Here is a 287,471-nt window from a genome sequence, read left to right on the forward strand (position 1 = left end):
TTAAATATATATATATACATTATGTCATTACGTGTGATTTCCTTATCTTACTATCTTTGCGCTTACATTCAGACAGCTATTTTGTGCTTTTGCCATTCCAACATAGCCTAGAAGGGGAAAATCATCATATTATACTAATGGATCCTCTGGGGAGTATGGGTGTGCTCAGTGAAATTCATGGAAAACTGGTTATGGATGTAGATTTATGTGTGTGTGTGTGTGTGTGTGTGTGTGTGTGTGTGTGTGTGTGTGTGTGTGTGTGTGTGTGTGTGTGTGTGTGTGTGAGTGTGTGTGTGTGTGTGTGTGTGTGTGTGTGTGTATACAAGAGGTAATTTGGGCCTGATGATGCAGCAAAAGGAAAGGTTCACTTGGATTAATTTTCTGGAAGCCATGAACTTTAACAGTAAAAACTTTGGAAATACTTATAAAGGTCCCATATTGTAAGAAGTGAAATTGCCATGTCTTTTTTTATTATCATAAAGCATGCCGAGGTGCTATATAAATACTGTATATATAAATACTGTGAAAGTAGTAAAAAGCTCATTCCACAGAGAAACGCACGCAGCCTGGATTCAGAAACCGCATCAGAACTTTCGTACGGTTGTGATGTCACAATTATATATAGGTAGAAAGTGCTGCTACTGTGCTGTTAATGTCTTTCCCCGGCTGCAACGACAGTGCAGAGACTCGAACGCAGAGATGCGAAGGCCCGGAAACAGCTAGCCGCTAGTGTCGGACTGTTTCCCAGAGGCGCTGCTGGTTGCCTGGCAACTCCTCAGAGGCAAGACATAGTCCACCACCCCAACCCAAAAATAACCAGCTGCTTGTGGTAGCTTTTATTTAACACATATACATCAAAGTGGTATCAATCTTCTCAAATCTTTCTAATTATTTCTTTAATAGAAGTTTGACTAGTAGCTGTGAGGGTCATGGCTCTGAACTGACTTCCCACTGACCTCCAACCTTAGGTCACACTGTCTGTGGTAACAGTAACCATACACAGTATCTTACAACACCTGTGGTGACACTACAAATTGGACAATTTCCACACATTTCTGCGGAGTTATTCCCCTTTTTTTATATTTCCTCAATTGTTACTCATTTGTAATGTAATACACACCCTAAACCTGCAACAACTGATTGTTTTGACAACTTGGCAACAGGAAAAACAAGCTATAAAACACAATATTTACATATAATCACATTTTAAGTTAACATGGCAAACTTGTTAGCAAACAGAGAAACATTATCATTCATTTGGAGTCTTGTTTGTGTCCACACAGTGAATATAAGTCAAATATTCACTCTATTGAAGCTCTGTTTTTGGTCTCTACCAACTATTTAGGGAAATATCTGGCTCCCCAATGTTCTGGATCCTTTGGGGAGCATGGGTGTGCTCAGTGAAATTCATGGAAAACTGGTCATGGATGTAGATTTATGGTGTGTGTGTGTGTGTGTGTGTGTGTGTGTGTGTGTGTGTGTGTGTGTGTGTGTGTGTGTGTGTGTGTGTGTGTACAAGAGGTAATTTTGGCCTGATGACAGAGCTAAAGGAAAGTTTCACTAGGATTCATTTTCTGGGAGCCATGAACTTTAGCAGTAAAGTTTAAGAAATACTTTGACAATTTTGGAAATACTTATAAAGGTCCCATATTGTAAGAAGTGAAATTGCCATGTCTTTTTTTATTATCATAAAGCATGCCGAGGTGCTATATAAATATTGTATATATAAATATTGTGAAAGTAGTGAAAGTAGTAAAAAGCTCATTCCACAGAGAAATGCATGCAGCCTGGATTCAGAAACCGCATCAGAACTTTCGTACAGTTGTGATGTCATAACTATATGACTATAACTATATGTGCTGTTAAAGTCTTTCCCCGGCTGCAATGACAGTGCAGAGACTCCAAAAGAGTGAGCGGTGCGAAGGCCCGGAAACAGCTAGCCCGGCTCTGTTGAAACGTAACAAAATATGCCAACCAGCATCTCTGGAGTTCACTTATCAACACAGCATTTTGTTTGTTTCATCTGTACAAAAACCAAAGTGTTAAAACAACAATTTGCAGTTTTTTTTTTGTTTTTTTTTTAAATCTCTAATTATTTCTTTAATATAAGTTTGACTAGTAGCTGTGAGGGTCATGGCTCTGAACTAACTCAATCTGACCTCCAACCTTAGGTCACACTGTCTGTGGTAACAGTAACCATACACAGTATCTTACAACACCTGTGGTGTGGTTGGACAATTTTCACACATTTCTTTGGAGATATTATATATATTTATATTTCCTCAATTGTTTGTAATGTAATACACACCCTAAACCTGTAACAACTGATTGTTTTGACAACTTGGCAACAGGAAAACAAGCTATAAAACACAATATTTACATATAATCACATTTTAAGTTGATATAGCAAACTTGTTAGCAAACAGAGAAACATTATCATTCATTTGGAGTCTTGTTTGTGTCCACACAGTGAATATAAGTCAAATATTCACTCTATTGAAGCTCTGTTTTTGGTCTCTACCAACTATTTAGGGAAATATCTGGCTCCCCAATGTTCCCCAGCTCGTCGTTAACTGTGTCTGTCTGCTGTTTGGTGCTGAGCAGGTAGTGTACTGCAGTTTTTTAACAGCAGCTGAAAACGTAGCTATGAGAGAGGTGAGAGTGAAACAGTAAAGTTGTGGGCTGGACAACTAAACAATGAGCTAGAACTCTTTAAAGCTCTGTAAAGCTAAGGGGAGCTGAAGATTCAGGTGATAATTCTTTGTAAATTCATCACTATGAGCAATCCCATCATTTGATACATTGTTATATTAAAATTGATTACAGCTAGCTTTAAACATTTATGCTAATGATAATTCACAGTTGAGAAAATACTGACGTGGGTCCTACAGAGTAATCGTCAGCCCACAGCGCACAGTATTTGTGGTTTTAATTCAGTGAAGTGTTATGCACACACAGTCAGTTTCAGTAACTATTAAAACATTGTTTGTAACAGATGAAAATACTGAGGAGTGAAGTAGGAGTGGAGTAGTGGAGAGAAGTGACATCATCGCCTTAAACTTAATAGATTCAATCTGGCGGCGATTCCCCCAAGCGTGAGCTACCCAAACCCCTCTGCTCTTCTGTGAAAGAAACATTATGCTATAGTCAAATTCTTTAGTTGTTTCTCATCCCTTACTCATGCACAAAAATAGATGGCTCTGTTGTTGGAAAGTTCACCGCTGCAGCACCACCTCAGGAAACGAAGAATCTCAAGAGTTTTGGGTTTTGTGGCCTTCCGTGTTGATTCTGGCTTCGAAGTGAGGGATCACAATAAGGGCATAGTGTGTTTGATGATTAGAGCTTATGATGAATAATGAAGAGGACTGAAGAGAAGGAGAGAGAGGACTGTATCTGCTGTGGCTGCCTTGCTCCCTGACATCATATTTGGCCACCGACTGTCAGTCTTCTGGTCACTCCCAACAAATATTTCCACTCTTTTCCATAGTTAAGCATTTTTGCCTGGTTGCTTTTCCACAGGTCTCTGTTACTTGATGTCTGTGTAAAAACAGGCAGGAAGAGAGAGTGAGAGTCAGTTAGATAAGGAAAATTCCCAAATTGTTAGACATTTTGCAAGCCAGTATGACTCGCCGTAAGCAGGGTGGAAGTTACCAGACACAAAAGACGTAACAGGCACAAAAACACAGATGGTGGGTGTTGGACAGATATTAAGACACATGAAAGGAAGTGACACATTCAAAACCAAATGAATAGAAATATGCCTTTGCCTCTTTCCACAGTTTACCAAAGGCATCAGAGGAACAGCAGACGTCTTCTTCTGGGAAAAGCCCGCCGCCCGCTGTTCAAACAGTCGGCTTCCTCTGCACTGAGATGCTGACTGATGTGGTGGGCTCTGTTCAGATCGCAGCCGTGTCCCCGGCTCCTGGGCATATTTCAAATGACCTCACAGCATGACCATACTGAGCTATTTCCCACACTGCAACTCTCGCTTTAGAACAGGGTTTTACTTGCCAGTTGAGATCTGGATTATTGTATCAACATTTGGTTTTAATTTGTTGAAAGAGGGCAGATTTGTCAAAGAAATGCAATGTAAGCAGCCCCCTGTGTACTTTACCCACTACAATCTCCAAAAGGGGCTCAGGAATGGCCTGAACCTCCTTCCCCTTAATTACAGACTTGCAAGGCCAGGAATACTCTCAAAAGGAAGTGCCCGGCAAGACAGAGGGTCTCATTGCGGGAACTGGTGGGTGCTGTGGCAGTGACCCACATCCTCTGACTCCCACCTCCTCTGCCCTGTTGCCTGCACACATGCCACATGACCTGACCAACGCGTGGCTTTTTTCAACTATCCATCCCTCTGCTGCATGTCCGCCCCCTCTTCTTTGTTTTGATCCGACCAAGCCACAGTCCAGGGGTAATTCCCACCGTTTTCCATTCATCTGTACAGCTATTCCGATTTTATTGGTGACAATGTGAGACAATGAATCAACATTAGCAAATTCGCCTCAGGGACAGGAGGAAAACATCTGCTTGAAAAAAAGAAGCCCCATTAAAATTACACCATACTCAGACTCTGGGGTCAAATGGTCTGGACTGTCCTCAGTATGGCATGACATCGTCACTGTTAGTCATCATGAGTTGGCTGGTAACGTCCAAAAAGCATCATCACTGTCTTAAGTTGGTTTCAGTTGAAATGTTGCAGCCCTTAGAAATTCATTTACAGGAACGTTTACTTTTACGTAACAGACCCATACTGGTAAAATTAATGTCAATTATTGTAGTCATTTCCTCCACAATGCTACCAGTGAATGACTAAGATGCCTGGGGCAGCGCTTTAACTGAAAACAATTTAAACCAGAGGTTCTCAATTGTTTTTCAACCAATGGGGATCCCCTCATGTATGTCCCTTGTAACAATTTGACTTTTGTTTTACACTTCTATAGTTAGTTGAAAGAAAACACAAGAGAAATGTATTAGGAATATATTAGATATGTATTAATAATAGTTGCACCATCTCAAAACAAAATGCAAAAAACAATGCAATTGACATCAATTCAATTAGCTGGAAGTAACACTGTAACTAAACAAAATATCAAAGGCAAAAGGGCTAATTTGAAATGCATTTCAGAACGATTTTAACTATGAAGCCTATGAAGAAAAACAAATTGTTAATATCATGCTAATTTAAATGTGTGCAAATATTTAACCTCTACTTCCCCTTAAGTGCATCTATTGTATGTTCACAAAAATATTGAAGTGAAGCTGATCAAGCCAGAAGAACTTTATTATTGATTGTAGTTAAAGCAGCATTTATTGATTTCTTTTGGCTGGTTGGGGAACTAACTGCAAAGACAATGCTTATACAGTATCACCTCAACTCAACTTAAAATGTTTCAGGGAATGTACTGTCTATTCACACATCCAGTGGACATGAGGAAAATTCACCTGACACATCTAAGTCCAGTATTCATTCTCCCTTAAGCTCCGTTTTCCTCTGAGCCAACTCCCGAGGGAAATATCTGGCTCTTCAGCCACTAAATGGTCGATTATGTTCCCCCATGTGATTGTTAACTTTGTGAGTAGTCATTTAGTGCTGGGAAACCAGCATATACTCAGTTTATCTGCTGCTGAAAGAAGCTGATGAGAGTGACTCAAAACAGTAAACTTGTGGGCCATAAAATAAAAACAATTCAATAGAAATGCCTAAACACTTTGTACATTCATGGGAAGTTACCATAGACTGTTAATATTTACAGTCTATGGAAGTTAGGTAATAATTATGTGTGGGTTCATCACTAGGAGTTAATGTAGTAATTCAATCCATTGTAGATATTAAAATAGTTATCAGTGCAGCTTTAAAATCAAATACATTGTCCTGAATTACACTAAAATTACACAACATAGAATTTTCCATTTCATTGTGTGTGATCACAACACACTTCCTTTTTTCTTAAGGGGCAAATGCAAAATTTTGGAAGGGCATTGGAGTTTGAGGTTTTGAAATATATTCTTAAATCATTGTTCATAAAACCCACTAAATAGAATTTCAAAATTCAGGGGCAAACCAAACAAACATAGTAGTCATGACTTGTGGGTGGCAATTACTTGTTGGGTAAAATGACACAATAATGAAAACATATTACTGTCCGGCGGGGGAGGGTGTATTGCTGCAGATGCGGCACCCCTTCTCTGTTTCTCTTCATAGTCGTCAGATTCATCTACTAACCCTTATAGAGCTGGTTTGCCTTGGACCAGCTCTTAGTTATGCTGTTATAGTTTTCTATAGACTTCCTTTGAACAACTGAGCTCCTCTCTCCTCTCTCTTTCCATCTGTGTGCATCCATGTCCCACAAATGCTTGTTTTTTCACCCCGCAGTTTTCCTTGGATTAGGATGGCACCTAAATCATGGTTGCAGCTGTCACCGTAATCCTGCTCCGCGCCCTGCTATGGTCTGCTACGTCCTGCTATGCCCTGCAGTGCCCTGCTACTCCCTGCAGTGCCCTGCTACGTCCTGCAATGCCCTGCAGATCTAAGCCACACATGCTACCAGTCTCCATTGAAGGGGTCAATGTGGAGGTGGTCAGCACATATAAGTACCTGTGGGTACACATGGACAATAAACTGGACTGGTCAGCCAACACGGATGCGCTGTATAGGAAAGGGCAGAGTCGGCTCTACTTCCTGAGAAGGCTGCGTTCATTCAATGTCTGCAGTAAGCTCCTCTGGATGTTTTACCAGTTAGTGATTGCCAGCGTCCTGTTTTATGCTGTAGTGTGCTGGGGAGGCAGCATTAAGAAGAGAGACGCTGGGCGACTGAATAGGCTGGTAAGAAAGCTGGCTCTGTTGTTGGCATTGAGCTGGAGTCGCTCACAGCAACTGCAGAGAAACGGACCATGAGTAGGATGCTGGCGATCATGGACAATGACCGCCACCCATTACACGGCACGTTCATCCAACAGAGGAGCATGTTCAGTGGCAGACTTCTGTTGTGTCATGCTCAACAGACAGGTTAAGGAGGTCCTAGTTCCCAGGGTCATCCAGCTCTTCAATAACACACAAAGGGGGAGGAGAGAAATAGACTTTTCAGCATGAGCCTGTCTCTCTCAGCCCCTACCATTATATCACTTTGTCTGCTGTACAACTGTCTTATAAGCTATATTAGCCCTCCTACACAATCTGGACTGTGGTCATAACAACTACATCTTATAACTTATTCCCTGTTATATATTGTTCTTATTCGTATTCAATCAGTCAGTTCATATGTTATTATGTTAATATTTCATAGTCATAGTTAATACTTAATAATACTCTACTGCACTGTTCAATCCCTGCACTGTTCACTTTTGCTCTATCACCATTGCACACAGTCTACCATAGCACCTTACCTTATCATGGTCGTTGCATTTCTGTGCATGATTTTTATTTTTATTTGTATTATTATGTATGTGTGATACATGTGTGTGTATATGTGTTTGTTGTGTTAAGGTTGTCTAAGCTACTGGATCCTAAAATTTCCTTCCGGATGACTAAAGTATCTATCTATCTATGTATCTATCTATGTATGTATGTATCTATCTATCTATCTATCTATCTATGTATCTATCTATGTATGTATGTATGTATCTATCTATCAGTGCCCTGCTACGCCTTGCTACACCCTGTAACGCCCTGCTACGCCATGAACTACTACAACTACTAGTCATAGTTCCATTATCTTTATTGTGACTATAATTGCCACTGTTCATCACACCCCAAACTGGCACCATCGGACACCGCCTACCAAGAGCCTGGGTCTGTCCGAGGTTTCTCCATAAAAGGAAGTTTTCCTCACCACTCAAGGTTTCTGCCTAAAATGGATTTTTCCTCACCACTGTCGCACTAAATGCTTGCTCTTTAGGGAATTACTGGAATTGTTGGGTCTTTGTAAATTATAGAGTGTGGTCTAGACCTACTCTATCTGTAAAGTGTCTTGAGATAACTCTTGTTATGATTTGATACTATATATACAATTGAATTGAATTGACATTCAGATGTTACTCGCAGCAAAACAAGTGATGAATTATCTGAACTTTCCCTCTTACTCTAGTGAACACATTACATTGCACGTAACCTGGCACCGGATTCATTTTGGATGAATCACAGCTGCTGCTGTACAGCACTCTTTCCTGTGTCAGACAACACCATTGCTAGGAGTTTGTACAACCCTGAAACATGAGCGCATGTGGAGGAGTCATCTTTAAATATACACAGTAATCATGTTATGATTGATACTGATCAATCATCTTTTGTCATATCATGCTTTGGTGCGCCAAAAGTCACTAACACTTCTCAGAAATCCATGATTCAGTTATGGGTGGCTGTTTTACCTACCTGTCCAGACATGTAGGCCCTCATGTTATCAAAGTGTGATGTGTGTGAATACTTGAAGACTGTCTAGCGTGTGGTGCAATGCTCGGGGAAGATTCCATGATTCATGAAGAGGAAAACTGTTATTATCCTTGATCAAATTCATGTAAACACATCCCTTTCACAATCAGTACCTTATCTGATGGTGCTGAATGAAGCCAACATGTTTGAAGGTTTTTGTTTTCATACTGTTAGTGTGTGATGATAAATGGGACTTTCAACTATTTTGCATGAAAGGAAGTTAACTGAGGATAGCAAGATTTGAATTATTTTAGCGAGCCACCTAAAAGGAATATTTTTTATGGGAAATAGGCTTTTGCCTGTTAAGTATAAGGCTACAGCAAGTAGCCCTTATCATATATTGGCTTAGTACAGAGATGGAAAACGGGGAAACAGTCGGGCTCACCAACTAATATGGTCTTTTCAAATCAGTGGTAATCTAGTTGAATGGTAAATAACTGCAAAAGAAAATGCCATTAAGTAACTCCTGAAGATCTTAATTGTTCAGATTTCTGCATGTAAAACACAACAATGTAGAGAAGAATGTAGAACAAAAATTACACCCACCTACCACGTGCTGGTAGCATTCGTGTGTAACCAGCCATCTTGGAATTTCAAAACATGTTATAATTCTCAGTGTAAAAACAACAATTTGACATTTTTTTGACACGTTTGCTAAATGCTGCGCATGTGTTGTCAAATTAATGAAGATGTTTTCTTAATTTGCTTGTGTTCTATCTTTTTGCGTGTGTTTCATTAAGTTGCAGTGCGTTTGACCCTGTCGGCCACTGTAAATTAGGCCCGATTTTGACACCATTGGTAACAGCCAGGGAAGCTGTTTTCCCCTTTCCTAAACAAGCTGTTGACTGTAGTATTATATTTAACAGACACTCATCTAACTCACCTCAGAAATATAAGCATAGTTTCCAAATTGATGAACTGTTCCTTCAATCTACTATGTCAATGACATTTAGCAGTTACTTTAAGTTCCTAACTGATGCACTTTATTTCCTTTTTTCTCTTGCACAAATGCATAATATTGCTCCCTGACAGACCTTGATTTCGCTACTCATAGTAGTAGCACACTTATTTGTGTATTTCATATTCTTTTGGCACTCCAAGAACTGAAAAGTTCTGCATATGTCCAGTTGTAGTGAAGCTATAAATCAGACTGATGATTAATTTAACTTAGCCCCACTTGTCATTTACTGTGTCTCACACCGCAATAAACTCCAGGTTAGGATTTTATATTTGTAAAAAAACAAAGCAATGACACACACTGAAAATGATCTAGAAATCTCTTTATTTATTTGCCATATAAATGAAAGCAGAAGGTGATACATTTGTAGCTAATCAACAAAAATGTATGAAAAAAAATCACATGGGTAATATTGTAGAATCATTGTAATCTATTGAATAATAAGCAGACAAATTGATCAGATGTGAGAAATATAGAACCAGGCCTTGCTATTGGATCAGACATACTCCGGTCTCACCACAAAGCGGTAGGTGTACTGGTCATCAGGACAGGGATAGGTAAGAACCTGGGTCCCATTCACATAAGCCACGTTGGCCTTGAAGTCCTGGACATGACAGATGTACTTGCCTTGGCACATCAGCAGGAGCCGGTTACGAAAGGTGATGTTGCTCTGATCGGTGAGGTGGTTGTAGGTAATCAGTCTTGCCATAGGCAACGAGTCGCACCTCATGCCTCGGTTTGAACATTCATATTGGTTCTTGAAGACACTTGCCTCCCAGTTAACCTTGTTGCGATTAAAGATCAGGCTGTTGTGGACAGGTGTGCTGAGCGACTTGGTTGGGGTTTGATAATACCCACGATGCCCCCCGTATTGAAAATGAGAGCTTGTTTGGTTTGGAATTATAACAGTGCTCCATGGCTTAGTGGTGTAGAACCTGGGCTGGAAATGATCATCTTCTCTGTTGAACTTTGGGTTGGAAATCAGATTGCTAAAAAGCAGAACATTAAACTGGAATGCTTCCAAGATCTTTTCACGATACATGTTCTTATGAGTGCTGTAGAGAGACGAGTTGTACTCCAGGTCATACAGTGTTTCCGCTGGAATCATAGGGAAACGTATGCGATTCAACAGGTCAAGCTGGGTTTCCAAACTGGTCGTGTTGCCTTTCTCTGTGATCCAGCTCTCCACAGTCTGAAGCAGAAAATATTCATCTGGCACCACCAGGTCTGAGCGGGTTAGAAGGGATCCAAGGAGGTTAACGGAGAGGTGGGTCCAAGCGGGGGACATGGTCAGATTTTCGTAGTTCCAGGCCAGATACTGAATACAGTTCTCTTGGAGGACCAAGTCCCCAGTCTCTTCTGCATATTCGTAAAGAGACACCTGGGTGTTAAACAAGGGGTCTTCTGGGAGGATTTTAGAGAACAGCCGGCCTGTGTCCTCCATCAGCTGCTTCACCCCAAACGTATACGCCATCCAGTGGAGGCACTGGGCAGAGGAGAAAGTCACATCCACCTTGCGGGTGTAAATGTACCTATTGAGATTGTAGAATATGTATTAGATTTTTTTAGATGTGTTCCAGTGATTTTGCTTTCTATTTCACTCTCACAAAACAAATGGATGGTATCAATATGAATTCTGTATGTTAAATTGTTACAAGTCATTGTAGTATACCTGATGAAGGAGGTGAAATGCGGTTGGCAAGACTGGCTGATAGGGACCGTGATGCTTGTTATCCCCTCTGAAGCATTGAAGAGTGGGAATTGTGAGAGGATAATTTTGTGTGTGCAAATCGTTGTCCCAACCATCTCCGGGGTCCCGTCCTCCTCTCTGTTTCCAGTCGCACTCTGGATCAAGATCAGGAAGTCACAGCCATTCCCGCTGTCAAAGATTTGGCCGAGCTCATCAGACAGACTAATGCTGTGGTCCAGTGAGTGTGTAGAATCACTGATGGTCATATTGGTGCCTGAAATCACAAAGCATTCAATTCATTAACATTTGATAGAGCATGGAGAGTATGAAGAGAGTTTAGATACATACCGGTTGTTGCACAAATAACTCCGACGTCCTCTTTGTGGCTGCAGTCAGTTGTTCCCCAGCTTGTGAAAGCACATGTAAACAGATGGTTCTCTGTGCCTTTACATGTTAAATCATCCAGCCAAATAGGTCCAGATGCTATGATGTAAAAAAGGGAATCCATTTGTTAATTGTTCTGGCAGTAACACATAAAACAGTGACCTTTTAAATGGCTGAATTTGTGGCGTTAGTATTGAAGCACAGCTCCTAACTCATTACAGTAATTTCACTGCCCTCTGGTGGGGGATAAATGGAAGTAGAGGTCACCTTTTCCATAGTTCTTCCCAATGACAACAGATTTGGCTCCGGGGAAGTGGAGCTGACGACACACCACTTGGGCCTCGGCCATGCCCCAGCCATCGTCACACACCGTTCCCCAATAACCCTCATGGTAGATTTCCACACGGCCCTCGAAAACACTGCCGCCAAACAGCCTCACATCACCTTCCTGCGGCACAGGGTTTCTTTCGCTTTCTGTATGCAAACACAGGCATAGGATACTAACCAAGGCCATGACAGCAGAGAGATTATACAAACATTTGGTTGAGTGAGCATGGTCAGAATATCTTTCCCCTAAATCCTGCTCCCAAGCACTAAGGCTGTTTTTAGGACATTCTGCAACATACACCATCACTTATCACATTTTAGTGTACATTTATTTATTGTTAAATACTGCTGAGTATCATGCATTGCTGTGATGTTTTAATGGACTTACATGCCAGTGGAAGAACAATCCACTCATCACATTTATTACTGCCACTTGGTCACTCTAACATTTTAAGATGCATAATTGTTGTGTGTAGGGCTTTGTAGCGAGTTTCACCACAAGGCTACTAAAGGAGGTTGGAATCAGAGGACAGGCTCAGCGGAAGTTCATCAAAGACCTTACAACTGCTGTCATCCCCCAATCAAACCCCACCCAAGAGGACATCTCCAACAACAGCGCTTGTGCTGAATTATCAAGGGATTCTAACATCTAGTCCCAGTAAGCATACTATGTATGGTGTGTGGTGTCTTATATGCCAAAGACAAATTTCCATTTTATGCAAATCTAATAGACAATAAAGTAATCTGAATCGGAAGGCACAAAATATAGGCATTGTATAGTTTACAGTTATACATTGAAAACTAGTACAGTATTAAGATTCCTTTCCTTTACATACAATTAATTTCAAGGCAAAAGTGTAAGCATTTTATTTAGTTTTCACACAAATGAGATATGCTTCGGACTCACGTTTGAACAAGTTAAATCTCATTACACTTCCAGAGACATGGAGAAGTAGCAGAAGCCACAGAGTGAATAGGTTTCGTTGTGCGAGCATTTCCAACCGCCAGTGTAGGACTCTGACACAGACAGACGATGACAAAGAAGAAGAGGCAATATAAGAAATATGCTTTACTTCACAATGTAGGATTACGCTTTGAATGGTTTTGATCTTAATCAAAAGCACCAAGAGTGGAACTGTAGTGTTGTTTTGGTCTTTTTATTTCTTCAAAAGGTCGATTATAAAACCTGTACTTTATGTTTTCATTAAGATGGATATGAAATTTATTTCAACTGGCTGTACTAAATCTGTGAAAAAAAATTAACAGGTAAAACTTAAAAGGACTAATAAATATGCTAAATCCTTACATATAATAAAACCACATTACCTTCTCCCCTCAGGTTATGAAGTGCTATCGTCCCAAAATGTGCCTCTCTTTTGAAGTATGTCACAGCTTGTGAGAAGTGAACCCTATTTTCACTTTGGTGGGGGTGGGACCACAAATCCTTAAAGTGAAAATAGGGTTCAACGCTTAATTCCCGCTGCTTTCCCTTAAGTTTCGTTTCAGATAAAAGAAAATCATGGGCTTGCACAACAGTTTTCAGTCCCGTCTCAACTTGTTTGAGGACAAAGTTCAGCTTTTATTGAACTGGTTTCGCAAACAGGCTGCGTATTAAAAAGGACAAGACCCGGAAACTAGGAATCAAGATTTTTACTAAAATAAGTAATCCCACCCAAAACATTACATGATTCATTTTTCACCAAAATATCCTTCAAATATTGTTGCGTTTTATGAAGGATAAAAACAGACCTTTAGTTATTCCGCTGAAAACATGTTTGATGTGTACAGAATAATGTTTAACATGGAGCAAAGGGGGGAAAAAAAACCTTTGACCTTTTGAGAGTGTACAGTATGTGCATGAAACTGTGTGTTTTAAGAAAAGAAATCAGTCGGATAAATCAATCATTTGTACATTCATAATAAGAAAGGCTACAGTACTCTTAAGGGCCACATTTGTCCTAGGAAGGAGATGATCCCCCACCAGACGTACTCCCATTGTTTGTGTTCAAAACCCAAAACGAGACCACCATATTTTACAGTCTCAGCTTCTATTTGCAATGAAGGCGATCCTTTAAGGATTGGAGTTGTGTCTCAATGAGGAAGCAGCGAGTACAGTAACTTCAACAGTGACTGGATTGTAAACAATATAAAACAACAGTGCAGTGGCCTCAAGAACGAGTCTTTCAGTCTATATGAACTCCAAGCCCTCATATTTTACATCCCCAATCTTGGTTTCGGGTAAAAGGATGCGTCCGTCAAGCGTGAAGGCCATGATGTACGTGGCAATCTTTCCGGCGTCTTCCTCTGACTTGAGAGCAAGGATGATCTGGTCATCTGTATTAGGGACAAACTTGAAGGAGGAGAATCCGTGAGTGCGGTTAATTGGACCCACTCGACTTACAATGATGTCCTTGAAATCTGGCGAGCAGCTAAGGACGAGGTTCGTGCCTCGACGCTCGTCTGCATTCTCCTCGTAGCGCTCCTTGCTGGCGCGGCGAGGGAGGAAAAACCAGCGCTGCAGGATGTCGCTCCATGCTGCTGACTCGTGGATGAGATACCCTGCGGAGATTCAGGGGAATACCGTAAACAAAGGGAAGGAAATAGAAGCAATGGTAAGCGAGACCAGATTTACGTGCTCACCTGGAGGCTCTATCCCTGCAGCAGACTTGAGAGATTTGTACTTGGGAACCCAGTTCTCATGGTGTACATCCCCTCTGAAGCCTACGACTTTGACCCACTGCGGGTTGTTGTTGACAAACTCGCCTTGAGTGGTGGTCCACTCTTTACCCAGACCGCCGACATACAGGTGCTTGTCCTTGACCGCCATCCACTCGGCTTTGAACCCTATCAGGAGAAAGTACATAGGTACCAAGTAAGCACATAAAAATACTCCATTACAAGCAACAGTCCTGCATTTAAGTAAAAGTACAGAAGTATTATCAGCAGATACTTAAAGTATTAGTCAAGCACCGATAATACAGAAAAATGGATGCTGTCATTGAAGTATTACTATAGGTTACATTATAAGATTAAGATTAAGTTAATACTGATACCTCAATATTTAAAGCTATAGTGCGTAGTTTCTGCCACCCCGATGAGGAATTCTAAGTAATGACAACAAAACTGTCGGCGGGGTAAAAAGTACAATATTTCCCTGTGAAATGTAGTGGAGTAGAAGTACAAAGTATCACAAAATGGAAATACTCAAGTTAAATATTGTATTACAGCACATGAGAGGAGGGTAATGCAGACCTTTGGCAACGCTGCCGTCGCCGTCAGGTAAGATGACCCAGGGCACAATCTTATCACCGTCAATTTGGTAGACGATGCCCGTCCTGTCATCGACGCTGTAGAGCTTCCCATTGAACACCACCAGCTCAGAGAGCTCCATACCCCTGCCCTTCTCCGAAAGGTGGCTTTCCAGCACCACCCTGTCTGAATCCCATTCAACTGCTACCTTGTCGCCACTTTGGGACACCAACAGGTGCCCTCGCCGCATGTAGCTGAACCACGTCAGCTTTTTGTCACTACGAGAGCTTGTGTCCAGATCGGCAATGACCCCAATGCGGTAGCGGGTGCCCTGTGGCGTTTGCTCAGGTCGACTGAGAGGGTAGGTGTCGTTGTAATGGGAATTGGACCACTGGGTGTCACTGTGACTGGCTCCCCAGCTGGGGGAGTCGTAGGAGCGGGAGCGCAAACCCATGCTTAAGTGGATGAAGAGCAGCAGAAGCACAGCCAGGGAGAAGGCCACTGCCACAATGGGCCTCCATTTAAGGCGGAAACGAGGGTCAGTGGTGCTGGCCATGGAAGCCAACATAGGGAGGCCTCCGACAGAGATACGCAGACTGTTCATAGGCTCATTCTGCTCCAGTCGAGTGAAGCCTGCAGGAGCAGGCATGGAGGACGGAGGCCTGGAGAGACCTAAAGCAAAACAGAGAGAGACGGTTAAGTCAACAAAAAAACTGACTGAATGAGTGATGAATTACAGTTTCTACTAGTCTATAATAGCTTTTATTTAAGGTGACCCCATAGCTCTAGAAGTAGGTCAATTTGGTTCTCCTGTTATTAAATCAAGAGCAAAACCATTAACACTTAAAAATGTCATATGGTTCCTTGACTGAAGGCTCATGCACACCTTCAATATATTATGGACAGGAGGAGGAAATGACAACAGGTGAGAGAAAAGATAATTCTCACACACTGTCCTATTTATTTGCAATAAACTTTAATTGAAGTTATAAAAAAAATAAAGTTTATTGCAAGTAAATAGGACAGTATGTGGGAATTTTCTTTTCTCTCATGTATGATTCCTTCAAAAGCCTCTTCCAAAGTCAATATCACAGTTTTAAAGGCACAATGAAAATGAATTAATTATCAATTTATCTCTTGTTACATGCTATATATGTGTAAGAAAATCATTTTTGAGTATTTTTCTATATCAAATCTTTTCTGTCCCTGTAAAACTTAAAAAATATTCTCACTTTGCCCTGTGTGCATGTTGTCCATGTTGTCTCCCTCTCCCTTTCTGTGTGTTTGTTTCCTTCCTCCGTGTCTCCGTATCTGTGTGAATGGTGTGCTTACGCTACATTTACACTGCTACGTTTAGTCTCTTGTGTGTTTGTGTATTTTGTCCTCTTTCCAGGTTTCCATTGGTGGAGAGGAGGTCCTGTGGCTCAGGTCTTATCTGTTTGTCTGTTACAATCGATCACTTTAAAGTAAGAACTTTTGTAAACAGTAGCCACTGTAGTCCCAAGTGACGGGATAATGGTATATTCTAAACCATAGTGTAACAATAGCAACAGTGGAGAGGAGTCATAAAGTCAGCAAACTGGCACAGTAATATCCATTGTACATAGAGCAATATCTATCTAAAGGTTGTTAACATTGGCTAACGTTGAGCAACCAAATCTACTGGTTATATCAGACTAAGTAAAGCTGGAGCAGCAGAAGCCCTGAGTGTATTCAATTGAGCTGTGGTGTGTTTTATTGCTTATGAATTCAACTTTTCATTTGTAAAAGAAGGAATGTGTTTTTTTGTTCTTTAAAAAGTTACATAGTCTCGCTTTAATATGGTTATTTCCCCCCCAAATACAGGTCACCATTCAGATTATACAGGATAATTTTTAATTAGGAACAATCCATAAATTGAGCTGTACAGATACAGCTGGAATTTAGAGCTATAGAGTTTCAGTTGGCATGAAATAGTTGCTAAACCTGCTTTGCCTTGTGAGAAAATACCAAAACTAAACTGAAGGGCTTGTTCCTTAATCCTGGACTACACTTGTTTCTATATATAGACTCTTTTTTTTAAATGTTTAAAATAAAGTATAGTTACTAAAAATAAAATCTTTGCTAAAAATCTTTGAACATTGAAAATGATCTGAAGACAATGTTTCTTTCAAACATACTCTGACCCAGCCTACAACAAGACATTTAGGTGATTATACTCACATACTCTCCATGTGCAGACTCTGTTCGCCAATCAAATTTTGTGTATGCAGGCAGATCTTTCATTTAAGCCTGTATTTTAAAATCTCGTAGGAGCTCACACAAGTGAGTGTATGCCGGGTTAAATGGTACATGACAAGAAGCAGGAAGTGGCCCTGTTGTAGGTTGGGTGAATATTAAGTGGCCACCATGGTGATTGTCAACGTAGAGGCTGGGAGGAGCCCATTCAGTGACAAAGAAGGGAGGGCCGCTGTGAACAGGTAAAGTAGGAACAGCCAGCTGGTCTAGCACAAACCACCGTCACAAGCACTGTCCTCTTTGTTACATATTAATGATAAAATCAACAGAAAATGATTCACCAACTATTTTGATAATCAATTACTCATTCAAGTCAATGACTCATTCATATCAAGCAAGTTTTATATCTTTGACAACTGATTTATTAGAGTTTTGGGGCATTGGTCAAAATGAAAAAAAGGACATTTAAATACATCCCCTTGGACTTTTACCATTTTATAGGCCAAACTGTAAATCAAAAGATAAACATATTTACTCTATAATAAAAATAATTGTTAGTTGCAGCATTATTGTCTAATATGAAAACTCTGCTTTTGGACTGTTGGTCGGATAAAACAAGACATTTAAAGATGCCACTTTGGGCTCTAGGAAATTGTCAGGGGCATTTTTCACTTTTTTCTGACTTATAATAGACCAAGTGAATAGTGGATTAGTTTCAAGAACAATATCACGAGAATAATTGATAAGAAAATGAATTGTTAGTTGGGGCCCTAGTTCAGTTAAACAAATTTAAATTTTCATTTAACTTTACATAACCGACTGTGCAGAATGATGTGATGTTGCAAACAGAAAGGTCTCAAAAATCCTACTGTATTTCCAACTGATATTTGCCTAAACAACACAAACTAATGTGACCTTGTCTGTCTACACTTGAGGGGTAACCGCCAGGCTCTGTAGAGTAGAAATGTGTGCAATCTGCTCCTAACGAAATTCCGACCAAATTCCAAGGACCTCTAAACTCGGCCTCAGGAGCTTCATACTCTGTGGCCTAAACGTGGCTGCATTTCTTCGAAAGGAGCGCAGGAGCTGAAAGACTCTTTCATAAGAGGGCCCCGAGCCAAACAGCAGTCCATTATGGCAGCACCATCAGGGGCCGCACTCTGAGGCAAGAAAACTATCCTCGCTGAAATACACCAACAAGTGGCAGATATTTATAAAGTTAAAAGACTGTGTTGATTTTGCCAAAATCACCTTCACTGAAACTAAACTGAAAGCTTACCCCTTCGTCTCCTCTTGCCAGAACGCTCACCATGTGTCATCTCTATCTTAAAAGCATACCTCCACAATCAGTCCTGAGCTCTTTCTGCTCACAGATATTTCGCTGTGGAACCATGGCTAAGGATTGATACAATGCTTGTGAACTTTAACTAGAGTTGGAGGATTATGTTCCAGTCCAAAGGGGCAAACCGTGCAAGAGGCCGACACAATTCACTAAGTTATCATTCACTATAGCAACCAAGGGCCAGGTAAAGGTTAGGGAAACAGTTTTGGCCTGCACAATAACCTCACCTGTATAAAAAAGGTGGAAAGCTGAAAATCCTGCTGGCTAAATAGAAGTTAAAAGCAAACCTGCTGTCACTACAAGAATTTGAAACATGTACATAATGGAGGTGTTTATGTGATGCAATCAGCACTCTGAATACTGGGACTGGACTGAGGACAGAGATCAGCCTGATAACAACAGCAGAGCGTTTACACAGTCAACAGGGAGGCTATACAAACTCAAACTAACTTTTATTGTAGTAACATTTGTTAGGAACTGATTTAACCCCTTATGTCCAAAAATAGGTTAGGTGTTTGAGATGTGAATTATTAATCAACAAGCAACTTCAGCTTCTCAAAGTGGTCCCCAACGGTTTCAAATAGTTTAAATTCAGACTGACAAAATATACAATTTAGGGTTGGGAGATATGACAATACACTTAGCATATGACATTAGAAATGTGCCATTTCTGCTATACAGTTTGTATGAGGTAGCTGTCTATTGAATATCTCTGTTTGCATGACCATATTGCAAATCAGTGAGCAAGATAAAGCAATATTTGATTTACAAGTTCATGAATGATAAAGGTATTTAATTCATTGGATTAGCTAGAAGAGACACTCCACATCTAGTTATTTTATCTATAAATGTTTATCAACTTTGTTTCCAAAAGGTTTTGGTATATAATTATATTTATAACAATATTGCAATCTAAAAGTATTTATACTCTGATAAAAGATGTTATGCATATCACCAACCAGTCATTTATTCTAGAAATGATTTGATCATTAAAATAGTTAAAAATGCCCAAGGTCCAAGGTGACATCATCAAAATATTTGTTTTGTCCAGCTGCCAGTCCAAAACCCAAGAATATTCAATTTACAATGATATAAAACAGTCAGTAAAGTAGAATATTTTTATCACACCTGTTGCCCAATGTAGTGTTTCAGCGCTAATGTAGTATGAATTACTAAACATGCAACTTCTGAGCAGGGCTTGGCAATGTATCAATATTATATCGATATCGTGATATTAGACTAGATATCGTCTCTATCGTAATATAATATGGTAAGTGTTGTCTTTTCCTGGTTTTAAAGGCTGCATTACAGTAAAGTGATGTCATTTTCTGAACTTACTACACGGTTCTAGCTATTATTTGCCTTTAACCACATAATCTTTATATTCACATTATTGATGATTATTTATCTAAAATCTAAAAATATTTTGTGAAGGCAACAATTGTCAACCCCACAATATTGTCGTAATATCGACATTGAGGTATTTGGTCAAGAATATCGTGATATCTGATTTTCTTCATATCGCCCAGCCATACTTCTGAGTGTCTCAAAGCGGTTCTCAGTAATTTTGGACAATGGCGTGGCATAATATACAACATGAAAGTGTACAGTGCCTCCCTGATTGCATAGGCAGTTGTGTAATTCTGAACAGAGTCCTGTCCTGACACAAGCCCCTATAAAATATAACGCTGGTGGTTTCCTGATGTGAAAATGTGAGTGTCTCTGTTCTGTGCTGCCATAAAGGATGACATCTGGGGAGGTGAGTTTCAAAGGAAACAGATCAAGGACAGAGAGAGTATGTGTGTGAGGCCCATAAATAGTTCACTTATTGCTGTAAGGCCCAAACCTCTGCATATCAAGACGCCACCATACATATATGTGCATTAGACAATTACTTGATTTTGTGGCATTATCCAATGAGAATATGTTAAATAGATCCACAATATTAATATTCGAGTATTTCTCATTTAGTTTGCAGACCACTGGGACCGAATATTCTCACCTTGATCTGCAGGCCTTAAATTCACTAAAGAGCTGTGCAAAGTAGTTTAATATGGTATAATCTGTTAGTAGAGTTATTTTGTGGCGATTTTAGGTCTCCCTCCACTCCTTCAAAAACACACAGACAAACATCCTATCTGCATGTGTGTATACTGTATGTATCGTTATGTGTTAGCTGACCTGTCCTGCCAGCAGCGCAGAGGTTAACAAAGATGCCATCACAAATGGCTGCGTACATGAGCGATCTGGAACCTTCACGTTTTGTTTCCCACTCACCGCAGATGTTAGATGTTCAGCTCACAGTCCGTGTGGTTGTAGCTGTACCATTATTGTATCGCTTCCTTCTTCGGCTCCTTTTCCTCGGTCCCCCGTTCTCCAGACAGCCGCTCATTACTTCCTGTATGTACCGATGACGACGGCAGCGTGCACTATGCGTGCACTGCTTGCTTGCGCCGGCTTGCGCGCGGTGGATATGGAATATGGAAAGCCCAAAGGGTTTGTCAAACGGGGCATTCAAGTGCTGTCAGGAATTTGAGAAATACGAGCCGAGACTTTACGCCATCATTTAAAATACTTTTATTGATGCGTGGAGACATTTTTAGGTTAAAATGTAACTTCATTAACCGAGTTGTCTTTATTTCGAAGTGGCTGTGTGCATCTGAAGTAGGCATGTTGAACAGTAAAGATGAACATAGTAAATGATTTTGTTCCCACAATGAATAAATAAATAAAAAAAAACTTAAAAACGTTTCCGCACAAATTCTCCTGCTGTGATGAGAAACCTAGAATCTTTTTTGGCAATGTGAAAAATTAAGTAGTTTTTGGAAAAAATGAATGCTTTCATCAAATCAATATTAGATATTGAGGTTAAAAATAATCCACGCCTGATCTTTTTCTTGGTAGCGGAACAAGCAGGATACTAATAAATTATTATATGAATTTACTTATAAATACCTTAACTTTGTTATCATGGAAGGAAAATACCTTTTTTTTCATATTTGGAAATCTTTTTAATTTGTGAGGACATGATTTATCCAAATGTGGAGAGGATACTCATTTTAGGTAGATTTCGTTCAAGGGTAAATTGATTTGTTTTCTTTATGCGGCAATTTACTATGTCAGTTATGTGGATTTGTATCCCCTCTGTCTCTTCTGATTGTTATCCTTCAGTTTTTTTTAGATATATTTGTATGGGAAGAATCTGTAAAATGTAGGCCTATGCCTTACATACATTCTACAGAGCTTTCTGTATTTTAACCAAAACTGCATTTGCCAATGGTGAAATTGATTCCAGTTTGTTAATGCATCAAATGTGAAGTGGTTTTCCAAACCTCGCAAAATCTTTTAACAATGAACATTTTCATTCAAGAACTGACTGTATGAACTCTCTAACTCAGAAGCAATAAGTATATGCAATGTTGGTTATAGTCTAGATATGTGGAAATACACATTATCACATCTGTTTTAGATGCTCTTCTGTAAAGTATGCATGTATCTTAATGTATTTACACTGCTACGGGTCTGTCTCCACAGTTTACAAGTTACTCCACATTCACCGACACAATACTCAAATGTTTGCCAAGGGAGCACAGCTCTGCACAAGGTCCGGGTCTTTCTTTAGAAGAGGATATAAATTATGTGCCGACTAAGAGGTTCAAAACAAGAACAGTTTTTATTTGGCAACCCCTGTGTGATACAGAACACTGTATAAAGGCACTTTAATGGGGAATTGTTGTAAAGCCATTGAGCACAACAGTGGAAGTGCAACACATGCACAGGTACAACTACAGTGTAAGAAAAGCAAGAGGAAAAAGTAATGTAGAAAAAAATGGTATGATTGTCATGTACCTGGACTGAAAGGATTAAGTAAGATAATAAATACATCAATTTACCACATTACTGAATTCCTGAAACCAAATTGGCTGAAAGATTTGCTGAATTGGATATTTTTAACAACTACAGTAAGTGAACTCAAGAAAGGCACATTCAACTCCTATGGGAGGTAGCTGACACAAATCCATGGTTTGGCTACCTTAAAATAAAACACAACACCCTTAAATACTAATACTACACAGTCATTGTGGCAGAATTGGATTTAAAACATTAAAATTAACATTCTTAGATCAGATATTGGCAATTAATTGCCCCAAAGAAATGAATTGTGCTTTTCAGTGCATACAAGCCATTTTTCAGTGGTTGATTAGTAAGAAACAAAAACAGGGCATTACAGTAGTTACATTGCACCTATTGATTAAGTAATATGGGATTGTTTTGAAGTTGAAAAACAACGTACTGTATCACAAAATTGTTGAACTGCAGTATATGACTCTGAAAGTAATCAAAAAAACTATGTATATGTACTAAACAGTAACATATTACATACAAAAATTAAAAATGCAAAGCAGATTGTCCTACAACAAAGTAAATCCTGACCTGTTTTGTTGATTAGCTGATTACTTTGACATCAACCGCTTGCACTCATAAGATAAACAAAAGGGGTACAGGGGTACAGAAATAACTATAGTTGCTTTGGTACAAAGACAACAATGGCACGGTCATTCATCTCCTTACAAAACAAAATACATGTTCTGATCTGTGTGGCACTTTGAACAACAGAGCAAACATCCACCTTACCACAACTTACAACAATGTAATTAACTATAAACACATCAGTGCACCCAAAAATACGCAAACCGCTTCTGCAGGAAGTAAATGCGAGTGCAGAGAACCGTTTAAATGAAACCATTGGCACACATATTTATTTAAAAAGCAAAACCCTCGTTGGATCCATAGGTTTGAATCTGAGTCCTTCAATAAGCTGGAGGCTGGTATTCTCCCGGCTGCTCCTGGTTGTGGGAGAAAGGCGACTGCTGGTAGCCCGTGGGGCCGCTGCTGCTGGCGTACGGAGCGGGCGGGTATGGAGTACTGTGGTCGTTGGCTGGGTCTCTGTACTCCTGATCAAATTCATTGACACCTTGGCGATACCTTCCAAGTGCAAAGAAGGACAAGAGACCCTGTTGAGTGAAGTTTAGAGTTAGTGAGTGGAGCTTTTACACAAATCTCTGGCAAATTTTCAACCAGCTGAGTTCATGTGTTATCATAGGATTTTGTTAGTCAAATGCTGGCCACACACGGAATGGATGAAAGGCTCACCCAGGTGATGATCGAGAAGAAGGAGAAGGCCACGATGGCCCGGGCGGCATCAGGAGCGATAGCAGCCCAAGGGTTTTCGGTTTTGGACCACTGGTTGGCCAGGACACAGAAGCAGATGAACCACAGGAACGTCCAAGCCGCTGTCCCCAGATGAAAATGATTTTAAAAAAGATAAATAAAAATTGTCTGGTTTAAGATGAAATACAGTATGACGACAGCATTAACTTCAACAAGGCAGCACTTCCCGTTTTTTGGGCACAGTTCCTGTTTTCTAGTATGAGCAGTCTACAGTGAAACCTGACTCTCACCTGAGAAGACCAAATCTCCTAAAACAATACATTTTCTCTCTTTGGCATTGCTGATCTGCGGGAAGTAGGCGTCCAGCATGAGGAAGACAACACAAGCCAAGAAGGCCAGGACTCCAATACCGACCCCATAGCTACAGGCGCTGTCGTTTTGGTTGAAGATGCATTTTGTATCTGGCTCCTTTGTTGGGTTAACGTAGCCTTCTGCTGTGATGGTTGCAAAGACCACAATGGAGAATAACTGCAAAGAAGAGACACACAGGGTTAATGCCAGGGGGAAGGAGTGAAACATGTTTTAGGTTAAGCAGCTGCAGGGGCCGTGCGATTCTCATCACATGATAAAAAAGCTTTCACCATAAAAAAAATCCTATCAAAACATCTGTCAAGCCAGTTCAGACAAGTGAAGCCAGGCAGATGAAAAGTTTCAATTCTTGATCCACTTCAACACGTTAAATATGGCATAAAAAGAGTGACATCTTGTGTAAGTGATCCTTGTTCCTGATCTACTTTTCACACCAAGATCAGCAACAATTTAGATACAAGATTCATTTGTAGTTTAGCCAAGCATATATTCTCTGGTTGCAGCTTCTTAAATATGAAAATTTGCTGCTTCTCTGCATTTTAAATCATTTTAAAATGAACATATTTGGGTTTTAGTCAGACAAAACAAGACATGTGAAGATGTCAACAATAATGAAAATAATCGTTAGATGCAACTCTACATTCATATTTCACTGATCCTGGCATCTTTGTACTGTCTACCTGTTTCTATTCAAATGGATATTTTATTTATTAAGATTTAAATCTTACTGATGAAATGTTTGGTACCTTATGATCACTCTCACTCCCTGAGTTCATTGAAAACCCTTGTTCTCAAATCTAGATTTAACACAAAGGTAACAAAGCCTTTGCTGTCAGGGCATTGGGTATAAGAGAAGATAAAAAGACTTGAACCAAACGCATGCTCTTAGGGGAATTATTGGGTCTCTGTAAATTATAGTGTGGTCTAGACCTACTCTATATGTAAAGTGTCCTGAGATAACTTATGTTATGATTTGATTCTATGAATAAAATTGAACTGAATATGAAATGAGTTGCCTGAAGATAAATTGGCAGCAAACTGCATCTTCTTTTCAAATTACACATTTTTTAAATAGATTTTTAGTACAATTTATATTGTTTTCTGTTGTTTTGATTTGTCTTATTGTACAACACTTTGTATATGTGTTTAAAGAGGGTTAAAGTGTATTATTGTCATTACATTATTTAGCTTGAACCAGAACTTAATCTAATTGATCTAACGCTATGTACAGCACTTGAAAACAACTGTGCAGGCAAGTGGAGCGCAACAGATGACGCTGGAAAAGTATTTTTCTCACACTGTAGGTTAGTTAAACACTACAATAAAAAAGATCGACATCTTGTGTGAGTTTTAATTCACACTGGTCCACTTTTCATCGCAGAATAAGCAACACAAATGCCAAACATATCGTCCATCTTTCAGTTGGAAAACTGGCACAGTGCGGTGACACAGCACTGGACATGCTAGCTAACGTTAGCTAATATCAACAAGTGTTCCAGAAAAACAAATCTAATTTTCACTTAATGTAACGTTTATTTAAGCTTTCAACCCAACACCCAGTTCATGTCCGGTGTTAGCAGCGCATAACGCGAACAAGTTGCATTATCGATTGATTTGTGTCGACCCTGGCAGCTCACATCTGTTAACATCGGTGATGTGACAGCTGGCTAACTTTGATGCTAGCTAATGTTTCCGTAGAGTCACTCACCCAGCTCAGGCAGCGCAAAATGGTTTGAGGCTGTTTTACAAAATGTACTAAATCAAAAGCACCGCCAGCCAACGACGCCCCGTAAGCACTGCTCTGCATTTTCACCCAAATAATGCCTGTCAAACAATTTAAAGACGAGCTGTAAAAGTATTCCTGTCAAAGTTGGGACAGTTTCGTTTTGTCAAACAGCTTCCTGAAAACTTTTCAAAGACCGCCCCTGCCCTGATGCGTTCTCGTGCTCCTCGTAAACTGCCGTCACCGAGTTAAGGAAGAAGTGCGCCTACACCGGAAATATTGGTTAATGGTTAGACAGGGAGACAAATAACGCTGGTGGGTCCCAGCACATTCAGGTATCCTCGGAAAAGAGCGAACAGCCAGGTTGGAAAAGAGGCAGTAAAATAGGGAAGTGTTGAAGTCAATATTAAATTATCAAAATCAGAGGGAAGTTTGGAGAAAGATAAATCAGCAGTGGCAACAGTATTTGGGATAACGCAATAAAAGGGAAACATTTTACACTTAATCCAAAAAAGTAGGCTACACTTTTCACCCAATGGTTCTTGTGCTCTTGTGTTCTGATGTCAGAAGGCTATAACAGTTGAGCATGTCCTGTCATGCAGAAAATGTACACAGGAAAGGCAAGAAATGGTGACACAATTACAGAAAATAGGGAGAGCAGAATAATGTTAAAAGTAAGCCCTATATTAGAGAATGGTCAAGGAAGGAAAGTGTTAATTAGTTTTTTTTATTGTTGCTGGGCTGGAAAGACGAGTTTAAGATGAATGGAAACGGAGGGAGAGTAAAATCTAAAGGAGGCAGTAATGCAACAGTGTGGAGGCCAACTGCCATAGGCTAAAACCTCAAAGAAGAAAGAACCATTTTGTAACTCTAGGCATGAGCAGTGACTTTGAGCCCCCAGGTGGACTAACGCATGAGGCTACGGGGAATGGAACATGGCAGGGCTATTTATTTTACAAGGTGCAAAGGTAGGCCTATATAGATAAAAGATGTCTTTTGGAATTTGCCAAAATGCAACAGCACAGACATGACATTCAACAAAACACACTTAAAACCGTAAGAACATTTCCAAATATGATGTTATTGATGCAGATAGGCTTACTATTAACATGAGTGTAATGTTAGTAGTATTCATATTTACTACCCTCAATAATACCCCTACCAATAATACCTCTAAATAATAGTAATATGTAAAAATATACATCTTTTTTCCCATAACAAAAGAAAACAAAAATAATGATATAAAAAACATAATAATAACAAAAAAATTAATATTGCACATGTGGGCTATGGCTACTTTAAGTTCTGCATTTATTTTAACCCCTAGATAATCACACAAGGCATTTTGTTTAGTTCTTTTTTTTTTAAAGTGAAGTTATATTTTAGTTTATTTCCTCTGGGTCCGGCTTTTTTCGAAAAAGGTCATAACAATAGAATCACCCAGTGCTCACTTAATGTGTCAAACTCAAGGCCCGCGGGCCAAATCCGGCCCCTCACACATTCTGATCCGGTCCGCATATCAATTTAGGTTCACAATACATTTTGGCCCACCTAGTTGTGCGCCAAACCAAAAACATGGGAAACTGTTTTTCAACTTGCAATTACACGACACTCAGAGACTTTGAGACTCAAAAATTCCCACAGAACCAGAGTTTGCATATTGTTGCTGTGAAAAAGGTTGTGAGTTAGCTGTGTGGTAGCCTACTTAGAAAATGTAATCATTGTTTTGCTTGATTTGCTAAATTCTAGGATGGCTTTGGAACTTTTTTGCTCACTTTTTCAGGGCTTTATGTGGACCAAACTGTAAGTGAGATGACTATATGAGACTATATGCAATAATTGAGTCAAAGATATTTTACTTTTTCGATGAAATAAAAGCATGTCAATAAACTATACATGTCTGGCCCTTGATGTGATTCTCTTTTTCCAGTGTGGCCCTTAGTGAAATTGAGTTTGACACCCCTGCTTTAGGCAGTACTAGTCTAATTGAACGCAGTGTTGTAGTTCCTTCATGTGACCACTGGATGGCAGTGAACACCAATACACTCAGGTTAGTCTGGTCAAACATGAACTCCACTTATCATCAAAGCTGACAAAATAATACCATACTGACACTTGCAGTGGCATCTTTTCAAAAAGTATTAAATATTAGATATATTTATTTACAAGGCATGTCAGGGATGCTTTTGATTGCACTTCATCAGTAACATGCAGATACCTTTGCACCAAATGCAAATTAGACACAGCTGTGCTGAGAGACAGAGTGAGAGAGAGGAAGTCTGTATGATGGGTTTTGACAACAAGCCAAGAATAGCCTGCTACAATGTTAGCAATAAACCCTCTGCCCTGTGGTCCACTATGTGACTGATGGTGAAGTCTATGACACTGGGAGCTGTGTGTTTTCAATAAACAGAGATCATCGAGGACCATGGCATACAGTGTCAACATTTGTCAAATGGATTCCGAGTCTGACTTTGAGTAAGTCCTTTTGAGAGTTTCTTTACTTTTTGTTGTTTAGTTGTACCCCACTGTCGTTTCCTCTGCATATTTGTTTTCATTTTGTCTTCGGAAGCAATAAACATAATGTAGATGTTACCATGAATAAACATTGATGGTTGACTTTTTTTCTTTAATCAAGTTGTGTTACTAAGAAACTAGATTTTAGCTTAGTTTTAGTTTTGTCTTCTTGATGTTCTCGACTCCGTGTTATTATTTTAGGCATCATTCCTCTTAAGTATTTAGAACTGGAAAGCATTCGGACGCCTTTGGGGACTCTGGGTCATTATTTCCTCTGATGATTACTCTTCCTCAGGAACCTGGGAGAAAGTGAACCAGGTCAGGACTCCTTCCAGCTCGTTGCAGAACCAGCAGTCAGCACCCAGAGGTGTCCTCAAACCCTACAAATGGATGTTTTTAGGGAATGCACACGTATAAATACAGAACAACTGCCACTTACTGCAAGCGGCCACATGAGAGACGAGACACTCGACAGGGAGCAGATGAACTCTCTACAGAGGCATCGCTGGTCAGCTGCTACCTTAAAGGTCCTTGCCTCAATGCCCAGTCGCACTGCTGGTGAGATGAAACCTTCCTCTACTGTCCTATTTGTTTATTGGCAATGTTGATATCAGAATCAGACAAGTATGTATTGCCAAGTAAGTAACACTTACAAGGAATTTACCTTGGTGGTTGGTGCATACATAAACAAACATATTGAACATTAATATGAAACAAATAATAAAAACAGAAACAAATATACAAAATAGCTGTTTAACATAAGAAAAAAGAGGCTGAACGGTTTAGTGCAGACTGTGCAAAAAATGTATAGTATATGCAATGGGCAGGTGTATAGTCCAAGTGTGTAGGTTAAAGGGGTGATAGAATGCAAAACCGAATTTACCTTGTCGTAGTTGAATTACGACAGTTCGGTGGGTAACCAAAGTCCCTCAAGAACCTCAAAGTCCCATTGACACCTTTTTCCTCTGCAAATCTCACAATTTGAAACCGCTGCTGAAAACGGGCAAATCTCAACAAAGCTAAAAGTTGACGTCATCTCCTGAACTCCTACCTTATTTGGCTCTACCTTCTATCTTTGTAACGCCCCAAAATTTACATAGGCCACTGACTGATCTGGGACCAGTTTGTCTTGTGAATCTAGGTCGCGCAGATCTCAGAAATTGTATACATTGTTCTTCTGCTATTTCATCACTAAATTCACTTCTGAGACTTTTTTATGCGAGAAATCAACTATGTAGAGGTCAAATATGGGCTGTTTTACGAAAATTTATGGCTAATTGCAAATTTTGAGTTCAGCGGCCGGTGCTGCCTGGGTTGCTGCCTCGCCGCCTGGCCTGCCCTCCTTCACAGACTCAGGCCCGCTGTGAGGTAGATGGAGCTCCGTGACGGCTGGCAGCCCGCTGGCACTCCATACCTGCGCAAAGTCACTGTTTCTGGGTTACTAGACTACCAAATGCCGAGGCCCTGATGGAGCTCCAGGGCCTGCAGCTCCGTGCTTTCCCTCCCCTCTTCCTGCTAAATTGCCGGTGTGTGTGAGTGAGAGCGCGGTCAGTGAGCTTGTTACACCCACAATCTCTTACCACTGGTTCCAGTTAATCTTATGATGGATATGTGTGTTGAGTTATTTAAACAAACGATCGGGGAAATAAATGCCTCTTGTCTGCGAGTCTCATTGATACAGCCCGCGGTGAGCTGGATGGAGCTCTATCAATGAGAGCTAGCAAGCCTCCTCCTAACGAGACCTCTGAAAATTACAAAAATGCATTAAATTGAAATTGGACAAAAGCGTTAGCTTTGTAAGACCTTAGGGTAACTGTGATATAAATGCCGTGACGAAATTCAAACTGTAAATATATTATAGTTATGCCAAAAGTGTACTCGGGGTCTGTGAAAGGACAGGCTGGGCGGCGAGGCAGCAACCCAGGCAGCACCGGCCGCTGTCATGTTAACCTGCGGAGCTCTTGAACTCCGACACACAGTTGGACAAAATTTGCAATTAGCCATCAATTTTCGTAAAACAGCCCCGCGGAGCCCCGGTAGTCCAGTAACCCAGAAACGGTGACTTTGCCATGGGTATGGAGTGCAGCGGGCTGCCGCTGTCTCATCAGACTGTGTGGAGCACCTGAAGTCCGACATGTCTTACCAAATTTGCAATTAGCCATACATTTTCATAAAACTGCCCATATTTGAGCTCTATATAGTTGATTTCTCGCATAAAAAAGTGTCTCTGTTCGGAGTTTAGCACTGCCCATGACGATTCTTTTATTTATTTTTTTATTTTTTTTAAGATTATTTTTTGGGGCTTTTCCCTTTTTATTATAGTGACAGTGGATAGACATGAAAGGGGGAGAGAGATGGGGGATGACACACAGCAAAGGGCCGCAGGTCGGATTCGAACCCTGGGTGAGCTAGAGGCCGCCCCACCCATGACGATTGGTTGATTGGTTTAAAGAAATGCCGTTAAACCAGAGCACGTTTTCCTCCCACCCCGAATGCTGTGGAGTAGCCAGACCCTCCTTCAGCGCGCATTGGAGGAAGGTCTGGCAAAGTGAGACTAATGTCCGGGTATCTGCTACAATCTATACACATATTAGAGGTATTAAAGTGACTGTTCCTTGTCCACCCAGGAATAAATAGCGCTGCAGTAATTCCCCGACATGCCAGAAACTTGTCTCGGTTACACCAACACCAAACCTGCCAAGATTCTTCTCAGCCCTCCAGACCAATGCAGGAAGACTTTGTCCAGGCCAATATCGAGGAGGAACTCAGTAATGAAGGTATACAGAAACTGAACTGAGATTCAGTGTTGGCTGCAGGCTGCAGCAACTCGTCTTTGAATGTGTCAGTAATTTGGTCGTTTTTATTTTTTGGTTTACAGAAAACAAGAAGGAGCAGTTGGTGTCCATCCTCCGAGGCCTCTCAGTGAGCGAGGGCATGAGCAAGCTGCGAGCCTCGCCGCTCAGCCTGGCAGATAAGATGGAAGTCAGGTACATGTGGCACTGAACATTCAATGCCCTGCAAAATAAAGCCACAAGCACTGTGGTAACTTCTTATCTTTTATCAGGCAACTTGCTTTTAGTGACGTAGCTGAGAGTTCACTCATCAGAAATATCCCATGCTACAGTCGTCTAAGTATGTCAGTTTCAAGGGTGAGTACAAATAAGTGTGCTACATAAGATATAAACCATTTTTATTTGTGTAGCAGTCCTTCACTCATGTTTTTCTCCCCCCAGACTTGGCATCACTGCCTGTTTAGCTGCCTACCTGTCCTCACTTCCCTCCAGCTGTGGCATTCACCCATAAAGAGACTGAGCGGACGTTTCGGAACCGGGGTACTTTCCTACTTCCTGTTTCTCCGGACCCTCCTGCTCTTTAACCTCCTCCTTTTCGTCATCAACGGCCTGTTCCTGGTCTTCCCTCAAGCCGTCAACCCTCCTCCCCGTCCTCATGACTCTGATCTCAACAATTTCACTGGCCTTGAGCTTCTCACAGGCACTGTAAGATGCATCACAGCAGTATGAGCATGCTTATTTCTGTGGCACTCTCTTAAACATCAAATATTTGTTGTCTCTGGCAGGGCTACCTCTCTCAGAGTGTGATGTTTTATGGCTACTACACCAACACCATTCTCAAAAACTGTCGAGCTGTTAACTCCACTGCTGCTGAATCCCCTGATCTGCCAGTCTGTGATTCCAACAAGCCCCAGAAAGTGCTGTACAGTATACCTGCAGCCTATTTCTTTACCATCGCCATCGCCTTCTTCACAATCTGCATCATCCTCGTGTACAGGTTGGACAATAAATAGATTACTTACAAAATAACTTATCTATGTAACTTATAGACCTTATTTTACTTCATCTGCATTGTGTATTGTATGGCTAAATTGTTCTCCCGCAGCATATCCAAGGCCTTCGGGAGAGGTTTTCAAGTCCTCAAGTCTAATGGGAATCTGGCGGTAAAAGTTTTCTGCTCCTGGGACTTTAAAGTTAGCAAGAAGACGTCTGTCAGACTGCAGTCTGAGAAAATCAGTACTCAGCTCAAAGTAAGCAATCATTTGAATATTCAATTAGACTCACTTAAGAGAGAAACTCATTTTTGATATAAATACAAACTGATTTCAGAAGTCGAGATGATGATTCTAACAAACTGGCTACACATACTTCTTTTAAAGCATTTAAAGTAGATAATAATCTTTGATGATGATCCTCAGTGATATTTGACATCATTTACATAAGTTCCATGTCACACAGGAAGGTTATTTTTTTAAAAATTTTTTCCAACTTTGTTTATTTAAGTTTAAATTTTTACAACAGGTGACACATAGAACAGGCCATGGTGAACAAGGCATAGTGGAAACAGTGTCACTTCCCTTCAAGTCTCCTACCCACCCACAAACCAACCCAGTTCAACACAGGAAGTTTGTGACTGTTTAGCTGTAGGCTCCTCAACATGCACAAAGAGGCTGAAGAAGGCCATTTTCTTATGAAGGAATGATGTTTTAATATCCTGTTCTAAACATAATCGAGTGAATATGTCACCAAGATCCTTTAAATGTGCTGGCTCAACCTTACAAACTGCTGCTCTTCCAACAGGAACTGCTGTCTGAGATGTTCCATGGAGAAAATAAAAAGAGCTGCATGCAGCGACTCTGCCGCCTCATGGTGCAACTGGTGGCATGGGCTGCATGTCTGGCAACCATCTTCCTGAGCGCCATGGCAGTCCACTACCTGTCAGAGGTTAGAGGTGCTGTGCAGCCAGCCATGACAGATTTCATGCACATTTCTCAAGACAGCTTTGCTAAAGAAGCGCCTTCCAACCACAGTTTATTTACTTCTTCTTTTTCTTTGCTGGTAGATGTTTAACACATTTTTTTTGTCTGTTGGGTTTTTACAAAACTGCTAAGCGTGAGAATAAGCACAAACAATCCTGATTTTGATATGGGAGGAAGAGTTTATGTTCAACATAGTGGTTCCTAAACTATTTCCTACTTTTGGAGAAATTCCTGCATCCTCACCTGACATGGCAACTTTAATCAACTGGTAAAACATTGAGGGAACTAGTAATAGTTCAACTTTGCACGCACACTGCCAGAGACACAAAACACAAGAGTGTCCTGCTGAGAGCAAGATATACTACTTCCTATTTTAGAACAGACCAGTTAGCCAATGATTGTTTCTTGACTTTCTGAATAAATCTTGGTAACCCGAATCGGAGTTATCTTGTTTCTTTGTTGTTCCCAAAAGAATCAGATTCAGAGGTCTTTTCAACTTTAGTTTCTCTCATGAGGTGTCTGCAGTTATTACAGTCATTTGTCCATTTTCTTTCACAGGATGCCATTAAATCAAGTCCTTTGAAAGAAACTGAGCTGCTGCTCTTGGCTGCAGTGGTGTCAGGCATTAACCTGTTACTCCCGGGCCTCTTCAATCTGTGTGCTTGGGTCGAGAATTATGACTCACCCAGTGTTCTCGTCTATGTCTCCATCTTTAGGTGAGAAAAAGAACTGCATGAAACACAGCCAATGTTTTAGTAAATAAATGTTCTTTTAATTTGTTTTATTTGCATAGAAGATTTTTTTTGGCATTTAAGTTTTAAAAAAACAAATAAAAATAATGAGCACATGCAAAAGTGGGAGAGACCAAAAAATGTTCCCTCCACTTATTTAAATTTTCTGTGCATAGACTCATAAAATGTTATCTCTACCATTTATTTCACTCAGTCGTTTAAATCTGGAGCTTTCAGTGTCTTATAAACTTTAGCTTTAATTATCCCTCTTCAATTTCATTCTATGAAGTATTATTGTAGTGTAGAGAATATTTATCTAATATAGTTTTGTATTTCCATTATATATCACCCAAATGAATCATTACATGTCTCAGTTTATGAGAATAAACTATTTTTGAAAAAAACAGCCTTTAAAGATATGTTGTAAAATTCTAAAATTTTAATTGGAACCACTATTTACAAACACAACAGCATCCTATAGCTCTATATGCATAGGCTTATATCCTATACCCTCAATAAAGATGCAAATAAATAATAATAATAATAATAATAATAATAATAATAATAATAATAATAATAATAATATACATTTTATTTGTAGAGCACTTTTCATTGACAGATCAGTCCCAAAGTGCCGGGTAGAAACAGAAGCAAAATTAAAATAAAATGAACTATTAATTAATAAAAAATAAACACCTAAATGTGTATTTTTGATGTTTTCTTTTCATTAGTCTGAAAAAATAGCCCAAATCCAGTGCCAACCTGAAATGCCAGCCAATAAATCCAATTGTCCAGTTTTTGCCTGCCGTGTCTGGCCTTAAAATATTACTTTTTAGCAATAATCATGGCTGTTGTCTAATCATTATTTTCTCAGGAACCTGTTGTTGAAAGTCACTATTGTTGGAGTGCTGTGTTTCCGCTGGCTGGGGAGAATTGCTGTGGAACCAAAACGTTATGGTTTACAGGTTAAAAACATTCTCATATATATTTAAACTTCTCATAATTGTAGTTGTGGAGCGACACTGAATTGTGCAATGTTCTTCATTCCTAAAAGATTTAGACACAATAAGTAATTACATGTTTGGCTTTGACCCAAATCTCCCTTATGATGTGATCTTTACAATATGTTTCTGTTGTCCTTTAGTGTTGGGAGACCTTTGTGGGGCAAGAACTGTATCGCTTGCTCCTGATGGACTTTATCTTCACAGTGCTTTACACTTTTTTCGGAGAGTTCCTGTGGAGGCAAGTTGCCGCTTTACCCACGAATCACGTAACTTGATTCTGTTGTTTGCTGTTTATGAAACCATTCACTGAATGTTTTGCATCTTCCATCTAGGCTCTTTACAAAGCAAGTGCTGAAAAGGAACAGGATGCCAGTGTTTGACATTGCTCGTAATGTGCTGGAACTCATATATGGACAAACCCTTACTTGGTAATGATGCAACATTACACCCAACACTTATTTAACAAATACAAGTTTAAATAAACATTAATGATCTTCAGTTCTTCCCAGGTTCGGGGTGCTGTTTGCTCCACTGCTTCCTGCAGTCCAGATCATAAAACTGTTTGTGCTATTCTACATGAAGAAGGTAAGTACAGCAGGTGTTGTTTCAACATTGTACAGACACTGATTTGCATGACAAACTTCACATTCTTCCTCTGGTTTCTTCCAAAGAGCAGTCTGGTGCTGAACTGTCAGGCATCGAGGAAGCCCTGGAGGGCCAATCAGATGACAACATTTTTCATTTCTCTTTTGTGCTTCCCCTCATTTCTTGGCGCTGCCGTGTCTGTCACTTACACAATTTGGACGTGAGTACAACAAACACTGTCCCCTCTCATAATGACAAAGTAAGCGTGAAGTCCACAATCTCAGACACGCAGCTTTCTGAAAACAGACTTTCAACATAATGACTGTCTCTCAATATACTCCAGGCATTTACTGTACTCGAAGTGTATGTAAAATTGAAAATATAACAGTGACTAAAAGGAGAATCCCATTTCAGTTTCACCATGTTTAGATTAGCTGATGTTCCTAATAAATACAAATACTAGATATTACCCTTATCCTTGTACAGTAGTGTAAGGCTGGGGCTATATTCTGTGTTTTTTATTGTCACAAATCCCATGAAAAGACCAAAACCAACAATCATTTAAACTACTAACAAGTAAGTTTTGTGTGCCTAATATAGTTATTAATTTGTTCCATAGACATCCATTGTTGTAATAAACACATCAATTAGCGTCAGAGTTACACTCTGTGACATATTCCTTCATTATGATTAATCATAATGTGTATTATTCCACAGCTCAAAGTAGTCAACACATTTTGGGAAAATATACTCATTTGCTTTCTTAGTGAGAGTTAGATGAGAACATCAATACCACTCTCATGTCTCTGTTACACTATTCCTTTTAATGATTTATGTCTTGAATTGAATGGGCTAGGGAAACTGTTGCGTGATGGACTAACACATTATTGGTTCTGCTCTCTTTATGTGATATGTTACCACAGATCTAGAATAACAACCCAAGCTAACCTCATCTTTAAATCCAATGTGCTTGAGTTTAGAGCAATTGAAAAGTTATTATCCAAATACTTACAAACGGCACCATATTTTCAAATCAATCTGATGTCCACAGGATTAAACCCTCGTCGGGGTGCGGCCCTTTCAGGAATCTCACTACAATGTTTCAGTCCGGGCAGCAGTGGGCCCAGGAGCTGGAGAACGCCCACCCGATCCTGTCTTGGCTCAGTAGGGCCTACAACTCTCTGTTGGAGAACCCACTGTTCTTATTCCTCGCCCCTGGAGTCTTTCTGTAAGTGGTGACATGGGGATGTAATCATTTTTATATGATTATTTTTCATTGTAGTATTATTATTTAATGTATTGTGGTGGTAATGCTATTAAAAAGTGTCTGCCTTCTAGAAACATTTACTGTGTCTGAATAATGTTTATGCTCTTTCAATTTGAACTGATCTCTTATGCTTTCTGTATTTTCAGAATGGTGATATATTTTCACACTCAGGTTATTGATGGCCAAAGGAGAATCATCAGTCGGTTAGAAAAGCAAATTGAAAATGTATGCTTAATCAAACAAATGTATACAGCTATATATGCTGGTCTATGCTGTTTTTTTTCTAGCAGGGATGCTAGTAATAGGTCATACATGTTCCTGTAATAGATGAAGCTCCAGTTTCAGGACCACATTCCTGGGACCCTAGTTTTTTGTGTAAATGCTAGAATGTAGTTACCCTAACCCAAACCTAAACCCTGTCTTTTAACTTAATCCTTCATTGCTAGCTAGCTGCTAATTTACCTGTTGACATTTGTGCAGTATTCCAGTTTTGTTTGGTAAATAGGGTCGTAGAAATGCGGTCTTACCACTGTAGTCCTTAAACTGCAGCTTCTTCTATTGCAGGAACGTAGTAGGCTATATGCTAGCGGCTCTGTAGGCTGTACTTAGGCTTTGAGCCCAATGCTAACCTTATGTCAGCATGCTAACAATGTTACCATGCTGATGTTTAGCAGGTGTAATGTTCAAAATGTTCACCATTGTAATTTAGTATAAATTGTCTTAAAGAGCAGTTGCTCATTAAGAAAATTTACAACTGAGGCAGATGGAAATGTCATCAGTGATCGCTAATAAACCATATTGGACAAATTAAAATGTCGATCTGATGATGGCGCTAGAGGAAAAATTAAAGGATACCAAAACAATTACAGTTCATCCTGAGGGAGACACCCATGGTAACCCATATAGTCCATAATACCTAAAAAATTTGACCTTCTGGTGACACTAGAGGAACAATTGGGGGATCACCAAAGTCGGTAGGAATCATTCTTGGGGCACCATGGATATCTCTACCAAATTACATAGCAATCTATCCAAAAGTTGTCGAGACATGCCATGAAAAAAACAAAAATGTCAACATCATGGTGGCGCTAGAGGTAAAGTAAGGGCATTACCAAAGTCCAAAGAATCAATTAAAAAGTTGACATTTGCAAGAAACATTTGCTAGCATGTCTAAAAACCAATGACTGTACAGTATGTTGATATTAATCTTATTGTATATGTGTATATTTTCTGTTGTGTACAGGAAGGTAAAGATAAACAGTTCCTCATCACCAATTTGCAAGCCATTCATGAACGGAGTGGTCTGGTTTCCCCTTAAGGTGGGTAGTCTCAAAACTGTATATCCTCTGTGTGGTTGTAACAGTCTTTGTTTGCTCACTTTTTTTTATGACCTCACTTACAATCTCATGTGAACACAACAGTTTTCCTCTTTTTCTCCCCCCAGTCTGTGGCTGAACAATATACACACTGAAGCAATGCAAAGTTATTAACTTAGCAGTGACAAGCATCTCGGCATTGACAGGTGGTTGTCAGCGTCAAATGGAATGTCGGCTACAAGCTACAATGAGAACACAAGTCAAAGCAAAACCAGTAACAGTAAAAGTGTCTTAATTTCAAATATATTCCATAATGTTTAGCTTCTTAATGTACTGGAGAAACTAATCCTGGCTATTAGCACTAATATAATAAAAAAAAATATATATATATATATATATATATAAAATTTATTATACTATACACACACGCACTCTTTTTTTGTTTTTGGAAAATTCGACAACTTATTTTAAAACATTGTATCTGATTGGCCTAAACACTACAAGTATTCCTCCTGGTCATTCACCAGAACACAAACAAACAAATTAATATTTAGCACTTTTTTGTGATGTGTCCCTGTCAAACAATTGCTACCACAGCCAGCAGAATGGGAAATAACCGTGCATTGCAACATACTGCTATCAACATGAACTAAATGCAACGTCCTTATTGCAGCTGTGCCCTAAGTTTCCTCCAAGCATGCTTTACAGAACAAAGAGTGTAAAATGTTTTCTTGTAGCATCTCAATGATAAATTTTCTAAAAACACGTTCAACACAATGTTATGTAAAATGTTAATGTATGCTGAGAATAAAAAATGATACATCAACAAATAACTATGAAGCTGGTGTTATTTTAAAAGAGCAAAAATGGAGAAGGTAAACAATGGATTGTTATGACAACATGTTACACAATTGACTACAGCTGAAAACCTGTACTACACTGTGATGTCACACATCAAACAAGCTTGCTGTTAAGTCTGCAGGTCCATTACCAAGTTCTCAATAATGTCAACAATTTCTTTGGCATTTACTTTTCCCCTGGCTGCTGAACAAGTTGGGTAACTCTTTGACTAGCCACTCAGTCTTGTCCCAGTAAACGTCACAAGAAAAATCCCAATATATGAACCTACTCCACAGCAAGTTACTCTGTACTTGGAGAGTTGGTCTACTTGGAAGAGCGGGTTGCTAAACCTCTCCGTAACGACCTCTGGTAAGTACCAGCTTTCTTGATTTCATGTGCTAAAAAATTATGTTCCTAATTTCACATAAATGTAACGTTACATTGTAAAGCAATCCTACTTTTGATTTTTGCAAATCCTTGTTAAAACATTTTTAAATTATCACATTTTTTATTATATCGTTCTACGATCCTCCCCACAAGCAGTGTTTAAAAAAAAAAAAATCTTCCAACCAATTTTTCCCTCCAGATAATGGAAGTGAAGACATCTAAAACAAGAGTGTACATCAGTCTTCCAAAGAAATATGTTGCTGCTTTTGCTAAACATTATGAACTGGTAAACAATTTCTCTCATTCCCATAACTTAATTTTTTATCTTTTTGACCTGAACTACATTATGTCATGAAGGTTATGATCTTTCATCATTTAACAGGACCATTGGTTGGTTATAAAAGAGCTGAACCCCTATGTAAATGAAAGATATGTACGAGCTTACTTTCGAGAATGGGGCACTGTCACAGCATGTAAGGTAACTGAAAAGAGAATGCTTTATTATATCTTTTGTTAAATTTTCAATACATTGTGAAGATCTAGATTTTGTCACTTAATTATACAAATTCCCTCCTGATGATTGGATTCCAGATTAAGATGCGCCCCAACTTGGAGGGAAAGAAGGCAGTGGCGTATGTGAGGTTTTCTACAGAGGATGAAGCGGACAGAGCAGAATGGGCTGGTCCTCACTACATTGGAGGCGATGTGGAAGTAAAACAAGTTGTTAGTCCAAAGGTGAGCTGTTTCTCTCCTGCCTGTTCTCATAACAGACATAAAATTAGAAAACTTGTGAAAAGCAATGTTTGTGTGTTAATGTGTTATTTTTTTAGCAGTATTTGATTTTAAAAGCGTAGGCTACATTTGCTGTCTACGTCTTCATTGGCTGACTATAAAAATCTGTCTTTCAGATGGAGGATTCAGATGAGGAGGCCACCGCAGCCGTTGCTATGCCTCAACCACGCCGTTCAATGGGCTTGGGCTACTTACTGGAAGATGCTCAGTGGTTATGATGAGTTGGATGGATAAACGAATACCGTGCAACTTTGTCTTTAAGTTTAAAATCATAAATGTATGTTTGAATTAATTTAGAGATTGTAAACTAACGTGGCTAAGAAAAGTCGACGTGGCTGCAGTGAAATATTCTGTAACCACAAAAAAACACAAGGATATAAATAAAGCAGCAAATCCTCGGCTATAGGCCTAAGAACACATATCCTACACCTATGGCTATTTGTTTATCTGTTTAGCCGAGTTGATGTGATATATATTTTATTGTGCTGATTCTATTTGTGTCTTAAGATTGTCTACCTTGGGTGGATAATAACGTATTCTATGTGTTGTTTAATGTTTGTCTAGAACATAGTGGTGTTAACATATAGATTGATGTTAACTCCCTTTGTGCAGCCACTGTTGATGAATGCAATATGATTAGTAATTAATAAATGATATGACACTGCAAACCCATCTATATTTGCCTAAAGAGATGTAGCTATCACATAATCTAACACCAAGTTTACAACACCTTGTGTAGCCTAAAAAATAAAAATAATAAAATTAAAAAATGTAAATGAATAAAACGTTGTGAAGCTTATACGGTGGTTATACATTTTAACAGCTTTTTTGTTTGTGCATTCATATATAGAGGAAATGTTTGGTAGTAGACAGTCAGCTCTGATAGGATTTTTGCTTTAGAATTTGTGAATTTAAAATGTAGTGAAAATAATAAGCAAATTAATGAACTATAACTGCGACTGCGAACAGATATGCATGTCATGTCAGTGAATCCAAACTCATTTTTCCAAAAATAACTCAATTACTCCACAGTTTTGTACGTCGGCTTAATATTGGGCGGTGCGAATGACGTCAGAGATCAATGACAAATCCCTACGCAGCAGAGCGCCAAATTTCTCACAGCGTAGAAAACATGGCGGAGAAAGACGCAGAACTTGGATTCAAAAAGGTAGAAGAAAAGCGCTGCTTTGATTATGGTTGTTTATACTCACTAGGTTTTCCCCGTGGTTAAATAAAAACGAATATTGCTTCTTCTTTGTCGCTGAATTGCATGTATTTGCTCTCATTAAACATTCACGCCGTCGCTGACCCTGTCAACAGAGCACATCAATTCTTCATCAGACGATACAACTTTGCTAAGATATTATTCAGTGAATTAACAATACAACGCTATGTATGCCGAATGAAAGAACTGTTAATAATGATGCAAAACAGTGTTCTATAGTCTATACTATACGTACTATTACGGGAACACTAGCGTTAGTACTTTCTCCCATTACATTGTCGTTTTCCCAAAGGCAGTTTGGAATAAGGAAGCCACGTAGAACATCAGCAAGTTATAAGACAAAAGCAGTAAAATGTTATCTAGAGGGCTTTTGCAAATGTAGAGAAGGAGATAAGTATTTTTTAACCTGTGTTCATGTCTATACACAACAAGGTCTGTGCACTCTTAACTAAATGTTTTAGTTGAGTGTGACTTTAGCGTATTTAGTTTTCGTCATTGATAAACATAGATCATCATCCTAAAGGGAAAATATTTCCTTTGGCAACTTACTCTTTAGAGCAGGGGTGGCCAACCAGTTAGGTATAAAGAGCCACAAAAAAAACCTGCACCATAGCAAAAAGCCACACAACACATGCACGTCCACACTACAACAGCAACAGTGTCTTCCAGATCTAATGACGGTTATAATACATAGCAGTTTTCATAGTTTTTTTTCTCACTTAGATTGACTCAGTGGGAAACCTGACAGTCTTTGTTATCCAAAATCCTTTTCAGGTCTTGCTTGAACTCGGTTGTGGCCACTCGACGAACTCTCTCACTCATTTGTCACTAAAGGGGCTTTCAAACAATCTGATTCAGCAGTGAAAGGGTTAACGAGGAAGGTGCTCTGTGGCCGCTGTTTTTCCTCAGGTTGCAGAATCTGTCCTCAAAACTCTGCTGCATTATTTTCCATTTTAAAATAATTGGCAAATGTATTGGCAGATGCATTCAAATGTGTTTTTTTTTTACTTATCTGAAATACTGTATGTTTCAGAAAAGTTAAAAACAACAATCAACCAATGACACAGCCCCCAGCCACACAGGAAGAGCCTCACAGGAGCAGGCAAAGAGCCGCATACGGCTCAAGAGCCACAGGTTCGCCACCCCTGCTTTAGAGAAAAAAAAACTATTGAGGGTCTGTCTCATACACTGTACATTACAATGTTCTCTAATCTCCCAATTAACAGGAGACAGTAAGCAAACTCTTGTCAAGTTCCTTCAAGGAGGACAAAACCAGATGTGAGTTTGATCAATATTGTGTTGATATAAGTCACATATCCAAAACGCGTTTTATTTGTGATTCTACAGCTCAACAAATCTCACTCTGTTACAGTAAGTGGTGATGCTGCGCTGCTCATGGCAGAGTTGCTAAAAGTATTTGTCCAAGGTAAGGAGTTCTGTTGGCTATAGTTGTATACAGATCACTTAATGATGACCCTTAATGTGTTATCTTATCTCCAGAGGCTGCTGTGAGATCACAAAAACAAGCTGAGTCTGAGGACTGCGACCAAGTAGACATCGAGCACTTTGAAAAGATCCTGCCTCAGCTGGTGCGTAGCTCAAAGTTGGGGTTTTAATGTGTTATTCAACAGCCATAAATTAAAATCATAAGGCTGCTTTAGGGATGTGATCCAGGAAATTGTATTTTTCATGTTGGGCTCCTGAATTCTGAATTGTTTCTGTGATGCACACTCAGGCTGGATCATTCAGATTATATTGTTTATCTGTGCAACTATCATGCACTTTATACATTATTTCATCTGCTGCCTGTTACAGCTAATCATAAGAACAAGTACAGTATAGGGCATTCCATGCGATCATCACTGACCCAGTATTGTTAAATTTTTTCTTTTTGGATTTTAGTTAGTATTCTTTATATTGTTGATAAAGTTTAGTAGATTTTGTCTATACATCTCAGCCATAACTCTTGTTCTTGGTGAATGTGGCTCAGGCATATGAGAGATTCAGTGCCTACAGGCGTCAAATCCATTTTTCTGAAACCCCATGCTGGACCGGCTTAAACGGCTAGTAGTTTGTTTGTTATATAAAATGCTGGTCAAACATAAAAAGCAAATTGGACATAAGACATTATCAATGCACACAAGTTCCATTTCCAATTTAAATCTCACAGTTTTCATTTCTTTTCCAATGCAGCTGCTGGACTTCTAGCACAGTGATGCCACAAGATGGAGCCAGAGTGTTGCCTGTGCGTTCCTGCTTTAATCCTACAACTTCAATTCCAACATGTTTATTTTTTCTGTATAACTGCAATTTCATAATCACTCAAATTTGAGATTACATTAAGATTCTCATTCTGTATGTATTTGAGTTGTGTGATTTAAAGTAGAAATCAGTGGTGCTGTCCACATGCCTCCATGCCACCACCAATAAGGCCCACCTGTGCTCCTCCGTGCAACAACAGGTGCTTCCAGCATGCTCCATAGTGCCCTTCATCAAAGCCTCCTGGAGCAGTTGGAAGCAATTAGAGTAATAAGGGGAGCAGCCAGTCCCTTAGATGATGACAAGTGCCAGGAAAAAAGGAGTAACCCCTCTGGCCACTTTGAAGTTCCCTCTTGCTGTCCTGCGATGTTTAGTTAGAGGTGGGGGGAAGGGCAAAGGGGACCTCTGGCACAGGGGGAAAGTTGAATGGGAGTGTGCGTGCACGAATGTGTGCACGTGTTAGCCAAACAAGGCCAGAGACCACACGCATAGATATTCTGTTTGAAAGGGACCATAACAAAACACCTTGGAACATGGTCCAAGAAGAGCAGGGTGTAATTCTGAAGGTAAATAAACAAAAGAGGCGAGTAGTAGAGGTGCTTTCTCTCCTTTCATCACAGCAGAGGAGGTAATGTGGGGTTTTCTAACCCAAGTGCCTCAGATGGTTTTCCACCAGTGGTGTATTTGACCAACATGTCTTCACCATGAGTCAGCATAGCTTTACAACACCTTACACTATTTATTTGTTTGGCTCTTGAGTGACTCACTACACTTACAATTGCTGCTCACATAGAGCTGGAAGCAACTTAGGCTAAAGTCAAGAGTCCAGGCTCAGATAGGTGCGGCACATTTTCAGTAGGGCCCAGACTGGATTTGTGTTTCCCAGGAGAAACTTCCACAGCAGGCCTTCAGGAGAAGGTGTGTTTGGGTTGGTTGAAGATTATTGTAGTGATGCCGTGACCATTATTGCCAAAACATAACTTTGTGAAGTAAATCGTTTGTTGGGTTTATAAACAGTCATTCGCAGCAGCAAGTCCTGCCCCTTAGTTCTGAGTAGTAAACTGCAGATCCACCGCTTTGACAACCTGTTCACTCAGATGAGATGATTTTATTACCAGATATGACACCAAATAATCTTGCTAAAAGAGTACAATACATCCTTACTTATTACCACGGTAAGAAACAAATTAGTAAAAGGTGTATTTTTGTATACTGTGGCCTTTCTGGAGGTTTATTAGCGATAAAATGGATCTCCAGCTGTCAATCCTTGCAGATTAAATAAAAATGACTGTTGGTTCTCTCTTCTTTTCCACAATGAGTTGTTGGAAGGTCTGTCCTGAAGTAGTGAACTACTGTACAACTTTTCTCTGTATGCATCTTAGTGGAACAAATTACATCTGAAGGCAGTATTATTAAACATTTGAAAGCAGTTAGGACAAGAATGGGGAGGGGCACTGAAGAGAGTAATGAGTTAAAGCTTTTCTTGATCATACATTAAAGGCAGGGAGTGTCGACAGCCAGTCGAGACGCTCTGGAGTGAGAAGCTTTTCCCAGGAGGAACAGACTGATCTGTCTCCAGCCTTCTGGCTGGTCTTTGGACAGCGCTGCACATGGGAGAAGGCCCTCATCACTTGAAGATATCTGCCTGATTGTAGCCATCAATATCAATACTGATTTTATGGAAGCACCAGCAATTGCCAGGATGATCATTTATGATAAAATAAAACTAAAGGCATGTATAAATTTGGAGAATACCTGTCCATTTTTTTGGCTGTGAGTCTGTTCCCGAGACTGATAAGGTTTCGTCTAACAGTAACCATGGTTTAGGGTGACGTCTGGGGTGGAGTTGTCTGCATCGGTCTTGAGAGTCCCTGTGAGGGTCTGTTAGGATTATGTCAGATTTCGCTTCATAATTCCTGACTCACTAGTCTGTGGTTGTTTTTTCTGTTAGAATGACACAGCTTCTCCCATCTCTCCAACTTTCTGTCATCTCAAAGCCCTTTTCTTCTCGGGGCCAAAACTAGGGTCATGCCTATGACAAGTGATCATAATACACCCATATCCATGACTGTTGGATCTTCTGCAATGGCTGTAACAACATGCAAGCAAGCAAAATCCAAAAGTGATGAGCTACATACAAGTTTATAGGCTTATATGACACATAAAACATTCACTTTTACCATGAATGTGTACATAAAAAAACATTTACTGTACCATATACATCATTTTGCTCTTTTTATCTGACAGACCTTGTACTTTTTTGAATCTGGGTAAAATATTTGTTTGATAGTATGACATCTGGCAAAGATAAATAAGCAATAAGCAAATGTATAATTGTTGCAAAGACAGGATGACAGGAAATCTTAATCCACAAAGAAGCTACAGGTGTCATCTGCTATTAGTGCTAATTTACCCCAAACATTTAAAAACATATGTTTGTGAGTACTTACATAATAAATATATGATGCCATGCATTATCCTTGCAAGTGAAAACTTTGGTAATAAATATGATTTTTTTCTTCTGAAGAAATCTGTTCTCGGATGTTTGTGTGCATGTATGTGCTTGCATGCTTGTTGTGCTTGATCTGGGCCTGTGATGTATTAGTGCCTGAGGAGACAAGAGGCCCTTGTGGCCCCCTCATGGGCATGGAGCTGTATAACCATGGAGGAATGCTGCAGGGGACACAGAGCGAGTGCATTCCTCTTAGATGCTCCACACGCAACTCACGCACACATGAAAGGTTACAAACATTTAGAGCGCTGTCAAAAAACCAAAAAACCTGGTCGCAGACGTTTGGTGTGCACACGTTTTGCAGAAAGCTTGCGTGTGTGGAGAGAATGCAAATACAGAGGCAGCATCTCTGTTGACTGTATATACTGCTGTGACATGCGGGTTTCCTGGAGGCCCCGGGCCTCTCTGAGGGGCCTGGGGTCCTAAGGCTAAGCTTTGTTAAGGAGCCACGGGGCCCACGCTGGGGATGATTAGAACATACCTGGCAGTTTGAGCCACTAGGGCGCTCTTCTGGGATCACTTCTAACTGGTTGTGGCGCTTGGCTGTTAGTCTGAGGCTGGAGATGGTCTGCTGCTGTGTTCTGCATATCGGTCGGGGCTTTGGTAGCCACAGGGGGCGGAAAGGATTCTTCCGGAACCAGTGAGGTGGATGATAAGGTCAAAGACCTTGGCATGCAGCTGAAGAGTGAAAAGGGAGCAAGAGAGATGTACAATTAGGCCCACAGCTGGGTTATTTCTGGAGCCCTGTACTACTACCTTAACTACATTACCCTCCTCTTCCACCCCAAGTCCCCTCTACTCTCTGTCTCCACCTCCCGCCTTTGTGTGGTAGCCTACATGGTCAGGGCATAGGCAATAACAAAAGAGTAATCCCCTTACATAACACTGTACGAAACAAGACCATTCAATTAATTTTGGGAGCGTCTAAAAATAAAGAAGCAGTTAGGTCGAGGTGACGTCAAAAGGGGTGTGTGTGTGTGGTGGGAGGTGGACCTCAAATGAGCCGCCGAGACCTGACTGGACCGGAGGTCAGCGGAGCACTCTATTTTTAGGTCCCATTAAAAGCAGTGGTTTAAAATTAGTCCAGCATTAACCCTCACAAGATCTGGCAGTCGCGCTTAGAGAAGCTGTGAACTTGAAGGTCACGCACTTGGAATGATGAAAGGGCCGATGTTTGATGATATTTAAAAAGGAGCAAGTAATGACCGAAAATCTCTTTAGCTTGTTGGCAGGTAGCACAGTGTGAGGTTGGCCTTTGTGAGACTTGTTAAAGGGCTTCATTAGCAGACATGTGAAGGCATCGGCGACGGGCTAATATTAACTGCAATAACACCGTACAAATTGTTTGGACAAAAGTGGTAAACTGGGACAAACTGCTGCCTGTCTTTAATGTCAAATGTAAGCGTTGTTGGAGAAAAGACCATCAGGCTTATGTTAGAAGTTTTTAGCATCAGCACAGCTTTGCATCATATTGCCTCTCTCAGTGTATGTAGTTAAAACAAATATCAAGCCTGAAGGAGGCCAGTGAAAACAAGAGTTAAGGGTACTGGGTCAAAACAAGTCTGTCTTCCAAGTTCCCTCCATAGGGCAGCATGGTGTCCTCACAGTGGTCAGGGGCACCGGAACTCTAAATTAGCCCTGGTGAGTCAACAGGGCTCATGTCAGATTGTAGGAGAGGTCAGGGTGTAAGGGCCAGAGGTCAGGATGCAGTGTTTGTCCTCGTATTTAACAGCTTCCTGTCTGCTGTGTTGTGCAAACCTCAATGGTAATCCCTTGTGATTCAGGTTCAAAGCAAAGGGATTGCTTCACTCTCTGGTACAGGTATGGGACTCATCACTCCATCGGTCCACCACTTTGATCCAGACGGAAATACTCCCCAACTAAGGGATGGATTGGCACGAAATTTCGTACGGGCATTTATGGCCCCCAGAGGATGAATCCTTCTGGTTTTTGTGATCCCCTGACTTTTTCTCTAGAAGCACCATGAGGTTGACATTTTTGGATTTTAATGACACATACCTTGACAACTATTAGATGGATTGTCATGACATTTGGTACAAATATTCATGTTGCTGAGAGGATGAATCCTACCAACTTTGGCGATGCCATGACATTTCTCCTAGCTTAAGCACAGGTGTATTCAAAACCATTAATAATGGCTGCATTCCACTTAGGAGAGGCCCTGGTATTGTGCTTGCTGACTCACTGAAATAGCTTACTGGGACACTTGATGGAATTGAGCCATCGTTAAGGTTATCAATTTCAGCTGTGCTTTTCCTACAATGACAAGTCAAAATGTCTGCTGTGAAAAAGGTCCATACCTTCTGAACATCAGTATGTTAAAATTAGCCATGCTAGCGTTAGTTAAAGCTTTAGTGCCCAACTTTTTTTTAATGAATGTCCGTTACATTCAAGCCATTGCCAAATGAGTTGCTACAAAGCTAATCAAGACTGTTAGCTCCACAAAACTCTCTCTGTATTTCTCAGTATTGCTGTTTAGAAACTGGTGTTGTCCGGCGACTTTTGCACGCAGAAAATCGTGCGAAGATAATTACCTCTTCTGAAGAGTCCATCATTTTTTTTTTATCCTCCGTGTCCTCCTTGGTTACAAGCAACTACGTGGAGGAGGGGTGGGGGTGGTGCGCGATCACGTAAGGCTTGTGTCATGTGGATGCGCCACCAGTTTTGTTGTCATTACTTAGAATTCCTCATGGGGGAGACAGAAACTACGCACTATAGCTTTAAGCTCAAAGCACTGCTGTGTCAATGTACAATCTCCCGCTAGCATCGCTGTTCCAGTGGCTCTAATAATACAGTTTAATGCAGGATGATAGTAAACGTGATTGATCAGATCAGGTAGTCGTTCTGGCCTTCTAATCTAAAAAATCTGCTTGAAATATGTAAGATCTGTAGCAGCAAAGTTCACTATCAAAATTTATTTGACAGCGATTTACTTCAAACAAATCCTGAACCACAACCTTTGAGATTTCGAGGTCTGCCCTTAATAATTGATTTGATCTTTGACATGAATTTTTCATTTGAAAATATATAACAAGTTGCACCGATGCTCCTGCTCACCCTCAGACTTTGAAGGTGCACCTGTTTCTGCACATATGTAGTTTTGTAGTGCTAGAGGGAAGGTGAAACTTCAGGGTCAATAGGAGACACAGCAGGGTGCTGCGCTGCAAGGTATCTCTTTTTCTGGAAGAGCCAATTCAGGCTCTTTTTGTTTCTCTGACATGAAAACAGGGCAACCAGCTTGTCTTGACATTAAACTGGAAATAAACCAGAGCTGCTGCAAACACGCTGGACTGGAGCAGCAGAAAGGGGACGGAGTTGATGCACAGTTTGACATCACACACGGGGAGCTTGGATGATGTATGGCTACTGCTGTAGGGGACAGTTGGCTCACATGGTTTGATTTTTGCTCTTTGTGAGAATTTCTAACAATCAAATACAGAAGACGAGGGTGTCAACACAGGATGATCTCTGACCTTTGAAGGCAAGTGAATTGCACAAACCTTCTCCCTTAAATGTTCACCTTCATCCGACGGAGAGGAGAGGGCAATACTTGTTTCCAGACATAAAATGTAAACCCCTCTCCAAAAACAGCAAAGGAGCAGATCCACTCACAATGAGCTGTAATTTAAAAAACGCCTCTCCTGGAAAAACAACAATAAATTTAAAGGGGCTTCAAAGGGGCCGCTGGTGCTATTACTTTTCTGTACATAAAACAAAGCACCAGTATGTTCTTAAACCACTCAATCGCTCACCCTGCGATGAAACACACTGAGAAGGAGACTGAGAGAGATGTAGCAGGCAAAGGAAACAGAGACTCCTTTCACTTTATGTGCAGAGGCTTTTATGGTCTCTGACTAAGGGACTGTTGGCTAAACAGTGGTTTAGGGTTAGGGATAGGTTTGTCAGTCAGTCTTATTATGGTGATAGTTTCAACAGAGCTCCATGTTTCTCAGCATGGTCTAAATCAGTCTTTTTCGGGTGCTAAATGGCCCCGGGGTATAGGTGCCTAACTTGGGCTGAAAGCTAATCTTCTGTCATATATAAGAGCGTCAGAATTGATTGGATTGATACACTACACTGGCTGAGGAGCTTCATCAGTGGGAGGGCAATATTCAGCATCCTGATCCTGTCAAGAGGCAAAGCTGTGACATGTCTGAGTGCCCAAAGAGAAAAGGTCAGGTGTCCCCCAGTTCCTCTCCCATTTCCCCCCCCATCCAGCACTGATCCTGCTAACAATCAGCACCACGGAGCTACTGAAACCAGGGTCACTGAGCCGTGGAGCTGCGTGGGAGTGAGGACTTAGTTGACTTACAATTGCTGCTTGACAGGGGAACTCAGACACAATTTTACAAAGAAGAAAACCGGCAATTTAGTGTGGCATTTCAGTGTATGAGGTATCCCAGATTACCAAAGCCGATTATATCAACACCGTATAGATCTAACCACATAACCACACAGTATAATCCCATGTACCCTCCCCTATGGCACCTATTGTAAATAAAAACTGAACTGAAATCAAATGTGTAGCAGCAGCAGGAGTGACAATTCTACTGAAATGTGCTTTTGATTAAAGTCTCTAAAGTGAGCTGCTGGTTTCTATTTTCTGGGCTGGATGAAGACCTTCCCATAAGAAAAAAAACTTTCAACAGAGACATAGTTCAGAGTGATGATATGAAATGTATTAACTACAAAAGAAACGATCCACAGAGCAAAGATAGATAGGAAGAATGCTTTTAATCAATCATCGTTGGGACGCACATTTGTCAAAAACACTAGGGCTGCTAGTTATTATTGACTGATGTATTGACCATTTTTTTCAATTAATTCATTCATTATTTAGTCACCATAATTGCAGAGTAGCACAGCACACGTTGACCTGACCCAAAGTGATGCTTTCTAAATCAACCATCAAAAACTCATTAAAACTGTATATGTCAATATCATAACTAATAATGTTTTTGTCTGATAAAACTGCTCTTGTGAGAAAGAAATAAATCAAATATTAATTCAGTGTCAAAAAGAGGTGTTTCAGGCTCAACAGCAGACGGATTTCCATCCCGCTGAGGTTATGGGAAAAAGTTACACATAGGCTATTTTATGAACTCGTATCCCAGGGTGTTGAGCTGCTGACCCAGGTGGAGAAAGCACAGAAAGGACAGAACGTAACACGCACTGTGCTTTTGAGGTTATGAAACCTTGTGTTTGCTGACAGCAGCCTATCTCCTTCCTTCATCTTTCTCAGTTGAAGAAATATTGTCACAATATGAAAAGGAAGGTCAGATGCTCAGCAACAATGTAAAAACAGCAGCCATCAGAGCAATTCTCTTCTTTTATTCTCGAGAGAGGAAGCAGAGCTTGTTCATCCACAGCTGAGTAAACTACTTAAGTCTATCTTATATAACTGAAGACATGATTTTTGAAATGCAAAAACCTCAAAATGTGGTAATGATAGAGATAGCCAAACATAGCCACGTTTGATTGCCAGACTTCCTTTTGTTATTTCACTGTGCGTTTGAAGTTTTGAGAGAGTGCGTGAAATCTTAGAGAACTGTCTTCGGTTTCTGCACTTTCTCTGAATCAAAAACTGGTGATAAAATCTGCTGGACAGGATTCACAGAGGAGTAAGCTTTGACAACACACTATGCGACTACCAAATACTGTACAGGCAGCCAGTCTTGCCTTGTCTTTCCTCTGAATCTCTAATTGTCCCCTCAAACCAGCTGTGTTAAACCTGTCCACAATAAGATAAGCTGTGGGTCTGTTTCCTGTGCCGCCTATAAATATGGCCTAATCACCCTCAAGTGGAGCTGGTAGGACAGATTTTACAGTTGCATCCCTCCACCATGCTGAAGTTCATATTGATGGTTGACAGACTGTTTACACTGTCTTCATTCATCTGTGCTATGACCATTCCCAATTGGATCCATTTGCCAACCCGAGTCTGGTGGTTTACATAGCGGAGTAAGTTTACATGCAAATAAATAAAAAGTGAAGATGTATGTCCACAAGTAACCCATGGAGCAGCGGGGCCTGGCGGGTACGAGATCTAAACAGACCCTGATGACTGTATATGTGGAGTGAGTTAAACAAGTGACACAGAACGTTATGCTTTGATCTGCTAATTATAGTGGAAAACAACCTGGCAACAAAACTGCTGTGATCAGTTTGACTTCATTACCTGAATTTTCCACCTTGCAAACAACTAAAACGGTCCAAGACATACATGTGGAGGTCCAGCAGGTGAAGCTCTTTGTTCTAGATGATTTTTCAATTAAAGTGTTTACAGAATCACAAACAAATCTACAATGATTCCTGAAAACACATAGTCTCAAGACTTTTTTGGCCACTTGGGGGCAGCAGAAACAAGTTGTGGTGATATTGTGAACTTGTTAGCAAACAGATGTTTATTCACATATCCAGCAGTTATGGAGCAACATTATCATTCATTTGGAGTAATGTTTTTGGTTTTGTATCTTTGTATCTGGCGAAGTACAATGTTCACTCTCTTTTAGCTCTTTTTGTTTTCTACAAACTCATTAGAGTATACATATCTGGCTTTTTAGCTAATAAAAGATCCACTATGTTCACCAGCTAGTCGCTTGACTGTCTGCTGTTTGGTGCTGAGCGGGTAGTGTACAGTGAGTTTTTAGAGATTCACAGCTGCCTGCTGTGGCTGAAAACGATGGGATGAGAGCAGTGAGAGTGAACCAAAACAGTAGCCAGACAGCTAAACAATGAGCTTACTATAAAAGCTCCATAAATCAGAGGTAGGAGCTGCAGATTCAGGTGATAATTCCCTGTAGGTTCACTGCAACAAACAACCCCTTTCTGAATGCTCTTGCTGCATTGTTTTTACATTGTCATGATATTCTGTTATTGTAAAAATATCAGTTACAGATGCTTTAACGCTGTTATTGTGCATTTAAATGCTGAATAAAGGTTACACAGGGTTACACAAAGTGTATCTTTCCTCCAATGGCAAAGACAACTTTCAATTACTGTTGAGCTGCCATTTTTATCTTACAAAGCCTTTGTGCTCCTCAAAGGCATTAATACCTGCACCTTGGTGATGCCTTTAATTGCCATTTACCATTAAGCTGGCTGAACAATGAAGCCCAGGCTGAGGGGATGTTGTCAGGTTTAATGAGGCCCTCGGTAAAAGAGTGCTGCTGTGTCGGCACCACCAAAGGCTGCTTCCTGAATTCACCTCCAGTGGACCAGAGTGGTCCTGCAGGGATTTGATGGGCTGAGGGAGCACAGACTGTCTCTCCCCCACTGTGGGGGTGTGAGGGGCTGCAGTAGCATCAGTAGCCCTTGCTGTGCATGGCTAGGCGGGCAGAAAGCACAGAGTGGAAGAGGTTATAACCGCAGCGCCACAGACTGCAGTGCCACAGTGGCATTGTAACACGGCATGCAGCAGTGATCAGAAGAAAATTTTACAAGGTGCAACAGCCGCTGGTGGTATTTCACATCACCTGACTACAAAGAGCAAAATATGGGCCTTTTTGTCCCATTGGTCGACTTAAAGAATGAGAACATTCAGTGCCAATAAAGGCATGAACAAACATGGCCGCAAATAGACATATGGAGACAATGGCATGTAGCACAAAGGGGAACAGAGCCAAGAAAGAAAAGCAATGACAACTGTGAACTCCTGGCCCATATTTAAGAGGGGTACATGGTTCATAGTTTCACATGGAGTCCTCCGCCTCCAAACCCCATTCCAGTAACTTTGATTCTTTATTCATCCCCCCCCCAAACCCCACCCCCCTCCGAGCCCCCCACCAACCCCATCCTTAAATCCAGCTGATGGAGGCTCTTTTGTCCACCAGCACCCAGGCAACAACATCAAAGGGCTGCTGTGTGTAAATGCAAAGTGCCTGAAAAACAAAACAAAACAGAAAAATAAAGAAGTCCCAGAGGGGATGGGAGATGTCTACAGCAGCACACCGGAGGGGGAAGGAAAAAGAGCTGCTATGTACAGGAGGAAATAAAGAAACAGGGAGAGGGGGAAAGAAAAAAAAACTAAGAAAAAGAAACTAAGAAAGAAAAAAAGAAAGAATGAAAGAAAGAAAGCACACCCTTACTTGCTCAGTAGCAGTCATTTGTAAGACATTCATCATCATTTACTAAATACACAAAGGTGTGGGTTGGGTCATTCTTGGTTTAATGACAACAATAAACGAATGACATTAGACTTTGTATGAGACCATTATGACACTTTCTTTGTGCTGGATCATCAAAGCCCATTAGGGGACAGTGAAAGGCCTTCCATTGCCGTTCATGACCACTTCCTCATTTACTGACAGATGAATTGGAGGTTTGATGGATTGTTGTGCAAGACAATGTCGTGCTTTTGGACTGAATGCTTTGCTTTGATCTCACTGGACGCCCTTGAAGCTTCAACAACAGCTGATATGTTAACAACCGGTCTGGTTATTCTAGCTCTATTCTCCACCTACTGCCCTGCCAGTCAGAGCCATGAGGGAAAGGGGACGGTGGGAAGGGGAGATAAAAGCCTTTTATCTCTGCCCCCATGTGGGGCTCCTGTAGAGTCACGCTTGGCGTGGCGGCATGCCTTGTCTCGTACCGACAAAGTACCCGCCAGTGACACGCTGACTGCAGAGCCTGGCACCAGGTCTCCAGCCAGCACAGAGCAAACCCTCTATTCAGCAGAATGAAGGAAACACAACTACATCGGGCCTACAGTTTATAATTAAAAGTCTTTAGCCTCAAAGAGCACAGCATCTCCATCTTAATGGTAGGCTTCCATCTGAGGCATTGGTTTAATACTTACTCTGTGTCCCATCAGATAGTGATGTGGACAGAGGAGGAAGAGAGACATTAGGACTACAAAGAACACATGTGTCCCATCCGGGATTAGGGGTTCACTCTTCCCTCAGTAGCCTAATTGCTGGATTGGCCAGATCAAAATCACTTCATTGAGATCAAGGCCACTGTCTTCCTCTTCTCTCACTACTCTTCTCTGCTCTGTTGCACAATAACTCAACAAAAGCAGCGACAAACCAAGGGGGGGAGTGCAGAAGTCGTGGAGCAAAGATGAATGTAGTTCATGTTTAGAGAGCATGTTGTGTGATTAAGGGAAGCCCACATCAAACATTGTGGCTTAGGAAAACCACCAGTTGAAAAACAAGATGCTTCTTCAGTGCAGAGCGGCGCAGACTGGAGATGCTGTTGTTCAGAAGGCAGACCAGCCCAAACCAACCCGCCTGTCTGTCTCTTGAGACAAACAGGGAAACACGAGACATCATAGATTCGTAGAGGAACTTGGAAGTCATTATGAGTGAGAGGGCAGGATAAGCGACAGATTTTCAATTCGGAGTAGCAAACACAACAGGTTATAAAGATGTAAACATGCAGGGAATTTGAAGGATTAGTTATTACTATCTCAGATTATACTCTTAATCTACAACTAACTCTCCATAACCTGTAAACATTATATCAAATGGGCACACATGGCTACATCAGTTATTTTTGATGTATTAATAAAAAATATTCAGACATGGAGATAAAACAGAATGGAGAATGAAACCAATCAACTTTAACCATCACCCACTTCAGCTGCTTGTATGTATGGATAAGAAAATGCTACTAGAAAAAGTTGAAAATACATTATTTGTAAAATAGGCATATGAATGTGAGACATTTTAACAGTCATTGTTGTTCGGCATAACATTCCTATACGTTTGGACAAAACCTTGAGGCTCTCGTAGGTTCTGTCATGTATTAGTGGAAAACGCTGAATGAAAATGATGGATAACACCCCCTTTCCCCACAGAGAAAACCTCTCTGGACAGAAGAACAGCAATATTGTGGCCACATGTGTGAGCTTGTTTACTTACGCTTGGCTTTTAACTACAGGAGTCTCATGATTTAAACAACATAACAGACTAAATTATTAGCATGTTACCACACTAAACACATTTTACCCCTTTGATTGGAACAGGAGAAAGTGTGCATGTGTCGACCAACATCAATGGGCATCCGGGTAGATTAACACACGGACACCGCAAGACGTCTCTCTCCTGCTGTCTCACACACACAGAACACACACAGGACTCGACAATCTTTTAGGTAAAGTTTATTTGTAAAACCCTAATCATGGCAATTTCCCCTTGAAATAATAAACTTTCAACTTTATTCCATCTCCTGTCCTTGCCAGCACCACATCAAACAAATCCTAAGGTCAACAAGGGTCAGCGAAAGGATCTGGATAATGATGAGGCTCAAAGAAAAAGATTGAGGGTGCTGAAAGAGAGATGGTTAAAGAAGGGGAGGGGAGCTGATGGGAACAGAAGAAAGGATGGGGCTGGTGGGGAGAGAGAAGGTGCAAAGGCTAGGATTTGTAATGACAGGCCCCTGAATACATTGTTGCACAAATAAACAGGCCTTCTGCAGGCTCCCTGGAATCCAGCTGTGGTGCAGGAGAGGAAAGCTTTCATTTCAGGGGGCTGAGGTCGAGCCAGGCAAGGGATGGAATGAGGCCTGGTTGTCTACCTGCACCGTTTCCTTGCATCTCTGTCAGCAAGTCAATGAAGACGGGAACGGGGCAACATCTAATTTGATAAGCTTGTTGAGTACATGCCATTTCCTGCACTTACAGGCTACCTTGAAAAGCCGTCAGAATGTCGACTAATAACTGTCAATCTCAGAGAGCTACAGAGAGGAGCTGTTTAGGTTGAAAAGAGAAAGGATGCTGGATATCTGTGCTTTTTGATGATGATGAGGGGCCATCTGTATGGGGCCAGATAGTGTTGGAGGAAAGAGGCAGAGAAAGACAAGGTTCAGATGCCCTGGAGCCACATCTGCAATCGTCTTTCCTTCACCTCCGACCATTACAAGGTCCTGGTCCTCTCTTCTCTCTGTGTCCTGCAGCTATCAAGGCCCACATCAAGGCATGCCCCTGCCAAATGTATGCCCCCCCATTAAGGGGCCATCATCAGATAAACAAGATAAACAAGTCAAATTCCTGGCAGGACTGATCAAAGGACTCAATGTTAACCCCATGGCCAATTTCAAGTAGGCAGAAAAATCAAACACAGATGAGGTCACATGGAAATGGGGAAGAGGCTAATCCATTGTCCCTTTATGGGCACAGAAAGCAAAACGGACAGTGAGGGTTTTGAAAACAAGGGGGGGGGGGTGTCTCAATGCAAGGATCTCAATTAGATCCTTGCATGTTGTTATCCCCAAGGAATTGCAGCCTTACCTTCACAGTAAAAACAAACTTCCTGCCAGACTTGCAAGGACAGGTGTACCTGTTCACCACCACACATCAAGAAAAACATAGACGGTATTTAGCAAAAAACAGTGAATCCTTCAGATACGTCTTGGAGGTTATACCAAGGGCAGCAATCCAAGTTGTAAAAGTCATCTTGGCTACTGATCTGGGACTTGGCTAAAGTAGTCTACTAGAATGATACATACGCACCCCTCTGCTTTCTCTTAATTTCCTCGGTAGATAGTTGTGTCATCTAGGCCAAACACTTGCGTATATGGTGGTATTTCATGAATCTTTTCCCAAAGCTCCGGTGTGGTCTTTCGTCTGTTAATCATCTCTTCACTGAATGCCCAAACTCTTCCCAGACGTACACGTCAAACAAAATGAATGGTTGAAAGACAAAATCTTGCCAAGTATGCATACATGGATACACTTTTCTGATTTATTTTCATATTTCTACTCCCAGACATTTGAACAAACATCAAATACAAAAGATTTTGGGATAGACTCACTGAAGATGAGAAACCAAAACTGGTAAATTAACAAAACAAATGCCGAACTCTTCTTGACTTCAAGGTAGGACAGAGAGATGATGCCTGTTTTTGCTCATGTAATCAGCTTATTCACATTCACACAGGAGAGAAAAAGGAAATTCCATTTGCTCTCTCTCTCAAGAGGGCTATATTGAATTGTAATCAAAAGATTATCCCAGAATAATCAAACGGCCCCCCATGGGACCACCCACAGAGAGTAAAGAGAAACATGAGACTGGCCACATGCTCTGTTTTTCACCAAGACCTCTATGGCACCGCCAATACAGGAAGGAGTAAGAAGAAGGACAGAAGGTTTTTTGTCCCAACACTTTTGAAATGTGGCCCTTTCTTGTGAATGGCATTGTCTTTGTATTGGTTGACTGATGGAAGCATCTCAATAACAAACGGCGGCACTTGTAGTGTCATCAGTCTGAATTCATCATTTCAAAGCACATCAGAGATATTAATTCTACGTTATAGTTAGGTCCTGCTCCCACAACCTACTGCATGTCATTGTTTTGGTTGCTGGCTTATCACATAATGGGAACAGCTTTACTCCCAAATGATCCTGATAATGACAGGCCCGGTCTATATTTAGCTCTTGTCTCTCTGACAGACCTCTTGACTGTCGTAGCTGTAAGGGAGAGCCATAAACAAAGCTGGCAGAGTTTAGACAAGCACGTGATGACTGCACTTCGCCGCCTAAGGTACGATCCATGGAGTCCAGAGACAGAGAGGGTTGGAGGGATACGTGAAGGGCTGCACCACAAGAAGTTTACAGACACCACCACCACAGACTCTGGTTAATGCTTGTGGTTCATCTCAGGGCTTTGACTGACAAAAAAGTCCTGCAAAAGATGAGGGGAGGCTCCGTCAGTAGCCTGTGGGATGCCTGTGAGGATGAGAGGCCAACCAATTCGGGTGTCGCTATGAGGAAATGTTTTCCAACAGGAAAAAGTCACTGTCAAGGGATGACATTAGCGTGTGCTTTGGGATCACATAAGAAGAAAATGTTAGCACATTAAGAATAACGTCTCTTCTTAGTCTAGGGTGTTGGGTGGAGGTGGTAGTTGGTGGGTACAGGGTAGACAGACCCCACCCAATTTTTCAATCCTGGCTAATTAAAGGACCACAAGTCATCCATGGAGATTTCATGGGTTCAAAGAGACCTGGGTGTCTTCTGCTGTAATTTCAAATTACTGATTTCTGTTATTAATTATACATCTTAAGTGCCTTTGAAGAATGCTATCCTTCATCAGGAAGACATAATGTCTGGCACACACAAAAAAAGACCTAAGAAAGCAAAGAGGCTTCAATTCATTGGATCCGATGAATCAGAGCTTCCAGGAAAATCAGCAGTGTCTTATTGTATTATTATTATTTTTCTTTCTTGGATTTTCTTTTTTTTTTTTTAGCAAAACACCAGTGTCTGACGTCAGTGTATCATTGTCATTTTGAAAGTAGTCTTGGAAGCAGAGCAGGGGTTGTGTTTAAACTCTGAGAGCTGCCCTGGAGCTGTACTTTGAGGAAGAAACCACGGAACCACAGATAATGCTTTACAGTCCACTAGTCTCAACTACTGTCATCAGATTTTCACTTTGTAAGACACTTGAAAACGATTGTCGTTCCAGTTTCCTTCAAAACAAAGGGCATTGCGCTGATGTCAAACTTAAGACAATCGAAGAGCTGTGGAGGAAACATGTTTAAAAAGTTGCTGATGATTATTTTAGAGATCAAATCGAAGAAAATGAAATGGATAAGGAAGGACTTTGGAAGGGCCGCAAGTAAAGAATAATAAGAATAAAGAATTCTCTCATCAAGAGAAGACATTTCTGACACTGTCCTTACTGTTGGGATCATCTACAGTCATCTGGGCAGAGTTTATGGACAGAAAACAAAAGCATCATATAGTCAGGCACACAATAAAAATGAAACCACCTCTGTTGACTGGTTGAAGACGAGGAAGGCACGAGACACAGGTTCAAACACTGCAGAGTCTCTTCCTTGTCTACTTTCCACTGGTGTAAAGACTTTTCAGGAGACAGGGGAAGGCATCTCCCTTTCATCCTTCACCACAGACAAACATAGACATATAAAAACATCCATGTTGAAAAGTGGCAATAGTCCTTTTAATTCCAGACAAACCCAATGTGAAGAACTTAATTACAGAACGGGGGCAACCCAGCCCTTTTGAAAATTACACTTACAGTAAGACCTTTGAAGCAAATACTTCCTTTATCCTATTTTTTCTTTTGTTCAATGTTTTGTCTCTTGTAAAGCATGCCATTGACTACTGTGGTTTCTAGTGGGTCTCTGTCTTTTCTCGTCTGTCTCCATCTCTGTCAGGCATTCTCTCATCAAAGGCCTATCTCTTTGACACGCATTGGAGAGCAAACATATTTAAGACCCCAGTTAGTGTGTTGATTTTAGGCACATTCTTTACATAATCAATCACCAATCCAAGATTCTGATTTAAGAATATTTCACAAAATAATCAAACTTACTACTTACTTTTAAATCAACCTGCTATCAAACAAATACGTTAATCCTAAATGATATTGCTTTTCCCCGTGGCCTTGACATTGACTCAGCCATTGATGGTTGTGTGTCAGACTGTGCTTAGAGGGGAAGTATTTGGTGTGAGTGAGGATTTTATAGCCTGCTAGTTTCCAACTGCCAACACAAATAACACGATCAACTATTGAAGCAACACAAACATGTGGTAAATAATCCCACCACACTCAGGTAAAACAACTTCAAAAGGGAAGTGTGATCCCATGACATAATGCCCAGAAATGAAAAACAGACCATTCGATTTTGGTTGACAAGAATTCTGTTCATACCTTTCTGTTGAGTGTGGGTGTCTGATACAAGTTAAAGATTTCCTCTGCATTAGCTCATTAGTTTAACCAAGTAAAGGTAAAGCTTTGCGGTTGAACGGGACCAGGAGGCCTGGCACCAATCCTCTACCTAAAGCCATGGCAGTAAAGTGAGAGAGGTGTGTTGTTTCACTCTCATCTTTCTCTCAGGCGGGCATAGGTGATGCTCTGCCAGGTCTAAGCTACAGTGTTGGGTTCGGCAGTAAATCAGCTTGGTTTCTGATGATCAAAAGCTTGTCGTTATTTCCCGCGCTTTCATGTAATCTCATAAAAGGCCGACCGCTCTGATGGACTGAGACTGCCTGCCAAGCCAGCCGGGCCTCCCATGCTGGCATCCCAGTGCTGGTTTGTTCCTGAAAATCAGAGCGGAGGAAAACAAAACAAGGCAGCATGAAGAGCATCCCTATGATTGAAAGTACAACATATTAGGGCCACTTTCTTTTGTCATTATGCACACAGGGGGAGGGGGTGGGGGTGGGGGGGTGGGGGGGGGCGGTGGGGGGTGTATGCAGATGCAGATTCTTTTAAGGTAATGTTATTGATCCTTAAATGAAATATTTCACCATACATACACAAGCTTTGGATAAAGGAGGCTTTATGCTTCCATCTGAGAGTTTTGCATTGAGCAAATAATTTAGGAAGTTAAGTTTTATTCTAGTTAAACCTAAAATTTGCATGTGAAAAATAGGTGGCAGAAAGAAGAGATGAAGCGTCTTGGTGGAAGACTAATAAAATGTCTGAAACCACCGCGCCTCAGAACGAAAGAGACAAACATCAAAGTCAATAGACTGGCTGTTTGATCTCCCCAATTTTTTCCTCTCTTTTTAACATCACTCTGACCCGTTTACACTCTGGTCTTCATTATCCTCCTCTGCCCTTAAAATCATTTGAAATCTATCAGGGTCTGACATGAGAAGGGAGAAGATTTCAGCTTAGAGGGAGATGGGGCAATGACCACTCCGATACACAACATTTACCAGCCAATATCACTTCATCTCCTACCAAATTGCACATCTTATGTGGGATCTTGCGTCGCTTTGAACGAAACGGTTGGTAGTTGTAATGGATGTTCTGTTCTCAACCTCCAGGGAGGTTTATGGCTCGCTTTCTGTCAAATGGGAAAGAGGGAGATAAAACGCTAACACACAGACACCCACTCTCTCCTCAAATAAAATAAATCAATAACCATAAAAAGGCAGCTATTAAAGTGTTGGATAGCTACACATTAGGAGTAAAAGTAGGATCTTGGCTGATGTGTAAAGGCTTTCAAATACGTGCAGGCTGCACACATTACTGATAAATGGATGGTGGGTGCTGGTGCGGTTGGGATGTATCAAACATGTGCTGGTAAGCTAATAAAGGCCAAAACTTTTAACAGCTGCAGGACAACTCATTCAAAGTTTTCTGCAATTTGGCCAGCTTGGGCAGGATAGTGGGAGCATCAATGTTACACGTCCTCCATTGAAATATTTTCCTTGGCATTAAGTATACCTAAACTAAATGTGTCTGGATATCTGCCTGTGGTTATAACAGAATGTGCGTTATGTTTCCGTATCAGTGTCATTTTTGTGTTTTTTTTATGTTTTAGTATGTCGGCATATGTGCGTGTATACGAAGCCTCAAAGAGACAAGGCTACTTGTGCCCATGGCGTCTGGTAGAGCTCGTGACTGGGCCTGTTTAACTCCACTAACAGAGCACCGTTCCACAAAGCCCATCACGCAACCCACAGATGTCCCACAGGACAGACAGTACTGAGCCGCAACCAACAAGAAGCAGTAATAACCCCCAAGCCCACACACCCATGCGCGCGCGCACGCACACACACACACACACACACACACACACACACACACACACACACACACAAACAAGAAAACAAAACGAACCCCTTTGTTTGTTTGTGCGGGTTACATTACATTATAGATTTTAACAACATTTTTTTTCTGGACACAGTGCCCCCATTTCACTGGATGATCTATTTAACTGTTTTCATAGGGACTGATCGTTAAAAGTAGTTCTAAACAATGAATTCATTAATTTGGCTTAAATGCAAAAAAGTCAAAAACTAATGTTTAAAGATGGCCATTCAGTTTAGACTTCAGGCATAAAAAGACGGGTCAATGCTTTTGATGAAAGCCTGAAAATTGCAGTGTAATTATTCAGTATTTATGGGGTAATTACACAATAAATATGGGGTACAATGATATGGTTATGTGGGAACAAAAGAGTCTCAAAACAAACGTATAAAAGACAGGAAGACATTACAGGGCATTGTAATGAACTGGTAAATTAGTTATGGGGTACAGAAACATCACTGAGCTACAAAGCAAAACAATACAAAAAAACTGGTAACTAGCTTAGTGTATTGGCTACCACCTTACACTCTTTGAATAGAACACACACCCACAAGCCTTATTTATTGTACCTATAAGGTAAGTACAACAAATCTAACGCTGGTGGGAGTGATTGCAGTTTTATAACAATATAATGTTTTTTATAACAATCCTCTTTTTTTCTTTTTGGGGAAATTTGTTCATTGAATCCTCTACATCATCAAACATGTGGAAAGTGCCTCTATAAAAACAAGTGGATTTGGGCTTGAGGGCATTTGGAGCAGTGGCGATAATATTTCAATGAAAATTGACAAATTTCGGGCACGACTTTAAACCTATATTGTGTAATTTTTTGAGTTGATTCTTAGCAAAAAAACCTTTGTTCTTTCACAAATATGTACTCATTCATGTGTAATTACTTCCACCAACTAATCAAAGTATTCTCGTAAGCATAGAATCTTCACATTCAGAATCATTCAGAATACATAGGAGCGACTCGCTCGAATGACGGCAGCCATGTAGCACCTCCATCTTTAAAATACATTAGCCAAAGAGGGACATACCTCCGCATTTCGCCCTCTTACACATATTGGCACTGTGACGAATGCCAGGGGGAGATTACTCGCCAGGTAAGTGAAAAAGAGAATTAAAACGACAACGCGACAGGCAAAGCAACAAGACCAAAGTTAATATTGGAGTGGCTAGAACAGCTGCGTGTAAACGATGGAGAGAGCTAATTTCGGGTTCGGCCACCGTAGGAGGAAGGGCTAGAAAGTAATATTCAGTTGGTTGTCATATACAATTTCACCGTTAGATGGGAGAAATTCTTACACAATGTAGCTTTAAAGAAAAAAACGTAGGAAAATATTTTAGTGAAGTCCTCAGAGGCAAAGGTTAAATCAAGCTCTTTTTTGGTGTCTTTACATTCACAGTTAGGCTGTTTTCTAGAGTTGCCTGGGTCTGACATGCAACTTGGACTCTGAGTTCAAAGCCTCCAAAATAAAAATATAAATACAAAACCATTAGCCAGCTTGTTTTCTTTAGTTAAAATTTCAAACACACTGCGGAGTGGATCATGTTTTCAGTCCCCTCTTGATTGTTAATGTTGTTTTTCAGATGGTCCTGAGGCAAACTGCAGTGCCACAGCTGGAAAGTCCTCAGCACCCTTAAAAAAAACGTCTGTACAAACACACCCGAATCCGACAGAACACAACCTCCTTTGGCCTGCTAGCTGCCCACTAAGATGGCAATTTGCATTTGACCCTCAGCACAGCGGAGCCACAAACGGGTTGAACATATACAAACCCAGAGGTGGTGACATCACAGAGGAGAAATAGCAGTCAACGCCCCTGGAATAATTTTATCGGATATACCATTCTCAACATGGGGGGGGGGGGGGGGAACAGCCATTTTTATTAGAGACACTAAGAAGTTTATAAACAGAGCCACTTGACACAGTGAACTTACTTACACTAATTCAGGGGTGATCTTCTGTGTAGACAGAATACCACTTCATTAAACAAACCAAGACCTCAAAGAGTAACAAGCTCTTGGACATGCATACCACAGAGAGAGAGAGAGAGCAACCCGGATCATCTAGCCACATGAGACAGTAACAGGCTGTCTGTCCCAGAGGTTATTACAATTCCAAACATTTATTGGAAGGAAATCAAAAATTGTGTCTTTTTTGTCTTTCCTTCTTACTTCTGCCCACAAAATTACATTCAAGCAATAAAAAACTGTTTATATGTTAGGTATATAAATGCTTAGGAATAGCACTTTGAGACTATTTCTAAACCCGCTTGGAGATGAAATAACATCATAAAAAGACACATGAATCAGTAAAAATAATGCTCAGAAGGAACATAAAACCTTCCACTGTTTTAAGTAGCTATTATAAAAGGCACAGACAGCTGTCAGGAGAACAATTCGATGTGTGTGACCGCAGCGCGAGCTTGACCGGAATAGCCCGGAAAAGCATAATGAAGCACTGGCTTCAGCAGCATGAAGGCATGCATGACAAAATCTGTAAAAAGTGAGGAAAGATACTACGATTATGGTCTGGTCAGCTAACTTCGAAAAGGGGGTATTTTTGTCAGTGAAGGCATCAATCTTCTGAAGTTCAATCATTCACTAAAGCCTTTCCTCTCAGCTAATAGAAACAGGACAATATAAACAGTCATATTAAAGGAATAATTTAACATTTTGGGAAATACACTCATTTGCTTTCTTGCTAGGAATTAGATGAGAAGATGAATACCACTCTCATGGCTGTATGATAAATATGAAGCCAGCTGCTGGTTAGCTTAGCTAAGCATAAAGACTGGAAACAGGGGGAAACAGCTAGCCTGGCTTTACTCAAAGATAACAAAAATCTGTCTACCAGTAACTCTTTAGCTCACAAAATACATGTTTATATATCGGTTGTTTATTCTGCATAAAAATTGAAGTATAAAAACGACAATTCGCTGCTTCATGGGGGGGGGGTCATGTGTCCAACTATCGAGTCACATTGAGCAGTTGTCAGGCAACCAGCGACACTCCAGGAAGTTACTGGTCCCAGAAAATAAACAGTCCGGCACAAAACTTTCCATAAATAGCTTTTACACTTTGTTTTTCTATTGATTAACCCTTGTGTTGATTTCGGGTCACATTGACTCGTTTTCAATTTGTGTTTTATATCAGAAAATATGGGACGTAGGAATAAGTGCTGAAAATATGTAGAAGAAAAATGTAACAATTTAAAACGTTGGAAAAACTTATTAAAAAATTAGTGAGCTTTAGAGGTGCTGGTAGGCAAATTTGTTTCCGATGAACAGACCCAGGCTAGCTGTTTCCCCCCATTTCCATGTTTTTATGCTAAGCTAAGCTAACATGTGACATGTGAGTGGTATTGAACTTCCCATCAAGTGTAATTCCCAAAATGTCACACTAATCATTGAATGCTGAGTCTTCTTAGGTTAACATATATTTTTATAGCAACAGCAGTGTCAAACAAAAATTATCTTCATGTCATCTGATATGGGACAAGTCACCAGATTTGTTAAGACACCTGCTCGACTGAAATGCATTTGCAGTGTAATGCTTTGCTCTGTGTTGTAACCAGTTTTAGTCCAGTCTGACCAGTGAAACACTGGACACTGAAAAAGGATTTCATCTGATCCAATCAAAGACAAGAAACAGATGATCAGTGAGTGACACCACTGCGGAGGAAAAACAGACCTTCTCTCACTTCAAAGAGCCAGGGGGATGCTTTAAAAAAAATCACACCGGCAATAAACTACAACAGAAGTTCACCGCTTTTCCAATACATGAAAGGGATTTCTAAAGTTACGTCTCCTCAAGTGGTTCACTCTCTTACTCTACCCCTAAACAAAGTTCATATCAGTGGAGGGCTGGTGCATGGCGCTGAGGCTGTTTACGTGGGAGGTGTTGCCATGGAAGCGGTCAAATTATTTACATTTCAAAGACAGAGGACAACACGCTGCTGTTTAATGTAAGGAAGGAAGAAAGAGAAGGCCTTGATTCTAAAACGACGCCACTCACAAATCACTGTAACAACTTAAGATGATTTCTATGAATGGAGGGCTTACTTTGGGATGTCTTTTATCCTGTTACACCTCGGTTAAAATGACAAATATACAGAGGACGATTGTAACCAGTAGACTTTACCTTGGCATGAGGGCAAATTACATCTGCAGCTGAAACCCTCGTCCTTTGCATGACTAATTGAAGTAATTACATAAGGGAGATGAAAGGGGTGCCCTGTCCTGTCAACTAAACAAGTGCATCATGTGAACTCTTCACTTACTCCAAAAGGATAAATATGAAAACAAAGACACCACCGACACAGCTGTAGAATTACACATAGTGTGCACAGAGCAAAGAAAGACAAAATGTGTCACCTGGAGGAAGTCGTCCAGCAGGTTGTCAAAGTCTGACCCTCCTGTCGTGAAAGGACACGACGGGCAGATCACATGAAGGGTACTGACAAGACAAAAGAGAGACAAGAAGACTTGAAATGCTGGCAGACTGTTGTCATTTCACTCTGTCTCTTACTTTACAAGCGAAGCTGCTGCTTACATTATGTATCAGGAGTGCTGACAGGCAACAGGGTGGTACGGACAAACAGGAGCAGGTCGAGAAGGTGACAGGTGACGGAGTCTGTAGTCGATAGCTGTGACTGAAATTAGAGCAGAATCCTGAGCAGTTGCAGCTCCCTCCTGAGGTAGCTGTTTGGAACAGCATATTTGCTTGACACATTCCATATTTTCTATTTCATTTGAGATTCAGCATCAGGACATTACCAAGGACGGTTAACAAGGAACTTGCAGACACGTTTATTAAGACAGTCTGTGTTTTGATGTGACTAATGTGCTGCAGGATTGTGTTCCACATCTGGTCATACCAGACTTGCATTTATCTGACACACAAGTATAAATTAATACTCATCAACATTGTGGCTTCAAATGTTTATGTGCATTCATGTTGCAGAAATGTGCCATAGAGTACTGAGTACATGCGGTCAAAAACTATGGAAGTGATTTAGTTGATTATTTTTTATTCTGATAATAATATATCTTTAAACCAGAGGGAAGGGAACCACCTGCTGTAGGGACAAGTTGGAATAAAAACACTTTGATAATAATAATAATAATAATAATAAGCTGCATTTACTTTGTGTCCCAGGTGTTAATCAGTAGATAAGTTTACATTGTGGTATTTGTAAAGCCACAATACTAACCTACCTTTGAACAATTTTGTGTTTTACATCTTCTATATCTTATTCTGCAAATCATTCTATCCTGTGGGACAAATTCATTATAAATGATGTGAACTTTAAAAAAAATCATTTAGGTGGGAAGAGCAATGACACATATAGTAAGACCAGCGGTCTGAGCAACCGTCATTCATTCTTGTGTTCATTTTTACCCCAACGCATTCCACGGCTTCCTTTGATTCCCGCTCTTCATATGTGGCAGTCACTCTGTGCTGAAAGAGAAATTAGAGGTAAAGATGACAAAAGCATTCTGCAAATTATAAGGCTTTGTGTTTACTATTCTGAGCTCAAACATGACATTCAGTCCAGCAGCATGCTAGTCGTTTGGCAATTTTTTTTGCATCAGAAAAAAACGAAAAGAGAAAATACCACAGCCGACTGGAAGTACAGAGTGAAAAAAGAAAGGCCATAATTATAGCAGAGGTTGAAGAGAGAGAGTGAGTCCCTATCAGGAACTCTCATCTGCTCATCTTCATTTGTCCCTCACATGAGAGCGCAGTCGACTTTGGTCTTGTTTAGTAGAACATGTCAACAGTCATTCCAGAAATGACTATAGTATATGCCGATGTCAGAAAGTTGGGCCTTTGATGGCGTTCTCTGAAGACTTAAATCAACTCGCTCAGGCTGATTTAAACAAAACATGATTATAATAGCTTTGTAACACCATTCTTAAAAAAAGTGAATCATCTATGACAGAAGGTTTGGCTCATGAGCCAAATGCAGCTTGAATATTTACATTTGTTTACATTGTCATGCATGTGAGAATGGATATTATCCGTGCACTTTCATTGGATGTGATTTTTAAGTCTAAAATGGACTGTCACGTTGACTAAATACTTCTTTCAAAGATAAACGGACATCCATAGACTTTTGCTGATGATGGCTCTGAGCAGTTGCTAGGGACATACCCCCCATACCACTGCAATCTGTCACTTTTAGAGACATAACATGTTAATTGGTGAGCTTTAGAGGTCTTGTTTGTTACGACAGAGCCAGGCTAGCTGTTTCCCCTTGTTTCCAGTATTTGTGCTAAGCTAAGCTAACTGGCTGCTGGCTGTAGCCTCATATTTATTGTCAGATTTCAGAGTGGTATCAATATACTGATTTAACTCTCAGCCTGAAAACCACTAAGTGTATTTTCCAAATTTCCAAACTATTCTTCAAACTATTTGACGTCCCATTAATATCAGTTTGGTTTCTTATGTTTTTTTTTGAATCACCACAAAAGTTTGACACCAGAATGAAGATTTAAGATGGTTTCATTAGCAGCATCACAAATCTTCTCTGATTTGGGTTCAAATATCTATATATGTTAGGGCTTTGATCCAGAAGTCATACCCATGTTTCCTTGACCTCTGCCATATGGTGCCTTGTCTGTCTATCTGTGTGTGAGCATGTGCACATACACATGCTAAGATGCCTGACCATCATTGTATTTCCCTTCATGCTCAACCTCCTGCTCTCAAGTGGATATCAAAGGCCTGCATTTACAGTTATCTCTGCTTGGCTGCGCCACGGAAGTAATCACTGCAGTTCAGGGGTCAGTGCTCTGGCCCAAGACAGAAACACAACTGACTGACATAGACTTCAAAGGAAAGTGATCCTCTGACAGTTGTTTTAGCCGGAAACTCTGGATATCATAATCATTAGGCTGGAAAGGGACAGTAAGAAGAGAGAGCAGTGGAGTGTGTTGTAGAGATGGGTGGGGGAGACTTGTGTCTCAGGAGAGAAGAGAGAAAGACTACCTTTGAATAATTAGAGCCAGCGACATCAAAGAACAGGCTCAAGTTCGGTGTGCTTAACCTCTTTACACAGTAACAGAGCAACAAAACAACAACAAAAAAACGTAATTTTATTCTGTTGTTATTCCTCTGGTTGGCGAAACCCAAAACCATGTCAAACATAATGGAAAATATTTGAGGTCTTCTTTTATTAACCAAGAACAGCTTTGATGTTTGACGTCTTTATTTGTTTTAGAAGAAGAAAGGGAAGGGGCAATATGGCATGCGAGCGATCTTCTTTTGGAGAGAGCACACGAAAAAGGGGTGGAATGAATTATATGAGAGCAAACCATGCTTGTTCATTCTACATAATCAATTAAACATCATTATCGGCGCTTTCAAGAGTGCCAAGATCAAAGAGCAGTAGGAAATGATCAAAGTGACAGCATTTTGTTTGAGCACTAACCCCTTCCTGCTACTGTGTCCTGCTCTCCATCAAGTTCACTGCTTTGCTAGAGATCTGATGAAATTACAAAAGCCTTGCAAGCCGCTTTGCTTTGTGTTTTTCACTGTTGATGCTGCAAAGAAGACACATTGATTCAAATTTTCTGTCATACTTGCATGATCTGTGTTTTGTTATTCCTTGGCATTAAAAAAACTGAAAAGCCTGGGGAATGTTGGGAATTGCAGAAATCTGGCAAAGTGAGTCAACCAACTGGCTTCAATGTTAGTGGCTCTCAGGGGGGAGATAAAACAGCTCTGTTATTGTAGATGAGGAATTATCTACACCAGTTGTGACAAACTGTTATACTGTGGAGCAGAGTAGGTGGCTGCTACTTTCATCACCTCAAGTTGAGTTGCAATTAAGCAAAAATCAGCAGGTTAAGAGGAAATAAATCAGATGAAATGCACAGCTATACAAAGCCACTCTTATTCTACATGTCTGTAAAGCTGGAAAATAAATTGGCTTAGGCTTTGGTGCATTTTGACCCGTAGTTATGTAAGAAAGTCCAAAACAGCATTCCAGCTATCAAAGGCACAAACCACAGACCGTCTTGAGTGTATGTGTTCAGCAATTGGACACTTCAAATGCAAAGCAACGGCATGAAAAGGAGCCTCTTCAGCTTGCTAGGTGTGAAAACAGGTGGAGGGGGGCGAGAGGGAGTCTTTCATAGACATCCTGTCAAGAGGGAAGGGCAGGCGGGTGGAGCAGCATCACAGCGGGCATAAGAAAAGTCAGCGATTCAGGGTGGTCAGCTGGAGAGTGCAGGAGGTCAGAGAAACAGTGTGTGAACTATTCAACACCAGGCCCCACCATCCAGGTCTTATCACAGCATCTTTGTTGGCTTTGAGTTTTCTATCTGATGGGGGGCCATCGACTCTGTGACAGATCTAAACCACTGACACTCAGCCTATCGTCAGTCTTAGCTCTTCCTCGCCACTGGATTGGAGCTAGAAGAAAGCTCTAACCCCAATCTTTTTGAATGTGGCCATTTTTCCTTAACTTACTGAGGCCTTTTATTGACTGTGTTCTGTGCTGGAACGATTCAAGAGGAAAATATGTGGTATAACGTCTTTTTAAAGGGCTCTAAAGTAACATGGACAAAATGGTGCCAGGTGTAATTCTATGCCCTATCTGCATTTATAGATGCTTAAGCCTTTGTTTTTGTCAGGTTAAATTAAATAATTTAAAAGAGACCCTTAGTTGTCCACTAAGATGCTTTTATGTACTGAAATATCCACAATTATCAATGATTTTTTTGTGTTATTTGTAGCAGCAAATAGCTTATTTAAAAATGTGCCCATTTTACAAATTAATATTCCTGGAAGCAATATATACAGCAAGACCAGGAAATGTTTCAGGGGAGCCGCCAATAATATGACAAGAAAAATCCATATGTATTTTGGTATGGTATAACAAGAGCAGCAAGTCAGGTCAGATCATGTGCTGTGTAAACCTGTCAAAATAACATTGGATGTACAAGACTTTGGTGTTGCCTTAGTGTATAAGCTCTTATGCAGTGCATTATAGAAGCACAAGAGGGACGACATTTGATCTAAAGCCCAAGTGGTGGTCTGTTTTGTCTGTAACAATTCACACACATACACATTCATTCGCACACATAGGGATACTGCTGAATCATGCCAAAAAGGCTATTTGATCAGCGTCAGACCCAGGAGAGGTGACGTCCCATTCGACAGGATTCACACGCTCCCCGCTCTCAGCACAAAAGGGCAGAACAACAATATTATGGTGTCCACTGAGTGCCTACCCCCCAGTAAAAACATTTCTGTGAGAGTGGGCTTGACCTACCTCTTCTCTCGTATAAAAACACAAAGCCGAGTGTATTCCGACAGCTGCTGCCCGGGTGCCCTGTGGAGAACAGAAGGACAGCTTTGAAGATCTTGACCTTCTCGAACAATAAAACGCAATCATCAAACACTCTCCTGAGACAGACTGCTGACCCACAGATCCAAGTGTCTGCTTGAGATAATTCATATTAAACTGTAGGGATCACTGTGCATGTGTATGTATGTCTCTGCATGTGTGTGTTTGATGCCTGCATGGGGCACAGATCATGTAGATCTGGAGCAACAACACGTGAAGTTCAATTCACTGCTATCTGAATCTGAATAGTACCACCTTCTAATACATTTACATATTGACATATACTACAATGTAATATTAGCATCAAAGTATCCATTTGTCCAAGAAATTTGTCTAGGTTTAGCATCACTCAGCCCTGGGAAAGAATGTTTCAATTCTTTTTCAACAAGCATTAAAAGCTGACAACGACTCAAACAAACAAATAATAACCCAGCAAATTACGACCCAGCGAACATCAATGTAAAAATGACAATTCATAGTTTTACGGGGTTGTTAATGTGACAAACTATTTATTGGCCAGAACGAGTTGCTATAGGCAACTACTGGGCGCTCTTGGCCCTGGCCAAGAGATAGTTTGGTACATAGCCTCCGGTAAAATGGTGAATTGCTATTTTTAGATAACATTTAGCTAAATGTTATCCAAAAATAGCACACAGGTAGCTTCACACTTTGCACACAGACATGAGAGTGGCATCAATCTTCTCATCTAACTCTCAGATGGAATCTATGGTGGTTTCAGATTGACGACTCAAAATGCCTTTCTACACATGATGCTACACAGTGTCTCTGTAGTATCTGTACTGGGAGAGAGATCAGAGGAGTTGGGGGGTAAAGTGGCTCCAAGGTCAAGGCGAAAAAAAACCCTTCCCTTTGATGGAAAAAGGAGGAAGTGCTGCTATTTACCACCTCGAGATATACGCCAGGTGGCAGTTTTTAGCACAAAGTGAAACAGAGGGTCAAAACAAAGCAGAGCAGAAACAAACCTGCTGATGGTGACGAACATTAAGAAACAACTTTCTGATTTTCATCTCCAACACTCTTACAGTATCCGCCAAATAATGTTGCAATTTCATTACACAAGACCTCAGTTAAAAAACAAGCCTTTGATCTTATGTAACCATATATTAGCATAACTGGCAAAAGGTGTTGCAGGGCAGAGATGCCAGCTGAGTCCTCTTGCTCATCGCGCAGGGGTCCAAAGGCCCCCTGTCTCTGTCCACGTGTTAATCTTTACTGGGCACTCAAGGAAGTGGCGTTGACAGCCTAGATTTGAGGTCAGGAGGGGGCCAGGGGTCAAGCACTTCCTGCTGACATGAAAGCACATTCAAGCACACCTTGCTCTTGGTATCTGTCGTTCGCCCCCCTGACCATCTGTACCTACATAATCTGGGGCTCATCGGGCCCAAACAAAAGCCATGTGTTAATTACCTTTGAAGGTGTAATGACTTCAGGGCCGCAGCCGATCTTCATCTGGTTTCAAAGTGAGGGCCGGAGAACAGGTTACGCTTCAGACAAGTTACAGTTGTTCTCTCCTCTACCTGCCCGCCATGCTTTTATTTTAGAGGGATAACCATGCCTTTTGGGTTCCCTAAGACTTGAATCCTGTCCGTATCAAATCTAGAGATCCACAAACCGCTTCACTCTCGCTTTTGTGTACTCTTAAATAAGTAAATTAAGGAGAAAGTTCTGACACATGTGAGTAAGGCCTACACCTGTTCTCCAGATGTGAGGGCATTCACTTGGAATTTGGTTTTATTCTCCTGGCTTAATTGTTTTTGTAGTCCTCACTTTAAGAAGATTACTTGATGGTATTTAGTTCTTCTCAGTTTACAGACCTACAGTGAAGAAAAAAATTGGAATTACTTATAGATTGACTAATAATATATACATACTGTAGTTCCCATTTATTGCCTTGCATTTTAGGCCTTCAGGGAGTGTCCAAAAGGAGCCCCTTTCCCATGATGCCAGTGATTTATTTATTATTATTAACAGATCAAAACCAGATAGACATAGCGAAAGGTGCTGGTAGCAATCTGCTTATTAGTCATCACAAAAACAAGATGATGTGTCCCGGTGAAGGCTCTTCTTGCACCCTTTGTGAGTAAAGCCTGAGTAACACCTTGTTCTTCCCACATTTGACCACCTTCTTCCTGCCACAGGAGAAAGGGAAGTGGGTGCTGTATATTCCCAAACAGATATGTTACCTTGTTTTGAGTTTCCACTGGCCGACCACAGGTGACCTCATGAGCAAAGAAGAGATATTTAAGGGAAGACACCCAGATTTTAATGGCTTAGGTGGTACTTAAGTAGTACTTGGTTAAATTCACTTCAATGTATCTCAGTCAGTGTTTCTAATTAGATCACACGATGATAATTATACAGAATGGTGTTTGTGAGAGGATATGCATCTGAATACATCAAAGAGCAGCGCAGCCACATGAGTTATGTACCGTCATTCTCTACATCCTTTCTGCTGAGAATAAACAAACACACTCTCTAATCCTTTTGAAAATCCTAAACTCTAGGTTCCAGTCAGAGGATGGTCAGGGGCCCACATACACCTCTTGATCCTCAGGGCATCTACTGGAGAGTTTGTATGATGTGGGGGGGAGTGACCGTCTGCTCCTGACCTGCAGGTGAAGACAAAAAGCGGTCCTGTGAAGCCTGCGCTGGGCAGAGAGGCAAGGCTGCACTCCAGAGAAGTTGGATAAAAATATCTACCTTACATGGCAGTTTCTTCAGTTTCCTCCAAAAGCAAACACTTAAGATTCTACCTTGTAATTTATCACTTCTCTCTCCCCCATGGAGGGAAAATCAAGGGAGGGGGGAATGTTGCAGTTAAACGATTGCAGTGTGTACACTTGTTTTTATTTTCAATGTTTCATTGAATGTCTTTGTGTTTCCTATTAATATTTATTGAGCTCCATCTGGTTTCACTAGCTTCACAAAGTACACTGTATTAAATAATCTTCAAAAAAAAGCAAACTTGTCTCCAGAAATGCCTCTTGCAGAACAACGCCTAACAAAATCTTGAGGCAATATCTCAAAGTATTAACAGTTAGTGTACTGACAGTTTTGAATATAAATACTGTATGTATGCCATACAAGCCTATGTGTGTCTCAGATGTGTTTTTCTTTTATTTTGAGACTAAGGGTGTAAAGGCGTGGGATGATGATTTCAGATTCCTGGGGAAAAAAATTCCCAGGCCTGGAAGAGCCTGTGGAAAGTAATCAAGTAGCTGAGTGATGTCATTCTGATGAAAGGCAGCCTGTCAGACAGTTGGCGACTATGGGTGCTCTTTGGCATGGGCCACAGCCCGCTATACACCAAAATATGACATCAAAGCAGGTATCAGGCCAGGCCAAGAGGCTGGCACTGATCATTGTCTTCTTTGATTACAGTAGCCTCATCTTCTTGCTGAGAGGATAAAAGAAAACGGCTGCTCGGCGTTAAAAGAGTGTCAAAAATAATGGGGCACATACCATGCGCTAATAGTGTCCCAGTGACTCGGTAGATGGAAGCACATACCGTGTACTCACAACATTGTGGGCCGAGTTCCTGGAGAGGGATTAAGTCTAGTCCGAGACTACAGCGCTTTTCAGTGGATATTTCCAGTGAGTTTTGCCTTCAGTCTGGGACTAGTCTTAATCCCCGTCTGAAAAACTGGTGCCAAGAGTTTGGACCGAACATCAGATTTACGTTGCATGTCAACAACTCCTTCTTTTTTGTACTTATTCTTCAGAAATCTTATAAATAATAAAAAAAAATAATGGTAATCCTTAACTCTTCCTATGTAGGTTCTTTAAGGTCTACAGTCTGAAAACAGTTTCAAATACAGCTCTCACATAATTGAATAATGACCATGTTTTACAGCAGGGTGTGGACTTCAAAAGAATTTCCCCATGAAGACTCCCAGGTTAAAGGACAGAAGATGAATCATATGTTGTGGCTCTACTGTCATGACCTGTAATGAGGGCTTTTCCATGTCCTTTGGCAAATCTGTGGCATAAATAAACATTTCCGAGACAAAAGGGCCTGATTCTTCTTCTGTCTCGGTGGAGATGAGAATAAGCGCAGGGGAAGGATGGCTGCCGCCTCTCAGATGATAATAATAGCAGGTTTTGAATGGTAATTGGTCCCTGCTTCCTCCTCTGTCGCTACCTGGCAGAGGGCATTGCAAAGGGTGATTCAGGTTCGAGGCATGAATGGAAAACTCCTCTGGAGGAAGGGTGCACACTGACGCACCGGTACCTCCACCTGACTCATCCTCCTGTACGACAACAAGTTCCTACACACATGCAGGCACACATGCATGCACCCCCACCCAGACACACTAACCATCCATCTTGCTTAGTATGAATGATGTGACAGAACTGTTTACAGGCAATAGCAGCTATTTTGTGACCATCATTAGGATGAAAGATCAACAACAAACAGCTGACCTGTCAGCTGAACTATTTGATTACCCCTTGTAGCCAGAGAGACCCCTAATGCAAACCTATCTTGAAATAGTTCATTTTTATCAAACAGAGATTCATCTGTAACCAATAGCGGGTCTCCTCTTACGAAATGAGAGCCTGCTCGACAGATGTCTCCTGCCTCTCTTACTCTCTCTTACTCCCCATTTACATCCACATCTTAGATGGCACCTCTTGACTTAAGTCAGGATCAAGGTTGTTTACCGATTCTCTGGGTAATATCAGGAACATGTGGTGGGGGGCACATGAAAGGAACTCTGCAGTGCGTTAACACCCGAAACCTCTTTACATGTTTGTTTTGGGTTTTAAACAATAGTTTGAACATGAAATTAAGGGGACCTGTTTCCGGAGCTTTGCCTCAAGGTGACACAGAACAGAAGCTGAAGTGTTTTCACAGGGGTGGATAGCCTAAAACGATCTCTAACATTACAGTCAGATCAACTTGTTATTAAATAAAATTAAAATAATGCAAGCAAAAATCTCTATATTTTCATGAATAATATCTACAATATTTTTATTTTTTTAAGTGCAGTATAGTGACTCTACTCCTATGAAAACCAATAGATAATATGTCAATGTCTGGTGTTCCAATATACACATAACCTCTGAAGGTTTCAACATCTTTTCAACTAATATGTAACACCTGAGTCGTATTCCATACATTTCCAGTTTGCTTTTCGTCACGGCTTTTAGCAGATTTCCACACTTAAACACTTTGTGGCATAATACCACTAAGTCTCAGGCTTTGCTGTTTGGTGACCTTCATGGGATTTAGTGCTGCGGTTGAGTCCCACAATCCCTAACCTGATATCATATGTTTTATGCTGGTGCTGACTAGTGCTAGCGCTCTGTATAGGAGAGGGTGGCAATTTAAAGAAACTCTTCTATGAAATATAAAGGTTTTATAGATGGTGATCTCTCCTTTGTTCTTCCAATGAGGACCTCCACCTGTTTCTGATGATGTGAGCCAGAGCCTGTCCCTTTCAAGAGGCTGATCCCTCCTGATCTCTTTGATGTAACCTGACCTAACAGTTCCAACTAGCAGGATTTGATGATCACGGATGGACCCTCAACAACAGCATGTGCAAATCAAAACTAAGAGGCACGGGGAGACAGATGATGGGGATGTGTGAGCAGAACTAGCAGGCTGTGCGGACAGAGAGAACGCTCACAGAGCTGTGATGTGTCTAAACGCCAGGCAGGCAACGGTCACATGATCAATGCTGCCAGCCCAGACTTAAGCAGTAAAACCTGTGGATCTGTGAGGGCACATGCAACTGATCGGAGATGAAAGACAGGCTTTGACTTTCACAGGAGGCCTGGAGTCTGGGTGGGGGCTACGGGGGCACTTCTGAGGGACTGCCATCAGAACAGCTGGGTCATTTTCAAATGACCTAATTCTAGGATTAATCCATTCAGACTTGCATGGTTAAATTTGTGTCTACGCTACACGCAGACGATGGGAGGCAAAGAAAAAGGGAGAGAGAGAATTACCAGTGAAAGCCAGAAAGGCTTAGCACTTTGAGTTCAAACAAGGTGCACAGTAGAGAACAAACCACTGTGCGCCAACAGTAGCAAAGCTAACCAGCGTTTATGTCTCCAACCCTCATACCGTTAGGGAAATTCAACATAGAATCTACACGTTCAGATCACTCGAAGCGCAAGCATCTGTGGCTCACACTTCTCACTCGCTTGGGTCAGAGGACGTTTCCACACACCGCCGGGGCATCTCTTCATGGTAGCGTGTGTGTCAGAGGCCAGCGTCCATCTGCGAGTGATTTAAGGGTTACATTTTTGGGGATGACGTGTGATAAAACAGGGAGGTATACAGGTCAAAGTGACTAGACTCAATCTGTGACACAGCCTCCCCGCCTGGGCCCTACCACATGTTTTAATCTATACAAGCATCTGTTTGAAGTTCCCAATGAATACCATCAGTCCTGCTGGTGACTTCAAATCTATCTTACCTGGCTCAGAACCGTTCGACACCCTTTAAGCACACTGATTAACCACGGGAGGTTCTTTTTCTTAGAGGATGTGAAGCAGTTTCGACAGTTATGTTGTTGTGCTCAGGACGTACGTGAGCATCATCAAAAATGGCCAAATTTGTTCTTTCTGGCTCAGTTTCTATCAACATATTTAGACCTTTTTACAGATACAACTTTGTAAAAGTAACACTCCCCGAAGATTAAAGTGTCCAACTGACCTCGGACTACAATGAAGGTGTCAGTCATTGGTTCTCACAAAAACAACATTTGATATACTTGATTCTTGCTGTTTGAGTTTGCACCTTCGTGGTTGAATGCATTTATTCGAAGTCGCTTTGGATAAAAGCGTCAGCTAAATGAATTGTAATGTAACGTAATAATATCTGAAAAATAGGGCTCTCAGTGCCCAAATATGTGGCCCCTGAACTCTTTCCAATCTCACTGCCAAAGCTGATACAAGACATTATCAATAAGCTACTCTAGTCTGTGTTTCACAGCAACTTTACCATAGGCAGTGTTGACATGACAACAAGCTGAGAATTATCCCCTTAAACTGCTCTCAAGATAGCAGCTTGTTGTTTTCATATATGTACAGGTGACTTTCATTGCCCAGTCCTTTACAACTAAACTGAATTACAATGGCAGTCTGTTTCACATAGGAAGAATGAGCTCAATCAAAGACAAAAGTCACTATGAAGTGTCACCGTGATGAATAATCACTGCTATTCTTATGTAATCACTGTGAGCTACACTTGAACTTAAATGTGTCCTTAAAATGAGAGGTTGTTCGAGGGAAGCCTACCTCAACCGCAACGAGGCATTTCTGTTAAAAAAAGCTGGCTTCCCATCAGGATGCTCTGCTCGACTTAAAATATACAGTAGACCAGGAAAGTTTGGAAGAGACTGAAGTGCGAGGGAGGAGGCGAGGAGAGGGGGAAGAAAGAATGATGGTTGCTTTGATCTCTGGAGGCCCAGTCTGGATTAAAAAAAAAAGTCCAAGTCCCTTTTCTAACCTAAAGAAAACATGAGCAATTCAACTAGTCAGAACTGGAAGAGAGTCTTAAAAGGAGGTATGTGTGTGTGTTTTTATGTGAAAGGTGGAGGATGATACTCTCGAAACAATATTGTACTTTATTTGCTGTAAAAAAAAGTGAAATAAAATGATTACCAATAATAGGTTTCCCATACATTACATTTGATATCAAAATGTAATTCCCTGGTTAAGTATTGTTGGAACTCTGAGTTTTTATCTTGTTTTGTTTTTTTCTCCACTTGCTTTTCAGGCAAGTGTGTAACAAGATGCATATTCTCACTTTATAAATTTGTGGTGGAATGGGAAATGGGCATTTCAAGGCCAATAAAAGCCACCACATCAAATAAAACATCGCGGATCAAAAGAACCAACGCATGGACATTTTTTCCTCTATAAATTAAAAAGGGGGGTAGTCTGCCACGCTTGATCATGCACTGAGTCCTGCCCCGCTCCTGCGATTGGCTGGACAGACACACAAGGGGGGAAAGTTTGAATAAAATACACGAGCATGGCACGAGTGTTGTCGTTCAAGCTTGTGCGCTTGGTCCAGCAGTGCGTGAGTAGTACTAGATAAATAGGCACAGGCGCACTCTTTGAAAGTTTGAAATATATCCAAAGAATTCAGCGAATGTCTGCGATTGATCTAAAAAGAATTTAAATATAGTTAACATTAAATTTAAGCGTTTCTGGGAGCGTGTGACAAGAGTTGTTGTGCTGTTTAAACCGTGCGTAATTGTCGTTTCTTTTATCAGCTCCATCAGTAAAAGTTTATGTTTCCATGACGAGACTTTGCATTTTGAGGAAGGACATCTAAGACCGGGATAAAATGACAGCGATCAGAATGGTTTCTTCAGTGTTGGTGCTGGTACTGATGCAGTCCGGAGCTCTTTGCGCACGGAGGTTCCGGGGTGGCCGCAACCCACAACCACGACGCTCATCACCTCCTCCCACATACCGGGCGGATCGGGGTGACACCACGGAGAGCTTCCCTCTGGATTTCACCGCCGTGGAGGAGAACATGGATAACTTCATGACACAAGTGAAGAACCTTGCGCAGTCCCTCTATCCGTGCTCGGCACAGAGGCTCGACCACGACATGAAGCTGAACTTTTTGGAGAATACATCAGTCACCTGCAACGACGGAAGTCCTGCGGGGTATGTACCAACTGAGAATACACACGCAGCGTGATAAATCATGATTCCCATGTGATTGGATCAACGGCAGGTCAGAGTAGGGTCAACTGTGCAGCAGTGCACCCTGGAGCTAGTAGGAATTGTTATGTGCTTCAGCAGGGCGCAGCCCGTCCTGCTGGTCATCCTGCTACCCGAAGTAACCCACGTTTATCTGGCCTGAGGGCAAAACTGTTCGTCTCAGCGGAGTGCGCCAAAAGAAAGTTCTCCTTATCCGTGATGGTTTATTGCAAATGTTCAAATTTGTTTTCGATACCTAATAACAATAAATAAAAAATGTATAAATGAAAAATATAAACAAAATATCTATTTGTTTTCTTCCAAAAGAGAGCTATGTAGGCCACTAGGACAGAATAACGGTATGAGATAAACAGCTGCTTTGCTTCAGCGAAGCGTGAAATTTGCGGATAGCCACATGGCCTATGCTTCATTTCCTTTGCTTCAAATTAGAATGCAGCATTTGCTCTGCAGAAAGTTTAGATTTAAGTTTTCAGACCCCCGCCCATCTTTCTTTCTGCCCGTCTCTCTCTGATGATGGCATCCAGTGCGCACACTGCGGAATTGTGATTTTACAGCCGTTTAACAGTAGGCCCTATGTGTTTTCTACTTGGCTACTGTAACTGCAAACGTGTACAATTTGCTGTCAGTGGCTCGTAGTAGTTTTTGGTAAACTTATTTTCAGTCTATGGTCCATGAGGTAAACAATGGATCACTACATTTATTTGCCTTGATATCAACTGTTGACAATGTTGTTAAGCAGAAAATCCATTTGGCAGTAAGACAGCCTCTATGGTTTCTCTACTAAAGCAGGATAAGCCATGGTACTAAAAGCATATTAATATCAGACAGATCCCCTGCCTCTTATATTTTATAATACACAAACAATGCCCAGTCATATAGACTCTCTCTAATGCTCCATTTGCAGGGAGTCAAATTGAGCACTGTAGGTTAAACTGATTCTTGTACATATAATACTGATAATTGAGTGATGGCAGGTGTATATAGAATTTGTGAAAGTGGTAATTTTTCATATTCTACATGGGTTTACATGATAATTGTCTTTAAAAGCCACAGCCCAAGGAACGTGGATTTCACTTGCGTCTCAAACACATTATTCTGCATCACAAGAATAAAGTCTTTAAATATCATACAAGCTTCCTATTATGATTTCATGCCCCTAATTTACTGGTAACATAGCAAAAATATTGAAAAGCACAGTTGAATCATTATCATGTTGTGTAGTCATTATTATTTGCCAGTATTATAAAAATGCTGTACTGTTAATGTTGTCCTTTCCATATCAGGAGGCTGTAAAGACTGTCCGTGTATAAGATCTGGGACCAGTTCAGTGATGGGTAGACTTGACTGAAATGGGTTTTTCTATGTCTCTTTATGGATTTACTATCCTGTCTAATTCCTGTAAAACCCCAAAGTGCCTGGTGGAGAGAGCTGTCTGTTAGCGCGGTAAAGCTCTTAGCTCTTTAGAGATGCAGGGGACAGTTACTGGCAGATGGTCATTTCATTCACTACTGTGGCTGTTCTCAGTTGAGATGCTAATCCATCAGCTATATAAAAGGGTACAGTTACAGTTCCCGTTAAACAAAGATGAGTACAATCATTCACTAGACAGGAAGGTGGAACTGTGTGAGTTGCACTTGTTAGCGTGAGTGGGTTGATGTAGCGCCTTTTCCCCCTTGACTCGTTCAGCATGCCAAGCCCGCCTTCACTTTATTGTTTGGAGGTAGAGTGCACTGTCCTCAGTCTACATCATTGACTGTGGCTTACAATAATAGTACAAGACATTAACTGCAGCCAAAGTATGATTCAGAGTCTGAGCAAAAAGCTCAGAGCTACAGCCAAGTTTGTTTTCTTCAAAGTCACTGAAGTGTTTTTGGCAATCCCTTGAGTTTTGTCATTGGTAAAGTCGGGTGGATACTGATTGAAAAAAATAATTATATATATATATCAGCATCACATAAGCACATTTGAAGCTTCTTATTAATTATGTGGCTAAAGCTACTTAACATACCAAGTTTGGTGATGAAAGAATAAAGAAAAATCCTGTTGAAAAAAAGTTATTGATGCGTCTGACATGAGGACATCCAGCAGCATGGGAGAATCATGATAGCATTGCCCTCTTCTGGGCTGACAACATACAGCACACTTCTTATATTCTAGCATGCATTCTTTTTTAAATCTTAGCCTGGCACAAACAAATTCACTTCATCTTACCCAGGGTGCATTTATGGGGCATTTACTTTGACATATATGGGTCCTATATATAAAAGACATACTGTGTGTAGACATCTAAACACGTCAAATGTTGTGTTACATCTCTTATCATATCATTCCTATGGGCCGTAGCCTACAATTTATCCATGTCGTGTGTGTTGGCGAATGATAAGCTCAGCGGGATGAGACTATGATGGTACATTACCTATTCTTTCTGCATTACACATGAGGAACACTATCACCTAGCATCTACAGTACAAACAGGACAGGGGACGGTTTATCTCACTGTATCAGTTTCCTAAGTTCAAACTATACACGACCTCATTGTTCTCTCCTGTGTACTCGTTGAATTTGTGTTGGTGGAATTTCATTTTTGCTGTTGTCTTGTCACCTTTCAGAGATAGCAATCAACAAAGTGACAGGACATCCTTGTTTGGATTAAAGTGATGATGTCGTATGTGTTTATATTTCATGCTTGGATAACGTCACTGATGGTAGAAACAGCGAGGGTATTACTTTTCCGGGTTTATCTCATCCTTCTGAAGAAAGAGCACCCTATCACAATTGTGGAATGTGGTTGTATCTATCTGTTGTTTAGATGTATTGTTATGCAGGCGGTGTAAAATAAACCTTGAGGAATACAGAATCATATTCACATACGGTATGTTCAAGCGTTATTGACACGTCTGCTATGATGTGTTGATTTGATATTCTTCGGTCTCTTGTAGGTACTACCTGAAAGAATCTCGAGGCAGCAGACGGTGGTTGATATTCTTAGAGGGTCAGTATTAATTTAACGCATTTCATTATGTTTCTCCATTCATGCCCAAATTAAGAATGATGAATACTTGTATACAATGTGTGTGATACATTCTCCATGTTTTGCTTTTTTGTGTATCTATGTCCAGGCGGCTGGTACTGTTTCAACAAGGAGAACTGTGACAGCAGATATGAAACCATGAGGAGATTGATGAGCTCATCCAAGTGGCCCCAAACTAAAACAGGTCAGCCTCAGCTAGTCTGTGTAGTTCACTACGCTCTCATAAGCACCAATGTTAATTCACCTGTGGCCTGTAGCAAATCCTGACCCCTAACAGGGTGAAAAAAGTAGCCAGACCCCACTGTAATGCCTCAGTAATTAAAAGGATCAGGTGCATCTGTCACCCCGTCATAATGTAGCTGCGGTGTAGGGCTACCTGGCGCCCGCTAATGTAGGAAAAGAGAGGCCTCCCTCTCTCATTGCAGAATAATAACTGTAATCCACGTGGTAATGATGATGAGGAAGAAGAGGATGTGTCTGGGAGTGCCAGGATGGCTAATGATACATGTTGATCTGTCTCTGCAGGCACGGGGATCCTGTCTCCGCTGCCTGAGGAAAACCCTCACTGGTGGAATGCTAACATGGTGTAAGTTGACTCACATTTGTTTGTGTTTATTGAAGTTCAATTTTTAATCATGGCTAGCAACTTTAACTTGATGTGGGTTGTGCAGGTTCATCCCGTACTGCTCCAGCGATGTGTGGAGCGGCTCTATAGCCAAAACAGAGCAGAGTAAGACATTACTGAATCATCAAAACAAACGTAATATGTAACCCTCTTTAAGAAAAGTGTTATTCTACAGTGCTATTCCCTTTGTGTTGTGTGTAGGTGGATATGCCTTCATGGGCTCACTGATTATTCAGGAGGTTGTGAAGGACCTGCTGAACAAAGGTCTGGACAACGCAAAAGTCCTCCTTTTAGCAGGAAGCAGGTATGTTCATGTGTGAACATTTTGCTTGTGATTTCAAATTCAAAATCTCATTTCAAAATCAACATTTCATACATATTCCTGTATAGGTATTAATAAGAATATGCCATATTTATTTGTGCAGTGCGGGTGGTACTGGGGTCCTTCTCAACGTGGACCATGTGGCGGAGCTGCTGGAGGGACTGGGCCACACTGGGATACAAGTGCGAGGCCTGTCTGATTCCGGCTGGTTCCTGGACAACAAGCAGTATCACTGCACGGACTGCGTGGATGCTGTCAGCTGTGCCCCCACTGAGACCATCAAGAGAGGCATCAAGTATGGGAGGCAGTGGATATTATCATAAAGGAACCAGATTTTGCGAGACTTATTTTAGTATATTGACAAGTTCATCAGGTTGCTAATATAGATATTGTGTCCCATCTGTCCTTTTCATCTGCCCCATCAGGTACTGGGGAGGAGTGGTACCAGAGAGGTGCAGGCAAACCCATGAAGGAGAGGAGTGGAACTGTTTCTTTGGATATAGAGTCTTCCCATCAATAAAAAGTGAGTTTGGGGTCAGATGCACCTACTGTACATGCAAGCCCAAAATACCTGCGTGGCACATGAGTAGATATATACTATATGCACTGTATTAATCTTGTTCTTTCGTTCTACCTGTGCAGGCCCTGTGTTTGTTGTCCAGTGGCTGTTTGATGAGGCCCAGTTGACAGTGGACAACATCCAGCTAACAGGCCAGCCTGTGCAGGAAGGCCAGTGGCGCTACATCCAAAACCTGGGCATTGAGCTGAGGAACACACTCAAAGATGTCCCGTAAGGCAATGTCCCTGCAATTTAGGAAGATAATTTACGTAGGATTTTTGCATGGATTCAAATTGGTTTATGTGGGTTTTTTTAATTTCTATTTTCAGAGCTATGTTTGCTCCAGCTTGCCTATCACATGAAGTTATCACCAGAAAGTGAGTATGATTTATTTTTTAAAGCCCCATTTCCAGTGTATCATTATCAGGGGACACTAAACTTTGTGTTTGAGACTTTCTACCTGTGAGCTGACAGCGCCCTCTTGTGTTGTAGTTACTGGATTGACGTGCAGGTTAAAGGCACCTCCTTGCCACGAGCTCTGCACTGCTGGGACCGCAGCCTCAACGACAACAGGAACAACAAGGCGCCACCCAAAGGCTGCCCCGTACATCTGATCGACAGCTGCCCTTGGCCACACTGCAACCCCACCTGCCCCACAATCCGAGACCAGTTCACAGGACAAGAGATGAACGTCATTCAGTTCCTCATGCACATGGGCTTTGATGTGCAGAAGATGGCCCAGCAGCAGGGCATGGACCCCAGCAAGCTACTGGGCATGCTTAGCAGCGGCAGCTAGAGGGACACACATGCACACAGTATCAACAAGCTAAGCCCAAGCAGGACTGGCTGGTCTCTTTGACCAGTCTTCCATGCCTGATACCTCCAACTCCACCTTCACAACCATTCTAACTTCATCTGTCTACTCCTGTTTACTTTAGTCTAAGCCTCAGTCAAACACAGGGGGCTTAGATTTGTCCCACAATCCCTTTCCTAACAACGGGTAAAGTACAGGGGCAACACGCCACCACGACAAGGCACAACTCTCTGCTACTCTCCATTTAAATTATCTTTTGCTTTGTAAAAGAAAAAATATCACAAATGTAATCCAGTTTTAAGGATGCTCATTGATGTTTTGTTTTGTATACTATTTTCATCCTTCCATATAGATTATATATTGTCATTGTTAAAGAAGAAAACACACTACAATGACGTAAGGATGCTGTCTTTGTTAAGTAGTCACTATAGAGTATATAAGGGTATAATTTTGGTTAAACTGTTTTATAGTTTCTTATCACACAAAAACTTACATCAAGGGAGAGACATGTACATATGACCAGGTGAGAAAAGCACTGGATCAGAAAGAAAATGTTGTATTCATCTCTAAAATAATGGCAAGAACGATAAAGAGAGACAACTGACACCAATACTCCTCTAATCAGCTTGTAGTATAAAATCAGGTTGGATTAGTTAGGCTACTGAAAATAAAGCTGCAAATATTGGATGTTATTCCTTGCAAATGAAAGTAGCCAAAAAGAAATAAAAGACAGACAATGCTCCACACTTCATATTATTGTTGTGATTATCTTGGGTTTAGAGAAAAGGGAACTCATACTTGATAGTGTTGAAATCTAGTGGTTTGGACAGCAGTGATGATGCCACGATGCCCGGTTTAGTCGTTTGCTGGTGCTGATTGTGGTACTAAAGTGGACCTCGAAACACTTTGACGGTTTATCAGTAACTATACAAACACCACAGTGCCATTACATCTAGTCTATACCTCTTTCTCACAGGCCACATCATCACTAGAGGACTGTTAAAACCCGAAATTAGGTCAATAGTCCTGCATTTCTCATATCAATGCAATGAACATTTAAAGGGAGACAAATATCCTGTATTGTGTATTTTTTTGAGTATTTGTACAGGTCCTTTCAAGTGTTCGCTATTGTAACTCCCTTCTTATATTTCATAATAGAGATCACTTTTTAATATAATGACAATGTTGTATGTAATGATGTCTTTAAAAATTATGTTTTTAAAGGACCTCTATTTCGCATTATACCAGAGAAGGAAAGGTATTACTAATTGTAATTTTATTCTGTAACATATTTTTTAACAGAAAAAAACTCAAGCTACATTGGTAATTTACATATTTATTTTGTTATGTAAATCATATTTATAAGTGCTATTTTCACAGAGAAGTGATTCTTTGTAAATTGTAAATACATTGCTGTTTTTCTCTTTGTGTTGATTGCATGTCTTTGTAACAGACATAAAAGAAAAGACATATTACATATACTACAAGGTAAAAATGGCCGTGCAGTCTTGTTATTATTATTATTATTATTATTATTATTATTATTATTAGTATTAGTAGTAGTAGTAGTAGTAATAATAGTGGTGGTAGTAGTAGTAGTAGTAGTAGTAGTAAAATAGGTATCATCCCATTTTACACTCGCCTCAGAAAAACCTTTAGCAGGAGATAAGATCAACAGCTCCCTCAGGCTCACAAAACAGTCGCCATTTTTGACATATCTGATAATAGATGAGGCTTAGTGTACACAAACAGAAATGTGGTCAATCTCCAAAAACAGGAACATATTTCAGAGTGGGTAAAGTGACAGGTAGAAATGTTGGCATTTTTATTGAAAATTACCCATAACTAATAGGAAATTACATGATAAACTGATAATCTCATTCTTAAAATAAGAAGTCTACAAAACATCTTCTAACATCAAAGATCTAATATGCACTGGCTAAAGCAAGTCCATGTTTTGTGACCCTTATTCAGCATAGTCTTTTATTTGGTGCACTCACTGTTTTTATGATTAAAGGACTGCAGTGATTTATCCAAGTTGCTTTACAATTTGCCTTTCAATAAACTATTGACACACTCACATGTCGATGCAAGGCACTGGCCTAACCATTGGGGGTAATTGGGGTTCATTTTCTTGCTCAAGGACATTTCGACATGTGGTCAGGAGGAGCCGGAGATTGAGCAGTGAGCCCTGCAATTAGTACAAGACTTGCTCTACCTACTGAGCCACAGCCATCATTACACACAGATTAACCTTTCGTTTGTTGCAGATCTAGGTAGGTTTCATTTTAGGTGACCAAAGATGGACGGTGTGCCAAACATAATGCTGAAAGATAATTAAGTTCCGAGGGCAAAGGGGGACTTGAAGAAAAGACATTTCCACCCTGCTGTGTCTTCATCAGAGTCAAAATAGACAAAGGCATGAGGCAAAACACAATTGGCATTGGATAATTGGTTCAATGAGGATTTTAAATGTATTGGATAATGGATCCATAGCCAATGTCCAAATGCCACACTTGATTTACTATAATAGAGTTTAGCACTGAAATGTATATATTTCATCAAACCAATCAGCTCTCCTACCTCTCCATATGACCATGATATCATAAATGTATCTTTTTCACAAAACAATAATGTGTTTTGAGTGAATTATGAATGAATTTCACTTCTCATAGATCCATAGCAAGACAGGCATAGGATGGGGCAAAGACATAAGGTGCTTATTAATGGATTTTGTAGTTTGGGCAGGCCATAAAAAGCAGGACATGGGACAGGTAGGAAGTTGTTTTCTGTTATCCAGCCCCTTTTAAAAAGGCAGAGTCAATATACTCATTGGGAAATTGTCTTCTTCTCTCTTCCAATCTGAATCCCACCATACCCACATACAGCAAATTAGTGAAAAAAAGATTTAGCTGAAATGTACCAGACTTCAAATCACAGCATACTAATATCACAGGTTAAAGTATTTTAAGTAACTACTAATTTATTTCCACTTCCCAACATACATCGCTCAAATCTGCAATCACTCATGCATAATCATCCCTCTGGACATGTATGTAATTTCTGCCTCTAATGGAAGTCTTAGCCTCCCTCCCTGTCATTATACCATGTATAAATGCCAGTTTCTTACTGAGGGTGCTCTGACTCAGCCTCTCTGGGTGCACCCTAGAAATACGACTCCCATACTGCCTGCCACATGTAGCCTCCCACCCCTCTGTGGAATATAGACCCCCTATTTATAGAGCTGGCAAGGCCTGTAACCCTTGGCTCGGCACAAACTTTCATTTAAACAACCACCCCTCGCAATCCACTGAGTGCACACTAACACACACAGGAGGAAGGGTGTGTCTTTTGTGAGTAAGAAAGAGTGGGAGACCAAATCCAAAAGGCAAAAGGAGACAGAAACAGCAAGACAAAGAGCAAGAGACAGAGCCAATATTTTTGAGTGATTTTGACGGGCAGTTAAGGGCCTACAGTGAAGAAATTACAAGGATCAAGTCACTGTGTAATGGAACTTGGCTGAGAGGACAACAAACTAGTCCACCTGTTCTGTTCTTGATCTCTGGATTTGACTTTTAGAGGACCTAACTCAACTTTCAACTTTTTGATACACTGGACAACTCGGTAATTGAAGACAGTAAGCAAGCGAAAACCAAGATTTCTGAGGACATACTGTACACTACAGCTTTAAGTAAGAACAGTATACAATTCTTAATCTCTAAACCATTTTTAAAACACTATAAAAGGACTGATACTGTAGTGTTATATGATTTACAGAAATGTTACTCTGTATGCATAGTTTATAGACTTGTGCAGACAAGTAGAGAAAATACTTCAGACACAAAATAAAAATTCAAAATATGTCTTATTTAAAGGTCTAATTAAATATCATTTACTATTACAAGCTACTGTACAAACTTCTACATAACAGTGTATAAATGTAACTTGATCTTAAGCACACTGCTATAATTACAAAGCAAGCTCAGGGAAGAATTACAGACATTTGTAATTAAGGACAATCTATAAAAGGCAACCAAGGAGAGGGTGAGGTCTGTGACGGAAAAAAAAGTCGGCCACAAGGACACCAAGACAGAGAACAGGACGTCAATAATCTCAACAAAAAAACTGCTGCTGCAGGGAGACAACACGCACCATGGATTCTCACGGAGGACACTACCTCAACAAAGAAGCTGTGCTGTCACCTTTAGGTGCAGCCCGAATGTGCCAACTGCTACTCGGTTGCACCATAATGGCCCTTGTGTCCCACAGCGCAGGCTACAGCGCCTCCTACGGACATTTCTGCATGTTCGTGTGGTGCTTCTGCTTTGCTGTCACACTGATTGTGTTCACCTTGGACATCACGCGGCTCCACACATGCATGCCCATTTCCTGGGATAACTTCACTGTGGCCTTTGCCATGCTGGCAACACTCATGTACATCACTGCCTCTGTGGTCTACCCTGTTTACTTCCTCCAAACAGAGTGCCCTGATGAGGGCTGTGAAGTCCAAATGTACCGCATTGCTGTCACTGTCTGCTCCAGTGTCTGCTGCTTTCCCTACGGTGCTGAGGTGTTCCTAACTCGAGCCAAGCCGGGAGCTGTGGTGGGTTACATGGCCACTGTGTCCGGTCTACTCAAGGTGGTCCAGGCTTTTGTGGCCTGCATTATTTTCGGGGCCTTGGCTAATGACAGTGAGTACACCCTCTACATTGCCACCCAGTACTGCGTGGTGGTGTACAGCCTGTGCTTCTCTATCACTGTGATAGTGGTCATACTGACAGTTTCTGGTAGGACCTCTGCCCTGCGGTTCCCCTTTGACCGGTTTGTGGTTGTCTACACCTTCTTCGCTGTGATTCTTTACCTCAGTACAGCACTGATCTGGCCCATCTTCAGCTTTGACAAAAAGTATGGCAACACTACTCGTCCTGAGGACTGCCCACGTGGAGAATGTCCATGGGACAGTAAGCTAGTGGTGGCCGTGTTCACCAACGTCAACATGATCCTATATTTTGTAGACCTTGTTTACTCTCAGAGGATTCGCTTTGTCTCCAGCTCTGCTGTGTGAAAAATGTAGCCCTCTAAAGACTGTTTAGATTTAAAGACAAATAAAGAATCTTTGAGGCCACATCCATAATGCTCTACACAGTCAGGTCTCTGTGAAGGACTCATTCCCTTGGATCCATCTAATATCAGTATTCATCACCTATTCTTTTATAAAACTGACAGGATTACCCTATTCTACAAACTTAAAACGCCTTTCCCCAGTTCTGCAGTGACCTACCAGGAAGAGACTGCCAGGTGACATCCCTCTGCTCCAGATTCCTTTGGTGGTTGCCTGCAGAACGGACCTATGGGAGTATGGGATAATGTTTAGAATATCAAAACAGTGTTATGTCAGTCAGAGTACAAAGGCAATTTATTTATGTATTAGTATATGTATTAAAATGGATGTAAACACTAAAATGGATGAAGATATATCATAGCGATGAATAGCATATGTTAAGTCTACACAGTATGCACTTGGTTTCGGCTTTCCTGCCATTTTGCTGTTTTTTCCCCCACATCTTGTTCTTATATAGGCTATGTAATAATAATATAAAAACATAGTAATATTGAAGTTCATTAGGATTTTCCTGCCATCCATTGAATGTTAAATGTATTAGATATATGATTTTTTTAATGGCAAAACTTTGACAGTATCACAGTATTTTATTTGGTATAAACACAATCATGTAGTGGAATATCAATTATTTTGCTATATTTCTGATATGTGCCATGTTTAACAAAAGATTTAACAGTATGTTTTGTTAGTCTTTTTGATTTCTGTACCCTTTGCTTTGTATGAAGTAACGCTAGGTTTTAATTGATATGTGAACCTTCACTCTCAACTTTCAAAAGAAAGATTTACACAGTGACATCATAAATCTCATTTGTATATTGGCAAATGTTCAAATCAAAATTGGTCAAGTTGATTGCTGAAGTATATTTGATTCATAGCCTGATTAAATCAAATTACCTTGATATTTCAGTATTTGATAGTGCACTAGTCATTTATAAATCATGTTGTTGTCTAGGCTACAGTGTTAGAAAAGTTTCCTGAAAGGCATTTTGTCAGATTCCTAGGATTACACACAAAAGGACAGGCTTTTCTTATCAATATCAAGTGTATTCCGTTTGCTTCATACCTTATTTAAATGTTCTTTGTTGTAATGTGTTGACCTTGGTGAAGGCCAAACGCCGAAATGCGTTGGTCTACAATAAAATAGTTCTGTACAAGTGTTGCAGTGTTGTTGTGTTTTACCATGGGCCATGGATGTACATAATACGAGAGTTTTACCTCTTCAGACTTTTTCCCCTTCTCCATGCACCTTGGAAGTAGGTGAAGTTGTGCCGATGTTATCACTATACTCTGCTTCTGTATTTGGTTGACATAAATAAGCATGATACATATTAAACTAGTTAATGGAAGCACTGAAGATACAAACCGAAAATGTAGGCCTATTTTACTCTAGGCTGCTAACTAGGCTATAGGTTGGTTTCTGGGTCAGGCTGAATTTTCTGTCTCCCAGGAAACAGTCTCTGCCTTCATGCTTTCTGACAGTAGTAGCACCAGTTCTGGCATCCTCCTCATCAACGGTTTCTCCCCCACGACACAACCTGATGCAACTAGCTTTTCGGCTTTACAGAACTCGCCCAAAGTTATTACCAACACCGCTGCGATTGGTCAAACGTAGGCTACGTGTTTCCCCAAACATGCAAGCTCATTGGCATTCTCGCTTTTCAGTTAAATGGATCTCACAGCGCGAGCCGGGCCAAGTCGAAAGCGCTGTGATTTCAGGTGTCTAAGCGGTTGCTGGTTCGGTCAGTCGGTCAGCTTATAAGGGCTCTTCAGTTTATTCGTAAGTTTTTGCTCTGCGAATGCATTTAGACTACTGAATGGCTGCTGCCACCGTGTGTTCGGAAATCATTTAGACTACTGTATGGCTGCTGCCACCGTGTGTTCGGAAATGACGTTCGCTTCGTTTAATAAGGAAGTAGTAGTTTGTTTACCACCACAGCACAACATCCTGAGCTGTAAAGAGGATACACGTTGCACACCAGTTGTTAGACGTCGTCGAAATCATGTGTTGAGCTAAAATTGATTAATCCCTACTAAAGTGTATAACTCTGTGTACACTCACAGGTAAAATGAGTGTGGGTTTCATAGGAGCAGGCCAGGTGGCCCACGCTCTGGCAAGAGGCTTCATAGCTGCAGGTGAGTAGCCTAGCTATTGAGTCACTCTGTAGCATGTTTGATTTATTTAGATTTTACTTGCGTTGTTGATGTATGTTGATTGCAATCAGACACTGAAATGATTTCTGGACATTTTGTCCCCTTAAAGGCGTGATTGCCACCCACAGAATCACAGCCAGTTCCCCAGGCACAGATCGCCCCACAGTACAGGGACTACGGGTAGGTAGGAAGAATATGTTAGTGGGGTTTCAAGGTATAAAACATTCCTTTGTTTGCATGTTATGAATTCCTATACTCCAGCGAATAACTAACGTATATGTCGTTTACAGAAATTGGGTGTCAATTTCACCACTAGCAACAAAGAGACAGTAAGCAAAAGTGATGTTCTCTTCCTGACTGTGAAGCCCCACATCATCCCTTTTGTACTGGATGAGATTGGACCAGACATCGAAGATCGTCACCTTATTGTGTCCTGTGCTGCAGGAGTCACCATCAGCTCTATAGAGAAGGCAAGTCATAGCCGTCTGTCTTCACGTGTTACTAACTGAACTGGACAATATTGACAAAATCAAATATATTTTCTCACTCAATAATACTTATTACACACTATCTTAGACAACTAGCGTGCATTTACATTATTTAACCTAGTATGTAAAGGTGATATGGTTTGTTTACTCAAATGCAAAAGTCAAATAACTCCAGAAAACTGTTCACTTAAAGCAACATTGCGTAACTTTTTTACCTTAAAATAACAGTTCCAAATTCATGTTGATGCTACTCTGACTTGTAATAGGGAGAATGTTGCCTCTGTTATTCTCAGTGCGTGCCCCAAACGCCTGTTTTTGCACTGTTTTTGGTGAGTGGGTACGAACTCTTGGAAGTGCGCAACCCTATACGGCACTACCACTGATTTTGAACTAAGAACAGAGAAAAGGAGAGAGTGACCAAGTTGCTGTTGGACAAGTCAGACTGGCTTTTAGTTGTTTGGCGAGAGCTTCGCGAAATAAAAGGCTGCAAGGCAGACTCCGAGCTGGCCTTCTTGCTGACTCGCTAGTTTTTTATCTATCTTTATTTACGACAGCAGTGTATAGGTGAATTACACTTTGTAGGGGCATGAAATTGCAAAAAATATGAATATTACACAATGTTGCTTTACCTTTAAAGCTGGCTAGAAAAGGTATTATTTAAATTTTATAATAATCAAAATCCCAGATGATTTGTAAGTTTTATATGACATGATAGTAATCATCAATCATGTTTTTATGTACATCTCAACTCGAGATGATGGCAAATGCTTGTGAAGTTCTGGCTTTATTGTTTATTTTAACATAAGGCTCTGTGTTCTGCGCTCACACACTGCAGCCCCTTAGGCAGAACAGTCATATGTTGTAACATGACATTGGTTGACTGCTTGAACTTGAAACACCCATGCATTTTCATTGAATAAAGTCCAAGCTATGTTGTCTTAAAACAAATGATATTATGTGGCAGACTAAAGCAAATTCAATTTAATCCATTCTATCGACTAGAGTATAAAATTTGATCCATGTGAGTTTTATATAATAGTAAACACTATAAATGATCCTCTCCACCCTTTTTTCCCAATAATTTCAGGACAATTCATTCAGTACATTGCTCTATTCCCTTACAGAAGCTGCAGCAGTATCGTGCTGATCCGAAGGTAATGCGGTGCATGACAAACACTCCAGTTGTGGTGCGCGAGGGGGCTACTGTGTATGCCACAGGTACCTATGCAGAAGTGGAGGATGGGAAGCTTCTGGAGCAGCTGATGGCCAGTGTTGGATACTGCACTGAGGTGGAAGAGGACCTGATTGATGCCGTCACCGGCCTCAGCGGCAGTGGTCCTGCTTACGTGAGTCATTTATATAATGTGAAGTGTGTTTTACAATTTTGCCTTACCTGTAGCAACTGTGAAAAGTTAGTCTTGTGGATTGTTTTCCTTCATTCAATCATCGTAACAATTATAATTGTGGCCTTGCAGGCGTTTACAGCTGTAGATGCTCTTGCTGATGGTGGAGTGAAAATGGGTCTTCCCAGGAGATTGGCTATACGCCTCGGAGCCCAAGCCCTGCTGGTATTTTATTTATTTTATTTTTTTGAATTTATGTGTTACATGTATGTGCTTTCTGTGATGCTTTTTGGTTCCTTTTTTATTATGTTACTATTAGTTTTGGGTGGTATTAGTGATGCTTTTCAAGTTATGTATACTAATATTAGTGGTCTGGACTCACATTTAAATTCCGATGTAAACAGTTTCATGTGCACTGTCCCTGAAAAATCTATAAATCCAATCCTGATAGAATTCTGCAATTTTGCCGGTTGTCAGCTGCAGTCTGTCTTGGTTGGTTCTAGACACAGTCTGAAATATACAGTATATTGATAAAAGATACAAGATTGTTATGAAGTAATTAATACTGTGTTAGTCTAATGTGGAGCTCACTTTCTGTTTCGGCTAAAGGGGGCTGCTAAAATGCTGTTAGACTCAGACCAACACCCTGGGCAGCTCAAGGACAATGTGTGTTCACCAGGGGGCGCCACCATCCACGCCCTGCATGTCATGGAGAGTGGTGGCTTCCGCAGTCTCCTCATCAATGCTGTAGAGGCCTCCTGTGTTAGGACTAGGTAAGTTGATAAGAAATGTGTGAGACAAACAAACTAACAAATCATATTTCCTGTCATAGGGATACACAAGAAATGCTTTTAAGTTAATTGTCATATTCAAATGGCCAAAGGATGATATATTTCTTTTGAAGTTTATAACTCAGACAGTAGATGGAGCTATATGCAAATAATGTTACAATGAGACTTTTGTCCTTCTTAGGTTACTAGTTACCAAGTGATAAGATTATTAGCACACTACTATATTATGTTGTGCTAAATATGTATGTTTTCATACTAGGTTGTAAATTTCTCTTGTGTTCCTGCCCTTCTCTAAAAAGGGAACTTCAGTTTTTGGCCGACCAAGAGAAAATCTCCCCAGCTGCCATAAAGAAGACAACTCTGGACAAAGTGTTGCAGCAGCCAGGAGTGACTGCAGAGGGTGTTGGAGTCAGATCTCACGGGATCAGTATGTTCAACAGCAGTAACCCCAGGACCAAGAAGAAGTAATCATTTTAATGTGTGTAACAATAAATATGCAGTATATGCTGTGAATAAACCACTACTGGCAGATGAATGTTGGAACATACACTAACCTAGTCATAGTTATAATCTGCTGTAAAAACAGTTTGAGCCATATTTCTTTTTGTAATGAAGTGCCTTTCCTTTTGTCAGGCTAGACTAAAATAATTGAATATTTGTGGTACGGCTTATCTTATTTCAGTCAGTCCTTTCTGATGGTAGTTGGCAAAGTTAGGTTTACTAAATAGCTATGCAGTTGAGTGGAATGGACACTCAATTGCCACCTATATGCAAATTGTGTTAAAAGGTCTTAAACAGAATGTGCTAAATGGTATATGATGCTATGAAACTCAGGATGTTTTCAGAAAACATTTTTTTTATATGTTTAAAAAAACATTTTGTGGATGTGATTTATTTGTGTGAATAGTACGCATTGGCAAGTGAGAAAGTAGATCAGTCTGTTTTTGCTGTTTTTAAATCACTGTACAGCACTTACATTTTGTTATATTTGAAAGGTGCTATATAAATAAAGCTTGATTGATTGAGTAAATGCCAGCAGTGTTTTACAGTCACCTAACAGTTATTAGCAGCTACAATGTGACAAAAGGTGATATATTTTTGGTTAAAATGTTTTTTTCTTGTGAGGAAAAAGGTCCTTCATGAATGAAGGCACGTGACCAAACACGATGACGTCTGCCTTCAATACAAGAGAAAGGAATCAACAAGGAGAGCACGAGCTGGCATTTGGAAGCGCTGTCGCTTCTGTGAGTGGAACCGAAATTAAACTGCCTCTAATGTTTGTCCACCGTCGTGACGGTGTGAGAAGAGGACCTTGACGGCAACAACTTCAGAGAGCGTCATTTTTAAGTCAGGTGGGTCTGTAAACCAAACCGAGTCGGTGTTGTTATGCTGAGTGTGCATGCCTTTACCTCGCCACTGACGAGCTGGCTGCGGCTAGCTTAATGGGTTAGCATGCCTCTCTTCTTACGTCTATCCTCGTCAAGTTAGCCTGACTTATACCAGACTTGGTCTTCAAACTAAGAGTGTCCGAATCACTTAAGCGCCTAACGCACATGTTTTCATAAATATTGGGTTTATTTTGAAAGTTTCTACCGGAAATGCGTGTGTAGCCGTTGGGGACTGACAACGGTCGGACTTCTACTATGCTGAGATGGCAGCTACGCTTTTGTACACTCATGAGCCGCGAATAAAACATGCCATTCAGATTTTGGGTTTGATGTAGCGCAACGGCAAGTGGTTTCGCGCGTAAACGGCGATTTCCCCGGTGAGGAATCGCTCGTGGCGCTGAATTGCTACAGTTCTAGTAGGAAGGCTGAGCACGGGGATTTCCTCGCCTGCTTGTTTTGTAGGCGGGGAGTTGTTTGCCACTTTCACAAGCAGGCGTTGAGAGGTTGGAGACAGAGTCGTGGAATGACAAAACTGTGTAACTGGTTGTTTTTGTGATACATAGTTTGCCAAGACGTCGCGTGTCCACTGTATGACAGCGCTTCTTGGTGGCTTGTCAACTCATGCGCTTCTTGCTGTTCAAACCTGCTGCTTCATCACCTCGTTGTGAAAAGGAGCAAGCGCAAGCCGAGGCAGCGGTTTAGCGAGACCAGGTTGGTTTTCAATATTTTTTATCATGACATTTCTGTCAAACATGAATGTGATGTTAAATCTGAGCAATGTGTTGTGCTTTCGTGCAGCTTTTAAATGCATGCGTAGATTTTATCTCGGAAATGCTTCCAAACCATCGTTTCGGATTGAATGTGTTCACCTGAAGTGACAATTCATTTAACCAGTGGTTACATTGTAACAATGGCAGTACCAAACCCGCCGTCCTTGGCTTTAATAGCATAGCCAGGCTTTTTTTTATTATTATAGCAAACAAATAAGCAGCGGTATTTTTATCGTGCTGAATCATCACAATGATGTATAAGACGTTCATAGAATCCACCCCGAAATATGGCACCACCGGACAAAGGTCTGCTCGGTGGATAAGGGTCGATGTTTATCACCAAGCCGCCGTTATTAAGGAGATGGATCGAAATGGTGCTGATCTGTCGTACAAGTCAGTCATCAAGCCGTGAGCATCAAGTGATGACCATCATGCATTTACCAATAGCCTCATCTACATTCACCTGAGAATGTAAATTTTATTGCAGTGCTGTCATGATGTACATCAACAAACCAGGGTGTGAGTACATTTAGGCTAAGTGCTTAGATGTCTACTGCGATGTCAAATCCATTTAAAAAATGCATGATAAGCAATATATTATGACTGTGTTGTTATAATGGAGTCCTGCAATGAGTGGCTGTTTTAAATTGGATCAAGTGTAATTATGGGATGTATGGGAAGTTGAAAACAAACACCTAATGTAGGTAGTATTTGAAACAAAATGCTGGTGTAGGAAATACGTATTTTGGTGTGTTTGGCATGCTGTAAATGCCTTTTTTATTTTTTGTAATTTAAATATGCTAAATACTATAGAGTTCCAGCTTGCTTGTGATAGTATTTAATGCACTATAATCATAAAAGTGAGTATAACACTTGATTTATTTTTGGTTTGGCAGATGCTCTTGTTTCCCTGTGTGTGTGACATGATGAAATTTGCTGCCTATTAGAGTGCACGCTTATGGAGGGCAGGTAATGAATTATCCATGGAGAATCTCTGTGCAATTTGAAAAGTCACCTTGGAAACTCTTGAGCATATATAGGCAGGGCTAAACAGATAGAAGTTGCCCATTCTTACTCAGATATCCAACTTGTTTCATCATCTCTGTTCATGCGAGCGGGGCATTGAAGTGTGTTTAGCAGACAGGCCAGCCCTACATCAGAAGCTCAGCTTTGCAATAAAGCGTAATGCCCATCTCTGCCTTTTTCTGCAGGTAACAAGAACAGATGAGGGCCCATATAAGAGCCCAATGGTGCTGGCAGTGGTGTGTGGATGGAGGCAGGGAGTGGTGGAGATCAGCTCTGAGATTTATCATCTCTTGCATTGAGGTAGCGAAGATAAAATAAGGCTGGATCCCATAGAGGTGAACCGAGTGCACAACTTATACCCAGTGGCGTTGCTCAGACTGGGCAGGCGGTGGAGGGTGGAAGGGATATTTGAGGTTGATGAAACACGAGGCAAGACTTTACACAGAATAGAGTACAGTCTGGCCACCAACACCTCTGCATGGCTAACACAGCTGTGCCTTGGGAGTAGTTACGCCTATTCAGGACAATTAATAGCCTCCAGGAAGGAACACAAATGTGAGATTTGTACACAAAATTGCTGCTTAAGCTGCACAGGGAAATGGGAATGCCTGGAAGGAAGGGAGAAAAAGATCAATATAGTTTTTTCCCCCCTTTTTTGCAATAGGCAGGGAATGCCGGTGATGAAACCTCTTGCAAGTGTAGTGCGGATTATGATTGCTTAGCATTGCGATATGCCCGCTCCACTTCTCAAAGTAATACTTTCATCCAGACGGAGTAGCAAGTGTGTTTGATGAATTTCTGTTTGGAACTTGAGTTAGACTTGGCATGTTCATTGCTGCTCCCTGTGTGTTCGTAATTAAGATTAGCCAATATTGGACTGAACATAGAGAGCATAAGCATACAGCCGTGCACTGGCTGCTGTTTTTAATGCAACCTACTTTTATCTTGGCAAATTAATGTTTGAGACATATTTGTGGTGAACTGACATTAAAACAAGTGATTTAACCATATCCATATTTGCACAAGACTAAGTCAAACTAAAACAGGGAGGCAGGGAAGAATCACTTTTGAGAGTTTTGGGAGACTATATGTTCTGATATTTTCTCAGCTGGATATGTATAAAATGTTCTAAGGAGGTTAAAGATAGCCAGACCTTGTTCTAAGATAAGCAGTGTATAACCCACATTGTAAAGGAGCTCAGGCAGATCATTAGACTGCTATTAGTACTATCTGGATTGTATCTTGATTAAAACAAAAAACATTCTTTGTAAATGACTGTGGGTTTCCTGAATAAAGGCTATATTTGTACTCTTTACCTCATTAAATTATGCTACATGCAACAGGAGCCAGCATTCATGTTTTTTATTACTTGCTCTGTCCAGCCAAAATCTTTTTACTGGCACCAGTAGACAAATTGACAATATTACACATTTATAAATGTGAGGCATTTATTCAGACAAAATAAAAAATAAAAAGCAAAGTGACAAAAATAAAATCAATAAAACTGTCTTTCGGTAATCTCTATTGCTAAATACAACTTGAGTTATTTATTTAATATTTATTCAGTTATTTATATTTAGCTAAAGCTCCTGTGGTGCACAGAATGAGCAGGTTGGAGTTCAGTTTCTTGTTTTAAGTAATAATATTTCAGCTCATCTGTCGGTGCTTTGGGGATCAAACTTGTGGCCGTACTCTTACAAAATAGTGTTTTTATCCTTTAGACCATTTAACCATCTTTTTTCCACTTCTACCTTCTTTGATAGGTGATTTGAATTAGTCATTTCCGAGCTTTAGTTCAGGCTAAAATATGTGAGCAACTGAGAAGTAGGTTACATTGAGAACCTGAGTTAAAATCCTTGGTACTGAACATTATTACTAAAGTACACATATTACTAATATACTATATTATTACTAAAGATTATGAATTCAGACTGCATTCTAAAGTGACGGTTTTTTTGGACAACCACATTGAGTGTAAGGCTCCATCAAATATCCTGTAGGCAGACATCATCAATCACTTGCCATAATTTGAACTGAGTGGTGGCAATGCTATTAATAGAAATTAGCATCTTTGTTACTTCCAGCCCAGGTAATAACTCTGGCTAACTGACTGCATTTGAATCAAAGCACTCCACAGGAAAAATACATTTGTTGTCTTTGTTTTGTTTTTTATTCAGTGGTGCTGCAAAGCTCTGTTTGTTTGATGGCATGATCACAGAATTGTGTTTTAATTGAAGATAATCCACCTCAAATCGTAGCTGTGCAGTGGTACCAGTCAAAGATGTGAATTGTTTCAGTATAATTTTACTTTAAATATCATTGAAAAATGTGTTGCTCTGATCTAGTTTTGCCTTCTGTGCTGCAAGGGCTGCCTTGTTGCTGTTAGGTCAATGCAATATGCATTTAATATGTATGCAACCAGTGTAGTAAAGCTCCTGGATATTTTGCCAGTGTGTGGGTTGCCTGCAACCCTTACTTCCTCTGCCAGTGCAAGGCCGAGGTATCAAGAGCTATTCTCTTCCTGTTTAATCAAGTCCTCCAGGCAGATACTGTGGAAGGCCAATGAAGTCTCTTCTCCTGTCATACTTGTACTAACAGAGCTGCTTCGAGAGTAAACAGCAGCTACTGAGCTTGGAAATAGATTCTGTATTGAAACACCAACATAATGCAAACCAGTCTAACCCAAGTGCCTTTAAATAAGCTTCACATTATCAGTGACTTCAAAAAATACAAAATCCCTTGAGGGAGGTGTGATTCATGTTTTCACTTTAAACCACGTGAACTATATGCAAATTCCAGACAAATCGACCACATGCATTGTATACCATACAAGCTTCCATATTGAACTTTTTCAGAGCCTGTGTTTATCATAGTACATCATGTAATGGTGTCTATTTTCACCTTGTGACAATTAATCAAATATAATACGTGTTCAGTCATGTATGTAAACCTTTTTATAGAAAATAATAAAATGATTGAATGAATGTATTTAAAAAAAAAAAAAAAGTGGAATATTGTGCACCAGGAAACAACATAAAGTTACAGAATTTCTACAGATATTTAACTTTCTCTTCTTTTGTCTACCGTTTGTTTCCTTATTACAATAAAATCAAATATAAAGTTAAAATAAAGTATTTCTGACTTTACTTTGTGATTGAAACAGAGCAATATTTACAAATACCTTTTTTGAGATTTACCAAAATTCAGACAGGCATAAACGACAGAATCACCACATTTGTTTAAATAATTATTAGCCTAATGCCATTTGCTTTAATCCTGAAAGGCTGGTCTAATGTTTTGACTCAATTTTTTTTGTTGATTAAATCCTTTGCCAAAATGCCGGTGCTTTAAATGTAAATATGACTATTATGATCTCTTTACATTGACATCTCTAAATGAATGCATCAAAAATCATTGTATTACAAAGCAATATTATTATTATAATATTTATTGATTATATTATCATTTTTTATATTATCAAGACTCAACATTTACCCTGCTCTTAAAATACGTTTTGTAAAATTGGAAACATTTAGGCTACCAAAGCTACTGGCCCAAGTTTAGGTGCTTATAATAAGTATAAGAATGCACATTTTTCTTATTTTATTACGCAGCAAGTAGAAATTTCAAATTCTTTTTCAAATCTTTATTTACAGCATGTGGGAAAAGAGCTTGTTTCAGAAAGCACATTTTGTCTTCGCTGATCTGTTGATTATGGCATGTTTTGATTAAATATTGTATTCAGCATCTGTCTATTCATCTAGCAGGACTTCATTTGCAGGTCAGAACGATGTCATTACAATGTACAGACTGTTGCTAACAACCATTTAACCCTTCAATTATAGTCATACCCTAGTCATAGTCAGGCAGGCATACGATTTTGGTTGAGCGCTATTTTAGTGTTGCCCCGAACCTCCACTGGTCAAAAGTATTGGCTTAGTATTTCCCCTCTACTACAAGCGTATCACATTTCCCTCTGAAAGCTGCTGAATGATTTCCCCTCTCCCTCTTTTTGTCACTCTTATTTCACGCTCTGAATACTTAGTAGTTAATAGCTTCCCTCCCCTCTTCCCATCGTATCTTTCTCTCGCACAGACACACTCACACACTGTGTTTGCTCTACACACACAAGTTTACACCAGTCTTCCAGTAACTCTTTCAGAGCTATCAGAAGAGTCTGATTTTTAATTTGCGGTTAAATGGCGCCCTATACATGTAGCTTGCTTGATAATTGACTTCAGTCAGCTGAAGGGAGGGATGATTAGATCTAAATATCTAGACGATCTTTTTGACTCTAAATTAGAAGGGAGGGAGTAAAAGTAGTGGCTCTGATCAGGCATGAAGTGTTGAGAATGGCTATTTATGGCATACACGGTGAAAATGTTGGCTGTTTCTATAAAGCACCTCACTCCTGAAAGAGCAAGTGGACACAGAGAACAAATAGGCCCAAGGTTTAAATGTATGAGCCAAAGCATAATGAGAAAGTGCTGGCTATTCTTTTTCACTCACTTATGTCATGTGATTTTCAGTATCTTTGTGGTTATCATCATTCTATTTCCTGTGGAAAGTCCATGATAATGGCGCGAGAGGCTACAAGTCTCATACATTATTGATCAGGGAAACTGAATAGGTGATCATACTGATTTCACATCCAGCTCGTTCTTTAGTGTTGTGTTAATCGTCTAAGATGTGCAGGTTTAGCAAAGGCAATGAATTGAAAACGGCGCTAAATCTATAATCTAAGGCCTAATTTACATTTGGGTAATGGCTCCTATGTCTCTTTCTGTGGCTGTACACATCTTTACAAGTCTGGACTAGTCATAGCAGAGGAAAGTCATTCAAACTAAGCATATGAGCCAAATTGTGGATCTGCTCTTTTGGGGTGAAATGCATTGTTTGGTGTGAGATATTCAGTTGTTAGTTTCACAGAACTGAGTTGCCATTGTTAAATGCTCCCTGTGCTTTCCTGAAAACAGTCTTTCATCAGCATGCACCTCCACTGTCTAGTTTTGTTCACTTCATTAGCAAGCTGCCAGTGCCAAGTGCTCAGACGCTTCTTTTCAAGAATTGATCATGACAAGTTAAATGCATATGTGCTTGTGTGGTTTTTGTAACCTCTCCGTGTGTGGATACATGTGCATGTGATTAGTTAAGTGATATGCAATCCGCTGTCATGTCTCAGTAAAGCATGCGCCCCGTTAGTCCTCCCTAGTCATGTTTAGTATTCAGAGAGCAGGCGCTGTCGGAATCTGGATTCTGAGGCAGGTTGCTGGGGGTTTTGTTTGCTCTTATGGCCCTGATAATCTTGTTACACTGCTGTCAAGTGGAGCTGGCTCTCCCTGCAGCCCTGAACCACCATGCATACCACCTCCAGTACCAGAAATCTACCCCCTCCCCCCTCGCCACCCCCACAAGCCTACCGCCATTTTGAGACAGCCGTTGATGGAAGAGCCTTGGATGTATCCTTGAAGAATCACCTCCTGAGCATCTTTATTCAGCCACCCACCCCCACCTTTGGCGGTGAACGACAGTGATAAATATTCATCAGGGGACGCAGTGCGTGGATGCTGTAGCCTCGGTTCCCCCTCAACAAAGGGTCCCTAGCTAATGGTGTCCACCCTTGGCAGCCCCCCTGGAGAGATTCTATGGCGGGGATGAGATCATTAAAGCATGACACGGGCTGAAGGCCCAGCCTATCATGTCACATCAGCATTTATGCAAGTCTCAACCTAAGCCGACCCCACCTTCGCGAGCTGCTCTCTATAGATTTAGATGAACACAGACAGCTTTTGAAGGTTGGCTGGGTTGCTCTCATCGTGTTAGTTCAACTTCACAACTTCCTAATTGGCACCTTGGTTTTGGTCCTTGCTGAGATCAGTATTTTTTTTTCTCTCAACCTGTTCTTCTCAAGCTCCTCCTAAATGTGTTGAGCTTGCATGTTTCACAAGGCTGTTTTTTCTCTCTCTCTCTCTTCTCACTCTCTTTTTCCCTGTCTCCCTTTCTCTGTCCGTCTCTCTCATCATCCCCTCCTTCTCTTTCTCTGGGTGACCACACTCAGCGATTTCTATTTCCTGTGGGTGTGATGTCTCTCCTCCACAAGCAATCAGCTCTGATTTGTCAGCGTTCTTCCAGGCGATTCATAAGAATTCAGCTAGCACCTACAAAAGACGTCTGTGTCCCTGGCTGCGTTGCTCCCTACCTCTACTGGCCCTATGCTCCAAGCTGCAGCATAAGTCTCCTGCTCCTTTTGCTAGACACACAAAAGACTTGAAATCATCAACAGGAGGTAATACATGTGTGCAAGGAAGACACTGGTGTCTAGTGTCCTCGATTGCGACTGTTAAGACGGTGAACAAATGAAAGGGCATTCTGTTGCAATCAAATCAGCGCAAATTTCCCTGTCACATTGTTTTTGGGGGAGGATTATAGGTGTGTTTTCCCTTTCTTTTCATCTCTGTGTGTTTATGTGAGCATGTATCTTTGTCTCTGTGAGGTATGACATGCCTGATAGTGGAAGGGAGCAGCTGTGCATTGGACCTTGTCTGTGTTGTGCTGCCATGCCCTGTCATTGGTAGCCGTCTGTTGGCAGCAGCCTGTGCTGGAGGGTTGCAGCCTGGGCTCAATCATTCCACAGTGTCATATGGTGAGCTTTCAGCCATGCCAAGCCATGCCTACCATGTCACCCTACGCAGCTGTGTGACAGAATACGTCTCTTCAACCTGGACAATGTGTCATCTCTCTGCAATTTCAAGATTCAAACTGGTTTTTGAACAATGTTGGGTCTAGGCGGCTAAGGGGAAAATGGATAGGCTTATATGAAATTTGGAAGAAGCAGCCGCTTTTGCATACTCTCATCTCAGTAGCTATTAGTGGAGCACTTTCCTGTCTATTTGTCCATTATCTGTGCATCATCAGGCACACCATTATCCCATTATGTTTTGCATCTGTGGTCCAAATGCTTACTGGAAATGAGTCACCACAATGGCCGGAGAAAGGTAGGTGTTACTATCAGTCAGCTATTCATAGCCAACCCAACAGAGATGAAAGTATCACATTTAAAAAGTCCTCCGAAGAACGTGAAAGGCTTTTTTTATATGGGCATCTGCAGCACTGGGAAACATTGCCGTTTTATGAGAAGCCAGAGGAGTTTTTGAAGTGAAAGCATCAAGAATGCGAGTCACAATCTGACCTCATGTTATGTCCCCAGCCTGTGTGATAGTGTCGTATTCAGGTCATTTTTAACAAGCGTCTGTCTCTGCCTGTTTGGCTCAGGTGACCGGTCCACCTGTATCACCCTTTTGTTGCCATGGAAATATCCTGGCCATTTTAGTGCACTTCAGAGCTACGACTCATTCTTTTTTGGATTCCTTTGTTTCCTGCTAAAAAGTTGTAAGAGCCCACATGCATTTGTTTATGTGCTCAGTGCAAACACACACTGCTGTAAATCAGCTTACAGAGGCAACGTGCTGGCTAGGCTGACTGTGGTGGGTGCCTGTGTCGCTGACACAGCATGTACTGTGTGTAGTGTAAAGCACTCTGGGCCACAACTGTGTGTGTGTGTGTGTGTGTGTGTGTGTACTTATCCTGTGGCAGAGCTCACACGGTGGAAGGCACCCAGCCTTCTGTCTGTCTTAACACCAGTAGGTTAGATGTCTCATCTGCAAAGCTTCTCTTGGTGTTCCCTCAGTGCTGACATGACAGAATAAACTGCAGTGCAGCCCTGTTGTTCTGGATGGTAGGTGAGGCTCTGCAGTAGTTACAGCATATCCCTTTTTGATTGATCTATGGGATTATAGTCGCACACCAGCCAAATCTAGACAGGTGTGACTGGATAGCTCGTACAGTAGACGAAAGCCTGCCCTGTGTCCCTCTATGATATGTTTAGCTGAGGTTGTATACAGCAGAAAGGCAGAAGGCTTTGCTTTAGTCCATCCACAAGAGCAGCTGCACTTAACAAATACTTTTGTTTTCCAAGAAATCTTTGTGAATTGCTGCCAGTCAACTAAATGTCATCCTCCTTGTGACTCGCCACACTGCTGTTTGAATGCAGTGAAGGATTCAAGTGAAAGAGCAATGGTGGAGGGGGAAATGCATACCACCAAGGTATTTGTTCATAGTGACTGGTGCAGCAATAGTCCAGTACAGTACCACTTGCTGAACGGACTTGGCATCACTTGTAAGGAAATCATAAGTCCTTGACCCACTTTGTGCCTTGTGTATTTGAAGGACTTTGTCATGCTGTAGCATCTTTGCCAGAAAATACATTCTTATTTCACAGAAATGTTCCTCCTTTCTTCATTCCTCCAAGCTTTTTTTCTGCTGGCATTGTTCTATATACTGATGGTGACTTTCCTTATCTACAGACCAACCAGCAGTACAGGTGGACGCGGCTCTCGTGGCATGACTACCATAAACAAGGGAAACAAGGCCTTGAAGGTAATTAGCATGTATCACACTGATTTAAATGTGTCATATTGTGAGGAAGCCAATGTTAAATGCTAATATATAAAGACCAACACTAACTAATCCCCATCCCCAGGTGAAGCGGGAGCCAGGGGAAAATGGCACCAGCCTGACCGACGACGAGCTGGTGACCATGTCAGTGCGGGAGCTGAACCAGCATCTACGGGGCCTGACCAAGGAGGAAATCCTTCAGCTGAAGCAGCGGCGGCGTACCCTGAAGAACCGGGGCTATGCTGCCAGCTGCCGGGTGAAGCGTGTCACCCAGAAAGAGGAACTGGAGAAGCAAAAGGCTCTGCTGCAGCAGGAAGTGGACAAGCTGGCCACAGAGAATGCCAGCATGAAGGTGGAGCTGGACGCTCTGCGTTCAAAGTATGAGGCCCTCCAGAGCTTTGCTAGGACTGTGGCCCGCAACCCTGTCACCTCAGCCAGGGGACCTATGGCCTCTGTCATAGGACCCCTCATCCCTGGTAAAGTAGGTGCCACCAGCGTCATCACTATCGTCAAATCCAAAACGGAGGCTAGGTCGTAGTAGCAGAAAGGGCGGGAGGAAGTTTTTCAAGACTAAACTAGTCAGTGCATTGTAACATGCCACAGGACTACCTAAAGTTAGTTCTCGGTTTTAACCCTTGACACTAACAGTAAAAATATGCTTCCCACATTCACTTTTAAAGCATGACTCAGCAGTCTGTACCTGTCAACAGACATATTGTGCTTTAAAGTGACACAGTCAAATTGTACGATTTAGGACATCACAGTTGGTTGTTGAAGAATGGTGAAATATTGGCAATACTGAAACATTTCATTTAAAAAGCAGATAATGGTTACGAATACTCAAGACGGCAATATTGGGTAGAAAAAGTACAAAGTGGAATTAAATTCAGACCGTTAAATAGCTTTTCGATTTTTGATAAGGTACTGTGTGTGATGTGTCCGTTTCCTTAAGACTGAGCTCTTAAGACCTTTCCGTCCTAAGAATTGGCATTTGTAAAGTCTCACAACCAGTGAAATAATGTTTCAGACATTAGTCCTCGCCCCTGAACCACTTTGGTTGTTATTATGCACTGACTTAAATTTGGATAAATGACAACAGTCACAAACTCTTGGCGTGGATGCTCCAAATGTCTTCATAACAGCCTGACTAACCCAAAACTAGTACATTTTTGTTGGTCGCCTGTCAAGAATATAAGTGTGAAATAATGCTCCCAAATCTAGCATTCATTTCAGTTTATCTGTGACAGGCTTTATTGAACTTGTCATTATCAATATGACTGGTAGATGCAATAATATACGTATGCACTGAAAATACAAAGAAGTCTTGCATATTTATGGTTAAGTGGAAATGTTAAAAATGATCAGCAGTTCTTAATGATATTGTTCCAGAGCTGAGTGCCATTCCAATATGACAAGATTCTTTTACAATAGCTGAATACCTGAATGTTATAACAGTAATATCCTCATGTTTTGTGGGGACAGTGAAATCCACAAACATTTTGAAACATAACTTTTGCTCATAGAGAAAAAATGTTCAAGTTGTTTGGTTTAAAATATATACATATTGCATTTTTTGTAATTACTTGTTGACAGGGGCCGTCAGATATTTCCAAAAGAAAATCTTTACACAAGCTTTACTGTTTGAATTGTTAAGGTGTAGAAAACTTTGTCTATTGTTGAGTTCTTGGTTTTTAATACTAGCTAGATTACCTTCCATTGTTTATAGAAATACAGATAAAGAAAACCTAAAAAAAAAAATCCTGTGACATCTTTTTTGCAATTGTACCGAAAGTGGCTTACTATTGAAGTCTGATAGCTTTTTTCTAGTGACTAGGCGCGTACTGTGGGGTAGCGCGTGACGTGATGTGTAAGTGACAAGTTGGCAGTGTCGTTCACTGTATAGATGTCAATGCTGTGCTATTTAAAACAAATCTGTAGAGCTAAACTAGGTGGTGTAAACAAGGTCAATTGTCTTTGTGCGTATTGGCATCTGTGATATCCTCCGCTTCCTTGGTGTTAGTTACAAATCATGTTGTCATTAAGAGTTTACCCCATTGAGCCATGTAAGACAGAATTGGGTGAAATGGAATTAGTGACTTTTACTGAAGCTTAAAGTGATACTGTCATTGCAGAATCTGAATAAGGGTTGCACCTGGTGCTGGATGCCCTCTAAACACATCCTCTGTAACCTGCAGGTAAATGACTTCATTGTTGGGAAGATTTCATTATAGTATCCATTTCAGCCACTTACAGTAATTGGTTGGAATTAGATCATAGGATAACTCTTCAAATGTAGCTTTTGACAGAATAAAATGTGAAGTTAAGTGTTTTCCCCCTCCAATTGTTGTTGAGAAACTTTCTCAAGACTATAGCGATAAAATTGCATCAATAAACTTAAAGGGTAATCGCCAAATGGTGCAGCATCACTTGTGTACATTTACCCAATGGTCTTCAGACTGTCAGATTAAAAGCGGGAGGGTTTGGCTGAGGGTTTGTATGCACTAAGCTCCTGCTTGTTTTGCTCAGGACAAAACAGGTCACTCTGAAAATGAACAAACCATTCTAGATGAGAAGCAGGGAGGCAGGGATGGCAGCTCTGCTCATGTTTTTCCTCCCTCTTTTTTTTTTTTTATTATTATAATAAGCATGTCATAAAGGGCTTCAATCCGCACTCAGACACAGCAAGACCACGTAGAATTACAATCATAAACTGCTGCCAGCAGCGCTCCTTCTGTGCCAAGTGTCGCATCACTCTCCTGGCCCTCTAAAAGGGAATGTAACAGTGGAGCAGTTTTACACCTCAAGATGAAAGTAGTTGTGTAATGGTATTAACAGAATGCACTTAATCTGGATCTCACTTTCCTGCTGGTCAGAATGTCTTATAGTGTCGGCCAGGTGTTAATCTACAGTCAGTCTCAAAACTATGCCTCAGCAAAACTCCATGCTACAGACCTGGGTGCTGGTTATACTGTCTGTGTGCAAGTATCCTATCCTCAACATGCTTAGCGATGTACATTGACTGGTTAACTGTGGGAAAATATATATCTGACTCTTGACATAGCCCAGTATTGATGTTGGCGTCCTTATTGCTGTGGCAGTCTTGTGGAGTGAATCTTTTTTGTGTGAAGTGTCTTTTAAGGTGTTTGAGCGGCACCGTCGACCAATCTCTCAATCTCTCAATCTCCGCTAGAGATGAGGACTCTCTCTTTCTCACACATACAGATGTATAGTATGTAGCTACAGTAGGTATTAATGACCATTGTGAAAAAGTGACCCTTAATATGCAACTCAGTGGAAAGGTGTGAAAGAGTAGATGTAAGAGTAATCAATATTGTCAAAGTGACTATGGTCTGTTATTTAATAATTCTTGCTGTTTTGTAGGTTCTTTGCAAAATGTTTATTTTTTATTTTGCCCTCAGATTTTGAATCCCTGAATGGAAGAGCAATCGGCCCTTGTTTATAGTAGCTAACATGTTAAAACTGTAATAGTGTACAGTGTTTTAAAGGAATCATTGCACTCAAGCCTTACTCACTAATTACTCTGGTCTTAAATTAGCTGAATTACCGGATCCGTGAATTGGACTGACTGAAAGATATTGCTAATATATAAATGTTTGTGCACTGAGGGAAATGGATGCTACAATAGACTCTGTCACAAGGGCCACTTGCAATTGTGTGTGTGTGTGTGTGTGTGTGTGTGTGTGTGTGTGTGTGTGTGTGTGTGTGTGTGTGTGTGTGTCCTCTGCTGCTACACCAGTCATTAATGCTCGTTGTTTGCTGTAGCATCATCCACAGCATTTCTGTTCTCATGTCTTGAGTGTGTATTTGAAATTGATCTTAACACTGTAATTTGTTCTGCAGATTCAATGTTTAATTGGTTATAGCTTTTTCCTTGTTTGATTTATTTTTTAGAAGCATTATGTTAGAGAGAGGATAAATAACAGCACTTGTGTGGAAGTTGAATTTAATAGCTCTCAAGACATTGGCTTTTTTCATTAAATTATGCTTTGAAAACAGTTGACTGTGCAGGTTTCCTGCTCTCACTCCGTGGAGTGGGTCTGTGTTTCAAAGGTATAAAAATCTGACTAAAGTGAGTAATACAAAGTTAATTATCTGTTTTTCTTATTTTTCTGTATGGGTTGTAATAAAATATTGCAGTAATTTGTATAAAAACAGACAATAGTTAATGGTAACTATTTATAAATTAAATTATTGTACTTTTTGCAATCTGTAGATAAGTACTATGTATTAATATATACAGTAACAACTGTGGATTTAAACGTGATTCTCTGAGGTGTCTAAGTTATTGATGTATATATTGTATGTTTGTTGATACAGCTTACTTTATTTTCTATAAGACCAATAAAATGTTTTGAAAAAGGATTTTAAGCACTTCTACTCTACTCTTTGGAGGCTTTTAAAAACGGTTGAAATTGGGTTTTGTCATATTCTGTGGCGTCATTGACCCAGTTTGATTCTTGTAAAAATAAACTGGCGGGGAAGGCTCTTTGCCGTCCAGGGTGGGTTTTAGACGACAGCGATCATTTAGATGGCACGATTTCTTTTTCTGTGATCCAAAAAAAGCCGTTGGGCGACCCACTTTGGCTAACCTCAGTGGACGTATTTTTGGCCCGACACGAGTAAAACATTAGAGTCATGAAGGATGTCTAGGTGTGCTTGTCCTAGATTAGGAGGAGTAGTGAGTTAGTCATCTGCGCTCCCTATGGGCCTCCTAAACCACCTCTGTCTCAGCGCACCTCATCAAACATCACCCTCCTCAGCAGCGTTTCAACCCCACCACATTCAAAACACATCTCATGAGAGAACATGCGGAGACAAAGAGACAGATGGCTGAAGACGAGCTACATTTTCCTCTCCATCCTGCAGGGCAAGTCTAAACCCCAGAGCCTCTGCACTATTGCAGTGTGGTATTGTTCTTTCCTTCTCTTAAATTGAAGAGGCTCCTACAGGTCTGTATGACCTGTGCCTTAAAACCGACTCGTCTCCCTCCTCTGGATGCCTGCCCCAGACAACCGGATGGCCTCTGAAGAGTTGATTAATTTGGTGGGTTGGGTTAAGGTGAGCTGGTGGGCAATCTAGGACAGCATTCTTCATCTTCACCCACTTCTGCAGCAGGTGCCTGCCCCAGTTCTCAGACCCTAGCCCTGCTGTACAATTAATGTTGCCATCCCCATCCGAGAGGCCGTTCATTTAGCACGTCTACCCTGCCAAAGCTTGGCATGGGGCTCCGCTCTGCAAATATCACCATGGCAGAGGACATGCCTGTTTATTAGAGATGCTACACTGGGCGAGGGGTGGATTTCCTCGTTCACATCAGCAATTATTTGAATAACATGAAGCTGTTGTGATGGTGCATATGAGGGATTCATATCAAACACCATGATTTTTCAGATAGTCAGTGCCATCCCAGCAATAAGAAAAATCTGATAAAAGACTCCAGACAACTGGAGAGACAAGACAACCGGCACCAGGATGTTAAATATTACTGCTTGTGAGGAGTTAACCTTGCTCCAGCTTATATGCAATATGTGGGTCTGGGTTTCCCTCTGCTGGCACTTCAGTGTAAAGACTTTGTGTGATTTAACCATTTACAGTCTATGGATTTAAAAGGGTTTTTCCATAAGATGACGCCACACGCTCTTATCAGAAGGATTTCCCCTTCAGTGCATCTTTACTTTATCAAACAGAGAAGTAATAATTTCACCCCATTTGTTGAGATTCTGAAACTATGAAATATTCTCCCAAAGTGACACTTACTACACACACTATACTGTTATTATAGTCCATGGCGGGTCAATTGTAAGTTTCTATGCACCTTATACATGCTATAACACTAGGAACTCCTGTGCAATCGTATGCAAACTATTAACAGTTTAGATTTCGTTGACACTTTGTAATTGAGGAATTATTCAACTCAGTTTTTGAGTGCATGGTTATGTTGTATTGGACAAATACGAATACATAACCTTTCGACACACCACAATTATCTTTGTTTACTGATAAGAGTGTTAACAAAAAAATGACAGTACAATCTTTACTAAGATAAACATTTACTGCAGGGCTGTTTGGTTGCGAAATGATTATAAAACAGGTAGCTGGAATCAAGCAATCTGATCTGGTTCATAGCTGTGATATAGGTAATAACGATATAAATCACAAAGTATCACTCCAAGTCTGAGAAAAAAACGTAGACTAACAAACTGATAGCTGGTGCCACCGAGGGCAGCCGTTCATCTGCACACACACTACAGAGCTGGTTGAATATCGGCTAAGTATCTTAAGTGTACACTATATCTAGAATATATGTTTTAATTTTAATACTTAAATACTCCATTGACAAAAACAGCAATTTTACCTAGCAGAAAACGTGAGTTGCTGTTCTATTGCTGTCTCAATTGGTTAGTTTGTTTGTGTTATTATATATCACAACATATCGCGGTCTGTCGTGAGCTATTGCTTAACTGTAGATGTAAATTTAGATAGCCTACATGGAAATAAGTCAGTGTAGAGCAGAAGTTCTCAATCTTTTTTCAGTCAAGAACCCCTTAAAAGATAGAGATTATATTGTGGACCATGGGTGTGCTGGGGGACCCCCTGTGTATAGTGTATGTCTCTTGGAAGAAAATGTGACTTAGATTATTTTTTACACCTCTACTCTTAGTTATGTGAAAGAACAACACAAGAGAAATGTATAAGAAAGATATAAGACATGTATATATTTGCATATTGAGCGTTATAGATTTGTTAGATTATAAAGTAATCTATAAACTATTAGGCTATATATTTAAACAATATCATAGTATTTGTAAAACTATGAAGCCTTTCTCAAAAAAAAAAGTCATGATAATTTAAATGGCAGAGTGCCATGGACCCTGGGAGTCTCCAGAGCCCAGAATTACTGGTGTAGAAATATGTTCTTCTTGGCTGTGATCTCGATAGTCACCACAAATATGCAATAATAAGTCAAAGTCAAAGTCAAAGTCAGGTTTCTTTCATCCATAAAAATGGAAATTACAATGCTCATACCCATCTAATACAATACAATAAATACAATATAATACAATACAATACATAAATACAATACAACATTTATAAAAATGTACGTTTAAAGTGCTTGTTGTGCTGTCTGATAGTCTGAGGTATAAAAGAGAGAGCATACCGCTTAGTTTGTGTCACGGGAGGCCTTAGCCTACCACTACGTTCCATAACTCTGCCAGTCAAATTACCATGAAGAGGGTGACCCGGGTCCCTTGTTATTTTCTGTGTCATTATTGCCAGGCGGTCATCATATACTTGATCCACTGTATTTAACTCTCCTACCATTTTTCCAGCCCTTTTGGTCACTCTATCAATCCTGGCCTTCTCGGTTATCCCAGCATTCTTTAGTTTTCTTAACGTTGAGTTCTAGGAAATGAGTGTCACAAAAATCAACAAAAGCTTTACTACTACTAGTAATACTATTACTATTTTAATAGATATTTGATATCTTTTTATGCTAAATTAATACATAATAATACATATGTGTTAACAGTTAGTATTTCTTTAACCTATAACCTTTGTTTTGTTTTGTTGTATTTTATCTTTATCATCGTATTTCATCATATCATTATTTTGTATGCTTTTTCCAGAAGCACCAAGGAAGAATGTCTCCAATAGGCCTAGGCCTACTAATTGTTGGCTCATTAGCTAAGCATGCTTACATACTTATAATAAATAAAAGGAAATATCTTATCTTTGTTATGGTTGTTATTTTAGAGGGATAACTTGCAGAAAATTGAAGTGAACGTACAGACCACAAACTGGCACGTCATCAAAGACAGCTTTGGCAGATAGCTGCTATTTCTGTGGGAATAAAGATATTGTCACGTGACAGTGGAAAACGCCGCTATTATGTAACAACATGTCGGCTGCGCGTGCACCCGCACTTCATCGTACGATTCAACCTGTGTCAAGTCTTCCATACTGAACAACCATCACACCTTTGTTCTTTTCAAAATAAAATCAACAACTACAACGCTACGTTTCGAGGACTTTTATGAACAGTGCTTCCTTCCCGTCGTGGTTTATCCGCTTTCTTTGGCCGACTTGACGTGTAGCGTGTTGTGCGTCGTTGCGTCGCCGATGAAGGAGGCGTTGGCGCATCGCACTGCTGCCGCTGGAGCTGCTGGAGCTGCTGCTGCTGCTGACACACAAACCGGCTGTCCTGCACTGAAAAGTGACTCACAACTGACACCGTTCACCATCTTAACTGGAGGAAGTCGCTCTGAAGCTACAGTTGCACTTTAAGTGATCTGTCACCAGATTTCAAAAATGATCAAGAACGGACATCACCACCACCAAGTGAACACAGCAGCCGGGAAAGACGCAGAGACGACCCCAGGCACTGCATCTTGCAGTCCCGAGAAGAGGAGGCGAAGAATCCGGGTGTGGTGCGATGGCTGGTGAGTAACCTACCGGATGATTAACGGTGTGATGGTGATGCTACAACATTGTTCTTATCGTTTGCATCAAGCCCGTTTGAATGAATGTGTCAGCCTGTATATGCCACCACCGGGACAGGCCTGCTGCAGGTTACAGCTCTCAGGACTGCTACATTCTCCAGAGATGTCAGTAAACACTAAACTTTTAATTGAATATTCTCGTTTATGTATTCTACAATAAGAGCTGCAATGGCCAGACACAAACCAGTGTAATTCAGGACTTGTATTACTTTACTTTTACCCTATTATTATTACTGGGACATCCTAGTCTCATTTTTCCTACTCAGTGGACACATTATTACATAATAACATCAGGATATCTCTCATAACACCGCACATCATTACTGTCATGTAGAGGGAGCCTCCTAAGTCCTAACTATGGCCAGCCCTAAGTATACTCTGTAGTTTACCGGTATTCAATTTTATTTATAGTATCAAATCATAACAACAGTTATCTCGAGACACTTTACAGATAGAGTGGGTCTAGACCACACTCTATAATTTGTATAGAGTGTATACTGGCAATGACACATTATTGTACATGATTTGGATAAAATTGTCTGCCAAATTAGTGTATTGCAATGTATTGTAAGTAGCTCCCGACTGCACTTAATGCAGGGCTTTACTTAAGTTAGAAACAACACGTTTTTTTTTTTGTTTTTTTTGTTTTTTTTTATAGAATTAGCAGTCATATAATTAAGATACCTTTAAAAGCATATGGCTAAATGTTGAATGTATGTGTAGTTTCACATAAAATCGGCCAAAAATCATTGGATGTGGCCGCTAAATAAAACAGTTGTTTTAATTACTGGTAAATGTGTATGACCATATCATTTTTTATAATTAGGATTTGTTATACCATATTTACAGCATGCAATATATAGATGACTTAGTGTCAGGGTCCAGGTATTGTGCATGCTGGTTCTCTGTTACTGGGGCAACTGAATATAGAGCCGTCATTAACGTTATACACCTATGCTTCTCCTACTATGAAAAGTCAAAATGTCTGCTGTGAAAAGATGTATTAAGATTATTTTAAACATCACAGAATGTTGATGCACACATACATTTTTTTTCAAAACCAGAACATTGCAATTACACATTATGCATCTCAGACCACTTGGTTAGCAGGCCACTCTGAACATACTTAGTTTGACTTTTCGTGGGATTACTTTCATGATGCCACCATGACAAAACAAGGTGTCTTCTTTCAGCATGGTGTAATGGAATAATGAGCGATTGTATTAAAGTTGAGCAAGGTGCTCAGATAGCGCCAGGCACGGTCTTTAATGCAATACAGGTGCTTAATGTGTACAGCTGTGGGAAAGGCAACCCTAACCAGGGAACATTAGCACTTGTGTTCACATCAGTTTGCAAAACAGCAAACATGTACAACAAAGGCTAAAAAACTAAGTCAAGCTTTGTTCACTCTGCTCCTCCAGCTCATATGATACTTTTTGACTAATATATCACCAATATATTTCAATCTTTATTGTAAAATTCAGTGTCCAACTAAAACATTTCTTCCGACACACAACAGCAGCAATGTTCTCCTTGTTTATAAAATGACAGCCACACTTGATTGTTGGCCACTCTTCATGTGACAGACAGGCCTAATGATGCTCAACACTGAACAGGTTTAATGGACTGGACTAGGTGGAAGGAAAAGGTTTTAGTGTCAGCTCAGGTAGCCTACATGTATTGTGCTCAGTCTGTTATTTCAGTCACCTCACCTTGGCACTTTTTAGAGGGCTCCCCTCCCGTTTTAAAGGGTTAGTTCACCTAAACTAGAAAAGAATACAGTATTTTTCCATTAGACATACTGGTATCTAACCATGCAGGAAAATGTGTCGTTTTTTTTAAACTTTTGCCCCAAAACAGTGGACGTAAAATGGAATTTTGTTTGTAGTTTATCCTGATATTTGAAAAACTCAGCAACAACCTTTCTATCCAGAAACACTGTCCACACACTTTAGTGTAAACAGTTTTCATTAGGATGTATTTTCCGCTGAAGTCAGAAAATAATGAAAAGTGTTGACAGTGAGGGCTTTGACGTGACATTGCTGAAAACAAAAAATCTTTTCACCCCTATTGTATTGAGTTGGCAGCAGAATTTTCAGCTGTATATATCTCCAGAATTTGGGAGAACTGATGAATCGATTGACGGAAAATGTATTACCAACTATTTTGACAAATGATTAATCGTTTGAGACATTATTCACTGGGTCTGGCTTCTCAAATATGAGGTGATTTGATGTTTTTTGTTGCCATATGTAATTGCTAACTGACTATCTTTGTTTTTCGGACCGTTGGCTGAATAAAACAAGCTATTTGAATATGTCACCATTAGCTGTTTGAAATTCTAATATGCAGTTTTCACTATTCTCTTTCGTTATACACAAAACTATTAATCAATAATGAATCATTAGCTGCAGCCTGAGAACTGACCCTTTAAGATGCCTCCTCTGGGAGAAACACCAAGCCTTGGTGTACAGAGTCTGGCTCCATGGTACACAGGAAAAATACATGTTTTGAAATTCTGTGTAGTAAGGCCAGAATTATTGTGGCTTTCTCTTGTAGAATTCCTGTGATTTAGGTGTGGCTGCCTATCTATGGTTTGATGGAATGTTTCAGAATATTTGGGATGCCAGAATATTAACCGGTGGGGTGAGCATGCAAAGAGAGCCAATGTCAACAGAGCTCATGCCATTAACCCTCTCTAACCCCTCCAGCCCACACCTGCTACGGCCACTGTGGCTCGTGCAGCCGTGCCCGACACCCTTCACTGAACACATTGTTTCTGAAGCCCTACTGGACGCCACCACGCTCTTACTGACATCTAGCATTGTGAGCCGTATGAGAGGAAAATTCCAAGGAAAGAGCACAGTCACTTCATCTGTTGAGATTTCTTACCCAGCCCCTTTTTGCTTCACAAAGGCGCTTATTTGTCAACCTAAAAAGAGGTGACGGGGGTTAAAGATCAGTTGTCAGTGAAGCATCATCAAGGAAGAGTGTAAAGTCCTCTTCCACTGCGTTTCCGCTAAGGTAGTTAAGCCATACTAGACTATAAATGTGCTATTTAAAGTAACAGTGTGTTACTTATTCATTCCAGCCTTATATGAGACTAGTCATATCCTGAGCACTATGTCTCCAGGTATTTTACATTTTGAATTAAAGGAAAACCAAAATGTCAAGATTATAAGTTTTGTGCTCCCCTAACTGGTATTTCCTGCACATATGCCATTGTATTCTATCACTGTGTCCACAGATGTCCATCTGGTTTTGTTCTTGAGTAGCGTAGGTGCTGTTTGGGTGTCTGCTAACAGGTTACACTAATCAATATTTCATCATCCCCTGGTCATGATCCATCCCTGCTAAAAAATACAACAGGAATACAGTAACACGTGTTGGGCATCTAGGTAGTATAACACCCCCCAAAAGAGCCTCCTGGTCTTATGTAACTCTGAGTTTGCTTTCCTATTCATCACCTCCAAATGCTCCCCCTTACTACATTCTTCTGTTCCGGCCCTCCACTATCACCTCAGAGCCTGCACACATGGATCCTAATTCAACAGATTAACAGCACAAGACTCACACGGAAAAAACTTGATTCCTCGACAAGCCTCTTTTTGTGGTTTTCGCATTTTGTTGAAGTATAGTGGATACATCTGAATCACATAAAAAAGCCCCTACAGTCTGGTAATTGTTATTTTTGTGTTTGAATAAAACTCAAGTGCACTCCAGGCTGTTTTCAGCCAGGCTGTCTATAGTGACACCACAGCAAGGCACAGATGCTATCTTTCATTAGCAGAGCCTGGGGGCTGAAAACAACATGGGATTCTGTTACTGTTGTGGCTGTGGACAAACTATAGTTAGGGCAGCGTTCATCTGTTTTCTTATTGATTTTTGAGGATGCTATTCATAGTGTTGTTTTGCACCTGACCCATGAGAGAGCTGACATGTAATTTAATGAACTAAAAAGGATGCACAGATGCCAATTTGAATGTTTTTTTCACTTCAGCCATCAGTTATGTTGTCATTATTGTGATTCTCCAGGTTATTGCTGTCGCGAAATTGCTGATGGTTATAGTAGCTACTGTAACAGTGATCAGAGTCTAATAAACTTAATGCATCTTCAGTGACACCTGCAGTCACGTTGTTCTCTTTTTTGTGTGCATATTAGACAATATCATGCTCCAAGTAGAACAGAAAGAAAAATGATCAGACTGATGTCAGCTGTTGGCAGTAGTAATAGTGATGGAAGGCTAATGCCCATCTGTTCTCTATTACCATGCTAGATTACCATGTTACAACCTCAGTCTCCAATCTGTGCTAATCTAATTATCTACAGATGGTATCAAATCCTGGGTGGAGTAAATTGGGAGGAAGAAACACACTGTGCTGTTGACTTTTTATGTTTAGACTTTGATAACATATCTAACAGATCACATGAAGTGCGTGAAATACATTGGTGGGGTTGACAATATCAGAAATATCAGTGGTTATGCATGTTTCAGCCCATGAACTAAACAGCTATTGATCTCCTACACTCCAGTTTGTCATTGCTTTTTATTTATATCACAGGGTTTTAATCAACTCTCTTTTTTTTGTTAAAGTTACTGCAAGTTGCGAAAACACCTTGTTGGTGCGTTCAAGAACACTTAGACATCTGAGTGTTGAAGAGGGGCTGCAGATTCTAACTCTGAGAACAGCGTGAGCTTAAAAATTAAATGACGGCAACTCTAATCCAGTACGCCATGCTTTATGTTGTTTGCGACAATCTTGCTATCGTCGGGAATAAAGCATGGTGCACTGGAGAAGAGTTCTGGACGTGTTTTAATTTTGACTGGCTGCCAAACATTATGACTATAATTCAAGAAATCCTTTTCTTTTGTTTGCTTTTCCAACCAATAGTTTTAAAAACAATCATTTCATACTGCTCCTGTACCTCCCTCCCTACGATAATGTAACTTTTATGTCATTTTTTATCTTCTTATCCTCCCAGCTATGACATGGTCCATTATGGCCACTCCAACCAGCTGCGACAGGCCAAGGCCATGGGAGATTACCTCATCGTTGGAGTACACACAGATAGTAAGGCTCAGAACCATTGACTTAGTGTCCACCTACACCTCTCTTTAAGGCCTAGCTCATCTGTACATAACTTTGGTCATCCCCAACTCCTCCTTCCTTTACCGTGCATGATTCAGCCTGGAGCTGATGAGTCTGGGAGCCATGGCACCTGAAGCTTCTGTTTATCTTCTTAAGTCCTATCAGCAGGCAGACACTAGCTGTGCCCTGTACAGGGGTTGTTGTGACAGTAGTGCAGCGACTCAGCATTTACATCTCACCCATAGACATATGTCTATGGTCTCACCCGTCTATGGCACACTGGGGCATTCTGACATTAAGATATCCAAGAATGACTTCATAGTTATGGCCAGCACAGATATCAGCAATCCTCTCTGCTGACGTGACAATAACGTATCTTAAGGACGAAGGCGCAGCTGCGTTCGGTCACTATAAACACTGCTTATCAGATGGAAATTTCTGTCTCTCTGTTCTATTAATCTCAGTTTATTTGTGTGTATCAACAACAGTATTGTGTACATGTTTTGTTTTCAAGGTGAGATTGCGAAGCACAAGGGTCCGCCAGTCTTCACTCAGGCAGAAAGATATAAAATGGTGCGGGCCATAAAATGGGTGGATGAAGTTGTGGAAGGAGCGCCTTATGTCACCACCCTCCAGACCCTCGACAAGTACAACTGTGACTTCTGTGTGCACGGAGGTACAGTATATCACTACCTCCTGTCCTCATTTAGACACACAAATAGATTCATAGCCATAAACAATGTTGGTCAGTTCCAAGAATAATGCTGGATCACTGATTTTTAGGTGATATAACGGGCTCTGTTGATTTCTGCAAGCAGTATGTCATGTATTATGTTGTTTCAGATGATATAACACTAACAGTGGATGGGAAAGACACATATGAGGAGGTGAAGAAGTCAGGGCGGTACAGGCAAGTTTCCTTTTTGAAAAATGCAGAAGATAATAACAGTCTGGATAATATGTTGTGTATGTTTTTCTTAACTTGTTAAATCGTGTATTATGCTGTTCTAGGGAGTGTAAGAGAACCCAGGGAGTTTCAACCACAGATCTGGTTGGCAGAATGCTACTGATGACCAAAGCACATCACAGCAACATTGTAAGTACAGCCTTAGTCTTTCTATAAAGACAACAAGACCATTTTACACACCTTTATCTCACTGCCACTGTGCAGCGCCTATATCCCTGACCTCTTATTGTACGTCCTGGTTCGACTTTGAGATCTTCGGGCAGAGGTCTTTTGTCTGGGCCAGAGGCCTAGCTGAAAACTAAAGGGGACAGAGCGTTTGCAGGGCCAGAGGCTCTGGAATGATCTGCCCGAGGAAATCAGGTTGGCTGAGTCAGTGGTCTTCTTTAGGGCCCTTCTGAAGACATACTTTTATCGAAAAGTCTTTCCTGATTTTACTTGAGTTTGAACTTTCTTTTGTTTCCTTGGAAAAAAGTCTGACACTGTATTGGTTTTTATACACCAAATAAAAGGTGATCATGTTATGACTTGATGTCTGTTTTATTCTGCGGCCAAGTTGTGAATCATTTTGTAACGTGGATTTTGAAGTGCTCTATAAATAAAGATTATTATTATTAGTATATGCCCTCAGTATGCAGCACATGCCTAATTCAAACCTCTCTTCTCTTTAGGATAGTTCAGACTATCAGCAGCACACAGACAACTTTGGAAAGGTAGGTACCAAACATATTTACAGCTTATTTTAATGCTTTGGTCATCACCTAGTTAATATCAAATCCTCAGCTTACTACCAAACTCTTGATTAGCATATCTTTAAAACCAAATGCTTGGCTCTTTGGCTTCCTCTTCTTATGTCATTCAAGTAGTTAAAGTTGCTATGTGGGCCAGATGACAACCATTATTAAACAAAGGCCTTTACTGTGGACCCACTTTATAATCAAGTTACAGGCTGTGCCAGTAAACAGTGAATGCCACTTCTGTTCCTGGATAGAGAACCTAACTCAGAGTTAACATGCTGGGGATTTAAATAGTGTGAAAGCTTTAGAGGGTCTCTTCACATTAGAACATTTGCGACTGGCACAGCAGTGCTGTGAATTTGGAGAGGGTTGAATAAATGCGCTGGGGATTTGTGGGACAGCAAGTGAGCTATTGAGCATTTAAGATATGACATTACTACTCAGACCACTAGGTGGTGGTGATGATCCAGCATTCTGATACTCCTGTGATGATACTGATTGCTACGGTCTGTTTGTACTCATTGTGCCTGTTTCTTGATTATGGGGCTCACATGGTCAGAAGGGCCACAGTCCCTGGACGGGGGTGTCTCAGTTCCTGCAGACTTCACAGAAGATCATCCAGTTTGCTTCAGGCCAGGAGCCTCAACCCGGAGACACCATCATCTATGTGGCAGGAGCCTTTGACCTCTTCCGTATCATTTTAGAACCTCACTAAAAATATTGCTAACAACAATAAAACCTTGGAATCAAAAAGCATGTACTCTTTAGTAAACTGAGACTTTCTGTAACTGTCATTTATAAAAAGCAGTGGTGTCACTGTCAGAATGGTGTGAATTGATAATTTTGTGTAACTGTTGCTATAAAAAGAGTCAGCTTTTCTAAAATGCTTAGTCACCCTTGACTAGTCTCCTATCAGACATTGGCCATGTGGACTTCCTGGAAGCAGTGCATAAGCTCGCAGAAAAGCCATACATTATAGTGGGGTTGCACTTTGATCAGGTGAGTCTCCTTGGCTCTTTTGCAATTGTGTAAAACATTCACTGCCTCCCTGAAACGATTTGTGACATTTTATTTTTTCTCTTTGTTCATATTTTTTAGGAGGTGAACCGCTACAAAGGGAAAAACTACCCCATCATGAATGTCCACGAGAGAACGCTCAGCGTCCTGGCTTGTCGAGTAGGTTCTTCTTCTTCTTCCACCATCAACACAGTGCATTGCAAGTACATATTCTTTATCTGCAATTCATTGTGGATGATTGATTTCTGATTTTGTTGTGTTGCTTTTTTCACAGTATGTGTCAGAAGTAGTGATTGGTGCACCCTTTGCAGTCACAAAAGATTTACTGGACCATTTTAAGGTACATACAGGCCATAGAGTTATCTCTCACCACTAGACAATAATGTTCGCTGCAATTATTGATTGAAATAGAACATCTATTTATCCACAGGTGGATCTAGTATGCCATGGAAAGACAGAAATATATCCTGACAAGGATGGATCCGACCCTTACGCTGTAAGACTCTAAACACTGTCACATACCGCTTTTTAAAAAACACCTCCATGAAATACAGTTATGCACAGAGATGATATATCACATCCATTCAACATGTTTTCTTCATATCCAGGAGCCGAGAAGGGAAGGAATCCTGCGTACCGTTGACAGTGTCAACAGCCTCACTACAGATGCCATTGTGCAGAGGATAATCAAAAACAGGTTAAAAAAAGGGGCCTGTCAACTTTTAGAAAAATTCACAAAGGCTTGGGGGCATAAATAGACAATTTTATATTATATCCACTGGGCAAAACATTTTAAGATAAATACATGGGACATAGTTTGTGTGCTACTGTAATAAGTAATATATAAGATTGAGACTTATTTTACAATTTCGGTGTTATGATTCAGGTTGCTATTTGAAGCAAGGAACCAGAAGAAAGAGGCCAACGAGATTGCTGTGATCCAGGCCATGAAGCGACAAGAGGAGGAAAAGACTAAAGAAAGAGCCCAGGCTGTGCTGTAGGAAGGCCCTAAAGAAGCACCATCGACTTAGTGTCAATATAACACTGACAAGCTCAATTATTCTAAACTCATGTACAGTAAAATCAACCCTTTTATATGTGTTATGACACCCTCCACACACAAACCTGGCTAATGACAGCAGTGCTTAGAGCAGCCCATTTAAAGCCAGGGCAGTATAGTCTGCTGTGGGATCATCAGGTATACAGTGTGTGTGTGTGTGTGTGTGTGTGTGTGTGTGTGTGTGTGTGTGTGTGTGTGTGTGTGTGTGTGTGTGTGTGTGTGTGTGTGTGTGTGTGTGTGTGCGCGCGTGTGTGTGAGTGTGCGTGTGTGCGTGCGTGCATGCGTGTGTGCGTGCGTGCGAGCAAGCGAGTGAGTGTGTGAGTGTGTGAGTGAGTGTGTGTCTGCTGTGGGATCATCAGCTATACAGTGTGTGTGTGTGTGTGTATGTGTGTGTGGGGGGGGGGTATTAACATATTCAGCATTATGCAAATAATCAGTCAACAATCATACATACAGACAAGGGAGATATCATTATGTCTTCAAATGGCTTTGTCTTTGGATATTTTTAATTCCTGAAGTATTTATTTTTGTTGCCTTCAAAAATATAGATTTTTTAACTATTATCTTAGCGAGTGTGGGGACCTGAGATGTCGGTCAGGCATTAAACTGTAACAAGGAAATGATTTGATTAGTCATTTCCATGGGGTTGTTGGTGCTTTCTTCCCAGCAATAGATGTCGCCCCACAACTGATCTATCCATGTATATACTGTATGTAATGTATCATAAAGTGATTACAGGCTCTCTGGAGGATGCTAAAAACCATTAGAGAAGTAGGAAATCCCCCTGCTTCTCTGCATGCAACTTGAATTGTTTGGATGTGTAAAGGTGTCGAAACTCTTTTGGGACCTCGTGTACATATCAGGCCTTACTCCAGACTGCACTGACTTCTCAAAAAGAACAGTGTTGTTTTACTAGAGCAGGGTTTTAACTAAAAAAAAATGCACACTGTCAAGACCTGCACGCCCGGCATTTTGAGTGCAGTTGTATTTTTTTTTAAACCAACACTCCTTTAAGGTTTATCCTAATATAAAGAACACTACAGAGCTTTAACAGACTGCTTTTAAGCTTAACTATAGAACAATGACACATGCTCAGTGTTGTTGACTTGATAATGAAATAGACCTTTTACTGTCACTGAACCCTTAAAAATTAAGCGTCTGTCTCTATGTCAAATGGGATTAAATATTTTTTTTGTAAATGTATATTTTACTCACCTCCTCTCCATTAACTACTGTATAGATCATTTAATGTTTTTAAAAAAGCATAATAATATGTCTGTATGTCAAGTTGGAATGTATTCAGTGTAGGCTATAATGTATATGATATTGACAACTCCCAGTTGACAAACACTGTAGAAACTGATTGGACCACAGTATACTATTGCTGATAATAATACAATTTTAATCGGAAAGGCTATTTGTCATCTTATTTTCCCTAAAACAGAAAATGGCAGGGGTTAGGAGGATTGCAATGTCTTATTTAATTCCTCAGTAATTGAGGTAAATGAGCAGGCTGTGCTTTAGTCACACAATGAAAGGTTAAAGTCATGTTTGGGACACAGAAATGACCTTTGATCAGAAAAAAAGGATCTGAATTTTTCAACATATGAATGAGTCACACAGAGAGTTCGTTAAATGTCAGGCGATTAAGAGTAGATTATTTTAGTAGCAGATTGGTACCCAGCAAAGATCTGTAAGCTTTTTCAGAAAGAGAGAAAAAGATCATATTGACCTAATTTAAAAATCTGTTTACATGGAAGAATGAAGTTATATGGCCCAGAACGTAGTCACTCAGTCAGTATGAATGTTTGGCAACCCTGTGTCAAGCAGGCAATGGTGGAAGAAGTATTAAGTATTGAGATTTTTTTACTTAAGTAAAAGTAGCAGTACCACAATGAAATAATACTCCATTAAAAGTAAAAGTCCTGCGTTCAAAATGATTAAAAGTATGTATTATGCCAGGTGGCCCCAATCAGTGTAACATTTATCATCTAATATATTATTGGAATATTAACACTGATTCATTAACATTTAATTCATTACATGTAAGCAGCATTTTAATGTTGTCAAAGATAGAGTAATTTATAAACGTGTTATACTGTTGGGTAGTTAAATCTATAACAATGCATGTTTAAACTGATGTAGGCCTAAGTATAACGTTTTTTAAAAGTAACTGGTAAGATGTCAGATTTCTCTCTTTAATGCAGTGGAGTAGAAGTATACAGTATACAATGGAAGAAGAAAAAAATGCCTCAGAATTATACAGTAGGCTTACTTCAGTAAATGTGCTTAGTTTCATTGTACCACTGAAAGCAGCTAAGCATGACTAGATACTCCGATTCAAAATATCCATCATGGAAAAAGTTACATTTTTGTAAATATTGATAGATTCAACTGCATGTGCTGAGTAAGATTTCTAATGTATTTAATTAAGTGAAGTTGTGCTCATTTGAAAGAAAAAAAATAGGTGTTTCTTGTTTCTCTCTGAAGCAAGCTGTCAAGAAAGCAAATCCGGGTTCACACGTGCGCCCAATTAAGCTAATTAACTCTTTCGTTTGTTGCTAACTCTGTTAGCAGTTCAAGCTGTGAATCAACGACCGGTGTGCAGAGCAAAAGCAGAGTGATGTTTTGCTGTCTTGGTATAAGCCTACTGCCAGCCCCACTGCAGGTAGAACATACATTAAATTGCCCAACTGATTTGAAAATGCTAATGTTTGTTGTAAAACTATAACCGAAGTGTGAGCGGTGCATCCTCGTTAAGTCTTGGTCAACAAAGCTGTGCTTCAAAATATGCAAGATTTTGTCGTCTTTCAGTCTAAATAGATTTAGGTCAATGGAATAATGTTTCAGGTTGCTATTCAGTCAGTTAAAGTATTTGCAATGAGTTTTGTGACTGTTTACATGTAACGTCACAAAGATTTAGTAGAATTAACTTTAAAATGTTTTTTAATGTTTGAGAAATGTAATTGCCAATGCATTCTAGTCAGTTTTGTATGTTTAACCATTTACTAAAACACATCTTCAACTGTTTATGAAATGTTATTACTATAGTTTTTGCAGTCAGTGTTTTAGTCCCAAAGCATCCATGTGAAAGTTAAATTCTTGCTCAGATCTGCACGGGAATGTGCCTTCACCAGGATATCACAGACGAGGGTAAAAAGGCTAAACTCCAGAGCTCTAAAATAGAGCAAGACCTTTGTGACCATGCCCGGGCAGAGATGAATGTGGTAAAAATCCTCATGCTTGGTAAGTTTTTAAATGCAGTTATTACATGAAGGTAGTTTATCAGGTTTCAGTGAAGTTTTGCTATTTTTAAGTGGAAGCATGTCTTTGGTTTGTGTGTCAGGAGCTGCAGAGAGTGGAAAGAGCACCCTGATCAAACAGATTAAGATAATCCACAGTCACGGCTTCTCCAAACAGGAGCTCATAAGTTTTAAGGTATTGGACAGCTGCAAGCAAATTAAGCATTGTTAAACACCCTGAACTATCTGAGTTGAAAACAACTTTCTTTACATCAGTCATGGGACAAAAGGTTGACTGTCATTCCCTCTGTAGCCTGCAGTACTAGACAACCTGCTGACCTCCATGAAGTTTGTTCTTCAAGGAATGGGGATGCTGAGGATTAATCTTGCTAACAAGAAGAACAAGGTGAGGAGAGATTATACCGTTTTTAAATAAAGTTTAATCAAATCTGCTCTGTGGTAGCCCACTTTTCATTGCAGCACCTCTTTGTCACACTAGATGTCAGTCTTCGTCTGTATATGACCCACGTATAATAATCAATCTCTATCAGTCATCTATATTGACAAGTTCTGATGTTGCAAGACATATTGGTCCATTTGTATCTTCAGGTAGAGCATTACTTTTAGTTTTGTGGGAGAAAACAAAACATTGACTTATCAACTTTGTATATATAGTTAGTGTTCTGATGATATTTTGTCCCATTTACTGCAGATGCACGCCCGCTCCATCCTGTCCTGCAGTCAGTGTTTGGGGGACGACCAGGAGCTGCTTCCTTTCGTGGCTCATGCAATCTGTGCGCTTTGGGGCGACCAAGGGGTGCGAGCAGCTGCAGCCAGAGGTTACGAGTTTGAGCTCAATGACTCTGCACTCTAGTGAGTAGAATTACCTAAAGTTATCTACGTTGCACAATTCCACCCAATTTTGACTGATGGTGCAAATGTCAAGGGAAACTGCCCAGTAAGAAGCGTGTCATCACATCTTATAAATACAGAGCAACAGTAAAGCAAGTGCTGAGAGAAACTTGTCTTCAGGAAATGGATGGCTTATTTGGGAACACTGCTCATTTTCAGCTTCATGCTTATATTTTGGGTTTTTAATAGTACATGTTTATGTGCTTTAATGTTAAACACTATTTCCCATACTGTCTGTCTGTATTCACCCTCTGTCTGAAATGATCTGTTTAAGCACCTGTCTCTTTAAAGCCCACTCGCTAAAAAGCCTAGTCTGCTCTGATTGGCCAGTGTTGAGCGTTTTGACACCTTCATAGTATTTAAATAGCACCCTTACCTGTATTATAATCAAGATGCACGGGAGATATGTCCCAATCGAGACATTTTAATCAGTTTTTTTTTTTTTTTTTTCACTGTATATTGTCAGATTATTATGAAATGGAAATTATTGGAATACAGCCAGTGTGTTTTACCCAGCATCTTTTGTGGGACATTTTATATGTATGTGGGCATAGCTGGTTTTTCCAATCGCTGTCCTTCAGCAATTGTGCCCTTTCAATTGTTCACCAACAAAAAAAGCAGCCTGCACAGTGTCATGAAATCCTAACACACCACTCTGCATAGATCATTTGTTGAGTGTGTTGCATCATCAGCTCAAGTGTGGATCATTAATTGAAGTGTGGAATACATTTTGCTAGATGGCATTATTGTTTCTCTCTTCATGCAACCATAAAGTGCGATTGTTTAAACAAATCACTCCCTAACACATTACAAATCGTGTTAAAGTTTAAAACATAATCCTCTTTTTAAATACAAATTTAAACCTATATATAATATAACATTTTTAGTTAACCTTTAATTATCCAGGTATGCGATTGAGAACAAATTCTCATTTGCAACGATGCCCTGTCACACTTACACAGTTAACACATTCATACATGGAAGGTGGCCAGTACAACCACAGTCTGATCTGCTGCGGCGCTGCTCTTTCACTTCCCCACCCAGATTTATCCTGTCAGTCACAAGCTCGCTTCCTCAACCTTTAGGCCACCACTGCCCTACACAAGGGAATTCATGCCAGCGCTGTTAAACATTAGCATCAGTTAGTAGTGTTTTATAATGCTGCACAATCAACTAGAGTGCAATGCTAGGTGGGGCTCAGTTTTTCTCAAATGAAAGTCCATCTGCTTTTTCTTTAGAGGCATTCTGGGAAATGTGCATCATCACAATCAACACAATGTGGTATTGTGACCAGGGTTGGTGGGTGCTTATAGTCTTTGATATAAAGTGAAGGTGGACTTTTCGTTCTTTTCTCCGAGGCAACAGGGCTCAACTCTTGCTGGGCTGGCTAGACTGAGAAAGATGATGTGACAGTTTCATTATCGGAACTCAATAAGTTTAGGAGCTGGAGGATGATATGAAACTCAACTGGCAGCTTTTGTGAGTGTACTAGGTCATATTTATAAGCGTACTCTATCAATTTAGCCTTACACTCCCAGAGTTGTCAGACTCATGATGGACAGTCAATAAAAAATTAAATCCATCCAGCACAACCAGAGATCATATTTTTTTTTTTTAGTGCCTAATGTAGCCTCAAGCAGAGATGAGTAGTGGGCTACAAAAGTCTAGTAATCTGCTCATTATTTTCTAACTTTACACCCCCAGATGTTTTTCATTTTGTAATTTTTAATCTTCAGCACCAACTGCACTGACCCAAGTGACATTACTCAGTTTATCAGACTTCTCACAGCTCCCTTTGGAGATGCACTAAATATTAGAAACACACCACAACTTACAGCCTCCACAATGACCAAGTTTAGTCCCAATAAACCCACTAAATCAGTTGCAACTGAACATTATAACCTTCATGGAGGTAGGATTTGTTGCAGGTCTGTATTAGTTTTAGCTCAGTGTACCAAATAAACTGGTAACTGGGTGTAGAGTAGTGGCCCGAGTGAAACCGAAACTTGTTTGTGCCACTGAGAAGTTTTACTGCTCTTAAAAATCAAATTTCATTAAACCGATCATAAAGCCTAAAACGGCATGTACTGGAACAGCTTCGATTAAAATGCCTTGACCTTTATATTGGAAGGAAATCTGTCTGACAAAAGCTTAAATTATTTGAAATGTTTCTGATCACTAAGTGATATTTCTTTACTTTTTATTCCCTCTCCAGTTTCTTTGAGAACATGAGTAGAATCATCGCTCCCAAATACGTTCCCACTGTGATGGATGTTCTGAGAGTCAGAGTGAGGACCTGTGGAATCATTGAGACACAGTTTCAACTTAATGAAATGATCTTTCGGTAAGACTTATTAAACTTGAAGCATAAATTCAGCAGTGGTTGCAACATGATATACTGTAGCGCCGCACACAGATAACATATGCCAACATAATAATGTATATAGAGTTTATAAAGGTAAATACTTTAACTGTTTACACTGGGCTCACTGCAAGCATCATATTATACACTTATTGTAAGAGGGGTAATTATGTTACTGAATATGCTCGGTTGTTAACACAATATTTCATTTTAAAGGGACAATTGAACTCTGGATCTTACACTATAGATGTGTTATGGCACAGTGAAGTGTTAGTCATATTCCCTTGAAACACCTTACCAAATATAATTAAGAAATCTTGATATTGAACCTGAAAGCAACATTTAATGCAACTAGGGGATACATTGCATTGAAATATGTACAAATAGAGCAGATACTAAAACCACATGTACACAAGCATGTAACTACACACATACACTTCACACATAAAAAAATATTACATATACATTGAAAGAGACTGTTGGCTATACAGCGCATAAGTGCATATTATGTACCTGTAGATGCATAACCACTAAAAGAGTTGGTTGTTTAGGAGTCTTGTGCCTGAAGAGATGCATGAGTTATGAGTGTAATGGTGTCATTTGAATGTGTTGATTAGCTTACTTGGTCATCGGGTTCAGCATGTAAATAAAATGGCTTTGGAGTTGTTAAAAGGTAGTTTCTCAGCTTTTTAATGTGCGTTTCCGTAAGGGTACAATGTGAAAGAGGGCAGCGAAGTTCCCTGGCCTTTCTGAAGCACAATATTTAATAATAATAATAATAACTTCACCAACAACAACAAAAACACATTTGACTAATTGTTGGCTGTGGTGGAGTTCTACAAACCCAAATTACAACTCAGTAAATTGATTTTTACTGAGACTGCTGGTGACTAGAGTGAAGGGAATTCTAATCAATCGGTTAAACAAAGCCTAAGCTATGGGTCTTTGAGGACTTTTGGATTTAGATTTATTTCCCGTCAGAGTTGCTGTTCATGCAGTTGTTATACTGTACACTCTTGAACATGCAGCTTTCCTAGAAAGCTGTTTTGAGCCTCTGGGGACTCACCACTCCCAAAGGGTCCCTGACGAAAGCTGAACTTTTCTGAGCTGAGGGAGGCGGCTGCCTGGGCGTGACTCAGACATGAAATATTGATGGCTTCTCTTCGCCTGGTTATTCCATGAATGACAGAAATATGGAGGAAGCGTCCGAAAACATTAAAACCCCACCCTCCTAAGCAACCTTTTCGTGATTCCTGCGCTCTGTCCCTTTGCTGTGATTGTATTCAGTATGAGTCATAAGAAATAGAATCCATATAGACAGGGGCTTCATTAATATTGCATATACTGTAGCTTCAAGGTTGGAACTGCATTAAAATGCAGAACTTTGGGAAATGTTAGAGTTCTGACAATATTTTACAAAACCTTTTTTTGTTTTTCATCAGGAAACATTTCATTAACGAATTTATCAAATTTAATCAAATGATATTCTAGATGCTCAAAGACATTTGGAGAAATTTGTAGTGAACTGTAAGAATTTGAAATACCCTTTGCTAATGTTTAAAGAGGAAACTGCACAGAAATATTTGCATCGTAATCTATCAAGGAATCAAGTTGTGAAGTTGTTTTTGGTTGCTGTAGTGGTCCTATGTCTTTCACTTTAGTGTTGAATACAATCACAGTTTGAAGGTGGTTCAAATTGGTTGACGAGATTTTCATTTAGATACCACAGAATAAACCAGCCAAACTGCAATAGTTAAGACCATGTAAATAGTATTACACACTGCCCTTATGCATTCTGTTTTAGTGTTCCATGCAGTAGTTAACATTTGTCTGTCTTTACGCAACATGTATTTTTTTTTTTCTTCAGATTATCTGGCCTGGCTTTTCATCTCCATATTATTCAATTATAAACATAACATTTTAATATTTTCTTAAATGTGCATAACACAATTCTGATAAGCAGCTTCAGAGTGAGACAGTGTCGTATGTCTTGGGCTAATTCCACTAAATGGCTAATTCAGTGGTTATTTCCTCAGCTCTTGCTAGCTGTATCAGTTTACAGGTCTTATTATGCTCTTCCACTAAATCTGAAAAACCATGAAAGCCTTCTTGCAGTCAAGCCAGTTAAAGTTTTTCTTTTTTTTTCTTTCTTTTTTTTTCTTCTGCAGCACTTAAACTACTGCAGTCAAATGCCACAGTTATGGCTTATTGTCCCCCAGCTTGTTAAAACTGACTTCTGACCCAGGGGATAAACGCTTTATTCCCTTTGACATGAGTACTGCAATCATGCACCTGGAGACTGTCAGGCCCAAATGGGGGCTCATTACCTGTGTCACCAAGACCCTCGACTTCACTTAGTCAGTGCCAGTTCATATTTTGACATGGATTGCCCCACTATTTAAAATGGGTTCTAATTGGTATTATTTAATATCAAGGGTATTGCCTTATTCCCTAAGAATAAAAGTTTTTAAATATTCGTAATGAACTCTGACTCTCATGTGACCAGTCTCTGAAGAGTTTAGCACCACAAGCTCTCCAGTGGCAGAACATCATGTGATTATAGATTGATTAGAGTGATTCAAGCTATAAACATGGAGAAGATCATGCTCAATTGCACATTGTTCTCTCTTCTTGCACATATTGTTGATGTGATCAGTTGGAAGCAACTCTTGGATAAATAAAGCATGAATTGATTTGTTTTATTTACAGGTTGTATGATGTCGGGGGCCAGCGGAGTGTGAGGAGGAAGTGGCTCAGCTGCTTTGACTGTATTCAGGCTGTGTTGTATGTCGTGTCCCTGAGCAGCTATGACATGACACAGACGGATGAAGCCTCAGGGGTATGTTTTAATTGTAATCACATGAATTCAATGTGATCTATTTATTTTCTTGCAAAATATACACACCATGTTTTGTCTCGGCCTCTCTCTACTTTCCTTTTTTCCATATTTTCCTTTTTATTAGAATCGGCTGCAGGAAAGTCTTGAACTTTTTACATCCATCTGCACCAACACAGTCTTTAGCAGCACCTCACTGGTAAGTTTATTTGCACTTACTTTTATATGGCTTTCTTAAAGATGAATGCTTAGAATACAATAAAAGTATCATTTTAGAGCTTTGTTTTCATGGCCTCTTCTGTGTTATGCACCGACTGTCTGCCATATCGGTTTTTTAAAGCTTGTCTAAATGTGTGGAGGTGACTAAAGCACTGGTGGGGCTTTTGGTGATCATTCATGCCAAGCAGACGGGACACAAACTGGCTATGATTGCGTCTGACATACATAATTAGCATACAAAGTTGAATTGAGATGTAGGGCAGGTGATTTCTGTTTAGTAAGTTGGCTGCGAGCACTGTTTCCCATTCGCTGTAATTAGTTTGAATGATTTCTTTCATATTGTGAGGTGGTGGGGCTATTTGCATCGTCAGAAATAACTCACTTGTTGGTCACTAGCTTTTATATTTGCACTTGATTAACTTGACATTAAGGGGCAAGGGTTACCTTATGGCCATTTCCTCTTGCATCATTTTTTAAAATGTTAATTATATTTTAAATGCTGGGCAGTCAATTGATTTTCTATTGGCAGAATATGAAGTCTATAGAGGTGGTATAACATGGTAGAAGTGCATATTGACTAGAGGCAAACTCAGCATTTCACAATACTGCTACTGATGTTACAATGCAAATGGTGATTTAAAAAAATAATGCCACCTAACAGTATTGGGCCTCAGGTAGATGGGACTACAGAGTTTTGTTTGTACAGATACTTAAATGTTGTGAATGTTTTAGACATGAGTTATGTTGTGAGAAACTGCACTGAAAGGCATCAACTGGAAAATTTGAATAATGTCACTTTTTTTTTTAATTCACAATTCTGATGCCATCTCGCTCTCTCATACAGATTCTATTTATGAACAAAACTGACCTTTTCCGGGACAAGATCCTACACTCTGGAAGACACTTGAGATTGTACCTTTCTAGTTACAAAGGTATGTTGCAGAGGAATGCTTGTTTTTTTTATTTTTTGTTTTCTTTGTAGGACTCCAGGCAGAACTGTTCCATCTGAGTTTGCGTACAACATTTTTGCTTTACGTTTTGGTGGAGTTCAAATAGTAAATTAAACAAGGATGATAGATTCAAATTTCATTTAGTTAATCTTAAATTAAAAAAGTATATACATTATCATTTCTTTGAATCTTATATTTATATTGCAACCACCCCAATGTTGAGTGATGACCCTCAAATTTAGAAACTGATGAAGTACATACTGCTGACTTGGGATTCTCCAGTTCTTGCTCAACTCTACTACTCGAGAGTTGACAACTTGAGGTATTTTCTCTTTTTACCTGAATTTTAAATTCCTCAAGGAATTTATATGCGTCTTTGTTTTGCTGGATGGGACGCTGAATCCTCTCTGTCCATTGGGTAATCTGAATTCCTTCTAGCCAGATATTTCAAATACAGTCCTCCTGTTTGTCTGTACTGTATATCATTCATTCTGGCCAGATCATGGTCATACATATTTTAGACATGTTTTATTTGTGTATATTCAGGAGAATAACTTGTGTACAGATTCTCACCAGAAGCCAGTTTCTTGTTTTTATCATTATTTAATGAATTGGACTACCCCAGTGTGCATGTAGTTTGGGCTGTATAGTTAAACCGACTCGTCACTTTACTGAACTCAGTCGGATGTTTCAAGATTTGGCATGTTTCTTCCTTTGACCTCATTCAGGCGCAGATGTTGACGTGGACGCTGCAGCCCACCACATAACTGCCATGTTCTCCTCATGTAACGGCAGTCCTGACAAGCTAGTGTACCACCACTTCACCACGGCCACAGACACCACGAATGTACAGGTGGTCTTTCACATGGTCATAGATCAGGTTATGAAGGAGAACCTAGAAGCTGTCCAGCTGCTGTAAAAAGTCACCTGAAGGCTGTAAGATGATTATTTATTCTGGTATCTTTATTTCGGTTGTTTTCCTGTGTGCAAATCATGTATTTAAGCAGCTAATGTTAACATGATAAGGCTGCACTTCACCCATTCATTTTAAACCTTTTTAAATAAAATATTTATTGATATGCTTGGTTCCTTTTGTAATGCTGTTTATTATATCTATTCCCCCATTATACATTTTTCTTTTTCTCCAGTTAGAATAAAGTCTGACCATGTTAAACACTTTAATCCTTGTATCAGTGAGCTGTTTGTATTACATGCCTGTTAACTATGACCAATTTGTAGTAGTTTTCTTGGTTCACATCTTACACGTTATGCTTCTGAAACACACATTGAATTACCAAATACCAAAATGATTGCAAGTTACGAGTTTGATGTAATTCATGTTTGCAAAAATGCAGAGATTTACTTATCCTCAGTGTAGATGAGAAGATAACACATTACACTGTAATGTGTTTTGCGTTCAGTAAGTTCAACAAGGGGCTGCAATATGATTCATTTATTAATGAAAACTCAGATGTATGTACATTAATACTACTTTTACAGCTTAAAGTTTTTAAAACTGGTTTATCATAAAATCAAATTGGTGAAGTGATAAATGAAAAGTAGCACATCTTCCATCTAGTGCAACATTAGTGTTAAAATTAAAGTTGCAGGAAATTACAGGTTTGTTTTTCATCATCCAGCCCAGCTGTCGGCTTCACTGCTCAGTCTCCTGCACAGTCCGCAGAGTCCAGAGTGAGGAAGACGTCCGCTTGGCACTTAAATGAACCTTTGATTTCCTGGAAGAGTTCACAGCTCTGCAGGTTTGGTGTAATGTCTTTAATGCAAACGGGCTGTTGGAGGAACAGAGAAATGATAAATTAGAAAAACGTAATCTTTAAGTTCTGTACACTTGAATCAGACATTGTGATGTTCGATATTCCTGCAGAGAACACTAATCAAGAGTTTATTTATATGGACCTCATCTGAAAAGTACTTTATCCCCGTCATGTCATAAACCTGTTGTCAAAATGATAACTAAGCACATTTACCTCAGTTTCCATTTCATGCTACTTTTTCCACTCAGTACTGCACTTGACATTTTGGACAGTTTTTTAACTAGTAACTTTGCTGATTAAGATGTTACATATATAATATAGATTCAATGCATAGTCAAATCTGACCATCCTGCTGCTTATATTTCACTTAACTTGTATTGAAGTAAATTTATAATGTGGCTAAAAGATCAGAATGTTTTTTTTAAACTTGTAAATCCGACTTTCTTAGTTTCAGTAGTGCTGACTGGACAGCTCCTCCACGACTGAAATGACCGTGAGTCCCGGGAAGTGAATTTGTTTTGTTTAAACTAAATGTAGGCTATACATTGATAAAACAATATATATAGCCTATATTTTGGTCCTACATTACTTTCTTTTGAGTAGGCTACAATATTGGGCAGTAATGCCATAAGTTTAAAATCTGAAATGTAATTGAATTTGTTTCCAGCCTTTTATTTTAAAGATAGCAAATAGCTGATGTTTTGTATTTTAAAGAGAAATAGGATATTCAGGTTAATATTAAGGTTAAACATTTTAAATATGTAGGCCTATATATGATACACGTATTAGCGCTCTTGCGGTGAGCTGCCGCGTAATGGCATCCATACGTTGATCAAATCGATCACTCTCACCATCGTCTTCAGGATGAAATTGTGCCGAGGGTATTCAGGAAACGCGCTGTTGGTCGCCAGCTCTTCGCTGTCTGACGGGTCCGGCTCGGCTCTCCTGACGTACGGTGACCTCCGGATACCAGACAGCAAGCCGGACGCCCTGCCCACCGAGTAGTAGCTTGGGCCGGCCACCTGCTTGTACCAAGCCTCCGTCGGACTGCAAGCCACCAGCACGGAGATCACCACGACAGGGAACACGAGTTTAGCGGGCATCTCCATCTCGAGCACTGAAGTTTGTTTCTGCGCACCTCTGACTGACTGGTGGTTCCTGTTGTCACCGCTCACTGCTTCAGTCTTTATTGGGACCCCGTCATCATTCTCGCAATGTCGTCAACATAAACTGTCCCGGAGGGGGCGATTTACACACACACACACACACACACACACACACACACACACACACACACCCCTCAGAGAAACCCACTCCTCCTGGTGAGCTCTGTTTGAAATAGCCTATCTGTTAATCTTCAGTGTTTCAAATGAAATGTTGAACTTAAATCAACACATCAAATTCGGTCATAAAATCAAATTTTTGAAAAGCAATTGTGAAGTCTTCATGTTGTGCTGATATAAATTAAGGCAGGTAACATAACTCCTGAGATAAGATTCATAGAAGTATAGAATAAATATTGCCTCTGTTAAATTACTCAAACATGGGAAAGTACTCCCAAAATGTATACAGAGATGACTTGGCTAGAGACCATGTTAGTGTATATCACTGTGTCTTAAGTTTTTTTAACCAGTCAGCCCAAAGTTCATCCTAAATTAACAGTATTTTACATTACATTTTACATTAAACAACTAGTACATTCGACAGTGTCATTTCCCCCCCCAATCAACTATCAAAAGTACAAAATGGAAAATAGATTTTGTTATAACTCTGATATGACCACAACAAAGCAACATGCAGTAAGACTGCCAGTATACACAGGACATATGTTTCATGTGCTGGTTTCACACATCTAAACAGAAAAAGCTGAAGTGGAGGACTGAGTGTGATGCATGTGACCTGATTTCACAGACTGAAAACTTTGTTAGAGCAACCCAAGACCTTATTTTTTTCCCCCCATTACAGGAAGCTGTATATAAAGTACGTAGATTAAGAAGCAGATGAAGGAAAACAACAACTCATTCACTGTGTATTTTGAGAAAAGGCTATCAACAACCCCTGCAGAGCATTTTACAAACATTTTAGGATCAATTACAACCTTGATGATTTGACTTGATTTGTAACATGTGCATTGTGACGTGGACACTGATGCCACTGTTTCTGGCTGGTAAGAATGACACATCTCATTTAATGTTTTATTTAAAGTATTTAAAAAAAATCTTACAGGGTATGAATTAATCCATCTCTTTCAGGTGTTCTCTGCAATACATGGGAAGTGGTATACCAAAAGCAACATATCTGTGCAGTGAAAGGCTTGTCTGCTGTCATTCCTTGTTCATTCTACTATCCTGACAAACTGACAGTGAAAAGAGTCATGTGGGTTCAAGTTAAGTCTCATCTCTTGATTTCTGTCAGGAACTTAAAAAAAATCACTACAAGATTTCAGTATATTGGTGACACAAATCACAATTGTTCTTTAAAAATACACCAAGTGGAGCATAATGATACCGGAAAATACATCTTCAGATTTACAACTAACTCCAAAGAGGGCAAGTGGACTGGTAAAGATGGCTCAACACTGAAGGTTGTTGGTAAGTTTTCACAATATAAATATAGCTGTGAATCTTCTCAGCAGTTCAATCCATAAAGTTTGAATCTAAAGCAATAGCCTACTTTGCTCTTCTAGATTTGAGCATTTCGGTGACAAAGCCTAATGGAAACAGAACAACAAAGGAGGGCGACTCTGTGAAACTGACCTGCAGAAACAGCTGTGATGGCGGTAACCTTTTATCAACTTTCACCTGGTTTAAGAATGGAGAACCCATAACTGAAGGACCTACACTTTATTTAAGCAACATGTCCTACACAAACTCTGGAAACTACACTTGTTCTCTGAAAACACACACAGGAACAACTTCAGGAGTCATACATATTGATGTTGAATGTGAGTATTGGACACAAGATCAACACTTGAATGAGAATGAAATAAAAACGATGTGATTTAGATCATGAAAATGAAATGTACCAATTTGCGACATGATTTCTGTGATAATTAACAACTCCAGTTTTCTTTCAGATGGCCCCAAGAACACATCAGTGTCTGTCAGACCATCGATGGAGGCAGACGCCGGCAGCAACATAACCCTGACCTGCAGCAGCCATGCAAACCCCCCAGTGGAGAATTATACTTGGTTTAAAATAGATGACGGCGATATAATGGATGTTGGAAACGGGCCTGTGTTCGTCCCTGGTGATGGTGGCCAGTATTTATGCAGTGCCACCAACAAACATGGAAGCCAAAACTCCTCTGTTGTTACTTTAAAAATTAAAAGTAAGTGGATATTTATTTGCTGATATTACCAGTCCTTTAGTGTCTTTTCTAAAGCGGTGTAATTATACCAAATGTGTTATATAAAATTTGCATGAACAAATGTACAGTATGTTATAGCTGTGTTACTTATGTTTGAAGTGAATAGACCCCAGGGAGTTGGACTACTTGTGTTATAACACATGACTCCAAATAGGGTCATTTGAATTAATTTTGTAAATAATTTTGTGCCACATATTTGAGGACTGATTAAACAACGAGTCATTAAAACAGCTCTAACACACTGCCTTTGTTTTACAGCATACTGGGCAACATGTACCAGAGATGTACTAACCATTGCTACTGTTGCTGTGCTCCTGATTGTGATTACTGTTAGCGCTGTCAGACGGTAAACTGTATTTGTAGCTCCTTTTCCGACATGCACCAGACAAGTATTTAGAATGATGCTTTACTCATGCTTACTTAAAAGTATAGTGATAATACATTCTCTTTTACAAGTAAAAGTCCTGCATTCAAATCTTACTGAAGTAAAAGTATATTAAGTGTTATAAGTGTTATAAGTAAAAAAATGTAGCCTATTTTAAGTGTCAAAGGTAAAAGCACTGATTATGCAGAACGGACCCTGTTACCATATTATTATAATTATATCTTATTGATTTGTTCATTCAGATTTAAGTATAAGCAACATTTAAATGTAGCTGGTCGAGATGGAGCAAATGCTAATTACTTGTTATACTGTTTGCCAGTTTAATCAATGGTAATGCATCATATCTATAAAGGTATCATATGTATGTATGTAAAGTCTTGAAGGTCTTGCAAACAGGTGTTTTCACTTATGTTACCTAATCAGGTCCTGTCAGCAAAACGGATCAAAAGCATCTTTTGGTTTTCACTAAACATAGCCTGATGTGGCAGAATTAATGACCACAAATAAGATCCTTGCACTGTTATTCATTGCTCAGGGGTCTACTGATGTATATCATGATCATGTCTTAGTAAAGATCACATTTCTTTGTTTCAGACTCCACAAAAAAAAGACGTGGGTACCAGAGACAGAGGAGGACATACAGGTGACCTTTTCATGGCATACATTCTAGACAGTACGCTCCATACTATATTACAATTAGGGCTGGGAGTTGCTCAGAGGATGTCTGCAAGTCAGTTAAGCAGGTAAAAGGCAAGTCAAACCCACATCCTCATCCACGTCTCTGCTCACTGACATACCATGATGGACATCAGATAAGAGAAAGTGGAGGTTGTTTTGGTTATGTGGGTGAAACAGAAGCTCATAACAGAAACATAAAGGTAGAATTTGAAACAAAAGGAGGGCATTGTTCTACACTAATTGAAATTGTTTAATTTCTTTATGATTGTATGCAGAATACAGACTATGTCAACTGGCTGCCCTGTGACAACCAATCACAAGAGGGCAATCAGTACGAGGAAACAGCAACAGAAGTCGTCTATACAACTGTACACTTCACCAACAAAAGAAAGTCAAACATGTGAGATGTTTTTACACGTAATTTGATCCATTTTTTCAACGTTTGATGTATTGGAGGCACATGTACTGATTGACTGTGTCACCTGCAGGCTACAGCAGATGGACTCCCATAATAATGAAGACGTAGTTTACATCACAGTGTGCAGGTGAAGCTCAGGAAACACACATTTAATGAATGATTATTTGCGTAAAATGGCTTCAGTGCAAACATTTTTGTTCTCTTTTTCAGGAACCAACTATCAAACCCTTTATAGATTGAGCCTCCCCAATTTGAAATCAAACGCATGCCGTTTTGCAGTAATAAGTGGATTTTGAGGGTATTTGGTTTTTGATTTTTTTCTTACTTTTTACAAATCTGTAAGATGTGCTGCACATGCATTGCAGTAAAGATAAATATTATAATCCAGATGAGAAAAAAAAAAAACGTGAAATTATTAAAAACAAAACATTAGAACACATCTTCCCCTTAACACTATTAACTCAAAAGATAAGATACCACCAAGAGTCATAAACCAAAAACAGAGTTGACTTCGGGTCACATTGACCCGTTTTAAATTTTTGTTTTATATCAGAAAATATGGGACGTAGAAATAAGTGCTGAAAATGTGTAGAAGAAAAATGTAAAAATTTAAAACGTTGGAAAAAGCAAAAACAAACTGTGAAAAAAGGCGTGAAAAACGTCGAAAAAAAAAGTGTTTTTTTCAAGGTTGACGTGAAGACAACACAAGGGTTGAAATAATCATATTTGAATTTCTGTAAATAAGAGTCATCTTCATGAAGGTACAAATTATTGTGTAAATTTGTTTTTGTTTTAATGCATGTTATTGTATTTCTTTCACCGTTCCTCTGTGTCAAATGTGTTTGGATCGTGTGCATGCACACAATGCCTTTTAAGTTGCTTTCTGGTGCTCAGTGTTTTATAAATCACATGGACTCCTGTTTTGTGCTTTTGGCACTGTAAAAGTTAATTTACTTCCTGTAGTCTTTAGTTCCTGAGCATCTCAGGAGTTGTCTAAAATCATGTTCCCAACTGTAAACCTGCGCTACTGACAAGGCTGTAAAAACTGGAAATATGTGAAATAAATAGCTTAATTATGTGAGATACAAATTATTGTATTGGATAAATGAGAGCAAAACAAAAACATTGTAGCCTACAGTGTAACTAAATGTGTCCCTGCTGTTTAGTGGTCTTTCTTTTTGTTGATGCAATGAGTTAAACTCACCAGGTCCACATACACATAATACATACCACATAGAGTCATGCATGCAGGTCTTCACTGCAAAAACTACGTAATGTTTAAAATCTTAAACACTCTTCAACATAATGTACCAAGAGAATGAGGTGACTTCACTTGTTTCTAATGATCAATTGATGCAGCAGAAACAGAGATATCCTCTTCTTTATCCCACACATTCTTCTTCCTCGCAAAACATTGTGCTTGCATTACACACAATGCATCTCTATCGCTGACAGTTTGATCAAGCAGAGCTAAGAAGTGGACTTCAGGTATGGTGAGCTCACTTCTCTTCAACTCCACACCTCCAGATTATTTTCATTTTCAAACTTGTAGTCTTCAGCCCCAACCAACGCTGACTTAAGTGACATCATTTGAGGCAATTTATCAGACTTCGCTCAGCTCCCTGGAGCCACAAAAGCTTTATACAACTTTTTCACATATGCAGTGCAGTGGTACTTTTGATGGGTAAAACTGAGTTTAATAGCTGATGATTTGTATTGGTACAGTATATGACAAGGTACAGATTCAACAATACTGTAGTTCACGTATTGTATGTGCATAGCACTTAGTGGCAAGTTACCAAAAGTTAACATGGAAAATGAATACGGCTAAAAAATACTTTAACAATTGAGTACAGTCATTACTCTAAATAGTACCACTTGGTTAGTGTTGTTTAAAAAACAACGTCACAGTACCTTTGACTGCTCTACCCACAAGAAAAAAACTTTATTAGTGTGTGATGTGCACTGTTTCCTCTATGCAGGGCCTGGTTCCATATGTATACCGTTCAGGTTCAGAGTGAAGCTGTGTATTGAGTCTGTGGTGTGAGTGACCTGATTTCAGGGGCTGAGAATGTTTTCAAGAGACGATTCAAAACTGTGCATACAGTACAATACAGGAAGCTTTGTTTAGTGGAGGAATAAGAGAAAAGACACTAACTTAATTAATTAATGTAGCCTGCAGAGACTTTTGCTGAAAGTTTAAAATCAAATAGAGACATGTGTGTTGAAGGCAGAAACCTGACATGGACACTGATGCTGCTGTTTCTGACAAGTAAGTACAACATTTCACTCTCATTTAAGGTAGCATTATTATGGTGAAATAATGCATGCATCAATACATTTGTTTCAGGTGCTCTTTGCAGTCAGTGGAAAGTGAATTATCACCAGCAACGTATCTGTGCAGTGAAAGACTCGTCTGTAGTCATTCCTTGTTCATTTTACTATCCTGACAACCTGATAGTACAAAGTGTCCAATGGGGTCAAGAAAAATATAATATTTTTGATGGTCCTTTCATATTTGACAGCAAGTTGAATAAAACCTCCTTGAGATTTCAGTATATTGGTGACACAAATCACAATTGTTCTTTTAAAATACACCAAGTGGAGCATAATGATACCGGAAAATACACCTTCAGATTTACAACTAACTCCAAAGAGGGCAAGTGGACTGGTACAGATGGCTCAACATTAAAGGTTGTTGGTAAGTTGTCATAATAAAACTATAGTTGTGAATCTTCTCTGCACTTTAATCCATAATTAAACTGAAGCGGTACTTTGCTCTTCTAGATTTGAGCATTTCGGTGACAAAGCCTAATGGAAACAGAACAACAAAGGAGGGCGACTCTGTGAATATGACCTGCAGAAACAGCTGTGATGGCGATAACCTTTTATCAACTTTCACCTGGTTTAAGAATGGAGAACCCATAACTGAAGGACCTACGCTTTATTTAAGCAACATGTCCTACACAAACTCTGGAAACTACACTTGTTCTCTGAAAACACACACAGGAACAACTTCAGGAGTCATACATATTGATGTTGAATGTGAGTATTGGACACAAGCTCAATACTTGAATGAGAATTAAATAAAAACGATGTGATTTAGATCATGAAAATGAAATCTACCAATTTGCGACATGATTTCTGTGATAGTTAACAGCTCCAGTTTTCTTTCAGATGGCCCCAAGAACACATCAGTGTCTGTCAGACCATCGATGGAGGCAGACGCCGGCAGCAACATAACCCTGACCTGCAGCAGCCATGCAAACCCCCCAGTGGAGAATTATACTTGGTTTAAAATAGATGACGGCGATATAATGAATGTTGGAAACGGGCCTGTGTTCGTCCCTGGTGATGGTGGCCAGTATTTATGCAGTGCCACCAACAAACATGGAAGCCAAAACTCCTCTGTTGTTACTTTAAAAATTAAAAGTAAGTGGATATTTATTTGCTGATATTACCAGTCCTTTAGTGTCTTTGATCAACCTTTGCTTGAACAGTTTTTTTATATAGTTTTCTTATTTAAAGCTCATCAATGCTGAATTGAAACAATCATTTTTAAACGAGTAGATTATGTGTCACATCTTTTGACTTTCATTTGACCACTTCATTCTTGTCTCACAAAGCTAGCACTGCCTTTGTTACACAGAATATTGGACATTTACCAGAGATGTACTTATCTATGCAATAATTGTTGCTGTTTCTGTGCTTCTGATTGTGACCACTGCTATTGCCATCATAAGGTAAGCTGTATTTACACTTTATCACTTATATAGCTCACATACACAACAATCATGCGATGATGTTCAAAAGTCTTTTAATGGGTTTCAGACTCAACAGAAAAAGGACAAGAGCACCAGAGACTGACTGTGAGGAGGACATACAGGTGGCACTATCATTATATTTACTATTTAAAGCTTATTATGGTTCTATTGTGTTCTGAATTTGTACGTGATTTAGAGCTGGGTGACATATACAGTATCCTGTACATGACAGGTTAAGATGTTAGTTGCACTGAGGTTGTCTACAAACATGTTAAGCATGCAAGCAAGTTCAACCCATGAGGTTATTTTTATTGTGTGTAAAAAGGCCATGCAGTAGGGCGAGAACTGAATGTAGAACTGAGAACTGAATGTAAGAGGAGGGACTGTGTTGTATTGTTCTACACTAATTCATCATTTTTATATTTTATATTTTTATATTTTATATTACATGCATATTCAGAATACAGTCTATGTCAACTATCCTGTTTTTGACAATAACCAATCACAAGAGAGAATTGGATGTGAGGAACAAACACTAGAGATCATCTACACAACTGTTGACTTTCACACCGAGAGAAAGTCAAACATGTGAGATATTTCATGTTACCTATTTTTCACATAATAATTAATGTTGCATTAGAGGCACTCATCAACTGTATCGCCTGCAGGGAGCAGCAGATGGCCTCTGATAACGATGATGAAGGTGTGGTTTACAGCACAGTGTGCAGGTAGGCTAAAGCTCAGCAAGTACTTACTTATCTTTAATCAATAAGATTATCACAAGACCGTGCAAATGTTTTCTTTTTTCCTTCTTTCTTTTTCAGGGAACTCTTGAAACCTTCATATGTTGAAACTCTCTGATTGGACAACACGCACATGCCGTTTTGCAGGAAAAGGAAACAAATTGTGGCAAAAATATCACAAACATACAAAAACACATTTTCTTCTATCAACGCTAATTCTTGTTGATCAAAGTGAAGACCAAAAAATGAATGTCAAATGTCAAAACATATCTCAAGAAAAATAAAAGTTAAGTTGTATTATTTTTTTAATGCATGTTATTGTATTTCTTTCACCATGCCTCTGGATCATATGTGTGTGGATGTGCACTAGCTGGCTGTTAAGTTGCTTTCTGGTGCTCAGCATTTTACAAATAATAAATGATCTTGTTTTGTGTTTTTTTTTGTGGAAGTTCATTTACTGTCTGAAGTCTTTAGTTCCTGAGGTTTTTAAAAGTATTTTAGTCATTTTATTACCCAACCAGGCTACAGACGATTGGAGCAGGTTCACCAGGCCATAAAAGATGGAAATATGTGAAATAAATGAAATACAGACATGTATGTGAGGTACACACTATTATAATACACAAATGAGAGAAAACAAAAACATTGTACAGCGAAAACAAAAGATGTTTTATCAGGGAAACAAATTAACTCATGACTCATTAAGGTTCAGTCGTCTTTCTTCCTATTAATGTAACACTGTGTTGTCACACTTACATTTGGAATACTTCACAACATCTGCCTGATTGTCCTTCAGGGCTTCAATGATGGATGTAGATGAAATAATACACCTGCACATTTAATATGCAAACATTCATCATTGATAACTATAAGCTACCTGTCATTCAATGTAACCTCTTATTTGCCACAACAATGTGGGCAAAAAAATGGCCTTGACATGCTTCTTCTCCTATTTCTTGTATCTGAGACAATTAAAGACTCTCCAAACAGCTCCTACTGTTATTCTGATTATTTCCACCTGTGCAGTTTTATTTTTAATTTGACTTGTGCATGCAGTTTTTTTGCTATAGGGCCAGAGGACTCTCTCTCTCTGTCTTTTATACAAGTTGCATTGTGAAGACAAGTTCAGTACTTTCAGATCTGACAGCCTGAATGCAACACATACCTGAGCTGGGAGTGCAGTCCAAGTTACCATGATAACATACCCGCATAAAATGAATCTGAAGAAGATACGTTAGGTGACTTTTTTATTTTTTATTTTATAGCACAGCGTCCACATGCAAACGTGGTTGAAATCATAAAATCTTGCCTGGTCCCTGCACTCAATGGCACATTCTTACTCTAGCTTCCAGATTATTCTGCCCTCTGCTGACAATTTAAGAGCACAGCATCCTAAAATAAGTTGGTGTTGAGCCTTCATTACTCGAATGAACACAACTCTCCTCAATGGAGAAGTGGGTGTCATGTGAGAGCTGTAGAGAGGCACAGCTCATAACAGGATAAAAGTTCATCCCACAGACATCACTGGATGCTCAGTGTAAACAATAAACATCTGCAGGTTGAGCATGTTTCCCTTTACTGAGAATGTACACAGACAGGATAGTGTGAATATCCTTTCTCACAGTAAACAACGCAGCACACAGTATTATTGGTTCTACTTTTTTTTTTCTTATTATGGATGGATTGTTTACCTAGAGAGAGCATTTTGCAAGAGCTACAAACACATCGCTTGAATCAAGCCTGAATCAATGTGTAGCTTTAAAATGACTATAAAACAAACCTGCTTTGCCAAGTTGAGGGGCACATACACTGTGCTAACAGTGTAATATATTGCAGGAACTGGTCCAGTGCTGCTACTTTGTGGACATTTTGCTGTGGTGAAAGACTTCTTGCTTTTTATTTGCACACTTTAACACATAATGGAGGGATTTCCAGTAGCCTGCGATCATAGTTTTCTACTGTTGGCCAGTGGACAACAGCCAGCTGAGTGTGTCCTTGCTCAAAGTGAAAGTCAAATACAGCCACAAGCAGATATGTTTATCTGAGCGCCTGAATGCTTTGTGACCATATATCTAACCAGTGACTGACAGAGTTTAGGTAAAATTCTGCAAGCACTGCTGGGTAAAAGTACTCACTTGTACTTATGCCACAAGCCATCAAGACAATGCTACTCTTCATGAAAGCTTTTCTAAAGGGTGCACATACAGACTTAGCGTTTTAAGACAACTTGCCTGTAGGACACAGTTATTTCTAAAAATATAAAATACAAAAGGAAAATCCCACAATTTGTTTAACTAAATCACTTGATGGACCATGACTCCCTATCTAGCAGCCAATCATGTCCAATCATGCTTTCCATTATTCAGAAAGCACATGTCCCCTCTTGGATTGTGCCTACTCTGTGCTTGTGTTATAAAGTACTTAAACATCACTTGATTATAAATCAGAATTATTGATCAATGTCATTAGAAGAGATTGTTAAAACTAGGCTACGTGGTTACATGAGAGTCCCAATTACTTTCCACCCCTGTGCATGAAAACTTGCTCTACCATCCTCCCCAGTCCAGAAAAAAAATACTGATATGAGTTATTAAGAAAGTAAACTGTATTAGTTGACGCCCATTTCTGATAAAACGAAACTTTACAACACATGCGGAAACGGAATGACAGCAGGGTCTCGGATGTGACTCTGCCGGCGGTAACGTTAGGTCCAGTAGAGATGACTTCTGGGCTTTACCTTTTGCAAAAGAGAAGAAATATTGAATAAGGTCGAGACACAGTCTTTTCAGGTAGGACATGTTTGTTACTTCTCTGTAGAAATCTGGAGGTGATAACGTCAGACTTCATGACAAATTAGAAAGAATAACCTAACGTTAATCATATTAGCTGTAGTAACGTTAAGTCAGCTAACTTATCAGACCTCGCTGTCACGGGACTCTTCTGAATAAGTCTGGCTCAAACGGGTTATAAATGCAATGCCATTTGGTTGTCAGCCGTCCTTGCATCCTACAAATATTATTTTTTTCTGGAAAGTGAGTCAGAGAGCAAACAGACTCGGCTAATGTAAGCTAACTTAACGTAACGCTGTTACGCAGCTTAATAGGTTGGCTGTTATAAAGCCGGGTTAGTAAGCTAGATAGCTATCTCGCTGCCTAAATGTAGCAAGGGCACTTATTTAGTGTGACACAGAGCTGTTACGGCAGTAATTGTGTCGTGATTATGCAATAAGAATGGTAACGTTAGCTGCTGTTTGTTTAGTTGGCATTCCCTTTTTCTGTTGTCGAACGAGGTTATAGGTCGACATTTCTATTTTCCTTCTTTTTTTTTTTTTTTTTTTTTTTTTGGGCTCGAAACAGGAAGTGACGCAACAAATACCCAAAGATCTTTTCATTAACAGGGTGCATCACTCTAAGCTTAAAAAAACGTTGTCCCTCTTTCCAGTCTGTAAATAAAGATACTCTCTCTCCTTCTGCAAACTTTCTTTGAAATCCTGCAAACCTCGCTGCACCCTAATAATACCACCACAATTAATACATAAATGTTTCTTTTATAATGTTGTTTTACAAGTTTTTCAGATTAAAGACAGTTTGGGGCACAAATAAAGTAATTTTGTATAATCAAGTACACTGCCACACCTAGTTCCTGCTAATTTTTTTGGAATTCTTTCCCTGCCTATCAATATTACCACATATTTGCTGGCATAACAATTATTTCACGCATTTTTATTTGAAAAATAATCACAGAAATTCTCAGTGAGAGAGAAAGTTGAGTCACAAAATATAGAGTATGAACAGAAAGTAGCAACAGGATGTGATGTGTCCGTCTAATTTTTTTCACTGGTTAGAAAATCTTAAGAAAATGCTGTGCTAAACTCTGAGCTGAATAACCCTGTTACCTCACAAAAAAGACCCACAAAAAACATGTATGAAGAAATATGCAATAAACTTAATCACATCAGTGCTCTCTCTGTGTTTAAACATCCAAGCTATAATGGTTGCCTCAGGGTGTAGCCAGAAGTCCTGAGGGGTTGTCTTAATACATCCATGGTTTCAACAAAGAGTGAGCAGCGCAGTGATTATGTCCTAAAACACGAAATGAAGCATAGACCACTGCAAGTGTCACTGGATCCCTTTTTTTTTTCAAATTGTCTTTGGTCATTTTCAACAAATAATAATCAGTGGTCATTTTGGACTTTTCATCCATAACATCAAAACAAATCACCAAAATGAAGAATTGTGTAGTTCAACATTTTAAACTCATGGCTGAACATGTATGATTAGCCATTTTGTAGGGCAATGGTGATTTATAGTTTATTTACAAGTGTTTCAGCTTATCAACAGTAACTGCAGACTCAGGAGTGTCTAACTTCTATATGGACAAGTAGCAGTTAAGGCATCCTGACTTATTAAATCCACTGCCTAGCCTATCTACTGCCCTTTACACCCTGAGAAAGGTAATTTGGTACAGCAACTTGTGTTAAATGTTTTATGGCTATGCAAGTATTATTTTTTTCTACAGAAGAGTACTTTTTTTAAAACTTTTTTTCTTCTTTTAACTAGTTGCGATCAATGTTATGTTATCTTTCTAAAGGCTCAGGGTAGTGTTATATAATTTTTTTTAAAGGAACTTGGCTTATTCTCGTGCGCAGTGAGACCTCCCAGTTTTTCTTCTCTTTGACTGAAGTGGGTTTCTATAATTCGCGGGACCGAAAGTGGGCGTGCAGTGGCTCACTGCCACTGCTGCATAGTTATATCCATTTCAATCACTTAACGAAATGTTGATAGGCCAGTTTGTTGGGTAAGACTGCTCAAAGCCCATGTAAATGGAAGAAACAGCTTCTAGGCGGTTGTTTTGGCAGAGGTGAACACTGTTCATGAGGCCTCACGTAGCGAAATTGAAAGTGAAAGGAATCTGCTACAGGGTGGGACCTCAAGGTACATTGCAGTTGTTTTTTCTTTTGCAGAGATCACTTGTGTGAAGATGAAGTGCCCAGGTTGTGGACAACATATTGCACAGAAGACTGCCAAGTTCTGTAGCGAGTGTGGCCAGAAGCTACCTGTCCAACCTGCAAACACTAAGGGTAAGTAGATTAATTTAGAAATGTTTTTTAATAAAATATATAATAACATACAAAATGTGATTAATAAGGTCCGAACAATGTATAAAAGAGCAACGGTTTGTTAATACAACATCCAGAAAATAATTTGGAGGACAGATGAGATATACTGTAGTGTATACTGTATAACAGTGTGCCATTAAGGGCTGAGTGCATGTTTCGATTGTGTGTTTGATGGGACTACCCTATCAATCAAGCCATACAGTTGCCACAATCATTGGTTTAAACAAGAAACAAAATTAAATGTCACTTTATCCCTAAATGATAAATGTAACAACTTGTATGTAAAGTTAAGTAAAAATGTTTTTCTTTTTTGAAGTGGGTTCAACACTTCAAAGCCTTTATTTTGTATTGTCATGCCATGAGCCTGTGTTGCAATACTTATATAGCACTTTTAAAAGCAAAAATCCAATTGACTTGACATGAAAATAATAAAAGTGTGGACTTGGTCAAGTGTTATAGTTATTCTCCTACCTCAGGGTGGCAGCATCCCTGCATTATCTGTCCACACATTTGCAGACAGCAGGACATGTTGGGCTTAAACAAACCCACTGAGTAAGATTACATTTAAGCTCAAGGTTATTGTTGTGACCTACTTTATAAAAAGCCTATGGGGAAAATCCAAGCTTCAGCCAGGTGACATAATGTAGTAGTACAAAAAAATTAGCCTTAGGCAAATAACTACTGTCGATAACCCCCAGAGCAGCGCAGTGTAGTTTTTCACATCTTTGGGTGCACTCTGATTTGTATACCATTTATCTTTAATCCAGATACAAGAGATGAGCCCAAATCCTTGGTAGCAGACTCAGAAAGTTCGAAATCAGTTTCAGAGAAAAACGACCCACCTGTGGACAGGAAAGACTCCGATAAATCTCCCAAACGACCGAATGATGAGACCATCAGCCAACCAAAGAAAAAGGTGCGTGGAAAAGCAGTTGCACACCGGCCTAATAATCGGCCGTTGGACAGTCTGGCGAGGTCAGTGACTCGAGTCTGTTCGGTGTGTTCCGTGCCGTCGTCCGTCGCAGGAGCTGTCGGCCTTCATTTTGGCCGACCTGATGTGCTCAGTTGGAGACAGGGCAGTTGGGACTCACCCGGAAATGGCAAGCGGGATGAGCGTGACTAAGCCTCTCAAAATCTGACGAAAATCTTTTAAACTGACCTTTGTCGATCTGAAATGAAGACAGATTCAGCAACTGCATGACCTATTTCTCGCTTAAAATGTTTTCAAAAACACTTTTCAGGGAACTATTTTAGTACAATATGAGATCGTAATCTGAATGACTCGCCAGTAATGGCCGTTCGAAAAATCCAAAATCCGGAAGCAGCAGCCAGATCCATGTGACGCGTTCGTCCAATCAGCTGCCGGTTTAAATTTTTTGGGCGGCAATACAGATTAGCGCTGCCTGCTGTTATGGAGACTTATTACGTCTCGTCGCTTTGGTGTGTTCCGAGGCACTTTTTTGACCAACTCGGGGAGACTGATCAGTCCAACTGTCTTTTCTACGTTCAGCCGTCTGGTTGGTGTGTAACTGCCTTAAATGTCACTGGTTTTCCTGTTGTTCTACAAGGCAGACATTCTTTGTGCAAGAGTTAAATACAGACTACCATCATCCCTTTCTAATATTTCCAATAATAGTTAAGTCAAGGTTTGCTCTGCCTTTTAGTTAACATGTTCTGCCAACTTCAGACTCTAGAATTAATTGGACTATGACTTCAGTTGAAAGCTTGGACATGTTCATTGAAAATAAAAGTCAAAAAGACATGCTTTAAGTTAATAATTCTAATAATGATATGCTGCTTAACGTTATCTCACAACATTTGGAATGCCTTTTGTTTAGATCTTTAGAAATTAAAAATGTTAGTCCGTCAATAATACTAAGAATATGTAGACTCTATATTTAGATTAAAGACTGCATCATTGTTTCCCATTAACAGTAAGGTGGTTTGTAATACTGATCTTCTACCATATGCCCTTCATAGAAGAAAAAAAAGAAGAAGAACAAAAAAAATAAAGATGGCAACTTGTCATCAGCCCAGTACCCGTCCCATCTCTCCCTGGGAGACAACCAGGGGAGGAGGACGCAGGGTGGAAAAGACTCTTCTGGCAGTGAAAGCTCAGATAATGCAATGGATGAAACACCAGACTCACTCCAGGATGGGCCCTCCTCACTAGAGAGCCAGCCTACTTCTTTAGCAGCTAACAGTCCTGCTGCACCACCTGAAGACATACACGTCGTTGAGAGTGAAAAGGCTGCTGCCACAGAAGAAGCAGGGACTGTGGGACAGCCTGAAGAAGCTCCAGGTAACCCTGATAAGGGAGAGAATAACACACCGAAATCAACTCAGGATCAGACACTCAACACAGCACCAGCTGACACTCCGACTCCAGCTCCCATCTCAGGTGATAGCAAGATTACGACTTCTCAGTCCGGTTCAGGCAAAGGGACAAAGGCCACTAACCCTGAAGAACAAAAGACTGAAAAGAAAAACTCAAAGAACAAGAAAGACACAGACAAACAACCTGCACTGGACCAGAATGCCAACGTGGAGCAAAATGTGAAACAGACAGGACAAGGCAAACAGAAGGCAAAGAGTCAGCAGGACCAGAAACAACAAAAGATGGTTTTTGGCCCTCAAAATATATCAAAGGTAAGGCTAACTATACTGTATGGAAAATAATCATTATTGACAGAAGCACACATTTTATTCTTTATTCTTTTACTGGAGAAAGAGTTTAAGGTGTATACTTAACCTACATATGTAATGCTACTTGTACAGGCTGACAGCACAGGCTCCAGTGTGGACCCGCAGGGGACAGTAGAGGACATGGTGGTTCAGGCCTCAACTGCAGCACAAACCTCCGACTCTGACCATGGAGGTAAAGACGGCACGAAGGATAACACACAGTCCAGCATCCCAGCTGGCCCGCCACCCAAAAGGTGATGACGTTCTCTCAGATGGTTGTACACATTTGCTTTAAGATCACCAATGCCAGTTTTATGTGTGTGTGTTATATTTGCTATATCTGTATTTATTTGCTTTTTAGGCTAACCAGGAACAACACCATTGCTGCACGAGACAGACTCACTATTTACTTCCATGCAGTTCTCTCAAAGGATTTCAAATTTGATCCAGAAGAAGATCGTATCTTCATCAGGGCTGGGTCCCGCATAGGGACATGGAAGGAAAATGCAGTTGAGCTGACTGTGTTCAGGTACCTATTCTTAAATGAATTGTCAGTTTAGCTCAGATGGTGGCCTAACACATGGGCACATCAAACAAAGATACACCCAAAAAAGATTTTTTTTGATTAGGTAAAAGTAACACTTTCCCACAGTCATTGCCCTATTTAAGTACACATACTGTGTATGTACATATTATGCTACTAGCTTGTTGATAAACTTGCTATAACTACATCTACGATCCCCGACTCAGGGTTAAGCTACCTCCCCTAGTAGCTGCGGGGTGCAATGACTGTGGATTTGTTCATAGACAAACTGGGCTGCTGTCAATGTCCTATCTCACTGGGATAGTTTGTCTTTGGGGTTGTATGAGTTACTCATCCATAGTCAGTGTTGTACTTACAGTTTGGAGATGCAGGCAGGAAGACAGGCACGGATTCTAAGTAATGTACTGCTGTGGATGTGAGCCACAACTAAACCTAAAAAAAGGCCCACCAAAAAAATCTATCAGTCTAAGTGTACGCTATATTTAGAATATTTTCACAGCTTTACCTTGCCCTCAGACAGCCCTGTTCAAGTTTACGTGGGGGGAAATAAAGCCGTTATCTATGTTCTTGTCAAAGCCACAAGACTACAAAAAACTTTTCATTTTACCTCGCAGAACACGAGTAGTTGGTCTAACAATGCCTCGATCGGTTGTCTTTTGTTTGTTTTGTTAGGCAAGGCAAATTTATTTATATAGCACATTTCAGCAACAAGGCAATTCAAAGTGCTTTACATAAAACATTAAAGAGCAATTAAAACATTCATTAAAGAGAATTGAAAATAAAAGCAAGCTAAAATAGAATAAGACAGGTATAAAATACAAGAACAAAAGTTGCAGTGCAGTGTAAGAAATGAACAAATACTTGATTTAATAAAAGGCAGTGTCAAACAGAAAAGTCTTCAGCCTTGATTTAAAAGAACAGAGTTGCAGTGGACCTCTAGTCTTCTGGGAGTTTCTTCCAGATGTGTGGTGCATAAAAACTGAACGCTGCTTCTCCATGTTTAGTTCTGACTGTGGGGACAGAAAGGAGACCTGTTACTGTTAGTTCTTAACCCTTTTAAAACACCAATGTCCCATAATAACAAAAACAAACTAGCTGTTTGAGGCAGCGGTAGACCAGCAACTCCCGTGTTCTGTGAGATAAAATGATTGTGTAAACCCCCGTGTAAACTTAAACAGGGTTGCCTGACGGCAAAGTAAAGCTGTGAAAATATTCTAAATATAACGTATACTAAAACTGATTTATTTTTTGGGTGACTGGGTAGTTTAGTTAGGTGGCTAAAATATGTTTAGCTGCGGCTTTAGCTGCGGCCCATGTTTACAGCAGTACATTGCTTAGCTTCCATGTCGGTACTCCTGCCTGCCTCTTACTAGGGGCTTGCTGACCGCCATCTACTGTATGTAATACACTGACTATGGATAAGTACCCTATACAACCCCACTTCAAAAACTTCGAACCATCCTTTAACACCACATACATTTGACTTTATTTTCCTTTTCACGCAGGGATCTTGGAGAACATGGTTTTCTGGTCGTGGGCAGTCTAACGACAATCAAAACTGAAGCTGAATCTGTGTCGATACCGTACAAATATGTTGTCTATTACAATAAAAAGAACACATATGAGCATGAGTACATATACAAACTGGATTCTACACACCAAACGACCAACAGATGTTTGTTCGTAAAACCACTCCTTGTCAATGAAGACGGTAAATGTTACGTTCACTACGTCCAGCTGTAATTATATTTGTTTGCATGCAAATGGCATCTGATTTATTATAGTATGACATATTTGGGTTACACACAATTAATTTATATTGTATCTTTTTTGTAAAGGGGACTGGCATCAATATGATGACATCATCTGTGCCGAGCCATCGAAGAACATGCTCAAACGCATTAAAGAAAAGCTCTGGCCTGAACAAAGGAGAAGTCTGATTCAAGGCAGAGAGATTGCGGGGAAAATAATGCTCGACTCCATATTTGATCTTCTCAGGACCTGGACTCGCACCAATTTGAGAAGTTTTCTGATCCAGCTGAATCAATTCTGTCAGGTTTATGGGGAGCCTTTTGTGTATGAAGAAAAAGAAAAGAAGTGGTACTCCTTAAACTATGGGGAAGATGATGTAAGTTCATAATCTTTGTCTAAAAAGTCTAGGTCCACCCAGGTATGGACAGCCCAACTTAGTCTCTCTGTGTCTCTGGTATAATTTCCTAGGTGAGGAGGATGCTAAAGGACTTCATGCTGACAAACGTGATTCAGTTGCTGAAGAATGGAGACGGGAAGATGCTCTATGTTCAGGATCCCATGAGAGCGGCTGTGATCATGCTCTTTGTATGGAGACAGCATAAATTAAAGCTGGATAATGGTGAGCTCCATCAGCTCTGCAATGCACTCTGTTTACCCAAACAAGACAAAGAGGACTTTCTCCAGTACTGGACAGAGTTTTCTCAGGATGTCGCTATTTTCAAAGAGTAGGTACCTAATCTATTCAATAATGCTGTAGATATATAATTACATGTACCAGTTATTTAAAATGATAGTCACAATCTACTGACTACAGAGTAACAAAGACTCTAATGTTCATATGCTAATAAAATGTTCTTTGTTATAGTCTGCCAGATATGTTGGTGTATCTGATACGCGATGTGAAAAGATTGGGAATGCAACGATGGATTCTGGTGCTACCGCTCCTCCACTTCCTCAGAGGAAACACAAAGCCCTTTGAAATACCAGCTTATGGAAACTTGAAGTACGACGTATACTGGGCAGGTTTGCAAGGCCTTGACATTGGTTCCTCAGCAGCATACATGAACAGTGAAGAGAGGAAGTAAGAGTCCCTCACACAAACATCTTCCAATTAATTTATTATAGGAAATAGATGGATATTACTTTACATATGTTTACTTACTCTTCTGTTTTCAGGGCACTGGTGAATTTGATGAAAAGCCACAGTCACTTGATGGAGGTTGATGCACTTTTAGTGCGATCCTGCACGTACTTGATGCCATTTGATGACCTGATGGAGTGTATTATCAACATTAACATTGAGCTTTTGGACATGCTTTATGTTTTCACTAACAAGGCTCCTCAGGATATTACGAGCAGTAACGTACAGGTGAAGTGGAGACACTAATTGAAAATGATATATTTCAGAGTTATAGTATGTTTCATTAAACTAATTAATGTTCTTGAATTTCTGCTTTACAGACAGTTACTCACATTCTCTCACATATCCAAGGAAACCTTATTGAAGTACAGTACAGGTGATTTGCTCTTCTAAATTTAGTAGATTTTCAATTGAGTTGTAAAAGGCATGAAGTCACAGACGGATAATTTCTATTTGTTGGTTCAATTGTTAGTTCACATTTTAGTTTTGTTCTTTCCATATTCTTGTATGACTATATTGCTGTGCAGATCATGAAATCACATTTCAACATGGAGGGTGACATGTTTATTAAATGTGATGCTTTAACCTTCCGTTTTGTGTTATTGTAGTTATTTTACTGAGGCTTATAGGAGAGAGTGCCTAGCAACAGCAGTGAAACTGTTGGAGAAGCTCTGCAAAGGTGTCAAACCAGCATCATATACCCAGAACTACCCTGATATTCCTGTGGCTTGTATGAATCTGGTTGCATCAGTGTCAGACTTTGTTCACTGTAACAAACAGGTATGTGAAGTGAATTTTATATGGCAAGCTGTTAGCATTTCGGACAGATTTAAGTCTTGCTTTTCTCACATATTGTCCTAATAATTCTCATTTAGGAGATTCAAGAAGGGGATAGAGAGCAGCAATATGCAAAAGACTTCATCGCCATTATGAGGAGCTGGATAAATCGCTCCTTCAAACAAAGTTTGCTCAACAAGGGTTTGACATCCCTGTACCGTGTTGAGGCTACAGCAGAGATTGAAGTGAGCAGTTTTGTTAGATTTAGTAAATAAATAATACACAAAATATGCATGTGTACTCATGTCTTACAACCCATCAGTGGTAGAGAAAGCTGAAAAATGTTTTAATCCTTGGTTGTATTTTACAGACGTGGAACAACATAATCTCCATCCAATTCAAAGATGAAGAGTGCACAAAAGAATGGAGACAGACATTCACAATTGATTTTGAGGGCAAGTTCAAACAGGTATGTGATATATCTTTTGCACATCCCTGTTACTTTTTGGTTAAACTATTAAATGGGACATATGTTTTATGTGTCTGGTTTTAGGAAACTGCTGTGGATCAAATTGAATTTTACTGCACAAAAATAGAGGAACTCAGTGGAACCCATCCACACGTTGCTGCTAGTATTGAGAGGTGTGCTCTTGAGGCTGTTACAACTTTGTGCCAGGTAGGAAGCCCTTTCGTTCACTTTTTAAATGTGCATTTGGTAATCACATATTTTATAACATTTCTGGCCGTATTTAAGAAAAATAATATTCCATTGACAAAATGAGTAAATTACAAATTAAATCTTCTAAAAACAAAGTCAGTCTGTTCTTATATAGAAATAAAAGGAACTGCATGAAACACAGATTCGGTTCATCTCTTTAAAAGATGCACAGTAATGTTAATGGCTGTTTAACCTCATATACAGACCAAGTCTGAGGGAAAGCTGTTTGAGAGGTTGAAGATAAACTGGAAGTTCGGGAAACTCATCTCAACCATTATCCAGAAATCTTGGCCAAAGGACCGACAAGGAAATTATCAGGAAGATGAAGAATTGGTCCTTCATCACCTCCTCTCCTGGACTGCCGCAAAAGACATTTTCCAACTACACGGTATCCCCTCAGAAATTAATAAACCATTAAAATATGCACACACCAAAAAGAAAAGTTCCATAGGGTAGGCAGATAGAATATAATAGTAAAAACAGATGATAGGAAACCAGGCTTCAGTTTATGATTGAATTCATGGCAGAAACTGAGCATTGTAATAATTAATGTGGTTTTAGACAGAAACTCTAACGTGTAATTTCTGTCATTGCAGGTGCAGACGAAAACGTGATTGATAAGCTCTCTCAAGATGCCAGGGACAGAATTGCTATAGCCATATCCTCATTCACAGCAATCAACAAGCAACTGGTCCATGGAAACATTAAGACCAGCCTACTCAACATCATTTTGGAGAAGAGAAACGTCTTCTTAGATCTGCTGAAGATCGGTAATAACAGTCTGCTTGTCATCAAAGATTTCCCAAGAAATTTGTTCAACATTTAATAATAAAGAACCCCCAGAACATGCTTATTTCATATATGTGTGTGCGTGTGCGTGTGCGTGTGCGTGTGTGTGTGCGTGAACAGATTGCCTCTCTGAGAATGAACAATACAAGGATAATGCCAAAATGAAGAGGCTGTTGCAGTGCAGACAGGATGAAGTGAAAGCTGTGTACCATGAGAAGGAGCTTGTGGACGTCTTCTTAACAATGAGCCAAAAACTTAAGGAACATATGACAGGTATGGTGGAGAATCGGTCCGTTTGGTTTGATTACACACTTGCGGCAAATTTAACACATGCTTATTTCATTTCCATGACAGTTGATGTTGCTGACATGGAAGAGAGACAGCAGGTCAACATCGAGATCATGCCCCTGAACCATTTCATGGAGGTTCATCCACTTGACCAACTGCCCTCTGCCATGGCTGGTGTTGTCACCTACTTCGATCTGGGTGAAGAAATCAGGAACATGGCAGAGGTCCTGTTCACCTTTAGAGAGAGTCATATATTCAAAGTATGCTGGGAGAAACATGCCAAACTCCTAGCCACTGAAGAAATGGAAGACGACAACCCTGGCGAACATGAAGTAGCGGACATTATGGCAACACCAGAAATGATACATGAAGACATTTTCGAGCCTTGTTTTGCTGATTACAAAGACATCTACACTTGTCTGAAGAATGGCAGCATTAGGCTTGAGGAGGTAAACCAGCTCTTCAGAGATTACAAGGGCAAGTACGAAGAGCTTGCTCTGGACCTGGACATCATGTGCAAGATCGATAAATCAAACGACAGACAGTGGATCCACAGCAGGGTTCAACAGATCGAGCAGTATCACGATCTTCATCTAGCTGTGGCTTCGGCTCAAATTATCATGATGGTCAAAGAGACGCTTCATCTTCAAGGGGACTTCAGGGTTCTGGAGACTCTTACAGAAGTTGTAAGTGGACATGTTTTGAACTAAGACTTTGATTATATGAAAATAAATTAGGCTCAAAATCTCTCTTTGCATACCACATGTGTGTTAAGTTACTGTATTGTTTTTAATCGTTTTTAATAATTTAATATTGTCTTTTATCTCTTCTCTCTTCAGAGTCATGCAGACTTTCAGACAGAGCAACTCAATCGTATTGACAATGACTTGATGCAGGCCAAGATGGTCCTGGTGGACATCACTGAGCCCCGGAGACTGTGCCTACATGAGCTGGGACTCAGAGGACACTTTGTTAGATGGGTGAAAGATGCACTTGAAGGTAAGAATAGTTATTATCTGCTGTAGTCACAACACCAATTTATTGTAATGCTCATTCAGCCAAATTACATTTATAATTTTCAGATATCAACGAGTTGAAAGTATTCGTTGACCTGGCTTCCATTTCTGCGGGAGAGAATGACATGGATGTGGATCGCGTTGCTTGCTTCCACGATGCTGTCCTCGGCTACTCGTCAATGCTATATGAGCTCAAACCAGACGCTGGTTTTCATGTCCTCAAAGAGGTGCTCAAGAAGCTCTGGAGAGCTTTGGAGAATGACCGCAACCTACCGAAAAAACTGGTAAGAGGACACCTTGCTAATACTACTGCTAAAAGAACTCAACGACTCTTAAACATCACACTATCTAACAGTTAGCATACTAGCCTTATGAAATGGATAATGAATATTTAGTAGCGTAATTAAGAATGATCTTCTTTTGTAGCGGGACAGTGCACGCCATTTGGAATGGCTGAAGACTGTGAAGGACAGTCATGGGTCAGTAGAGCTGTCATCTCTCTCTTTAGCATCAGCCATCAACAACAAGGGTATCTACCTGATCAGTACACAAAGTGTTAAAAAGGTGAATAACAAAATCAAAGCTGATGGCATCCCTATGTACATGCAGCACAGATGTTTTCTCTGAGAACAAAGTTTCTATAATTAAAGTGTATTTCTGTTTTTCAATCCAGTTGAGTCTTGACACGGCCCTGAGGCTGCAGATTCCAGAGGAGCATGATGAGGGTCAGCAGATGCGCTGCTATTCTCTTGAGGACCTGCGGGAGCTGCAGAACAAACTCATGCTCATGTCTGGGAAAGGTGATCAAGGGCAGAATGAAGTTGATCATTTTACAGAGGTATATTCAAATGTTTCCCTTTTTATTTAATTAACTTAGGTCAATTTGTTTAGCATAGGAGTTGAAATACTATTGCTACAACTACCAATGTGTCTACTACTACTTCTATATAATAATAATAATAATAATAATAATAATAATAATAATAATAACAATTTTTTTGTTCATTGTTTTCTCTATCTTTGAAGATGCATCAGGTTGTTGTAAAACATTACCAAAAATCACAATAATTAAAACAACAAATAAAAGGATTAATAAAGTATGGCAAAAAGGGACAGAGCTAATATCTATTGACATCAACAGTAATGACTTGGGTGTACTTAATGCATAAAATGTAATGAATATGGAATCATTGTCATTAGCTCAATGTTTGACAGAATTCACATTTGCATCTGACTTTATTTTGTATTTCTTTTTCAGGTTTTTGCCAGTGTTCAAAGACTAGCTGAGGCATTCATTGCCCTCTACACTGCTGGGAATCCCCTGTTCAGGCACTGGGAAGCACAAATCAACTGCAGTCTAAGCTGCGAGGAACACAGCATTGTGATGGACTTCAACCTGGGCAGTGTTCTTAGTGTTGTCATTGTGGAGGGCAGTATAGAGGAGCAGCTTCCTGAATTTTGCAGGAAAATGGAAAAGTGCCTGGACTATTGGATGGATTTTGTGGACAAACAAAGATCCCAGCATTACTATCTGAACTACTATACAGCCGAACAGATTGTCTACCTCTGCAGCAAGCTGACTCAGCAAAATGTGACCAATATGGAGGACCAAGTTCTCATGCTGCTCTCCTTCGTCAAACCAAATTGCACAGCCTCAGACTTGAGGCAGGTCTGGCATGCACTCCAGTATGAGATCCTCACCAAACCACAAGAGCAAAACGAAGGCATTGAGTTCCAGACTTTTGTTATGGTGCCAAGAAGTGAGCTGGGAGACCCAGACTTTACTAGTGAGCTGGATCCTCTGCTAAGTCTTGTAGAACAAGCAGATGGTTCACAGAAATTTGATCTGATATGGAATGCTTATATGAAAGACATGAAGAATTATCTTCCCCACATTCTTGATATAAAAAGTCTAGGAAGACTGTTGGAAATACTGGCCAACAAAGAAGATGAGAGTAAAGACGATGAGAGTGAAGAAGACATTTCTGATGATAACATTGGGGATTTCATACAGAGGCAGCTACCTAAAGGCTTGGCTGCCGGGAATCCAAACCTCATTGTTTGCCCACATGATGAGGTCCTGACATCTTGCATCTCTGTTTACATGAGTAGCGAAGAAGAGGCACTTCCCACCTATGATGAAGTCCTCCTGTGCAACTCCTCAACACCATACGAACAGGTTGAGCTATTCCTCAGACGCTGTCTCAGCATAGGCTACAGTGGACACAAGATATACTCTCTACTGTATGGAGATCTGCTCACTTATGATGTGAGCTCTAAAGTTGAGAACTTTTTTCAGCGAATGAAAATGCAGAGCAGGAAAGACTACAAACTTGTCATCATCTGCAGCTCGGAAAGAGAACATGCCTACCTTCCCTCAGCCTTCAGCCAATACAGATTGCACATGGTTCCCCAGGAGCCATTGGCGAGGATCCAGAGGTACCTCCACAAACACTACATTGTCCCAGCAGATCAATGCAGTGCTGCAGCTGCATTCAAAGACCGACTGTGTGTTGGTGTTGTCTCATCCAAAAGGGCTGGTGTTGGTTAGTATATATGTACAGTACTCAGCTATTTCAAATTAATGATGATGAATATTGTACTCCTAAGATTATTGATACCTGCAATAGTTATCTTTTTTTCTTTTAAATGCAGGTAAATCTCTCTATGTCAAGAGACTGTATGAAAAACTGAAGCACTCAACCAAAAAGCCGTCAATGATGAAATGCATCCGCTTGATTGAACCAAATGTTGATGAGAATGTCATCCTTCAATCTCTGTTAAACACCCCCAAGAAGAAAGAACTTGTGATGTTCCATTTTGACATCACATCATCGGTAATAATGAGTCTCAAGTTAATGCTTAGTGCAATATATCCGTATTACTGTAATAGGACATGTATCGACAGCTTACATATGGTGTTAATGGACTGTGTTTTATGTGATTGAAAAGGTGCAGAAAGGTCTCCATGAGTTTCTTTTTAAATTGTTGATTCTGCGCTATTTGATGGACTCTGAGGGAAAGACATGGAAGTGCAGTGACACGCATCTCTATGTCATAGAGATTTTAGAGCCGTCTGTCATGTCAACCAGAAATGACTCACGGCAGGTAAGAGTTTTTTTTACAATTTTGACATTATCACTAATCATTTGTCATCTGATTTTAAACCGTTGATTATCCTATGTTGTGGTTTCATCTGTTTTCTGCATAGGTTCAAACAATAAACAGCACATTCACAGACGTGTTTCCAAATATTTTCTGCCGACCACCCAAAGAGGTGCTAATGCTAGAGATGAAGAAGCAAGAACATCCTACCATTGTGAGCACTGACGACCCACTAATGGATGATGAGGAATTCAGGAGTGCAGCCTTTCAGCGGCCATACCAGTATCTCACAAGGTTTCATAACCACAGTGATCTTGATGCGTTCAAATATCAGGATGTTGAAGGGTCACATTTGGAATGTCTCCAGATGCTTCTCATGTACTGTGGTGTTATGGACCCATCCTGGGCAGAACTGAGGAACTTTGCATGGTTCCTTAACCTTCAGCTGAAAGACTGTGAGACATCTGTTTTTTGTGATGCTACTTTCACTGGAGACACGCTGACTGGATTCAAAACCTTTGTGGTGGACTTCATGATTCTGATGGCAAAGGACTTTGCCACTCCATCACTCAGCATCTCAGACCAGAGTCCTGGCAGGCTGCAGATGGACCTGTCTGGTGTCCGAGATGAAGACTTAGCTCCTTTTCTGATCAGAAAGAAATGGGAAACGGAACCACATCCATACATCTTCTTTAATGATGACCATGTGTCCATGACCTTCATTGGTTTCCATCTTCAGCCCAATGAACAGAACTCTGTTGATGCCATTGATCCCACCTCAGGAAGGGTGATAAAAAAGAATGTCATGACAAGAGAATTGTATGAAGGCCTAAAACTTCAGAGAGTCCCTTTCAACATCAACTTTGATTGCCTTCCAAGAGGGGAGAAAATAGAGCGAATCTGCAATGTTCTTGGTATCCAATGGCCTCTTGACCCTGATGAAACATATGAACTTACGACTGACAACATACTAAAGATGCTGGCAATCCATATGCGGTTTAGGTGTGGCATCCCTGTCATTATCATGGGCGAGACGGGGTGTGGTAAGACGAGGCTCATCAAATTCCTTTGTGAGTTGCGGAGGAGTGGAGTGGCCACTGAGAACATGAAACTGGTCAAGGTGCATGGAGGGACAACTTCTGAGATGATTTACACCAAAATCAGAGAGGCAGAAGACATTGCTTCTATTAACAAGCAAGACTATGGATTTGACTCTGTTCTTTTCTTTGACGAGGCCAACACTACCGATGCCATCAGCAGCATTAAGGAGGTCCTCTGTGACAAGACAGTCAAGGGGGAAAGTTTGACACCCAACTGTGGATTGCAGATTATCGCAGCATGCAACCCTTACCGAAAGCACACAGATGAGATGATTCAGAGGTTAGAATCTGCTGGTCTTGGGTACAAAGTTCGAGCTGAAGAGACTGATGAAAAGCTTGGGTCCATCCCTCTCCGCCAGTTAGTCTATAGAGTTCAAGCATTACCTCCAAGCATGATCCCTCTGGTGTGGGACTTTGGACAGTTAAACGATCACACAGAAAAAACTTACATCCAACAGATTGTGCAGAGAGTGGTTGAAAACAAAGAAATCGATGAAAGTTACCTCAAGTGGATCACTGACGTCCTTTCGGCTTCACAGAAGTACATGCGGACGAGAAAGGATGAATGCAGCTTTGTCAGCCTGAGAGATGTTGAACGCTGCATGCAGTCATTTGTTTGGTTCTACGACAACCACGTCATGTTGTTGGCAGAGCTTGAAAAATTTGAGATTACTCAAAATGCTGAGAAGAATGAAAGGCATCACAGACAGCCTGAAGTCAGAGACCCTGTACTCTGGTCCCTAGTCATGGCCATAGGAGTGTGCTACCATGCCTGCCTAGAAAATAAGGATAAATACAGGCAGAAAATCAGCAAATGCCTCCCACAAGCATACGTTCCAGCAAAAGTAATGCAGGAAATCACACTCATGCAGGATTTACTTCTAAGTGGTGTGCCAATGGGGGACACTATTGCAAGAAACAATGCCCTTAAAGAGAATGTCTTCATGATGGTTATCTGCATTGAGCTAAGAATCCCTCTCTTCTTAGTTGGAAAACCTGGGAGTTCAAAATCTCTGTCTAAAACTCTGGTAGCAGATGCAATGCAGGGCCAAGCTGCTCATTCTGACCTCTACAAAAAGCTTAAACAGATCCATTTGGTTTCCTTCCAGTGTAGCCCTCACTCAACACCAGAAGGCATCATTAATACATTCAAGCAATGCGGCCGCTTTCAGGAAGGAAAGAACCTGGACGAGTACATTTCAGTTGTGGTTCTTGATGAGATTGGGCTGGCTGAGGACTCTCCAAAGATGCCACTGAAAACCCTTCACCCACTGCTAGAAGAGGGATGCATTGATGATGAACCACTACCTCACAAAAAGGTTGGATTCATTGGCATCTCCAACTGGGCTTTAGACCCTGCAAAGATGAACAGAGGCATTTTTGTGTCCCGTGGTGACCCTGATGAGAGGGAACTCATCGAGAGTGCTAAAGGCATTTGCAAATCTGATGCAATGGTTTTGGAGAAGGTCAGGGATTTCTTCCAACCCTTTGCAAGAGCCTACTTAAACATCTGCCGCAAACAAGGCAAAGGCTTTTTTGGCCTACGTGACTATTACAGCTTGATTAAAATGATTTTTGCAGCGGCCAAGGCTTCTCAAAGAAAGCCCACGGCAGAAGAAACCGTGAAGGCAGTGTTGAGAAATTTCAGTGGCAGGGATGATGTGGATGCAGTTACTGTTTTTACCAAAAGGCTGCAGATTTCACCCAACCTGGAGAACATCAGTGCCATTGAGTTTGTGAGAGAAAACATTCAAACAGTTGGACAAGAAGAAGAATGTCGGTACCTGCTGGTGCTAACAAAAAACTACGCAGCACTACAGATCCTGCAGCAAACCTTCTTTTCAAAAAGTGGTCAGCCAGAAATAATCTTTGGATCCAGTTTCCCGAAAGACCAAGAGTACACCCAAATCTGCCGCAACATCAACAGAGTAAAGATCTGCATGGAGACAGGTCAAACTGTTGTGCTCCTCAACTTGCAGAACCTCTATGAAAGTCTGTATGATGCCCTCAACCAATACTATGTCTACTTGGGAGGACAGAAATATGTGGACCTTGGACTGGGAACACACCGTGTGAAATGTAGGGTGCACAAAGACTTCCGGCTAATTGTCATTGAGGAAAGAGAGGTGGTCTACAAACAGTTCCCAATACCTCTCATCAACAGGCTGGAGAAACACTACCTGGACATCCACACTGTCCTTAAAACTGAGCAGAAGAGGTTGGTGGATGAATTGGAGAAATGGTTGAAACTTTTTGTGTCTCTCAGCAGTCAACACGCATCAGTAGCTCAGGCTTACAAGTACCAACTGCCAGACGTCTTCATCGGCTACCACTCAGACACATGTGCTTCTGTGGTACTTCAAGTAATAGAGAAGCAGAAGGACAGTTTGGAGGTCTCAGACCCTGAGAGGAGAATACTGGATGAGGCTAAACTCATACTGCTCAAATGTGCCACACCAGACTCAGTTGTGCGGTTGGACTGCACAGGCCTTCCCAAAGTGGAGAGTGAAAATCTGGCCAGGGTCTACTTTGAAGAGCAGAATAACAACTGTTTAGCTGACTTCATTCTTGCTCACACAAGGCAGGAAGTCCATTGCTACTCCTCCTTCACAGAGGTAACCTTAAAGTTGTCATACTAGTGTAAAATATATCACAAAGCTGTATGTATATAGTATTGAGGATTTAATTGTTATTTTAAACCATAGGTGACAACATTCTCCAGACTTCTGACATCATCTGACCTGGAACCACTAGTGCAAGTGTTGCATAGTGTTGAGCTTCTCTCCCTCCAGCAGTTTGACACCGAGCATTCCTTCCTAAAGAAGATCAGGTTTGTTAAAGAATAATTAGTAGAATATACTTAAATCTTTAGGTATGATCTCAGTCTAAAGATTAGGCCTATTCTCTGTTTTCTTGTAGGAACTTCCTCACAGCTGAAAATGGCAGCAGCGTCGCTGGGCCCTGCAACAAGATCCTCCTCATTCAGTGTGATTTTGATGAGGCCTCTCACAGTGCCAATCTCATTGCATCTGCAAAGTAGGTCCAACATTTCTTCTCTGTTGGGTATGCACAACTGTGAAATGTTTTGCTCTATTGAGTTTTGCTGTTCATTTTTAGGTATTCATCCATAAATGAAATCAACAAGCTAACTCAGGAGAGCACAGGAAGCAGGGTGTTTGTCTACTTTATTACCAGACTGCCAAGAATGGAAGGAGGGACCTCCTACGTTGGCTTTCATGGAGGTAAGGCTACCATGACTTGTGATTTAATTTTTTTTTTTGTATCACGTTGTTTAAAGAATAATCTGAAACATCTTAATGTTTACAGGCCCCTGGAGATCAGTTCACATTGATGACCTCAGACGGTCAAAAGACATTGTTTCAGACATCAAAGCATTGCAAAACATGACTATCAGTCAAATGTTTGAAACAAAGATGAGTCAAGGTAACTGATTGATAAATTATTGATAGCAAATCATAATTTTCTCTACATAAAATGTATTTTGTGGCATTAAATAACACAATTCTTCTCCATGGAGATGCCATTGGCATGGAGGTGGATGACATGTACACTGAAAATGAGCATGAGGAAGCAGAGTCAGAGGAAAATGTGAGTTCCGACAACATATATTTCAAACATTTGCTGCTGTGTGAAAACCATAACTTTGAAATATATATTTTTTTCTGCCTTTTCCTCCTGCTGCAGGGCTTGTGTGATGTTGTGGACACCACAGCACTGGTGCGGAGCTGTGTGCAGGCTGCAGTAGGCATGCTGAGAGACCAGGTGGAAAGTGGCATGCGCAGTACTCGGAGAGTTGAGATCCTGCTGACACTCCTCAGTGACAATGATGAAGTAAAAGGTACTAACAACAATTGTTTTTGTGTTTTTGCAGTTCCAATCATGCTCATCAATGCAATCATTGCTCATCATGTTATTTAACTTGTATCAGGTGAATTTCTGCAAACTGTGAAGAGGCATCTTCACTCGTTGCTGGTGACTAATGATGGCAACACCTTCTCATCCATCAAAAGCAACTGGGTCATTAAGGAGGCCTCAAACATTGATGCCTTGCAAGAAGGAGGCACCTTCAGGTGAGTGCTTCAGCTACAGCATGCAAAATGTCTGTGTTTGCCTTTATATTCCTATGATGTTTAACAGCACTGTGAACGTTTTGGGGGTCGTGACAGGCACACCTTATGGAAGCGCATTCAGGCTGTGGTCATCCCCCTCTTGGCGCAACTGCTTTCAGTCATTGACCGTGACCAAAACTTGGACATCCTGCTAGATACAAACTGTGGTGAATTTGTCAAGAGACTGTGGTTAGATATCTTTGGCAGTGATAAGCTGCTGGAAATCCCACACCTAACATTGGACCACAAGTAAGTGGTGGTAATACTGCACTTTGCATAAAGGATTCAAAATGCCTATATATGTAAGATTTAACCTACGGTTTACTTTACATATTTAAACTTTTTTATCGTTTTCTTTTATCGCAGCTCTGGGACAAGAACAATCCTTGTCCAGAACTACATCGCCCAAGACAGGAACATGAGCTGCAGCATGCCCTTCAGCTGGAGGATCAAGGACTACCTGGAGGAACTCTGGGTTCATGCGCTTCAGTGTGAAGGTAATGGCCTGATAACACTCTCCGTAACTGGCATTGGCACTACCACAATGTTGTTTTGTAAATTAAAATGTATATGTCTGTTAGGCCACACTCAACAAGAGTTTGATGAGTTCTTTTGGAAGACACCACTGGGACGATACATTGAGAAATCAGACCGAGAGATGCAGACCGAGTTTTTCCAACGCTACCTTCAGGATTTCATCTCCATGACAATGAATGTGACTTGTCAGGAAGATCTGCAGGTTGTGTTTCTGTACTACTTGAAGCCCTTAATTTGTAACGCTACATCTGTGTGATGGTGTGTGCATGTATATACTAACGCACATTATTTGCTTTTCTAGCTCCTGTGTGGTGCCCTAAACTGTTGCGTCAATGAGCTGCGATTGCAGCTCAATGCCACTGATACAGCGGCATCTCTTCCCTGGATTCATGCTGCTTATCATGAGTTCAAGAACCGACTGCAGAACCTCTCCAGAATGATCTGCATTGAGCCCCAGGTGACCCAGCACCTCTTGAAGAATCATCATACCAGAGACGGGGTTGAAATGGTGAGCATCTAAAGTTTAAATAATTTATTTAATATAAAATAATACTTTTCTTTTTCTGCTACTTTTTGATGTTTTTGAATTTGGCATGCACAATATTGACTTTAAGATTAAATTATGTTTGGTAATTTAATATTATTTACATTGCCCTTTTAGTGGCCTGTGATGTGTAGTGATCATATTTCCCTGTCTTCAAGATACTCGATGTGTATGCTGCTTTTGCATGTGTGGAGTACCTTGAGCCTAGACTCCTGGACACAGATACCCAAAGACAAGCCTGGCTCAGACAGGTCAAAAAGCTCCAGGTTCCCATTGAGTTGATCTGCTCAGAGGACATTGTGAGACGCTATGGAGAGAGGAGCAAGGCGATCGTCTGTAGAGTCCAGTAAGTCACGCTTAACTAAATATACATTTAAATGGTGGGACAGCTAGCAGTAGATACTACAGTAGATAGATAGGTTTTAGCTTAATTGAGTTGGATGGTTATTTGTTTGTTTCGTTGTTCTTAGAGCTGGATGGAATCGGATATTTTCTCTTTCTCTATTTGTGGAACACATGCTGTTGGGCATTGAGGAGATAGAGAAGAAGCTGACACCTTTAGTTTTGGAGCATACAAAAGGGCTTTGCCAGGTTGGTCAGGGTTCTTTGTATTAACCTGAATTTTCATGAATTCAGTTAATCACTATAAAACTGTATCAACAATAATTCTTTGTCCTTAATAACATGTATTACCTGTGCTCTGTCATAGATACTGGAAAAAAATTCTGACCTCAAAACTCAGCAGTCATTCGAGGCAGTAATCGGTTTGCTCAAAACCTGCAAAGATGGAGCCGTTGAACACATCTTCAGGTAGAAATTCTGTTTTCTATCGTTTGCCTTCATCAGAATCTCTACTGTACTTTGCCTCCACCTTGTGTCATCACCTATTTGTTTATTCCAGGTTTGGTCTTACACTGTGCCCAGTGTGTATGGGAGACCCCCAAGATCCGCTCTGCCTGCCATGTGAACACATCTACTGTGTTGCCTGTATCAGACAGTGGTTGGTCCCCGGTCAGATGTACTGTCCCCTCTGCATGCAGCCAGTTAACGACGACCTTCCCATGGTTCCTTCAGATGCCATCAGGTTGGTAACTGCATGTGGATTATAACAAGAACTGATTTAAATTTTTGTTTCTCATAAAAGACACAGACATGGTGTTGTTCTTTACACACACACACACACACACACACACACACACACACACACACACTGTGCTGTTATAAGTTCCTTCATAGGATCAAGGTAACTCCATGCTGTGTAAACCTGGCATGTAATGAATTTGAACAAAAAGCTGTTGTGTCTCTTGTTTTGTGTAGGATTCTAATCAACCAACATGCTCAGTTCAGGAAGCAGTGCAATGCTTTCTTCATTGACCTGGTGTCCACTGTGTGCTTCAAAGACAACTCCCCCCCCTGTTCAGCTGTCATTCTCCATTTGCTGTCCTTTCTCATGGTGGAGGCCAACACTGTTCCCATTCTCAGAGGTAGGGCACTGCTTTGACCCTGGTCACTTGGGTTTGTGCACATCCATGTATCTGCTTACACATGTGTTGTCAGCTCTGATTATCCTTTTTGTTTTTTTTCCAGTTAATCGACACATGTTGACAAAGGTGCTCTCTCCATTTGATGACTCTGTGGATAAAAATCCAGTGGTTCGGTCAGTAGTGCTCAAACTGCTGCTGAAGTACAGGTAAGGTGCTATGGTTGCACATTGGATAAAGCCTACTTATGTACGCTTCTAACATTTTTAGCACCGTTTCTCATTTTTGTATATATTTTTCTGTTTCTGAAGCTTTGATGAAGTTAAAGGTTACCTGCAGCAATATTTGGTGGCAGTTGAGCAGAGCAACATCTTGGAGGAGACTGACAAAACTGAACTCTACTCGTTGTACATTAACTGCCTGGAGGTACACAGGAATTCTGACTTTTTGTTTGTTTGTTTGATAAAATAAATTAGATGCAAATATGCTAATCACACCTGTGGATTTTGGACTTTCATATGATGTATTCCCTTTTCATTTCTCTAGGATTCCATGTTTGAAAGGTTGCAGTTCAGGTCCATTACAGACCAGCAGGTGTGTCTGCAGGATGAAAGTGCCTTCCTGACTGATTACCTACAATCACATGGTCAGTCTGCTGAAACAGCCACTGTGGAGTATCTGCAGCAGGTGGCCAGAGTGCGTATGGACCTGGATATGGCTGCTAGCCTCATCGTGGAAAAACTCAGAGCAAAAGGTGTTTCATTTTGATGAAATAAAGGATTATCTTCTCACATACTGTTCACATACTAGTGATATGTGATTAGTTTGTGTTTTAGAATGTGTTAATTTTACCAAAATGTCATTATTCTCTTCTCTTTTTAATCATAGCAGAGGCTCGGGAGACTGGTCAAAGTGGAACCACAGCCTTCCTGACCAGTGCGGTGAACTTATGTAGGCGCAGTAGAAACGACTGGTATCGTGTCTACTTGATCCGTAAGATCTGCAGCCAACATGGAGTGGAGTTTGTCCTAAAACTTCTCAAAGTGGATGACATGCGCTGGCTCTTCCCTGAAGAAGTGCTGCAAAAGGTTAAATTACTCACATTGTGATTTTTAGTGTCAGTACCAAAATGAAGGCACGGTTGTATTATAAATGTAATGCTAGCAGTTACTAATAAAGTAAAGTAATAGTGTGGTTGAATTTTCATTACACCCAGAGTCAAGAAGCCACCCCAATAGACCAGTATCTTGTGTGTGGGGAGCACTACAAGACCATCAGAAATGCTGTCGCAAAGGGAGTTATGGAAGGCAAAATGGACGGACTGGACGAAACTTGTGAGGTAACGTTACATAACTTTCTTGTTGGTAACTGAGCATCTGGTCAGGCCTCTGTTTTTGTGTGCTTGTTTACATGGGTATCTTGTTGCTCTTTTTCTTCATAGGGGTGCAGATGCTTACCGCAGTGTACCACAGTTTATCTTTTGTTGGCGCTGTACAGAGAAGTCACCACTCTCTACAGAGAAGCCAATGCTAGCTTCCATCCCAAACCTGAGGTAGATCTTATATTAATAAGACCTAATGTACTGCTCTGATATAATCTGTTTGCACCCATTTGTGCAAATGACCACAAGTAAACTATTCTGAAACTTGTTGTGAGTTCATTTAACTTGTTTTCAAGTCATATTTTGCTTGCAATAATGGAATGGGAACCAAACACAAAAATGCAGTTCTTTACTGGACTGTTTTCTGTCTTTGTCAGTAAATTACTTATATATTTATGTATCTTTGTATCTGCAGCAATTGGAAGCCCTGATGGCCTACATCCAGAACTCCAAATTCCTTGCCAGCCCCCAGTTGAAGGCTTTTGCCAAGTCTTTGGTGACCAACCGACTCGGGCCGTTGGTTGTTTGTCCCGGGGCCCCTGGTGCCCAGTCTGTGTCGGTGGAATTAACTATTCACCTGGCTGCTGTCGTGATCTGCGGGAACAAGGGGATCTTAGCTCCCCTGCAGCAACTTGCAATGGCACCTGCCAACATGCAGGTACAGTGTGTATATTATCAGCTGCTTTCTGTGTTGGCAACTAGGCCTCCTCTTCTTGTAGGTGAATTTAATGTGTTTTTATCTGTTGGTACAGGCAGCCTTTTTGCCAACCATGCCAGAGGACATGTTAGCAGTGGCCCAACAAGCTATGGGACATTTGCAGTGGTACAGTAAGTAAACAGACAAAAAAAAAGCTCTACCCATTGTACTCAAATATTATTGAAAAAGTAATTTTTGATTTACTTTTACCATAGTTTGTCCAAATGGTCACCCCTGCACCATTGGAGAGGTATGCTACGTTCAGTCTGACTTTTTTTTTTATAGTATTCTTTTCATACTCTGAAGAATAATTTTTCTTTGCGTCCTGTTTCTTTTTCTTTAGTGTGGCCAGCCCATGCAAAAAAGTCATTGTTTGGACTGTGGTGTTGAAATTGGAGGAGACAACCACATACCTGTGAGGGGATTTCAAGCCGTTCCGTTGCAGTAAGTGGTCTATCAGTTAATTCGAAAAAAGAATGGAATACAGAATAAAGTTAATTAGTGTATATTTTCTTTTAATTTGTATTAATTTATGAATTGTCTTCTCACAGGGGTGACCGCACTCGGAGAGGCCACATCCTCGGCGACCCCAGTCGCAGGGACAATCCCGACATGCTGGACACAAAGAGCATTTCACCTGTTCCCTTCACCATGGTTCGCATGCTCACTCACATGGCCATGCTGCTGGGTGCCTGCAGCCACCCACAGGTAGCTTAAATAATGAGTACAGTTCTAATGGAGAACCTTCCCCCTGCAACATATTCTTGAGTGTGTATAGGTGCAGCAAAAAAAAAACAAGAACCCAATCATTCTAGTGTTATAGCTCTGTTGATATTTTGCTGTTTGCATTTAAAAGGGAGGAGTCTGGTCAGTCATCCACTTTATTTGTGTTTCTAGTCCATCTCTGCCATCATCAAGCCTCCAGTACCTGACCCAGGTGCATTTCTACTTGCTCACCTGCGAAAGGACATGAAACATCTTATCCGATCCCTGGGTAAAGGGACAGACGACACAGTCAGCGCTGTTCACCTGCTCATCAGCAGCCTCCTGGAACCCAAACAGCAACAAACATGTAAGGAACAACAGACCCACTGTAACAATAGTGTGAGCTGTGTCAATATTGGGAGCAACATAATGATACCAAAAATATCTGAGTCTGAATACCAACCCGTGTCCATCAATTTAGTGCAGCTTTGTTACGGTTTTCACTTCTATTCTAAAGGTAGTGAAATCATGTTTCAAAAGTGTGTTGCTCCTGAACCTTCTTCGACTTTGTTACTGTAAATGTGTGGGCTGCAGGACAGTGACAGAAAATAGAAAAGAGAGGGAAGGGGTGCCCTCCAGTGGTCAGAAATGGTGTGGTGTTCATATGCAATGTATGTACACACAAGGGATGTTATGAAGGTGTTACTTTATATGGGGTCATTTTAAGTCACTCAAGGCAACACATGCAGGATCTGGGTTTCAGGATTGTTGTTTGCAATGCTACCTCTATATTTCCATATGATCCAGGATGATATGGTGATGTAATTACAGTGGTAACTTACTATAGTAACTTCATACAGCCTTATATTATGTGCAACATTTTTTTATTTGTTTTGAGACCTGCTTACATAGGATACATTTGGCCCTCCAAAAATGAAACGCTAGATTCACTGGATTACCTTATGCTATTTAACACAGCTGGTCTTTCCTTTCAGGGCCGGTTCCTTTTGACAATGTGCTTTCCACCAAAGAGGCTAGAAATGGATGGGAGATGGAAGTGAGCAACGCCCTCATCACACCTCAGCTGAAGGTAAAAATACTTTTTGATCATTTGTTCTAAAAGGGAACAAATAAAGCACATCTAATTTCAGCATATCATTTTGCCTGTTTGTAAAATATGTGCATATAACATGTTTTCTTATGTAATTTTCTCCTCCACAGCACTTGGATAGACAGCTAAAGGAAGTGAACACATTCATCCGGGCTGACTCTCGCATCTCTGCCAATCCAATCATGAAGCTCATGTTTGGCGAACCCCGTCTCTTCTTGGCCGAACTTCCCCAAAATTCTCTGATCCACAGTTCTGCCGTGTGGAGCTGCAGGGAGAAAGTGTCTCTGCTGAGCCTCACCCACATTGTAGAGCAGAATGATGGCAAAGACACCCTGCCGGTGCTCTGGAGTTTTCTGCATAGGGTAAGAAAACGGTCACCCGACATGCAAGTCCACTTTTAAAAGTCAGCGAAATAATCCTGTGTCATGAATATAAACTGATATGGCAAGACTGGCTCTGTCACACAACACATTTTAATAAATTATGGGTTCTTTAATTTTCACATACTTTACCAGTTTATGAAGAGCAACTGAACACACCACTGAGGCATGTATACATGTGTACATATATTATATTTTAGGAAGCAGAGCTCCGACTGGTGAAGCACCTTCCTGATATCCTCACGTTCCAGAGAGATCTGGTCAAGAAGCTTCAAAACATCACTGAGCTGACTTGTGGCACCGTTGCCGAATTCCTCCACAGTCAGAAAGCAGGTACTGAAACTAACTACGTCTGTCTACGCCAGTGGTTCTCAACTTTTTCAATTGTATGACTCACTTACAGAAGATATGCAAAGTTCCATGCAGTTCCTAATTACCTCTTTCTCGGAAATGTCTTGGTAAAATAGCTGGCAATTTGCTATTTAAGAACCTGCTTGCCAAGAAATGAGTTGTTTTAACCTGGAAGGAGACATTGATTGAGTGTTCTTAAAAGAGCTTAATCTCTTCCACACAGGAGATCTGTCTATCCAATGTACTGCAAGTCATGCCTCTAGTTGACGTGTGTACTCTTTTCATGTGTGCAGTTTCGCTGAAAGGCTGGTATGAGAAACACATCAAGATCTTCCTGACAACTTGGAATCAGCTCAGAGTGTCTTTGGCCACTAACGGTAAATACAAACCCACTTTGTTACACCAACACTGGCCTGTCCAACATCCTGATCCGACTTGAATTGAAATGTTGTCGTTCAGGGGAGATCAAGATCCCAGCTGAGTTCTGCCAGAAGGACCTGGACCTGGACAGTGACTTCAAGGTGCTGTTACCACGGCGACAAGGCCCAGGCCTGTGCTCTACAGCCCTTGTGAGCTACCTCATTGCCCTGCACAATGACCTGGTCTACTGTGTGGACAAACACACTGGAGAGGAAACCAGGTGGGGGCGCTCATGCCACATTCTTCTCACTTGCACATGTTTGGCTGTAAGAACATAGTGTGTAAACTTCTGTCCAAAATATATACTGCATTTATGTAGTAATGTATGTAAGAATTATTTACAATTATTATTTGAAATTAATGAATGACTACATCATAGGCAGAAAGGGTTGAAAACAAAAAAATAAGAATTATTCCCATAACACATACAAACTGGCTGACTGGTCTGTTTATCCCTCCCCCAGCTACAAAGTGAGCCCGGCGGATGTGACTGACCTGCATGTGATTCGGTATGAGCTGGAGAGGGACCTGATGCCCCTGGTTCTGTCCAACACCCAGTACAGCATTGAGAGGGGCCAGGAGACTCTTCATGAGTACGACTTGCCCAAGATCCAGCAACAGATTGTGTCCCGCTTCTTACTGGGCAAACCTCTCATCACTCTCAATGTGAGCAAATGGAAAGCACAAGCAAAGCTCAGAAATGACTCCAATTTGTTAGGATTTTTTTTTTTTTAAATACCTTTATGCCTCTGTCCCTTTTCCACAGGGCATCCCAACACTAGTGAACAGACATGAACGCAACTATGAGATTATCCTGAAGGATGTAAAAGCAAAAGTCCAGCAAGTAAGTTGTAATATACAGTACAGTACTGGAACTCCCATCCATTTATCACAAATAGTACATCAACATGTTTGCTGTAGATAATCCCCTAAGGAGATGATCCGACCTGTGTCTGTGTGCAAACAGGAGCCTCTTCAGACTCTCACGCTGTTTGCCGTGGCTGGGGAGTTGCACTCCTACAGTGAGGTATGTGAGGCCTTGTCCACACTGGAAGTGGCCCTTGGTTTTCTCGCCATGACCGGGGGAGAGCCTCACATGCAGCTGTCCTGCTACCTGGAGGAGGTGCTGCAGATGGGAAACCAGATGGCTGCACCTATCCTCAAGGTCAGCCTGTCGGAATCACCGGTTATTTTATCTCTCGCTTCCACAGACAATTTTGTTACTTTGTATACAAACAATTTGCCAAATCTGCCCCTAAAAGCAACTTTTTTGTTGTCTGACTTTTTCACGCTGTCATACTATACTTTTACTCCCCGAGTATTGGATTTAAATAAACATTGTTTTAATTGATGTGGATCTTTTTTTATGTGCTAGACATGAGATACAACTTAATGTTCTCCCTGTTTTGCTCACAGGCTCTGAGCATGTGCTGTCTAAAGCATTGTGTGGCTCTGTGGCAGCTGTTGGCCTCACTCAAATCAGAAAATATGCTGCGGCTCAAGAGGGTAAGGCATCAGTATACAGAGACAGAGATGGAAATTGTATTATTATTATTATTCGTGGTATTCGTGGTAATCCAGTTGCTTATTACATTTTGCTTAATACATACTTCTGTATAAAAGTGCAGTGTGATTATTATTTTGCCTATTCCATGCATTCTCTGTGCTCTTCAGGATCCATTTGTGGAAGTCTCAGAGAAGTACAAACAGGCTCTGAGTGAGGACGAGCACAGACTGCTAACTGGCTTCTTTTCTAAGAGCAGCGCTGACTCTTTCCTGCTGGAAATGCACGAGTTCCTGGTGCTGGTCCTTAAAAAGCCCAATGCACCTGATACCTACAGGCCTGACTGGAGGTAAAACAAAATGTGTTTTTTTTAAAATAATTTTTCTTGCACGTCTATACATTATAAAAATTGTGTCTAAAATTAAGGCCGGATCATTCACAATGAAAAACCTATTGCCGTGTTTTTGCTCTCTGTTGAAACAAAGTGGATCTTGTTCCATTCCTACTTTGAGCAAATTTGGCACGATTTAGCGTGCTGCACACAAACAAACCTGAAGTTTGGTCAGAGTTGGCTCTCTACATTTTACAGGAAAAAACAGAGACAAACAGTGATGTTGTTTTTTACTAATTTCTTTTATTTGATTGTGGCTTGGGGACATCCCATGAAGTTGAAACCCTATGTCTAAGTAAATACTGTGCTATTAAGTAAGGTAGCCGTTAACGTAGCTTTTTTTTTGTATCAATTATTCAAAATGTACCTCTAGTCCTCTGCCTCAATGAAGTGTGCCAGGTGTTTTTGCTACATGTTTTTTTTTTTATGCATGTATGTGTGATGTCAGATCACGTATGAAGTATGATCATATATGAAGTATATGTTTTGTCTCTTAAAAGCCTGAAAGACACACTGGTGTCTTACATGGAGTGCAAAGACCTGGACACCCCCCCTGATGTGGACGAACTCTTCCCAGTAAAGATCTGCCTGTCCCAGTATGTTGAAGCCTGGAAGTTCATCATGGCGTTCAAGCAGGAACGCGGTCAGAGACAATGAGGACCAGATAAAAGGGTTGTTTTGTTGTCTGCCTCCTTTATTTGATGTCCCTCAGATGAAGTTTACAATCATGACAAATCAACAGTATTGAAGTGATATGTATATGTGATAAGTTCTGTATTTTACACATATTTATCCAGAGATGTGCCTTTTTAAGAGCACTTATGTTTAGCTTCATAGGGCCACAAAATAGGTGTGCAGTTCACATGTACAGCTCACCTGTATGAAGATTTCCTTTTGATTATCTGTTCTTGCTTTGTGTTTTTTTTTCCTGAGCACCAAGATGTACAGAGTTTCTGTACATCTGAAAGTCTTCTTTCTTGCACTTGTAATGTGAATTTGTCTGTCTCGAGGCAGAAAAACAATCTTAATTCAACTCAGGTACAAAATTTGGAATAACTGGTCTGAAAATCACCCTGACCTAAGTCACTTTATCAAGAAAAACATGTCTTTTCACTTTGCTTAAAGCAACTGTTTTGTCAGTTTCATCCTTTTTGTATCGCTGTTTATCATGTTATGTTGATGTGCCATATGTATGTTAAAATTGCACTTGCCTTTCTTTCACTTTTTAAATTCACTGTCTTAAGAAAATGTTTCCTTAAAAAAATGTTTCCTTAAAGTGTATTTCCTTTCTTTTACATTCCAGTTTTGTGTGTTTGGTAATACATACTGCTTCCAATAAAGCATACATTTCACTTTTGTGGGCTTGTTTTTGTATTATGAGAAAATATTACATAAACCATGTTTCAAATGTGACATATTCACCTCATGCTAGTGTGGCTTGGTGCTGCCCCCTCCCCCTTCCTGGCTAATCACTGTCTGAGTAATATTGCCATAACTTGTCTAATTATTTGTCAATATGTTACAGCAGCAGAAATATATTTTGGTGTTTTGTTAATGTTTCCATCTGCCACTGAAGCTATATTATTTCCTCAGTCAGCTATGAATTGGACTCTTGAGTAGTCTTGAATTCTGTCATAGTGGAGTGTGACAGTAGAATATTTTGCTCAGCAGGGGTTTGGCAACAAGTGCAGTAATGAAATGTAGATTTCGTGCTTAGATTCACCTCCTGTGAGACCAATATCATTTATTATTTACGGACATAAGCAGATTCCATTGTGTCTTCTGTCATTTTTGTTTCTTGTGTGATGTTGCCATCAACTCAAAGGGTACATATTTGTTTTACTTATTTCTAGGAGTATCTGCCCATAGAGATCATTTTGGTCTTACTGTCCCCGATTTTGAGATATCCCTCTCTGACATTTCTGTTGCTGGTTCCCTTACAATTCCCTTTATGTGTACAGTTGGAAATAGTGTTTTACACTAGATTCTCAACAGCATTACTACTAGGTCACAAGTAAATTGCTCCTTATTTACATGCTACATCACTGCCAAAAGCCAACGGAGGCTATCCATGATGGAGTGCTCAGGAAATGGCTGCCTGCCTAAAGTTACGTGACTTTCTGACCCTCTGTTGGTGGGAGCTCAATGTGTTTCTGATCAGGCTGATGGAAATGATAAGGACAAGACTGCTGCTGGATGGTTTCTTAATTCAATTTCCTCTATACCAGAGCAGTGTTTAGCATAACAATGACAAATGGAAGCATGCGCCTGTGAAAGTAAACCATGCCAGCGACCACCCTCTAGGAGTCTGCAGTCAGTAAATATGATATCCATAAGAGGAGTCATAGGCTGTCGGGTTTCCAGATTTCACCCAAATATCGTTCTTTTTTTGTTTCTTTTTTTACTTTATCTCAGTGGCAAAATGATGCATCTATTAAGCAAAGAATCTAATCCTGATGAAGTAATTGTTTCATGCTGACAGACTGAAACCCAGAGCTGTCATTCCACAAGGCTAAGGTGATGCTGACATGTGCTATGTAGCCCTGTCCTCACTGCTCATTAGCAAACTAAAATGTGGAAGTACTGTACATTGGGTTAATAAACACACCCACAAATGGGTCATGAGGCGTGATTTGCGCAACTCAGTCTTGTAGAACAAGCCTCACTGAGCAAGTTCAATCACTTTCACTTCCACTTCTGTAGGCTTCAAAGCCACCATGCAAACGGTACAAAGGGAAGGATACAAAGGGGCCAAATTCTTTCCCCTGCTCTCTGTTTGTTTTTTTGTCTTTGTCTCTTGATGAGGAGGAATTAGGGTCAAAATTACTGTGCATCGTGGCTCACATTTAATGATATTCATGGTTGATGGACAGTTGGGATCAGGTCCCAAGCATGAGGGTTTAATGATTAGCAAAGCTGGATAAGGATGTCTAGCAAAATTCATCTTTTGGTTTGCAGTTACAGAATGTTGGAGGATTTGACAGCCATGGCTGAATTATGGCCATTTTGTCTTCAAATAAGTAGCTCTGCTGGGTCATTAATGCATCAATAATCAGGGCTTCAGCCAGAGTTTTTCATTTAATTTTTTTTTTTTTTAACTTTGGTTAAATGATACATGAGACTAACTCGAAACCATTACTAAAGAATGTGGTAAATCTGAAAAACAAAATCACTTTTCCTACTTGCAGGTTGGTTGAAGACATGCTTGGTTTAAATGCATGTATTCTTTCACTCTTTCTTTACATGATGCCTGTTGCTCTCTCCTCTGTGAAGCATCATTAATTAATCAATTATCCCCTTATACTTGCCTTGAGTTACTCTTTTGTATCTATAAACTTTTTCAGAGATGCCCTATGAACTTCACAGTCCAGTTAAAATAATATAAAGTTTAGCTTGGAATCGTCACTGTGCCTTGATCTGTCGGGGAGCTTCAAACTTAACCCTTTGCAAAACAGCCTCAGATATCCATCAAGTTTACACCTTGGGGATCCAATATCATTTGCAGGCGCCGTCGCCAGTCAGGCGCTCTCAGCCAAAAGGGAGCTAAGATTTTAATGATTGTGGTATGAAATCAGTACCCTTAAATACCCCTGAGACCTCAAAAAGCACACCAACAGGCTACTGTATTTTCTTCGGGGCATTACAGATGCTTTACTGGCGGTCTGGGAAAATGTTTTCTTTAAATTAGCCCTTCAGGGTGTTTCTGTTATTGCATTATTATCAAATTAGTGTATTTTAATTACTACGTCATCCGAAATGCATGTGCCAGTAGGTCACAGTGGGGTGAGAGCAGAGAGCGTGTCCAAACTCTCAGGTTGCTCAGCCTGCTTTGAAATGCTGGGATGACGGAGAAAGAAAGAGAGAGAGAAGAAAAAAAAACTCATTGAGCACATCTGTGAATTATATTAGCTAATTGTGTGCACTTCTCTTTGCACTCAACACTTAGGTTGTCCTCCAAGCACAAGGAAGAAATTAAGGGCACTGCTGCCATGTTGTTCTATTAAATACGTGAAGAGAAAATACAATTACTTGTTAAGTGGGAACATACCACATGGGATTATGAGAGGCACAGCATTATCAAGATGAAGAAGTACATTTTTGTCATGCGCATTAACAGGTTTCCCAGCAACACCATTGTAAGATGTACATGCAAACAGAGGGCAGAAAACAGACAGTAGTGCAGAGAACATTTTATAAAGATTTCCTTGCATCTAAAATGCATGTGCAGAGAGATCATAAACTGCATATAAGTCCCCAGTCCAGGTGGAGACTGCTGCAAAACTCACCTTGGGCGGAGAAATCTTAACTGTACCCAATTCATAACTACAGCTTGAATTTCAATACCAAACTGTCTGCTACAGGCAGACAGCTCAGCCTTTGAGTTCCATAACAATAAAACCACATATTGGATCAGATTGTTATGGTCAGATGAGAGCATGCAGAAATATGTCTAGCATTTCCCAAATAATAAGAAGAAGCAAAGGCAAGACAGGGTTATGTGTCAGGTACTGAATTACACTTACTTTGTAAGAAGTGCCTGCTGCTCTTACTGACTTTTGTTTGGGGGAAAAAACTGATGTGAAAAAAGGCAAAGGCAAGGGATACAAGCCAGAAGTGCTCATTTATGTAGCCTTTTTTGTTTGTAGGAAAACAATTTGGAGCGTTGTCACAAGGCTGGGAGACAAATACTCTAATGTTACAGAATGGTTTCATGCTGTGCTCTACAACCAGTGTCTTGTTCCTTCAGGTGGTCATGTTTGCTATCAGGTGCCAGTGAGCTAGAGCAGAATTCTTGGCTAATGTTCCTACCATCACTTCAGATACATGTGTGCATGTGTTTTTGCAAATAGTCCTGCGAGGGGTAGTGTCTCATGAAAATAGACACATTTCTTGACTTGTCTTTATTTCATATCCGACAAGCAGACTGCTATATAAAGAGCAACTGGCTGAAAACACTTCCTCTCCTAGCCTTTCCCCTGCAACACTAACTGCTAAGCTAGGCTGGCACTCAGGCAGATGCTAATCATTCTGCTTCTTTTCTGCAGATCCTTAGCTGTTCCTAGACTTAGCACATCACCTCATCTGCCTGGGGTTCTCTGAACCAGACACCACACAGAGCAACCTTTTTTTCTGGCAATTGGTAAGCATGTCCAAATGTAGTCTTGCATGGCCTAGTCTCGCGTTGCCAGACCTATCTCCACAGCACTGCGAAGAAAGGTCTTACTAGTCCACACAACATTCCTGGATGGGATAAAAATGTGCTCTGGTTTATTGGCATTCCTTTAAACCAATCACAATCGTCTTGGGCGGTGCTATGGAGCAACGTTTTCTCTGAAAAATAGCCTCGGGAGGCTACTTGTTTTGGTGGAACGTGCACGTAGGGAGGCGCAAGCTCTGGAATTAAAATGGCTGTCAAGTGTGTGATGAGGATTTTACTCATAATTTGATGGTCAGTTTTACCTTGGAGGATGTTTTCCGAATCGACCGGAGTTTAGAATGCCAACACAAAGAAGGTGGGGGACATCCGGCGGAACCTCCGGTGGCACATCAACTATCCCGTAAATGAAACGTCATCGATATAGACTAGTCCAAATGTGACTGAGGGGGACTTTGCAGGCCTGTCAGGTTCCCACCCAGGTCTCCACTCTGATTATGTGTGCACGTTTGTCCCTGAAAAAGTGCTTGCCATCTTTGTTCATTTAAGGTTTTAGTCATAAATGCCACTAAATTGTTGTTACGTAAGATTTCCAGAAATTTGACAGTTTAATTATTGGAGGGGTTTGGATTTTGTAACATAAATCAAACAACAGAGTATCAGTTTAAATCAAGGCTGAGAAATGTCTGGAGCTTTTACAACACAAAACTCTCCTTTGAAAGAGAGAAAACAGTTGCTGCCTGGCTCACAGCAAAGAGTGTTATGTAATACAATTAAATACTGTTCTCTCTCTCTCCTCTTTGTCCCCTTGTCTTTTTCTGAGTTTGCTTTCTCTCACACTCTTCTTTCTTACGTTCTCTCTAGCTTTCTTGCATCTCCCTTTCATTCATCCTCTTCTCCCTGATGTGCTTTGTTATCTGACGGCCTTTGGCTGTGAATAGATAATGACTGTGCAAGAGGTTTTGTTTACCATGGATACCAAAGGATTAGAGTGATTTCTACTGGTGCCAGTGTTGTAACAAGCTGGAGAAGCCTTCCACAGTGTATGGAGGTGCTGACAGTTATCCTGTACAAGATTAGAGAACTTGGATTATGGGTTGTTTTTCTCCACCTGGTGATGAGAGACTCGAAAGAAAAGTCTGAACATCACAATGCCAAGCGACCCTGAGGAACAGTGCTGTCCCGGGTGAAAGTAAACCACAGCCTTCATGTTTTGAACATTGGCTTGTTCATTCTTCAGAGTTGTGTTAGCTGTAGCCAATGGTCCGCAGTCTTAGCTGGGAAAATGACGTCACTTTCTACCCTGACCTTTCACCTTGGTATTCCCTGTGGCCTGTGGCGGTCCACAGAGGAAGATGGTTCCTCTGCCTCCAACTAAGCTCTCCTGTGGTCAGGGCTCAAGCGGGTGTTCAGTTTCACAGTGCCTCTCTTCTTGGCCCCAGCACAAATACACAACACCCTCTCCAATTGCACTTGATAATATTTATCCTCAATTATAATTCCACAGATATGGATTCTTGAGCGGAGTACAGTGGCAGCAGACAAAGCAGGGCAACCTTGAGCCGAAAACTAGGCCTTGCTGAGGTGGGTTTCTGCATGAACCCCAGACAATTCATGTTCTCTTCAGCAGTGGGGCAAAATAAGCAATGTAGCCATTAAGAGCTCCAATGCATTGGAGAAACACTTGGCTGTATATTTGTCCTTGTGTTGAGTGCATGCATTGCTATAGTGAAATGCGAAACCAGCCAGAATACACACTAAGTGTCGCACGTGAGGGGTGGTCACAGTTTAAATAAATGAACCCAGCTTCTCGTGAGCCGCAGCCTCGTCTGCAATAACCCCCAAAAGTAGGCAATGTCAAAGATAAGTGTATTAATGACTTCAGTTGAACAGATGCCATAAACCATAGAGTCGTAAATCAGTCAAACCGAATAAGGTATGAGAAATACACAATAATGGAGAAAATCTTCTCAGTCTAAGACATAACAAGATGTTTAATGGAAATGGAAACAACACTGTCAGATTGTTGGTTTTGCATGCATATGAGTGTTTAAAGGAGTTTGAGGACAGAAAGGAATCTGTGGAAATTAACCGTTTGTGTTAAAGATACAATATGTAACATTTCTGCATTAAAATGTCTAAAAACGACCATACCTATGTTATATATTTTTATGAGTTGTGTTCTTACACTATCCCAAATGTTTCCACCAAATGTCAAACTCAGAGAAATCTGTTATTTTATTTTCAGACACGGAGCGTTTCCTTTAGTCGCCTATCAGTGGCGTCACATAACCTCTCAGCCTCTAGTTACTCGTAACTTCCGTCAAAACGAGGCACCCAGATGATATGTTCAGGAGTAATTGTAAATCATACAATGTCACAGAAAAAAAATACTTGTAACCATAACACTGCTTTTTTTTTTTGCCATGCAGCATCATTTTGTGATTGATTACATGCCACTTTGCAACACAGTAATACAACAGAAACCTTATTTATTGATACATATCAATATTGATCCAGCTTAACATTACTACAATGTGCTGGTTGACAAGTAGCTAACGTTAATGCTAAAGCTTGGTGGATAACATTATAGGGTTACAACATCGTTCAACATGCTCATAAAGTTATTTTTAGTATGATTGTTTTGACCATGGTTAACAGCACTGGTCTAACCCACGAATGAGTTCACCAGTATCGTTAACGTTAGCTGTATAGATAGACGATTAATCTATTGCTAATTTAGCCAGCTAGCTAGCACACCCCGGTCTGTCTGCTTCACTCCCCCGGCGCAGAGAGACTCAGTCGGGATGAGAGATGACAACTGCCCCGGAACATATAACTAGCAAGTTACCGTTCAGTCAGCAAGAAGCCAGCCACTTTCATTACAGCAATCCCCCCAGCCAGCACTTAACTCCAGTGCCTCGCTAACGACAGTTTAATGAAGCGTCAGGAAACAGACCATATCAGACCCAGCACCCGAGTCACAACAGCAGCCATCCAAACGTTAGCTAGCTACGTCTCTGTAAGCGCTACTGGTGTCTGTGCCGAAAATCTCCTCCCTGCCGAATTTCTCCCCCCTTCGCGTTTAGCTGTCTTTACGGTTAGCTAAATTAACCCGACAAAAGGTGGGTTAAGCACCAAAACGAAAAGTTAAGATTACAGAAAAGTGAAGGGGAGATCATTCCGGGCAGCTGGGAGATGTTCTGCTGCTACACAACAGGCATCGAACGTCCTCGCCGTTGCAGAGATTCCCCTGGCAATCCCCACCCATACCCGTCTCTCAGCCTCATTGAGTAGCTGGCTAGCGTTACAACAAACCCCGTCCGCCCCCGTGTTGAAACCATCCAAAAGGTGACATTGATATGTGAAATATTTTGTGTTTTAGCTGCTGGCTAATGTTAGCTTGCTGGCTCACTAGCTAACTGGTCAGCTAACAATAAAAATCTAATCAAGAAAAACGTAATTACGTTGGGGAAACTGCAGCTATTATATTATTATTATTTTTAGAATAACATGAATAATGTAATAATAAAGTGAATAAACTTGAATGGCCGAAATGGGTTTCCTCAGGAGGGTGGCTGGCGTCTCCCTTAGAGATAGGGTGAGAAGCTCAGTCATCCGTGAGGAGCTCGGAGTAGAGCCGCTGCTCCTTCGCGTCGAAAGGAGCCAGTTGAGGTGGTTCGGGCATCTGGTAAGGATGCCCCCTGGGCGCCTCCCTAGGGAGGTTTTCCAGGCACGTCCAGCTGGGAGGAGGCCTCGGGGAAGACCCAGGACTAGGTGGAGGGATTATATCTCCAACCTGGCCTGGGAACGCCTCGGGATCCCCCAGTCGGAGCTGGTTAATGTGGCTCGGGAAAGGGAAGTTTGGGGTCCCCTGCTGGAGCTGCTACCCCCGCGACCCGTTACCGGATAAGCGGAAGAAGATGAATGAAAAAAAACAAACTTGAATGGGTAAACTCGTCCGTGAACAGATGCATTCGAACCAGCGAAGGTGTTTAACACTAAAAACTACAACTCCCATAATTACACGCAACTTCCCAACGTCATCAAAAGTCTGTGTTTACCATCCATTGTTTTGGTTGAGAGACCCCTAGCAGCAGAAAGTTACATATTGTACGTTTAAAGGGAAGACGCATGAGTCACTAGCCTTACGTTTCCCAAGATTATTTGACCAAAATGCTCAAATGGTAAAAGGTAATGTTAAACTGGCAATAAGGTTATTTTTGGGCACTTTGGGGCAGCGGAAATAAGCTGTGAACTCAATATCATCACCTTTTAAGTTTAAACAGCAAACATGTTAGGAAACAATTGCCTATTTGCATATCTAGCAGATAGGCTACAGAGCAATAGGTGTTCTTTTGGAGTAGTGTTTGTGTCCACCTGGCAAATTGTAAGTCCAATATTCACTCTCTTTGGCTTTGTTTTGGTCTCCACCAACTCCTCAAGGAAATATCTGGCTATTTAGCTGGTACTTATCAGTGACTTGCTACCTGTGTCCGTCTGCTGTTTGGTGCTGGCCAGTTTTTCTTTTTGAGAAATAGAGCATTGAGAATAAAGGTTTAGCATTTTTAAGTAGTGATTCATTTGTCAAGTGACAAAAAGTGTTCTAAATGTGCACAATGTGTACAAACTCAGTGACCCACAATATCACGCAACTCTTTATCAAATGACATCAGGCTAACCTGTGATTGTAAAGGAGACTCTAACATTGCATGCATTTTTGGGTAAAAATCCAATCTCTGTTGTACCTAAAGAGCAATATATATTTTTTGGCCAATCAGAGAGTATATAGTACATCCCATTATGGGCTTTATTGCCTCAAACTGTGGCACCCCATATGTCTTGAGCTCATCCGTCTCATTTCTGGTCAGCCAGCATCCAGTATAAGCTGGAACTCTTATTGAGGATCAGCCTGTGATTTCTTGGTTGTCTTGGCTATTAGAGATGTCATCAGACGATTGAGGATTTTCTAGCAGGGGAAGTAGATGGAAATAATGAGAGGAAGGAACGGCTGCCAGTCCCTGCTTTTTTAACCTGCGCACACATAGAGAGATCTGTGTGTAATATTGTTGTTACTGGCACTGCCTATTTTGGGCAAGTCAGTACTACCCTGTGATGCCCAGGAACGACATGCATGTCATTTCCTGCCAGGACCAGTCATTTGGTTATTACTGCTGCTCACTGGCAGCCTGCTCTTGTTCTGTCTCTGATTTCCAAAATTAAACATGTATATTTTTCTTTTGTCGACAGCAGCAATATTTCCAGGCAAATCAAGATTGAAAAAGGTTTTGGGGTTTTAGAAAACTTCAGTTTATAATGAAACACATGAAATGTCTGAATCGGACCATTTATAAATATGCTCCTGAAGTGCTCGTGGCTTTGAAAAATAGACTGTTTACTCTACCGTGTTATGCTCTGTAGGATGGATTTCCAAACTGTATACATAAAGCTTGCACAAACAATACAGACTAATTACAATGTATCTTGAGTTACATGATATTTAGCTGGTGATAACAAGAAGGTCACATGTAATTAAAAGTTATTAATGAGCATACTGACTAAAATGAATGTTGTTTGAACATTCAGTATCTAAAATAATGCAGCTCTACCTTTCTTTTCGAATGTGACTTGCAGAATTCATTGGCCTGATGGGGCCACTGTCTGCTTGCATTATATTCAACCATTAGAGAGAAAGAAATGTGGTTTATGTGAAATGTGAAGCTCATACTCAGTAAGATAGTGTGTAGACTACAACATACATGGACACATCCTTTGATAGGAATTTTAGCTGGAAGTAATTTGATGTTTAATGTGAATGTAGTAATTTTTTATGGTTATGACTGCCAGATTCCTAATAGCTTACCAAATTCAGTTTCAAAGCATTTGATCAGTCATGACACAACAAAGTAATTGAAACAGATCAAACACAGAGTTTGAAAACCACTAAACAATGTGTAAGCCTCAACTTATTCCAACCAGTTTACTAGCAATTTATTTCACTTTGGTCTCCTATTATTAAGAAAACAAAAGCAAAACAAAGGGGACTGGCACAAAAAAGAGCATTTAAGTTTTTAAGAAGCAAGACTTTCACCCTTACAGGGCCCCACAGCTGAGCATCAGTATTCCACAGCCATCAGATAGTTGGCTTGGCTGATAGCACAGCCGGTGATGTGGGCTGTTAGCCAACAAAGGACTAATGGCTGAATGACTGGCCACAAGCAGCTGGGCCTATCAACCAATAGACTCAATGAGGGGTATATGTGTTTGCACTCTTTGCACTTTTAAAATCAGTGAGGGTAGTGGTGCTGCTCACTGTGTTGTAACATTACATGGTTTTCTTAGCACTGTGATACAGCAGGAGAACAGCCCTGAGATGTCAGAATACACTCAAACTGTTCAGAAAGGGGAGGAAGGATCATGTTAGCCTCTTGACCTCAGGATCTCAGGCTCAGCTAGAGAGGTTCTGCAGTGGATAACAGCCATGAGCTCATGAAAACAGAAGATACCATACATTAAGTTTGAGTACATGGCATATAGTACAGCCTCATACTGCACACTGCGCATGATAGCTGTAAATTATTATCTCGAAGAAGACGGAAACGCAGGTCATATTGTAGTCTTTACGCCCCCCTGACTAATTGAAGGGACTTTATCAGTTGCGCTGGGGCTCTATGCAAACTGTTAAACTCCTCAAGGCAGAGAGGATGAGCAGCAGTAAAGGAGGCACAGGTGATAGCCTTGGATGGCCTCTCGCCCACGCAGATATCACACAACTGTCTCCTAACTGTGACATAACCAAGGTCAGCTCAGCTGGTGGAAGACAATTTGTTGTTTAAGCAAAATGAGCAACTTTGAAGGGGTATTAAATAGGGATTGCTGTTGTTTGATTCATTCAAGCCCATGCACGCAGGTTAAAAAACAAATATGCTGTGTATTTTCAAAATTTACCAAAAAAGATTGTCATAACAAACTTCAGTTAATGAGGAAAACATATTTCAGCTAAAACGTTCAGATTTCTAACTGTTATCTAACTAAATGTTATGTAACTCCCATAGACTGTATATAGAATGGACCTTACGTTGCTCTGGACGGAGACCAGTGAAGGATATTAGAAGCACTTTTCCGGGGAGCGCTGAGCATTACTGCGCAGCCTCCAACTAAGAGAGACAACGTAAATGTGACATGAGCAACCTGTCTGAAAGTTGTAAGTCTTCTGGTAGCTGTGCCAACAGAAATCTCAATCATTCCCAATCTTGCAGAGACGGAGAGCGTAAGTATATGTAAGGAAATAACATAGGCACAGGCTAATTACTGCTAACTAAAATGCTAGTTAACATTAGTAATTAAACTTAAACAGCTAATGTAAGTCGAAACTGCCTGCGCGCTTCTCCTGTACTGTACGGTAATTTGTCTACTATGCGACAGTAAGTCTCGTGGTTATGACACAATCGTTAGCCTATTTTTACAAAAACGGCTGCTACGGAGCCTTAACGTGAGGTACAAGGTAATGGAGCCTTTTATACATTGTCGTGTTTCTTTAGAAATAAACAATGGACAAATAAAGTGTTTAAACGCTTCAGATGTAAAGTTATTCGCTGTCAAAGTGACGTCAAAATGAATGGCAGTCAATGGGATGCTAACGGGGGGTGAGTGCTTGTTAGCATCAAAATGGCGCCATAGGATCTACACGTTGTGAGGAGAAGCTTAGCCCCTTGGTAACTCCAAGCTGGTCATCTGCTCCAGGTAGGCAGGACTATGTAGCTGCATGCTCGGCTGCATGCAACGGCAGTAAATTTGTAATCTTGGTTGCCAATGTTGTTAAATTCTCCCCAATTCTTGGTCACATTACTCCTGAAACATTTCCTGTTATGTATTATTTGGTTTAGAAACCTTTATCTGCGATTTTTGATGTTTGAAAGTGCTGCTATATTCTCTTACTGTGCACTGCTAACAACAGTAGTTGTGTGCTAATGCCACATAGTAATCTTGCCAGCCAATGTTGGTCAATTCTCCACAATTTCGGGTCACTTACTGCTGTAACATGTCCGGTTGTGTAGTATTTGGTTTAGAAGCCTTTATTGGTGATTTTTCATGGTAGAAAGTCCTGCTATATAGGCTACTCCGTTGCTGTCAGTCTTAGGGCCTGTTCTGACCTGGTATTAAAATCTGATCTGAGTGATCCAATCCCAAGTGGACAGCAGGTTTGTGTGTTTTCAAATGTCTGTAGAATGTTTCTCCAAATGCGTCCTCATTGACCACTGTTGAGTAAAATAAAGTTGTAACAATGCTGATTTTAATAACCTTGTATTTCTGTGTTTTTATTTTATTAAAGTGTATGCTGCAGCCGGGTTAGGAAAATATGATTGAATCAAATGACTATTAAGGTTTAAATTCCATCATGCTGTTGTAATTCTCACACTCTGTCTCTGTGAAGAATATGTCAAGACAGCCTTTTGTCTCACACTCACTCATACTAATTCCCTATCTTCACCTGTCTTTTCAAGTGAGATAGGATTAAAACCCAACAATTAACATGCAAAAGAAACCGCCTCCTATACAGCAGGAAGAAACCTTCTGTCTCCTACCCCCTGGTGTCCTAGAGTAGGTTAGGACAATATAATGGTAATTCCTGTAACCTTGTAAAGATTTCACATCTGTATGCAAGAATCTGTTGATCTGTGACTGAAAATGACCCAAAGGGGGCAGAGTTTAGAGCATGTCCTTCCTCATTGGACAGCGAAGAAACCAACGAGATTCGTCCAACATGTCACCATGCCAACGAAGAGCCAATAAGGATGGTTTTTACTCACGAGAGTAAAATGTAACCGCCCCTGGGGCTAGAGGAATAAAGCCGGTAGAGAGACGGTGATCGAGGCGAATAGATGTGGAAACTTAAGGGTTAAAACAACTATTTACAGGATCGCTGCAGCGTAATTCATGTATTTTGACTTATCATTTTTATTAATAAATCTTTGTGTTAAATCTTCATTTGGACCAAAGCCTCTTCTTCTTCAGAGATTCTGAAACACGTAAATTTCTCTACACCACTTATTGTCGGATCGTACTTCCCCACTCTATATGCAAATAAACACATACATCATTTCCGTTTGCATACAGGCTGGTTGTGTGTTTATAATGTCAGTACTTTCACATAAATCAAGTGAAAAATAAAAAAGCGCTGCCCACAGTCTGTGTGCCGACCACTGTAGCCTATATAAAAGGGTGCTGTCATAAGGAGATCTTCTGAAGAAGCTCCACTCGAGCAGTTGGGGTTAAGGGTCTTGCTCAAGGGCACCTCAGTGGTGGTAATGAGGGAGGGATGAGCGCTGCTCTTTCACTTTCCCCACCCAGATTTTATCCTGTCGGTCTGGGGATTGGACCGACAACCTCCTGGTCACAAGCTTGCTTCTTTAACCTTTAGGCCACCACTGCCCACTGTTTTAATAATGTTCTGTTAATGTTTGGTGTGCTATCTGGGTTATAGTTTTGTATGGTTGATTTAGTGTTCATATTAATCTACATTTATTGTTGTACCATGTCCGAGACCCGGGGGCAGGACTGATGGTGTCTGGGCAGTGAGAAAAGGTTTAGTGGCATATACATGGACTGGAAATCATTAACTTTCTCCTGAGTGAAAATATCCATGCAGTTCAATTCATTGGAAAATCACAATGTTTTGGGTTTATCGGACTTGTTTTTAGGAACAGATATATTTAACACATCGTTCTTAGAGTTATGCTGTCATAAAGAAAAAATGAATTTTTTTTTTTACTAGTGATAAGTAACCTAATGTTCCATATTTGTTATGTTTCTCTGCATGTTTAAAGCTATAGTGCATAGTTTTACCACCCCCACCCCTCCACGCAGTTGCTAGTAGCCAAGGAGGACACGGAGGATTAAAAAAAACATGATGGACTCTTCAGAAGAGGTAATTATCTTCACTCGATTTTATGCATGCGAAAGTTGCCGGATGTCACCATTTTCTAAACAGCCATACTGAAAAATACAGAGAGTTTTGTGGAGCTGATAGTCTTAATTAGCTTTGTAGCAACTCATTTGTTAAAGGCCTGAATGTAATGGGCATTCATTAATATAAAAAGTTATGTACTAAAGCTCCAAAAAAAATAAATTATGTTTACTTGATTTTTAGTAATGATTACTAATGTAAACTTGATTTGTCTACTGCATCAACTTACTGCTCAGTGTTTATATATACAACTTGACTTGTTAAGTTTCACCTTGTGTAAAAACTTAAACGGGTTTCCATGCAAATTTCTAGTGAAGTCAACTAATTCAAGATAACAGTGCAGGGAGGAGACGAGCAGTTTGTCATTTAAGACATTCAGACACATCAGTAGATCCTTTTCAATTCTCTGGGTCAAAGCAAGGACTCAGCAGCTCTCTGAGTAAGGCTTACTATGTCAGACCTTGACATAGAACCAAAATCTGGTCAGCCATGTAAATCTCTCACATACGTTGTGCAGACGATCTCAAGAATAACATTAATAAATCTGGTAATGGGCAGGATGGAAGGGAAGGGGGCTGCTTGGGGGGAAAGTGAAACAAAAATCAAATAAGTATTTCATTTCCTTTTGGACTTGAAGTGGAGAAGCCTCAGCGTGTGCCTGCTTTACATCACAGTGATGACTTTACCACACAGGCTTCGTCCTCCCTTTGGACTCATCCATCTGTAGGTCTATAGTGCAGATAAGCAGACAATGAGGGATCAGAGTTCATGGCAGAGAGGTGTTTAACATACTGTCTCCCTCACTACAGAGCAAGAGCTGCCATTTAATCACCTGTCGCAAGGAGAGACAGAGAGAGATCAGTGTCATCTTCTCAAGCTTATAGGATTTATGTCCTAGGTACTGAAAAAGGATATTCTGTTGATCTGTTTCTACCTTGCAAACATGTAAATCTCTCAGTTGAATAAAGAACCATGGGATCTTAATATTTCAACAGAATGTTCCCATTTGGGACGCTCTTCTAAGTTCAGAGAAGCTATTGAAGATTTATATCTATCCATACCTATACATCTTCTCTCTCTGCTCTCCTTAGGATCTGTATCTATGATAACAGACAATTTATCTCCTCATTTCTTATCACTGACAGAAACCATTGCTCCCAGCACATTAAATAAATCTCTGTTAAGTTTCTGCAACACCCATGAAAACAAACAAAGTTTTTATATATATATATATATATATATATATATATATATTATTTTGAAGCTATTGCAAATTGAAAATCATACTTTTTGACAATGATCACAGATCCCTTGAAATGTTCATTTAGTAAACACCAACGCTGAGAATTTCTAGCCTTAAATATGTGGAACACACATCAAAAACATGAAAGATATCTCTTTTAATGTCTTACGATATTTTTGTTTGTGCAAAATATATTAGATAAATAAAAAATAAAAAACTACATTATGGAGCTGATGAAATAAACATAACTGCATGCCTCCTTTTGCACATGCAGCACACACACACCCACACACACAAACACACACATACACACACACACACACACACACACACACACACACACACACACACACACACACGCACACACGCACGCACACACACACACACACACACACACACACACACACACTAACACAAAACAGCAGTAATTTGTGTCCTATAGCGCACACACTTAGTGATTCCCAACCGATGTCTCATATTCCAGAAAGCGAGCTTCTATTAACAAACAAAAAAGACATTTTTTACTTGTTTTTTTAGACCCTTTGTCCAGTAATAAGCAGAGATGTAGAAGGTTGTTGATACTAATGCTGTACGGCAGAGCCTTCCGACATGCTGCTGATGGACTGTTTGCTTGGACAGTTCTTCTGCGATTGAGAGGTGATGATGGCCAAAGGGAAGTTGTCAGTCAGAGTTGGCCAGTGCTGCCGGTGCTAACAGGTGTGAATGTGTCACCGTCTCCATGCATTTAGCTGAGCTGCATGAAAATGCACATGTTCAACAGCTGCAGGGAGAATGTCTGTATATGTGTATCCTAATGGTAGGGTGGTGTTATTATTCAGGGGAGGAAGCCCTGTATCACTCTGTCTAGTTTCTGTGAGTCTGTCAGCGCTGCAGCTCCTCAGGGTCTCAATATAGTGATATAGTGAACCAATATGTCAGCCAAATTCTGCTCCTGAAAGCGAACGTATTATAGTCTTGGTCTGAGTTGACCAGCAGAGAGCTACGGAAAGGCTTATGTCACCCTGTATGTCCCCTATAAATAATATAGCTAAATCAGTAAGCTGTGTTGCCGGCTATTGGGAAAGCCAACTTGACTTCCTCTGTGTCAGCCACAAGGAGCTCTGGGTTTTCAGTGGATTTTTGTAACATGGCTAAAACTTGTGGTTTTGGAATGGCCAGCCATATTATCTACTGCACTGGCTGAGCTCCAGTAGCAGCAACTTTATTCTGTGTAGATTGTGGTCCGTGGCCCTTAGCTTGTTAGTGTAACATCCAATGCAGTGCTATTATGACTATAAATAGCATTTAGGTATAATAATACAATATTTGAGAGGGAAGGTTACATTAAGACACATTGACAGAGCACATGTTTGCCTATGATCAGAAATGTGTATAATGTATTTTCACCAAATCCACTCTTGCTTAACACTCGTATGCTTGCTGCAGTCAGAGGGTGATTTTAGGCCATGAGATCTGACACCAGCATGGACACAGTAACACTTACTGGGATAGCATTTGGACTGCTTTTGCCATGGAAACTGCCACTTACCCAGCGGTCTACAGCATGGCTCTGGATGCCTGTCTGATCCCAGAGACGTCAGCTTTTCTAATAATCACATCATCCCGAGAAAGATGGAGGGTGCCAGGGGATGATGGCATGCCTGCTGTCACAGCATGGGACAGCATGAGGTAATCTGTCCACTGGGGAACTCCTCCCTGTGCTCTGCCCTAAAGGGCTTGGCAGGAGCCAGTAATAGAGTGTAACAGAATGACTGTTTTTTAGTCTTTTCTACTCATGTGTTAACCACTTTCATTTCTGCCCAGGCGTTACCGTTGGCTTCCGCCAATTTTTGCATCTTTGACGTCAAGATTTGGTTTTCTCTTTGATACTATAAATGGCTCGTTTGGTTTTTGCCAGGACTGTTGAAATTGATACATTATGCTCTGTCACATCCAAGACAGCCAAGTTAGGACACACAAACTATATAGTTTTGGTTGCCTAAAATAAGTATGTTTGACAGAAGAAGACATTTGTCTAATTTCATAACATATTGGCCAGCCAAAAGCCCGATCAGTAAATTGCAGGGTGGATAGATTTACTCTCTAAGCTCCCTAAAGACTGTATTCTCCAATCCCTTCCCTACAGCATTATCAATTGTTTTCTAACTATTAAATAAGACACAGGTTCTTACACAGAAAAGCTCCTTTTGTGTATCTGATGTTTTGTTCTTAATTTTCCATGGACCTTGAAATTCCAAAGGCTTTCACTGACAGAACGTTTTTCTTTTCCCTGCAAACATCTGTTAAAGTTAACCTTGATATAAAAGTATTCTCCTAGCTTTTCTCAGAATTAGCTTTATGACCAAGTAAGTGGGAACACATACAGGGAATTTGACTCTGGCTTTTTGTCACTAAGTTTGTTTTCTATGAAGGAAATAATGATCTGTGCAAAGAAAATTCTGTGCTCCCTGCAAAAATGAATGGCATCGTTAAAGCATCAATTTAACACCCCACAGAAACAAAACAAATGCAGGGAACATTATGGTTTGGAATGCACCTTAGTTTTATTGTTCTTGTTACAGGAATGTATGAGACAGACACAAATAATGCAGGAAATTGGGCCTTGAGGCCAAACTGTACCACCACAACTTGTTGTTTCTTTCATCAAGCACAGACACAAAGGCAACTCAAAGTGCTTGACATGAGGCATGATATACATTGAAACAACATTTAAAGGAAAATAAGCCACATATATGACTGTACACAAGCAATTTTCCGGAAATGGTATGCAGGTTTCCGTCTGTTTTTTAGGGATGAGTTAAAAAGTATAAAGAAATGGAATTATATCATCTTTATTAACAAACACTCAGCACACAGTATGAATAATGGGCTTGTTTTGGGCCTAGTTAGTATCCACAATAAAATAAATAAGTGTTTAAATGCATCAATCCCTTTCTGATTAAATTTCTCTCACTGATTACATAATTAAAATGTCTCTCTTTCCTTCCACAAAATGTATGATTCTAACTACAATTTAAAGTTAAGTCACAGCTTTTCTGCCTTGTTGTAAAATAAAATTGAAAAAAAAGGTAATTTGTCCCCCTGCAGTACCCTTGCTGATCTAGTGATGGCAATCTGGCTCTATTCAAACTGGTACACTCACACCGCTTGACAAGTTTTTAAATGGGCCTCTGTCCCAAACTGTTCAGTCTAGGAAAAGGAGAATTACAATAAGTTATTAAGATGTATTGACACCAGATGTGCCCTGCCCCTGTTCTCGAGCTGGAGCAAAAAGGTTCAAGCACTAATTGGCCATCTGACCAGCCAGCATGGTTCATAGGCAGTCATTTGACACATGCACATATGAATACATACACATATGTATGCACACATGCATTTCTGTAGCCTCACACACACGCAAGTTTCACTAATACACACTGGTTTCTTTGAGTAACCACCATGATAACTGTAACAATTGCAAAAAAGTAACACAGATGGTTTATGTATGTAGTGAATACAATGCATTTATACATTTAACTTTTGCTTAAGGAACCAACATTATAACACTTACAACAGCATGTCACTTTTTGCGAGTTCTGGGTTCATTTTCTAATGTAACGCTAATAGAAAATGACTATAACATGAGACAGTCCTGCTTCACGTGGGTAACCGGAAGTTATCAAACGTAACAGATGATTTTAACCAAAACCGGGATCTTATTCTAAACTTAACTAAGTAGTTTTGGTGCCTATAACATAAACAAGTTTTTGTGCCTAAACCTAACCAAAGTGCATGCAACCGTTTCAAAATGTTAACGAGGTGTTTAAGACGGCAACAATTTAGTTTTCTTGTTTAGAACACTCCTATGGGTGGTATTAAAGGGTAGAAATAAACCTATATTGTCACATGGTTTGGAGGACTTTATGTATAATATACACACAATCTTTCCTATTATAATTTTAGATTAAGAATGAGATCCCATTTAAGTACAAATATTAGCATCTTTCAATAATATGCAATTCAACACAACACTACTGCAAACTACATCCTCAAAAACACCACGTATAATAATAATTTAAAGCTTTAAATTGGATTGCCTTACATAGTACAAGTTTTTATTGCCCCGTCACTAATTTAGTTTATTTCACTGATTGAGTGCTGCATGTTTGAGTATGTTACAGACCCTCTACACAATCAGTTGTAAACTGTTGCTGTTTCTACAACTGACAGCGGTTTGTGGGGTCAAAGGTTGAAAACAAAAGTCCCTGCCATATTTCCCCAGGCTGTTTCTAATCTTCCACATTGTGTTTGGGTTGTGTTATTTTGCATAATGGTTACTGAGGTCATCCCTCCAACTGCAGTATCTTGCTGTCTGGCCTTCTACATCAAAACCCTTTATTGTTCAAGACCTGTTATTATGCTGCAATTGCTAACTACCAGGATACTGGACACATATAGGTAAACAGTCAATGTCTAACCATTGTTAACTGACCGAACATCTTTTGGGCAGTAGATTTTAAGACTAGCAGAAGTTGTACATATCAGAAAAGAAAAAAATACAACACAAAAAAGGGGACTGTGTAATATGATTTACCGTAGCTGTAGGTATTACTGTAAGTATTACTAAACTAAATATTGCACATTTACACTACTTCTGAAAGTATTAACAGATGCTCTATTTTGATTAGGCCTACATGTCTTCATAGATTTCCTTAGAAGTAGCTCAATTTCAAAAGAAACAATTTAAACTACCGTGAAATACGTGAATACTAGAATCTGATCACGTGCATGAACGAAACGTTCAGGAGTTATTACAATATTACACTCGGCAGGGAGTTTTTTTATTGCTCGTAATATGGGCTAAAATCATTTGTTCAACAGTAGTTGAAAATCTCCTTAGCTTCTAGCGGGCAGGAGGGGGCTAAGACTTGGCCAGCGTTAAAACAGCTATGTGGGCCCAAGGTGCCATTAGTGGCTGTGGAGCAGCTGGAAGTGATTCCAAAAATATGGCGAGGAGGAGGCAGTTTAAAACCACATGGTTTCAACTGGGTTTTCACACTATTCTTGGCAATTCACAACTAATGGATTTATGCAGCGTCAATGTGACTTTGTTTGTGATCGACAAGAAAGACAACAGTGATGATTGAATAAAAGATGTGCAACCGCAGTTTAATGCACGGCAGCATGGCTACTGTATCGTAGGTGTTAATGAGCTTATGGAGGGTATATGATCCCACATGGAGAGTGAAGGAAGGCCATCTGCTTCCTGTCTCTGACCCAGAGTTTTGGGTGTCCAAAAGTGCTACCTTGATTTTGTTGTAGATTTAGCACAAGCCAGATGTTTTGTTCTTTATCTTTTGAGTATCATTTTTGTATGTGATGCTCACATAAAACTGATGAAAGCAAAGCTATAATCTATTTCTCGTCAAGGACATTACTTGATAAATCTAGATATTGAGAGCCCCGAAAAAACGTGGATCTCAACATCTCTGTAGCTCCACAGATATGTGTTTATGTTTGCATATCAAATACTGTAAATATGAATTTGTCTCTAATTAAATCAATTTCCAGAAGTTGTTATCAAATAGTTAAATCCAAACAACTGGTTTTAGTGATGCATAAATACACCTTTAACATTTGCACCCTAATACAACGACAGACAGATTTCAACCAGCAGAAACACAATTTCTCTGATAGGATTCTTGTACATAATCTTACGGTCTTGTACCAGTAGAAAGCACCTAAACAGTCTCTGATTTTGAGGCTTTTGTGCTTGTCTCTCATACAGTAGGTAGACAGGCCTGTTTAAAAAGCCCACCTGAATAAACTTCCTGTGCTATCTGCTCTAATTATGGGATTATCCCTCAGGAATTCTTATGAATACAGCAACACACAGAGAGATACACACATATGCAGAAAGAAACTGGCATATACACACACACACACACACACACACACACACACACACACACACACACACACACACACACACACACACACACACACACACTTTTTTGTTAGTTTGTACGGAACGGTAAGTAGGTAGTATAAAATAATTTTAATAACAGTTCTAAAATGACATTTAAGTGAAATAAAATTAGAAGGCATTTTGACTATTTGATTATTTTCTTGTAATTTATTATTCAAAACAGCAACATGTCCACAAAATACTATCTGTGTAAAGGAAAATAAGTTTGGACCCATCCTTTAAATTATTATGTACAACCTTTGAATGCACTCCAATCTGCTGGTCAAAACTAAATGACCATTATTCAGTGTTAAATTCACCGGATCTAATACGCTATGAGTGAGATTGAATTTATCAGATTTGCAATGTTATTATCCAATCTAAAACAAGAACATTTTCCTCTAAGTTTGGCCTAACACACAAACAGGCTCTACACTGTAGATTGAAATGAGGGCGGTGTAATGTCAAACTAATCAGCTTGTTGTTTCCATCTCTTTGAAAATAAATGGTCCTAATAGCACATAAATGTTGCCTGTTTTGTTAATAGCTGAATTGGCCATTTCATCCACAGATCAGAGAATTTGTTCAGTACCTCTGTGATGTATATCTTGCATGTTTGCAGTCCATTTGCACAAGGTTACAGTGGTTAAAGATTCAGAGTTGTGTGTTTTAAACATTGTTTTCTGTAACTCAAGAGCTCAAACCTTGCCAGCAACTGTGTCAACTATAACTATCAGATCTCAGATTCCAAATACTTCAGTGATTTCAACTCAGGCCATTAGGCCTTTACATTCACTATGGAATTATCTCAACATATGCAAACATATTAAATCTATTGTTTTCTGGTCTGCATAAATAGTAGCAATTTTATAGATTGCATGAAGCGGACAACGGCCCACACATGCAAAACACAAACACACACATCCACATACACATACAGTACTGCACACATACACATAGTGTACTATTGTAGCTGCAGAGTGGGTTTCTGGTTCATTTCTTTCAGTCCCAGGTCCACTGTAAACAGTTTTCTTTTCCTCAGTCTTCTAAGCATTAAAATGACTGTGATGCATTGCTTTAGGGGTGTCTCTTATGAGGACTTAGAACCAATGAGCTACTGTAAGAAAGCAATTTAAACACTCTTTACAATCAGTATCAAACAGCAGAAAAGATCCACTTGAAATTATTTGAAACCACATTTCTTTCAATTCACACCGCTCCTTTATCTTAGTGAAGCTAAGATCTCCAACAATGTCTGACTACTGACCTGTTGCATCATCTTGAAAGATGCTTCTAGAGCAAGGCTAATCCTCAGAGGCCTCTGCTGTAACCAGACCATATTAATGCTCTCTCAGAAAAGCTGTGCTGATTTACATTTATGGGCCATGGCAGCCTTACTGTATGCAGTCCCACTGCATCAGTAAAAAACAGACTTTTCCTCTAAATGTGCAAATGTTTGTATCTCAGGCTTCAATCCTTTTATTGTATCCCTGTCAGCAGCACAAATAAAACAGAAAAGTAATGTAAAATACAAATATGCCATTTTTTTGCTTCAAGGTTTTTAAATTACAATTACAATATTTGGCACTTCTTTCACCAATGCATTTTTACAGCAATAGCTGTATCTGTATGCTTTTCTTTATGCAATTATTTTTTATAGCTGGAACTAGTTCTACAATTCCTGTGCAAGAAGATCTTGATAACATTGCAGGTTAAATGGTATATTTTCAATGTACTGTTAACTTTCAATTTCATGTTTTTGAATGAAATACCTTCCATGATGTGATATATTTTTTGTCTTTTTTAAGATTATTTGTTAGGCATTTATTCGATAGGACAGCTGTAGACAGGAAAGGGGGGAAAGAGAGGGTTGAGACGTGCAGCAAAGGGCCGCAGGTCAGAATCAAACCCCGGGCCGTTGCGGTAAGGTAAGCGTTGGTACATGGGGCGCAAGCTCTACCAGGTGAGCTACCAGGGCGCCCCGATGTGATATATTTTCAAAATGTCTATGCAGCTTCATAAATCATTGTTTTTTTTGGTACATTATACATGTTGTCTTTGTGGTAATGGTTGAGCTAATAGTAATTATTATTAGGGATCAGTAAAATTGAGGGCCAGAGTTACTTTGTTTTACATTCATGTACTTTATCTGCCAGGAAATTAACCACTTAAGACTTAAACCACTTGCAGAAATTGTGAACTCATGATCTTGTATTCTTTGCATGGCAGCAGTGTGTTTCAAATGTACAATACATTATGTCTCTTAAAAGGTAGTCATTTCTTTGAGACTTTTACCAAAATGATAACCCAGATTATAGAACATATGAAGCGCCAAAGATGCAACCCAATTTAAAGTTAGACAACATGGCTATTTCCAGGGGTCACTTTCTGTTTTTACTTTCAGTCAAACTCAGAGATGAGAGTTGTGCAATGTTAGCATGAAACCACAGAGTCACAATTGCCACTTTTATGGGAAATATGTAAGGTTGAAATATATCAATAATTTCCTCCTATGTCCAACTTAGGTGTCTGATGACTGAGGATGGGATCTAAAGTATTGCTTGTGGGAGGGGAGGTGGAGGGGCAGATGGGGTAACAGTGTAAGGCATGTGTCTGTGCGGGCAGTTTCCTGGCCTTGACGAGTGTCTCCACCACCTGGGGATGATGGGATATTTACAGAGCGTGTGGGGCGGATGGAGTGAGACCAGAGGGCGGCCAGGCCCCCGGCTCCTGCATCACGCACGCATGTGCAGGAACGTCTGTATTTTTAACATGTGATGTGTTTGGGGGAGCGTATGAATGTCCAAATATTTTCCTAACTGATTTTCTGTCAGCAGCTTTCTGCAAATTATGCATCTGATTCATTCTGTCATGGATGAAAAGGTCCTTTCAGTGTGAGCGCATGCTAGTCCTGACCAACCTGAGCTTCACACAAACACTAAGACTTCTTACTTTTAAAACTTTACTAATTGTTATGTAATGCTTTCAGAAACTGATGATAAAACCTTTTCAGCCCTGGCTGGTTTATATACACACTGTAAACCCAAAAACTGTTGTAATTGAACTTTTTAGTGGTCACTACTTATTCTTTCATCTTTTTTGTTAAAAAAAACATATTCATTACTAAATCACATTAGTTGTTTGAAATAATCATCTTAAGAATGCAGTGCACAGCTCTTATTGAGCTGAGATAACTAAGGATGTTAAGTTTCTTTATGGGAGGGGCGGGGTCGTTTGAACTGTTCTGCGCTGAAGCGATGCAAAGGCTCATGGGAAAAAATATATATGTTCTGAACAGTTTCTGTCCTAGTTAAAGTGTTTTAACAATGTTCTGTTAATGTTTTGGGTGTGCGTTTATGTCATCTGTGTTTTAGTTTTGTATGGTTGATTTAGTGTTCATGTTTATCTACATTTATTGTTGCATCATGACCGAGACCCGGGTGGGGACTGATCAGATTTGGCCAGTGACAGTGTTCAGTGGCATGTACATAAATTGGAAACTAGTAGCTCTGTTTCTTGAGTGAAACTCTCTTTGCAGTACAGTACATTGGAAAATTACAATGATATATGTGTGTTGTTTTCCTTTCTGTTTTTTTGGAGCAAATGTATTGAACACATTGTTCTTAAAGTCATACTGTTATAAAGGAAAACAAACAATATTTATATCAATGTATTATTTCTTAAGTATTGATAAGTAGCCTAATGTTGTGTTATGTTTCTTTGCATGTTTAACTTAACATGCTTATTTTAGACAACATGACTCCAGATTAAAATAATTTATGTTTACTAATGTAAACTTGATTTGTCTACTGCATCAACTTGACCTGTTAAGTTTCACCTTGTGTCAGAACTTAGACGGTTTAAGGCAACGGGTTTCTAGTAAAGTCACCTAATTCAGGATAACAGTGCAGTTGTTCAGTTGCATTTCGTGCCCAATAAATACACATTAAACTGTAAACTGAAGTTCTGGCATAATGCGGATTGCTGATTGTTGAACCCACACCAAGCCTCATTCTTTTACTGCCAGCATTGCTTTCTGCATTTGATTGTTGTTGCTAGGCAGATCTCAAATATTTAAACGTTGATTTATTCAGCCACATGAAAAATCTCCTTAAACGATGTGTAGGCTATAAAGATGACAATCACAGAGAAGTGCTTTATGGGTGTGTGAAGTGCAAGAGCCAGGCAGAGAGATGTATTTCACTTTAATTCCCTCCACAGACTGCTGTTGCTGCCTCAGCAAGGCACACTCAAGGATGTTATTGCTCCACTTTCACAGTCTGATACTGTACATGATAAGAAAAATAGAGTCTCTTGGCAGAGAGGTTATAGGAATTATATGAGCTGCTGAAAGTGGCACTTTAACAGATATTTTAACTTGTAACATTATATCTCAGAACATGCATATTTGTATCATATACTGTAAAACCACATTGCTCATAGGCTAAATACAACTATTCAAAACATAATTTCCTAGAAAAAGGATTATGACGGATTTGAATATATAAAAAAATACATAAACTGTTTGACTTTAACGTGCACTCAATACATTTTTTTTAAATCTTTGCTGTGTGGATTCTCATGGGATATCCTTGCAGGCCATTGATGTTTAGAGTCTCTGTGTGATTTGACAATTAATGATGCTTTCTGCAGCGTACATTCTTCTTTTATAGGAGAATATGAGGGGTCACAGTCTCATGCCTCCTCCATGGATGACTGAACCTTCGATTTACACAACAGGCCAACCTTTCAGACTACAGGAAGACAGGTTGGATTGTTTTATGTAGTTGCTGTGACAATTAGTTTCAAAGTGATACTTTTAAGTTTTGTAATTACATGATTTGTTGTTTGTATAAATAGGCTGACCATTTCAGTATTTCCTACTTAGTGTGATTTTCCATAAGTAAAATGTAGACACTTTACAGGCCCTGTTGATATTGGCACAATGGCTGCATTCACAAGTAATAGCTCAAATTTCCCACCAAGTTGTTACCAAGCAAAAGGAAACAAACAATATATTGTGTATTGTGAAAAACTTTACAAGCGTTAGTAACTGATTCTGTTGAGCTAACCTGGAAATGTTTTTTTTTTCAATAGCAAATAGGTGTAACTATGCTGGGAAAGTGGTCACATCTGCTGTCGTTAACTTCAACAAAGAGATACTAGTTGTTCCTCTGGTTTAATGTAAGGGCACGCGTGTTGCCAGCCCTCCAGGATTATTAGCCGGGACACTGAGTAGTGAATGTAGCAATTAACGCCCGGTATAGTGGTGTTGTCAATGTTATGAGGTGAGTGACATGAGGCAGACCATGACTATAACAGGTGGAAGCAAAGGTCAGGAGAGAGCAGGTTTCTGGAAGAAGCCATTATCAAACATGTAGAGTGGGAAAGGAAATTTAATTTCCTTACTGGCCACTGTTAAACTCATGTTGGCTACCTGCACAGTAGCCCGAAATTACCAGACTACCAGGTCAATTTTGGGCCGATGGAGTTCCACCACTGCGTATTGTAGCACTCTTGAAGTCAGTAATTTCTGTGGCTTCTGTTGCAGTTACCCCTTTACAAAAACGTAGTTAAGGCCTTTTTAACCATTCTGTAACCCAAAATGAACTAGCTAGTACTAAACACTGTGGTTCCTTTCACATATATAACCCAGGTCAGTGAAGTCTAACATGTTGGATTGGTCTTCACAGTTCTCTAGAGACCTGTATGGCTTGTTTGTCCAGTATGTAAGCTGCAGTCCTGCCCTGCGTGTCTAGACAGAGGAAAAGGGAGAAATATCTGCAAGTATGTACTGTAAAAGGACTCATTCTGAGGGGAGGGAGTTTAATTACTTTTTCCTTCCTGATAACCTCTTATTAACTCTGACATTTAGGCTACTCTCTCTTGCCAAAAATTAAAATAGAAGACATACAGTTAATACTTTATTTTGTTGAAAAACAAAACAATTGTGGCAAAGTTTGATTAATGCAGTAGACATTTGTTGACATGCCGCAGACACGTCCAGTCACCAAATGTGACTAAGCTCACTTGGTTGGAACGAGAGACAGCAAATGTGTCGTCTAAACATAGTGGCTTACAAAATGGCATAACATAAAGAGCCTCGTTGAAACCTGACTTTTTGCTTTTTTGGCCAATAAAAGTATTAGATGTTGCTATTTTAGCCGATTGAACATTTCCAACGTTTTCAAGAGCTAACGGTACGCAGCTCTACTTTTCCTCTCCATTGAGTGCATAAAATTAATGCATCAGCAATGCAGCCAGTTATAACTACCTGATGAGACAGCTTTTGTTCTAAAAGAGAGCGGAGCGAGAACACTACAGCAAAAAGTGAAAGTATTACTTGTTAATACTCTGCAGTACCACTAGTGAAGTCCTCTCACAAAATGAACCTGAAACTAAGAAACACAAATCATAGCTGATACAGCAAATTAGCTCAGAACTAATGTGATCTGAATGTGTCAGTGTTTTCTTCATCACTGTGTCAGTAGTGTACAGCTTGCTCAGCCAACCTAGACAGATCAACTTTCAGTCATTACAGCATTTTAGATGACTGACAGACTGAACAGACCTTGTCCTGCCTCCTCCCTCCATCTCACTGGCTACTGAGCATCTCCTGTCACCAGGCCTCGCAGTATAAAACCACCGGCTTAGCCGACGCGTCATGACTGGCAGCGGAGAAAAAATAAACAGCCCTGGATTATGATAATTGGTTGGTCAGGTCCAGCTCGAGTGCAGCACTGAAGACATGCTCAATTAATCAACTGTTCTGCTGAAACCTTTTATAACGGGGACAACAATAACCTTTTAACAGATGGGAATCATTTTCCTTAATTAACAACAGAAATAAATACTGCCTTATGACAACAAAACCACTCTGGTTGTTACACACACTTCAGTCATACCCTTAAGATTTCTCTAGCTAAGACAGGGGTCATCAAGTCCATTGCAGTGTCTTTTTTATGACCTTGTGCCTGTTATCTTAATTAGACCCCAAATCTTATGGCACTACCTATACTGGCACATAAAAGAGTCAAAGAGACTCAAAAAGCAAAGTTCTGAAAAAATCACATTGACAAAGTGTGATTTTAGGGCTATACGCTGTGATATGAAATAGCATTTACTATGAAGAATCCTTTTCAAACGTATACAAAGGGATAAGACGTGTGTGATTGCTGCAGGTTATTATGGTTTTTTAAAACAGTTATATTACTGTAAACTGTAACATCTAACAGCACATTCTTTAAAGGTCCAATGTGTGGGAATTTCTCCCATCTAGCGTTGAGCCACGCAGTTCAAAGTACGTATTACAGCTACGGTAGCCTTCACGCTTCAAAAAGCCAGTCTCTTGCTCTTTTCAATATCCTTTTTCTTTTTCTGGGTGAAGAAGAAGACTCCTGTTCTTGAAATTTGGATTTTGAATATGTGTGGTCCTCCATGTTTCCTTCTTCAAACTTGCCGGGGCCGGTAAGCAACGATACCCATTAGCAGCACCTGTGAGTTTATCATGTGACAGCGAAAACGCGAATGGCAGAGCAGTATATCTTACAGATACATACAGAAACATATAAAGGTAAAGAAATGTACAGAATAAATATCAATGATGTAGTGATGGTAAGAAGGATGTAGCTGTAATATATGCAAAATAAAAAAAGGAGATGGGTAGTTACTAATAATAACCATCAATGAGGTCAGAGTTGCATCATCATAGAGAATTCTCTCAGGACACAGAGAAAGTTATGTCTAATAATGTATACAATATGACATCTATGCAGCATTTTCCGCTCAGTTTGTTTGTACTACAAAACCTTAAGTCTTAGGGTGTTTTCACACATGAAAGTCCGAACCAAGGTCCGGACCAAGGTTCATGTTTTTGTTACATTGTAACATTTGATCCGGTAAGTTTTGGTTTCACACTGCAGTTATGCAAGTGCACTAAAGATCTCTATGTGACAAAACTACGTCCTGCTGTCATCACATACGTGAGCTGCGTCTCCAGATACTTATAATTGATTGGTTTGTAGACGGGCTTCCCCGTCCTCTCGTATCCTCTCTCTGTGTCGGAGTTTTTTCAGCTGACTGCTGCTCTCCCCTTCTGCTCTTTTTGTTTTGTTGTGATGTTGAGAAGCAATACACGGAAACTTTCTTTCTGGAGAATTTATTCAGAGACAAACGGAAACCTACACTGTACATTTACTACCACTTAACAAATAAACTGCTGATGTATTCTCTGCTCTGATAGCCGACAGCTGTCTGCTCTGAGCGCATTCACCGTCACTCTCTCATGTAGCCTATACACTAAGCACTGAGCTATTCCTTAAAGGAGCTTCCCCAGTCTTGTAACACAAGGAGAGCCTGCCAGAGTTTCTTGTATTTGGTCCGAAAGTCCGAACCATCCAAAAAATGCTTTCACACTATAAACGAACCGGACCATGGTTCAGTTTGATCCGGACCAAGACCACCTCTTTTTATCGGACCGGGGGAGGTTTCACACCTCTAATTTTGGTTCGGATCAAACAAAAAAGTCCGAAAGTCCGGACCAAATGAGGTATGTGTGAAAACGCCCTTACTCTCAGGGTGGAGCAGTTTGCACTTAAGCACACTGTAGCCTACATACCAATCGAAACAATAATCCATGTCTAAAAGCTGCACAAAGCGTAAGAGTGGGATTTGTACTAGCATCTCTACTCTTTCACATTTATCCATTAGAAGTAGTGGATCTTGAGTGTACTGCCTTGAATACTTTTTAGCCCCCTCAGGATGAATTGTAATAGGTTTGTGACCAAATACCTACAAAGCTAATGCAATTCCCGTCAGCCTCAGCTGTAGGCCTACTGTATGTTTAGTGCTGATTAGCAAATGTTAGCATGCTAACACACTAAACCAATATGGTAAACAAAAATGCCCGCTAAACAAGCATTTCTGTTCTCATTAGCATTGTCACTGTGAGCCTGTTAGCATGCTGATGTTAGCATTTAACTCAAAGCACCGCTGTGCCTATGTACAGTACAACCTCACACCGCTAGCATGGCTGTAGACTCTTAATCTTGTTATATATAGCATTCATTCATGAATAAATATCATGGAGCTTTTACGCTAGTTTGTTCACTGATGGAGCTCCTCCATCAGTGTCACAGCTGTTTTGGCTACGCATGAACTTGTGTTCGAGCAGGGATGTGAAGAAAAAAAGTCCAGGTCTGTGAGGACTGGTCACCGCAGCCACAGTCCACAAACTGGCTGCTCACCAGCAGACAGGACAGGTCACTCAAAAGAGTTCACAGGCACATGTAGATAACTGTCGCTCCCTCTGTCTGTGTGTCATATATCACACTACGTTTCTGTCTCGCACACACTCAACCCCTCTTTCACTCTTTATTTTTCTTTTCATTCTCTCTCGCCTCCTCTCTCAATCAACCCCTCTCCCTCTCTGTGGTCAAATAAAAAAGAAAAAGGCACTGTGTCACTGAAACCACACTCAGACAGACTGTAGAGCTAGTTTGAAAGAGCCTCTCTCACTGAGTCTATTTCTCTTCAGAGTGACCTGGACTGCTGGCGCTGGGCTAGTTTAGAGCGGACTTTGGGAGGAGACAGACTGTAATCTCACTCATAATCCATTTTAATCAACAATAACACACAACCTCCAGTCCAAGGGCGAGGCCACAGAGCCTTTCTGAGCCCCAGATTTACATCCTAGTGAGGCAACGCTGAAATATGGCTTTGATTTATTCAGGTTGTATTTGGCACAAATTGTCTGAGTTACAGATCACATATCTCAGCCCTTTTCCCACTGGCATTAATAGAAAGTGCTTTGAGTTGTGCTTAATTGCAAAAGAAGCTTTTCACCCATTGTAATCTGCTAGTTTCTATTTATTAACACTTTACTTCACAACTTCACAAATTATTATCGTTACTATATTATCATATCAGATTAGATCAAGAAAATATTATTTTATTTCCCGACATTACTATTATATTTATAGTAATGTCAAAAGCACCTTCATGCAAGTAACAGTCTTATATTGAACTCAATGACAAGTTGTGAATTATAGTAATGCAACTGTCCAAATCTGTAATCTTATATTTCTTCTCAAATCCTGTATTAATTTAAAGAAAGAAAATATGCCCTTAATGAAAATCTGACTGCACATTTATGTCTTGTGCATTTATTCGTTCACCCTGTCGATGCTTCAACAGGCCCAAATCATTCAATAATTTTAGATTGATTCTCAATCAATACAGATAATCCTGTAGATCAGGTTGATTTGATGGATATTTGTAGTTATAATGGGATCTCACCTTGAGTGAATGTGGTTGCACTCTTCAAAAAAGCTAGTAAGTGGTCTTTTCAGATCATTTTGTCACACAGATGTCTATAAATTAAACCAAAAGATAGATTGCATAAGTCCTCACGCTCTTTACTATGACAGCCCCACTGTATTTTTAGACCAGACACAGCATGACTCTCTCAACAGTACACAGAGTTAATTACACTTGCTGAAGTTGTATCCTTCCCCATTACACCCCTATTACTGGTCCCATCCAACACTGACAAGCGCCCTCTTTGTTCAGCAAGTCTCCTCCAAGTGACAGGATGTGTTAATATCACTTGGTTGATTGGATGCGATAAGTCTTGCACACTGCCGATTTTTTTTCTTGTGTATTCAGGCCCAGTGTCCAGCAGAAAGCTCTGCCAGCATCCAAATCTCTTGACTGGCTCTGAATTGGCCTCTTTGTCCGTCCCTGCAGATCCAAATCATCAAGGCCAACGGCGTGCCCTTGTGCGCTGTCGCCATGGGAACAGAGACTGTGGCTGCCAGCAGTTTGCTGTTTGCTTTGGCTGGAAATCAAAGCGTGCGTGGAGGTGGGGATGGATGGGGTAGAGTGGGAGGTGATGTGGCTTGACGTGGGATGGTAGAGGTGATACAGCGTCTTTAGGTACACCGTGGCTTTGTCCCCCTAAACAGGAAGCTACAGTACACTGGTCCTCCCTAAGGAAGGAGATCAGGTTTTCCTTACCACCTCTGCCTTGTCATCAACCCAACATGCTCCTCCTGATCCTGACAAGATCTGCATGTGTCACAACCTACAACAACACGACCCCACCCCCTGCAAACCCCACCATACCCCCCTCACTCAATTTGTTTACTTTAGCGCACATGGCTGGACTCTTTAAAAACAGATACAATGTGCTGCTCTGAATGTGACAATATATACCACCTCCAAAAAATCAATAAAGCTGCTGTTCACAGCCCATAGGCTCAGCAGATCGTGTTACTTGACTGTAGCATGATTCTGTTGCGAGTGACAGGTACGCTTTTGTTAGAGAAGGCTAATCACTCTTGAAGCAACTGAAAGCAAACAGGCTATTACATACCAGAAAACCACACTGTTGCTGTTTCATTCCCCACAGCATCACCAGGAGATGTTCTTTTTATTTATTTTTTTATGGATCATTTATGTGCCAATTCATCAAGTGCTGAATTTGAATTTTATCGCCAGCTCTGTTGCACAAATAAAGTTATCTTGGTTTGTAATTTTTGTGGGCACAAATTCATATTCGATGGACAAGGCCATTTATCACTGTCGGAGCCACGGCTCACTTAAAGCCCCTTCACCAAAAGAAATCCTTGTTTTGACAGGCGTTCTGCAGGCAGACAGTTGAAGCTGGGACAGGCGTTGTAGGGGGTCTTTTGGCTTCCAAGGTTCTGACGTCCCCGGGCCCTCTCACATTCAGGTGTAAAACCCCTCAAGCAGCACAGCCAGGCTAACATTGCTTGGGACTTGCAGCGCCACACTGTCTGCTGCAGCCCCCGAGCCTTCCCGCCTGCAACTAAAATAGAAGCAACCTCACACCAAGACATGGCTTCACAGGTAGCATATAAAAATTGGAATATTCAAAGGATTTGCATCTCATCCATAATTTTTTCATACTTATACAAACCTGATTTGGCTTTTTTGCAGTAGCATAAGTCTATTGGGCAAACTCAATTACATGTTATTTAAATGTCTGTAATCCCTTTGTCCTCTTTTTTTTGGTGGTTTTATTATGTTGGTAAAGTGTCACACAGATGCCACAGTGGCAAAGTTACAGGTTAGGGTTGTTGTAGCTCTACGTTGAAGTTTTCTGTAGCAAAAAAACATAGTCACTTTAACATTTCAAATGTTCTTATTTCACACGTGAAACTGTTGTGTAAAGATTTTCTACAGGGTACAGGTGGAGCTCTTTCGGGCCCAATATCCCAGATGATCAACAGATTATTCCCCATGCCATTCACCTCTGTTTCCTGTTCAGCAGCACAGCGGATATCAAAACCACACATGTTCCTTCAGTGCTCTAGATTCCCTGTCTGGGAATGGTCCCCTGAGGGTCAAACCTCTGCTTTTTCCTCCTCTTCCTGCTATTTGCAGGTCAAAGGCGACGGCCTGCTGACGAGGTGTTTCCCACCACAATTCTTTACTGGATTCACATTGGGACCTACATGAAGGAAGAGCAGTGACAACTTTTGTGCATCAGAAGACACCAAGCAGATAAAATCGTGTGAGGGCGAGTTGATGCAAAGAAGGTTGTGTTTACTAAAAAACAAGTTGAGACACAAGCAGAGAATTTATAAACATAGAATGACCCCAGGAGGAACTGAGCAAATGTAAAGGAGGAAGAAGCCAGATGGAAGGGAAGATAGTGTAGCAAGATCTCTCTCATTGGGCCTTATGAGACAGCACAGCATGCAATAGAAAGGATACAGCACACGCGTGTTATCTTGACAATATACTCTATGTTTCGAGTACAACACATTCTCTGAAAATGACTTGAATAGATTGTTTGACAGATGAAATCTGTACGAAATAACCTCCCCCCAGAATATTATGAAAAAGAGGAATTTGACTTGATCTCACAGCATTTTTCTTGGGCCTCATTAGTGTCATTACTGATTTCCCCTCCAATATTGAGCCAGGGTCTCCTTGAGGGACCCCTGTACCATGGAAGCGGATCGAGTGGAGTGATGATGATGGGAGCCTTTTGACACATGTGTACTTTTACAGTGAGAGGGCATGCATAATGCATGTGGCTTTAACCAAACATCCAGTGCCCGACTTTACCGAAGTGTTATCTAGTGTGTGACTTGGGCTCTCTTCCTGAGTGGGATGGTGTATCAAATTCCTGGAGGCCCTGCTTCCTCCAGTGTACACATGTAAATACTTACAGGCTGCAAGCATATGAACACACACACACACACACACACACACACACACACACACACACACACACACACACACACACACACACACACACACACACACGCACACACACACACACACACACACACACATGCAGTAAAAAACACACATTTCTCCCAGCTGATTAAGCACCAGATGTTGTGTTGCAACATCCACATTCTGAGTTTAATTGGAGGGAGAAATTGGATTCACAAAGGATTAATGCAGGATAAGTGGTTTTCTACATAAACCGAAGTGGCAAAGGTCACTAAGAACAAGTTATTGGGAAGCGAACCAAATATTCTGACAGATATCAGCTGGTATAAGGATGTATTTTTTTTAATGAAATAACACCACACTTTAGCTCTCCTTTAATGCTAACGAGAAACATTTTGATGGAAAGAAGATGGGATTTAGAGCCTCACAAGCTTCTTCCTTCTGGCCATCACACAGCCATGTCTGGCCTCTCCCCTGAGCCCCAGCGGAGGCTGCGTGGGCTAACTGCAATACATCTGGCATGATAGTATGTCTGCACTGTCAGGTCAGTTTTGCAGACACACAGAGATGCAGCCTTATTGTCAGAATTAGTGTTTACATTGACATTATGTTGTAATTTACTATGAAAACATTTAAAATACCAGGATCTCATAAATGAAGGAGCAGACAGAATTTACATTTTATGTAATAACTGAGGCAGCTGGAGGCATTTGGTCCATGCAATAACAAGTGTCAACGTTTTAATGATGCTTACCAAGTCCAAAGTTTGCTTTGCATTTCATATTCACACAGCATGCCAGAGTGAGTGAGAGTGGGTAGATTTTGGAAGGTCTATTTTAGTCAGTCTCTTTCTTCAAACTATGGACTTACATTACAGTAAACAGCCATTTCTACCTCTGTCCTACAGTATAAATATTTGTGCAAACTTATTATGGGGCTATTGTGTCAAGAGGTGAGATGAAAGAATGATATTGACACAGCCATAGCAGTCTTCAGTTCACACAGGGACGGAATTATTTATCTTCATCTTTAACTTGATCATGCAACTTAATGTCAACATTACTATCAACCTTAATCGTTATGAAATATAGTTAAAGTGTTGATTGCATAGGTTTGAAGAGTATGGCTGTACTAAACTTAAGGTCTGTCATCAGGGCGTCTTATAAGTACAGGATAGCCCCACAGCCATCCTGATTACCATGGTTTTCTAAGCTTCAGCTGAAAGGGAATCGTACCCAAGGTGCCTTCCAGGGCCCATTTGACCGGCTTTTACGCTCTATGTGCATTATATGACTGCTTTGTGGTTTCAGCCAACTGTGGGCCTTCCCTCAAAATGAACCCCTGACTACAGGAGCCGACTTATATCTGTGTGTTTATATCTGTCAGAAAAAGGCCAGACTCAACGTTGTGACTGAGGCTCCTCTGCTGATGTAAAAGTTATGATACTTCCCTGAAGCATGGAAGTACCCTCTAGCTAGCTTGCTCTGATAGGGTCCAGAGGAGAGTTGATCCGAAGATTGTGCAAGTATACCCATGGTGTCAAAAATAAGCTTTTTGACAAATGACATTTCTGTAGCTTAATGATCTCTAAAGAACGTGTGAAAACCACAATATATGCTGCAGTGATGTGTAAATGGGTCCACAAGGCAGGATTTACTCATGCTGTTATTCCTTGGTTAGAGGTGTCACGTCGGACTATATTTTGCTTTATTCAGGGCACTTTTCAATCATAGGAACCTTTCCAGAAACTATTTTAGAAACTTAGAACACTTTTGTTTGGTACCTAGTTCCTGACCCCACATACAGTATACTTTCTGTAATAGGCACCATTCATTTAATATCACCAGACAATTGACATCCAAGCTCATTTGAATCCAGATGCATCATACTTGCCTGTTTATTTTAGTAGATGTTTATTTACAGATAATTGCAAATTACTCATCAGAGTTTTATTGAAAATTGTAAGCAGTGTTATTCTGTAGAAATGTTTCATTTGTTTCAAAATTCTGCTATTTGTATGCTAAATTGATGCAATAAGTTATGTTATTTTCTATTGCATGTTAGCAAGTTAATGGTAAGGACAGGCAGAAATCATAAAACTGATATAATTTAAAATGTGTCTTGTCAACTATTCACATTTGTAAACACAAATATGTGGACAGGGAACACTGAAATGCGAATCTTTGGAGGAGAGAGCCTATGTCTGGTATATGATTCACATACGTATATAGCAAGGCTAATGCTGGCTTCATCCAGCGTTGTGTAACACAGTAAGTGTGGCAGTCTGTAAGTGTGTGAAGTGCCAGGGCTGGGGCAGCTTCCCATCTCATTTACAGTAGGTTTTGTGAGAATATGCAGAGTGCAGGTCCAGGCCTACAGCTGCTTATTTATTATTGAGCAGTCACGGCAAGCAGACAGGAGCGAGAGCAGCAGCCAGGACGGGTCCTCCAGGGGCCTGGCCCGGGGGCCAACACAGTGTCTGACACAAGCATAAACATAGGGGACCTCCAAACCCACAAGGCTGCACCACTGCCAAACACCGCCCACCATACTTACCGCCATCATCACACCCGTTACATTTACCACCCTCACTTTCCCAGCAAGGGTTTGTTTTAGAAACGAGCATTTTGGGCAGCAGGAACCTGACACTGCTTATGTTATGATTTTGTAGCCATGTATTAATTAAGCATAACAAGAACTGTGCAGTATTGGCCCTGATGAAACACTGAGGACGATGGACAGAAAAGAGGTCCAGTTATTCGGTGTTCATTCAGGCCTTACCTGTCAGCCACAGACTTGATTTAAACATATACACTCATAATCATGCTAATGTACAGTAGAGTGCATATACAGTGTACTGTACTTCTGAAATTCATTTTGTGACTTTGGACAGTGACCTTTGCCCATTTAAATAACATATGACCTCACTGAAATTGAATGGATGCAACAATCTGAACAGGTCTCTGGAGCTGTTTATACTGATACGACTATCACTCTAAATTGTTCCTATGCCTGTCATTGGTGCATCCTGTACCGAGGTGCGTGGGTGGACAGCCAGAGGCCTGCAACTTCTCTTTATTTAGTACACTTGGTGTTTCCAGAGTTGAGCCCTGCACTAGCTCAGACAGCATTTCAACACCAAGGAGCCTGTCTCTGCTGCAGTCAGGCCAGCAGGTTCCCCCCGCTATCACTTCCGGAGAGAGAAAGAGAAATGTCTCAGCTTACATCAAAGGAAATGGAAAAGAGAAGCGGAAGAGCCTTGACGGGCCTCAAACTACTCTTGTGGAATCACTTCAAAGACAGACCTGCAACAATAGCTGCAAAGAAAGCCCCTATGGTCAAGTCAATGTAATTCTGTACCTCTAAATGTCTTAAAAAAATACTTTCACAGAGCATCTTCAAACCATTTGTCTTCATCTGTTTTTGACCACAGCTCTGCTATTTGGATCTTTCTTCACAAACATTAACAAGACTTTATTGGATTCGGTTTTAGCCTTTGAATGTTGACTCGTTGCCCACTTTGAAACAATATAAGACAGTGTGTTTAATCTGAGGTGCCCAGTCTCAGAAATGAAAACACAGCATTACAGCTGTTGCAGGCATTGATTTTCTGTTGTCAGCCAAGTCCAATAACAAAATAGATGGAGTCTATGCTATTGCTGCAGAAATCTTGCATACTTCCACCAATACTTGAGAGTCAGAAAAGGAGGTGATATATTTTTCTTTACTATAAATTCATTTGGATTGTTAAAAGCCAACACATGCCAATACAGAACACACCACACTAAAAAATTCCATCAAAATAAATATGAGATTTCTGCCCTCTATGAGACATGCATCCTTTACTGTGTGCAGGAGATTCCCTCTTGTCAATCACGTCATATGTTTGGATGTTTGTATTATTCCTCCCCTACTCTGGTGGCCTGGTCACGCTTTAACAATGAGGGCTGACTGACTCCAAGACACACAAATGCATGCGTTGGAATGCGTCTCATGTTGTGGAGGGTTTCCTATAGTGAGCTAGCAGGCCGAGAGGTGTCATGTTATTTAATTACGTACAGCTTACAGCTCCTGTCTGCCTACGGGGCCACCCCTTGCCTTCATCTGATTTAATACGGTTACATTTGCAGAGAAAATATGAATATGAGCTTTTGTTTGCATAACTTTAATTAACCCTTAATTAATATTGTCATCTCAAGAACAGGCCTCAAATCAGGCTGGCAAATTAAGGTGACAGTGTGTGTGGAATGCGGCTCCATTTTCAAGACAAACTGAAGTGAGAGACAGCGGACAGAGAGGGAGAAATCCTCTCATATGAAAACAGAATGAAATAGATCCCGGGCCTTATGCGTCGTATTGCTAACATGACAAGACAACATCTGTTGTTGTAGGGCCTCCAGGCTCAGCCTCCAGACAAAATTATATTTTATTAAGGAACTAATATTTCCTCCTCAGTGGTGTTCGAGACGGAGAGAGGTTTTCTGTATCAGAAAATGCCGTGAAATTGAGAGTTACCTTGGTGATGGCCTTGTCTTTGTCATTATAGAATTTAGTGAAAACTGAAACCATGTCCCGCTGAGGGAAATCAGTATTTGCTTGTTGGAGAAATCACACTGTACCTTTCCTCCTTTGCAATTATCCTATCCCAAATTGAAAGGATAGGAAATGTATATGTATACTGGAGCAGCAGTGGGAAAGAAAGACAGCATAAACTCCAGTAAATGTCAAGTGTGTAAATAACTCCTGTGCTTGATTTTGGGTCGATGTGGTCTCACTGCCACCCCACATTCTCATTTCCAGACACACAAAACCAGAAGTAGTCTCGAGGGCTGAGTGAACACCACATGAAGGCTGTCTTTGTCCACTGTGGATGTGGTACTGTAGCTTGCTAACACTACAGCTCTGGCCTGCGAACAGCAGTGTGTCACCGAGAAGGTGTCAGCCCAAATATGCCGGTGACTCTGACATCAGCCTTTTTTTACCACAATGTTTGTATTTTCATGTGTACATGCCTCTTGTTTGTGTTGTCTGGTTTAGATGTAGATCGTTGGTCTTGTTCAGCTTTGGCTCTCTGTGTGGGTGTGGGTGCTTCTGTAGAAGCATGGGAGTCACTTATAGGTTTCCCCTGCTCTTAGCTCACTTCAGAAAGGCAAGGTGGCATTGTATTTATGAAGCAAGCATGACATTTTCTGTGACTGACACTCTGCCTTACACTACTAGAGTTATAAACAGACTCCAGAGAAGGCCACCTCCTATAATTATTTGCTCACTTGAACCTGCGTGAACAGAGGAGTTGCTTTCTCCATGCCAAGTGGTTTACATTTGCATGAACACAAGCATGTGGACATGGAGATTTGTGTGTATTTATATGCCAAATTGTGTCTCTCACACAGTACACTATGCATACATTACACACACACACACACACACACACACACACACACACACACACACACACACACACACACACACACACAAACAAACTTACCGTACTTGCTGGTGGAATCATTATTTCCTAAGGTGTATGTTGTCTTAGTGTTTTTACTGCTTCAGTCCTGCCAGTGTCATGCTTCTATAAAGCTGTCAGTGTCAGTGTAGGCCCCTGCAAGTCTGCTGTTTTAAATCCCTCTAAAGACTTGTGTTTCTGTGGACCTGTTTATCAGCTCAGGTGAACTGCCACCTTGCTGGGTCACCTAAGTGCTGTTGGCCTGTTAGCCTGTAGTTTCTCCATAGCCTAACCAATTTTAATTCACGCAAGCTGCAGGCCTAACAGTTTATATAATATGGTAATTGAACAGTTATTGTCTAGAGGTAACACAAAACTTCAAAGAAGACACACAATTATAAGTTAGCATAGGCCTACCACTTACTGTCAGCAGGTATCTTGAATTACCTTGTTTTGGAGCTTGTAATAGGCCCAGACTGTGCCACATTCTATCGTCCATGTCTCAGTTTGGCACGTAGACATAAGGCTGGTGGGAACCACTTTTTCCAGAAGTCACATGACATGTTTCCAGTCTATTGGCAATGCCAAACCAAACGGCCAACCTGCATACACTCTATACAGTACATGCAGCTGGTTTAGGTCCAAAATATTCTGGGAATGGATCCACCAGAGGGTGTGTGTGTGTGTGTGTGTGTGTGTGTGTGTGTGTGTGTGTGTGTGTGCTTGTGTGTGTGTGTGTCTGTCTGTCTGTCTGTGTGTGGTGTAGCCTGTGTGTGGACATGTGCGTGTGTGCTTGTCATAATGTATGCACCATGCCAACTTCCAGTACCCACATCCACCTATCCAGCGAGCTGTAGTGCAGTACACATATTCCATCTGGGCCAAGCCAAATAGCTGCTTACCCAAATAGCTGCTTACCTTCCTATTCTCCCACAGCCTCAGAGCCGGACCAGCAGACAGGCACGCTCCACCTCTTATAAAAAACAGAGGCCAGATACCACAGCACACCTTGCTCACAGTACACAACAACAGTGTACCACAATGTACCACAGTGTGCAGGAAGCCTCATTGGGCAGCTTTGGCCATTTAAGGTGTTAGAAAAGGCAGTGCATTGTGTTTTGGGGCAATCCAGATTGTTTTATTATTAAGTTAAATTACATCCATTTTGAATGAAATCAAATTGAAATAAATCCCTTGGCAGCCATAAAAAACAAACAAACAAACAAACAAAACAAATCTCTTTAACAATAGCTGGTCAGTTTTTAATGTCATTGGTTGTCATTGTAAATACGAATTGGTTCTCAATTGCCTTAAATGAAGGTAAAATAAAATAAATGAATATCAGTGCATTTTTTCTTCCATGGGCATACTGTATTTGGTAGTTCGGTCATGTATTCAACTTGAGTGTATTTACTGAAACTGCCATTCAACAGCAATCTCCATTGCTTTAAGTATCAAATGAAACCAGTAGCATGCAGTTGAAGAGGTCAAGAGTTTGAAGGGTCTTTCTGCGGTAATAGGCGTGCACAGGACAACTCTGGCCTCTCCAGAGAGAGCACCAAACACCTGACCTTCCCACAACATTCAATGGGAGTTCAGATTGTAAGGATTTATGAGAGAAGGTGAGAGGCTCTGGCATAGGCTCTGCCCCATGACCGACCCTCAGGGGTCCTGCTCTCCCTTGTGTGTTGACAGTGTTACTGCGCATGTGGACCCCTGAAAGATTGGGTGTGCTTTTTTCCCAATTGTTCTGACCCCTATAAACTGTGGCCTTGCTACCAATAGGCTTTTCCGCTTGGAATATCTCACCCTTAAATGGATCTCTCAGGTATAGGGGCCTCTAAACGTGTGCCTCCAGTGGGCTACAGGAGCCCCAGGATTGGGTTCATTAACTCTGCATTGATTGCTCGAGCTTTGAAAACGTCCGGCAATGGCAGGGATAATATGACTCTATGAAAAGCCATTGCGAGTCCCCATAGACTAATTATGGCACAGACAAGTACGTTTGTAAAGGTTTAAAGGTGTGCCTTGTATAAAATCCACATTTCTCCAATTTGAATTATGAGAAGTCTTGTTTGAATAATGATTCCTATATCTCCATATTATCATAACAATTTTAATTTATTTAGCATTAACAGTAACTGTTCTTCATTGTTCAAACAAACATCCTTGCTTTTGCTTTTGCAACTTTATTATTAAACAACAACGCCTTCGCAATTTCTTTTCCGTTTCTTGCTTACAAAACTTTTTCCCACCAGACGACCCTGTTCTGAACATGAGGTTGCCAGTTATATTTTGGGAGTAGTCCTCTGTTTAATGCTGTGTCAGGCCTGTCCATGCTACTGCATGTGGAAACGGGCCTAGTTGTGATTGATGAAGGTCCTTATGTGCTGGGCCCTCCCAGGTGAGTGGGCCCTCAGAAGTGTAGTGCTTCAAGGCGCTGTGAGATAACATTGGAGCTGTCCTCCTTGCCACCGTCTTGCTAGGAGCCTCATTCATCATGAGTATGGGATACTGCTCACTTCACAGCAGGGCTCAAATATGATCCGACCCTTTTTCCAAGGGGGAAACACGGAACTGGCACTCCCAATATGACTAAGCCTTCAAAAGAGCATTCATGTTTCCACATAATCAGTATTCAGTGACAAGTCATTTCAATTATGGAAACAGAAAATCTCTTCTAATTCTCCTGACATGTTATCAAGTTGTTCTTCTAAAACAATGCCATTTCTCTAAAGACCTAATTGCTCTAGAATTTATAGTTCACACTGAGCAGAGAGCCTCTGCTACAGGAATGTATCACAGTCAAGTTGTGTCAAGTAAACTTTATTATACCCAAATGGGGCAATTCTTTCTACAGCCAGCAGACAATAAAAGCCAGCAGTTCATACACAACAAAACATACATTCATATTCCATATTCCAAGGTATTAATAAGACCAATAGTAACAGGACCAAATGAGCTCTTAAATATCTTGGTCTTAAACTGCGGTATAATTGCTGCATCTCATGTCTCTTATTTGATAGCTCCTCTGTCCTCAGCTGAACCAGAAGTTGTTCTGTCCCTCCTCCGTGAAGGCCGTCTCAAAGCCCTTATTTCTACCCCGAGGACCGAGGAGCAAGACAAAAAAGGATCACGGATACACGAGAGCCTCCCTGGAAGCCCTGCAACTGAAAGCGGTTGCCAACTCTGCCCATACAGCTGACAAATTCATGTGACGCATCAGAGGAAAGGATGTCTCATCACTCTAAAACACATTTGCTCGTTTCTTCTCTCCTCCCATGATTTCCTCGCGTCTCTCCCATGCTTCCTCGGTGGGACGGACTAAGACGCCAGGAAGGGAGGCAAGTGGAGGAGCCGGAGATGCAATTTAAGAGAACTGAGATTTGGGCAATACCTGCAGCCAGCAGCCTGTATTTACAAGACATGGGGTGACTAGGGTCAGCGAGTATAGCTTTGGCCTTTCTCATGGCTCTGACCCTGTATAAAAGTGATAACTCTTCACAATTAATCCCTGAAATTTTGCAATTTTTTCACGATGCTGTTCGGTCGTTGCTTGTTTTTCAAAGTGGGGCAAAGTGTGCTTATTTTTCAGTCAGCTATCAAAGCTGAGATGAGCCGAGGTGAGAGGGCACCTGCCACAACCTCCCAGGAGCCACCCAGGTCTTCATTCCTCCAGACTTTTTGAAGGAGCAAAAAGCAGTGTGGTTTCCAGGTCCTGATGGGCTTGCTGGCAGATGGCACTGAAACTCTCACTGAGCACCTCTGTTCCCAATTTGTCATGGAGAGGCAGGGATTTACTGTGACCACCCGATCGTTTTTGATACGTCTTGACTAGTTTATCCAAGGTATTCACATGCAGCAATTATTGTGTAAATAGTCATATTATACACACATAGGCTGACCATTACTGCAGGTCAAAGAAAACGCCACAAGTGACACCACATACAGCATTCCCTGTTGCTTCAGAAAATGAATCTCTTGACTGCAATACAATTATATTATATTTCTGTGTGTACACCCAAAAGTGCAGAATGCTTTTTGAAAATGGCTTACAAATTATCATTTCATATATTGTTTAAAATGTGTTTTCAACTGAAGGTGTCTGAAAATGAACACACAACATGTTTAACTCATCCATTAAGGATTAATGACCAAATGACCAAAAAGTATTGTATTTGATTTATTTCATTTCTTTTTTAGAGCTTTTGATTGTATTCATGATGAATTCAACATACTTTAATGTTCTTAACTAGACTAGACTGATGTGATGACACTGACATCAATCATAAAGTGTTACCTATATTTTAGAAATAAAATATCTACAGTGTTTGTAATACATCATAATAATAAAAAAACATCAATTGTATGTCCCTTCCCACAATTTCTATTTTGTATTCCTAGTCTTACCTTTCTTCATTATAATATATGGTTCTCTGCAAACAATGACATGGCTGTTGGTTGTTGAAATAAGTGTTGATCTTGGTGATGCATTTGGTTGCCACAGCCCTTTGTAAGCACAGGACACATGTTTCATATTCCTCCCCTTTAATTAGGCCGGACTGGAAAAGCTGACCACACTCCTTGTTTTTTTGGTGTAGGCCTGTGGAAAGGTGTGTGGTGGGCCTGAAAAGTTAATGCATGCATGGCATCTCTCTCCAGTACCGGCAAGATTTATAACCAAGTATGTTGGACTCACCGAAGTGGTCAGACTTTTGAAAAAGCATGTAAAACAAGGCTTAATTTCAACATCTGACAGTTGGTTACTAAGCCAGTTACCACCAATAAACAAACACACACTCCTTTTCTTTAACTATTTGAAAGGTCTTAAAAATGAACCAAAGTATTCTCTGTGGTGACTGCCCTGCCTTGGTATGAATAAGGCAGTTTATGTTTAACCACCATTTACATTTCACTGAACTATGCCTAAATTTATACTGCGTTTCTGAACAGGAAAGAGTATGTCTAAACGAGTGGGTGGTTCTATCACACACACTGGTTGTCATCAATTTAGTAGACAGGTACAGTATTTGGTGGTTCTGTCACTTTATATTCGCAAATATACACCTTTTTAGTATGTGTTTACCAGGACAGTTTAAATCAGGAAAAGGACTAACGGATTGCATGCTGCACATGGATTACCTGAGCAGATAATTAAAAGATCAAAAGACAAGTATTTGTGGATATATAGTACCGCAAATGTCTGTCAGAAACACAGTTGGCATCATCAGACCTTGAATGTCAACATTTACAACTAAACACCTAATAAAAGTTCCATTAAAAACATAGATGGACAAGGTTTCCCATCTAGGACAACTCGTTTTTTTCTATCAAGAATAAGCCCCTTTATGAGGCTCTTTTACCTTGTTTGTTTTCCCTAGAAATTCAATGAAGGTCAAGTAGGTTGAGCTAACAAAAAAGACCTTAAAATCGGAGGGAAAAAAAGCAGGCTTTGGTAAACAAAACGAAAACGGGACAGTGAGGAAGATGCCACACTGAGTCATTCTGTCTATGCAGTAATTATCCCTGTTTTCCTCTTTCTCACTTTCTCCAGGTTAGGAGTCATCAGCTGATGGAAGCTCTTCTTACTTTCTTCTAACTCTACAATACTATACAATACTCACTGTACAATAAATCACAACACATTGTTTTGTTCCGTATATTGATTTGGCATTTAGGCAACAACTAATCTAAAACAGTTTGTTATGCAATAGAGGTATTCTGCCAGCAGCCATTGTTGTCAATTGGGTGTTTTGTTGCTATAGCAAGCAACTGCTACAGTCCTTTAGCATTTGCTGCTTAACTGACAATGTTACATTTTGCAATTTTGTCAGATTTGTATTGCTGGACCATTATCAGTAGGTATTTTTTTTATCATAGCTGTTTTGTGATCGTGGATATGTAATTTGTTTTGTTTTTCTGATCAGTTTGCTGCTCTGAGACTGATGCTTTGCTAATACAGCATTCTAAGTAGCTAACTGTTGGCTTATTTACTGTTGGACTAACTATATTTTACATGTTTTACTTTTATTTATGTGGACTTAGTTTACTTATGTTAACTAGCTTGATTATTGTGTTGTTCTTTCTTTGGGGTCTTCATGTTGATCTTTCAATGGTGATACTTTGTTTATTTCTGCCATGAGGGACAATGTAACTCATTTGATAGCTAGTTAATCTATACCAGTGTTGTAATGTAACAAAGTACAAATACTTCGTTACTGTACTTAGTAGAATTTTCACGTATCTATACTTTACTTTGTTATTTATATTTCTGGAAACTTTTTTTTTTACTCCACTACATTACCTAAATAAAATGTATACTTTTACTCCACTGCATTTCCCCTAAGCATCTTAGTTACTCGTTACTACAAAATAACATCAGAAGAAATAAGTTTGACTGCAAAAAAGCAGTTTGGCGAATCATTGCTCCTAGATTGCAAGTTAATGCACGCTCCATTCCAGTTGGTGTAGTAATGCCAAAACTAACAAAGAGGAGGAAACATAATAATGAATAGCGAAATGGTAACACCTGCTGCAGGCTCTAACCAACCTAACAGACGATGACCACCCCAATGACAGTGGTGAACGAGGTGGTGGTGATTGGTGAAGATAACTGGCCGTATTTGCAAGAAATGTTTTAGTATGTTCGAGAGAAAGATTCCTCCTTACAAAAAAGAAAACAAATTCTGTTTGGTTTCCTCTTTGTTGATGTCAGACTTTGAATTTGATGTTTAAGAAGGTGTGGAAACCCTGAATATTATATTTACTATGAGGAAGCCACAATAAAGTTCATGAACAATGTTTTGTTTACTTTTACTTCAAATACTTACATTTAATATCAGAAAATTACTTTTTATACTTAAGTACAGAAAATATCAGATTCTTTAAGACTTTTACTTAAGTAATATTCTAAAAGCTGACTTTAACTTCTACCAACATCATATTCTGGTAAGATACTTGTACTTTGACTCAAGTATTACTTTCAAGTACTTTATATAAGACTGATCTATACTATTATGTAGATTAGTATCTAATCTTTTTCTGATTTGTAATCACTATCGTTGAATTTGCTTGTCCAGTATGGTTTTAATTTATATTTTCGGAATTCTTTCCAATAAAAACCTCAAAGGTCAACTGCTGTCTTCAGCCTTTATTGGAAGTGTGTTAAGCTTGCTGCATCCTATAGCTGAAAACCTACACACATGAGGGCAGAAGCATAGGGTTAAAAAAAAAAGATTTATTTTTGATTCTAAATAGAAACCAGTGAGTTCATAGCTTTTATGACACGATGATTTGATGTCACATGGCTATCATTATAATCCATGAAAATGTAAAGAGACATATGTATTGGATTTCCTTAAATAGAGACAGCGTAGAAGGGCATTTGACAGCAATGTCGACAAAGCTGAAATGTTTATTTTAAAATAGATGTTTGAATATTGTTTTATTTCTATATACTTGTAGACTTGGCTCAGCAGGTGAGTCTGTCTCGAAGTCATGTTTGAATTAAGAGCCTGGATTCAATTCACATACTGTAGGAGTCTATACCAGGACAATGTGAGTAAAAGGAAAGCTGTGATAAGAGAATCTCTGTCACTGTATCCAAGTAAAATAAGCGAAAGACTGGCATACTTTATTTTTGAACATGGTCATGGGATATCAGGCCTGCCCCGTGGAAAAATACCGCAGCTAAAATCAAATCCAGGGTGTCACTTCTTAAGTTTTGGGAAATTTAAGTTTACTTTTCATTATGTTTGTATAGGATTGTGTTTCATGTGCAATAAAACACCTTTCAGGTTGCTCAATAAAATATGAAATTCTTGAATGTGTAAGGCAAAGTCTGCTGGCTCAACTAAAATTCTGGACTAAGGATTTTAAATCAAACTGCTACTGCTGGTCAGCTTTGGAACATTATTCATTCTGATCTCAATCTTTTGGGCTACATGACATTTTTTTAATAAGGATTAATTTGTTTACAATCTAATATTGGAACCATTATCAACCCAGTGAGGATGATGATGATGATGATAATTCAAAAGTACTCAACTTTGCTGTAAAGGGGGCAACCTTGAAATCAGTCAATCAGCCCGGTAAAAGCCAGCGACTGTGACTAAGGAGAGTTATAATAGTAGTCTTGTGTCTGGACGCTATGGGAGGGACAATTTTCTATTCCTCCTTAAGTAAATACTACATATGCAGTGGGTATTAGGCTCCATCACAATCCCTGGTTATTTGGCAGGCTGTTGCTAATGGAAGCATGGTCTTGAGTGAACGTCACAAGCACAAGGTTGAACAAAGAGGCCCTTCTGTGGGCCAGAAGGTGCTGAAAGGCAGGCTGAGGGTGGCAGGTCTGTATGGAGCACCACTATCATGCTGGGCGTCATATACTGAAGCTCATAGACAAAGGTGAGGCATGTTATCGCCACTCCATTGCCTCAAACCTCTGCTGTGGGGTAAGACCAGTAGTTGCATGACATTTTGAGATGATGAGGTTAAGTACTCTTTAATTTCTCACACAATTAATGCAAATGCGGAAGTTATCTGGCTCTGTTTGCCAGACACTGATGTAACCTCTTTAAAGGACAACAGTCACCCTTGATCATAAGTTGCAGTTATTATATGCATCTAACATCTCATTAAGCATTTACAGTCAAACACAGGAAGCGCTCTGTGCTGAGAAGGACACAAAAAAAGCTGCATTTTGCCCAGTTTCCTGGATTGAATGATGGGATCTGAAAGTAGACATGGCAAAGCTTCATACCTCATTGATTCTCTGTGCCACATGTTTTTGCATCATATAACATCATAATTTAGACCACATGTGCCCATGCATGCCCTCCTGAATAGGAAGAGGTGAATGTCTGAGACAGTTAGAAGGGAACATAAAACACAGTCCGTCAAAACACTTACAGCACATTGGGTTTCTCCAGTTGTAGGATTGAGAGAAAAACAGGGTGAGGAAACAGATTCACTACCAACTCATATTATATTCAGCTGCTGAGGTTGTAAAACACAACTGCCTTGTATCTGCAAATCACTGATTGACAAATGCTCTGCAAGACATTTCTAAATCTCTTCTCCTGTGAGGTTCTTCGACATCATAAAGAAAGGAATGATGAACTAAATATTAAGATCACTCATGCTGCTTCTATATAGCCAGAAGTAGTAAGTTTTTTCCTAAAGATGTTTCAGTCATCCCTTATTGCATGTTCTACATATGAGCTGAACAATGTTCCATCAGCTCAACAATGTTAAATCTCAGCCAGGCTCAGAGTTCTACCATAGCTCGTTGGAATCTGTTGCTATTAGATCTAAACAGATACAAACACAAATAAAACAAGCAATTACTTTTATGTCAGAAGAGAAATCCACATAAAAGAAACATTTTACCTTACTGCATTACCATTGTGCATGTAAAACACATAAATCATCATTACATGATCTTGCCATAACCTTCCCATAACCTGATTAACCCAAGTAACTGTAGGTAGCAAAATGTTAAATGTAAAATTAAAAGTAAACTGTGCAAATAAGGTAAACGTGCCCACTTTCATAATTACTGTTATTATTTAATAATAGCTGATATTTCTCTATCTACTCTCCATATCAGTTGTATGTGTGTCAATGAGAGGCAGAGCAATGGGTGGCCATACAGTGTGGCACATTTCTGAAGCTGTGAACAGGGATGGCTGAGTGTGCTAACCAAAGGAAAGCCTCAGGGCCACGCGACCGGACCCGTGGAGCCACTCGAGTGATCCCTTAGCCACCACATACAGTCTGCCTTTTACCTCCTTGTGTGTACACAAAGGGGAACTTATTCCTAGTTCCCCACCCTTGCTCTTACCTCCCCTCCTTCTTTCCCCCCTGCCCTTCATAATGAGACAGAGTCAGGTCCTGCCACTGCATAATAAAAACTTGTCTCCATTGCCAAACAATCACTGCAGGCCGGGAAGGAGAGATCATCTAAAATCAATCCAACAGTGGATGGGTGACCTGATACTGTCGGCAGTAAGTGAAGCACAAAGGGTGTGACTTTCTTCCACCCCTCATATAGTGTGGGGGCACCAGAGCTCCACATGAATCTGTTCATTATTAAAAGGAAAGGCTAAAGTTCCACATTGTACAGTGCACTTTTGTATGCCATGTATATGGAATATGATATGCTAATCTAAAATAATAATAATAATAATAATAATCGCCATATCATTCAATCTTATGTTCATTTATTTTTGCCCTCAGCGACGACCTCTGACCCCAGTCACGTGACGTTGTTTATATTTTCACACACGGAGCACATATGAAAGAGAAGGGAAAACTCGTCTGCCTTCACGTGAGTTTTTAAAGTTATGGAGATAATGACAAATGCCCTGTAAATAGTTAAAAAAAAAATAATGTGCAGCTTCAGCTTGTAACGTTTGCATCACGTCGCGCAGCATTGCCTAATATTATGCTAAGTTGTCAGCCATAATGATAGCCTATGTAGCAGCAGCAGGCTAACGTAGCTACGTAACGTCCATTACATTAGCTAGTGTGCGCTCTGTAGAGAAGAGAGAGGCTAAGGAATGTGATGGTTTGGGCTCTTGAATCATGTTAGATTATACATTGTTGACAGTCAATATTTTACGTGAATTTAAAACCAACAATCAGATGTAACGTTAGTGAAAGCTGATATGAGTCGACTTAACTTAATTTGTTGCGATATGATAAATTAATGTCCCAATTGGTTAATAAACTTTGCATTTAGAGCAATAGCCCCTCCATATGTCTGTGCACGTCCCTGGTTGGATCTGTCAGCAGTAGAGAGTACTGTGAAATGTTACGTTTCCTCTGGCAGTGCCTTTACAACACAGGAGCATGGAGGCCACACACAGCTCCCAGATATCCAGAGATGAGAGTAAATAAACCAGGGGAGCCATCCCTGACACCATGTGTGGCTACGTACAGTGCAGACTGGTGGGAAAACAAAGTTGGGTCAAGCGTGATTAATGCCTCACCTTTTGTCTGGATGCCAGGGACAGTGTTGGGCAAGTTACTTCCAAAATGTAATACATTATACTGTAGATTACTAGTTACTGTCATTTGAGAGTAATTAGTTATTTTACAATATTACTGTCTCTGAATTGTAATGCTTTACACTACTTTTGCATTACTTTTGAGTTACTTTCACCAAAATAACAGCAGAAGTTTGACTTGGCAGGTAGCTTGTGAATTTCATCACCGGATCAATAAAGTCTCCTCTTTATCCACTTTAATACATCATAGATTATTCATAATATTTTGTATAATTAATATGAATATGCAAAGTAACTAAAGCTATAAAAATAGAGAAGTAAAACGTACAATAGGCAAGTATTAAAAAATGAAAATACTCAATTAAAAGTACCATACAGTTGTATTGAAGTACGGCATAGTTACTTTCCACGGCTGATAAAATGCAATTATATTATGTGTAGCAAGCCTAAACATTAATTCCCGACATGTTTCTGTCAGCAGCTCGGACACACTGCTGTCCGTGCTGATGTACCGTCACCTGTTGGGACACAGATGTTGTCCGTACCGTCTCTGGTTCTGGCTCTGACCACAGGAACAGTGACGGGACAGCTCGCTTCAACGCAGCATAATAACTCCTGAAAATAATGTCCATCTCGCAAATGTATCTGTCTCTGCAGTCATCTCAACCATCGAATACAGCAACAGGAAATAATACTCACAGCTTTTTTTTCCTGTGAAGAAATGTTTCACGGTGTTGGGGAATTGTTAAAAAAACAAAACACCACTAAATGTTGCGTTAAAATGCGTTGTAACTCGCATTACTGAGATTGTAACAGGTATATTATTACTGAAAATTAATTAGTAATGCTTTATATTACTGTGTTACAGCAAAAAGGAATACATTACTGTAATTGCGTTACTTTTGTAACGTGTTACTCCCAACACTGGCCAGGGATGTGTGTGACGAACCCTAAAGCTTGATCTAATGACTTCCCTGTGAGGTCATAATTGATCTTGACCAAAATGATATTATACATCTTTGATATCCATGTACAGAGACCCAGAACATGTTTTATAATTGACAATTTCCCTCCAGTTGGTACCTTATTGGGTGTTTGTCTTGATATATTTCCTAACCAAAGCAAATGCATGGGGATTTGCAGTAATAATAATAAAAATTAGTGTTGATTTAAGTATACTCATGTTTTAACATACTGGTTGTTGTAGTGTTTAACACAAAAAATAATGCCTCATTTGTGATTATGCCATGTTTTGCAATGTAAAATATGGACACATGGATAGGCCATGTTCTTTTATTGTTACAACATGATCTGGCAGGTTTGTAGCTGTCAAAAATTGCCTCCAAATTAAATGATAAAATACTTTCAGTAACAATGCTATGGATAAGGTTAGGTTTTAGCACAAAAACGACTTAGTAAGGTGTAGGGAAAGATCATGCTGGGTTAAAACAAGTACTTAGTTAAGGTTAGGGGACCTTCGTGACGGTTACAATAATAAACACTTGGTTAAAGCTAGAGGACACTCATGGTCATGCAGGAAACTGGAAACGAAAAGAGGCCATCTGTCCGATAACAACACAGGCTGTTCTCATGAACCATTTATACATATAGCTACGAAAAGTAATGTACTGTAATTCGTAGGTTTTCCAAGTAGTTATTATTGTAAGTGAGTGAATACGGCACTGACTGCTAGTGGCCGTAGTAATTATGACTGGAGCACCTAATATAAGGCCGAGAAAAATCAGACTAGGGAGGAAGTCGGAGTGGTGGATTGGTCCCCAAAACACAGGACTTTCAAGTGAACTTCATGTCCTGGAAGAAGGTAGGGGAAAACACATGACTTACACCCAGGAACCGGATGTTTGTGTCCCAGAAGTATAACTTAAGGGGACCACTGTTTAACTCAAACCACAAAGGTTTGTTAAATTTTAACTAGTAGTTTTGGTGCCTAAACCTACTGTATGTTGTCACCTTTTTGTGCATACGTTTCCTAGGATATCATAAAAACCTGTTCATGAGAATGCGTTGAACAACATCAACTTACTTCCTCTTATGCTACTCTCATAATGACTATGGCCACTGGAGGGCTCTGTCACTTGGACGTAAACGCATGTCGTTTTGGGGCTCCTGCTCAAATGACTGATGCTGTCGTTTTTTCTTTGGACAGTCACCAGACAATTCTGGCAGAGCTCTTTTTGCTTCGTCAGCACCAATTAGTTCAATTACTTCCTGTAGAATGCCTAGAGCAGGGCCTGCAGGCTTCATAGAGCCTAAAGCTATTTGTCTGATGTATTTACATCCAGGCTAATGTAGTATTACAAGTGTTTACATAATTTTTTGCTGTGGGATTAAAGGCGCAACCGGTCAGAGTGTTAGATTTATCTAGGAAATTGTGCAATGGGAGAATGTTAGGCATCTAAACTTAACACAAAAAATAAGGAAATTTGTGTTTGGTAGATTATTTCTCTGTGGTAACAATGCTTTTTGGCAATAAATATTATGCTGTTGGAAAGCCTGTTTAGTTCCCTTCAAATGGTGCCCCATTTGTAAGGAACATGCATTTGTGGGATGAGCAGCAGCGCTGAGTATGTGGGTTGCGCCCATGAAAAATTTGCCAAATCTTCTCTGCCAATGACAAACAGCTTATTCTGCCATTGACTCATTTGGTGGATTGGATGATTGAAGTTTGAAGAAACAAGACATATTGGCGATTTAACAATGTATTGATTTCACAAACAGGAGCCTCAGTAGCATGTGGAAGAACCATACACAGACACAACAGCCTGGCAGCTCCTCCTCATGCTGGTCACCAAACTGGTCACACACTGCTGTGGGATGGCATCCTATTCTTCAACCAGCATTTGTCGCAAGTCAGCCAACGTGGTTGTGTTGGTCACTCTGGCACGAACAGCACGCCCAAGCTGAGGACTGCTGGCAGGCCATTCCATCCTCTCCACTCCCACATTCTGGAGGTAGTCTCTGATAAACCCCGCCCTGTGGGGGCGAGCGTTGTCATCTTGGAGGATAGCGTTTGGTCCCAGACTGTGGAGATATGGGATTGCCACTGGTTGCAGAATCTCATCTCTAAATCAGGCACCTGATTGGCAGCACCTGAGGGTACCAGAAGCTCAAAACAAGTGTCAATAGCAAAAGCAAAATAACCTGTTTGGCAATAGCAGAGAAGATTTGGCAAATTCTTCAACCCACATACTCAGCGCTGCTGCTCATTCCACAAATGCATGTTCCCTTACAAATGGGGCACCATTTGAAAGGGAACTAAACAGGCTTTCCAACGGTATAAGATTCTTTGCCAAAAAGCATTGTTACTACAGAGAAATAATCTACCAAACACAAATGTCCTTACTTTTTGTGCTAAGTTTAGTTGGACAGCTCTGGACTGTCAGCTTGACAGTTAATTCTGGCCATACATGTATTAGCAAGGGTTGAAAATTGTTAACTATCCAGTTTTAAATGCCTGTGGATCAGATATGTCAGATTTTGAAGGGGTACTGAAGTAAGTGCCAATCAAGACAGATTGTTTATCCAAGAAAAGCCTGTAAACATGCACCCGAGTTCAAACTCTCTGCAGGTTCTCTGTGTATGTCACAAGGTGCCGAGGCGCGTTCACCTTACAGTATTCCAGAGCAAAGCAAGCCATCGTCACCAGTATTGAGAGTGACAATGCTGACATTTCAACAGCTATACACTCTGAAACGTGCACGCCTAATCTGTATTCTTAAGAAGGATTTGCCTCCAAATTGCTCCATTGCCTGTGGTCCTTCTGTTTGTTGTCATCCATTGCTGCACATAGACTTTAAATAAACACAGCTTTGATAAGCTAGGGGCCAGACAGTCACCTCTGACCCATAGCAGTTCCGATCGGGGTCCTGGGGCATGAGGTTCACCAGGTGACACAAGCGTAGCTTTAAATTAGCGGCCCTTTTCTATAGAGGGAGGTTTATAAACACTGCGAGTGGATGAGGGAGTGTTGGTAGGAAATTGACTTTGTCCAGAGTGTGCTGACCAGGAAGAGGGCATAGGTTAAGAGGTACATGAATCAAAGGAGGCTTGGGAGGTTATCATGGACATTATTCATGAATAGGATAAATTTACAGCCAATCATTATCCAACTAGTCCCAGTAAAAGCTTTAATTTTGGTATTCTGTAAAACCGCTCTATGTATAAATTGCTATGGTGATCTTATTTTATAAGCAAGTTTTTTTTTTTTAATGTCATTTCAAAAAACTGTGTCTTATGTCGCTGTATTATAGTATTATATTTTATTTTTTACCTTCCTACTCTCACTGAACTTAGTCTTCCTCTCCCTCGAAGTGTGTATATATACACTTTTATAATTAAAACAGTTTCCCAAGACCTCTGAAGGTAAATTCAGGAAAATAACTTTATATTATACAAATATTTCCTTCTGCAGAATAAGGGTCGTTGGCCTATTTGTAGTGGACGTGGCCTTGGGTGCAGCCAGCCAGTGGCAGTCTGAGGCCTCTTTGTAGGCCGCCGAACATGCACCAAACCACAAATTATCATTGGAGCAGGACAGGCCTCCTGCACCACAACCAGGCCCACCTCTAACTCCCCGAAAGCTTTGGATTTATGGCATGAGTCCAAATAAACATGTCTGAACGTTGTGGCAGAGAGGAGCCGTGGTTGAGCATGCATCTGAGAGAATCAGATCTCACACCTGTATTAGTGATGTAGCCCGCTACCAGGTAATACAATCGCACACTTTCTTAAATAAATCTTAAAATATTAATTCATACATGAATCCATGATCTTCAGTATCTCTCCTTGGCCCTGTGTCTCTTGTTTTCAGCTTTCCTTCCCTTTCACCACTTCCTGTTCTCACCGAGTCTTTGCTGAATTCAGTCTACTTTTTTCATGGTAAATGAGGTGTGCAGTAATGTAAACATTGCTTAGAGATGTTTACTTTTGTCTCTGTATAATTTCTGGTCAGTACAGTAGTCACACTTATGCAGGTAGAGTGCTGAGTGGAAATCTTTCCAGCGGTTCTTCGTCATTTGTAACCATCTACCAGGGTGGGATTGCTCATTATAATATTCCCTGCCTGTTGGAGAAATTAGGAGCATTTCTGTTTTTACTAGTGGTTTTGCAAGTTTTGACTGATTATTAATAACAGAGGGTACTCTGTTTATTAATTACTGTTCATATATTTATGCTCCACAGAGCAGTCATTTTGGATGTTCTTGTTATGTATTTAAAAAAATAAAACAATACTATAATAACATTATTTATACATCACAATGCCTGACAAAAGATAAAAAATAAAGAAACTTAAGAGAGACATTTGACAATAATACAATTACCAGCTATAAATAGGTGATAAAAAAGTCAATTAGAGCATCCTAGGTAAAATCAAATCAAAAAGTATCCTTATTTCACTAATAAAGTCAAATGTTTCTATCAAGGTTGGAGATTTTCAGTTAAAGCAGAAATGTAGAGCTGTGTAATAATAGAAACACTATGTTCTCGCTCACGAGATATCTCTTAAGCCCCTGACACACTAACCCGACTGCCAACTGTTGGCAGAAAAGGCAGTCGGACTGATCAGTCGGTTCCCCAAGGTCCAAAAAGTGCCTCAGAACACACCGAAGGGACGCCGACTTGAGCGTGTAATACGTCTCCATAACAGCAGGTGGCGCTAATCTGTATTGTCGCCCAAAAAATGAAAACCGGCAGCTGATTGGACGAACGCGTTACGTGGGTCTGGTTTCTCCGGAAATTCACAGCCAGACTGTCATGGCGGCTTGTTCAGAATACGATCTCATATTGTACTAAAATAGTTCACCGAAACGTGTTTCTGAAAACATTTTAAGCGAGAAATAGGCCATGCAGTTGCTGAATCTGTCTTCATTTCAGATTGCCAAAGGTCAGTTTAAAAGATTTTCGTCAGATTTTGAGAGGCTTAGTCACGCTCATCCCGCTCGTCATTTCCGGGTTAGCACTCCTCCAATCAGATGGGTCATGGAGTCCGACTGCATGCCCTCCGAAGCAACATGTCAGGTCGGCCAAAATGAAGGCCGACAGCTCCTTGGACGGACGACGGCACGGAACACACCGAATAGACTTCAGTCACTGACCTCGCCAGACTGTCCGACGGCCGATTATCGGGTTGGTGTGTCACTGCCTTTAGGGAGAAAGGACAGAATTGTAACCTGTCAAAAAATCTGTCAATTATAACATTTTGATTAACCATATCATAAGCAGCCCATAAACCAAGAAGTACCAGAACAGATGGTTGTCTACCATCCAGGTCTTGTACTGTCTTTTATTAGGATCTTATGAATGCTGTTCTTTCATCAAACATGTTTAGTACTAGCTGTTGTGTTGGACCTTTTATCTTTCAACGCCATAAACTTAAAATGGCTAATTCTCTATATAACCAAATACAAACGTGTACATTATCTGCTTCAAACCGTGGGAACTGTTTTCAATACCTACGTTTTAGGGATTGATCTTTTTGCACCACACAGTTTTACCAGCATGCAGTCAGCATTAGCCTTCACAGTAAGACTAAAAGTGTGCACCAGCTGACGCTAAGATTCTGCTTTTGGCATGCAGTGTTGATGACATCAGTCATTTGTCACTCTGCAGACACACTGTGATTTATGACTTTTCCCATGCAGCAAAACATGCCCTTGGTGTTTCTTTATTACATTTAAAACCTATTACTGTAAAATAGGGAGATTACTGCATAATACATGCTTGGAAAAGAGCTGCAGGTTGAGCAAATATGGTGTGTTTTATACTAATAAAGTAGCTGGGTTATGGGTAAATGTTTATATTATTTTACAGCTTGCCTTGAGGAGGGAAAAGATTTCCATTCATAACCAGAGTGATGAATGTGAGTAATTACCTTGTATTGTAAGCAATATACTTCACCCCCTAACGCTTCACACTGTTTTATGATTTGGATTTAAAATCACAGACTTTTCTAATGCAGTCTGCTTGTTTTTCAGTTTAAGTTTTTGTGTTTGGTGTGCTAACTGTGTCATTGAATGATTAAATCAGTGAATTAATTATCGGCATATGGTTTTCATTTAGAGAAGTTTTGATGTGTAACAGGTGTGAGACAGCAGTTTACACCAGACCAGCTAGGGATTCAACTACTATCTCCCGTCTCTAGATGGATGCTACCGTGTGATGAGAGATGGACACAAACACATGAGGTAGATTGAGGTAAAAACATTTCTCTTTGATATCAAATGGGCCTTTTAAGTTCTGTAATTACCAAAACTGGCACAGAGGGACTTTGAGCACTGATGGACGACCAGCTTACCAAGCAATGGGCAGTTTTTGTATATTTGCCCAGTGAGTGATTTGCAGAAAGACATCCTTGTAAAGGCCACCGTCATCCCTCTCTGAGGGCCCTCTGGGTGCTGACACCTCATGTCTATCAACTCTAACATGGCTGTCAGCGCAGATCACACCATCCCTGCCAGCCAGTTCTCTCCTACCGCTTGCTGGTATTGTACAGTATCAGCGGAGACGACCAAGAGACAAAGAACTATAGAGCAGACAAAGATGTCTTTTAGCTGATATTGACACACACTCAGTTTCATTGCATTTGAGTGCTGAAGGATAATCACCATCAGGGATTTAATATCAATAAATGCTGTGCATTAGTACACGTGGATCCTGCTGGAGGATGTTTATGTGTGGACACTGATTATTTATATGTCAGCATGTTACCAATGTTGAGGTAAGCATGCCCTGTCAGTTAACAACAAAGTGAAAAATAATCTTGAGGGTACAAGTCATATTAATAACATAATTTTAAGAGGATGCGAAAAAAACAACTTGTATACTTTCCATAAGACATTTCATAACAGAACCCTTTCTACTTTTTCTTCTTCTTTTTATTGCCTTGTAGCAGACAGGCACCCTGGAAGTTGAGGCCTATAATGTGCTGATAGGGTAGAATGAGTTGTACAGTTGTCAGCACTAGGTTGATGAGAGTCAAGGGAGCATCTGTGTTGATGCTGAAGGGGTTAACGTCAGCTCTGAGGGCAGGAGGTAGTCTTTACTGGGAGTCCCACCACTGTGGTCAGTCTGGGAGTTGTTAGAAGTGTTCATTAATCATAGTCCTAATTTGTTTTCACACTGCTGTGCTGACACAGACTGAATATTGTTACAGAGGCAGTTAGGTGGGAATCTCAATGGTCAGAGTTGTCATTGTAGTGCATGTTAAAGGACCCAGTAAGGCTGAACCACAGTTACATGTGGCAGGTAGAGGTAGGTGTCAATGTGGATGTTAAAAACCTTTTTTTTTTTTTTTTTTTTACACCTGTCCTGTTTTTTAAATGTGTAAAAAGCCACATGTTGCAACACACGTGTACATAGACACGTGTGTTACCTGTTTAACCAAATTTATTAGCATGACTCCCAAGGAGACCTGAGCTATAGACTTCATAAAGTCAAAGGGCAGTTTACCCTGAGAGTTCTCCTCTTTAATGTCGTACCAAGTCTTGACAAAGCGGAATATCATTAACATCATACTCTAGCTACAAAAAAAGTTTAGTTTCTTGTCAAATTTGGGAGCAACCGCAATGTGAGTAGCAATGTGTTTTTTTTTGGGCTTTTCCGCCTTTAATTTTTTTGACAGGACAGCTAGGTGAGAAAGGGGAGAGAGAAAGGGAGAAGACATGCAGGAAATCTTCACAGGTCGGTTTTGAACCCTGGACCTCTGCGTTGAGGTATAAACCTCTCATGTATGCCTGCTCCACCCACTGATCCAACCCGGCCACATGAAGAGCTTTTTTTTATCGTTATTATCATTAAATATTTAAGTTTAATGACAAGTTGTCGTGTTTTTTTAAGTTTCAATTTTACATTAATTTATCTTAGTGCTATCAGGGATAAGCAAATGCCTGTTAGAGTCTTAAAGCAGCCATATTATGCTCATTTTCAGGTTCATAATTGTATTTTAAGGTTGTACCAGAATAGGTTTACATGGTTTAATTTTCAAAAAACACCATATTTGTGTTGTACTGCACCGCTCTATCTCACTGCTGCAGATCCTCTTTTCAGCTGGTCTCTGTTTTAGCTACAGAGTGAGACCTCTTTTCTTCTTCTTCTGTACTATCTTTGATTGCACTGCACATGCCCAGTAGCTCAGATGTAGATCATGTCAGCTAGCTAGCTCCATAGACAGTAAAAGAAAGGCTGTTTCTACAACTTTGGTCAGTTACAAGGCAGGATTAGCTGGGAGACTTCAAAATGAGGGCGCACATGTAAGTAGTTCTTTTGTAGATTATGGTGAACTTGTGTGTGTTGTAGCAGTGCTTTGCTATTGAGAACGAGGTAGCATGCTAGCGTTAGCATGCTAGTGTTAGCCATAGCGTTAGCATGCTAACGCTACGAGCTAATGATGGGGTTAGCCTGCTCGTTTCGGCTTGTGACGTCACAAGCCGTGCCGATTTTGAACAGCTCACCCAGAGACTGAAGGCAGGACACATTCAGAAACCGTATCTCACTATAAACAGCAAAAACCCCAAATCCCAGAAAACGTGATTTTTTCATAATATGGGCACTTTAAACAATACCTTTACAACTCACCCTCCAGAAATGTGCCATTTCTCTTTGGGTCAAAGTGGTAGATTTTCTATGAACTTTATAACAAATTTTGCTTTGAAGAATGGCTTCATGGCTTCAAACGCAGATTCAGTTGTAATCATATTCATTACTAAAGACAGTTGTTTGTAATAATCAGCTTAAGTATGCAGTGCACAGATCATGTTAAGCAGAGATAACTAAGGATGTTAAGTTTCTGTATGGGAGGGGACTGATGGGCTCTGGGCAGCGAGAAAGTTAACAATGTAAAATACACAGATTGGTAATCAGGATATTGTCTCCTGAGCAAAACTTTCCATGTTATATAGTGATTGTTTTCTTTTCTGTGTTATTGGAACAAATGTATTGAATAACTTATTTTTAAAATCATACTGACATAAAGGAAAATAAGTAATGTATATAGACACAATATTTTATAGTAGTGTTGTGCGAAACGGCAATATTTGGTATCGATCCGATAACAAGTAAATACAGGCCAGTATTGCCGATTGCGATACGATACCGATACTTTTAACAAAACTGAGGTAAATGCATCATCAAATTGCTAAATCTGAATGAATTTTCATGACCTGTAAGTGGTTTTGTGATTTGAACTTTGGATTATTAATAAGTTAAAACCCAGGACAGAATTTTCATATGCTTGTATAAATCTGTTGTGTTACCACTGTATCTTACGGCCTTTTTACAAATTATACAGCTTGCCGTAGTTTCATTTTCAGCCTGAAAATATAGCCACATAGCTCCTCTTCCTCTCTACCATTCTACTGCCATCTCTGTCCTGCTTGTGTGTATGTGCTGCTGGCCGACGCCGGGCCTGGCTGCTTGCTTGCTTGTTTGCCTGGCGCCGCTGAGTCACTTGACGGTACAACATCAAATCACAAGAGGGGGTAGGAGGAGCAAAGTGTTCTTGCTCCGCGCTGTGACTTGAAAGCAGCAGGCACTTACACAGACAGCCAGGTCGTCTCTTTGATGAAACCGCAGCAGTGCATACTGGAGAGAAACTGAAACTGTGGGTGGTGCGCGATCACGGAAGGCTTGTATCATGTGGATGCGCAGACAGTTTTGTTGTCATTATGTAGAATTCCTCACAGGGGAGACAAAAACTACGCACTATAGCTTTAGACAACATCCAGAAAAAATATTTATGTTAACTAGTGATTGATAATGACTACTAATGTAAACTTGATTTGTTTACTGCATCAACTTATTGCTCTGTGTTAATACAACTTAACATGTTAAGTTTCACCTTGTGTAAAAACTTAGACGGTTTAGGGCAACGGGTTTCCACGCAAATTTCTAGTCAAGTCAACTAATTCGGGATAACAGTGCAGGGGATCGTCTGGGCCAGTTTATTTCCTGCTCTGGGCCAATTTATTTTCTGTTACATTATTGATGACATTTTTGCTGTTAAACATTTTTGGAGTTAAACCAATGAAAACACTCCACATCTCCTCCCCTATGTGTTGCAGGATGTTGCTCAGCTTAATGAAGTAAAGAAGAGCACTAGCCTCATCCATCAGAGAGGCTATACATTAAGTCAGTGGATCATTACAGCATCTAAAGACATGTCCTCTCCTCAACCAAGCTCAATTACTGTAGAAGGGTTAACCCACTGGAGAGAAAACAATATTTTGTGGCAAAGTTATCTATTTTTTTTTTGTTTTGTTTTGAGAAGAAAAAGTGTTGCCAGACATATAGTTATAATAATAATAATAATAATAATAATAATAATAATAATATAAACAACTTTACTGAAAAAGTAAATATCTTTATTTAACAGATACTGACTATAACTAGTATTCAAATAGAAATATTTATACACAGTGCACACTAATATCTGTTCTATACTCAATACTGTATGTTTATTTCGGACTGGAGCTGCTACCCCCGCGACCCGAGACCGGATAAGCGTACGAAGATGGATGGATATTTCGGACAAGGTTAGCACATAAATAAATTGCAGATAAACTGTTAATAATAAAGTATACAGGCTTTATGAAATGTTATTTTTCACAACCACTGGATGAGAAAGGCATTAATGAATGAACTTCATGAGTTCATGGTACTAACTTCAGAGTTAAAGGATATAATATATACACTATAAATATTATACTTATTTTAAACACCACATTCCATATTTACACCATATTTGAGATGTCAGGTATTTGAAAAATATTTAATATTGTTTGCTCATTTTAAATATAGCTCACGTTCACATAAATAGCCTTTTTTCTTAAAGTTGTGGAAAAGTAAAGAAAGAGTGGAGAAAGTGAAAGACCTCATTGTTTCTCCTCACCAGTAGCAGATAAGGCTAAAGGTTGCTATGGAAACTTAGCCAACTGGAGCCAGAGTCCAATTTAGGAAAACCACAAAGTCAACATGAACGCGTGCTATGGCTAGGGAGGGAATCAGAAAAAGGTTGTGATTATGCAGGACATAATCAGAAGTCAAAATATATAAACCAAAAGGCCCTTGGATACGGTGACACATCACCATTCATTTCCATCAGTTCAGGTAAACTATCATTCTGGGGCACAGGCATGATGACACATTTACAGTATATATAATGTGAGACTGTCACTGCTGCAGAAACCATATCCTTTTATTTATTCAAGGCAAGGCCAAATGCTGCAATGGTTATGTGCTTCCTTTAAATGTTTTAAATCAACCACATCTTTTGGAGTTGAGACATTAAGCTAAAATTGTCATGGTCCCACCAACGTCTGACAAGAGAAACTGAGAGGCAGTGGAAGACTGGCAGGATGCAAGACTGTGGAAACACTAAAGAAAGAGATGGTTTTAAGTCTTGTTTTAAGAAATGGTAGCCAACTTATTACTTTATGCAATATTAAAAATGAACTTTTATTCATATTCACAGAGCTAACACTTTAAGTTAAATACTGGTAAAGGATTTTTCTTACGGTATGTGTAGTATATATTTTTAACTCTAATCTAATATACTGTATGTAATCCAATATATATATATATAAGACATAACATGAGAATTGTGGTGGCCACATCAGATTTCATGTACAGTAGATCAGTATTTTTCTAACCCGTACCAGTTTTAAATAGGAAAGCCTGGTTTATCAGTCGTTGAAATCAGTCTCACCAAAAATTAAAAAAAATAGCTTTAACATTCAGCACATAATACTGTACAGTGTGAGACTGTATTTCTTATCTGGCTGTGATTAGGATGCAGCGGGCTGACATTGATCAGCCTGTCGTGGCCAAACTATGCCTAACCAGCCACCAATCTGGACAGCAGTAAGTCTCCAATTAACACAGGCCAAAGTGATTTCCTTGGTTGCATCACATGTCGCATGCAATGGTAATTACGATGTAAATATTCAGCACATGCCTCGCGTGAACATTTCCTGTTAAGGTCTTCCTACCCCCTGAGCAGGCTTGTCATAATAAACTGGATTGTTTGTAGAAATTATAATATCATACGGAGGTTGGATCACCTCTCTCTCATGCAACATGATCAGATTCCTGCATTCAAATTAGTGGATTAGAAGAAATTACCTAAAAACACGAAGATAAAAACAATGTTTAAACACAATTTCTGACTGAGACTAGCTTTCATACGGGAATGAATGATTTGGTTTTAAAACCTTTGAAAATGTAGCCACTGCAAATGTTTAATGCATAGCTTTCTGATAAATTACTGTATGTGATCTGTAGAATATTTAATCCATTTATCAATTTAAATCAATAACACCATGTGGATGTTTCACACATCAAATATTTACTCTTCAATAATTAAAATAGTGGAACTCTAGCAATACAAAATATGTACGTGTACATAATAAGAAAGTCTGAAACCTCAGCAAGTTCAAATGTAATGCTGATATAGATATGACCTTCATTTATATGAAGTCTGACAATAACATAAAATATATCACCATCTCTCCATCAAGTTCAAACTTACAATCATAAGCATACCACAAGAGCCATGGTAATGTCATTATCTGCACACTCTGACTGGGAATCAATGTTAGAAAAATAGCTCAATGTAATAAAATGATGATGTGTAAAATAAAAAAGTAAAAAAGTAGAAACATTGCACAGAACAAAGACCTTAAGTATCTCTAACAATTATTGTGTCATTCCCCAATCCAGCAAAATAGTCACCAGGCTTTAACCCACCATTCACTTACAGGTCTTCATCACATTTCACATACAGTTATCTAGTCATTCGCTAACATGACAGACATGACAAATGGGGCACACATAAGTGACCAAAACAGTCATTATAACTTGTTAAAATTGATAGCTAGGGTGTTTTTTTTTTTTTTACATCAGTCTGGAGAAAAGTCCTTTACACTGCCAGTTTTAGCATGGGCGACTCCCGCCACTGGTGTGGTACCTTTCCAAGAACAACTTGTCTGAGGTCGCTGCAGAGCCGGAGTCTGACACAGTGATTATAGGTGGTGCTCTAGGTGAGGAAAGCTGCGGTTTTCGTGCTGAATATCTGAGAAATCCATTGTGAGCTTCACCTTTTCTGAGGTAGCGCCTGACTGAAATATTTGCCGTAGGGAGGAAGCAAGCGAGTCCCCGGTCTGTTACTAAGAGCTACATATATCTCAGCCATACTGCAGTGCAGATAAGTCTGGGTGTTAAGGATATATATTCACATATGTGTCTTGCATTTTCAGAGTGTGTTCATTTGTTTGAATAGAATACGTTTTTGGAATAAGTCTAGAACAACTAACATTTGTTAAAATCTGTAGTTGTATTAAGATTTACATGAGTGAAAGGATGGGAAGATTTGAGGTGATCGACACTCTAGATGTCACTCACTTTGCTTCACTGCTAAGGGACCTGTAAGGGGAAATAAACCATAATTCACACTCCAATGGAGCCATTGTGTATGGTAGCGCTTACCTCATGTGTACCAGCAGAGACCCTTCATGCAAATCTCCATGATGGAGGGATTGAGATGTGGGGTGCGCCTGTGGGTTTGGAAAAACTATATCTTTCTATCTGAGTCATAATGTCAAGCATGTTACAGTCCATCAGCTGGATACCTGCCACAAATAACTTCTACCAAGTGGGCTCCAGGGAGCCGTATCACAAACTTTGAGGTTCTTTTTTCCCTCTCGTTTCAGACAGAACTGCCTTATGACATGCTACAGCACACTCAAATATCATACACTTGACATGTAACATCTTTTTGTGTGTGTGTGTGTGGTGGGTGTCAGGGTGGGCCAACATACGTGTGGCATGTTTCGGGGGAGAAAAAACAGTAAGCACGATGCGTGTACGGATTGTCATGACGTGTTTCGTGCTGCTCAAGACACATTGTAAACTCTATCAGTCACCCAATAAATCCAACTGGAAGGAAAACACAATACAAGATATATGGCTGTTTAATGATGGTGAGCTGAGGTGGAGGTGTAGTGGACCTGACTGAGCCTGAATGGGGTGTATGGGTTCAGTGTGAGTGGGGGGTGTAATCCACTGGGACTACGCTCAGTTTGGAGAGTACCAGCCTACATGGGGGTAGACACAAGGCCCTAGTCACAAGGGGTTAATTGTAGGTGTTTAAAGAGCACATGTCGTTAAAGAGCTGGTGGGTGGAAAGACTTCTATTTATACATGGCAGAGGTAATGAGGTGAAATTATTCTGTCCGACAGAGATGGGATGTGACCACAGCAGGCTGGTGGAGACTCTCCTGCCCTGGCTCGGACTCCTGAGAATGTTTTCAGTCCAAATACGGGCGCTGAAACGTAAGCTTGCTAATTAATTCACATTTACATAGGGCCAGCTGTGGTTTCCATTGCGCCCTATAGCCCAGGCGCCCTGTCACAGCAGCAGGCGATTGATTGACTAATTAATGATTCCCCAGATGCAACAATTAAATTGAAATTAACTTAATAGGCCTCAGACGGTATTATTCCACAGTAATGTTTTTATTACTCATGTTTACATGATAACACACATAAACACAGGCATTCATGGCAAGGAATCGCACAAGCAACTTGAAGGCTTTGACAAGGTTTAGGTTTTTTATTCTGGAGCCCTGTTCAGTTGCAGTGTTTCATTTGGGGTGCCATTGCTTTGCACACATTTGTGTGTTTATAGCACTGTAGCTGTACTGTGAAAAAGTAATGTGAGATTGATTAAGTGCAAAATCCCCAGAGTGATTAAACAAGCATTCTTTGCTCCACTAGAGGGAGCAACTCCATAGGGATCAGACAGAAGACATGATACATGATACTGTTTGATATTGTACCAGTCAGGCACTGCTGTAACAGACAGACATGATACAATTTCTAGATATTATCATAGAACATGTAGTGTTCCTTTAAATTCCCAGAACCACTCATCACGTTAAGTTTAATCAGGTTTAATGTGAATGTCAAAACATGAATAAGTATAAATGAGCAAAGAGGAAGTTAAAACCAACAAATAATTGTCAAAACCACTTATTCAGCATTGTGTTTAATAAATGACCAATTGCTATAATCCTAAATAAAATGTTATAATGACTTTAAATGACTAGACTTGTTAGTCAGAACTATATTTCTAGATAATAATTTTGGGACTATATTTGGTAGACAGGACTCTTGTTATTTGTATAGTAAAGTCTTTATATATATATATATATATATATATATATATATAGTGTGTGTATGTATGTATATATATGTGTATCCATAATTTTCATTTTTAGTGTTAGTATGAGTTCTATGTTAACAACTTGGAATATAAATGAGTATCCTCTTGTTTCAATTAATTTATAACAAAAATAAGGAATGTACATTAGTACTAACCCTAACCCTATTACAAGTGATGTAATTCTATATCATTCTATATTTTTACATGGTGGTTGCTTTTAGGACACATTTAAAAATTGTACTTTTTCTGTTCTATTTAATCAATAGAAAAAACAACGCACGTGTTGTGTACTTTACTGGTTAGTGAGGCGTGGTCCCTGGCCAGGTTTTTGGCTCGTTCTCTGCTGAGTTTTGATGGACATCGGATGGAATACAGCCTGAGGATGTCCACTGGGAAGAGTTTGTGGTTGCCAGAATCTGATCATTGCGAAGGCGCATTTAACCAAAGAAAAAAGAAAACAGCAAACTGAAAAACCTGCCAAAATCATCATGCAATTTCTGGAGCATTCTAAAATGGCAAGGGAAGCTGGATCTCCTTCCTTTGCTTGATAGTTTTCTTAAATTACTGCTCAGCTTCCTTTAAATACCTGTTAAGCAGCATTTTTTCCCAATTGATTTTTATACATTTGGAGAGGAGAAAACAGAGAAATAGCAGAACACTAGAGAGAAGTGAGAGTCTGTGATTAATAGATGCATACAGCAATGAAATGTCTGCCATTCATACAGCGTTTCCCCTGGCGCTCAGGTTACACAGTCTGAAAAAGTGTTTGTCCATATTAGTGAGGGCCCAGTTTTTACCCTTCCTGTCTGCCTGCCTGCTGGTAAAGGAGAGAGGCCAGAGCGCTATGGCATGACGGTCAGTGGCACCCACCCTGCATTTCCATCGGCGCCTGCTGTCCGTGCCAAGCCTGAAAAAGGTGAGATGGCTGATATATACACTCTCACACACAAGGCCATCAAAAATAAGTAAGAGGCCACCTCAGTCTGGATTGGTGCTTTCAGAAGGCAGAAATGTGAATTCAATCTTATAGACAAGCAGAACAGATCCATCCTGGTTCAGTAGGAATGTGAGTTGATGGCGACAGCTAATACAATCCCCCTGGACTCTGAAATACTTATAGCGCTTTGGCCAATGTACTCAAAGCTTAAAGTGCTTACGATCATGACACATTATCCCTTTGTAATCCTGTAGCAGAAGAGAATAAATAAAACTGATTGATATTGGTGACATGCTCGCAGTTGGCTCGCTCAGTGTTGATAGTCAAAACCCCATTTGTTGGATACGTATTTCATTACGTGTGCTTGTGATTTGAGCACAAGAAGAGTGACTTGCCTCAGGCAAACCCACACAAAACGGTGATTAACTGCCTTTGTGTAAATATTCTTTTTGGCTGTTGTCTTTTGGTTGCGTCTCAGTATGACTTTTCCAGAGTAAGGCTGACCTGCCGTCATCATATAGGGCCTGTCTGGGCCTTCCTCGCTTCATTAATTCATTTCAACTTCACAGAAAAAAACACCACTTCTCTTTCTGGAAATTCATCTTGAAAAGTAACCAGTTATATTACATATCTTATACTCACGCATTGCCATCATAAAACTTTAAACTAAAAGGTTAACTTAACTATTTGGCATGCAGCATCTTGAGCTTAACTATCCCTAATATGGATGTGTTCTATTCAAGCTTGTCTTAAAGCTGTGCAAGTCTTATGCAAATTGTTGTCACTCTGTGGAATCACCACTAAACCACAGACCCAAACATTATTCTGACAGCAGACAAAGTCTCAATTCAGTTTCCATTTGCTTTGAAGTGAAGCCCAGCAGACAAACTGAGGCATCAATCACGATTAGAAGGCTTAAAACAAAACTACATCAGTCACCTTTGTCTTGACGTATGATACGCTGCTTGCTAACAGAAACCTGATATAGTATTGACACACTGAAATACATTTAATAACCATATACAGGTTCTTAGTCTGGGTTACATCCTGAAAACTGTGAAGTCATTCAGATTTTGCAATAAGTTATGATGGCTGTCATTTTTTTTTTCTTTTGTAATTCTTGAGAAGATGTTATGACATGAAATGAAATTTTAAAAAGAGGCAAAAAGAGAAAAGCAGAAAAAGTTAAAGGTAAATTTGTATGGTTCAGATTTGATGCTTTACAGCATACATGCAGAGGTGTCAAGTATTCACATTCATTACTCAGGTAGAAGTATGGTTTAAAAAGACTTCTGTAGAAGTTAAAGTATCAACTCAAGCTTTTTACTCAAGTAAAAGTATAAAAGTACTGGTTTCAAAACTACTTAAAGTATAAAAGTAATGTAAAGGGAAAAAAATAATATCAGTATGCTTTTTCAAATTAGACGGCGAGTTTTGGAAACAATTAGCTCATGGTACTTGGGTGCGCAGAGCTTGCAGCGCATTCGAAAGGAGTTGTTTTTGCATCCAACCATTTTGAAAAATTCTTCCAGGTACGGCCAGGGATGTAGAAGGGTTGGCTGGTCTTCCTGGCTACCAACCTCCTCTCTGGTGCTTGGTTGGGACATTTCGCTCAAGTTGTCTTGAGTCTCTGCCACGGACATCTTCGTACTAGTACTAGGCTACATATGTCTGCTATTTCCTTGCTGGAGTGTGACGTGATTTGTGTTATGTGCAGGTACGATGGATAACGTACAAACCAATAGAGTGTCGGAATGGTATTTGTTTATACTTCTCAACAAACCAAAATCAAATTCACTCTATCCGGATGGCGCGATTTATCAGGATAGATTTTAGTTTTTTTTGTGTGTTTTTTTTTTTAACGATGACAAGGCAGAATGAAATAGGGTTAACAAGTCTATTTTTAAAATGTAAGGAGTAGAAAGTACAGATAATTGCGTGAAAATGTAATGAGTATAAGTAAAAAGTCTGCTGTAAAATAATTACTCCAGTAAAGTATAGATACCCAAAATTTCTACTTAAGTAAGGTAACAAAGTATTTGTACTTCGAAGTATTGTATTGTAACGAAGTATTTGTACTTCGTTACTTGACACCTCTGATTACACGTCAAATGACTTTTTGAAAAGAACCATCCTGAGGTCAAATAAGGGCCAGGGTTTGATAACATTAACTCCAAAGTGACTCTAATATAAAGCCCCTGCCCTTCTTTTAACCTCTAAGCACCTATACTGTAGCTGCTGCTGCAGAGGAAAAACACATGAACATATCCCTCAATTAAGCCACATTTCATCAACACCAATCCCAACAGGAATGATCAAACTATGTTTGCTGTGTTTTGTTTTGGGAACCCTATAGTGGCCTTTTGATGGGAATCACAGGTCTGTCCTGGTTAGGCAGCTGCTGGAGAGATCATTGTCTGCGTTTGCATGGCACCCGCTGAGAGGCCTGAGCGCCATGGGAGAGCTCTCCCAGATAATTTCCATAAATATGAGTAATGTGGCCCTTTTCCACTTTGGTGTAGGTCCCTCAGGGAGGATGTGGGGATAAGTGCGTACGCTGTGACATTCACAGACCAATAAGTTATCCGCAAATGTGTTTCTGGATATACTGAGATTTGTTTATTGCAGTTTAGTTGTGAAGACCAACATTTTAATGAGGACAATATTTGACCCCCTGACTGGTAACAGCTTCCTTATTAAAAAAAAAAAAAGACATGGCTGGATGTGTTACAGAAATAATAACTCATATACTTGAAAACTATGCTATGTTTAAGCCATCACTTCTAGCATATAGGCACACACAAGTGAGCATGTGGAGACTCTGCGAGGCATTATTTTGGGCTAGATCAGCAATAACTAACATTTCAAATGATCAGTCGCTCTAAATCATCACATCTTCAAAACTTGCAAATTGTATTTATGTGTAGAGTTATGTTGTATGACAAAAGAGAAAGAAAGCATACATCAGAATTGGATAAAAAAATGAAACACAAGAAAATAATGACTGCAAATTGAGCAACCACTATAGTTATATTTTCTCTAAACGGTAATATAATACTTTATATCCAGGTGTCACGGTCCATTTCGTTTAAGACTGACATCCATGTCATCTTCTCTGTTTTGGCCGTAAACCTCATATCTCTGCTTTAGGCACAATTAAATTCTTACAGAAAGGTCGACATGGGTCAGAGGACAGCTCGTCCAAAATCAAAAGAACCCAATAAAACCCAATGCTTTTGCCAGTGTTGTGAAAGAGAGGGATGGTAATAACTTTTTATCACTGCATGAACAGACAGGAAGTAAAACTGCATAAATACAGTAAAAACACAGCTACAGTATCTTAAGGCTTATAGCCTCACTATAATAAAATATGATATTTTCTGCTTACTATTTCACATATGCATTAGTTATACAGTAAAATGTACACATTATTACCACTTTATTGCTCTTTGACAGTGATATTTATTAATGGCCTACGGAAGTATTAAACGAAAAAACTAAATTCAGCGCTTCCCCACTAAGTTTTGGGATGAATTTGGAAGCCTCAGTTCTTGTGTGGTTCGGTAATACTCAATGCATGAAAATAGGAGAAATAATGACAATATTTCACTTAAATAATAAAAGCTAAATATTGAAATACGAACACTATACAGTATTTTAATATCATGAAATAAAAGGAGAGCAATTATTTATGCGGCTGTCAGGGTTTAAATAAATATAAACTGAAATTGGCTTTATATGTTTCAACAAGAACTTCAGCTCACAAAATTCATGTCACCATCACTCCCATTGCAGTCATTACATGTTTTTCCCTATGGGAATAGTAAGGTCAAAGGGCAAGACCTCCAATGCTTGTGATGGTTTGTACTGACTAAACCCAGCATAAATTGATTCCTCAGACATGAAAATATTTGAGTTGATTTTGGGTTTTTGTTCTTTGAAATGTAATTTGTAGTTCTGCGCTCACCCAGCTCTTCAAGCATCCCCTATAGCTCCCCTTCATCACTTACACACACACACACACACACACACACACGTCTGTTTCACTATCTTTGTGGGGACCTGTCATTGACATAATGCATTCCCTAGCCCCTTACCCTAACCTTAACCATCACAACTAAATGCCTAACCTTAACCCTTACCCTCACCCTAACCATAACCTAATTCTAACCCTAATCCTAAACCCAAGTCTTAACCCTCAAAGAGCCCTTTAACCTTGTGGGGTCCAGCATTTTGGGCCCCACAAGGCTGTGCAGACCCCACAAGTATACTGTATTCCCTGGTTTTTGGACCCCACAATTATAGTAAAACAAACACACACACACACACACACACACACACACACACACACACACACACTACACCACACACTGTAAGTTCAACTGTGCTCGGGACAGTAAATCAAACTCCTCTGAGGAAACCATTTATAAAAGCCTGACATCCGGCTTCCTTTTTCTGATTGCTGATTACACCTCACATTCAACTCAGGACCAGTGCAGTACATATTAGTAGTATTAGTGTTAGTATTAAATTAAGAAACCTCCAAACTATAAATAAACCACACACAATATCTGTGGCCCCAAATTCGATTCGCTGATCACCGTCTCCTCTTTGCAGCAGGCGATGTGAGGCCTCCTATTCCTGGACATGATAAAAGAGAAGAGAAAGCTCTTAATGGCTTTAACAGCGTTTTGAATCCCTGCCTGGTCTAATATTAAATCATTGCTTATATTTCTTACAGCTGACTAAGCCTTAAATGGCAACTCAAAAACCGATGCCTAACAAAAATAAGGATTAAACCTCAAAAGAAGTCAATAGTCAATAGTGCATCAGTGTGTGCCCTCAGCCTGAGTAACAGCAATGACAAAACTGCAAATAATATGTCAGGATTTTTTTTACTTTAATGTAGTGGGCCTTCAGAGGTCAACTTTTAAGCATGACATGCAAAGAACAAAAAACAATAGTCCCAAGGCAGTTTTTAAGATCTGCAAATGAAGTGTATCAATGGCAGCATAAATCAGATTGATTTAATTTTAATAGTGGCATCTCCTCCTCTCACAAAGTTAAAGATGAATCCACATGCTCATAATGGCCTTTGTGTAGGCAGGTCAGTAAAAGTACCTAATGTAAGTAGAGTAAAGCCAAAGTATTACATTATTTCAAAATGTTAAAAGAGCTTTTATCATATTTTATTATATATTATTAATCTGTCTCTTATGGTATTTGAGAAGGAAGGAAAGTGTGTATAATTAAAAAAGTAATAGTGTATACTATGTTGCCATAAACTGCATTTTGAGATGTAATGAGGATTACAAGTGAAAATAGTACAAAATGAACGTCATTTTAACCTGTTGTCACGTTTGTCTAATGGTTTAGTTTAGGGACACAACATTTTTAGTTTCTATTATTGCCTATTTCTAGTTACACAGTATCATAACTATTCATAACACTTTTTGTGTGTTGGAAACCATATTTCTTATATATTTTCAAGCATGAAGGATGTAGTTCTAATTATTTGATATCACATTACTAAATTTCAATTGATCAAACTTTCCAAAGTCCCATCCATGCCTTACTCTGACGTTTCAGGGTCTGAACATGTTGTAAAAAATCGGTATAAGGCCTCTTTCATCAGTAATTGATAGGTGCTTGTTTTGGTTCAGTAACGTTGTGTCACTCCTGCCACTATACGTTAGGAATATATCAGAGCTGGAGCGGTGTGTAAAGGTGGGGAGATGGTGGAAACAAGTGTGTCATGACCAGAGAGAGTGGCACATACGCCATGCTTGTCAGGATGACTAATAGCCCAGGGCAACAGGTCTCACTGTGGGGTGTTAACAATCAGCCGGGCCTCAGGTTGTAACCTGACAGCCAGCCACATGACTTGAATACAAGTTGGTCACCTGCACTTTGTATATAAAGACCTTTGTCTCAACAAGCTTTAACCAATCGGTTTTATATTTTTCATATTATAAGATAACATTGTTCCCAGCTGTTAAAAATGCTTCGCTACATACAAGTTTATTTAACGTTAATAATAACTTTAACTGAAAATGGCTTTCAAAACAATTTACCAATGACACGAAATGAAAGGCATTTGTATTAATGCTTCACATCAAATCACATGGATCATTTAGTCTTTTTGCTGAAACTGAGAATCTTTATTTGACAAGTCAGCTCAGAAGGCACTTCATCAATTCAGAGTGACATTTACACTCCCACTGACCCATAGGGGGTAAAAGAAGAAAAGAAACCCGCCTGCTCAACACACTGTGCAACAGTATCCCTTTTACATTCAGAAATTCAGGGTAATACTCTGCATACAGTAGCCAGCTCATTCAGATACATTACATTATCAAGTATTATGTTTAATCTTGTTATCTGTCATTTTGTTAAATTAGAACATGTGGGCCATTATACAGAGGGCTGTGTGATATATCGTATGGTATAGTTAGATAATTAAGCAATATATTTAATGCAGAAAACAAATGTCTTGCCCTGTAATTACCTTGTAATATTAGACTGGGTGGAACAATATGTTAACTGTAGACAGCCACCAGTTGGACCACTTTGTTAGACGCCTTGGTGAAAACTAAGAAGCTTGTCTGTTGGCTAGCTTCCTGTACAGTACACGGTGAATTCCCTTTCAAAGAATGTGACTTACGCTTCTCTTCCTAGACATTGGTGTTCTGTCACTGTGTAAAAGTTGAATGACAACTTGACACAAAACAAATACCTTTGCGACTTGATGTGCGTCACAAACACCTAAAAATAAACCTTTGGGAATAAACATTATTTTAGGTCTAATTTGCCTTGTTTCTTATTTTAACTCTTGATATTGAAATTGGTTGGAGGAGGCCACAAGTAGAGTTGTTGCACGTATATTTAGACTGGAGCGGACACGTCAGCACTGTGCCGAGCGGCACTCGGGAGACCTGTTTTCTTCCAGACTTAGTAGTACATGCTGCCATTACACAGTACATTAGATATTATAAACAGCTGGTCATGTGCATCCAATACCCCACATGTTGACGGTAAGAGATTTGTGCATATGTTGACACAGACATAGCTGTTTAAAGGCTGCTCTTTTGAAAGTCAAGAGTGAATGTGATCTCTATAGCAAAGACGTAAAAAACATTAAAATATATATAAGTATATGCAACGTTAAAAAGCTTCACAATGATGTAGATAACTATTTTATTTTAAACTATTTTCTAAGGAGCTTTAACTGACCTTTGTAGTATATTTCCATGTTTGATGCAATCTGATATCCATTGTGAAATAATTGGAACTGATACACATTAAATATGATACACCTGAACATGCTGTACAGATACAGATATGTGAACATGTTGTACAGATGAATATCTATGAAAAATAATTAGCAGAGATCTTATTTTGAGTGCCGTCCAGAGTGCTAAAAGTATGTTATTATAAAATAAATACAGATCCGCTCCACACCCATACTTAACTGACAACTGGCTTCCATTTTGCCAACACTGGTTTGACGTCTCTTCCAATTATGCCTGTTCATTTGCACATCAGTGTTACCCTAGAGCTCAAGTTTGTTCAAACAGTGTTAACAGCCAATTAGTCATGAGTAGAGGTGGTGGATTTTATGTTGCCCTGGAAGACAAGCGTTTTCCAGCGGCATTTTATTTTCCAGGTGTGTTAAGCTGTTTTTATATGGTGTGGGCAGACAGCCTTGCCCACCCTGTAAACAGTTATGTAGAATGTGTCAGGACAATTAAAAAGGACCACCAAAAATTTTTTTGTGAGATTTAATTGACTTCTATTCATAAGAAAATCAGCTTTGTGAGTGCTGATCAGCCAGTTGATGTGGGCTGTTCTGGAAATAAGTGTTGCTGTTGTAAATGTGTAACATATCATACCAATAAAATGTGTCAGTTTCAGTACTGTCACCTTGATCCCCTTGTTTTTTGGCTCTTAATTTAATGTTTGTTTTAATACATTTGCTTTGCAACTATCTGATTGGACCAAAATTAAACATGACAAGTTGACTTTTATGTTATCTGCCAAAAACATAAAGCGACAAAGTGCAATAGAAACAGACTTAGCGCATTGATAATGGCGTACAGTACATGAAGGATGTAACTTAAACGTCCACTGAAGCTTCCACTCGGCTCAGATATGTGTGGTCCGATAAGAAGACTTAAATTAATAGATGAAACAAACATAAATGCCACATTTCCATTTTTTACATCATTTTTGTTCATTGAGATTTGACTGGCTCAATTTAAATTACATCAACTCGTTGTACCCTCTTCTTTTGCAATGTTTGAATTGCACCTCACTGTAGCGTTTGTGCCACGGTGGCACAAATTCTAGCAGTTAAGCAGTTAGTGGCCCTGGGAACTGATTATTGTGTCCACCCCCTAATATTCGCATAGCAGTAGCGGATGAAAATGTGCATTAATTCGCATATATATGTACTTTACATGGTTGTAAAATTCCTGATTGTGCCTTTAACACTTTAGTAAGGTGACTTGTGCTTGACTAAAATCTGGCATCTACGCCATGTTGTGTTGAAATCTAAATGATATGTGTATCATATTTCTCTCAAGGCAGTTGTTTTTGTGAGTCATGCAGTAATCTGAGGGAAATATATTTCCTCCAATCCAGAGATGTGACTGCCTGAGGTCTTGGCAAAGTCCTGCACAGTCCGGGAAAACTCTACTGAGCACTTGTGATTAAGTATCTTTATTTAAGCCCATGAACTCAAATGAGCAATCAGAGCCAAACCGAGGCTCCAAACTTCCTCAAAATCATGCTGCTGGAAGCACTGAAGAGTGTTACTGACCAACTATCATCATTTCTCTACTGTCAGCTGGTGCTGCACATTATACTTTACTTGTTTGATCCCCATAAGTTACAGACTTTGCAATTAAACAAAAGACATTTAAGGTTTTTCATTGAAGTAATACTTATTGCCATAATTTGTTTCTGAGCAAGGCAATACTTCGATATGTTTTGCCAAAACCTAAAATATACCTCTGTGTACTAAATACTCTTATATTATTATTCATCATAATTATGGCAATGTCTTGTCCTAGTAGACCGACAGATCTGGGACATTCTGTCTCTTGGCCTCAATCCAGATGTCTGCAGTGGCCTAATTTCATTGTTCTAATGTGCTATCATGGCTGTAGCTGTGTGTATATGCACAATAGTTTATGCATGTATACAAAATAACATAACCCTTTTAATTTATCCTGATTATTATTATTAAATCTGCAAGACTTCAGAAGCTGGTGCATCGGGAATAAAGGGAGTGTCATCAGAAGAGGTTGAGAGATACAACTTGTCTGGAGGATAAAGCATGTTTTGTTTTCTGTGGTTTTTATGAATGAATTCATGTTCCTTTGTGCTGGCAGCCTGTCTTGTCTCTACCTGTTTGACGGTGAAATTCCCACATTCTATCTGTCTTGCACACATCACTCGCTCTGATGAGCAGATAATGTCGAGGAAGTTGGATCATGGATGTCTTTTTATTTAGTCTTCTCAACAAGATCCTATAATGGGCTATGTGATAAAAAAAAAAAAAAATAGACAACACTGGTGTCTCATGATTTAAAAACTGGCTGCTGTCATTTGTTGTGTCACTAAAAAAAGAAAGAACTAAATGCTCCATTAAACTGTGTAAATTATAAGAAGCTTTTTAACAAACATAACTCAAGTGGGATTAAAGGGATTTGATTTTATCATCCTCATATGTGTGACAACACAGGTATGACACCAGCTCTGTGCGGCGACCGAAGTGGGCGAGGGTGTGCAGACATGTTAAAACACTATTTTTAGAACCATTTAAAGGGAGGATGAGGTCCAGAATTTGATGCGTTAAAACTCAACACACACTTCAGGGTGATTCAGTGGCACTACCTTGTGAGGCCTGCTATGGCGGGTCAGCTCACATGTTGAGAAAAGACCAGACAAACACCATGAAACACTGGATAACTTGCATGATTTTCTCTTTAAATGCTAAACGATGTGTAGTTTTTTACGTGTTTATTGTTCATTGTTGACCTTGGAAACATTAGTTTAAACTCAAGGTCCACTTACTGGCTTTTCCAGGATATCACATACATAATTTATCACACACATATTACAAGCGATTTACAGAACAGATATAAAAATATAATTTAATTTTAGTTGGACTTTAATTTTTTATCTTCCAATCTTTATTCCAATAGGTTTGTCAGTGATCTTAATGACCAGATATGTAAGTCAGGTTTGACAGACAGAACATTTCAGATATGTCTATAGGAATGATGTGAACATGATGAGCGCAGCCAGGCATCTAAATCCCCTTGTTGATGATACTGTAGACAGAACAGTCAACAGCTGGGAGCTCTGGGGATGCTGCTCTGTGTTTTTGTTATATCTGCATGTGTTTCTATGTGTGTCTGAGTGTCCTGCCAATATACCATTTCTGCAAAAGAGTGTGTGTCACAGCAGGTTCAGACGGCCAACACACTAACCTGTTTAACTCACTCGGCGCCTTGGCCACTGATGGGGGCCCTTTACTACTCCTGGCTGGTCCAGCCCCTAAAACAAGCTCCCAGGCCGCGGCAGCGGTTAGGACCCAAACCAAGCCTCCATTCACCTCATCAACCCAGCTGTTTATTTTCAGAGGCATTAGAGGAAACACTCGACAGGGCTTATCAGATCCAAACAGTCGCACGTCTTTGTTATTTTACACACAGGCCTCCTCTCAACTCAGCCTCATTTTCAGTAATTGTTTTCTTTCTTGCTTGGTAGAATAACACGGAGGGCTACATTTAACACAAGTGGTAAGGGAATCCGTCAGTGTAAATAAGGCAGATACAATGCACACTGGGATTTTATCTGAGCCTTTTCTGTTATTCTATGTTTTTTAAGGGCAGGGCTGGAGCAAATATTGGAGTGTACGTGTGTTAAAGTGATGTTGGTGAGATGAATTGCAGGCCGTTTGACGCAGTCTTCAACTGCCCATACAGACCTCTGTTTTTCTCAATTATGGCTTTACTAAACCTCAGACCCACTCAGGGCTAGCGCTGGATCTCTAGAGATATTGGGCTGACATGCATTAGGGTGAAGAGTTTATATTTAATTTCTTAATTTCATCTTCTTCAGGCAAACTATTGTCTTCTCAAAGCAAAATAGAAATCTGTTGCTTCTTAAAATGTGGTGCAAAAATGCTTTGATGCTCAGGAAAGGTGGAGTTGTTGTGACACTGTAGTACACATGTTCAACATGGTGGCAGTGTTGCACTGTCTTTCGGACACCTCAAGCCCTCAGTGCCACCCAGTACCAAGCAGCTGGAGACAGTGCTGCTGATTATGAAGCAGCCATGTGGATCAACAGGCTGATTTGACCAAATCAGGATGCACAGTGTTCTGCACATGTCAGCTTAATTGTGCTGCAGATTGTGGAAGCCCAGACAATACACAATTGTTTGATTTCAGAAAATAGTGAGTGTGCTTAATCATGTGAGATCTAATCACTTCTCCTTGTCAAAAGAGACAGCCCCAGTAGAGAAATCACTGAGTTTTTAGGAGGCAGCAAATGTTTGTAGTCACTCATGACTGACAACACAACCTCTGTTCAGCCGCAAGGTCCTCACACAAGCCAACGTTACAGCCAAGTATCGAGGCAAACATCGTCCAAATCCCCCAGTCCACCTCCTTGTGCTGCCAGCAGGAGCTCTCGTAGATGGGTCGAGCTCCACTCTGCCAACTGCGCCATAAAATAAACACACAGTAAATCCAGCATGATTAACATTAATCATGATCACGTCACTGCTAATGCACTGACTGAGGCCCATACAGTGAAATCACACTGAGCTAGACGCTTGTCTCCTCGTGAGGAGGGGGTCGGCACAGACATGGGGACATTCAAGAACTACGCTGTGATAACGAATAAAAATTCATTAAATGTGAAATTAAACAGTAATGTAGTGAATGAGTTTCAGAATGACGTGACCCAAAATGCACAAATCAACATAGGTGTTAGACATGGTAAACTTCACTTTATTTGTGTGACCCCTGTATCTGGAGTGAGCACTGCTTTGAAAACATGCAACTTTTGGGAAAGACATTTATTTAAAAGGCTCTTTTCAACTGTGGCAGTGCCAGACACAGTCTGACTAAAAGGTCCCGCAAGGCTCATAACTTATTGTCGAGGATTGGATTTCAGCTAAAATTAGCCATCAGACTCAATTTATTACTCTGATTGAGGAGCCTGAAAATGCCAGTAACGGGCTCCCCATTATATAAGCTAAGCCCTGAGTTGAAGATATAATGTTGCAATTTAATTCAACCCACATCACTTGCGAAGCAAATGTGTAAAAGTGGTAGTAATAGTAGCTTAGGTTTCCCCAAAGTATTGAACTGGCCTGAGAGAGGCTTGGAATAACAGCAAAATCCCCTACCAATTTTATGGAGGTGGCAAAACAAGCATCTTTCCTTAGGTGACTTGACTTATTAAACCCACTGGAGACTGTAAGTTATGAAATGGTAGACCTCAACTCAAAATGGCACATTATAGCTCAGTCAGTTTGAGAACAGATTGGACCTCAGCTTGAAAATCTGCTCACAATTAAAGAACGCTCCTGTCGTTCATGATCTTAATTCAAAATAATTTAGTCATAATATGGTGAATTGATCTGTAATGTGTTTAAGTAACAATCATCAGTGAAACAGAGAGATATTTAATATGGCAAAGTAGCCATTCATAAGAAATGCTTCTGTTTACGAGGCCTGCCACATTAGTTTACCATCATATATCATTTGAATATCTGTTAAACAGAGTGCACATTTCTCAGTGCTATAAAATACCCTTTTTACATGTATATTTATTGCAAATTCTTTATCATTGTACTGATCTGTCTTTGAACGAACAGTAGCAACAGTGTTTTCAGAGGTTTGCACCCAGGCTCACCTGAAGACAAATGTCCTTTTGATGCAACTGTTTAAACACAGGTGTTGATTCTGGTGAAAACAACTGCTGCTACTGCCTCCCGCCCTACATTTGCTCTTTTAAATATGAAACAGGCCAAATGGTTCCTTTGCTGAGTACACTTAGGCAGGACCTGTGGACACTCTGGCAATTATCAGAGATTATTTGACATCCCCTTGCACCCTACCCCATCATACACTCCCTTTCTTGTTTTTCCACCCTCTAAACTCAAACAACAAGTGCAGCAGAGGATCATAATAGTGTTCAGTATGAACAGGTCTGCTGCCTGAAAGCGTGTACTGGCTCTGCTGCCAGGAAACACTCTGTCCTGCCACACAGTACATGGAGACTGGCACTGCCCTGGCTCTGGACACCAACCAGAAGGGCCAGACACCCTTTTTGCCCTCTTTTCTAATGTCACGTACTTCTCTCAAGTGGTGTTTGTCTCACAACGCTGTGTCTGATGAGAAACTAGTTTTCAGCTTCCTGAATTCTCGCAATACGTGCAGACACGACAAGGAAGTACATAAATGTTGCTGTAGCAGCAGGCACAGAAATATGTCACCGGCTTTCTGTGCTTTCTTTCTTTCTGCTTAGATTACCTGAATAAGTTTTCCTTCCCAGGGTGCACTATGGATTCCTGCGTGACTGTGGTTGGCACAAATGCATGTCTCGTGGCACCGATTCTGGCCTGTGGCACTGGCATCCTTTTGAGCCCACACCCAGTGCCATGCTGCACACTCTTCACCACTGACATCCTCCACTCTGACCAAAGACTGTAAACACCAATGGAATGGACCACACACACACACTCCCAATGTTTGAGTGAACTGCTCAGTGCAGGAGCATGCGTGAAAGAACACACACACACACATGATTGGGCTTAAAGGCCCCATCATTAATTCTGTAATTTTTTGAGCTCACAAATAAAAGACACATTCACATGTATTTCAAGGGTTTGAGTTATAGAAGAAACAAGAATTTTGTGTTACTCATATAATCATATTTCAAAATTCAGTTCAGTTTCACCCTTGTCTTTACAGCCATTACTGATGTAAAGTATCTTACAGCAGATATCATAATAAAGATAAATATAAAAAATGCACCAAATAATAATTTTAATATAAGCTCTGGCGCCCAAGCTAGATTTGTAATAATAATAATAATAATAATAATATTAAAGTTTTACCAAAGGAGGTCCTGCAAGTAAACGTTTTACGTTTTTTTGTAGGTTCCATTTTAATAGGTTGAATCTGACATGCTTTTAACTTATAATTAAAAGAATTAACTGTGAAACTCCCAAGATCCTCAAGTAATAGTACCTTAATTGTATGTGAATACATAGGTCATTTAATTAATATGTCTGCACTTTGGAAAAGCTGAAATGCAGCAGTGAATACATTATTTTCTCAAAGTTTCTCAAAATTAAATAAGCAGGATGTAAAATAATGTTTTTGTTTTTGTTCAAGTTTAATTTAAAAAACAACTTGGATGTTATTAACATGTACAGTATTCGATCATGAAAAAAATCTGTTTAAAACGTAATAAAAAATGTTTTATAATTACATTTGATTAATAAATTACTTGATTCCCTCCATTGTGAAAACTGCAGTGACAAGTGTCCTCTTACAGCAGGACAAAAGCAACATCTTGATGCATGGGAACAGAAAATAAGACAGGCGGCTGAATAAAAAAAAAATATATATATGCATTTCAATATCAGAGACAAAATAACTGGTATACAGTAACCGTTACATAATATCCTAAAGAGCATTGGTGTAAATCAGAGTGGATGGAACAGTAATGCAATAGGTGAGGTGCTGTAGGAAGTGGGCTGTTTGTACTGCACGACAATGTGTACTTTGCAGGCCTCTGCGGGTTAGAGCCGCGTGTATATAATGGCCAAGCTGTACAGTAGCTGACCACTCGGTGACAGATGCCAGCTGACAGGCGGGACCACAACACCTCTTCTAAAAAACGCCCAGGGGCCACAGCCTCATTTCTCATGCCTATTAGGCACTGCAGCTACTTAGCTATCAATTCCTGTAGGATGCAAATATCTCAACTCAATTTAAACTGCCACTGAAAATATTTATTATAGTGCACATAGGTATCTTGTGATTCCTGTGAAACTGGAATCACGGTTTCTTTTTCTTCTTTTTTGATCATCGTAACAACTTTTGACAGGAACAAACTTTTCTGCTTGGAGTGTTTTAAACTTTAAACTTTATTAGTTTAAAGCCCACGGCACCAATCAGTCACTGAAGCAGAGTTTTTCCGAGTTCATCCTGCCACGAGCTTTGCAGACTTAAAACATCTTTGCAAACACTCTCGGAGCACAGAGTCATCCTGTCTGCTGTTTCCTGCAGCAAGCAGTCTCACTTGGCGAGATTTACAACCCCGGTCAGGGCTGGCGTATAGGGACCTACACATGTAGGCAGGGTGTTGTGCTATCTTTCCTGCTTTTTTCATTATCAGCAGGTGTGCCAAAATAAAAATCAAGAAGCTCCCTTGCACTTGATTCCATGGGTGAGGATGAGAAAGAGCTCTATGTTAGTGAGCACAAAATAATATCCCTGTCAGCTGACATTAATTGGGCTGCCATCATGCCCTCCAGATGACTCTATTGACTTACTGTATTGTGGACCTGTGGTCAGACTGGTTTTATTGGTGTGCCCTTTGCACTAAAGCTTACGTCAAATGTGCAGCATTCAGTAAACATCTTTGCAAATCCATCTAAATATTAGGAGAAGGAATGAGAGGGATCAAAAACGACACAGTCGTGACTCAAAAGACCTTTTACATGGGTCGAGGTATACTGCATTTCGCTCTCATAGCTTGGAGGGAGTTGCCAAGCTGCGTGTGTTTTCTCACCAGTTTTAAACAAACAACCCCAACTTCAGATTAAATGAACAGGAAAAGCAGGCTGATGAGAGAAATCAATTTATTTCTGGACTGATTCCACATGATAAACAGTGAGCTCTCAGCGTTACTTAGGATGCATTTTTGGAAGTGCAAATGACTGCACGGTTGCCAAGAAATACATAGTAACACATTTATAATAGCCAGTGAATTTTACAGTGTAAATGTAATTTGATGAAATGATTTTAATGATACTACTGTATAGCCCAGCTGCTTCATGGAATCTAAAGTAATGTTTGTTCGTTATGAAAAAAGGTGAATCCCCCTTGTCTGTCAAACAAACATTTGCATAATGGTCACAGAATGACAGGTCAACATTAATACACAACCACCAAACACAGATGAAAACTGATATATTCATGATCTGTTGACTTTGTGAGCAAATGAGATGAGTAGATGATAAAATGACTTAAGCGTAAGAACGGAGCAGTTAGAGTGTAAACAGTTCAGAACAGCTGTGAACACAGCATGTTTTTAGGATGAGCTGAGAAAGGATCTTTGTGTAAGAGTTGAAATACAAGTCACACTGGGTGAGCAACAGCAGCGAATCCCTGAATCCTTAAAGCCTTTGTCTCGGACCCAGATGGGAGCTGCTGTAAAACTGTATGTTAGTGTAAAACAAAGGTCCTCTGTGCGTATAAGTGTGTATGTGTTTGTTTTAGAGCTAGACCAATAAATCTGCCAGGTCGATATATCAGCCACAATTAGCTCAATGCAGATATTATTGGTATCGGTGTAAATCAGCTGATAAGTTACTGTAGTAAGTCATTGCAGTAGAGAAATGACAAAACAAATGTGTGGTGATTTAGAAACACCTTGTTTGTTATCTAGAGAGCACTTACAAATGTGTTTGTAAATTGTTCCACTCAATATCTTGGTCACAATTCTTCATTTAAAATAAAATAATGCAATAATGCACTTGTTTTTATACATCTACATATCAATATCAATATCAATATTAGCCTGGGCAGTAGTTTGTAGTATGTTTATCTGTGTATATATACATGAATGGATCTGTGTAGAACTCATCATACATAAAGTCACCTTGATAGACTACCATGCTACATGCTTTCTGCATGTTCTTCTCCCACCTGTGTGAACACACACAGCACATGGGTTTATATGAAAAGCTGTGTGTACACTATATGCATGCAGATGTGTGTGCGCGGTCTGGTTGGCTTATAATACTAAGTCAGATCACTGTAAGAGTAAGCGGTTTATAAAAATAAAAAACATGTTAGCGTGTAGTGTTATATTAGAAGTTGGTGTCCATTGATATTTCAATTAAAATCTGTATTTAATAAAAACACATCCTCATTCAATATTTTTTTTCTTTTTGTATTTACTTAACCTCCATGAACAGGAAAAAAGCCTCATTTTCTAATATTTTCAAAAGTGTCCCATAAGATGATGTAATGGCATATTACAAATTGACTTTGTGAGACTGACTTTGTGAGACTACGCTATCTATTTACTCTAGAAGACTAGTTAGACAGTCATAATGGGAATGATAATAAAAAAACTTCCTGTAAACATATTTATTGTCAGGTAAATCTCAAGTTAAAAGAAGCTCATCTTTCACCAGCAGAGAGTGCTCAGGCAGGAGAGCCTTTTACGCCACATTAGGGAAAAGAGAAATGTGCAAGAATAACACCGCCATGTCACTGATGATTTTTCAGGGGTCGAAAAGGATGAGATATTAAGAAGAAAAAGAAAAACATAATTCCATGACAGTATCCAGGACTGGCTTATAGATTAGAGGTTGCAAAGCATTACAGTCTCAATGCTTTTATCATCCGCAGCGACGGCAGCCGGGTCGGGAGGATAAATGAGGAGTTTCGCTCCACTTTCGTGTCAGGTGAGTTTCAGGTTCCCTCCCTCCAAAATGTTTTTAGTGTTGACTTTCACCTTGTAACCTGCTTCTTGCTCTCCAGGGTTTACTTATCATGTACAACAAGAATGATTGATGACCCGCGGGACTGATCATCAGCTTCAAGAGCACATAATTCTTTGACTGTGTAGATATTAAATTAAACTAGAAACCAGTCAGAGTATGAAAGGCTATTACTTTTCCTGATCTTTTTGGAGAGTCAGTAAGATAATGTAGAAACAGGTGCATGATTTGTTTGTCACCCATGTTTGTCTATGTAAATATATGTTCGTTTGGCATGCCTTTTTTTCTCAGCTATGGAAAAGTGTTAAGGCTTTGTTAATGTTTCAACTTTCACATGTAATCATTTATTCTAATCTTTAAACAGTCATGTATTAATGCTTTTTATTTTAAAGTTGAAAAACAAATTTGTGTGTTGTGTGTAACTTACTAAAGGTTATCATACCTGATTTACATGCATGATGAACTGAATAACATCATTGGATTGGAACATTTTTTAGGAGAGGACTCAGTGGTTTCTCTGAAATAAGGAAACACAAAGTGTGAAAAGACCCAGAACAGTGCAAACACAGATAACATCCTTATTTGATTTATAGCTAAGCAAATATATTACTGTGGTTAACTCTGACCTCCAGCTCAGGAGATGAATATGCTGATTTGCTTATTTAAACCAACAGAGGCGGAGAACAGTCAACAGGCATTTCCTTGCACCTGTGTTTTTATAACTGTGCACTTTACAATCTATTTCGTATAGGCTTCGCCCTCTAAGAGCTGTTGCTATTGGGTTTGCACATGTGCGAAGGGATAAACCCAATAGCCACAGCTCTTAGAGGGCTATGCCTATACTCATAGAATCTGGAGTTACAATACGTAACTATCGATCTGCGAACTCTTCAGCATCAGCTGTGATGGATTTTTAATATTTTAGTTTTACCAATGGAACAAAGAAATTGCTGGCTATCTTTCAAGGGAAAGTAAATATTCTAGTAAAAGTGTATTCTCTATAATCTTGTATAGCTTTCAAATGAAAACCAAAACATGACTCTTATTATCAAAGTTAGTCATCATCATCATGATTTTAGCTTGATATTGTCCATGATAAATATGGTCACTAACTTGAACTTGATGTTTTAAATTTCTATTAGTTTATAGCACTCATTTAAAAAACAAACAAAAAAAAGCTGTGCTTCAGGTCACATTTAAATCTCCAAAAAAAAACAGTATATGATCAAGCCATGGCAGCCACCAGGCCTTAAAAGCTTTCCCTGCTAAGCACAAAAGGAAACACACACGACTTTGCACAGCGTTGTAGATACAGTACCATAGATATCACTATTTACCCTTTATTTCATGCATATTTATACTGGAGATCACACAAAGTGGTGACACACGGGGCAGGTGGATGGGTTACTTGGTCAGAGAGTGTGTCTGTAGACAGGTCTGGCTATCCAGGAATGTGCCTCTTTGATCCCTGGATTATGGCGCATCTGCTCTTCTTTGATGCAAGAGGCCCCTCAGATCCTATTGATACCTGTCTGTCATGATATGCAGATCGTATCACCTGCATGGATCCTCAGCTAGGATTAAACAATTTGTAATATTATACCAGCTATGAATTAGTAAAAGTATCCATGTAGAGATAATCTTTCTATCTAGACCTAAATTGCAAAAGTTGGTTTCCATAATTTAAAACTAATAACAAGCTTACTTTTGTGTAGTGATTAGGTGCAATGAACAATTATAATATTAATGAAAGTGTTTTATTTGGTGCTAGACTCTTCATCCCATAACAGGATCACTTTTGGCTCACATCAAAAGCAAAAAACAAATACACCTAAACAAAATAATTCCTAAAGTTGCAGTAGAGTTGAAAGTTGTTTTACACATGTTAAAATACTACAAACGTGATTTTTTAAAGATATTGTATTACTCTTATATATTATAGGGATAGCAAAGTCCATGGTCTCTACCTAAATGTATCAAAAAAGGTAGTAGCCACAGTAGAACAACAGTAATATTAAACAATAATGGAGCTTCAAACTGGTACATACAAACCTGATCAAACCAATAACTATACACATAATTGCCAGCATCAAAGGATTACAACTATTTTACAAGTACCAAGAGTATTTCTACAGTAAAGTAAATGTCCTGTGACAAAACTGAGCAATCAGTAATGTTTTTTATGAGGCACATTCCTTTGTAAAAGGAATGCCAACCAAGTGACCTCAAAACGAAGAGCTGTGCTGGCTGTGCACTGGACTATGCACTGAAGTAACCCATCAGGTCTTAAATTCCCTCCATCTATTGGCTCTACTTTACTGGCCCCTCCTGTGAGACCATGCTGTCATAACTGTTCTCTTAACCTCATTTTTTTTTTTCAGCTGCAGTAGTGATGACCCTGTTGATCAACAGAGTGTAGCATAGCTGATAATGCACAGTGGAACTGAGCTGTAATAACTCTGGCTAGACCAATAAAAGCTCTTAGATGAAAAAAAATGGACATATCATTATGAGAGTGGTGTCTGAAGAAAGTGTGGTTAATAATTTGATGATCCATATTCTGTAATAACAGGTTCCCATTGAAGTGACTGCACTTTACATTCTACACGTGGTTAAAGATACAACCCATTTCCTATCTGACACCACAGTATGGGCTCCATCAAATAACCTTTGGTGCACAGATTCTCACTAACAGAGCTCCTTCACATAAACTTCAGAAAGCTTTTGGTCTCCACCGCCTCTGACGAAATGGCTCTTGCATTCCTGGGCGAGGGTGAGTCAGATAAAGAAACAGTATGAGGCACATGCAGGTTTCTGTTCAGTCACTCAGTCAAGGGACTCTCCTCCACCTGTACAGTACATGTGTACATGAGGGCAGAGTTTAAAAATGCAGATTACAGTAGGACATGGGGCCATGTCAGTGCTAAATAATAATTGTCCTTTAAATATTTCTTTTTATATTATTATGGCTTTTGGTCCTGATCTTTTCATTCATTTGTAGCCTCAAATGACTGTTTGATAAACAGATTCTTCTCAGTTAGGGTAAGTTCAAACTCTCATGGATAGATCTTTCACTTTGCCTGAAATACACTATAAAATTAAATTACAAATAAAAAGGAAATGTTGCACCATCTTAAAAGTTTACAAAATAATAACTATACTGCTATCACATCTATCATCTATCACTCAGTAGGAATACATGTTGATCTAGGAAGTCCATGAATTGACTTTCCTGCTTGGCAACTCACAGCTTTCTCCACATTTGGTGCCAACACAAGTTGTGTTTTCCTTTTAATATAATTAACATGTCAGCACATGGGCTAGGCCATTAATCTACTCTGTTAGAGAGAGAGTAAGAGAAAATAATTTATAATGTAATGTTTATATATATGTTATTTTAGGGAAAAGTTAATAACATGTAATGCAATGCAAAAATGATTAGTCACAAAGATTAAAAATTGTCTTACAATAAGACATATGTTTCGATTCATTTAGAAAAACAAATTACAATGTTAATTCCTTAATTGAACCAATGAACCTAACCTACCTCAGTAAATGCAATACTCTTCACCACTAACGCAAAGTGTACCTCCCTCAAACTCACCACAGCTCTCAGACAATAATTACAGCCTTTTCATGTTTCATGTGTTTTACATTTCCTCTTTCGGATGACAGTGCAATGAAGCATTCCTCCACAAGTCCCACAAAGTTTATCCAAGTGTGGTTTGGAGGCTAAACCTATTATGTGAGTATCTGCTGATCAGGCAATAGAAAAGCTAAGAGTGCTTGCCATATAGAAAGGTGGCAAGAATGACTCTAAACAACTGTAAGCCAAAGCAAATGTGTGACAAAAACATGTATTTACTGTAACATTGATTTCATAGTTATTGTAGGAGAATAAACACAGCCAATGGAAAGTCAAATATTTGCCATTCTCAGCTGATAGGCTGCTGATTCATTGTGAGTCTCATGACTCAGTTGGACATGTATGCAGGTTTATGTCTTTGTGCTGTAACATCAACCGATTCAGCCTTTCAACCAGCCATTGCCTCTGCTGAGACTTACAGTCTGACCCGGCGTTAAGTTACAAGGTGGGTGTGCTGAGGATATACTGTGGCTTCCTTTGTGGCAACACTCTTATTTGGAACCATGTTTAAGGGAAAATATAAAATTTACCCTGTATTTTTACCCAGCACAAATTTAATCCACTGGCAGCTTCCTGCCGCAAATCCTTCCTGTCACACATCACACATCATGTTGAAAAAAATAGCTAATTTCCCCATAGGCCAGTCCTTGCATTTACACTGCATGTGACTCAATAGACATACTATTACACATACACTATAATTAAACCTGTGTTATGAATGTACCCACCCTTCCACATACCTTCGTCTGTACAGTAAGTGGGTGCAATTAGATCTCTCACCTGTCGACTTTGATTCTCAGGGAAAACACCGTTCATGGAAGAGATTCATCACTTTTTAATCTAATCAGGATTTTTTAGTTAAAGGATTCTAAAAAATAATCACATTTTTAAAGCTTTTAAAAAGTTTGTGCTGGCTTTTTCTCTTTTTGTAAAATTAACTGTGGGAAAAATTAGATTACATAATTTTGGAAGTCATTTGTGGTTATCTTCATTTTGTCTTTTGATAAACATGAGTACATATGCAAACATATATACAGTATATAGCATAAAAGGTAAAGAAAAATACATTATTTTGCAGCATGAGATGGGACATATTCAGGATTACGGACACAGACAGATGCACACAGACAAATGTTCAGCTTTTTCTTTCTGATATTCGTCCTCCAGACAGTAGGACAATGGGCAGGAGGCCAACAATCTCAGACACAGACAGTATTAGGCTGCTGTCTCAGCTAATACTCAGACGATACATCCTCCAGACCACGAGTGATTCATTATGGAGCTGTCCCACAGAAGCTATGGTGTATGGAGCATCTTTTTACATAACCAAAGCACATAATTGCAATTAAACAGGCCATGCAAACTTTTTTTTTTTTATGTTTTCTGAAACATTTGTCATCAGGAGCACAATGAATGACACAAAGTAATCATCCTGACTTGTAGATTTGACGAGTACTGTAACAGTGAGTAAGACACCTGGCCAGACAGACACACAACAACAGCACACAATATCCAAAGAAACAGTTGCTGCATAATGTAATCCGTGCAGAGAGGGCCATGTGAATATGTGTGCACATTAATAAAATACTAAGGAAGGAGTAAGAAAGGAAGAAAAGACAGAAAACAAAAAATGGCAGAAACAATGCCAGCGAGAACTCAAGGTAACATAAAGGTGTGCCACTATGTCATTTGAAATAATTAAGGCAATGCTTTGATAATGAAACAAAAATATTTACACAATACAAAAAGTCAATGTGTTAAGCTACTACACAGGTAATCCTGTGCTAATTATTGAAGCTAATTTAATCGCCTGTCAAAACTAAGCATGGTCACAAGCATATTTCATGATTGGGGTTAAAGGTCAGAAAAGACTTACACCGTTCAGTTGCTTTGTGGTGTTCTTTTTTTCAATGGTAAATCTCTCTGTCTGACCTTAAAACACATCTACTTCCCATTTTCCCCCTCATGCACAATGCACCCTCCCACTCATTTGACCTCTGACAACTGGGGCCCCTGCGCCATAGCCTATTGATTCCTTGGCATTGAACTTGAATCTCGGGGTCACAGAGACTACAATCAAAGAGGCATTGTCTCTCTCGAAGACAGATTGCAGACCAAACAATACTTGTTCACTTTCCCTCATTTCTCCATTCATAGAATGAACCACTTATCCTCAGCTGTCCTGGACGTTTTGACCATTCAGTTCATGTGGAATGCATGCATTTCCTGTGTATAGAAGATGTCCTATTTACTCTGACGGATCACCGGATGATAACAATCTTCATACGCCCCTTGCCGTAACCCGACCAGTGTTGGTGGCAGGAAGTCCGAGAGGTCCCTTGAATCTACTTACAAAGAATAGAGCAAATAAATCCCAACCTCTAACATCTATATTATAGCATAACATCAAATGTATTTCCCTTCCACACTCCCACTGTATATTCAATGTATTTAACTTGAAAAGAATAGGAATCTGCAATGCTGCTTTACATTTGTTCATAAGGCCACACTGATTAAATTGTCAGCAACTCACTGACTGCTTCTATTTAGAATTAGATGTCAATGTAATCATCCTTAGTAGCAATGTGACATTTACTGTACATTAAGTGGACATGGCATAATTGCAAACTTAATTGTTCAGCCTAATTACAGGAACAAGTCTTACTTATTCCAGTGGAACAACTGTATGAAAATATATGGTTCACCTTACCTCGAGCTGAAACAAATTAGAAAAGCATTCACTGACTTCTGCTGGTGTAAACATGAGGCATCTGAGTTTCATTACAATGAAGAAATTAAATAAACAGTAGCCCGAAGAACACTGGTGGATGCATGCTTCATTAAAAAGCAATGTTGTTGTAAGTGGCTAATTAACATGGGGCACCCTTTTGGTTTGCCTACCGTAAATATACAAATTAATGAATATGCTCCCTGATTGGTGTGAGAGCGGACCCACAAATCACTCTGTACACATACGGTAGTAAGGCCTTGCACTGAAAAGGACGACGAACATAACTGTAGGTTATACCTTTACCATTTGATATTAAACTGACAAAAATAGAGAATACTCCTGAGAAAGATATCTACTTGAGAGAACATTTTGTCAGTCATTTTCCTCACATGAATTTTAACACCAATGATTGGTGCTTCTAACACACTGACTCGCCATCTTTCCACCCAACACTGCCAGTCGAGTCAACCACCCCAGGGTCTTTGCAGTGGTGGGAGAGAATTTTGCCTTGCATGTGCCAACCATGCATTTTCTCTCTAACAATTATGACTCACCATGCTCAGCTGACATGTAGTGGTCAGTGTTGGGAAGGATACTTTCAAAACGTATTCTGTTACAGAATACAGAATGCATGCCCAAAAATGTAATTTGTAATGTATTCCGTTATGTTACTCCGTTACGTAATCTGAGTAACGTATTCTGAATACTTGGATTACTTCCACATTGAATTCCATTTTATAAGTGTAGGAATGCGGCCATCACATGCAGCTTACTAAACAGGCCTATTCTGTTGTGTTCTTCTGTTCTAACTGGCTGAATCTGTTGAGATAGATTTTTGTATTTGTAGTCCCGAACTGCATACTAGAAAAATCTAACCGCAGTCTTGCTACCACGCGCTAATTTTAGCTAACGTTAGCTAGCATGTCAAACGGGGCTAGTCAGTCTTTCAGCGGCTCTGGGGCTAGTAAATCAGCACATAGGAATGTAAAGCCGCACGTCAACTATAAAATAGCAAGGTGACCAGTAAAACTACAGCAGACGACTACCCTTGGCTAATTAAAAAAAAAAACTTACTTTAAGATGCTTCTTCAGGTTGGAAGTAATTTGGAAGCTGAAAGGAGATTGGTCGCTGGCAAGCAGAGGTTGCACTGCACAGTTATATTTCGTTCTCCCTTCTCTTTCTTTAATGTGAAATGCTGTTTGAATTTCCAAGAACGAAACGCATTCCTGCCCTGGCTCTGTTGTGCCGGTTCCGGCTCCATCTCTACCTCTATCAGTGATAACACAAATAGCTAATTTTTTTGTTTTCATATTGGGGCTTTTGGGAAATGCATGGAGTTGCCTTAATTTATTAAGAGAGTTAATAAACTTGTGAAACAGAGAAGTATCGTCATGTAATCCATTGATTTCAACAATGTAACTGTATTCTAAATACCAACTATTTAAATTGTAACTGTAACGGAATACAGTTACTCATAATTTGTATTCTGAATACGTAACGCTGGTACATGTATTCCGTTACTCCCCAATACTGGTAGTGGTAGACATGACAGCCAAGGTTTTTTTGTCTGCCTCAGCTTGCCATCACTGGCCACCCACTTCCTGTGCCAATGCAATTTAAACAGGCTGTCTATCTCCCCTGGGGTAAATGATTTGGCTTTTGACTTTTTTCTGCTTTTCTACTCAACCCCACCATTAGTGCAGCTGTTGTTGACCCCCTATACAAGGCAGTAACTTGTTTTCTGAGGATTGGCTCCTTCAGAGGGACTCGGGACATGCACCATTTTCCTTACTTCCTGTTAGCTAGAAATCATAGAACATGCACCCGACAGTTTATGTTCCACACTGTCACACTTCAACTACTGGAATATGTCTGTTAGCAAATGAATGAAAGTTGTAGGCATTAAACACGTATTTCTACATTCCTTTCCTTGCAACAGGATACCAGCATTTAAGGTGACAATGTTCCAGTACTATCATCTCTCCTCTGACTCTGTGCAAGGACCAGAACTAGAGTTTAGATTCTCTGCCCGAGCCCGAGCCTGAGCCCGAACTTGACCCGACCCGCCCCTTGGGCTGGGTCGGGCTGATATTTCCCGCCACTATCCTCGGGCCGGGCCCTTGATCAAGAATTTGTGTTTTTTTAATCATTACTTTATTACATTACATTGGGTGGGGAGAAAGCTATGCCATAATCATGCGCAGAGTCTCCTCCACTCGCACACATCACACCGGGCCTGCTGTGCTGTATTGTGTAGCTTAAGTGCAACATGGAAGATGTAAAGAAAAAAATAAAAACAGGAGAATTAACTTTGAGCAAGTTTGGAGGAAAGTCGGAAGTATGGAACCATTTTAAACAAGTCGTAGGTAGTGACAACATAGTATGTTTTGGCTTTGTCGAGTGCATTAAGTGCGGCACACTGCTCGCCTATGACAGCAAAAAAACACGGACTTTGACAATGAACAGACACGTGAAGCAGGCTTGCCATGGCAGAAAAGATGATAGTCAGCCTTCAATGTCCTCTTTTATTGCTTCTCCAAGCATACCCCTTCTAAACAGATTTCTGCAGTTCAAACAACTCAGAATTGTAGTTGAGAACGTCAGTTATAACGGCCCGCATATTAAAAAATTGTCGGGTTTAAATCGTGCTCGGGCTCATAATTACAGTTAATGTGTCAGGCCGGGCTCGGACACAACGTGCACCGCTCGGCTAGGGTCAGGCTTGATTTTTTGGGCCCGATCTAAGCTTTAACCAGGACAATGACCAGCATGCCTATCCAAATGATAACATAACACCTGCACACAAACTGGACTCTGGGAGGAGAGGCAATAAGGCTGTTTTTTCCATTGCATTGCTTCTGCAGGCTGATCCTGTAATTGCCATCTATGTGTTTGGTTCTCCCTGTTCATTGCTGTGTTTTTAGTCATTGCAGTAGCTCACTGGCAGCTCATTGCATGGGTGATGCTATTTAGAAGGCGTATCAGGTTGTGGGTCATACTTCTTTCAACAATAGGGTAGGGTAGGGTGGTTGATGCTGAGAATGACTCTAACGCCGGCTACACACTGGCTGTGTGGCATGAGCGTGGCGTTTCTGTTGCGTGTCAGTTGTGTGGCGGCTGCGTGGCGTTTTCTATGTCTTTGCACACCAGAAACGTGTCTGACGTGGCGCTGCTGCTGCTAGCCTTGTCTGTACACATGTACGTTTCCCATTGATCAAATGCACTCAAGCAGTAGTATACTTCATGTTAAACATAAATATACAATATACTGATTTGATTACAGCAAAGACAACGTCGGCAGTATTGACGGCAAAATAGGGTACAGAATATTTTGTTCTGTATTGATAGGTGCAATATTTGAAAATCAATAATTATGTATTATTATTTTTTTAAATTACATTTATATCTGCATTTATGTCAAAACCTAGAGACTTTCAAACATCAAAATGTCATTTATTAATATGTATTTGTGTCAAAATGACATATAAACATCTTTTCCTATTCTATTTTGCCTGGAAATGCTTCCAACACGTGTGTCGTGAAAAATAGGTGTTGGTTCTATTTCTAGTATGCACGCGTTTTCGGCGTCACACCTGAGACGTACATGTCACGCAGGCATTGTGCAAGCTCTAACCTGTTAACATGGGAGCCAAAATAAAAACGGACACGCCACGCAGCTGACACGCTCGCGCCTCGCAGCCAGTGTGTAGCCGGCCTAACAAAGCATTGCAACAGACACTGAGTAACTAGGTTGTCAGGGCCTTTCACTGCAGCATAGTTATCATTTGCAGATTGCTTATACAGAAATTGCTCCTGAACATGTGTTGTTTGATGGCTGTTGTATGTCAGGAGTTAGCATGCCAGGTAGACAAAACTTTGGGAAGGTTGAGGTGAAGTCATTATGTCAAAACGCATCCATCATGAACCAGACTTAACAGTACAAAACATTCAGACAAAACTTTTTTTCCAGGCCCTTAGTAGCATTGATCATATCAAAATCTCATAATAATCCATGATAGAAATGGTGATTAATAGTCTCATTTATGAGTACTGATTAAACATGAAGAAAACGGCATATTGGATTTCATGTAGCTTACATGGATAGCATTTATTTCCCCTAATGTTTCTCTTTACAGTGTAAAATAGGGGAGCGACAGTGATTCATATGTCAACCTTTTGCACAATTCCTTGTCCAAATAGCCAATCAGGATCCATTTAGGCAGCAGTGGCCTGGAACATGAACTGACAGGCCTGGCAGAGGTGTTCTGCACCACATGTGAGCAATGGAAGTCCTCAGCAGTCTATGGTTGAAATCCATACTGTGGTTTGCACAGACACTGCTGATTACCACACTGCTGGTGCAGACGTGCAGGACAAGGTTGTCAGGTCTAATCGTCTAATGGACAGAGAGTGAATTCACCCCAATAATGAAAAATTCCTAGAGAGTTTTATTTCTTTCAGCCTTATTAATTTGACTCTATTGGTATGCAGTCAAATCCTCTTTTTTTTTTTTTTTTTTTTTTTTTAAAGAATGCTTACTATGGTTATATTTGGACTCTCAAAACTTGAATGGTTATTTTCTCTTTTTTTATCAATCTAATATTTAAAAAAAAAAAAAATTGTGTATTTAAAATGATAATTCACAAGTGGTATACTAGCAACTGCATAGATAAATGCACAATAACAAAATAACATAGATAAAACATAGATAAATGTGTGGTTACTGGGCAACCAGTTTTGTTTTTCATTATTTTTATTATCCTATGTAAACTTTAGCCCTTGGACCATAGCTCTGCTGCCAGATCACCTTTCAGGAGGCCTGCAATTTCAGTGTCCTGCCTCCATGCTTGGATTAGTTTGGTTTAAACAAACTGGCTCTGGGCTTTGTGAAGCCATTTAGACCACAATCATTGTTGAGGGCCCAATCAGACACTTCTAGCCAAAAGTACTCTTACCTCTCTTTTTTTACACTTCTGAGGGTAATGGGACGATTTTTAAATATAACAATATGATGCATGATTTCATTTTTGTCATAATTAGACAGACTTTGTTATAACATTGCCAGAAATTGCCATTGATTTGAGCTCATAATTAATTGTCTATACCTGATTTTATGTTTAATTACATGTCCTATGTAACACATTTTACAATATTCTTTACAATATACAACAATTATAACTGAAAAAACTCCAGTAACAGTTACTGCACCTGTCTCGTGTGATATACTAATGCTACTCAACATTGTATGAGGCTAAAAAACTATTCAAACTAAACAATAAGAGGAGCTAAAAAACAATGAAAAAACACCTTCTGTATGATGTATTCTCTATAATTTGTCATCTAATGTTTCTTCAGTGCTGAACTGACCTGATGTGTAGTAAGGCACCGTGCTGGCTAGCTTCATTGCTAAGACATACTCTTTTAAAAGCAGGACTCTAACATGAACATAATATATTTAAAAACAAAAACAACAAAAAACGTCTTGGGACTCTCCTGTGTTTACTTAGTGAACTTTGCCCAATATCTTTCAATTGCTCAGCCACGTCACTGAAACTGTATATGTCCTGTCAAAACGAGGCAATATATGACAGATCACCCAACTTGATTCATCTAGAATTTGGCATGTTTTGAAGTTGTGTACTCTTTCCATGGCGCCACACTAAACTGTCTAACATTTAATTAATTTCCCTTTATTTACACTTGGACTTTGCTTCTCTCTAAAAGACAAAGTATGCCTATGCATAAGTCTGAGTTTTTAATTATCATTGAATACCAGTAAAAGGTTCCTGCCAGGAAAACTTGGCCAGTATTTAGTTTGCTCTAAGTCCAACACCACTACAGTCCCATAAAATCAATTTACATTCCATTCATTACCACCTCAGGACATCTTTGAGTATTGCTCCAAATGCACATTTTCAATCTGAGAGCATTTTATGCCTTGTGAGAGTTTACTTTATGGTGCGTAATCTAGGGTGCAACATACCTTTAATTTTACAATGATAGTTTTAAGGTCAATTTGAAAATCTTAGAATCCAAGAAGGTGCTTGCATCGGGCAAAAGGGGGCCTCATCTCATCTAATGCTTCTTAAGTTTTTTCTCTGGACTATCCTCCAGGGTCCAAGTTGTTTATTAAAATCCAAAGCATGACTGTTTTTGCAAACTAACCACAATCCATCCATCATCCTAAAGCAAGTAACCAAATTAGTCTTCTTCTACCCAGGGACTTGAAGACAGAGTACAGTGGACTTCCTTTATGCTCAGAGGGGATAAAGGTGTTCGGAGAGCCTGTGTTTGATATTGCACAGACACCATGTAAACACCATCATCATCACATACAGGGCACATACGATCCTACTTACTACTACTAACCTCAAACGTGGAAACAGTGCTACAAAAATATTACAACACCTCTTGGCATTTTAGCCAAAAGTTTATCAAATATCCAGCAAGAAGAGCATGTACTGTACAAGCTAATGAGCTGTGTATTCAGTCTGTTACCAAAAATGTCTAATTTCATTTTAATCATTCTAGGATTAACTTGTAATTGTCTTTGGCTCTCATAAAATAAGAGCAAATAAATAAGGTGCTGAAGTATACCTCTCTGCTAAAACCCTTCTCCCTTTGCCTTACTAAGATAAGAGTAATAATGTACGCCTAATGTACAACAGGACAAAAACAAAACACAAGATCAAAATTCTCACACTGCCCATTCTGTGTAGGACTGGGAAGTGGGGGTGCTTCTTTTTTCATTCCCCAAGCATCCTGCATACTTTACCAATCAAACCATCATTGTGAGGACAGGTTGATGACATCATTCACGGTCGATTTCCAGCAGCCGGCAGGGCTTTGATTAGAGCAGTAAATCTCCTCCTGTTTGTCTGTCCTCCTGAGTGAAAGGGCAGCTTAATGGTCAGCCCTCCACATGTTGCTGAATAGTATCTGTCTTTAACTAGGCTTTGTGGAAAGACTTGTATTTGCCAACACTAGAATTATATTTCAAGTTCATTATGAACTGTAATTGACATTTTTAAAAATGTGGATGATTAGAACTATTTAAATTTGCAAGTTGATGATTGGTTAAAAAAAACAAAAAAATTCACATAGCTGTGCTATTTAGGTGAAAAGTTTAAAATGCCAATAAAAACTATCCTAGTATCTATTTCCTAATGCCTCAGACTGTGGGACTGACAACCAAATGCTGCCCTTTAGGAAGTCACAATGAGCCTGTTAACATTGCTTTAGAACATGATACAACTTTCCTCAAAACTACGTATGTAAACATGTTTCATTGCTGTCCTGCATATATCAAATTGGTGCAGCAGAGAAGCAGTCGGCAGACGTCCTATTCTCTCTCATCCAATGGGCTCAATCTGGTAATAATAAGAGGCATTGATTTAGTTTCAAAGAGAGAGGAGAACTGCTGAAGCACAGCATGTAGTTGAAGAAATGTCATGGAAATGCTTGGGGGGGGGGGGACAAAAACACAACAAATTAGAAAATGCTTCAGTTAATTAAACAGACCAAGTAAAGGCCTTAAAGAAATAGACCTACCACTAAGACTGTGTCTTCATACATGTAATATTCACCTACCAGATGCATTTTTACACAGAAATCAATGATGGGACACTTCTCTGGCATGTTCTCTTATCAGTGATTGTACCACTTAAAGATATCTGTGCTATGGCCTGAGAGTCTAAAGAACAGCAACAGTGTGAGAAAAAAGTCCAAAGTCAGAAATGTATCACTGTGAAACAAGGAAGAAGCGACTGTAAATACGAAACCAACATCGTAACTTCTAGCACTTAACCAAATATGCTAGGTCTCTTGCATCAGCTTTTTATAATTGATTGATGAGGTACCACTGGAGTCGCATTCACCCCCACATCTAAAAATTAAACAGAATATAATGAATGTTCAAGACTGTCTCATTACTCTGATGTACACACTGGGAGTAACATTGCATCCCAACATGTATTTGACTGTTGTCCGAGCTGTCGTTGCTCAGGGAGCCTATGGTCTTAAGTGCTCAGCCGGTAAACAAATCAGGGTTTATTAAATACACACTTGTCACTCTCCACTAGCCATGCATGGGGAAATTTATTTTGACAAACGTTGCCCTACAAGACTTAAGTGTCCCTGGCTGACGCCAACAGATAAATACCTCTGAATTAGGAAATGGATTGAATTTAGTCAAGGTATGCTTTTAAAACATGGATTTCTCCCTATCCCTGTGGCCTATCTAAGGTCAATAAACAGTCAATGAGTGACACATGTAATTGCTTAATCTAATTGTGTTGCTTTAAATGTCTGACTACTGTACATTAAGGCTAAGAGGTTAGCCAAAAAAGTGTCAGTGTTTATTTACAAAAGTGTTAATTAATGTAGGAAAATGGCTGGGAATTCCCAAATCAGAGAAAGAAAGAAATAAAGAAAGAAAACAGATAGAAACGGGAGGAAGAGTTCAAAAAATGAAGGTCCACACTGCACGAGCATGTGCTGTCAAAACACTTAGTCACCGTCACATTAAGGGAAATACGTACAGTATGTGTGCATGCAAGCATCTGTGCATGAGTGTGTTTATGTGCCTGTGCCACATACAACATAGCATGCTCATGTGAAAAAAAATGTCTTCAGGAGTGTGAACATGCATTCAAATTTACTCATTCTGGTGAAAAGGTCAGACTGAACAAATGGGAAATCTTTACTCATGTCTGGGCAAAGGTGCATATACATCACATTCATGTGACACTTTGCATACATTTACTATAAGTGAGGTCAGGAGACTGAAAACAGTAACTTCATCATCATGGCATCTAGAAGTTGGCCAGGATTTTGTTGGGCCACACAGAGGGAGACCCCTTTCATACAGCCATCTGTCTGATCATTGTAATACAGCAGGGCTGCAGTGGCACAAGTGAGTTGTCCAACCTGCCAACTAGCAGCGGGTGATAGGGCAGTGGAAAAAGCAGTTACTCTGTGTGTTTGAGTGTGTGTGGATAGACAGAGTCAAGCTTAAACCCATGCTTGGTTAGGTTGGTAGCACTATATTGCTTATGCTGCCAAAATAAAGCATTACCTAGTGCCTAAAGTGTATAATATAAGGGATTTAGGTCAGAGAGATCTTAGTTACCTGCTCTCCAGCAAAGCAGAACATTATGTGTTTGACCACAGAGTGTGGGGAACTGCAGTGAGAGCTTCCAGACCTAAAGGAGACCTTGCCTGTTACCCACAAACATGCACACACACATGCCAAGTCTGTGGCAGGTCTCACCATGTAAAGCACCAGTGGAATCATGGTCTTTGAGGCTAGACAAAAACACAGTGAAAAGGTGGGACTGATAATAATAGCGGGAGTGTATTTCATTTACTTTGCACTACTTTGGCAGTTTTGCTAAATTGATACTAAACGTCTCTGCTCCTGTTACAGATTCTGTGTTTTATTGCTACATACTTGACTTTGTCACAGCTGACAAAGCTCTGGAAAAAAACAAAGAAAATTGAATACATTTTTGTTTCGGTTCTCTTTGCTTTTTCTCAGTAACTGATGCCATATGGTCAGTGACACATGTAATCTGTGCTATAGATCTAAAGAACACAGCCAGGTAGGTGGACAAGAGCTTTGTAGGGAAAGAAAAGAAAATGAGCATACCTGCGCAATAACATATTCACATTTCATACTATTTACATTTAAAACAGGTCTAGCCAGTCCTCATGTAAGTTATACAGTGAGAAAGGGTTGTTTGTATTTCATGTGGGGCTTCATCTGTGTGTGTGTGTGTGTGTGTGTGTGTGTGTGTGTGTGTGTGTGTGTGTGTGTGTGCGTGTGTGCATGTGTGTGCGCGTGTGCGTGTGCATGCGTGTTTGTGTGTTAATGCTAGTATGCTAGTGCTTTTGTTCGGCAACACTGACTTGACTTTCTAAGCGGAACTCAATAATTAATTAAGAATTCTTTTATATTTTGTTCCCTCTTTGTTTCCTATTGGTTTTCTCTCTTTCAATTTTGTCTGCAATCAACTTTTAACATCTATCCTTTTTCTTCTCTCTTGTGGGCTGAGTCATTACCATAACAACAGAGTCAGGCACAAAAGCCCTATGGGCATGTGACAGAGTTGTGGGATGGGGGCACATGGACTGGGGGAGAGAGAGAGAGAGAGAGAGAGAGAGAGAGAGAGAGAGAGAGAGAGAGAGAGAGAGAGACTGCCCATGCTAATATCTGCAGCTGGGCCTTTGGTTTTGTTCTCTATGCAGCTGGGCTGGATGAGAGAGACTGGATTCCAACACACCCCCATCGGCATAAATCCTGCCATGCTTGAGGCTGCAAACACTGCAACAATGCCACTGGGTCATTCTATGCCAAGTCGGCTGGGTCTGCACATACACAGACACGCACGCACATGCTCACAAATAAATTGTTGTTGTGTGGGGTTGTTTGTAGCTACCAAGGCGTTTTTGTTTTTTTGTCTTGTGGGATGCATATATTAATCATTTATCATCCGTTCAGTCTGAGGCTAAATGAAAGCACAGACGATGCTAATTATTCCTTTCAGTCTCATTGCCATTGTCTACAGAACAGGACCAGACAAGATTGTGTCATGTGCAGGGGTCAACTCCAAGACTCATGTTGATGATCACTTGTCACTAAAGGTCAGCAGCCTGAATAATCACAAGTTATTCCTTGTCCTTGCAACTCTGCAGTTGTTGAGATAAGGTTGTTTGGACGATGACTTTTGAAAAAGAGACAAAAAAGATACTACACATACTGTAACACTGTGACAATCAGGTGTGCTTCCTAACCTCTGACATATTCAACACCTACAAGACCGCGCCACCATCGCAATGGAATGCACCCCCGAATTAACTGCCATGGGTTAAAACAAAGCGACGCTCAGCCACAGTAACAAACTTGTTCCCAAAACATTTGTCCACAGCTTTCAGCCTATCATTAATAACCCCATAAAGAGCTCTTTATGTCTGAGTGGACAGTGTCACTTTTTGGAGTCAACTTTGATGAGATGAATGTGCGTGGTGAGCTTGAATGCTTCGCAGCTGGGTGCGAGCCGGGCGCTGGTGACAGCGGGTACCAGGGCACAAATCCCATGGCAGAAAGGGCATCTTTGTTTGGCCCAGGTGCTCTCTGGATGCACTGCCCTCACATCCTGTGCAGTCTCATTCATTATGCATGAGCCGTACATTTAAAATCATGAGCTTCCTGTCAAAAGCCAGAAAGGGCAGGCCCAGCCAAGTGTGCTTTCTGTGGCTTCAGAGGGAGAATAGAAGCGTAACATTTTCAAGGCATTGAAAAGGCCTAAAACGAAGGCCATTGTGACATGGGCAAGCATTATAAAAACACATTATAGCTCTAACTTTCCGTGATACAACAAGTCAATGCTTTCAGCTCCATTGACATGGACTTTCACAGTTGCCTTATTTCCTCAGCCGGCTCTCTATGGACCACATACATATGCATTGTCTGAGTGACACGAAATGTGTTTTGTGCAGCTTTTTGGTTGCATCAGTTTGTCATCAGTGGGTGCCATAACGAATAAGAATGCAGAGTCCACTCCTCTCATGTGCCCCACTGCTCCCATGAGAAGATGTGGCTCAGTAATTACTGGAGGATTACAATAATCTATGTTTGGAAGCGTAACCTCCCCCTAGTCTTTGTGGCTCAGCACGAGATGAATCCAGTACAATTAAGCCATTTTGTTTCACTGCATGACTGTTCATTAGCATTATCTACACCAGTGGCTTCAGCTCTCAGACCGGGTCCCCCTCAGCTTCTCATCATTGCATCAGTTCCCTTGGTTACAGCTCAGTCTCCCAAAGTCTGGGGTCAGGAGGGTCAAGACCTAATGATGTGATCAGACTACTAGAGTTACCCCTGCAAGTATCAGAACTATCTCAACAGAGGTCTCTCTTTCACAGTCCAAGTCATACCATGTTATCCTCATTCTGTAGTACCAACACAGGAGAGTGGCATAAATCACTAGTGTGACTGACTTTCATGTGATGCATATTCAATCCATCAGTGTCTGTGCTTTATAGTTTAAAGCCAGTTAGCCTTGGATCAGTGGGGTGTCACACCTCTGGTAAAAGGGATCACAAGCCTGTGCAGCAGCCATAGCCTGGAGCAGCTCTTCCCACCAGCTAACCACTCAATATGACCAGGACCTAAACAATTGGCTCACGCAGGGGCACCACAGGTGAGCACATTAACCATTAAAGAGACACTTCTGCTGACCGTCTGGGGATGGAGCAGACCTGTCGGCTTCCTCTGGGCTTGAAATGATCATCTGGGGCAACTCAGCACAGCTTTGCTTTAACAGGATTTGTGGAGAGAAACCCCTTTATCAGGGCTTACGAGGATAAGACCATACAGCTGCTTAAGCAGATCCCTGAGTTGTGATCCTGCTGGGAGGAATTCTCATAAAAGTAAAGACGTCAATTTAGTGTTGCATTATATAACACATTTCATTGTATTATAAACTGTTAATAATAATAATAATAATAATAATAATAATAATAATAATAATAACAATAATAATGTCTATTAGAATGTCTATTGAGAAAGATGTACAGTATTAGTGCACACTAGTTTTGTTCCAATAAGTCACACTGAAATATGAATAAATAATGCTTTCACACTTTTAATTACAAAGAATACCATAAGGCACATACAAATAGTGTCAAAATCCTGCATCTCCTCCTAGTACTTTAGATAATTTGACAGTTTCCAACCACTTATTATATTCAAATGGCTTTTTTTACAAGGAGAAAAGAGGAGCCAGGGTTTGGTTTCCAAAAGGTCATTTGGCTTTACGGGACCTTGTTCTCAGTCTAGTGGTCAGCAAGTCTTATCCTGATTCCTGTCACCCCTCATCTTAGGCCAAATCTGGGGACAGGCATAGAATATTGGCTGGTGATGAAAGGTAGGATATACCACCCACTGTTAGTTACAGATTTAATCATGAGCTGTTCATGCCACAAGCAGCAGTTCCAGCAAATCCTGTTTGTTTACACTATTAAAATAAATTGCATGTTGTAATGCTCTACATGGTACTTAGGAATAGTTAATTCCAGATAATGTATTCAAGGAATGTACAAATGAACATAACACGCACACACACACACACACACACACACACACACACACACACACACACACACACACACTCAAAATAAACTCACAACAGATACCTTTTTAGCTTACAGCAGGGTGTGTCAATATTTGATTGAGCTTCCAAGTTTGACTTTCATTTTCTATCCTGACAAGCTGTCACATTAAATAAGTTATTGCTATACACTGAGATCACCCATTAGTGAAATGGAAAAATTAATTCGGCAGCAAAGTAGATTCCACTGTGAGGTCAGTGTCTGAGGACCAGGATCTGGATCGCTAGCAGCCTGCTGTGGGTCTGTCTATCCCACATTATACGCCAGCTATTCCCAGGCTGCCATAAGCAAGATATCCAGTCATAAGACCCAAAAAGAATGGCATCAGTCACACTTTAATGGATCCTGGATTATTCTGCCCTCGTCCCTCCACCCCACAGAGCCCACGGGTGGGTGGTTGGCTCCGCTACAGCCTACATATTCCCTTGTGACCCTTACTGTTGCCTGTAGGCAGTCTCAGCATGACAGCTACTAATCAGAGAGTCGGACCCTGCTGTGTCATGCTACTTACTGGCCTCAATTGTGTCAAATTAGTAACCAATCTCAATTCTTGTTCTTTGAAAGCACCCATAATCCCACTGAGAGCAATGACGGACCTGTTTTTCCCAATAAAGGGGGATGGATATGGACAAAAGCACTCCCACTCATCCCACTGATAACACTCTTTCAGCCTAAGACTGGAAGGAAGTTGCTCAGGATGTTTTTTACATCCACATCAAGATCATATTGTCTAAAATTCTCAATCATTTCATGCAGAAAGAAAAGGCAAGATAATGTCATGCAAAATATAATTATAATCACTTATTGTTTTGAGTATTGATGTGCACATGAAGAGAGAGGGAAGGAAAAAAAAGAAATTACAGTTTGATTTTGGACAGACACATTCACTTTTATAGCTATAGTACCAATAAAATATATATCCATCCACAGGCACGTGTAGCAGATTAAACGATACCTTAAATACTCCATCCATAGCTTTTTATATACCTTATCCAACAATTTTAAATATTTGAAATGTGATGTTATATATGTTGCATCATTTGGAAATTGTATATTTTGTTTATCCTCACTGTAATTGACCCACATTAAAATGTAGTGCTTTCTGAGGGAATTAACTGCAACCTTATTTAGCATAAAAATTGGTTCTAAAAGATTGAGCTTATTGCAATAATAACAATTAAGTTCCTTCAAGGCAGCCTCTCAGACCAAGAGGCTGCTATCTGATCATTGGTACCACTTAGTGGGGACCTGCTGAGACCTCTGTTTATGCATTAACTGGGCAGCAATAATGAGCACTGGCCTCTCACAGTGCATGAGTCAAATCAAATTCCCTTGCCAATTAGAAGGAGATTTACACAAGTCCCTGTAGCACAGAGGCTAATCTTCTTGGGCGATCTACGGTGTTCCTGCACTAAAACAGCCTCTTATACTCTCATTGACCACTGGTGCTGGTTCTCGTGGTGGGATTTGTTTCTGTTTTCATATGTTTCTGCAGGATTGGGAGGCTGGAGCCAGTCTGTGTGTGTGAGCATCCTGCATGTGGAACAGACCTGGCAAATGGCCCACTCAGGACATTTAAACCTGTGGATTTTTCGTTCTTCTGTGTGGTTTTTTGGAGCTAGCACTTTTCCTTTAGCAAGGGCTAAAAGGCTCAAAAAGGGTGGAAAGCAAAATATTTTTATAAATCTCCTGGACGCCA

General features: G+C 40.1%; 15 protein-coding genes and 4 long non-coding RNA genes across 41 annotated transcripts; 12 read left to right on the forward strand and 7 right to left on the reverse strand.

Moving 5' to 3' along the window:
• Positions 1-9,687: 9,687 nt before the first annotated feature.
• Positions 9,688-13,230, reverse strand: LOC116059695 (galectin-3-binding protein A). 2 transcript variants are annotated; one of them, XM_035997138.1, is made up of 6 exons: positions 13,114-13,230; positions 12,698-12,804; positions 11,728-11,934; positions 11,425-11,559; positions 11,059-11,350; positions 9,688-10,918 (listed from the first exon to the last, which is right to left on the reverse strand). In XM_035997138.1, exons 2-6 carry the CDS (start codon positions 12,780-12,782, stop codon positions 9,883-9,885), a joined length of 1,755 nt encoding a protein of 584 aa, XP_035853031.1. In that variant the 5' UTR covers positions 12,783-12,804; positions 13,114-13,230; the 3' UTR covers positions 9,688-9,882. The 2 variants fall into 2 exon arrangements, with proteins under 2 accessions (XP_035853031.1, XP_031168806.1); XM_031312946.2 differs by having other exon boundaries at positions 12,695-12,804.
• Positions 13,231-13,422: 192 nt separating this feature from the next.
• cant1a (calcium activated nucleotidase 1a) lies at positions 13,423-21,039 on the reverse strand. 3 transcript variants are annotated; one of them, XM_031312949.2, is made up of 4 exons: positions 20,873-21,039; positions 15,040-15,708; positions 14,428-14,631; positions 13,423-14,346 (listed from the first exon to the last, which is right to left on the reverse strand). In XM_031312949.2, exons 2-4 carry the CDS (start codon positions 15,683-15,685, stop codon positions 13,976-13,978), a joined length of 1,221 nt encoding a protein of 406 aa, XP_031168809.1. In that variant the 5' UTR covers positions 15,686-15,708; positions 20,873-21,039; the 3' UTR covers positions 13,423-13,975. The 3 variants fall into 3 exon arrangements, with proteins under 3 accessions (XP_031168809.1, XP_031168807.1, XP_031168808.1); XM_031312947.2 differs by lacking the exon at positions 20,873-21,039 and adding an exon at positions 18,533-18,678; XM_031312948.2 differs by lacking the exon at positions 20,873-21,039 and adding an exon at positions 16,269-17,487.
• Positions 21,040-22,249: 1,210 nt separating this feature from the next.
• On the reverse strand, positions 22,250-26,116 carry syngr2a (synaptogyrin 2a). Its single transcript, XM_031312951.2, has 4 exons — positions 25,845-26,116; positions 24,058-24,295; positions 23,750-23,889; positions 22,250-23,610 (listed from the first exon to the last, which is right to left on the reverse strand). The coding sequence occupies exons 1-4, from the start codon at positions 25,941-25,943 to the stop codon at positions 23,407-23,409; spliced, it is 681 nt and encodes a 226-aa protein (XP_031168811.1). The 5' UTR covers positions 25,944-26,116; the 3' UTR covers positions 22,250-23,406.
• Positions 26,117-28,121: 2,005 nt separating this feature from the next.
• On the forward strand, positions 28,122-38,356 carry LOC116059693 (transmembrane channel-like protein 6). 7 transcript variants are annotated; one of them, XM_035997136.1, is made up of 19 exons: positions 28,122-28,337; positions 28,672-28,934; positions 31,004-31,153; positions 31,255-31,363; positions 31,441-31,525; positions 31,610-31,873; positions 31,954-32,165; positions 32,274-32,418; positions 32,969-33,112; positions 33,706-33,863; positions 34,753-34,843; positions 35,023-35,120; positions 35,215-35,310; positions 35,382-35,467; positions 35,554-35,687; positions 36,574-36,695; positions 36,881-36,959; positions 37,978-38,053; positions 38,179-38,356. In XM_035997136.1, exons 1-18 carry the CDS (start codon positions 28,288-28,290, stop codon positions 38,050-38,052), a joined length of 2,361 nt encoding a protein of 786 aa, XP_035853029.1. In that variant the 5' UTR covers positions 28,122-28,287; the 3' UTR covers position 38,053; positions 38,179-38,356. The 7 variants fall into 7 exon arrangements, 6 of the variants coding, with proteins under 6 accessions (XP_035853029.1, XP_031168801.1, XP_035853030.1 ...); XM_031312941.2 differs by having other exon boundaries at positions 35,392-35,467; positions 36,519-36,695; XM_035997137.1 differs by having other exon boundaries at positions 35,392-35,467; positions 35,559-35,687.
• On the reverse strand, positions 29,456-30,582 carry LOC116059701. Its single transcript, XR_004107354.1, has 2 exons — positions 30,541-30,582; positions 29,456-29,567 (listed from the first exon to the last, which is right to left on the reverse strand). It is a non-coding gene; the product is annotated as an uncharacterized LOC116059701 (long non-coding RNA).
• A 798-nt stretch (positions 38,357-39,154) lies between the features above and the next one.
• Positions 39,155-40,432, forward strand: LOC116059698 (heterogeneous nuclear ribonucleoprotein A0). The gene is made up of 5 exons (XM_031312952.2): positions 39,155-39,259; positions 39,477-39,563; positions 39,660-39,755; positions 39,869-40,012; positions 40,186-40,432. Exons 2-5 carry the CDS (start codon positions 39,480-39,482, stop codon positions 40,285-40,287), a joined length of 426 nt encoding a protein of 141 aa, XP_031168812.1. The 5' UTR covers positions 39,155-39,259; positions 39,477-39,479; the 3' UTR covers positions 40,288-40,432.
• Positions 40,433-41,117: 685 nt separating this feature from the next.
• On the forward strand, positions 41,118-44,693 carry cenpx (centromere protein X). The gene is made up of 5 exons (XM_031312953.2): positions 41,118-41,237; positions 42,521-42,572; positions 42,667-42,720; positions 42,795-42,883; positions 43,488-44,693. The coding sequence occupies exons 1-5, from the start codon at positions 41,151-41,153 to the stop codon at positions 43,500-43,502; spliced, it is 297 nt and encodes a 98-aa protein (XP_031168813.1). The 5' UTR covers positions 41,118-41,150; the 3' UTR covers positions 43,503-44,693.
• On the reverse strand, positions 44,682-67,318 carry LOC116059700. The gene is made up of 4 exons (XR_004107353.2): positions 67,158-67,318; positions 66,980-67,061; positions 46,547-46,743; positions 44,682-45,642 (listed from the first exon to the last, which is right to left on the reverse strand). It is a non-coding gene; the product is annotated as an uncharacterized LOC116059700 (long non-coding RNA).
• A 660-nt stretch (positions 67,319-67,978) lies between these two features.
• On the reverse strand, positions 67,979-92,781 carry LOC116059376. Its single transcript, XR_004107292.2, has 4 exons — positions 92,535-92,781; positions 91,309-91,375; positions 71,890-71,949; positions 67,979-68,066 (listed from the first exon to the last, which is right to left on the reverse strand). It is a non-coding gene; the product is annotated as an uncharacterized LOC116059376 (long non-coding RNA).
• notum1a (notum, palmitoleoyl-protein carboxylesterase a) lies at positions 79,979-87,336 on the forward strand. Its single transcript, XM_031312395.2, has 11 exons — positions 79,979-80,619; positions 83,616-83,668; positions 83,796-83,891; positions 84,233-84,293; positions 84,379-84,437; positions 84,534-84,636; positions 84,758-84,949; positions 85,080-85,177; positions 85,297-85,444; positions 85,543-85,590; positions 85,706-87,336. Exons 1-11 carry the CDS (start codon positions 80,291-80,293, stop codon positions 86,007-86,009), a joined length of 1,491 nt encoding a protein of 496 aa, XP_031168255.1. The 5' UTR covers positions 79,979-80,290; the 3' UTR covers positions 86,010-87,336.
• Positions 89,294-92,261, forward strand: LOC116059371 (myeloid-associated differentiation marker-like protein 2). The gene has a single exon (XM_031312407.2). The coding sequence runs from the start codon at positions 90,181-90,183 to the stop codon at positions 91,090-91,092; it is 912 nt and encodes a 303-aa protein (XP_031168267.1). The 5' UTR covers positions 89,294-90,180; the 3' UTR covers positions 91,093-92,261.
• Positions 92,782-92,783: 2 nt separating the features above from the next.
• On the forward strand, positions 92,784-96,469 carry pycr1a (pyrroline-5-carboxylate reductase 1a). 2 transcript variants are annotated; one of them, XM_035996768.1, is made up of 9 exons: positions 92,797-92,948; positions 92,993-93,101; positions 93,211-93,282; positions 93,410-93,480; positions 93,591-93,770; positions 94,913-95,134; positions 95,264-95,356; positions 95,741-95,904; positions 96,222-96,469. In XM_035996768.1, exons 1-9 carry the CDS (start codon positions 92,946-92,948, stop codon positions 96,388-96,390), a joined length of 1,083 nt encoding a protein of 360 aa, XP_035852661.1. In that variant the 5' UTR covers positions 92,797-92,945; the 3' UTR covers positions 96,391-96,469. The 2 variants fall into 2 exon arrangements, with proteins under 2 accessions (XP_031168266.1, XP_035852661.1); XM_031312406.1 differs by lacking the exon at positions 92,993-93,101 and having other exon boundaries at positions 92,784-92,926.
• A 112-nt stretch (positions 96,470-96,581) lies between these two features.
• Positions 96,582-111,943, forward strand: LOC116059372 (transcription factor MafG). 2 transcript variants are annotated; one of them, XM_031312409.2, is made up of 3 exons: positions 96,582-97,274; positions 107,470-107,542; positions 107,646-111,943. In XM_031312409.2, the coding sequence occupies exons 2-3, from the start codon at positions 107,507-107,509 to the stop codon at positions 108,096-108,098; spliced, it is 489 nt and encodes a 162-aa protein (XP_031168269.1). In that variant the 5' UTR covers positions 96,582-97,274; positions 107,470-107,506; the 3' UTR covers positions 108,099-111,943. The 2 variants fall into 2 exon arrangements, with proteins under 2 accessions (XP_031168269.1, XP_031168268.1); XM_031312408.2 differs by lacking the exon at positions 96,582-97,274 and adding an exon at positions 97,300-98,021.
• Positions 111,944-115,679: 3,736 nt separating this feature from the next.
• Positions 115,680-126,363, forward strand: LOC116059367 (ethanolamine-phosphate cytidylyltransferase-like). 3 transcript variants are annotated; one of them, XM_031312398.2, is made up of 14 exons: positions 115,680-116,022; positions 121,067-121,155; positions 121,688-121,849; positions 122,017-122,083; positions 122,185-122,269; positions 122,809-122,850; positions 123,419-123,566; positions 123,791-123,873; positions 123,973-124,050; positions 124,166-124,231; positions 124,322-124,387; positions 124,500-124,588; positions 124,778-125,198; positions 125,274-126,363. In XM_031312398.2, the coding sequence occupies exons 1-13, from the start codon at positions 115,892-115,894 to the stop codon at positions 124,890-124,892; spliced, it is 1,221 nt and encodes a 406-aa protein (XP_031168258.1). In that variant the 5' UTR covers positions 115,680-115,891; the 3' UTR covers positions 124,893-125,198; positions 125,274-126,363. The 3 variants fall into 3 exon arrangements, with proteins under 3 accessions (XP_031168258.1, XP_035852659.1, XP_035852660.1); XM_035996766.1 differs by having other exon boundaries at positions 124,778-125,130; XM_035996767.1 differs by having other exon boundaries at positions 115,682-116,022; positions 123,434-123,566; positions 124,778-125,130.
• A 1,051-nt stretch (positions 126,364-127,414) lies between these two features.
• LOC116059368 (guanine nucleotide-binding protein G(o) subunit alpha-like) lies at positions 127,415-136,559 on the forward strand. Of its 4 annotated transcripts, none has more exons than XM_031312402.2 (10): positions 127,415-127,619; positions 128,089-128,197; positions 128,298-128,389; positions 128,507-128,599; positions 128,906-129,066; positions 131,321-131,449; positions 134,177-134,306; positions 134,431-134,502; positions 135,367-135,454; positions 136,201-136,559. In XM_031312402.2, the coding sequence occupies exons 1-10, from the start codon at positions 127,575-127,577 to the stop codon at positions 136,389-136,391; spliced, it is 1,110 nt and encodes a 369-aa protein (XP_031168262.1). In that variant the 5' UTR covers positions 127,415-127,574; the 3' UTR covers positions 136,392-136,559. The 4 variants fall into 4 exon arrangements, with proteins under 4 accessions (XP_031168262.1, XP_031168260.1, XP_031168263.1 ...); XM_031312400.2 differs by having other exon boundaries at positions 127,450-127,619; positions 128,062-128,197; XM_031312403.2 differs by lacking the exon at positions 127,415-127,619 and adding an exon at positions 127,658-127,780 and having other exon boundaries at positions 128,062-128,197.
• On the forward strand, positions 135,553-147,038 carry LOC116059366 (B-cell receptor CD22-like). 4 transcript variants are annotated; one of them, XM_031312397.2, is made up of 12 exons: positions 141,697-142,080; positions 142,169-142,225; positions 142,309-142,602; positions 142,808-144,370; positions 144,735-144,799; positions 144,886-145,143; positions 145,276-145,530; positions 145,748-145,841; positions 145,930-145,984; positions 146,323-146,450; positions 146,531-146,590; positions 146,687-147,038. In XM_031312397.2, the coding sequence occupies exons 4-12, from the start codon at positions 144,342-144,344 to the stop codon at positions 146,721-146,723; spliced, it is 981 nt and encodes a 326-aa protein (XP_031168257.1). In that variant the 5' UTR covers positions 141,697-142,080; positions 142,169-142,225; positions 142,309-142,602; positions 142,808-144,341; the 3' UTR covers positions 146,724-147,038. The 4 variants fall into 4 exon arrangements, with proteins under 4 accessions (XP_035852658.1, XP_031168257.1, XP_035852657.1 ...); XM_035996764.1 differs by having other exon boundaries at positions 141,698-142,080; positions 144,449-144,799; XM_035996765.1 differs by lacking the exons at positions 141,697-142,080; positions 142,169-142,225; positions 142,309-142,602 and adding an exon at positions 135,553-135,563 and having other exon boundaries at positions 143,835-144,370; positions 144,449-144,799.
• Positions 136,911-138,501, reverse strand: LOC116059374 (neuropeptide B-like). The gene is made up of 2 exons (XM_031312410.1): positions 138,099-138,501; positions 136,911-137,262 (listed from the first exon to the last, which is right to left on the reverse strand). The coding sequence occupies exons 1-2, from the start codon at positions 138,354-138,356 to the stop codon at positions 137,134-137,136; spliced, it is 387 nt and encodes a 128-aa protein (XP_031168270.1). The 5' UTR covers positions 138,357-138,501; the 3' UTR covers positions 136,911-137,133.
• Positions 147,039-149,228: 2,190 nt separating the features above from the next.
• On the forward strand, positions 149,229-180,627 carry rnf213a (ring finger protein 213a). 4 transcript variants are annotated; one of them, XM_035996762.1, is made up of 67 exons: positions 149,229-149,394; positions 151,569-151,685; positions 152,492-152,640; positions 153,705-154,373; positions 154,503-154,663; positions 154,771-154,938; positions 156,459-156,664; positions 156,792-157,081; positions 157,174-157,430; positions 157,571-157,786; positions 157,882-158,074; positions 158,167-158,222; positions 158,455-158,626; positions 158,722-158,868; positions 158,994-159,092; positions 159,177-159,299; positions 159,546-159,729; positions 159,938-160,111; positions 160,251-160,403; positions 160,485-161,104; positions 161,258-161,417; positions 161,501-161,718; positions 161,861-161,998; positions 162,108-162,272; positions 162,693-163,980; positions 164,090-164,271; positions 164,387-164,542; positions 164,646-168,254; positions 168,345-168,469; positions 168,559-168,675; positions 168,757-168,881; positions 168,967-169,083; positions 169,178-169,248; positions 169,345-169,498; positions 169,589-169,730; positions 169,827-170,018; positions 170,136-170,266; positions 170,351-170,508; positions 170,608-170,814; positions 171,009-171,196; positions 171,321-171,441; positions 171,560-171,660; positions 171,752-171,934; positions 172,168-172,334; positions 172,438-172,540; positions 172,643-172,757; positions 172,878-173,085; positions 173,220-173,419; positions 173,548-173,670; positions 173,773-173,883; positions 174,128-174,370; positions 174,465-174,540; positions 174,625-174,659; positions 174,753-174,853; positions 174,961-175,117; positions 175,307-175,481; positions 176,110-176,204; positions 176,336-176,587; positions 176,806-176,938; positions 177,250-177,333; positions 177,416-177,596; positions 177,841-178,042; positions 178,143-178,220; positions 178,344-178,541; positions 178,793-178,882; positions 179,051-179,229; positions 179,772-180,627. In XM_035996762.1, exons 2-67 carry the CDS (start codon positions 151,586-151,588, stop codon positions 179,926-179,928), a joined length of 15,648 nt encoding a protein of 5,215 aa, XP_035852655.1. In that variant the 5' UTR covers positions 149,229-149,394; positions 151,569-151,585; the 3' UTR covers positions 179,929-180,627. The 4 variants fall into 4 exon arrangements, with proteins under 4 accessions (XP_035852655.1, XP_035852656.1, XP_035852653.1 ...); XM_035996763.1 differs by having other exon boundaries at positions 169,187-169,248; XM_035996760.1 differs by having other exon boundaries at positions 168,967-169,082; positions 169,171-169,248.
• A 49,899-nt stretch (positions 180,628-230,526) lies between these two features.
• On the forward strand, positions 230,527-236,808 carry LOC116059609. The gene is made up of 3 exons (XR_004107340.2): positions 230,527-230,592; positions 231,097-231,215; positions 235,707-236,808. It is a non-coding gene; the product is annotated as an uncharacterized LOC116059609 (long non-coding RNA).
• The last annotated feature ends 50,663 nt before the right edge of the window (positions 236,809-287,471 follow it).

The sequence above is a fragment of the Sander lucioperca genome, chromosome 21, assembly GCF_008315115.2.
Source record: "Sander lucioperca isolate FBNREF2018 chromosome 21, SLUC_FBN_1.2, whole genome shotgun sequence".
Classification (NCBI taxonomy): Eukaryota; Metazoa; Chordata; class Actinopteri; order Perciformes; family Percidae; genus Sander; species Sander lucioperca.

Excerpts from the sequence above, each read along its gene's own strand:
- LOC116059371 (XM_031312407.2), top strand. The coding sequence starts at position 90,181 with ATGGATTCTCACGGAGGACACTACCTCAACAAAGAAGCTGTGCTGTCA.
- cenpx (XM_031312953.2), top strand. The coding sequence starts at position 41,151 with ATGACAAATCCCTACGCAGCAGAGCGCCAAATTTCTCACAGCGTAGAA. Across the intron at positions 41,238-42,520 it reads CAGAACTTGGATTCAAAAAG|GAGACAGTAAGCAAACTCTT; the intron begins GTAGAAGAAAAG and ends CCCAATTAACAG. Across the intron at positions 42,573-42,666 it reads CAAGGAGGACAAAACCAGAT|TAAGTGGTGATGCTGCGCTG; the intron begins GTGAGTTTGATC and ends ACTCTGTTACAG.
- pycr1a (XM_035996768.1), top strand. Across the intron at positions 93,102-93,210 it reads ACAGCACAACATCCTGAGCT|GTAAAATGAGTGTGGGTTTC; the intron begins GTAAAGAGGATA and ends GTACACTCACAG. Across the intron at positions 95,357-95,740 it reads TCGGAGCCCAAGCCCTGCTG|GGGGCTGCTAAAATGCTGTT; the intron begins GTATTTTATTTA and ends TTTCGGCTAAAG.
- rnf213a (XM_035996760.1), top strand. The coding sequence starts at position 151,586 with ATGAAGTGCCCAGGTTGTGGACAACATATTGCACAGAAGACTGCCAAG. Across the intron at positions 159,093-159,176 it reads TTGAGGGCAAGTTCAAACAG|GAAACTGCTGTGGATCAAAT; the intron begins GTATGTGATATA and ends GTCTGGTTTTAG. Across the intron at positions 175,482-176,109 it reads ACCCAAACAGCAACAAACAT|GGCCGGTTCCTTTTGACAAT; the intron begins GTAAGGAACAAC and ends CTTTCCTTTCAG.
- LOC116059693 (XM_035997135.1), top strand. The coding sequence starts at position 28,288 with ATGGCATACAGTGTCAACATTTGTCAAATGGATTCCGAGTCTGACTTT. Across the intron at positions 32,419-32,968 it reads AAATCAGTACTCAGCTCAAA|GAACTGCTGTCTGAGATGTT; the intron begins GTAAGCAATCAT and ends CTCTTCCAACAG. Across the intron at positions 36,696-36,880 it reads CTCGCCCCTGGAGTCTTTCT|AATGGTGATATATTTTCACA; the intron begins GTAAGTGGTGAC and ends CTGTATTTTCAG.
- LOC116059367 (XM_031312398.2), top strand. The coding sequence starts at position 115,892 with ATGATCAAGAACGGACATCACCACCACCAAGTGAACACAGCAGCCGGG. Across the intron at positions 122,851-123,418 it reads ACACAGACAACTTTGGAAAG|GGCTCACATGGTCAGAAGGG; the intron begins GTAGGTACCAAA and ends TCTTGATTATGG. Across the intron at positions 124,051-124,165 it reads TCAGCGTCCTGGCTTGTCGA|TATGTGTCAGAAGTAGTGAT; the intron begins GTAGGTTCTTCT and ends CTTTTTTCACAG.
- LOC116059695 (XM_031312946.2), bottom strand. The coding sequence starts at position 12,782 with ATGCTCGCACAACGAAACCTATTCACTCTGTGGCTTCTGCTACTTCTC. Across the intron at positions 11,935-12,694 it reads GAGATTTAACTTGTTCAAAC|AAAGCGAAAGAAACCCTGTG; the intron begins GTGAGTCCGAAG and ends GTTTGCATACAG. Across the intron at positions 11,351-11,424 it reads AGTTATTTGTGCAACAACCG|GCACCAATATGACCATCAGT; the intron begins GTATGTATCTAA and ends TTGTGATTTCAG.
- LOC116059374 (XM_031312410.1), bottom strand. The coding sequence starts at position 138,356 with ATGGAGATGCCCGCTAAACTCGTGTTCCCTGTCGTGGTGATCTCCGTG. Across the intron at positions 137,263-138,098 it reads ATTTCATCCTGAAGACGATG|CCCGTTTGCATTAAAGACAT; the intron begins GTGAGAGTGATC and ends TTCCTCCAACAG.
- cant1a (XM_031312947.2), bottom strand. The coding sequence starts at position 18,572 with ATGACACATGGTGAGCGTTCTGGCAAGAGGAGACGAAGGG. Across the intron at positions 15,709-18,532 it reads TGGCAAGAGGAGACGAAGGG|GTCTCTCCAGGCCTCCGTCC; the intron begins GTAAGCTTTCAG and ends GTTTTGCTTTAG. Across the intron at positions 14,632-15,039 it reads CGACGGCAGCGTTGCCAAAG|GGTTCAAAGCCGAGTGGATG; the intron begins GTCTGCATTACC and ends TTCTCCTGATAG.
- LOC116059372 (XM_031312409.2), top strand. The coding sequence starts at position 107,507 with ATGACTACCATAAACAAGGGAAACAAGGCCTTGAAG. Across the intron at positions 107,543-107,645 it reads AGGGAAACAAGGCCTTGAAG|GTGAAGCGGGAGCCAGGGGA; the intron begins GTAATTAGCATG and ends CCCCATCCCCAG.
- syngr2a (XM_031312951.2), bottom strand. The coding sequence starts at position 25,943 with ATGCAGAGCAGTGCTTACGGGGCGTCGTTGGCTGGCGGTGCTTTTGAT. Across the intron at positions 23,890-24,057 it reads AGGAGATTTGGTCTTCTCAG|CGGCTTGGACGTTCCTGTGG; the intron begins GTGAGAGTCAGG and ends ATCTGGGGACAG. Across the intron at positions 23,611-23,749 it reads TCTTCTCGATCATCACCTGG|GGTCTCTTGTCCTTCTTTGC; the intron begins GTGAGCCTTTCA and ends TTCACTCAACAG.
- notum1a (XM_031312395.2), top strand. The coding sequence starts at position 80,291 with ATGACAGCGATCAGAATGGTTTCTTCAGTGTTGGTGCTGGTACTGATG. Across the intron at positions 84,637-84,757 it reads CTCCTTTTAGCAGGAAGCAG|TGCGGGTGGTACTGGGGTCC; the intron begins GTATGTTCATGT and ends TTATTTGTGCAG. Across the intron at positions 85,445-85,542 it reads AACACACTCAAAGATGTCCC|AGCTATGTTTGCTCCAGCTT; the intron begins GTAAGGCAATGT and ends TTCTATTTTCAG.
- LOC116059698 (XM_031312952.2), top strand. The coding sequence starts at position 39,480 with ATGGAAGTGAAGACATCTAAAACAAGAGTGTACATCAGTCTTCCAAAG. Across the intron at positions 39,756-39,868 it reads GCACTGTCACAGCATGTAAG|ATTAAGATGCGCCCCAACTT; the intron begins GTAACTGAAAAG and ends ATTGGATTCCAG. Across the intron at positions 40,013-40,185 it reads AACAAGTTGTTAGTCCAAAG|ATGGAGGATTCAGATGAGGA; the intron begins GTGAGCTGTTTC and ends TCTGTCTTTCAG.
- LOC116059366 (XM_035996765.1), top strand. The coding sequence starts at position 144,316 with ATGTGTGTTGAAGGCAGAAACCTGACATGGACACTGATGCTGCTGTTT. Across the intron at positions 145,531-145,747 it reads TGTTACTTTAAAAATTAAAA|AATATTGGACATTTACCAGA; the intron begins GTAAGTGGATAT and ends TTTGTTACACAG. Across the intron at positions 146,591-146,686 it reads GTTTACAGCACAGTGTGCAG|GGAACTCTTGAAACCTTCAT; the intron begins GTAGGCTAAAGC and ends TTTCTTTTTCAG.
- LOC116059368 (XM_031312400.2), top strand. The coding sequence starts at position 127,575 with ATGTTTTGCTGTCTTGGTATAAGCCTACTGCCAGCCCCACTGCAG. Across the intron at positions 131,450-134,176 it reads CTTAATGAAATGATCTTTCG|GTTGTATGATGTCGGGGGCC; the intron begins GTAAGACTTATT and ends TTTTATTTACAG. Across the intron at positions 134,503-135,366 it reads TCTTTAGCAGCACCTCACTG|ATTCTATTTATGAACAAAAC; the intron begins GTAAGTTTATTT and ends TCTCTCATACAG.